At 48.7% G+C, this 288,358-nt stretch overlaps 1 protein-coding gene across 1 annotated transcript; it reads right to left on the bottom strand.

Annotated features, from left to right (window-relative positions):
- Positions 1-5,598: 5,598 nt before the first annotated feature.
- On the bottom strand, positions 5,599-177,716 carry LOC138522060 (proteasome subunit beta type-9-like). Its single transcript, XM_069635297.1, has 6 exons — positions 177,443-177,716; positions 134,894-134,961; positions 104,838-104,969; positions 98,618-98,747; positions 37,361-37,502; positions 5,599-5,791 (listed from the first exon to the last, which is right to left on the bottom strand). Exons 1-6 carry the CDS (start codon positions 177,482-177,484, stop codon positions 5,664-5,666), a joined length of 642 nt encoding a protein of 213 aa, XP_069491398.1. The 5' UTR covers positions 177,485-177,716; the 3' UTR covers positions 5,599-5,663.
- Positions 177,717-288,358: the final 110,642 nt, after the last annotated feature.

Genomic DNA, 288,358 nt, shown 5'->3' on the forward strand with positions numbered 1-288,358 from the left:
CACAGGTGAGCTACCTAGGGTGATATAATAACACACACACGGGCTACCTAGAGTGATATAGTAACACACAAGGGGGGGGCTCCCTAGGGTGATATAGTAACATACAGGGGGGGGGGGTCTACCTAGGGTGATATAGTAACACACAAGGGGTGCTGCCTAGTGTGATATAGTAACACACAAGGGGGGCTGCCTAGGGTGATATAGTAACACACAAGGGGGGCTGCCTAGGGTGATATAGTAACTCACAGGGGGGCTACCTAGGGTGATATAGTAACACACACAGGGGCTACATAGGGTGATATAGTAACACACAGGGGGGCTACCTAGGGTGCTATAATAACACACACAGGGGCTACCTAGGGTGATATAGTAACACACACAGGGGCTACATAGGGTGATATAGTAACACACAGGGGGGCTACCTAGGGTGATATAATAACACACACAGGGGCTACCTAGGGTGATATAGTAACACACAAGGGGTGTTGCCTAGTGTGATATAGTAACACACAAGGGGTGCTGCCTAGGGTGATATAGTAACACACTCAGGGGCTACCTAGGGTGATATAGTAACACACAAGGGGGGCTGCCTAGTGTGATATAGTAACACACTAGGGGGGCTGACTAGTGTGATATAGTAACACACAAGGGGGCTGCCTAGGGTGATATAGTAACACACAGGGGGGCTACCTAGGGTGATATAGTAACACACACAGGGGCTACCTAGGGTGATATAGTAACACACAGGGGAGCTACCTAGGGTGATATAATAACACACACAGGGGCTACCTAGGGTGATATAGTAACACACAAGGGGTGCTGCCTAGTGTGATATAGTAACACACAAGGGGTGCTGCCTAGGGTTATATAGTAACACACAGGGGGGCTACCTAGGGTGATATAGTAACACACAGGGGGGCTACCTAGGGTCATATAGTCACACACACGGGCTACCTAGGGTGATATAGTAACACACCCAGGGGCTACCTAGGGTGATATAGTAACACACAAGGGGTGCTGCCTAGTGTGATATAGTAACACACAAGGGGTGCTGCCTAGTGTGATATAGTAACACACAGGGGGGCTACCTAGGGTGATATAGTAACACACACAGGGGCTACCTAGGGTGATATAGTAACACACCAGGCGTGCTGCCTAGCGTGATATAGTAACACACAAGGGGGGCTGCCTAGGGTGATATAGTAACACACAGGGGGGCTACCTAGGGTGATATAGTAACACACCCGGGGGCTACCTAGGGTGATATAGTAACACACGGGGGGCTACCTAGGGTGATATAGTAACACACGGGGGGCTACCTAGGGTGATATAGTAACACACACAGGGGCTACCTAGGGTGATATAGTAACACACAAGGGGTGCTGCCTAGTGTGATATAGTAACACACAAGGGGTGCTACCTAGGGTGATATAGTAACACACACAGGGGCTACCTAGGGTGATATAGTAACACACAGGGGGGCTACCTAGTGTGATATAGTAAAACACACAGGGGCTACCTAGGGTGATATAGTAACACACAGGGGGGCTACCTAGGGTGATATAATAACACACACAGGGGCTACCTAGGGTGATATAGTAACACACAAGGGGTGCTGCCTAGTGTGATATAGTAACACACAAGGGGGGCTGCCTAGGGTGATATAGTAACACACAGGCGGGCTACCTAGGGTGATATAGTAACACACAGGGGGCTACCTAGGGTGATATAGTAACACACACAGGGGCTACCTAGGGTGATATAGTAACACACAGAGGGGCTACCTAGTGTGATATAGTAACACACGGGGGGCTACCTAGGGTGATATAGTAACACACACAGGGGCTACCTAGGGTGATATAGTAACACACAAGGGGGGCTGCCTAGGGTGATATAGTAACACACAGGGGGGCTACCTAGGGTGATATAGTAACACACGGGGGGCTACCTAGGGTGATATAGTAAAACACACAGGGGCTACCTAGGGTGATATAGTAACACACCCGGGGGCTACCTAGTGTGATATAGTAACACACGGGGGGGCTACCTAGTGTGATATAGTAACACACATGGGGCTACCTAGGGTGATATAGTAACACACACACAGGGGCTACCTAGGGTAATATAGTAACACACAGGGGGGGGCTCCTTAGGGTGATATTAGTGTCCTTTCATAAAGAACTCACCCATGATCAAGAGCTTCACCACAGCACAGGGGAGCGAGTCTTACAAGGTGAAACCAAGGTCAAGTCATAATGGACCCTGTGGACACTTCCCTCCTTGAAAACAAGGAGTCCTGATAAACTGCTGAGGAGTGTAACAGACCCTTGGCGTATTGGCCACAGTGAGGCCAGCATTACTATCCAGGGTCCTGATAAATGCTGAGAAGTGTAACAGACCCTTGGCGTATTGCCTACAGTGAGACCAGCATTACCATCCAGGGTCCTGATAAACTGCTGAGGAGTGTAACAGACCCTTGGCGTATTGGCCACAGTGAGGCCAGCACTACCATCCAGGGTCCTGATAAACTGCTGAGGAGTGTAACAGACCCTCTGTGCATTGGCCAGAGTGAGGCCAGCATTACCATCCAGGGTCCTGATAAACTGCTGAGGAATGTAACAGACCCTTGGCGTATTGGCCAGAGTGTGGCCAGCATTACCATCCAGGGTCCTGATAAACTGCTGAGGAGTGTAACAGACCCTTGGTGTATTGGCCACAGTGAGACCAGCATTACCATCCAGGGTCACAGGGTCACATCCCCAGCGCTTAGTCAGGGTGGCGCTTTGGGAGGCGCGGCAGTGGGACGAGGAGGAAAGGGCACCAAAAAGGGGATATGGTCATTCTGGCGCCAGGCCATGGGACAACGTCATGGATGGGCCCTGCCGTGCTGGAAGCAGAGTGCCGAGGGGTCTCGGGATGGGTATAAAGGGAAGGAGCGCAAGGAGCTCTCCATCGTTTGTCTTCCCCTGGCCGAGAACGGTGATCTTCAAAGGCAGCTCAGTTAGCTAAACTTCCCGCCATACCACCCTACAGATTGGAGGTTGAGGGGGTGTGTTGCTGTAGGTTGGGGCACATTACATTCAATTTGTGGTCACTGAAGGGGAGATTTATTGCTGGATTATGGTATGGTCCAAGGTTCGGAACGGAATGGTGAGGTGTCATGCCAGAGACTAATTGAGCGGTCCTCACCGTTCTGTGCAAAGGGAGCGATCGGGTCTGGGGGTCTGATCAGTTTAGGGGGTCACAGATTTCCTTCTGACGTGTTCCCGGAGTGTGGAGGGTGATGACCATTGCCATCCCACCCAGGCTCAAGTAGGTAATTGATGATGTAATGACGATGTAACAGATGATGTAATGATGACTTAGATGACATAATGATGACGTGATTGATGACGTAACAGTTAATGATGATCTGCATATATGGCTTTGTCGCATTTTGGTGCTGTATGCAATATAATAAATGCGGCCTAATGCCTTCCAAAGAATATCTGTGTCTGGTGTCCCTCACTGGCCCTGCCGCCTGCGTCGCCCACAAGTTTGGCTTTTACGTGCAGCTGCTAGCGGGGGACTTGAACTTGGTGGACACCTTTGACTGGGTAACCAGGGGTTTGGGATTCGAGGAAAGCCTGCATCCAGTGAACCCCTTGGACTAGGGTCCTTTAAGACGAGGTAGCAATACTTAGAGATGGATGGGGATGCAGGAATTACTCATACATCAGTAATCAAACCGACTCAGGAAGTTGGCAAAACTCTGTTCTGTTTTATTAGCAATTATCTAAAACAGCGAGAGGTTACAACGGAAATCATCCGACATTCCCTCGAGCTCTCAATGCATTTCTGAAAAAACATTTTTATACAGAAAATTCATCATTGCTGACGTCATCCTACGTGGCAAACTAAGAAAACCTACTAAGGAAAGTGATAGGCTTACAGGGAACATCTAAGTATACGTTCCATAATGGCGGGGGCTTTGGGTTTCTAAAATCAGGTGGACAACTAAGCCCATCCCAAGTGCAAGTCACCTTCATTGTTACAAAATACACAACGATTCATTGGTTACACAAACTATAGGGCTCCTTACTATGTGGCCCTCTATGATTGGTTGACATGCTTGTACCCTCCTGGAATATTCCAATCACTAGCAGCACGCAAGCTGCTTACCCCAGGTGTTGGGAGGGTCGGCCTGGTCATGCCTCCCCACCCAATTAGCCCAGCACCTATCATCACTCCTACTGTCTGCCATTCAATTAAGGCTTTGAACTTGGCCTGGTAGCGCTCCTCGAGCCTGAGAATAAGAGGGAGTATGGGCATGGTCTGTCTTCTGGTTTCGGTGTAGCCTGACCTGAAGTCTATTTTCATCTGATCATGTGACTAGAGACCACGTTTTCGAGCTCTTCTGTTGCATAAAATACTATTATATGATGAACTCTTGATGCCTTGAATGTCTTTTCAATTCACTAAACAGAAGTGTGTTTCTTTCTCAGGTTAATGTAGCTTCTTGAACAGACAGGCTCATGGTGGCCTCGGCTCTTGGTGCTGGGCCAGCCAGCCTTTCTCGAATTTCTCGTTCCCCATCAGCTATTTTCCAACTGTGCTAACCTCAAGCCCTCTCCATTCACAGGGTTTGAACTTGCAAAGGTGCATTGTGGAACATCCAGATTCTATATATTCCTACGTATATACACTGGTGCATCGCCACAACCTAATTCACTACATAGCCAGCCTCACGATTACTTTGTCTACTTTCGTTTCAGCATCTGTACAGGTGTAAAATTATTTTGCATTTTCTTCAATGTTTCTTCACACGAGCCTCTTCATCTCGATTCTGAAATGTTGCTTTACTTTTTACTTCATCCTCATATTCTATAGAGTGTCTGTATTCCGTCTCCATTGACACTTCTTCTGGGCGCGTCAGTTCTACTTCGCATGACGTCACCAGTCTTCTTTCTTGTTTGTTTTCACACTTCTTCCAGGGCGTCTTCCGGAAGACCATTATTTCTTCGTGAGTGCATATATGGTTTTCTCAATGGGTACCTTGTCTCAAGGATTCTTTGCGGTGTGGGCATCCTCACTGGAACTGCACGTGTCGCCACTTCCGGATCCCAGCATATAGGCAACACGGGGGCAGAGCTTTTGGTAGGGGTACTTGGCTTCTCCTCTAGACTAGTGAGACCTTTGGGTGCGCTGGTTGGTTTGTTTGAACTCTCCTGGGGATCTCCTTGCGTGGCCTTTTCTTCTGTTGTGTATGTAAGAATAAACATCTTTGGAACATACTGAGTCCATTTGTTTGTGCAATCCACTCGGCCGTCCATGGCAACACCCAGCTATTGTATGACTGCTGTCATGCTTTGCCCATGTGCAGTGTGTTTGGTCAAAAGACCTTTAGTTGTCAACAATAAAATACCATATCATACCATTTTAAATCATACACTATTATGCTGTGTCACTCTAAATCAGTCCGTTATTAGACTGTATTCTACATTACCCCACATCTATCACCCTATGTCTTCATTGACTCCATATCAATCACTCCATCTGCCACTGCATCACTCCTTATCACACCTGTATACGATCAGTAAAGGAAGAGTCCGCTGAGAGTTCTATACAATGGAATGTTTTATTGAAACGCTTCCAGGTAAAGTCATCCAGTTCCGGGTCAAGTGTCATTCATCATAGAATTGTGGTAGGTCAGCACCTGCAATGATTGTGTGTTCACTTCCTGTTTTGGTGATGGTCACCATGTATATCACACCCCCACTGGATCCATCACGTGACATTGCCAGAGCCAGCGCTGGGGAGGAATCAGAAAACATGTACATGTTACTGCAAGAATGGGAGGCATGACCATGGCTGAAGTGTGCTTTATACATCCCATGTAACTTGACATGTGAGCATTACTCGAGTTATAGGAGGCATGTGCCAGTGAATAAGATAGATAACAGATCATTAATGTAAGTCAGGAAGCACACACCTTCCGCAATCAAGGGAACATGTTAGCGTGCAGGTCATGGGCACGTCAACATATGGGAGATATTGCAGGGTATGGGGCATCCAGTCCAATACTGTAAATCAGAGGGGTACCTGAGCATTAATGTCAGATAGGAGGGGCACACCCGTGTTATTCCAAATCTGGGAACATGCAAGCCTGCTGCAATCCAGGGAGCATGTCAGCATGGGGGAGATATTGCAGGTCATGAGCATGTCAGCATGGGGGAGATATTGCAGGTCATGGGCATGTCAGCATGGGGGAGATATTGCAGGTCACAGGGCATCCAAGCCAATACTGTAAATCAGAGGGTTACCTCAGCATTAATGTGAGATAGGAGGGGCACACACACACACACACGTGTTACTGCAAATCTGGGTACATGCAAACCTTCTGCAATCCAGGGGCATGTCAGCATGGGGGAGATATTGCAGGTCATGGGCATGTCAGCATGGGGGAGATATTGCAGGTCATGGGCATGTCAGCATGGGGGAGATATTGCAGATCATGGGCATGTCAGTATGGGGGAGATATTGCAGGTCATGGGCATGTCAGCATGGGAGAGATATTGCAGATCATGGGCATGTCAGCATGGGGGAGATATTGCAGGTCATGGGCATGTCAGCACGGGGGAGATATTGCAGATCATGGGCATGTCAGCATGGGGGAGATATTGCAGGTCATGGGCATGTCAGCATGTTGGAGATATTGCAGGTCATGGGCTTGTCAGCATGGGGGAGATATTGCAGGTCATGGGCTTGTCAGCATGGGGGAGATATTGCAGGACATGGGCTTGTAAGCATGGGAGAGATATTGCAGGTCATGGGCATGTCAGCATGGGGGAGATATTGCAGGTCATGGGCATGTCAGCATGGGGGAGATATTGCAGATCATGGGCTTGTCAGCATGGGGGAGATATTGCAGGTCATGGGCATGTCAGCATGTTGGAGATATTGCAGGTCATGGGCTTGTCAGTATGGGGGAGATATTGCAGGTCATGGGCATGTCAGCATAGGGGAGATATTGCAGATCATATTGCAGATCATGGGCATGTCAGCATGGGGGAGATATTGCAGGTCATGGGCATGTCAGCATGGGGGAGATATTGCAGATTATGGGCATGTCAGCATGGGGGAGATATTGCAGATCATGGGCATGTCAGCATGGGGGAGATATTGCAGGTCATGGGCATGTCAGCATGGGGGAGATATTGCAGGTCATGGGCTTGTCAGCATGGGGGAGATATTGCAGGTCATGGGCATGTCAGCATGGGGGAGATATTGCAGATCATGGGCTTGTCAGCATGGGGGAGATATTGCAGGTCATGGGCATGTCAGCATGTTGGAGATATTGCAGGTCATGGGCTTGTCAGTATGGGGGAGATATTGCAGGTCATGGGCATGTCAGCATAGGGGAGATATTGCAGATCATATTGCAGATCATGGGCATGTCAGCATGGGGGAGATATTGCAGGTCATGGGCATGTCAGCATGGGGGAGATATTGCAGATTATGGGCATGTCAGCATGGGGGAGATATTGCAGATCATGGGCATGTCAGCATGGGGGAGATATTGCAGGTCGTGAGCATGTCAGCATGTTGGAGATATTGCAGGTCATGGGCTTGTCAGTATTGGGGAGATATTGCAGGTCATGGGCATGTCAGCATGGGGGAGATATTGCAGGTCATGGGCATGTCAGCATGGGGGAGATATTGCAGGTCATGGGCTTGTCAGCATGGGGGAGATATTGCAGGTCATGGGCATGTCAGCATGGGGGAGATATTGCAGGTCATGGGCATTTCAGCATGTTGGAGATATTGCAGGTCATGGGCATGTCAGAATGGGGGAGATATTGCAGGTCATGGGCATGTCAACATGGGGGAGATATTGCAGGACATGGGCATTTCAGCATGTTGGAGATATTGCAGGTCATGGGCATGTCAGAATGGGGGAGATATTGCAGGACATGGGCATTTCAGCATGGGGGAGATATTGCAGGTCATGGGCATGTCAGCATGGGGTAGATATTGCAGGTCATGAGGCATCCAAGCCAATACTGTAAATCAGAGGAGTACCTGAGCATTAATGTGAGATAGGAGGGGCACAGGCACACACACACGTGTTACTGCAAATCTGGGTACATGCAAACCTTCTGCAATTCAGGGGCATGTCAGCTTGTCCGATGTGATAGGAGAGATGAGGAGAGGAAGGCAGATTGAGGATGGGTGGCCAGGGGTGGTAGGAGGATGGAAGGGGGGAGGGGGAAAGTGGAGTAGAGAGTGCTCAGGATGTCCGGGTTTTAGCAGTGAAGTGGGTGGCCAGTGCAGTGCAGGGGGCCTGAGAGGGGAGAGGCGTGGTGGAGACTGCAGAAGGATGAGCTAGTTCCTTGCAGATTTTAAAGAGTTCAGCCGTGTTGTTGGATGCTCCAGAGATGCGAGCCTGGATGTGGGCTCTCTTCTTGGAGCGAATGTAGAGACGATATTGCCTTTGGAGAAGGCGACAGGCCAGTTTGTCAGAGGATGAGCTTGAGGTCTGCCACTTCCGTTCCGCAGCTCTGCACTTGCACTTAAGGGCTTCAAGATCAGACTCGTACTGGTTGTTGCGCTTGGTAGCATGTTTCAGGCGAATCCTCATGACTGGGGCAAGGATATTGAGAGTGTTGGTGATGGCGAGGTGGAGGTTGCTAAGGGCAGCATCGGAGGTAGAGTCTGCGGTGGGAGGGGAGGGGGGTCAAGGTAGATGTGAAGGCAGCAGCTGCATCGGGCGAATGTCAGAGAATGAGGTTGGCAGAGCTGGGGGAGGTGAGGCTAGGGGGTCGAGAGGGCCCAAGTGGGAGGATAGAAGGGAGTGGTCTGTCCAGGAGAGAGGGGTGGCGAGAGGAGGGGAGAGCAGAAGATCAGTGTGGATGAAGGCATCGAGAGTGTGTCCAGCTGAGTGGATGGGACCAGTGGGGAGAATACAGAGGGAGAGCGAGGTACAAAGGTCACAGAGGAGAGTGGTAGCTGTGATTGAGGAGTCAAGGTGGATGTTGAAATCACCAAGTAGGAGGAGTTTAGCGGTAGATGACAGGAGCGAGGAGGAGAAATCCACCCATTCTGAGAGGAACAGTGAGATGGAGACAGGTGGTCGACAGATAGTGGAAATGGTCAAGGATGAGGTAGGAGAGATGACCAGCTTGCAGAAAAGAGTATGGCTGGGTGGGTATGAGGAAAGAAGGGACCCACTCAGGGAAGATCAGGCAACCCCACTGCCATCTCGGTTGGGGCATGGCTTAGAGATGATCTTGTAGCCGTCAGGGAGAAGGGAGTCAAAAGCAGTGACTGAGCTGGCCTTGAACCATGTCTCGTGAGATTAAGGATGTGGAGGTCCATTCAAGGGGGAGGCAGAAGTCAGCAGGGTGCCTGTCAACCATCACACATTTGTTGAGTTCGCGCATGTCTATACACAATCTCAAGTCACCCGAACTCTTTTTAACAACTACAACAGGCGAAACCCACTCCACACCTCCTGCTTTCTCAATAACGCCCATCTTTAACAATTTATCCAGCTCTTTTTTGACACCTTCTCATAAGGAGAAGGGTACAGGTCAAAGTTTTGCAACAACGGGTGTACTGCCCCTTTTTATGATGATTTGGTGCTGAAACCCCTTCACTCTGCCCAAGGTTTTGTTGAACACTTTACCATGCTCTGCTAAATAAGTACTTGGAGTGATGCAAGGTGAAGTTACTTGTAATACCTGTTCTACCTGGTTGGGATCTAGTCTAATTCCTAAATTCTTTTGCTCCCTCCATCCCAGTAAGGATTGCCCTTTCTTAGTAATGTACATTTTACCATCACATTTGCGTCCCTTGAACTCAAATTTACTCCAATTGTAACCCAACAACTCAATCTTATCCTGATTATAACCTCCTGGATTTATATCAGGTTTTATTTAATTGGACACTTCGCCCTTCAACTCCTTTTCAAATACGCTTCTTGATACTAAAGTAATCTTTGAACCAGAGTCAGCCATCATGGAGACTTTGTGGCCATTCACGCTCAGCACAGCATATGGACGCTAACAATCATCCGCACTCTCACTCTCGGATGTGACATTTACAGTGCTGACAATAACATTTTGCAACGGAAGTGTAATTTCTTCCTCCGATGATCTGCCATCTTATTCTTCATTCACATACAAAACCTTCCTTTGATTGAATTGTCCATATTGATCGTTTTTACAACCGTTCGCAAAATGCCCCTTCCTTTTGCATTTCGCACATGTGGCTCTGCGACCAGGACATCCAACTGATGAAGCGAAATGCGTACTACTCGCGCACCGAAAACACAGTCTCTCATCTTTTTTTTCTGTTCTCTGTGGAGGTTCCTGGCTTCTTTTCTCTTCTGCAGTTACACGATTCGTCTGCTTGCCTTGCCCCCTTCTTTTACTTTTCCCATCCACCAGATTCAGGAGCTCCATTTTACTCTCCCTTGTTTCTCCGTTTCATTTTTGGATAGTTTAGCCACACAAGCCAAGGAGTCTTCCACTTGTCTAGCAATATCTAATACTTCATCCAAGTTGGGTTCACCCCTTAGCCATAACTCTTCACGTATCTTGTTGGACCTGCAGTGCGTCGTGAACTGGTCACGGATATGCGTGTCAAAAGCCTCTGGGAACTTGCAAGATAAGGCTAGATGCCGCAGCGCCGTCACATACTCTTCCACAGATTCCCCTTGGGCCTGTATGCGCATCTGGAAATTAGAACGTTCCAATATAGTGCTCGTTTTAGGATTAAAAGGCTTGTCCAGCTTCATCAGAGCCAAATCAAATTCATTCACAGCATCACCCCCGCCATCCCCTAATGGCTGGGGAAATGTCTCATAAATTCTCTGTCCTTCATATCCTAAAAAGTGTAGGAGAAGTGCTAACTTCCTTTCGTTGCAATAAGATGTCCCGCCAGCTGCCTTCATGTAATGCAAAAATCCTTTGCGCCACTGAGCCCACAGAATCTTCGCTGGACCTGGAGTTGGCATAAAAATTGGAGGTCCAGCTATTCCCGGTAGGCCCGCCATGCTCCTATGGAAGTTGCTTGTGCCTCTATACTCGCACACTCACACAGAGACACTGACTGTGAATCCGGAAGGCAGTATATATATATATATATATATATATATATATATATATATATATGTATGTATATAAGAATGGCTAATGTGCATTCACTTCTCACAAGTCTGGTAGATGGACGAGCAACTGTTCAATTTGGCTGTGGCTTCAGAAGCTATGTTTCACTCATATGCTTCGCTTATCAGCGCGTGCTTCCATGAGCAGCAGCTCTGCCTGCACGCAACTTGCTGAAACACCTTCACTTCACTTATTTGTGCGTGGCGTGTGCAATCACGTACAGCAACACTGCATGCGCTCAATTCTTGGGTCCCCACTAGTCCTTATGGCTCGATAAGGCGGCTGACTTCAATGAAGATACATCATGTCCTACGAGCGCATTTGGTAAAAGAAATTCCTTCGCCAGACACGAGCGAACGTTCAGGGTGCGCCTCTATTATGCTTCATGGTACAGTGAATCTGCTCTCGCTGCCGGGCCTCTCCTTTCCCACGCAGGAGCTAGCGCGGCTGAATCACTGCTTTAGTTGCCGGGCCTCTCCTTTCCAACGCAGGAGCTAGCGCGGCTGAATCACTGCTTTAGTTGCCGGGCCTCTCCTTTCCCATGCAGGAGCTAGCACGGCTGAATCACTGCTTTAGTTGCCGGGCCTCTGCTTTCCCACGCAGGAGCTAGCGCGGCACGCAGGAGCTAGCGCGGCTGAATCACTGCTTTAGTTGCCGGGCCTCTCCTTTCCCACGCAGGAGCTAGCGCGGCTGAATCACTGCTTTAGTTGCCGGGCCTCTCCTTTCCCACGCAGGAGCTAGCACGGCTGAATCACTGCTTTAGTTGCCGGGCCTCTCCTTTCCCACACAGGAGCTAGCGCGGCTGAATCACTGCTTTAGTTGCCGGGCCTCTCCTTTCCAACGCAGGAGCTAGCGCGGCTGAATCACTGCTTTAGTTGCAGGGCCTCTCCTTTCCCACGCAGGAGCTAGCGCGGCTGAATCACTGCTTTAGCTGCCGGGCCTCTCCTTTCCCACGCAGGAGCTAGCGCGGCTGAATCAGTGCTTTAGTTGCCGGGCCTCTCCTTTCCCACGCAGGAGCTAGCGCGGCTGAATCCCTGCTTTAGCTGCCGGGCCTCTCCTTTCCCACGCAGGAGCTAGCGCGGCTGAATCACTGCTTTAGTTGCTGGGCCTCTCCTTTCCCACGCAGGAGCTAGCGCGGCTGAATCACTGCTTTAGCTGCCGGGCCTCTCCTTTCCCACGCAGGAGCTAGCGCGGCGGAATCACTGCTTTAGCTGCCAGGCCTCTCCTTTCCCACGCAGGAGCTAGCGCGGCGGAATCACTGCTTTAGCTGCCGGGCCTCTCCTTTCCCACGCAGGAGCTAGCGCGGCTGAATCAGTGCTTTAGCTGCCGGGCCTCTCCTTTCCCACGCAGGAGCTAGCGCGGCTGAATCACTGCTTTAGCTGCCGGGCCTCTCCTTTCCCACGCAGGAGCTAGCGCGGCTGAATCACTGCTTTAGCTGCCGGGCCTCTCCTTTCCCACGCAGGAGCTAGCGCGGCACGCAGGAGCTAGCACGGCTGAATCACTGCTTTAGTTGCTGGGCCTCTCCTTTCCCATGCAGGAGCTAGCGCGGCTGAATCACTGCTTTAGTTGCCGGGCCTCTCCTTTCCCACGCAGGAGCTAGCGCGGCTGAATCACTGCTCTCGCTTCCGGGCCTCTCCTTTCCCACGCAGGAGCTAGCGCGGCTGAATCACTGCTCTCGCTGCTGGGCCTCTCATTTCCCACCCAGGAGCTAGCGCGGCTGAATCACTGCTTTAGTTGCCGGGCCTCTCCTTTCCCACGCAGGAGCTAGCGCGGCTGAATCACTGCTTTAGTTGCCGGGCCTCTCCTTTCCCACGCAGGAGCTAGCGCGGCTGAATCACTGCTTTACTTGCCGGGCCTCTCCTTTCCCACGCAGGAGCTAGCGCGGCTGAATCACTGCTTTAGTTGCCGGGCCTCTCCTTTCCCACTCAGGAGCTAGCGCGGCTGAATCACTGCTCTCTCTGCCGGGCCTCTCCTTTCCCACGCAGGAGCTGGCGCGGCTGAATCACTGCTCTCGCTGCCGGGCCTCTCCTTTCCCACGCAGGAGCTGGCGCGGCTGAATCACTGCTCTCGCTGCCGGGCCTCTCCTTTCCCACGCAGGAGCTGGCGCGGCTGAATCACTGCTTTAGTTGCCGGGCCTCTCCTTTCCCACGCAGGAGCTGGCGCGGCTGAATCACTGCTTTAGTTGCCGGGCCTCTCCTTTCCCACGCAGGAGCTGGCGCGGCTGAATCACTGCTTTAGCTGCCGGGCCTCTCCTTTCCCACGCAGGAGCTGGCGCGGCTGAATCACTGCTTTAGCTGCCGGGCCTCTCCTTTCCCACGCAGGAGCTGGCGCGGCTGAATCACTGCTTTAGCTGCCGCGCCTCTCCTTTCCCACGCAGGAGCGGCGCGGCTGAATCACTGCTTTAGCTGCCGGGCCTCTCCTTTCCCACGCAGGAGCTGGCGTGGCTGAATCACTGCTTTAGCTGCCGGACCTCTCCTTTCTCACGCAGGAGCTGGCGCGGCTGAATCACTGCTTTAGCTGCCGGGCCTCTCCTTTCCCACGCAGGAGCTGGCGCGGCTGAATCACTGCTTTAGCTGCCGGGCCTCTCCTTTCCCACGCAGGAGCTAGCGCGGCTGAATCACCGCTTTAGCTGCCGGGCCTCTCCTTTCCCACGCAGGAGCTAGCGCGGCTGTATCACCGCGTTAGCTGCCGGGCCTCTCCTTTCCCGCGCACGAGCTAGCGCGGCTTAATCGCCGCTTTAGTTGCCGGGCCTCTCCTTTCCCGCGCAGGAGCTAGCGCGGCTGAATCGCCGCTTTAGTTGCCGGGCCTCTCCTTTCCCACGCAGGAGCTAGCGCGGCTGAATCGCCGCTTTAGTTGCCGGGCCTCTCCTTTCCCACGCAGGAGCTAGCGCGGCTGAATCGCCGCTTTAGTTGCCGGGCCTCTCCTTTCCCACGCAGGAGCTAGCGCGGCTGAATCGCCGCTTTAGTTGCCGGGCCTCTCCTTTCCCACGCAGGAGCTAGCGCGGCTGAATCGCCGCTTTAGTTGCCGGGCCTCTCCTTTCCCACGCAGGAGCGAGCGCGGCTGAATCACCGCTTTAGTTGCCGGGCCTCTCCTTTCCCACGCAGGAGCGAGCGCGGCTGAATCACCGCTTTAGTTGCCGGGCCTCTCCTTTCCCACGCAGGAGCGAGCGCGGCTGAATCACCGCTTTAGTTGCCGGGCCTCTCCTTTCCCACGCAGGAGCGAGCGCGGCTGAATCACCGCTTTAGTTGCCGGGCCTCTCCTTTCCCACGCAGGAGCGAGCGCGGCTGAATCACCGCTTTAGTTGCCGGGCCTCTCCTTTCCCACGCAGGAGCGAGCGCGGCTGAATCACCGCTTTAGTTGCCGGGCCTCTCCTTTCCCACGCAGGAGCGAGCGCGGCTGAATCACCGCTTTAGTTGCCGGGCCTCTCCTTTCCCACGCAGGAGCGAGCGCGGCTGAATCACCGCTTTAGCTGCCGGGCCTCTCCTTTCCCACGCAGGAGCGGGCGCGGCTGAATCACCGCTTTAGCTGCCGGGCCTCTCCTTTCCCACGCAGGAGCGGGCGCGGCTGAATCACCGCTTTAGCTGCCGGGCCTCTCCTTTCCCACGCAGGAGCGGGCGCGGCTGAATCACCGCTTTAGCTGCCGGGCCTCTCCTTTCCCACGCAGGAGCTGGCGCGGCTGAATCACCGCTTTAGCTGCCGGGCCTCTCCTTTCCCACGCAGGAGCTGGCGCGGCTGAATCACCGCTTTAGCTGCCGGGCCTCTCCTTTCCCACGCAGGAGCTGGCGCGGCTGAATCACCGCTTTAGCTGCCGGGCCTCTCCTTTCCCACGCAGGAGCTGGCGCGGCTGAATCACCGCTTTAGCTGCCGGGCCTCTCCTTTCCCACGCAGGAGCTGGCGCGGCTGAATCACCGCTTTAGCTGCCGGGCCTCTCCTTTCCCACGCAGGAGCTGGCGCGGCTGAATCACCGCTTTAGCTGCCGGGCCTCTCCCATCCCACGCAGGAGCTGGCGCGGCTGAATCACCGCTTTAGCTGCCGGGCCTCTCCTTTCCCACGCAGGAGCTGGCGCGGCTGAATCACCGCTTTAGCTGCCGGGCCTCTCCTTTCCCACGCAGGAGCTGGCGCGGCTGAATCACCGCTTTAGCTGCCGGGCCTCTCCTTTCCCACGCAGGAGCTGGCGCGGCTGAATCACCGCTTTAGCTGCCGGGCCTCTCCTTTCCCACGCAGGAGCTGGCGCGGCTGAATCACCGCTTTAGCTGCCGGGCCTCTCCTTTCCCACGCAGGAGCTGGCGCGGCTGAATCACTGCTTTAGCTGCCGGGCCTCTCCTTTCCCACGCAGGAGCTGGCGCGGCTGAATCACTGCTTTAGCTGCCGGGCCTCTCCTTTCCCACGCAGGAGCTGGCGCGGCTGAATCACTGCTTTAGCTGCCGGGCCTCTCCTTTCCCACGCAGGAGCTGGCGCGGCTGAATCACTGCTTTAGCTGCCGGGCCTCTCCTTTCCCACGCAGGAGCTGGCGCGGCTGAATCACTGCTTTAGCTGCCGGGCCTCTCCTTTCCCACGCAGGAGCTGGCGCGGCTGAATCACTGCTTTAGCTGCCGGGCCTCTCCTTTCCCACGCAGGAGCTGGCGCGGCTGAATCACTGCTTTAGCTGCCGGGCCTCTCCTTTCCCACGCAGGAGCTGGCGCGGCTGAATCACTGCTTTAGCTGCCGGGCCTCTCCTTTCCCACGCAGGAGCTGGCGCGGCTGAATCACTGCTTTAGCTGCCGGGCCTCTCCTTTCCCACGCAGGAGCTGGCGCGGCTGAATCACTGCTTTAGCTGCCGGGCCTCTCCTTTCCCACGCAGGAGCTGGCGCGGCTGAATCACTGCTTTAGCTGCCGGGCCTCTCCTTTCCCACGCAGGAGCTGGCGCGGCTGAATCACTGCTTTAGCTGCCGGGCCTCTCCTTTCCCACGCAGGAGCTGGCGCGGCTGAATCACTGCTTTAGCTGCCGGGCCTCTCCTTTCCCACGCAGGAGCTGGCGCGGCTGAATCACTGCTTTAGCTGCCGGGCCTCTCCTTTCCCACGCAGGAGCTGGCGCGGCTGAATCACTGCTTTAGCTGCCGGGCATCTCCTTTCCCACGCAGGAGCTGGCGCGGCTGAGTCACTGCTTTAGCTGCCGGGCCTCTCCTTTCCCACGCAGGAGCTGGCGCGGCTGAGTCACTGCTTTAGCTGCCGGGCCTCTCCTTTCCCACGCAGGAGCTGGCGCGGCTGAATCACTGCTTTAGCTGCCGGGCCTCTCCTTTCCCACGCAGGAGCTGGCGCGGCTGAATCACTGCTTTAGCTGCCGGGCCTCTCCTTTCCCACGCAGGAGCTGGCGCGGCTGAATCACTGCTTTAGCTGCCGGGCCTCTCCTTTCCCACGCAGGAGCTAGCGCGGCTGAATCACTGCTTTAGCTGCCGGGCCTCTATTTTCCCACGCAGGAGCTAGCGCGGCTGAATCACTGCTTTAGCTGCCGGGCCTCTCCTTTCCCACGCAGGAGCTAGCGCGGCTGAATCACTGCTTTAGCTGCCGGGCCTCTCCTTTCCCACGCAGGAGCTAGCGCGGCTGAATCACTGCTTTAGCTGCCGGGCCTCTCCTTTCCCACGCAGGAGCTAGCGCGGCTGAATCACCGCTTTAGCTGCCGGGCCTCTCCTTTCCCACGCAGGAGCTAGCGCGGCTGAATCATCGCTTTAGCTGCCGGGCCTCTCCTTTCCCACGCACGAGCTAGCGCGGCTGAATCACCGCGTTAGCTGCCGGGCCTCTCCTTTCCCACGCACGAGCTAGCGCGGCTGAATCACCGCTTTAGTTGCCGGGCCTCTCCTTTCCCACGCAGGAGCTAGAGCGGCTGAATCACCGCTTTAGTTGCCGGGCCTCTCCTTTCCCACGCAGGAGCTAGCGCGGCTGAATCACCGCTTTAGTTGCCGGGCCTCTCCTTTCCCACGCAGGAGCTAGCGCGGCTGAATCACCGCTTTAGTTGCCGGGCCTCTCCTTTCCCACGCAGGAGCTAGCGCGGCTGAATCACCGCTTTAGTTGCCGGGCCTCTCCTTTCCCACGCAGGAGCTAGCGCGGCTGAATCACCGCTTTAGTTGCCGGGCCTCTCCTTTCCCACGCAGGAGCTAGCGCGGCTGAATCACCGCTTTAGTTGCCGGGCCTCTCCTTTCCCACGCAGGAGCTAGCGCGGCTGAATCACCGCTTTAGTTGCCGGGCCTCTCCTTTCCCACGCAGGAGCTAGCGCGGCTGAATCACCGCTTTAGTTGCCGGGCCTCTCCTTTCCCACGCAGGAGCTAGCGCGGCTGAATCACCGCTTTAGTTGCCGGGCCTCTCCTTTCCCACGCAGGAGCTAGCGCGGCTGAATCACCGCTTTAATTGCCGGGCCTCTCCTTTCCCACGCAGGAGCTAGCGCGGCTGAATCACCGCTTTAGTTGCCGGGCCTCTCCTTTCCCACGCAGGAGCTAGCGCGGCTGAATCACCGCTTTAGTTGCCGGGCCTCTCCTTTCCCACGCAGGAGCTAGCGCGGTTGAATCACCGCTTTAGTTGCCGTGCCTCTCCTTTCCCACGCAGGAGCTAGCGCGGCTGAATCACCGCTTTAGTTGCCGGGCCTCTCCTTTCCCACGCAGGAGCTAGCGCGGCTGAATCACCGCTTTAGCTGCCGGGCCTCTCCTTTCCCACGCAGGAGCTAGCGCGGCTGAATCACCGCTTTAGCTGCCGGGCCTCTCCTTTCCCACGCAGGAGCTAGCGCGGCTGAATCACCGCTTTTGTTGCCGGGCCTCTCCTTTCCCACGCAGGAGCTAGCGCGGCTGAATCACCGCTTTAGTTGCCGGGCCTCTCCTTTCCCACGCAGGAGCTAGCGCGGCTGAATCACTGCTTTAGCTCCCGGGCCTCTCCTTTCCCACGCAGGAGCTAGCGCGGCTGAATCAACGCTTTAGTTGCCGGGCCTCTCCTTTCCCACACAGGAGCTAGCGCGGCTGAATCACCGCTTTAGCTGCCGGGCCCTCCTTTCCCACGCAGGAGCTAGCGCGGCTGAATCACCGCTTTAGCTCCCGGGCCTCTCCTTTCCCACGCAGGAGCTAACGCGGCTGAATCACCGCTTTAGCTGCCGGGCCTCTCCTTTCCCACGCAGGAGCTAGCGCGGCTGAATCACCGCTTTAGTTGCCGGGCCTCTCCTTTCCCACGCAGGAGCTAGCGCGGCTGAATCACTGCTTTAGTTGCCGGGCCTCTCCTTTCCCACGCAGGAGCTAGCGCGGCTGAATCACTGCTTTAGCTGCCGGACCTCTCCTTTCCCACGCAGGAGCTAGCGCGGCTGAATCACTGCTTTAGCTGCCGGGCCTCTCCTTTCCCACGCAGGAGCTAACGCGGCTGAATCACTGCTTTAGCTGCCGGGCCTCTCCTTTCCCACGCAGGAGCTAGCGCGGCTGAATCACTGCTTTAGTTGCCGGGCCTCTCCTTTCCCACGCAGGAGCTAGCGCGGCTGAATCACCGCTTTAGTTGCCGGGCCTCTCCTTTCCCACGCAGGAGCTAGCGCGGCTGAATCACCGCTTTAGTTGCCGGGCCTCTCCTTTCCCACGCAGGAGCTAGCGCGGCTGAATCACCGCTTTAGTTGCCGGGCCTCTCCTTTCCCACGCAGGAGCTAGCGCGGCTGAATCACCGCTTTAGTTGCCGGGCCTCTCCTTTCCCACGCAGGAGCTAGCGCGGCTGAATCACCGCTTTAATTGCCGGGCCTCTCCTTTCCCACGCAGGAGCTAGCGCGGCTGAATCACCGCTTTAGTTGCCGGGCCTCTCCTTTCCCACGCAGGAGCTAGCGCGGCTGAATCACCGCTTTAGTTGCCGGGCCTCTCCTTTCCCACGCAGGAGCTAGCGCGGTTGAATCACCGCTTTAGTTGCCGTGCCTCTCCTTTCCCACGCAGGAGCTAGCGCGGCTGAATCACCGCTTTAGTTGCCGGGCCTCTCCTTTCCCACGCAGGAGCTAGCGCGGCTGAATCACCGCTTTAGCTGCCGGGCCTCTCCTTTCCCACGCAGGAGCTAGCGCGGCTGAATCACCGCTTTTGTTGCCGGGCCTCTCCTTTCCCACGCAGGAGCTAGCGCGGCTGAATCACCGCTTTAGTTGCCGGGCCTCTCCTTTCCCACGCAGGAGCTAGCGCGGCTGAATCACTGCTTTAGCTCCCGGGCCTCTCCTTTCCCACGCAGGAGCTAGCGCGGCTGAATCACCGCTTTAGTTGCCGGGCCTCTCCTTTCCCACACAGGAGCTAGCGCGGCTGAATCACCGCTTTAGCTGCCGGGCCCTCCTTTCCCACGCAGGAGCTAGCGCGGCTGAATCACCGCTTTAGCTCCCGGGCCTCTCCTTTCCCACGCAGGAGCTAACGCGGCTGAATCACCGCTTTAGCTGCCGGGCCTCTCCTTTCCCACGCAGGAGCTAGCGCGGCTGAATCACCGCTTTAGTTGCCGGGCCTCTCCTTTCCCACGCAGGAGCTAGCGCGGCTGAATCACCGCTTTAGTTGCCGGGCCTCTCCTTTCCCACGCAGGAGCTAGCGCGGCTGAATCACTGCTTTAGCTGCCGGACCTCTCCTTTCCCACGCAGGAGCTAGCGCGGCTGAATCACTGCTTTAGCTGCCGGGCCTCTCCTTTCCCACGCAGGAGCTAACGCGGCTGAATCACTGCTTTAGCTGCCGGGCCTCTCCTTTCCCACGCAGGAGCTAGCGCGGCTGAATCACTGCTTTAGTTGCCGGGCCTCTCCTTTCCCACGCAGGAGCTAACGCGGCTGAATCACTGCTTTAGCTCCCGGGCCTCTCCTTTCCCACGCAGGAGCTAACGCGGCTGAATCACTGCTTTAGCTGCCGGGCCTCTCCTTTCCCATGCAGGAGCTAGCGCGGCTGAATCACTGCTTTAGCTGCCGGGCCTCTCCTTTCCCACGCAGGAGCTAGCGCGGCTGAATCACTGCTTTAGCTGCCGGGCCTCTCCTTTCCCACGCAGGAGCTAGCGCGGCTGAATCACTGCTTTAGTTGCCGGGCCTCTCCTTTCCCACGCAGGAGCTAGCGCGGCTGAATCACTGCTTTAGTTGCCGGGCCTTTCATTTCCCACGCAGGAGCTAGCGCGGCTGAATCACTGCTTTAGCTGCCGGGCCTCTCCTTTCCCACGCAGGAGCTAGCGCGGCTGAATCACTGCTTTAGCTGCCGGGCCTCTCCTTTCCCACGCAGGAGCTAGCGCGGCTGAATCACTGCTTTAGCTGCCGGGCCTCTCCTTTCCCACGCAGGAGCTAGCGCGGCTGAATCACTGCTTTAGCTGCCGGGCCTCTCCTTTCCCACGCAGGAGCTAGCGCGGCTGAATCACTGCTTTAGTTGCCGGGCCTCTCCTTTCCCACGCAGGAGCTAGCGCGGCTGAATCACTGCTTTAGTTGCCGGGCCTCTCCTTTCCCACGCAGGAGCTAGCGCGGCTGAATCACTGCTCTCGCTGCCGGGCCTCTCCTTTCCCACGCAGGAGCTAGCGCGGCTGAATCACTGCTTTAGTTGCCGGGCCTCTCCTTTCCCACGCAGGAGCTAGCGCGGCTGAATCACTGCTTTAGTTGCCGGGCCTCTCCTTTCCCACGCAGGAGCTAGCGCGGCTGAATCACCGCTTTAGTTGCCGGGCCTCTCCTTTCCCACGCAGGAGCTAGCGCGGCTGAATCACTGCTCTCGCTGCCGGGCCTCTCCTTTCCCACGCAGGAGCTAGCGCGGCTGAATCACTGCTTTAGTTGCCGGGCCTCTCCTTTCCCACGCAGGAGCTAGCGCGGCTGAATCACTGCTTTAGTTGCCGGGCCTCTCCTTTCCCACGCAGGAGCTAGCGCGGCTGAATCACTGCTTTAGTTGCCGGGCCTCTCCTTTCCCACGCAGGAGCTAGCGCGGCTGAATCACTGCTTTAGCTGCCGGGCCTCTCCTTTCCCACGCAGGAGCTAGCGCGGCTGAATCACTGCTTTAGCTGCCGGGCCTCTCCTTTCCCACGCAGGAGCTAGCGCGGCTGAATCACTGCTTTAGTTGCCGGGCCTCTCCTTTCCCACGCAGGAGCTAGCACGGCTGAATCACTGCTTTAGTTGCCGGGCCTCTCCTTTCCCACGCAGGAGCTAGCGCGGCTGAATCACTGCTCTCGCTGCCGGGCCTCTCCTTTCCCACGCAGGAGCTATCGCGGCTGAATCACTGCTTTAGTTGCCGGGCCTCTCCTTTCCCACGCAGGAGCTAGCGCGGCTGAATCACTGCTTTAGTTGCCGGGCCTCTCCTTTCCCACGCAGGAGCTAGCGCGGCTGAATCACTGCTTTAGTTGCCGGGCCTCTCCTTTCCCACGCAGGAGCTAGCGCGGCTGAATCACTGCTCTCGCTGCCGGGCCTCTCCTTTCCCACGCAGGAGCTAGCGCGGCTGAATCACTGCTTTAGTTGCCGGGCCTCTCCTTTCCCATGCAGGAGCTAGCGCGGCTGAATCACTGCTTTAGTTGCCGGGCCTCTCCTTTCCCACGCAGGAGCTTTCCCGCGCAGGAGCTAGCTCGGCTGAATCACTGCTTTAGCTGCCGGGCCTCTCCTTTCCCACGCAGGAGCTAGCGCGGCTGAATCACTGCTTTAGTTGCCGGGCCTCTCCTTTCCCACGCAGGAGCTAGCGCGGCTGAATCACTGCTCTCGCTGCCGGGCCTCTCCTTTCCCACGCAGGAGCTAGCGCGGCTGAATCACTGCTTTAGTTGCCGGGCCTCTCCTTTCCCATGCAGGAGCTAGCGCGGCTGAATCACTGCTTTAGTTGCCGGGCCTCTCCTTTCCCACGCAGGAGCTTTCCCGCGCAGGAGCTAGCTCGGCTGAATCACTGCTTTAGCTGCCGGGCCTCTCCTTTCCCACGCAGGAGCTAGCGCGGCTGAATCACTGCTTTAGTTGCTTGCTGCCGGCCTCTCTCTTTTCATGAGTACCAGCTTCGCCTGTTTCATATGAACCCATCACTGTTGGGAAACGAGGCCTTGGAGGGCGCGGAGCAAGGAACGACGAGATTCACTTACTTGTGAAATAGGCAGAGTGGGGGAGCCTTCCCCCAGTGGCCGCTACAACGCTCGGGGTTAGCGGAGCAGCCCACTAGAAGAGAAGTCTTTACAATCTGGGTGGTCTTCCCTGGGTGGCCACTGCTATGCTTGCCAAAAGCAGAGCGGCATGAACAGGATCGCTGTCGGGGGTCTTCTTTTCACGATCCCATCCTCGTCGCCATTGTTATGAAGATGGCACAACACAGGAGGCAAGTCTTCATTAGGTGTTTATTTAAGTTAAATGATATAAAAGACCCCCAACAGCAGCAGGGAGCCACCAGCAATCGCATATAACTTCAACTGACAAAACATAGAACGTTAGGAACATTATAAGTAAACACTGCTTCTGTGACCACACTAGAACTTGGAACAGTGAACCATTCTATGTGTTATTAACCCTCTCTGTACATAGCTCTTTCTCCATGAGAGCACATTACAACAGTTCCATATATAGTGGAATTGCCCCAAGCTTAAAAGACTGTATCCGGAAGCCTCACAGGATTGTGGGTGTGGGGGTATTGGCACTTGGTTCCATATATGGTGGAATTGCCCCAAGCTTAAAAGACTGTGGGCCTCATTACGACCCTGGCGGTAATCCGCCGTCATTACCGCCATGGCGTAATGAACGTTAACGCCGTGGGACGATGGCGTAAAGTGCGCCACATTACGACCCATCGCGCACGAGCATTACGCCATGGCGGTAATGTAAACAGCGCCATGGCGGTAATGCCCCCAAAACGGCACCTACCGGCATCGTATGCGGCGCAAGGTGCACCACCGCCACCGCCGTACATAGCGGTGACCGTAGTTAGCGGTCACCGCAATTAGCGTTGACCGTAGATAAGCGGAACCGGAAGTAGCGTCACCGCGGCGGAACGGGAAAGAGCACGGCGGCCATCTTTAAAAACACAATCCATTGCCATCCTCCGAAACCACTGGACATCCGAGCCTGAGACCCCGCCAATACCGGCTTCAACCTTCTACCTGCAGGAAGATGCCTAAAGTGTTGAAAAAAGCCTGTGACCGCCAGCGGCAAGACCGCTTCTCCAGAGAGGAGCTTACCATTCTAGCGGAGACCCTCCAGGAGAACGCTGCAGTGGTATTCTCCAACCAACTGACAAGACCGGCCATATCCAAGAAGAAGGCCATATGGGCACTGGTAGCTCAGCGGGTCAGTGCCGTGGGAACAACACCCCGCAATGTCAAACAGTGCCGCAAGCGGTGGGACGATCTCCGGCTCAGAGTCAGGAGCATACTATCAGCTAACATGAACCTGGCAATGGCAACTGGGGGAGGATCGGAGTCCCCTATAAAATTGCAGCCATGGGAGGAAATCTGTGCCTCCACAATCGGAATGCAGAGCATTGAAGGAGTAGGAGGAATGGAGAGAGGAGCCCCGACATCGGGCGATGCAGGTAGGTGGCTCAAATCAAGGCATGCAAATCTCACCTAAGTCCATTCATGTGAAGTACAATGTTGGCCCATAGTGTGAATGCAACACATCAGCAGGAGACTGCCCACAGATACATCCGATCTGCACCCTGTACACATGCAGCATGCACACCCTAACTGCAGGCACCCACATACCTCCATGCTACTTCCACACAAAAGGGAGACAACTTTTTTCCCCTGCATGAAATGTGCCACATGTACTAACTGATAAGATGCCAGTCGCCACAATGCCCGGCCAATGTCCGCAGACCCATCAATAACACTCTCCCTCCTCTGTCCCACTACAGGCTCAAATTCCGACCTTGAGGAAGAGGACACCACAGCCTCCACACCCACCAAGAGGGCCAGGCCAACTGTGCCAACACCACAACCCTCCACCTCTGTCGTCCCGAGGAAAACACCACAGCAGGCAAAATCCATGCAAGGGAAACAGGACAGGGCACAGACAGCCACCCCAGCAGGCAGTACAGCAGCAGCAGCAGCAGCAGACATCACACCAATCATGCCCACAGAAGCCACAGCCTCTGCTGCAAGCAGCACAATTGGGGAGACTGCTGCCATTGCTGCCTCCTCCGATAGCGAAGCAGGGATCTTTGAGGAGAGTGATGTCAGAAGCCCCACAGGCCACCCTCATTCCCCCTACCTGTCCCTAAGCAGCCCGCATGCGGATGCCACACAGGGTCAGCCAGAGGATGACGATTGGCCAGCCACTCCATCCCCGCTGCAGGGGCAGATCAGCCCAATGGGAATACCACTGCCATTAGCCATGGGCCAGAATTCCAACCATTCTCTGGAGGCGATTGCCACCCGGCAGCAGCAACTTTCCTCGCTGCTCGAAGAACATGTTGCTGAATGTGGGGGGTCAAGGGCAGCAATGGAGAAATGTGCAGAGACAGTGAAGGCAGCTATAGAGTCGTCCACAAAGGACATCTGCGCGGAACTAGCTGCTGTGCGGCACGCCATCACTGACCTTGTGCAGACAATACGGGCCATGCGTCCAAATGAGCAGGCAGGATCCTCCTCGGTTGCCAGCTCGACACCGAGCAGCCCCATCCGCCGATCGGGGAGGAACCTCCGCAGCACAGGCAGGGGTGCCCCGGGGGCCAGTGGAGGGGGCTGCCAATAGTGGCCGGACAGTGTAGGAATCCTACTTCTGACACTGCTGCACAGACTAACTCACACCTTTGTTGGGATTCCAGGGGGGGGGGGGAGGGTGGAGGGGGGAGTGGGTGTGTTGGGGTGTGCAGGGGGGTGGCGGGGAGGTGTGTTGGGGAGTTAAGGGGGGAGTTTGGCGGGGGGGGTGTGTGCAGGGGGGAGGTGGGAGGTGGGAGGGGGTGTGTTGGGGTGTGCAGGGGGGAGGTGGGAGGTGGGAGGGGGTGTGACACGACAGTTCATAGTTCAAAAACACTTTTTTCGTTTTAAAAAAGGAAATGTGTCGACATTTTCATTGCGTATGTGTGCTTTATTGGTGTACAGTCCACAGTGTGCATGCCCCAGAGACACACAGTGCCCCAAGTGCAGTCTCCATGCGATGAACACCAGCCGTGTGTGCTAGAAGCAGTGGTTGATGATACTTTGGCGCATGGCACGCCCCTCCTGTGCATCGCCTCCTCCATGTGGTGGCGCCCCTTCTGCACCCTCCTCATCCTCATCGTCAGGTGGTTGCAGTTCTGCGTCAGGGGGCAGGGGCACATTCCGTCTGACGCACATATTGTGCAGCATGACACATGCCATGACGATCTTTGCCACCTTCTCATGGCCATACAGGAGTGCCCCACCAGACCTGCTGAGGCTTCGGAACCGTGCCTTCAGGAGGCCGAATGTCTGCTCTATGACCACACGAGTACGTGTATGTGCACGGTTGTAGTCCTCCTCGTGCTGGTTCTGCGGGTTCCGGACTGGCGTGAGGAGCCACCTCTTCAGGGGGTAGGCTGCATCACCTGTATGTAGGCGAGAATGTATGTGTCAGTCATGTTGTCTGATCAGGAACATGATGTCCCACCATGGCTGGCATGGAACTGTTACCTTGGCTCACTTCTACATGCACTAATTGATTCACACTATGCAACCAGTATATGCTCATTGCTGCCATGGCCTGTTTTGCATGCCATCACCCTATGTATGCAGAGGGGTTTTGTGCATTGTGAGTGGCCTTCCTCTGTATCCGTTCTCTGTGTTACTCACAGCCAGGTGGAGTATGCATCATCCCCCCCCCTTTCAGCCAGGTGGAGTATGCATCATCCCCCCCCCCCTTTCAGCCAGGTGGAGTATGCATCATCCCCCCCCCCCTTTCAGCCAGGTGGAGTATGCATCATCCCCCCCCCTTTCAGCCAGGTGGAGTATGCATCATCCCCCCCCCCCCTTTCAGCCAGGTGGAGTATGCATCATCCCCCCCCCCCCTTTCAGCCAGGTGGAGTATGCATCATCCCCCCCCCCCTTCCAGCCAGGTGGAGTATGCATCATCCCCCCCCCTTTCAGCCAGGTGGAGTATGCACTGGTACGTCATTCCCATGCCCACTTCCATGACATAGCACTCACCGAGTAGCCAGGATCTTGGGCCTGCATGTCGCTCCATGTAGCGTGGTATTGTGGAGTTCCTCAGGACCATGGAATCATGGGTTGATCCGGGGAATCGGGCACAACAATGTGTGATGATCTTGTTGGAGTCACAGACCATTTGCACGTTGACAGAGTGGAACTGTTTCCGGTTGCGGTACGGTACCTCCATGGCACGTGGAACCACCAATTCCACATGGGTGCAGTCGATGGCACCAATGCAACCGGGTATGCTGGCTAGTGCATGGAAACCCACTTTGGTGTTTGCAATCTCCTGGGCAGTCCGTGGTAATGAGATGTGGTCGTCTGTGTGCTTGAGGAGGGCATCGAGCACTTGGATGAGTGTTCGTGAGAATAATGGTTGTGAAATGCCATGCAGGTGCCCCACTGTGTGCTGGTAGGTGCCTGTGGCCAGGAAGTGGAGTACAGCCACTACCTTCAGTAGGGGGGGGATGGCGGTTGGACTTTCTATCATGCTGACGATGTCGTTGTGTGTCATGTCTACGATGGCGGTGATGGTGTCCCTGTCCAAACGGTACAGGGTGTGGATCTGCTCAGCAGTGAGGTTGTTTGGATTGGCTCTGATGCGTGGGATTGGGGGCTGCCTGCGTGGTGGCACTGGCTGTGCTGGTGGGGCTTGCTGGGCCTGCCTTGCCCTCCTTCTCCTCCTGCGTCTCCTCTGTGCTGCCTGTTGTTGTTGTTGTTGTTGTTGCTGTTGTAGTAGCACATGCATTGCTATCAGGTCCTCCAGCCCCAACATTGCTAGTCGTATTGGCATCATTGTGGAGTGTGACTGGGTGTGGGTAGGGGTGGGGTGTGCTCTTTTTATACTCCCCTGAGTCTGTATTGCCTTCACCTGTGCTGTTTCTGTGCACCTGTGGCAGCTGCATTCACTTGAATTGGCCCTTTACGGTTGGTTCGCGATGGCGTTATTTGCACCATGGCGGTAAGGTACTTAGCGGCCTCGTTGATGGCGTTAGGTGCATGTCCGCTTGGGTCGGCATTTGCGTGCCTTTCCGCCATGGCGCTAAGTACGGTGTGGGCGGTCGCGTGCGCGCACCCTTAGCGCAGTTAGCGGCAGCGTTAACTACGATGCCGCTATTGGCATCGTAGTTAACGGTCACGGGTCATGATCGGACCTGGCGGAAAACGATGGCGGTAAGCATTTACCGCCATCGTTTTTCGCTTAGCGCCAGGGTCGTAATGAGGCCCTGTATCCGGAAGCCTCACAGGATTGTGGGTGTGGGGGTATTGGCACCTGGTTCTATATATGGTGGAATTGCCCCAGAATCGATGCATTTTGGAGGGAAATACGGGATGCGCGAGAGCAGATCTTTGGTGCTCACCTAATAACATCCTCAGAAGAGGGTCTGCTGGGATGTAGGGGGAGGTCGGAAACAGGCTCCAGTAAGGCACAGTGGAGAGCCCAAATAATTCTAGTGTTAGCCGCCGTGATGCTGATCACACAGAGATGGAAAGCTGGGAAATTCCAACATTTCAAGAATGGAGGCGGGGAGGAGGAGGGGCAATGTTTTACAGAGCTGACTGTGTTGGGTGCATGGCATATAGCTTAGTCAAAATTAAATAAAATTAATTAAAAAAAAGAAGTATGAGAGGTTGTCAATCTAGATTAATAGTAAATCAGGAATACTGGTCTCCGCGATCAAACTGCCTGAGAATTGCAGAAAGATATCACATGGGCAAAAAAGAAAGGAGAGAAAAATGACGGGAGCACATGTATTTACTTTCAGCATGACTCGAGCTATGGTTGGGCATTAAGTGGCTGAAATGGAAGACGACTAAACAGGACTCCCCTCTCCTGCCTTCTCAGGAAACAACATCCAGAGACTTAAAATCAATATAATTGAGACTAGGGATCAAAGCCAAGACTTTGGCCTGAAGAACCAACTCTTCAAAGAACATCTTACAATTGCTAATCATTCCACTCAACCCTTTTAACTTCCTCTGGAATACCCACTCACCCCCCTCTCCCTAACCCCTCAGAGCTCCTCTGCTACCCCTGCAACCTACCCGCTCACTCCCCCTCTCTACCCATCACAGCTCCTTTGCTACCTCTGCAACCTACCCACTCACCCCCTCTCTACCCATCAGAGCTCCTCTGCAACCCTGCAACTTACCCACTCACTTCCCCTCACTACTCATCAGTGCCCCTCTGCAACCCCTGCAACCTACCCACTCACTCCCCACTCCCTACCCATCAGTGCTCCTCTGCTACCACTACAACCTACCTACTCACTCCCCCTCTCTACCCATCAGAACTCCTCTGCAACCCCTGCAACCTACCCACTCACTCACCCTCCCTACCCCTCAGAGCTCTTCTTCTACCCCTGCAACCTACCCACTCACTACCCCTCTCTGCCCATCAGTGCTCCTCTGCAACCTACCCATTCTCTCCCCCCTCTCTACCCCTCAGAGCTCCTCTGCTACCGCTGCAACCTACCCGCTCACTCCCCCTCTCTACCCATCACAGCTCCTTTGCTACCTCTGCAACCTACCCACTCCCCCCCTCCCTAACCCCTTAGAGCTCCTCTGCTACCCCTGCAACCTAACCGCTCACTCCCCCTCTCTACCCATCACAGCTCCTTTGCTACCTCTGCAACCTACCCACTCACCCCCTCTCTACCCATCAGAGCTCCTCTGCAACCCCTGCAACCTACCCACTCACCCCCTCACTACTCATCAGTGCCCCCCTGCAACTTACCCACTCACTTCCCCACTCCCTACTCATCAGTGCTCCTCTGCTACCACTACAACCTACCTACTCACTCCCCCTCTCTACCCATCAGAACTCCTCTGCTACCTCTGCAACCTACCTGCTCCCTCTACCCCTCTCTACCCATCAGAGCTCCTCTGCAACCCCTGCAACCTACCTACTCACTCCCCCTCTCTACCCATCACAGCTCCTCTGCTACCCCTGCAACCTACCCGCTCACTCCCCCTCTCTACCCATCACAGCTCCTTTGCTACCTCTGCAACCTACCCACTCACTCTTCCTCTCTACCCATCACAGCTCCTTTGCTACCTCTGCAACCTACCCACTCACCCCCTCTCTACCCATCAGAGCTCCTCTGCAACCCCTGCAACCTACCCACTCACTTCCCCTCACTACTCATCAGTGCCCCTCTGCAACCCCTGCAACCCCTGCAACCTACCCACTCACTCCCCACTCCCTACCCATCAGTGCTCCTCTGCTACCTCTGCAACCTACCTGCTCCCTCTACCCCTCTCTACCCATCAGAGCTCCTCTGCAACCCCTGCAACCTACCCACTCACTCACCCTTTCTACCCATCAGTGCTTCTCTGCAACCCCTGCAACCTCCCCACTCACTCCCCCCTCTATACCCATCAGAGCTCCTCTGCAACCCCTGCAACCTACCAACTCACTCACCCTCCCTACCCCTCAGAGCTCCTCTGCTACCCCTGCAACCTACCCACTCACTCCCCCTCTCTGCCCAACAGTGCTCCTCTGCAACCTATCCATTCACTCACCCTCTCTACCCATCAGAGCTCCTCTGCAACCCCTGCAACCTACCCACTCACTCACCCTCCCTACCCCTCAGAGCTCCTCTTCTACCCCTGCAACCTACCCACTCACTCCCCCTCTCTGCCCATCAGTGCTCCTCTGCAACCTACCCATTCACTCACCCTCTCTACCCATCAGTGCTCCTCTGCAACCTACCCACTCTCTCCCCCCTCTCTACCCATCAGAGCTCCTCTGCAACCCCTGCAACCTACCCACTCACTCATCCTCACCCTCTCTACCCATCAGAGCTCTGCTGCTACCACTACAACCTACCCACTGACTCCCCCTCTCTACCCATCAGAGCTCCTCTGCTACCCCTGCAACCTACCCACTCACTCTCCCTCTCTACTCATCAGTGCTCATCTGCAACCCCTGCAACCTACCCACTAACCGTCTCTACGCATCAGAGCACCTCTACTACCTCTGCAACCTACCCGCGCCCTACCCCTCTCTACCCATCAGAGCTCCTCTGCAACCCCACCAACCGACCTGCTCACTCACCCGCTCTACCCATCAGAGCTCCTCTGCTACCCCTGCAACCTACCCACTCCTTCTCCCTCTCTACCCATCAGTGCTCCTCTGCAACCCCTGCAACCTACCCACTAACCCTCTCTACCCATCAGAACTCATCTTCTACCTCTGCAACCTACCTGCTCACTCCCCCTCTCTACCCATCAAAGCTCTTCTGCAACCTACCCACTCATTCTCCCTCTCTACCCATCAGTGCTCCTCTGCAACCCCTGCAACCTACCCACTCTCTCCCCTCTCTACCCACCAGAGCTCCTCTGCTACCCCTGAAACCTACCCACTCACTCACCCTCTCTACCCATCAGAGCTTCTCTGCTACCTCTGCAACCAACCTGCTCAATCCCCACTCTCTACCCATCAGAGCTCCTTTGCTACCCCTGCAACCTACCCACTGACTCTCCCTCTCTATCCATCAGAGATCCTCTGCAACCCCTGCAACCTACCTACTCACTCTTCCTCTCTACCCATCAGTGCTCCTCTGCAACCGCTGCAACCTACCCACTCACTCCCCCTCTCTACCCATCAGGGCTCCTCTGCAACCCCTGCAACCTACCAGTTCACTACCCTTCTCTACCCATCATGCTCCTCTGCTACCCCTGCAACCTACCCTCTCTCCCTCTCTACCCATCAGCACTCCTCTGCAACCTCTGCAACCTACCCACTCACTCCCCCTTCTCTACCCATCAGTGCTCCTCTGCAACCCCTGGTACCTACCTGCTCACTACCCTTCTCCACCCATCAGATCTCCTCTGCTACCCCTAAAACCTACCACTCACTCTCCCTCTTTACCCAACAGTGCTCCTCTGTAACCCCTGCAACCTACCTGCACACTACCCTTCTCTACCCATCATGCTCCTCTGCTACCCCTGCATCCTACCCACTCACTCTCCCTCTCTACCCATCAGTGCTCATCTGCAACCCCTGCAACCTACCCACTAACCATCTCTACGCATCAGAGCACCTCTACTACCTCTGCAACCTACCCGCGCCCTACCCCTCTCTACCCATCAGAGCTCCTCTGCAACCCCACCAACCGACCTGCTCACTCACCCGCTCTACCCATCAGAGCTCCTCTGCTACCCCTGCAACCTACCCACTCCCTCTCCCTCTCTACCCATCAGTGCTCCTCTGCAACCCCTGCAACCTACCCACTAACCCTCTCTACCCATCAGAACTCATCTTTTACCCCTGCAACCTACCTGCTCACTCCCCCTCTCTACCCATCAAAGCTCTTCTGCAACCTACCCACTCATTCTCCCTCTCTACCCATCAGTGCTCCTCTGCAACCCCTGCAACCTACCCACTCTCTCCCCTCTCTACCCACCAGAGCTCCTCTGCTACCCCTGAAACCTACCCACTCACTCACCCTCTCTACCCATCAGAGCTTCTCTGCTACCTCTGCAACCAACCTGCTCAATCCCCACTCTCTACCCATCAGAGCTCCTCTGCTACCCCTGCAACCTACCCACTGAATCTCCCTCTCTATCCATCAGAGATCCTCTGCAACCCCTGCAACCTACCTACTCACTCTTCCTCTCTACCCATCAGTGCTCCTCTGCAACCGCTGCAACCTACCCACTCACTCCCCCTCTCTACCCATCAGGGCTCCTCTGCAACCCCTGCAACCTACCAGTTCACTACCCTTCTCTACCCATCATGCTCCTCTGCTACCCCTGCAACCTACCCTCTATCCCTCTCTACCCATCAGCACTCCTCTGCAACCTCTGCAACCTACCCACTCACTCCCCCTTCTCTACCCATCAGTGCTCCTCTGCAACCCCTGGCACCTACCTGCTCACTACCCTTCTCCACCCATCAGATCTCCTCTGCTACCCCTAAAACCTACCACTCACTCTCCCTCTTTACCCAATAGTGCTCCTCTGTAACCCCTGCAACCTACCTGCGCACTACCCTTCTCTACCCATCATGCTCCTCTGCTACCCCTGCATCCTACCCACCCACTCCCCCTCTCTACCCATCAGAGCTCCTCTGCTACCCCTACAACCTACCCACTCACTTCTCCTCATCACCCATCAGTGCCCCTCTGCAACCCCTGCAACCTACCCACTCACTCCCCACTCTCTACCCATCAGTGCCCCTCTGCAACCCCTACAACCTACCCACTCACCCCTGTGAGAAACCTGAGGATATTCTGACTCCTACTCCCCCTTGATCCTCTGTTCAGGTAGCCAGGGAAAGGCCATCGCTCTTGGATCACGACCCTGGTGGTGGAGAAGTGACAGAGGATCACCAGGGTGTATGGTCCTTGAGGATTGGGAGTGGGGTGCCCACAGGCGAGACATGGTATCCCCTTTCCCTATTGACGACCAACCTAACCCTCCCCCAACCTTTATGGGCTACTAGAAGGCCTCACCCTTTATTTTCCCAAATGTGGACTCTGACAGTACTGGCATGAGGAAGAGTGGACTGAGAGTAATCAACACTAAACTTAATTTCACCACTCTGGTACTGGGACAAGGACAATGCCTGAAGAGTACTGTGCGGGTCAGGCATGTCCCTTTAATCATGGTCAGGCAAGCCTAACCACACCAGCAACCTGTCAAGTGGTTGCAGGTGTATAAAGAGAGAGCCAGAGAACAGCAAGGGGAGCAGCAGGGAGGCCTGTATGGGAGAGACCAGCAGAGAACCTGTGTTGTGAGGAGCAAGCAATGGTGGGACCTGAGAGGAAGCTAGGACACCGGCAGATGCCCCAGACAACCTGTAGAGCCCATGGCAAGTCGAGCCGAAAAGCTGCCACAGGTGTGGGAGTCTCCGTTGCCCACAGAGCAAGGAAGGAGAGGGTGGCAGCGCTTTCCGTGTCCATGGAATCGGGTTGCAGAGTTATTGGCATTTGCTCTGAAGGACCCGAAATGTGAGCAGGACTCACAGAGGCCGGCCCGCTCGCCTATGAGGCAGAACAGAAGTGGGAGGCACCAGGAGCGGGGATCACGGAGACCGGCCTGCTTGCCTGTGCAGCAGAACCGATGCTGCGTTGCACCAGGAGGAGAATCGCAGGGCACCAGTGAATGGGAAGAGGTGTCACTCAAAGATGGGGACACTCCTAGAGGCTATGCATGAATGCTAAAGTGCTGTATGCCCAATATTGAATTCCAAACTGAATGAAAACTCGAAGAAAAGTTAAATTATTCACATTGATACCGTAATAAATGAAATCTTAAAACAATGTGAAACTATATATATTGAATTGAATGAAAGTTCACGGCCAAACAAATAATTGAGGAGAACAAAAAGGGAAGGTGCCCTTTTGTGAAAGCAACCCATGGAGAAAGAAACAGTGTGAAAGCGTGTGACAACCGGTCGGGATACATAACACCACCTCAAAGAGGACTTTTATGAACAGATACAGTGCAGCAAGGTTAAAGGCTGGCAAGAGGTGTGTGACACCTATTTACAGAGCCAAGAGACTAAAATGGAGATGCCATGAGAGGGTGCACATTCAAATAAAACCAAGAGGCCGACAAAGAGAAGCAAAGTGAAGGTGAAAAGAACCTGTGTGTGCTGAAGAGCCGAGGGTTCCTGGTTGTGCAACCTTTGACGGGTGGACCGTGTGGTCTGACAACTGAGCCTAGACCAGGGAGCCCTGAATTGAGAAACCCAAGACATTGTGAGACAAACCAAGAAGGAGCTCTGTAAATGAACTATTAATGTCAAACAAGAAAGGTCAAGTTGGCCTGGAGTTGTGTTGAACTTTAAAGGTCTGAAACAAAATATGAATTGCTACGTTGAGGTCTTGGGGAATGAAATCCTGAGACTTGGCGAACTACAAACGATATCTTGATGTCGGAGCCTCAAGACCCCCTTGTCCTTTTGAACTGTGTTGCTTGGTTGCTTGGAACTTGGGGAAGGGAACCCCAAGGATTTATGGAACTTTCTTGAACTTGAAAGGGGTAATCTTGAGACTTTTGTGAAACCTTCGTAAACGAGCATCACGTCAAACATACCATGTCATTGCATGAGTATTGCCGCCGGTCAGCCAGAGCATTTATATTCCATGTCATTGCATGAGTATCCCCGCCTGTCAGACAGAGCATTTATATACCATGTCACTGCATGAGTATTGCCGCCGGTCAGCCAGAGCATTTATATTCCATGTCATTGCATGAGTATTGCCGCCGGTCAGCCAGAGCATTTATATTCCATGTCATTGTAAGAGTATTGCCGCCGGTCAGACCGAGCATTTATATTCCATGTCACTGCATGAGTATCCCCGCCTGTCGGCCAGAGCATTTATATCCCATGTCAGTGCATGACTATTCCCGCCAGTCAGACCGAGCATTCATATTCCATGTCATTGCATGAGTAGTGCTGTCGGTGTTAGGGAGAATTCTCTTTCTAGCGCTAATTTCCCTCACCTAGTGAGTCCCCAAGCAGCTTTGCTGGATTTCTGGAGTTTATTTTTCCACCTGGTAATAGTGTAAATCCTTTTTCCACTCTTACATGTCTTTTAGCCTATGTGTTTTTACTCAATGTGTGATCTTGGGCACTGGAGCACACCACTCCAGGTGCCCCTGTTCTTGTATGGGTTACACCACACCCTCAGTGTAGTAACCCAGGGTTGTCTTTCAGACTTCCCTCTGACTCGATTTCGCTGGGGCTGACTACTGTCCCCCAGAGAAAGGTAAAGTTGCCATTTACTTTACATAGTCACTTTTTTTCCACAGACCCAGTACACCCCATCTTACATGGAGTACTGGAAAGGGCTAATCTGTGCCCCTTTTCTGTCTGTACCTCCCTGAGCATAGTTTTGCTCTTTTAACATTTAGACTTGGCTGGTGGCAGTGTTATCTATCCTAACTGTTCTACCGCGATTATATTAGATAAACGTGGTAATACTTTTGGCTATTTTTGCTGCCTTAAGCATAAACCCGCTTGACCAAATCGTCTTTCTTTTGGCTCCGGTTGGGTTTTTTCGCCATTTCTTTTTGTGAAAGTCCTTCTTGTGTTTTACTTTGCGCGGCAAACTAGGTTCGCCTTCTTTGTTCACCGTCTTTTGGCGGGCTTCTGCAGAGAAGCCCTCCTCAAGGCACCTGGGTGCCTAGGTGGCCTGAATGTGGGGAAGGGGTGTAGTCACCCCCTGCACAGGGTATACTAGGAAACCCAAGTCACACTTTGCCATGATTGGCTGAGGTGGTTGTCCCGGCTGGAGAACCCCCCCTGCTGCATGATTGACAGCCAGGCTGGGTGAATGGGGGTTTTGCGCATAAAAGGCAGGTCTCTTGGGCTAGAAGTCAGAGTCGCCTCTGGAACTACAAGGAACCGAAGAGAAGCAGAGAGAACGACGGCTGCTGCAACCACCCCGTACCAGTGAAGCCCTGATGCAGTCCTGAGCTATCTACCCTTCGAAGACCAGAGAAGATCCAGTCCGGAGTCTTCTTCCCTTGAGCCTGGTGGGGATAACCGGCTCATCTTCTTCAGCCAGAGGTCTCTGTTGTGGTCGAAATCTCTGCTCACTGCTGTAGTGGTCCGGATAGCCACCTGCTGAGCTTCTCCTGTTTTTAACGAGCACACCTTTTCGTTGCCACTGCTGCCGGCTTCATCCCTCTGTGGTGCAGACCCCCTTCAGATGTCCTCCTTCAGAACAAAGCTCCAGGAACCGTGGGTCTGCGGGAAACCAACAGGAACAACTGCCAGGGCACCAGCTGCACCATTGGAATAAGGTACTGTGTTCTGCTCGAGGAAACTGGGGGAATCCCTTTTCCTCATCCACAAGGCTTGCCCTTGTCTTCACTCCTTCTTATAACTTTTGCTTCTGAACATTGACAATTTCAAAGTACTTTTGGCTATGTAGAATCGTGAACTGTCTAACGGTGTGATCTTCGGCGATAGGCCTCCGGTGTCACTTGAACCTGGCTCCAGCCCTTTGACTTTTGAACTCCTGTCTCTGAGTGTTTCTCGATTCTGTCTGTCTAACCGAAATATTGCCTGTGATTTATGCCTCCAACTCCCTCTGGGTATCTCAGGTGCTAAGTGTGTTTTTGCCACGGTAGCATTTCATGTCACGGATACGCGTTTACTTAGTAGACCGTACTGTCAAAAAGTGATTGTAACCGTATCCGCGGTATCGTGTTTTGTTCATAACACTGGTTCACTCAAACACAGGGTACTTACCTTGAGACATACTATACAAAGTGAATTGGTTAGTCATAGTATATTTAACGTGTGGTTTTGTGGAAAGTTTAATAGAAGTGTTGTGTTTATAACTGATGGTTTTAAATAATAATTGTACTTATAATTTTTTACCTGAAGCCTTGAGCCAGTGTTTGCTTGAGTCACAGTAATTGTGGTCCCTTTGTATAATCTCTGCTACTGCTCATATACTCTTGAGATAAGTCTGGCTGCTCCGCTACTGCTACCACTCTGACATAGTAGTACAGGCTTGTACCAAAGGTAAAACTTGTATTGCCACCTGTAGTCTTAATTGTGTGTAGTGGTCCCTAAGGGCACTGCACAGGATTCTGCCTAACAGTCGGTCAGACAGACAGAGCATTTATATTCCATGTCACTGCATGAGTATTCCCGCCTGTCAGACAGAGCATTCATATTCCATGTCATTGCATGAATATTCCCACCTGTCAGACAGAGCATTCATATTCCATGTCATTGCATGAGTATTCCCGCCTGTCAGACAGAGCATTCATATTCCATGTCATTGCATGAATATTCCCACCTGTCAGACAGAGCATGCATATTCCATGTCGTTGCATGAATATTCCCACCTGTCAGACAGAGCATGCATATTCCATGTCATTGCATGAATATTCCCACCTGTCAGACAGAGCATGCATATTCCATGTCATTGCATGAATATTCCCACCTGTCAGACAGAGCATGCATACAGTCTTTCTTTGCATAATCCTTGGACATTACATTCATGTACTTCTTCATTGCAGCTGCACAGAGGTGTCCCTCCTAAACTATTACTGCTGCTTTTCTCTACATGCATGGGATCAGAGACCTTATGAGACACTAAGGGATTACATTAAAAACGTTCCTGTGTTACTTCCACCCCAATCCACTCCTCCGATATTGCCTCTTGTATTTCAAAGAATAAGCTCTATAGGTGCCAGAAACCTACCATTAGTTGCAAACTGAACACACTCCTCTCTCGACATCCTCGACTTGAAGGCGGAATCTACGTAGCCATAAATATACGTGCTCCCAGAACCTCCAATGGCAAAGGGTTGGCGGATCAGCATCCCGCTAAGCGTCGCATACACCTGAGCCAAGAAACAAACATGTCAGTGACCATACCATGAGCTAAAGCACATGCATTATAAAATATATCATGTGCCAGTGGCCATACACCTGATCCAAGAAACAAGCGCATGTCAGTGATCATATCATGAGCTAAAGTATATGCGCTATAACATATATCATGTGCCAGCGTCTCATACACCTGAGCCAAGAAACACATGCATGTCAGTGACCATACCATGAGCTAAAGCACATACACTATAACAGATATCATGTGCCAAGCATCCCATATACCTGATCCAAGAAACACATGCATGTCAGTGACCATACCATGAGCTAAAGCACATGCACTATAACATATATCATGTAACAGCATCCCATACACCTGAGCCAAGAAACAAATGCATGTCACTGATCATACCATGAGCTAAAGGGCATGCACTATAACATATATAATGTGCCAGCATTTCATACACCTGAGCCAAGAAATAAATGCATGTCAGTGACCATACCATGAGCTAAAGTACATGCACTATAACATATCTCATGTGCCAGTGCCCCGTACACCTGAGCCAAGAAACAAATGCATGTCAGTGACCATACCATGAGCTAAAGCACATGCACTATAACATATATCATGTGCCAGCATCCCATACACCTGATCCAAGAAACAACTGCATGTCAGTGACCATACCATGAGCTAAAGCGCATGCACTATAACATATATCATGTGCCAAGCATCCCATACACCTGAGCCAAGAAACAAATGCATGTCAGTGACCATGCCATGAGCTAAAGCACATGCACTATAACATATATCATGTGACAGCATCCCATACACCTGAGCCAAGAAACAAATGCATGTCAGTGACCATACCATGAGCTAAAGCACATGCACTATAACATATATCATGTGCCAGAGTCTCATACACCCGAGCCAAGAAACAAATGCATGTCAGTGATCATACCATGAGCTAAAGCACATGCACTATAACATATATCATGTGACAGTGCCCCATACACCTGAACCAAGAAACAAATGCATGTCACTGACCATACCATGAGCTAAAGCCCATGCACTATAACATATATCATGTGCCAGCATCCCGTACACCTGATCCAAGAAACAACTGCATGTCAGTGACCATACCATGAGCTAAAGCGCATGCACTATAACATATATCATGTGCCAGCGTCTCATACACCTGAGCCAAGAAACAAATGCATGTCACTGACCATACCATGAGCTAAAGCACATGCACTATAACATATATCATGTGCCACCATCCCGTACACCTGAGCCAAGAAACAAATGCATGTCAGTGACCATACCATGAGCTAAAGCACATGCACTATAACATGTATCATGTGCCAGCGTTCCACACACCTGAGCCAAGAAACAAATGCATGTCAGTGACCATACCATGAGCTAAAGCACATGCACTATAACATATATCATGTGCTAGCGCCCCATACACCTGAGCCAAGAAACAAATGCATGTCAGTGATCATACCATGAGCTAAAGCGCATGCACTATAACATATATCATGTGCCAGCATCCCGTACACCTGAGCCAAGAAACATATGCATGTCAGTGACCATAGCATGAGCTAAAGCGCATGCACTATAACATATATCATGTGCCAGCGTCCCATACACCTAAGCCAAGAAACAAATGCATGTCAGTGACCATACCATGAGCTAAACATGCACTATAACATATATCATGTGCCAACGTCTCATAAAACTGAGCCAAGAAACAAATGCATGTCAGTGACCATACCATGAGCTAAAGAGCATGCACTATACCATATATCATGTGCCAGCATCTCATACACCCGAGCTACGAAAGAAATGCATGCTAGTGACCATACCATGAGCTAAAGCACATGCACTATAACATATATCATGTGCCAGTGTGTCATACACCTGAGCCAAGAAACAAATGCATGACAGTGATCATACCATGAGCTAAAGCACATGCACTATAACATACATCAGGTGCCAGTGTCTCATACACCTGAGCCAAGAAACAAATGCATGACAATGATCATACCATGAGCTAAAGCACATGCACTATAACATATATCATGTGCCAGCATCCCATACACCTGAGCCAAGAAACAAATGCATGTCAGTGACCATACCATGAGCTAAAGCACATGCACTATAACATATATCATGTGCCAGCGTCCCGTACACCTGAGACAAGAAACAAATGCATGTCAGTGACCACACCATGAGCTAAAGCACATGCACTATAACATATATCATGAGCCAGCGTCCCATACACCTGAGCCAAGAAACAAATGCATGCCAGTGATCATACCATGAGCTAAAGCACATGCACTATAACATATATCATGTGCCAGTGTCTCATACACCTGAGCCAAGAAACAAATGCATGTCAGTGACCGTACCATGAGCTAAAGCACATGCACTATACCATATATCATGTGCCAGCATCCCATACACCTGAGCCAAGAAACAAATGCATGTCAGTGACCATACCATGAGCTAAAGCACATGCACTATAACATATATCATGTACCAGCGCCCCATACACCTGAGCAAAGAAACAAATGCATGTCAGTGACCATACCATGAGCTAAAGCACATGCACTATAACATATATCATGTGCCAGTGTCTCATACACCTGAGCCAAGAAACAAATGCATGTCAGTGACCGTACCATGAGCTAAAGCACATGCACTATACCATATATCATGTGCCAGCATCCCATACACCTGAGCAAAGGAACAAATGCATGTCAGTGACCATACCATGAGCTAAAGCACATGCACTATAACATATATCATGTACCAGCGCCCCATACACCTGAGCAAAGGAACAAATGCATGTCAGTGACCATACCATGAGCTAAAGCACATGCACTATAACATATATCATGTGCCAGTGTCTCATACACCTGAGCCAAGAAACAAATGCATGTCAGTGACCGTACCATGAGCTAAAGCACATGCACTATACCATATATCATGTGCCAGCATCCCATACACCTGAGCCAAGAAACAAATGCATGTCAGTGACCACACCATGAGCTAAAGCACATGCACTATAACATATATCATGTGCCAGTGCCCCATACACCTGAGCCAAGAAACAAATGCATGTCAGTGACCGTACCATGAGCTAAAGCACATGCACTATAACATATATCATGTGCCAGCTTCCCACACACCTGAGCCAAGAAATAAATGCATCTCAGTGACCATAGCATGAGCTAAAGCACATGCACTATAACATATATCATGTGACAGTGCCCCATACACCTGAGCCAAGAAACAAATGCATGTCAGTGATCATACCATGAGCTAAAGCACATGCACTATAACATATATCATGTGCCAGCATCCCATACACCTGAGCCAAGAAACAAATGCATGTCAGTGACCATACCATGAGCTAAAGCACATGCACTATAACATATATCATGTACCAGCATCCCATACACCTGAGCCAAGAAACAAATGCATGTCAGTGACCATACCATGAGCTAAAGCACATGCACTATAACATATATCATGTGCCAGCATCCCATACACCTGAGCCAAGAAACAAATGCATGTCAGTGACCATACCATGAGCTAAAGCACATGCACTATAACATATATCATGTACCAGCATCCCATACACCTGAGCCAAGAAACAAATGCATGTCAGTGACCATACCATGAGCTAAAGCACATGCACTATAACATATATCATGTGCCAGCATCCCATACACCTGAGCCAAGAAACAAATGCATGTCAGTGACCATACCATGAGCTAAAGCACATGCACTATAACATATATCATGTGCCAGCGTCCCGTACACCTGAGACAAGAAACAAATGCATGTCAGTGACCACACCATGAGCTAAAGCACATGCACTATAACATATATCATGAGCCAGCGTCCCATACACCTGAGCCAAGAAACAAATGCATGCCAGTGATCATACCATGAGCTAAAGCACATGCACTATAACATATATCATGTGCCAGTGTCTCATAAACCTGAGCCAAGAAACAAATGCATGTCAGTGATCATACCATGAGCTAAAGCACATGCACTATAACATATATCATGTACCAGCATCCCATACACCTGAGCCAAGAAACAAATGCATGTCAGTGATCATACCATGAGCTAAAGCACATGCACTATAACATATATCATGTGCCATCATCCCATACACCTGAGCCAAGAAACAAATGCATGTCAGTGACCGTATCATGAGCTAAAGCACATGCACTATAACACATCATGTGCCAGCATCCCATACACCTGAGCCAAGAAACAAATGCATGTCAGTGACCATACCATGAGCTAAAGCACATGCACTATAACATATATCATGTGACAGCATCCCATACACCTGAGCCAAGAAACAAATGCATGTCAGTGACCATACCATGAGCTAAAGCGCATGCACTATAACATATATCATGTGCCAGCATCCCGTACACCTGATCCAAGAAACAACTGCATGTCAGTGACCATACCATGAGCTAAAGCGCATGCACTATAACATATATCATGTGCCAGCGTCTCATACACCTGAGCCAAGAAACAAATGCATGTCACTGACCATACCATGAGCTAAAGCACATGCACTATAACATATATCATGTGCCACCATCCCGTACACCTGAGCCAAGAAACAAATGCATGTCAGTGACCATACCATGAGCTAAAGCACATGCACTATAACATGTATCATGTGCCAGCGTTCCACACACCTGAGCCAAGAAACAAATGCATGTCAGTGACCATACCATGAGCTAAAGCACATGCACTATAACATATATCATGTGCTAGCGCCCCATACACCTGAGCCAAGAAACAAATGCATGTCAGTGATCATACCATGAGCTAAAGCGCATGCACTATAACATATATCATGTGCCAGCATCCCGTACACCTGAGCCAAGAAACATATGCATGTCAGTGACCATAGCATGAGCTAAAGCGCATGCACTATAACATATATCATGTGCCAGCGTCCCATACACCTAAGCCAAGAAACAAATGCATGTCAGTGACCATACCATGAGCTAAACATGCACTATAACATATATCATGTGCCAACGTCTCATAAAACTGAGCCAAGAAACAAATGCATGTCAGTGACCATACCATGAGCTAAAGAGCATGCACTATACCATATATCATGTGCCAGCATCTCATACACCCGAGCTACGAAAGAAATGCATGCTAGTGACCATACCATGAGCTAAAGCACATGCACTATAACATATATCATGTGCCAGTGTGTCATACACCTGAGCCAAGAAACAAATGCATGACAGTGATCATACCATGAGCTAAAGCACATGCACTATAACATACATCAGGTGCCAGTGTCTCATACACCTGAGCCAAGAAACAAATGCATGACAATGATCATACCATGAGCTAAAGCACATGCACTATAACATATATCATGTGCCAGCATCCCATACACCTGAGCCAAGAAACAAATGCATGTCAGTGACCATACCATGAGCTAAAGCACATGCACTATAACATATATCATGTGCCAGCGTCCCGTACACCTGAGACAAGAAACAAATGCATGTCAGTGACCACACCATGAGCTAAAGCACATGCACTATAACATATATCATGAGCCAGCGTCCCATACACCTGAGCCAAGAAACAAATGCATGCCAGTGATCATACCATGAGCTAAAGCACATGCACTATAACATATATCATGTGCCAGCATCCCGTACACCTGAGCCAAGAAACAAATGCATGTCAGTGATCATACCATGAGCTAAAGCACATGCACTATACCATATATCATGTGCCAGTGTCTCATACACCTGAGCCAAGAAACAAATGCATGTCAGTGACCGTACCATGAGCTAAAGCACATGCACTATACCATATATCATGTGCCAGCATCCCATACACCTGAGCCAAGAAACAAATGCATGTCAGTGACCATACCATGAGCTAAAGCACATGCACTATAACATATATCATGTACCAGCGCCCCATACACCTGAGCAAAGAAACAAATGCATGTCAGTGACCATACCATGAGCTAAAGCACATGCACTATAACATATATCATGTGCCAGTGTCTCATACACCTGAGCCAAGAAACAAATGCATGTCAGTGACCGTACCATGAGCTAAAGCACATGCACTATACCATATATCATGTGCCAGCATCCCATACACCTGAGCAAAGGAACAAATGCATGTCAGTGACCATACCATGAGCTAAAGCACATGCACTATAACATATATCATGTACCAGCGCCCCATACACCTGCGCAAAGGAACAAATGCATGTCAGTGACCATACCATGAGCTAAAGCACATGCACTATAACATATATCATGTGCCAGTGTCTCATACACCTGAGCCAAGAAACAAATGCATGTCAGTGACCGTACCATGAGCTAAAGCACATGCACTATACCATATATCATGTGCCAGCATCCCATACACCTGAGCCAAGAAACAAATGCATGTCAGTGACCACACCATGAGCTAAAGCACATGCACTATAACATATATCATGTTCCAGTGTCTCATACAAATGAGCCAATAAACAAATGCATGTCAGTGACCATACCATGAGCTAAAGCACATGCACTATAACATATATCATGTACCAGCATCCCATACACCTGAGCCAAGAAACAAATGCATGTCAGTGACCATACCATGAGCTAAAGCACATGCACTATAACATATATCATGTGCCAGCTTCCCACACACCTGAGCCAAGAAATAAATGCATCTCAGTGACCATAGCATGAGCTAAAGCACATGCACTATAACATATATCATGTGACAGTGCCCCATACACCTGAGCCAAGAAACAAATGCATGTCAGTGATCATACCATGAGCTAAAGCACATGCACTATAACATATATCATGTGCCAGCATCCCATACACCTGAGCCAAGAAACAAATGCATGTCAGTGACCATACCATGAGCTAAAGCACATGCACTATAACATATATCATGTACCAGCATCCCATACACCTGAGCCAAGAAACAAATGCATGTCAGTGACCATACCATGAGCTAAAGCACATGCACTATAACATATATCATGTGCCAGCATCCCATACACCTGAGCCAAGAAACAAATGCATGTCAGTGACCATACCATGAGCTAAAGCACATGCACTATAACATATATCATGTACCAGCATCCCATACACCTGAGCCAAGAAACAAATGCATGTCAGTGACCATACCATGAGCTAAAGCACATGCACTATAACATATATCATGTGCCAGCATCCCATACACCTGAGCCAAGAAACAAATGCATGTCAGTGACCATACCATGAGCTAAAGCACATGCACTATAACATATATCATGTGCCAGCGTCCCGTACACCTGAGACAAGAAACAAATGCATGTCAGTGACCACACCATGAGCTAAAGCACATGCACTATAACATATATCATGAGCCAGCGTCCCATACACCTGAGCCAAGAAACAAATGCATGCCAGTGATCATACCATGAGCTAAAGCACATGCACTATAACATATATCATGTGCCAGTGTCTCATAAACCTGAGCCAAGAAACAAATGCATGTCAGTGATCATACCATGAGCTAAAGCACATGCACTATAACATATATCATGTACCAGCATCCCATACACCTGAGCCAAGAAACAAATGCATGTCAGTGATCATACCATGAGCTAAAGCACATGCACTATAACATATATCATGTGCCATCATCCCATACACCTGAGCCAAGAAACAAATGCATGTCAGTGACCGTATCATGAGCTAAAGCACATGCACTATAACACATCATGTGCCAGCATCCCATACACCTGAGCCAAGAAACAAATGCATGTCAGTGACCATACCATGAGCTAAAGCACATGCACTATAACATATATCATGTGACAGCATCCCATACACCTGAGCCAAGAAACAAATGCATGTCAGTGACCATACCATGAGCTAAAGCGCATGCACTATAACATATATCATGTGCCAGCATCCCGTACACCTGATCCAAGAAACAAATGCATGTCAGTGACCATACCCTGAGCTAAAGCGCATGCACTATAACATATATCATGTGCCAGCGCCCCATACACCTGAGCCAAGAAACAAATGCATGTCAGTGACCATGCCATGAGCTAAAGCACAGGCACTATAACATATATCATGTGACAGCGCCCCATACACCTGAGCCAAGAAACAAATGCATGTCAGTGACCATACCCTGAGCTAAAGCACATGCACTATAACATATCATGTGCCAGTGTCCCATACACCTGAGCCAAGAAACACATGCATGTCAGTGACTATACCATGAGCTAAAGCACATGCACTATAACATATATCATGTGCCAGCGTCCCATACACCTGATCCAATAAACAAATGCATGTCAGTGACCATACCATGAGCTAAAGCACATGCACTATAACATATATCATGTGCCAGCATCCCATACACCTGAGCCAAGAAACAAATGCATGTCAGTGACCATACCATGAGCTAAAGCACATGCACTATAACATATATCATGTGCCAGCATCCCATACACCTGAGCCAAGAAATAAATGCATGTCAGGTACCATACCATGAGCTAAAGCACATGCACTATAACATATATCATGTGCCAGCATCCCATACACCTGAGCCAAGAACAAATGCATGTCAGTGACCATACCATGAGCTAAAGCACATGCACTATAACATATCTCATGTGCCAGCGTCTAATACACCTGAGCCAAGAAACAAATGCATGTCAGGTACCATATCATGAGCTAAATCACATGCACTATAACATATCTCATGTGCCAGCGTCCCATACACCTGAGCCAAGAAACAAATGCATGTCAGTGACCATAGCATGAGCTAAAGCACATGCACTATAACATATCTCATGTGCCAGCGTCCCATACACCTGAGCCAAGAAACAAATGCATGTCAGTGACCATAGCATGAGCTAAAGCACATGCACTATAACATATATCATGTGCCAGCATCCCATACACCTGAGCCAAGAAACAAATGCATGTCAGTGACCATACCATGAGCTAAAGCACATGCACTATAACATATATCATGTGACAGCGTCCCATACACCTGATCCAAGAAACAAATGCATGCTAGTTACCATACCATGAGCTAAAGTGCATGCACTATAACATATATCATGTGCCAGCGTCCCACACACCTGAGCCAAGAAACAAATGCATGTCAGTGACCATAGCATGAGCTAAAGCACATGCACTATAACATATCTCATGTGCCAGCGTCCCATACACCTGAGCCAAGAAACAAATGCATGTCAGTGACCATAGCATGAGCTAAAGCACATGCACTATAACATATATCATGTGCCAGCATCCCATACACCTGAGCCAAGAAACAAATGCATGTCAGTGACCATACCATGAGCTAAAGCACATGCACTATAACATATCTCATGTGCCAGCGTCCCATACACCTGAGCCAAGAAACAAATGCATGTCAGTGACCATACCATGAGCTAAAGCACATGCACTATAACATATATCATGTGCCAGCATCTCATACACCTGAGCCAAGAAACACATGCATGCCAGTGATCATACCATGAGCTAAAGCACATGCACTATAACATATATCATGTGCCAGCGCCCCACACACCTGAGCCAAGAAACAAATGCATGTCAGTGACCATACCATGAGCTAAAGCGCATGCACTATAACATATATCATGTGCCAGCATCCCATACACCTGAGCCAAGAAATAAATGCATGTCAGGTACCATACCATGAGCTAAAGCACATGCACTATAACATATATCATGTGCCAGCATCCCATACACCTGAGCCAAGAACAAATGCATGTCAGTGACCATACCATGAGCTAAAGCACATGCACTATAACATATCTCATGTGCCAGCGTCTAATACACCTGAGCCAAGAAACAAATGCATGTCAGGTACCATATCATGAGCTAAATCACATGCACTATAACATATCTCATGTGCCAGCGTCCCACACACCTGAGCCAAGAAACAAATGCATGTCAGTGACCATAGCATGAGCTAAAGCACATGCACTATAATATATCTCATGTGCCAGCGTCCCATACACCTGAGCCAAGAAACAAATGCATGTCAGTGACCATAGCATGAGCTAAAGCACATGCACTATAACATATCTCATGTGCCAGCGTCCCATACACCTGAGCCAAGAAACAAATGCATGTCAGTGACCATAGCATGAGCTAAAGCACATGCACTATAACACATCATGTGCCAGCATCCCATACACCTGAGCCAAGAAACAAATGCATGTCAGTGACCATACCATGAGCTAAAGCACATGCACTATAACATATATCATGTGCCAGCGTCTCATACACCTGAGCCAAGAAACAAATGCATGTCAGTGACCAAACCATGAGCTAAAGCACATGGACTATAACATATATCATGTGACAGTGCCCCATACACCTGTTCCAAGAAACAAATGCATGTCAGTGACCATACCATGAGCTAAAGCGCATGCACTATGACATATATCATGTGCCAACGTCCCGTACACCTGAGCCAAGAAACAAATGCATGTCAGTGACCATACCATGAGCTAAAGCACATGCACTATAACATATATCATGTGCCAGCATCCCATACACCTGAGCCAAGAAACAAATGCATGTCAGTGACCGTACCATGAGCTAAAGCACATGCACTATAACATATATGATGTGCCAGCATCCCATTCACCTGAGCCAAGAAACAAATGCATGTCAGTGACCATACCATGAGCTAAAGCACATGCACTATAACATATATCATGTGCCGGTGTCCCATACACCTGATCCAAGAAACAAATGCATGTCAGTGACCATACCATGAGCTAAAGCACATGCACTATAACATATATCATGTGACAGTGCCCCATACACCTGTGCCAAGAAACAAATGCATGTCAGTGACATATCATGAGCTAAATCACATGCACTATAACATATATCATGTGCCAGCATCCCATACACCTGAGACAAGACACAAATGCATGTCAGTGACCACACCATGACCTAAAGTACATGCACTATAACATATCTCATGTGCCAGCGTCCCACACACCTGAGCCAAGAAACAAATGCATGTCAGTGACCATAGCATGAGCTAAAGCACATGCACTATAACATATATCATGTGCCAGCATCCCATACACCTGAGACAAGACACAAATGCATGTCAGTGACCACACCATGACCTAAAGTACATGCACTATAACATATCTCATGTGCCAGCGTCCCACACACCTGAGCCAAGAAACAAATGCATGTCAGTGACCATAGCATGAGCTAAAGCACATGCACTATAACATATATCATGTGCCAAAGTCTCATACACCTGATCCAAGAAACAAATGCATGTCAGGTACCATAGCATGAGCTAAAGCACATGCACTATAACATATATCATGTGCCAGCATCCCGTACACCTGATCCAAGAAACAAATGCATGTCAGTGACCATACCATGAGCTAAAGGACATGCACTATAACATATATCATGTGCCAGCGTCCCATACACCTGAGCCAAGAAACAAATGCATGTCAGTGACCATACCATGAGCTAAAGCCCATGCACTATAACAAATATCATGAGCCAGCGTCCCGTACACCAGATCCAATAAACAAATGCATGTCAGGGCCCATACCATGAGCTAAAGCACATGCACTATAACATATCTCATGTGCCAGCATCCCATACACCTGAGCCAAGAAACAAATGCATGTCAGTGACCATACCATGAGCTAAAGCACATGCACTATAACATATCTCATGTGTCAGCGTCCCGTACACCTGAGCCAAGAAACAAATGCATGTCAGTGACCATAGCATGAGCTAAAGCACATGCACTATAACATATATCATGTGCCAGAGTCGCGTACACCTGAGACAAGAAACAAATGCATGTCAGGTACCATACCATGAGCTAAAGCACATGCACTATAACATATATCATGTGCCAGCATCCCGTACAACTGAGCCAAGAAACAAATGCATGTCAGTGACCATACCCTGAGCTAAAGCACATGCACTATAACATATATCATGTGCCAGCATCCCGTACACCTGAGCCAAGAAACAAATGCATGTCAGGTACCATACCATGAGCTAAAGCACATGCACTATAACATATATCATGTGCCAGCATCCCGTACACCTGAGCCAAGAAACAAATGTATGTCAGTGACCACACCATGAGATAAAGCACATGCACTATAACATATATCATGTGCCAGCGTCCCATACACCTGAGCCAAGAAGCAAATGCATGTCAGTGACCATACCATGAGCTAAAGCACATGCACTATAACATATATCATGTGCCACCATCCCGTACACCGGTGCCAAGAACAAAATGCATGTCAGTGACCATACCATGAGCTAAAGCACATGCACTATAACATATATCATGTGCCAGCATCCCATACACCTGATCCAAGAAACAAATGCATGTCAGTGACCATACCATGAGCTAAAGCAGATGCACTATAACATATATCATGTGCCAGCATCCCATACACCTGAGCCAAGAAACAAATGCATGTCAGTGACCATACCATGAGCTAAAGCAGATGCACTATAACATATATCATGTGCCAGCATCCCATACACCTGATCCAAGAAACAAATGCATGTCAGTGACCATACCCTGAGCTAAAGCACATGCACTATAACATATATCATGTGCCAGCATCCCATACACCTGAGCCAAGAAACAAATGCATGTCAGTGACCATACCCTGAGCTAAAGCACATGCACTATAACATATATCATGTGCCAGCATCCCATACACCTGAGCCAAGAAACAAATGCATGTCAGTGACCATACCATGAGCTAAAGCACATGCACTATAACATATATCATGTGCCAGCATCCCATACAACTGAGCCAAGAAACAAATGCATGTCAGGTACCATACCATGAGCTAAAGCACATGCACTATAACATATATCATGTGCCAGCATCCCATACACCTGAGCCAAGAAATAAATGCATCTCAGTGACCATACCATGAGCTAAAACACATGCACTATAACATATATGATGTGCCAGCGTCTCATACACCTGAGCCAAGAAACAAATGCATGTCAGTGACCATACCCTGAGCTAAAGCACATGCACTATAACATATATCATGTGCCAGTGTCTCATACACCTCAGCCAAGTAACAAATGCATGTCAGTGACCATACCATGAGCTAAAGCGCATGCACTATAACATATATCATGTGACACCATCCCATACACCTGAGCCAAGAAACAAATGCATGTCAGTGACCATACCATGAGCTAAAGCACATGCACTATAACATATATCATGTGCCAGCATCCCATACACCTGAGCCAAGAAACAAATGCATGTCAGTGACCATACCATGAGCTAAAGCACATGCACTATAACATATCATGTGCCAGTGTCCCATACACCTGAGACAAGAAACAAATGCATGTCAGTGACCATACCCTGAGCTAAACATGCACTATAACATATATCATGTGCCAGCATCCCGTACACCTGAGCCAAGAAACAAATGCATGTCAGTGACATACCATGAGCTAAAGCACATGCACTATAACATATCATGTGCCAGTGTCCCATACACCTGAGACAAGAAACAAATGCATGTCAGTGACCATACCATGAGCTAAAGCACATGCACTATAACATATATCATGTGCCAGCGCCCCATACACCTGAGCCAAGAAACAAATGCATGTCAGTGACCACACCATGAGCTAAAGCACATGCACTATAACATATATCATGTGCCAGCATCCCATACAACTGAGCCAAGAAACAAATGCATGTCAGTGACCATACCATGAGCTAAAGCGCATGCATGCACTATAACATATATCATGTGCCAGAGTCTCATACACCTGAGCCAAGAAACAAATGCATGTCAGCGACCATACCATGAGCTAAAGCACATGCACTATAACATATATCATGTGCCAGCGTCCCATACACCTGAGCCAAGAAACCAATGCATGTCAGTGACCATACCATGAGCTAAAGCACATGCACTATAACATATATCATGTGCCAGCGTCTTGTACATCTGATCCAAGAAACAAATGCATGTCAGTGACCATACCATGAGCTAAAGCACATGCACTATAACATATATCATGTGCCAGCATCCCGTACACCTGAGCCAAGAAATAAATGCATGTCAGTGACCATACCATGAGCTAAAGCACATGCACTATAACATATATCATGTGCTAGCGCCCCATACACCTGAGCCAAGAAACAAATGCATGTCAGTGATCATACCATGAGCTAAAGCGCATGCACTATAACATATATCATGTGCCAGCATCCCGTACACCTGAGCCAAGAAACATATGCATGTCAGTGACCATAGCATGAGCTAAAGCGCATGCACTATAACATATATCATGTGCCAGCGTCCCATACACCTGAGCCAAGAAACAAATGCATGTCAGTGACCATACCATGAGCTAAACATGCACTATAACATATATCATGTGCCAACGTCTCATAAAACTGAGCCAAGAAACAAATGCATGTCAGTGACCATACCATGAGCTAAAGAGCATGCACTATACCATATATCATGTGCCAGCATCTCATACACCCGAGCTACGAAAGAAATGCATGCTAGTGACCATACCATGAGCTAAAGCACATGCACTATAACATATATCATGTGCCAGTGTGTCATACACCTGAGCCAAGAAACAAATGCATGACAGTGATCATACCATGAGCTAAAGCACATGCACTATAACATATCTCATGTACCAGCGTCCCGTACACCCGAGCCAAGAAATAAATGCATGTCAGTGACCATACCATGAGCTAAAGCACATGCACTATAACATATATCATGTGCCAGCATCCCATACACCTGAGCCAAGAAACAAATGCATGTCATTGACCATACCATGAGCTAAAGCACATGCACTATAACATATATCATGTGCCAGCGTCCCATAGACCTGAGCCAAGAAATAAATGCATGTCAGTGACCATACCATGAGCTAAAGCACATGCACTATAACATATATCATGTGCCAGCATCCCATACACCTGAGCCAAGAAACAAATGCATGTCAGTGACCATACCATGAGCTAAAGCACATGCACTATAACATATATCATGTGCCAGCATCCCATACACCTGAGCCAAGAAACAAATGCATGTCAGTGACCATACCATGAGCTAAAGCACATGCACTATAACATGTATCATGTGCGAGCATCCCGTACCCCTGAGCCAAGAGTAAAATGCATGTCAGTGACCATACCATGAGCTAAAGCCCATGCACTATAACATATATCATGTGCCAGCATCCCATACACCTGAGCCAATAAACAAATGCATGTCATTGACCATATCATGAGCTAAAGCACATGCACTATAACATATCTCATGTGCCAGCATCCCGTACACCAGAGCCAAGAAACAAATGCATGTCAGTGACCATACCATGAGCTAAAGCCCATGCACTATAACATATATTATGTGTCAGAGTCTCATACACCTGAGCCAATAAACAAATGCATGTCATTGACCATATCATGAGCTAAAGCACATGCACTATAACATATCTCATGTGCCAGCATCCCATACACCAGAGCCAAGAAACAAATGCATGTCAGTGACCATACCATGAGCTAAAGCACATGCACTATAACATATATCATGTGCCAGTGTCCCATACACCTGATCCAAGAAACAAGCGCATGTCAGTGACCATACCATGAGCTAAAGCACATGCACTATAACATATATCATGTGCCAGCATCCCATACACCTGAGCCAAGAAACAAATGCATGTCAGTGACCATACCATGAGCTAAAGCACATGCACTATAACATATATCATGTGCCAGCGTCCCACACACCTGAGCCAAGAAACAAATGCATGTCAGTGACCATACCATGAGCTAAAGGGCATGCACTATAACATATATCATGTGCCAGCGTCTCATACACCTGAGCCAAGAAACAACTGCATGTCAGTGACCATACCATGAGCTAAAGAGCATGCACTTTAACATATATCATGTGCCAGCATCCCATACACCTGAGCCAAGAAACAAATGCATGTCAGTGACCATACCATGAGCTAAAGCACATGCACTATAACATATATTATGTGTCAGAGTCTCATACACCTGAGCCAAGAAACAAATGCATGTCATTGACCATATCATGAGCTAAAGCACATGCACTATAACATATATCATGTGCCAGCGTCCCGTACACCGGATCCAAGAAACAAATGCATGTCAGTGACCATAGCATGAGCTAAAGCACATGCACTATAACATATATCATGTGCCAGCATCCCATACACCTGAGCCAAGAAACAAATGCATGTCATTGACCATATCATGAGCTAAAGCCCATGCACTATAACATATATCATGTGCCAGCGCCCCATACACCTGATCCAAGAAACAAATGCATGTCAGTGACCATACCATGAGCTAAAGCACATGCACTATAACATATATCATGTGCCAGTGTCCCATACACCTGATCCAAGAAACAAATGCATGTCAGTGACCATAGCATGAGCTAAAGCACATGCACTATAACATATATCATGTGCCAGCGTCTCATACACCTGAGACAAGAAACAAATGCATGTCAGTGACCATACCATGAGCTAAAGCACATGCACTATAACATATATCATGTGCCAGTGTCCCATACACCTGAGCCAAGAAACAAATGCATGTCAGTGACCATACCATGAGCTAAAGCACATGCACTATAACATATATCATGTGCCAGCATCCCATAAACCTGAGCCAAGAAACAAATGCATGTCAGTGACCATACCATGAGATAAAGCACATGCATTATAACATATCTCATGTGCCAGCATCCCGTACACCTGAGCCAAGAAACAAATGCATGTCATTGACCATATCATGAGCTAAAGCCCATGCACTATAACATATATCATGTGCCAGCGTCTCATACACCTGATCCAAGAAACAAATGCATGTCAGTGACCATACCATGAGCTAAAGTGCATGCACTATAACATATATCATGTGCCAGCGTCTCATACACCTGAGCCAAGAAACAAATGCATGTCAGTGACGATACCATGAGATAAAGGACATGCAATATAACATATATCATGTGCCAGCGTCTCATACACCTGAGACAAGAAACAAATGCATGTCAGTGACCATACCATGAGCTAAAGCACATGCACTATAACATATATCATGTGCCAGTGTCCCATACACCTGAGCCAAGAAACAAATGCATGTCAGTGACCATACCATGAGCTAAAGCACATGCACTATAACATATATCATGTGCCAGCATCCCATAAACCTGAGCCAAGAAACAAATGCATGTCAGTGACCATACCATGAGATAAAGCACATGCATTATAACATATCTCATGTGCCAGCATCCCGTACACCTGAGCCAAGAAACAAATGCATGTCATTGACCATATCATGAGCTAAAGCCCATGCACTATAACATATATCATGTGCCAGCGTCTCATACACCTGATCCAAGAAACAAATGCATGTCAGTGACCATACCATGAGCTAAAGTGCATGCACTATAACATATATCATGTGCCAGCGTCCCATACACCTGAGCCAAGAAACAAATGCATGTCAGTGACCATACCATGAGCTAAAGCACATGCACTATAACATATATCATGTGCCAGCGTCTCATACACCTGAGCCAAGAAACAAATGCATGTCAGTGACCATACCATGAGCTAAAGCACATGCACTATAACATATATCATGTGACAGTGCCCCATACACCTTAGCCAAGAAACAAATGCATGTCAGTGACCATACCATGAGCTAAAGCCCATGCACTATAACATATATCATGTGCCAGCATCCCATACACCTGAGCCAAGAAACAAATGCATGTCAGTGACCATACCATGAGCTAAAGTACATGCACTATAACATATATCATGTGCCAGCGTCCCATACACCTGATCCAAGAAACAAATGCATGTCAGTGACCATAGCATGAGCTAAAGCACATGCACTATAACATATATCATGTGCCAGCATCCCGTACAACGGATCCAAGAAACAAATGCATGTCATTGACCATATCATGAGCTAAAGCCCATGCACTATAACATATATCATGTGCCAGCGTCTCATACACCTGATCCAAGAAACAAATGCATGTCAGTGACCATACCATGAGCTAAAGTGCATGCACTATAACATATATCATGTGCCAGCGTCCCATACACCTGAGCCAAGAAACAAATGCATGTCAGTGACCATACCATGAGCTAAAGCACATGCACTATAACATATATCATGTGCCAGCGTCTCATACACCTGAGCCAAGAAACAAATGCATGTCAGTGACCATACCATGAGCTAAAGCACATGCACTATAACATATATCATGTGACAGTGCCCCATACACCTGAGCCAAGAAACAAATGCATGTCAGTGACCATACCATGAGCTAAAGCCCATGCACTATAACATATATCATGTGCCAGCATCCCATACACCTGAGCCAAGAAACAAATGCATGTCAGTGACCATACCATGAGCTAAAGTACATGCACTATAACATATATCATGTGCCAGCGTCCCATACACCTGATCCAAGAAACAAATGCATGACAGTGACCATACCATGAGCTAAAGCACATGCACTATAACATATATCATGTGCCAGCGTCTCATACACCTGAGCCAAGAAGCACATGCATGTCACTGACCATACCATGAGCTAAAGCACATGCACTATAACATATATCATGTGCCAGCGTCCCATACACCTGAGCCAAGAAACAAATGCATGTCAGTGACCATACCATGAGCTAAAGCACATGCACTATAACATATATCATGTGCCAGCGTCTCATACACCTGAGCCAAGAAGCACATGCATGTCACTGACCATACCATGAGCTAAAGCACATGCACTATAACATATATCATGTACCAGCGTCCCATACACCTGATCCAAGAAACAAATGCATGACAGTGACCATACCATGAGCTAAAGCACATGCACTATAACATATATCATGTGCCAGCGTCTCATACACCTGAGCCAAGAAGCACATGCATGTCACTGACCATACCATGAGCTAAAGCACATGCACTATAACATATATCATGTACCAGCGTCCCGTACACCTGAGCCAAGAAACAAATGCATGTCAGTGACCGCAACAAATGCATGACAGTGACCATACCATGAGCTAAAGCACATGCACTATAACATATATCATGTGCCAGCGTCTCATACACCTGAGCCAAGAAGCACATGCATGTCACTGACCATACCATGAGCTAAAGCACATGCACTATAACATATATCATGTACCAGCGTCCCATACACCTGAGCCAAGAAACAAATGCATGTCAGTGACCATACCATGAGCTAAAGCACATGCACTATAACATATATCATGTGCCAGCGTCTCATACACCTGAGCCAAGAAGCACATGCATGTCACTGACCATACCATGAGCTAAAGCACATGCACTATAACATATATCATGTACCAGCGTCCCATACACCTGATCCAAGAAACAAATGCATGACAGTGACCATACCATGAGCTAAAGCACATGCACTATAACATATATCATGTGCCAGCGTCTCATACACCTGAGCCAAGAAGCACATGCATGTCACTGACCATACCATGAGCTAAAGCACATGCACTATAACATATATCATGTACCAGCGTCCCATACACCTGAGCCAAGAAACAAATGCATGTCAGTGACCATAGCATGAGCTAAAGCACATGCACTATAACATATATCATGTGCCAGCATCCCGTACAACGGATCCAAGAAACAAATGCATGTCATTGACCATATCATGAGCTAAAGCCCATGCACTATAACATATATCATGTGCCAGCGTCTCATACACCTGATCCAAGAAACAAATGCATGTCAGTGACCATACCATGAGCTAAAGTGCATGCACTATAACATATATCATGTGCCAGCGTCCCATACACCTGAGCCAAGAAACAAATGCATGTCAGTGACCATACCATGAGCTAAAGCACATGCACTATAACATATATCATGTGCCAGCGTCTCATACACCTGAGCCAAGAAACAAATGCATGTCAGTGACCATACCATGAGCTAAAGCACATGCACTATAACATATATCATGTGACAGTGCCCCATACACCTGAGCCAAGAAACAAATGCATGTCAGTGACCATACCATGAGCTAAAGCCCATGCACTATAACATATATCATGTGCCAGCGTCCCATACACCTGAGCCAAGAAACAAATGCATGTCAGTGACCATACCATGAGCTAAAGTACATGCACTATAACATATATCATGTGCCAGCGTCCCATACACCTGATCCAAGAAACAAATGCATGACAGTGACCATACCATGAGCTAAAGCACATGCACTATAACATATATCATGTGCCAGCGTCTCATACACCTGAGCCAAGAAGCACATGCATGTCACTGACCATACCATGAGCTAAAGCACATGCACTATAACATATATCATGTGCCAGCATCCCATACACCTGAGCCAAGAAACAAATGCATGTCAGTGACCGTATCAAGAGCTAAAGCACATGCACTATAACATATATCATGTACCAGCATCCCATACACCTGAGCCAAGAAACAAATGCATGTCAGGTACCATACCATGAGCTAAAGCACATGCACTATAACATATATCATGTGCCAGCGCCCCATACACCTGAGACAAGAAACAAATGCATGTCAGTGACCATACCATGAGCTAAAGCACATGCACTATAACATATATCATGTACCAGCGTCCCATACACCTGAACCAAGAAACAAATGCATGTCAGTGACCATACCATGAGCTAAAGCACATGCACTGTAACATATATCATGTGCCAGCGTCCCACACACCTGAGCCAAGAAACAAATGCATGTCAGTGACCACACCATGAGCTAAAGCACATGCACTGTAACATATATCATGTGCCAGCGTCCCACACACCTGAGCCAAGAAACAAATGCATGTCAGGTACCATACCATGAACTAAAGCACATGGGCTATAACATATATCATGTGCCAGCGTCCCACACACCTGAGCCAAGAAATAAATGCATGTCAGTGATCATACCATGAGCTAAACATGCACTATAACATATATCATGTGCCAGTGCCCCATACACCTGAGCCAAGAAACAAATGCATGTCAGTGACCATACCATGAGCTAAAGCACATGCACTATAACATATATCATGTGACAGTGCCCCATACACCTGAGCCAAGAAACAAATGCATGTCAGTGACCATACCATGAGCTAAAGCACATGCACTATAACATATATCATGTGCCAGCATCCCATACACCTGAGCCAAGAAACAAATGCATGTCAGTGACCATACCATGAGCTAAAGCACATGCACTATAACATATATCATGTGACAGTGCCCCATACACCTGAGCCAAGAAACAAATGCATGTCAGTGACCATACCATGAGCTAAAGCACATGCACTATAACATATATCATGTGCCAGCATCCCATACACCTGAGCCAAGAAACAAATGCATGTCAGTGACCATACCATGAGCTAAAGCACATGCACTATAACATATATCATGTGCCAGCGTCCCATATACCTGAGCCAAGAAACAAATGCATGTCAGTGACCATACCATGAGCTAAAGCACATGCACTATAACATATCTCATGTGCCAGCGTCTCATACACCTGAGCCAAGAAACAAATGCATGTCAGTGACCATACCATGAGCTAAAGCACATGCACTATAACATATATCATGTGCCAGCATCCCGTACACCTGAGCCAAGAAACAAATGCATGTCAGTGACCATACCATGAGCTAAAGCACATGCACTATAACATATATCATGTGGCAGTGTCTCATACACCTGATCCAAGAAACAAATGCATGTCAGTGACCATACCATGAGCTACAACACATGCACTATAACATATATCATGTGCCAGCGTCCCACACACCTGATCCAAGAAACAAATGCATGTCAGTGACCATAGCATGAGCTAAAGCACATGCACTATAACATATATCATGTGACAGTGCCCCATACACCTGAACCAAGAAACAAATGCATGCCAGTGACCATAGCATGAGCTAAAGCACATGCACTATAACACATATCATGTGCCAGCATCCCGTACACCTGAGCCAAGAAACAAATGCATGTCAGTGACCATACCATGAGCTGAAGCACATGCACTATAACATATATCATTTGCCAGCGTCTCATACAACTGAGCTAAGAAACAAATGCATGTCAGTGACCATACCATGAGCTAAACATGCACTATAACATATCTCATGTGCCAGCATCTCATACACCTGAGCCAAGAAACAAATGCATTTTAGTGAACATACCATGAGCTAAAGCCCATGCAATATAACATATATCATGTGCCACCATCCCGTACACCTGAGCCAAGAAAAAAATGCATGTCAGTGACCATACCCTGAACTAAATCACATGCACTATAACATATCTTATGTGCCAGCGTCCCACACACCCGAGCCAAGAAATAAATGCATGTCAGTGACCATACCATGAGCTAAAACACTTGCACTATAACATATATCATGTGCCAGAGTCTCATACACCGGATCCAAGAAACAACTGCATGTCAGTGACCATACCATGAGCTAAAGCACATGCACTATAACATATATCATGTGACAGTGCCCCATACACCTGAACCAAGAAACAAATGCATGTCAGTGACCATACCATGAGCTAAAGTGCATGCACTATAACATATATCATGTGCCAGCATCCCGTACACCTGAGCCAAGAAACAAATGCATGTCAGTGACCATACCATGAGCTAAGGCACATGCACTATAACATATCTCATGTGCCAGCATCCCACACACCCGAGCCAAGAAACAAATGTATGTCAGTAACCATACCATGAGCTAAAGCACATGCACTATAACATATATCATGTGCCAGCGTCCCGTACACCGGATCCATGAAACAAATGCATGTCAGTGACCATAGCATGAGCTAAAGCGCATGCACTATAACATATATCATGTGACAGTGCCCCATACACCTGAGCCAAGAAACAAATGCATGTCAGTGACCATACCATGAGCTAAAGCACATGCACTATAACATATATCATGTGCCAGTGTCTCATACACCTGAGCCAAGTAACAAATGCATGTCAGTGACCATACCATGAGCTAAAGCACATGCACTATAACATATATCATGTGCCAGCGTCTCATACACCTGAGACAAGAAACAAATGCATGTCAGTGACCATACCCTGAGCTAAAGCACATGCACTATAACATATATCATGTGCCAGCATCCCATTCACCTGAGCCAAGAAACAAATGCATTTTAGTGAACATACCATGAGCTAAAGCACATGCACTATAACATATATCATGTGCCAGCGTCCCATATACCTGATCCAAGAAACAAATGCATGTCAGGTACCATACCATGAGCTAAAGCACATGCACTATAACATATATCATGTGCCACCATCCCATACACCTGAGCCAAGAAACAAATGCATGTCAGTGACCATAGCATGAGCTAAAGCACATGCACTATAACATATATCATGTGCCAGCGTCTCATACACCTGAGCCAAGAAACAAATGCATGTCAGTGACCATACCATGAGCTAAACATGCACTATAACATATATCATGTGCCAGCATCTCGTACACCTGAGCCAAGAAACAAATGCATGTCAGTGACCATACCATGAGCTAAAGCACATGCACTATAACATATATCATGAGCCAGCGTCCCGTACACCAGATCCAATAAACAAATGCATGTCAGTGACCATACCATGAGCTAAAGCACAGGCACTATAACATATATCATGTGCCAGCGTCTCATACACCTGATCCAAGAAACAAATGCATGTCAGTGACCACACCATGAGCTAAAGCACATGCACTATAACATATATCATGTGCCAGCGTCCCATACACCTGAGCCAAGAAACAAATGCATGTCAGTGACCATACCATGAGCTAAAGCACATGCACTATAACATATATCATGTGCCAGCGTCCCATACACCTGAGCCAAGAAACAAATGCATGTCAGTGACCATACCATGAGCTAAAGCACATGCACTATAACATATATCATGTGCCAGCGTCCCATACACCTGATCCAAGAAACAAATGCATGTCAGTGACCATACCATGAGCTAAAGCACATGCACTATAACATATATCATGAGCCAGCGTCCCGTACACCAGATCCAATAAACAAATGCATGTCAGTGACCATACCATGAGCTAAAGCACATGCACTATAACATATATCATGTACCAGCGTCCCATACACCTGAGCCAAGAAACAAATGCATGTCAGTGACCATACATGAGCTAAAGCACATGCAGTATAACACATATCATGTGCCAGCGTCCCGTACACCGGATCCAAGAAACAACTGCATGTCAGTGACCATAGCATGAGCTAAAGCACATGCACTATAACATATATCATGTGCCAGCGTCCCGTAAACTGGATCCATGAAACAAATGCATGTCAGTGACCATACCATGAGCTAAAGCACATGCATTATAACATATATCATGTGCCAGCATCCCGTACACCGGATCCAAGAAACAAATGCATGTCAGTGACCACACCATGAGCTAAAGCACATGCACTATAACATATATCATGTGCCAGCGTCCCATACACCTGAGCCAAGAAACAAATGCATGTCAGTGACCATACCATGAGCTAAAGCACATGCACTATAACATATATCATGTGCCAGCGTCCCGTAAACTGGATCCATGAAACAAATGCATGTCAGTGACCATACCATGAGCTAAAGCACATGCACTATAACATATATCATGTGCCAGCATCCCGTACACCGGATCCAAGAAACAAATGCATGTCAGTGACCACACCATGAGCTAAAGCACATGCACTATAACATATATCATGTGCCAGCGTCCCATACACCTGAGCCAAGAAACAAATGCATGTCAGTGACCATACCATGAGCTAAAGCACATGCACTATAACATATATCATGTGCCAGCGTCCCATACACCTGATCCAAGAAACAAATGCATGTCAGTGACCATACCCTGAGCTAAAGCACATGCACTATAACATATATCATGTGACAGTGCCCCGTACACCTGAGCCAAGAAACAAATGCATGTCAGTGACCATACCATGAGCTAAAGCACATGCGCTATAACATATATCATGTGCCAGCGTCTCATACACCTGAGCCAAGAAACAAATGCATGTCAGTGACCATACCATGAGCTAAAGCACATGCACTATAACATATATCATGTGCCAGCGTCCCACACACCTGAGCCAAGAAACAAATGCATGTCAGTGACCATACCATGAGCTAAAGCACATGCACTATAACATATATCATGTGCCAGCGTCTTGTACATCTGATCCAAGAAACAAATGCATGTCAGTGACCATACATGAGCTAAAGCACATGCAGTATAACACATATCATGTGCCAGCGTCTTGTACACCGGATCCAAGAAACAACTGCATGTCAGTGACCATAGCATGAGCTAAAGCACATGCACTATAACATATATCATGTGCCAGCGTCCCGTAAACTGGATCCATGAAACAAATGCATGTCAGTGACCATACCATGAGCTAAAGCACATGCATTATAACATATATCATGTGCCAGCGTCCCGTACACCGGATCCAAGAAACAAATGCATGTCAGTGACCACACCATGAGCTAAAGCACATGCACTATAACATATATGATGTGCCAGCATCTTGTACATCTGATCCAAGAAACAAATGCATGTCAGTGACCACACCATGAGCTAAAGCACATGCAGTATAACATATATCATGTGCCAGCGTCTTGTACACCTGAGCCAAGAAACAAATGCATGTCAGTGACCATACCATGAGCTAAAGCACATGCACTATAACATATATCATGTGCCAGCGTCCCATACACCTGATCCAAGAAACCAATGCATGTCAGTGACCATAGCATGAGCTAAAGCACATGCACTATAACATATATCATGTGCCAGCATCCCGTACAACGGATCCAAGAAAAAAATGCATGTCAGTGACCACACCATGAGCTAAAGCACATGTACTATAACATATATGATGTGCCAGCATCTTGTACACCTGATCCAAGAAACAAATGCATGTCAGTGACCATACCATGAGCTAAAGTGCATGCACTATAACATATATCATGTGCCAGCATCTCATACACCTGAGCCAAGAAACAAATGCATGTCATTGAACATATCATGAGCTAAAGCACATGCACTATAACATATATCATGTGCCAGCGTCCCATACACCTGAGCCAAGAAACAAATGCATGTCAGTGACCATACCATGAGCTAAAGTACATGTACTATAACATATATCATGTGCCAGCATCTCATACACCTGAGCCAAGAAACAAATGCATCTCAGTGATCATACCATGAGCTAAAGCACATGCACTATAACATGTATCATGTGCCAGCGCCCCATACACCTGAGCCAAGAAACAAATGCATGTCAGTGACCATATCATGAGCTAAAGCACATGCACTATAACATATATCATGTGCCAGCGTCCCATACACCTGAGACAAGAAACAAATGCATGCCAGTGACCATACCATGAGCTAAAGCACATGCACTATAACATATATCATGTACCAGCATCCCATACACCTGAGCCAAGAAACAAATGCATGTCAGTGACCATACCATGAGCTAAAGCACAGGCACTATAACATATATCATGTGCCAGCATCCCGTACACCTGATCCAAGAAACAAATGCATGTCAGTGACCATACCATGAGCTAAAGAGCATGCACTATAACATATATCATGTGCCAGCATCCCACACACCTGAGCCAAGAAACAAATGCATGTCAGTGACCATACCATGAGCTAAATCACATGCACTATAAAATATCTCATGTGCCAGCGTCCCACACACCTGAGCCAAGAAAAAAATGCATGTCAGTGACCACACCATGAGCTAAAGCACATGCACTATAACATATATCATGTGACAGTGCCCCATACACCTGAGCCAAGAAACAAATGCATGTCAGTGACCGTATCAAGAGCTAAAGCACATGTACTATAACATATCTCATGTGTTAGCGGCCCATACACCTGTGCCAAGAAACAAATGCATGTCATTGACCATAGCATGAGCTAAAGCACATGCACTATAACATATATCATGTGCCAGCGTCCCGTAAACTGGATCCATGAAACAAATGCATGTCAGTGACCATACCATGAGCTAAAGCACATGCATTATAACATATATCATGTGCCAGCATCCCGTACACCGGATCCAAGAAACAAATGCATGTCAGTGACCATACCATGAGCTAAAGCACATGCACTATAACATATATCATGACAGGATCGCATCCGGAAGTGCCTGCGAAGTGCGGCTGTTGGGCTGGATTCGCTGCTTCGTTGTCCTTGGATTCTCTGCCCACAGTGCCGTCGGCAAGAGGAAGGACCCGAATTGAATTTTGCGCGTAACGCGCACCTGATTGGACCAAAGAGGACCTTTACATTGGCCACGCCCCCCTGAACCCGCCCGCTTGCCCGCCCACTAACTTGCCGATCACTTCCTTATCTGCACACGGACCCGCGCATCCGGCGCGCGCATCCGGAAGTGCCTGCGAAGTGCGGCTGTTGGGCTGGATTCGCTGCTTCGTTGTCCTTGGATTCTCTGCCCACAGTGCCGTCGGCAAGAGGAAGGACCCGAATTGAATTTTGCGCGTAACGCGCACCTGATTGGACCAAAGAGGACCTTTACATTGGGTACTTGCTGAGGACTCTGCACCCATTATTTTAGTGTCCGCGGGTTTCCCGCGGGTTTTTGGAAATTGGGCAACCCATTTATGTTTCTCTTTTCTCTTTCCCCCTTTAGCCACGCCCCCCTGAACCCGCCCGCTTGCCCGCCCACTAACTTGCCGATCACTTCCTTATCTGCACACGGACCCGCGCATCCGGCGCGCGCATCCGGAAGTGCCTGCGAAGTGCGGCTGTTGGGCTGGATTCGCTGCTTCGTTGTCCTTGGATTCTCTGCCCACAGTGCCGTCGGCAAGAGGAAGGACCCGAATTGAATTTTGCGCGTAACGCGCACCTGATTGGACCAAAGAGGACCTTTACATTGGGTACTTGCTGAGGACTCTGCACCCATTATTTTAGTGTCCGCGGGTTTCCCGCGGGTTTTTGGAAATTGGGCAACCCATTGATGTTTCTCTTTTCTCTTTCCCCCTTTAGCCACGCCCCCCTGAACCCGCCCGCTTGCCTGCCCACTAACTTGCCGATCACTTCCTTATCTGCACACGGACCCGCGCATCCGGCGCGCGCATCCGGAAGTGCCTGCGAAGTGCGGCTGTTGGGCTGTTAGGCGGTAAGGTGGCTTGGTGGTAGGGTTACTCCCTTTGTGGCCCTCACATAGTTTATCAAATAATTGCTGGGAGGGGGTTATAGCGAGCAAAAGTGGGTGTCTCGCATTATCCTTTATCCCTTAGCCTATAATTGAAATCAGAACTGTTTTGGTCATGGCAGAGGGGCTTCGGAGTATAAAAAAAAAAGAGTCCCAAACTAATCCTAAAAAAACTGAGGCGGACCTTAATGTAGTAAAATTGTCTGCTGCAATGCCTTTAAATCAGCCCGAAAAAGAGATAAATGAAGAATATAAACCTCTTCTTGGCTCCAATTATTGCAGTACATTGCCATTTGAAAATCCTATAATGGCTCTGAAATCAGAAAGCAATGTTGATAACAAAGCTATTCTCACTCCTGCCTCGTTTGAATATAACACAAATCAGGAATGGAAAAATAGATCGGATGCTAAGAAATCCGTTTCTGGGCCTACGAAATACATGATAGAGAATTTCCAATGTGATGATTTACAGAAATCTAATAAGGATGCCCCTGTCGTTGTAACCCCTGAAGACCATGAGGAACAATTTCCCTTGGAAAAACGGTCGGTGTACATCGACAGCGCGACTACTAAAACTACTTTGCCCGGAAACAACATGGATTCCAAAATTAAACCAGTATACATGTCCGTCAAAGAAGCGTATGAAAGCTCCTCAAAGGATTGGGAAATTGTTGACTGTAACTCTAATCAAAGTCTTGATAGAGATGAAATAAAAAAAATAATGGGAACCGAGCAATTTGATACGTGTACTGCAGATGTTTCTATATTAGCCCCGGCAATTGAAATAGAATTAGGCAAACGGATTCGTCTATCCTACGAACCCTCAACTCCTGTCAATAGAAGTAAGTACGGGATTGAGAATGTATTCCTATTTAATAATCCCCCAGCATACACCTACTCGGTGCCTTCACACTCTAGTGCACAGAAGGAAGCACGTATCCTTGGGGGAACTAATACTCCAAGTAATAACAACATAGGAGGGCCCCCCTTGATGGTAAATAGCTCCCCGATCATGGAACAACTGACGATCCCTACTTGCCAATATCCTTCTAGACACGAAGGAAACAGAGCACCCAGTTTTGATTCCAACGAGTCTACCCATTGTAAGACCCATCCACAGCCTAACTGTCCTACCGATGAACAAGAAAATTGGAATGCCGAACTGCAACACTCCATCGAATCTTTTCCGGTCATGACCAGAATTCTCAATTTACTTGATAAAGGCCATGAGCAAACTCATGAGGCAATAAAATTCCTACAGATTCAAATGTCTGACCTCACGAGTTCTCTTGCAAAAATGGAGGGCATGTTATTCGCCTGTCATATGTTTTCTTCCATCATAAACAAAAAAGATTCGATGGTCCATGTTCAAACTATAGGCACTCAAACAAAATTGTTCTCTGAAGTAGTGACAGAAGAACCATCCATTAAATTAGAAAACCGGAAGGTTGTGAACCCAAAGTTAGTGAACGTGGAAAATACCAGTGAACCTAACCTTGCTGTCTTGACTATCCTTGTAAAGGAAATGGCAACTAATCTTGCCACACTTTCCAAGACAATCAACAAGGATTCGCTGATGACTCCATGTGAAGATAAAGGAGTTTCTCCAGATTGTCCTTCAGCTTTAACAGATTTCATTGATCTCTCTGGAACAGATCATATCCCTCAGGAAGCAACAGAAATACACGATATTGAGGAGGTGCATGATCAAACTCCTCCCATTGCCCTTACTAGAAAACAAAGAAGGGCTTTGGCACGAGCTCAAAAGAGAAATCTTCTCGCCAAATTACAAAAGGGAAAACAGGAAAAAAAACAAAGAATCAATCACGTGATAAAAACGATACTCATAATACACATATTAAAGATATCTGTAATCTTTCAGTGGGAGATAACATCATCGACTTAAATCAGTTGAGCGAGGAATCTAAGGCCCTGTTGAATCTTCCAGAGCCAGACTCGAACACTGTAACTACCAAAGTCCCCTGCAAATCTCTACTAAAAAACAAAAAAATTAAAGAAAACGAGGACTTGACTAATGAACCAGCTTGGCAAGAACCTAACAAATCACGATTTAATGTAAACAAGGGAAAGGATAATGAGGAGAAAGGTCATATTGACCTCGGGGTGGTGGCTAACCCAATAGTTGGGCCCCCACACTGCGTTCAAACTGACCTCTCCAAATATTATCCATTGTTGAAAATTAAAAAAACTGCGAAAGTGATTTTGGGTAATGCCAATGGACAAAGAGAAAATAAAATACTTACTTGTCCTAATCATCCAACTGAATCCCAAAAAAAAAATTTGGAGGGTGTAAGTTCAAGCGAGCCGGAAGAATTAACCTCAGTTAACAAAGTTGACCCCCGAAAACAACTAATTACTCACGAAACTGAGAGCTTAGTTCATCAAAATACTAGCCCAAAGTTACCAATCCTGAGTTTGCAGCGTCCACAAGCCAACGAGCGCTCCAAATTGACCAATCTGAAATCCACTACGGATAATCGGGAATCCCTGACTAACCATAATTGTGGCGACCTAAAATCTGCTATTATTATGGGTTGGGAAAGCGATGAAGCCCGCTATGGAAAGGCTCGCTTGAACCGCACCTTTATGATGACTGTCTTTCAGGATATCCCTGCCCTACGAAATATTAGATCTGACGACATAGATTGGGTGAAATTGGCTGATATTAATAACAACCGAATGATTTGTAAATTTATGTCTCCTTTTATTATTAAGATGTTATGGGATCACTCTGATGACTTGGCATTTATTGGTTTAACTTCATCATTTTTTTCATCTTTTGACGATGCACAAAGTTATCTAGAACCTACTCCCTTGAGCGTCGAAAGTGTCACTGATAATTCAACCCAGGGTACTCCTGTAAATATCGATGCTAATACTATGAAACAATTCATGTCATTCATGTCTGCTTTAAAGGAGATGTCTTGGAGGGACCCCATTAACATCACGCAAGCAAATCAACAAAAGGCAATGAAACACTCGTAGCCCTCTGCGTCTCCACATTATTTCGTGGAATTCTTGTGGTATAAATAACTTCAAAAAATGGTATCACTTAAATCAGCTTAATCGACCTGATCTTATTTTTATTCAAGAGACCATGAATCAATCTTCCTTCTTTATAGATGGATTCTCAGCACATATTCAGACTGCAAAGCGAGGCAGTGAAGGTCGTCCTTCTGGCGGCCTGGCCATACTGGTGAATACTGCCCTTCAATGCTCTATGGAAAAGATTAGCAGTTCAGATTCCATTTTAGCAATCATTATGAAAGATGATTTGGATCCCTCTATTATTCTTTTATTGGTATGTATTTATTGGAATAAATTGTCCATACCAATTGAGACCATTATTGAGGAAATGCATGATGTATTAGAAAAGGGACTGATTTCATATCCCACGGCGAAAATTATCGTAGGTGGTGACTTCAACTGCTACTGCTATGAAATAGGTGTTCATAAAAACGCAATTAGGGATAAGCACTCAATTATGTCCCATAAGTTCGGCACTGTATGGAATTCCTTTTTCCTTGAATGGGATATTCAAACTCCTTATTTTGCTCTCGACGATTATTCCTATACATGGACTAGAGCAAATCTCAATTCTCTCATTGATTATTTTTTTATTTCTTCGAGTTTATATTCGAATATAGATGCTCTTAAAATTATTGATCCATTCCTAGGAGACCATATGATCATTTCCATGCAGATGAATATTCCTTTGGCTCGTTTCAAAGATAATTCTTTTCTTTCTTTAGTAGAAATTGATCGGCCCCACCACACAGTGAGATGGAATCCTAAAGTGTGTGCAATATTTATTCGGAATCTAGAATGTGATCCCGGTATCTTCTTACATCAATCACCACTGAGCCCTTCACTTATTCATTTAGATCATCTAAATTCTAACAGAATTCAAATCCACCTAGAAGCTATGCTTCACTCAAGGGATAATCACGAAACAACTATCCAGGTCCATGCGCACAAATTTAATAGTCAAGTTGCTCATTTAAAATCGCAAAAAAATCACGCAATTCGTCAGATTAATAGAACTTTTCCTTCTGACCTTGCTCGTGATAAATTGATTAAAGCAGTCAGACAAAGATTTCGTAATAAATTAAAATGGCTAAAAAGACATCTTCTCTATGCAGATAATCAAAAATTATTTTACCATTTACTAAAGCATGACTCTAGGAAAACCTGGAATACTCTTCGTTCTATCACCTCGGAAAACACAACTAACTTTGATTCTGTTATTCCCGCCGAAAATTGGGTATCGTATATAAAACGCAAATATACTATGCCCGAGCGTTTTCAATTCCTCAAGGGTAGTGAACCATGCTTGGAATTTGACTTTTCTTCACTATGGTCCATAGAAGACATCATAGATGCCATTGGTCAATTGAAGCCTTCTAAAGCACCTGGTCCCGATGGTATTCCATCTTGTGTGTATAAATCGAACCCAGTATTCTGGGCCCATATCCTTAAAATCAAATTCGATCTGATCTTACAAACAGGACATATCCCCACTACATGGTCCTCTGCGTATGTCATTCCAATTTACAAAAAGGGCTCTCCGGATTGTCCCTCCAATTATCGGCCGATTGCCTTAACTGACGCCTCTTCCAAAATATTTTCTATTTTACTCATTCAACAATTACAAACTTACATGGATGAAAAAAATATGTTGTCTATTTATCAGGGAGGATTTAGAAAACTCATTGGTTGTCAGCTAAATGCCACAATTTTAGCCCATCTTCAGGCTCACTCCTTGGCTAGTCACTCAGGCCCAATTTACATGGCTAGTTTGGATTTGACCGCAGCATTTGATTGTGTTATTCGAGAAGTCTTGTGGAAAAAAATGATCCATCTTGGTATTCCGACTAAATTAGTTGCTTTGATTGCAATTCTCCACAAAAATACAAATTATCGCATGCGTCTCACCAAGGAAGGAGCCCTGACTGACCCCATTCCTACTGAGATCGGGGTGAAACAAGGCTGCAATATGGCAGCGATATTGTTCAATTTGTATTTGTTAGGATTGGACGAGAAATGGACTGCGGGGGAATGCTATTCTGTAAAGCTCGGTTCCCTGAACTTAGATTGGTTAGGCTTTGCTGATGATTTATTATTTTTCGATCGAACGCCCTTTGGTCTCCAACGAAAGTTGGACTTATTCTTGGAATTTGCATTTAATCATAATCTCACGCCTAATCCAACGAAAACTTTTATAATGATTTTTTCCCAAAAAAAATCAGGATGTCATCGCTATTCTTGGCATATAAACAATATCAAAATTGAATGTTCTTCGATGCTTCACTATTTGGGATATCCGTTAGCTGATCAATATTCAATTACAATGTGGAAAAACTATCTTAACCAAAAAGTTAGGGGGCTGACATCTCAGATGAAAATTATTCATCAGAAATATTGTATGTTTTCCTTAATACCTTTAATTCAATTTTATCTGCAGAAGGTTGAACCTATTATTCTATATTCCCTGGACATCTGCACATATGATTTAGATGCCTATCTAAATACTTTACAGGGGAAATTATGGAAAACAGTTCTGGGACTATCAATGTCGATTCCTAATGTGATGATCTGCCACGAACTAAACTTATTACAATTGTCAGTAAAACATACATGGCGTAAAATTATCAATCTAACTAAGATCTATAATCCACCGAAAAATACTCTTTATGTTAAACTGAATCAATTAATGTCTGAATCTTACATCAAATCACTCAATACTTACTCGCTTAAACTTACTAAAATATTACATCTTATTAATGAAACGCCGTTATCCATGAGTATGCGGTTACCAAGCCAAAAACTGAAATTTCAAAGATTTTTTTGGTGTATAATGCTGGATGAAATGGGTAAATATCCCTCCTTCAAAGAATACAATGAAGTTCGCGGTAGATGGGGAACCCGTATAAAATATCTCTTACAGTTCCCTTCAGCTCGCTCAAGAAATATTTATATGCGCTTTCGATTCAACCAATTTCATACCCGCGAACGACTCAAACACTGGACTGGTTATCTAAATAGTAACTCTGATACTAGTTGCCGTTTCTGTAGAAACTGCATAGTACGTGAAACTCTTAAACACTTAGTGATTAGCTGTCCATTCTTTGAAGACCTTCGTATTCAATTTTTTGAGTACTTTTACTCTAATTGTGCAATCACAAAGGAACTCTTATGGAAACGCTGTATGGAAGGTTTCAGTCAGAATCTTACTCTCCGCCTAACTAACTTGCTGGCAGTAATAGAATCGAAGTTGGCAGAAGATTTGTAGGCCAAACAAAAAAAAAAACAAGCAAATTCTATTAGTAGATCGGGTAGATGGGTGTGAACGAACATTTAATATAACTATATCAAATGGCATTATTATGACCTCTTGGTAATCACATAAAGTCTTGAACAGTAATCTTATTCCTTGAATGCTAATTGGATATTTATTGGATGTTGTCTCAGAACTCTTTTGATAGGGCTTATGTCTCTATTCCCTTTCAAATTGTATTTCTCAATTTTCTAGTTTTATTAATCAAATGGAAATTCGGTATTATCCTTTTCTTGCTTATTCAAAATGACGTCAAAGTTTGTTTGTTTGGATTAGCCTTCTTTTCTTTTAACTGTTAAGGTGCTATGATATGTCTTAAATTATTGGTGTTTAGAATTTTTATTCTTATGTTAAATCGATTTGTAAAGGTTTTTACTTCAATAAACCAAATACAAAAAAAAAAAAATAAAAAAAAAAATAACATATATCATGTGCCAGCGTCCCGTTCACCGGATCCATGAAACAAATGCATGTCAGTGACCATACCATGAGCTAAAGCACATGCACTATAACATATATCATTTGCCAGCGTCCCACACACCTGAGCCAAGAAACAAATGCATGTCAGTGACCACACCATGAGCTAAAGCACATGCACTATAACATATCTTATGTGCCAGCGTCCCACACACCCGAGCCAAGAAATAAATGCATGTCAGTGACCATACCATGAGCTAAAGCACATGCACTATAACATATATCATTTGCCAGCGTCCCACACACCTGAGCCAAGAAACAAATGCATGTCAGTGACCACACCATGAGCTAAAGCACATGCACTATAACATATCTTATGTGCCAGCGTCCCACACACCCGAGCCAAGAAATAAATGCATGTCAGTGACCATACCATGAGCTAAAGCACATGCACTGTAAAATATATCATGTGACAGTGCCCCATACACCTGAGCCAAGAAACAAATGCATGTCAGTAACCATAGCATGAGCTAAAGCACATGCACTGTAAAATATATCATGTGCCACCATCTCGTACACCTGAGCCAAGAAACAAATGCATGTCAGTGACCATACCATGAGCTAAAGCACATGCACTATAACATATATCATGTGACAGTGCCCCATACACCTGAGCCAAGAAACAAATGCATGTCAGTGACCATACCATGAGCTAAAGTACATGCACTATAACATATATCATGTGCCAGCGTCTCATACACCTGAGCTACGAAGCAAATGCATGTCAGTGACCATACCATGAGCTAAAGCACATGCATTATAACATATATCATGTGCCAGTGTCCCATACACCTGAGCCAAGAAACAAATGCATGTCAGTAACCATAGCATGAGCTAAAGCACATGCACTGTAAAATATCTCATGTGCCAGCATCTCGTACACCTGAGCCAAGAAACAAATGCATGTCAGTAACCATAGCATGAGCTAAAGCACATGCACTATAACATATATCATGTGCCAGCGTCCCATATACCTGATCCAAGAAACAAATGCATGTCAGTGACCACACCATGAGCTAAAGCACATGCACTATAACATATATCATGTGCCAGCGTCCCGTACACCTGAGCCAAGAAACAAATGCATGTCAGTGACCGTATCATGAGCTAAAGCGCATGCACTATAACATATATCATGTGCCAGCGTCCCGTACACCTGAGCCAAGAAACAAATGCATGTCAGTGACCATACCATGAGCTAAACATGCACTATAACATATCTCATGTGCCAGCATCTCATACACCTGAGCCAAGAAACAAATGCATTTTAGTGAACATACCATGAGCTAAAGCCCATGCAATATAACATATATCATGTGCCAGCGCCCCATACACCTGAGCCAAGAAAGAAATGCATGTCAGTGACCATACCCTGAACTAAATCACATGCACTATAACATATCTCATGTGCCAGCGTCCCACACACCCGAGCCAAGAAATAAATGCATGTCAGTGACCATACCATGAGCTAAAGCACATGCACTATAACATATATCATGTGCCACCATCTCATACACCTGAGCCAAGAAACAAATGCATGTCAGTGACCATAGCATGAGCTAAAGCACATGCACTATAACATATATCATGTGCCAGCGTCCCATATACCTGATCCAAGAAACAAATCCATGTCAGTGACCATAGCATGAGCTAAAGCACATGCACTATAACATATATAATGTGCCAGCATCTCGTACACCGGATCCAAGAAACAAATACATGTCAGTGATCACACCATGAGCTAAAGCACATGCACTATAACATATATAATGTGCCAGCATCTTGTACATCTGATCCAAGAAACAAATGCATGTCATTGACCATACCATGAGCTAAAGCACATGCACTATAACATATATCATGTGCCAGCATCCCATACACCTGAACCAAGAAACAAATGCATGTCAGGTACCATACCATGAGCTAAAGCACATGCACTATAACATATATCATGTGCCAGCATCCCATTCACCTGAGCCAAGAAACAAATGCATGTCAGTGACCATACCATGAGCTAAAGCACATGCACTATAACATATATCATGTGACAGTGCCCCATACACCTGAACCAAGAAACAAATGCATGTCAGGTACCATACCATGAGCTAAAGCACATGCACTATAACATATATCATGTGCCAGCATCCCATACACCTGAGCCAAGAAACAAATGCATGTCAGTGATCATACCATGAGCTAAAGCACATGCACTATAACATATATCATGTGCCAGCATCCCATACACCTGAGCCAAGAAACAAATGCATGTCAGTGACCATACCCTGAACTAAATCACATGCACTATAACATATCTCATGTGCCAGCGTCCCACACACCCGAGCCAAGAAATAAATGCATGTCAGTGACCATACCATGAGCTAAAGCACATGCACTATAACATATATAATGTGCCAGCATCTTGTACATCTGATCCAAGAAACAAATGCATGTCATTGACCATACCATGAGCTAAAGCACATGCACTATAACATATATCATGTGCCAGCATCCCATACACCTGAACCAAGAAACAAATGCATGTCAGTGACCATACCCTGAACTAAATCACATGCACTATAACATATCTCATGTGCCAGCGTCCCACACACCCGAGCCAAGAAATAAATGCATGTCAGTGACCATACCATGAGCTAAAGCACATGCACTATAACATATATCATGTGCCAGCATCCCATACACCTGAGCCAAGAAACAACTGCATGTCAGTGACCATACCATGAGCTAAAGCACATGCACTATAACATATATCATGTGCCAGCATCCCATACACCTGAGCCAAGAAACAAATGCATGTCAGTGACCATACCATGAGCTAAAGCACATGCACTATAACATATATCATGTGACAGTGCCCCATACACCTGAACCAAGAAACAAATGCATGTCAGGTACCATACCATGAGCTAAAGCACATGCACTATAACATATATCATGTGCCAGCATCCCATACACCTGAGCCAAGAAACAAATGCATGTCAGTGATCATACCATGAGCTAAAGCACATGCACTATAACATATGTCATGTGCCAGCATCCCATACACCTGAGCCAAGAAACAAATGCATGTCAGTGATCATACCATGAGCTAAAGCACATGCACTATAACATATATCATGTGCCAGCATCCCATACACCTGAGCCAAGAAACAAATGCATGTCAGTGACCATACCCTGAGCTAAAGCACATGCACTATAACATATATCATGTGCCAGTGTCCCATACACCTGAGCCAAGAAACAAATGCATGTCAGTGATTGTACCATGAGCTAAAGCGCATGCACTATAACATATCATGTGCCAGCATCTTGTACATCTGATCCAAGAAACGAATGCATGTCAGTGACCATACCATGAGCTAAAGCACATGCACTGTAACATATATCATGTGCCAGCATCCCGTACACCGGATCCAATAAACAAATGCATGTCAGGTACCATACCATGAGCTAAAGCACATGCACTATAACATATATCATGTGCCAGCATCCCATACACCTGAGCCAAGAAACAAATGCATGTCAGTGACCATACCATGAGCTAAAGCGCATGCACTATAACATATATCATGTGCCAGCGTCTCATACACCTGACACAAGAAACAAATGCATGTCATTGACCATACCATGAGCTAAAGCAGATGCACTATAACATATATCATGTGACAGTGCCCCATACACCTGAGCCAAGAAACAAATGCATGTCAGTGACCATACCATGAGCTAAACATGCACTATAACATATATCAAGTGCCAGCGTCCCGTACACCTGAGCCAAGAAAGAAATGCATGTCAGTGACTATACCATGAGCTAAACATGCACTATAACATATCTCATGTGCCAGCGTCTCATACACCTGAGCCAAGAAACAAATGCATGTCAGTGACCATACCATGAGCTAAAGCACATGCACTATAACATATATCATGTGCCAGCATCCCATACACCTGAGCCAAGAAACAAATGCATGTCAGTGACCATACCATGAGCTAAAGCACATGCACTATAACATATATCATGTGCCAGAGTCCCGTACACCGGATCCAAGAAACAAATGCATGTCAGGTACCATACCATGAGCTAAAGCACATGCACTATAACATATATGATGTGCCAGCGTCCCATACACCTGAGCCAAGTAACAAATGCATGTCAGTGACCATACCATGAGCTAAAGCACATGCACTATAACATATATCATGTGCCACCATCCCGTACACCCGAGCAAAGAAAAAAATGCATGTCAGTGACCATACCCTGAACTAAATCACATGCACTATAACATATCTCATGTGTCAGCATCCCACACACCTGAGCCAAGAAATAAATGCATGTCAGTGACCATACCGTGAGCTAAAGCGCATGCACTATAACATATATCATGTGCCACCATCCCGTACACCTGAGCCAAGAAAAAAATGCATGTCAGTGACCATACCATGAGCTAAAGCACATGCACTATAACATATATCATGTGCCAGCATCCCATACACCTGAGCCAAGAAACAAGCGCATGTCAGTGACCATACCATGAGCTAAAGCACATGCACTATAACATATATCATGTGCCAGCATCCCATACACATGAGCCAAGCAACAAATGCATGTCAGTGACCATAGCATGAGCTAAAGCACATGCACTATAACATATATAATGTGCCAGCATCTCGTACACCAGATCCAATAAACAAATGCATGTCAGGTACCATATCATGAGCTAAAGCACATGCACTATAACATATATCATGTGCCAGCGTCCCACACACCTGAGCCAAGAAATAAATGCATGTCAGTGACCATACCCTGAGCTAAATCACATGCACTATAACATATCTCATGTGCCAGCGTCCCACACACCTGAGCCAAGAAAAAAATGCATGTCAGTGACCATACCCTGAGCTAAATCACATGCACTATAACATATCTCATGCGCCAGCATCTCATACACCTGTGCCAAGAAACAAATGCATTTTAGTGAACATACCATGAGCTAAAGCCCATGCAATATAACATATGTCATGTGCCAGGGTCCCGTACACCTGATCCAAGAAACAACTGCATGTCAGTGACCATACCATGAGCTAAAGCACATGCACTATAACATATATCATGAGCCAGCGTCCCATACACCTGAGCCAAGAAATAAATGCATGTCAGTGACCATACCCTGAGCTAAACATGCATTATAACATATATCATGTGCCAGCGTCCCATACACCTGAGCCAAGAAACAAATGCATGTCAGTGACCATACCATGAGCTAAAGCACATGCACTATAACATATATCATGTGCCAGCGTCTCATACACCTGAGCCAAGAAACAAATGCATGTCAGTGACCATACCATGAGCTAAAGCACATGCACTGTAACATATATCATATGCCAGTGTCTCATACACCTGAACCAAGAAACAAATGCATGTCAGTGACCATACCATGAGCTAAAGCGCATGCACTATAACATATATCATGTGCCAGCATCCCGTACACCTGAGCCAAGAAACAAATGCATGTCAGTGACCATACCATGAGCTAAAGCACATGCACTATAACATATATCATGTGCCAGCATCCCGTACACCTGAGCCAAGAAACAAATGCATGTCAGTGACCATAGCATGAGCTAAAGCACATGCACTATAACATATATAATGTGCCAGCATCTCGTACACCGGATCCAAGAAACAAATGCATGTCAGTGACCATACCATGAGCTAAAGCACATGCACTATAACATATATCATGTGCCAGCATCCCATACACCTGAGCCAAGAAACAAATGCATGTCAGTGACCATACCATGAGCTAAAGCACAGGCACTATAACATATATCATGTGCCAGCATCCCATTCACCTGAGCCAAGAAACAAATGCATGTCAGTGACCATACCATGAGCTAAAGCACATGCACTATAACATATATCATGTGACAGTGCCCCATACACCTGAACCAAGAAACAAATGCATGTCAGTGACCATACCATGAGCTAAAGCGCATGCACTATAACATATATCATGTGCCAGCATCCCATACACCTGAGCCAAGAAACAAATGCATGTCAGTGACCATACCATGAGCTAAACACATGCACTATAACATATCTCATGTGCCAGCATCCCGTACACCTGAGCCAAGAAACAAATGCATGTCAGTGACCATACCATGAGCTAAAGCGCATGCACTATAACATATATCATGTGCCAGCATCCCGTACACCTGAGCCAAGAAACAAATGCATGTCAGTGACCATACCATGAGCTAAAGCGCATGCACTATAACATATATCATGTGCCAGCATCCCGTACACCTGAGCCAAGAAACAAATGCATGTCAGTGATCATACCATGAGCTAAAGCCCATGCAATATAACATATGTCATGTGCCAGGGTCCCATTCACCTGAGCCAAGAAACAAATGCATGTCAGTGACCATAGCATGAGCAAAAGCACATGCACTATAACATATATCATGTGTCAGCATCCCACACACCTGAGCCAAGAAACAAATGCATGTCAGTGACCATACCATGAGCTAAAGCACATGCACTATAACATATATCATGTGACAGTGCCCCATACACCTGAACCAAGAAACAAATGCATGTCAGTGACCATACCATGAGCTAAAGCACATGCACTATAACATATATCATGTGCCAGCGTCCCGTACACCTGAGCCAAGAAACAAATGCATGTCAGTGACCATACCATGAGCTAAAGCACATGTACTATAACATATCTCATGTGCCAGCATCCCGTACACCTGAGCCAAGAAACAAATGCATGTCAGTGACCATACCATGAGCTAAAGCGCATGCACTATAACATATATCATGTGCCAGCATCCCGTACACCTGAGCCAAGAAACAAATGCATGTCAGTGACCACACCATGAGCTAAAGCACATGCACTATAACATATATGATGTGCCAGCGTCCCGTACACCTGAGCCAAGAAACAAATGCATGTCAGTGACCATACCATGAGCTAAACATGCACTATAACATATATCTTGTGACAGTGCCCCATACACCTGAGCCAAGAAACAAATGCATGTCAGTGACCATACCATGAGCTAAACATGCACTATAACATATATCATGTGCCAGCATCCCATACACCTGATCCAAGAAACAAATGCATGTCAGCGACCATAGCATGAGCTAAAGCACATGCACTATAACATATATCATGTGCCAGTGTCTCATACACCTGAGCTATGATGCAAATGCATGTCAGTGACCATAGCATGAGCTAAAGCACATGCACTATAACATATATCATGTGCCAGTGTCCCACACACCTGAGCCAAGAAGAAAATGCATGTCAGTGACCATACCATGAGCTAAAGCGCATGCACTATAACATATATCATGTGCCAGCGTCCCACACACCTGAGCCAAGAAGAAAATGCATGTCAGTGATCATACCATGAGCTAAAGCACATGAACTATAACATATATCATGTGTTAGCGGCCCATACACCTGTGCCAAGAAACAAATGCATGTCATTGACCATATCATGAGCAAAAGCACATGCGCTATAAAATATATCATGTGCTAGCGTCTCATACACCTGACACAAGAAACAAATGCATGTCAGTGACCATACCATGAGCTAAAGCACATGCACAATAACATATATCATGTGACAGTGCCCCATACACCTGAACCAAGAAACAAATGCATGTCAGTGACCATACCATGACCTAAAGCACATGCACTATAACATATATCATGTGACAGTGCCCCATACACCTGAACCAAGAAACAAATGCATGTCAGTGACCACACCATGAGCTAAAGCACATGCACTATAACATATATCATGTGCCAGTGTCTCATACACCTGAGCCAAGAAACAAATGCATGTCAGTGACCATACCATGAGCTAAAGCCCATGCACTATAACATATATCATGTGCCAGCATCCCATACACCTGAGCCAAGAAACAAATGCATGTCAGTGACCATACCATGAGCTAAAGCACATGCACTATAACATATATCATGTGCCAGCGTCCCGTACACCGGATCCATGAAACAAATGCATGTCAGTGACCACACCATGAGCTAACGCACATGCACTATAACATATATCATGTGCCACCATCCCATACACCTGAGCCAAGAAACAAATGCATGTCAGTGACCATAGCATGAGCTAAAGCACATGCACTATAACATATATCATGTGCCAGCGTCTCATACACCTGAGCCAAGAAACAAATGCATGTCAGTGACCATACCATGAGCTAAAGCACATGCACTATAACATATATCATGTGCCAGCATCTCATACACCTGAGCCAAGAAACAAATGCATGTCAGTGACCATACCATGAGCTAAAGCACATGCGCTATAACATATATCATGTGACAGTGCCCCATACACCTGAACCAAGAAATAAATGCATGTCAGTGACCATACCATGAGCTAAAGCACATGCACTATAACATATATCATGTGCCAGCGTCCCGTAAACCTGAACCAAGAAACAAATGCATGTCAGTGACCATAGCATGAGCTAAAGCACATGCACTATAACATATATCATGTGCCAGCGTCCCATACACCTGAACCAAGAAACAAATGCATGTCAGTGATCATACCATGAGCTAAAGCCCATGCACTATAACATATATCATGTGACAGCATCCCGTACACCTGAGCCAAGAAACAAATGCATGTCAGTGACCATACCATGAGCTAAAGCACATGCACTATAACATATATCATGTTTCAGCATCTCATACACCTGAGCCAAGAAACAAATGCATGTCAGTGACCATACCATGAGCTAAAGCACATGCACTATAACATATATCATGTGCCAGCGTCTCATACACCTGAGCCAAGAAACAAATGCATGTCAGGTACCATACCATGAGCTAAAGCGCATGCACTATAACATATATTATGTGCCAGCGTCTCATACACCTGATCCAAGAAACAAATGCATGTCAGTGACCATACCCTGAGCTAAAGCACATGCACTATAACATATCTCATGTGCCAGCATCCCATACACCTGAGCCAAGAAACAAATGCATGTCAGTGACCATAGCATGAGCAAAAGCACATGCACTATAACATATCATGTGCCAGTGTCCCATACACCTGAGACAAGAAACAAATGCATGTTAGTGACCACACCATGAGCTAAAGCACATGCACTATAACATATATCATGTGCCAGCATCCCGTACACCTGAGCCAAGAAACAAATGCATGTCAGTGACCATACCATGAGCCAAAGCACATGCACTATAACATATATCATGTGCCAGCGTCCCATACACCTGAGCCAAGAAACAAATGCATGTCAGGTACCATACCATGAGCTAAAGCGCATGCACTATAACATATATCATGTGCCAGCGTCTCATACAACTGAGCCAAGAAACAAATGCATGTCAGTGACCGTACCATGAGCTAAAGCACATGCACTATAACATATATCATGTGACAGTGCCCCATACACCTGAGCCAAGAAACAAATGCATGTCAGTGACCATACCCTGAGATAAAGCACATGCATTATAACATATATCATGTGCCAGCGACCCATACACCTGAGCCAAGAAACAAATGCATGTCAGTGACCATACCATGAGCTAAAGCGCATGCACTATAACATATATCATGTGCCAGCATCCCGTACACCTGAGCCAAGAAACAAATGCATGTCAGTGACCATACCATGAGCTAAACATGCACTATAACATATATCATGTGCCAGCATCCCATACACCTGAGCCAAGAAACAAATGCATGTCAGTGACCATACCCTGAGCTAAAGCACATGCACTATAACATATATTATGTGCCAGCATCCCATACACCTGAGCCAAGAAACAAATGCATGTCAGGTACCATACCATGAGCTAAAGCGCATGCACTATAACATATATCATGTGCCAGCGTCTCATACAACTGAGCCAAGTAACAAATGCATGTCAGTGACCACACCATGAGCTAAAGCACATGCACTATAACATATCATGTGCCAGTGTCCCATACACCTGATCCAAGAAACAAATGCATGTCAGTGACCATACCATGAGCTAAAGCGCATCCACTATAACATATATCATGTGCCAGCATCCCATACACCTGAGCCAAGAAACAAATGCATGTCAGTGACTATACCATGAGCTAAAGGGCATGCACTATAACATATCTCATGTGCCAGCGTCTCATACACCTGAGCCAAGAAACAAATGCATGTCAGTGAGCATACCCTGAGCTAAAGCACATGCACTATAACATATATTATGTGCCAGAGTCTCATACACCTGAGCCAAGAAACAAATGCATGTCAGTGATTGTACCATGAGCTAAAGCACATGCACTATAACATATCTCATGTGCCAGCGCCCCATACACCTGAGCCAAGAAACAAATGCATGTCAGTGACCATACCATGAGCTAAACCACATGCACTATAACATATATCATGTGCCAGCGTCTCGTACACCGGATCCAAGAAACAAATGCATGTCAGTGATCATACCATGAGCTAAAGCACATGCACTATAACACATATCATGTGACAGTGCCCCATACACCTGAACCAAGAAGCAAATGCATGTCAGTGACCATACCATGAGCTAAAGCACATGCACTATAACATATATCATGTGCCAGCATCCCATACACCTGAGCCAAGAAACAAATGCATGTCAGTGACCATACCATGAGCTAAAGAGCATGCACTATAACATATATCATGTGCCAGCATCCCATACACCTGAGCCAAGAAACAAATGCATGTCAGTGACCATACCATGAGCTAAAGCCCATGCACTATAACATATATCATGTGACAGCATCCCATAGACCTGAGCCAAGAAACAAATGCATGTCAGTGACCATACCATGAGCTAAAGCACATGCACTATAACATATATCATGTGCCAGCGTCCCATACACCTGAGCCAAGAAACAAATGCATGTCAGTGACCATACCATGAGCTAAAGCACATGCACTATAACATATATCATGTTCCAGCATCCCATACACCTGAACCAAGAAACAAATGCATGTCAGTGACCATACCATGAGCTAAAGCGCATGCACTATAACATATATCATGTGCCAGCATCCCATACACCTGAGCCAAGAAACAAATGCATGTCAGTGACCATACCCTGAGCTAAAGTACATGCACTATAACATATCTCATGTGCCAGCATCCCATACACCTGAGCCAAGAAACAAATGCATGTCAGTGACCATACCATGAGCTAAAGCGCATGCACTATAACATATATCATGTGACAGTGCCCCGTACACCTGAGCCAAGAAACAAATGCATGTCAGTGACCATACCATGAGCTAAAGCACATGCACTATAACATATATCATGTGCCAGCGTCTCATACACCTGATCCAAGAAACAAATGCATGTCAGTGACCATACCATGAGCTAAAGCACATGCACTATAACATATATCATGTGCCAGCGTCTCATACACCTGATCCAAGAAACAAATGCATGTCAGTGACCATAGCATGAGCTAAAGCACATGCACTATAACATATATCATGTGCCAGCATCCCATACACCTGAGCCAAGAAACAAATGCATGTCAGTGACCATACCATGAGCTAAAGCACATGCACTATAACATATATCATGTGCCAGCATCCCATACACCTGAGCCAAGAAACAAATGCATGTCAGTGACCATACCATGAGCTAAACATGCATTATAACATATGTCATGTGCCAGCGTCTCATACACCTGATCCAAGAAACAAATGCATGTCAGTGACCACACCATGAGCTAAAGCACATGCACTATAACATATCATGTGCCAGTGTCCCATACACCTGAGACAAGAAACAAATGCATGCCAGTGATCATACCATGAGCTAAAGCACATGCACTATAACATACATCATGTGACAGTGCCCCATACACCTGAACCAAGAAACAAATGCATGTCAGTGACCATACCATGAGCTAAAGCACATGCACTATAACATATATCATGTGACAGCATCCCGTACACCTGAGCCAAGAAGCAAATGCATGTCAGTGACCATACCATGAGCTAAAGCGCATGCACTATAACATATATGATGTGCCAGCATCTTGTACATCTGATCCAAGAAACAAATGCATGTCAGTGACCATACCATGAGCTAAAGCACATGCGCTATAACATATATCATGTGACAGTGCCCCATGCACCTGAACCAAGAAATAAATGCATGTCAGTGACCATACCATGAGCTAAAGCACATGCACTATAACATATATCATGAGCCAGCGTCCCGTACACCAGATTCAATAAACAAATGCATGTCAGTGACCATACCATGAGCTAAAGCGCATGCACTATAACATATATGATGTGCCAGCATCTTGTACATCTGATCCAAGAAACAAATGCATGTCAGTGACCATACCATGAGCTAAAGCACATGCGCTATAACATATATCATGTGCCAGTGTCCCATACACCTGAGCCAAGAAACAAATGCATGTCAGTGACCATAGCATGAGCTAAAGCACATGCACTATAACATATATCATGTTTCAGCATCCCATACACCTGACACAAGAAACAAATGCATGTCAGTGACCATACCATGAGCTAAAGCACATGCACTATAACATATATCATGTGACAGCATCCCGTACACCTGAGCCAAGAAACAAATGCATGTCACTGATCATACCATGAGCTAAAGGGCATGCACTATAACATATATCATGTGCCACCATCTCATACACCTGAGCCAAGAAACAAATGCATGTCAGTGACCATACCATGAGCTAAAGCACATGCACTATAACATATCTCATGTGCCAGCATCCCATACACCTGAGCCAAGAAACAAATGCATGTCAGGTACCATACCATGAGCTGAAGCACATGCACTATAACATATATCATGTGCCAGCGTCTCATACACCTGTGCCAAGAAACAAATGCATGTCAGGTACCATACCATGAGCTAAAGCGCATGCACTATAACATATATCATGTGCCAGCATCTCATACACCTGTGCCAAGAAACAAATGCATGTCAGTGACCATACCATGAGCTAAAGCACATGCACTATAACATATATCATGTGACAGTGCCCCATACACCTGAGCCAAGAAACAAATGCATGTCAGTGACCGTATCATGAGCTAAAGCACATGCACTATAACATATATCATGAGCCAGCGTCCCGTACACCAGATTCAATAAACAAATGCATGTCAGGTACCATATCATGAGCTAAAGCGCATGCACTATAACATATATCATGTGCCAGCGTCTCATACACCTGAGCCAAGAAACAAATGCATGTCAGTGACCGTACCATGAGCTAAAGCGCATGCACTATAACATATAACATGTGCCAGCGTCCCATACACCTGAGCCAAGAAACAAATGCATGTCAGTGACCGTACCATGAGCTAAAGCGCATGCACTATAACATATATCATGTGCCAGCGTCTCATACACCTGAGCCAAGAAACAAATGCATGTCAGTGACCGTACCATGAGCTAAAGCGCATGCACTATAACATATATCATGTGCCAGTGTCTCATACACCTGAGCTATGATGCAAATGCATGCCAGTGATCATACCATGAGCTAAAGCGCATGCACTATAACATATAACATGTGCCAGTGTCTCATACACCTGAGCTATGATGCACATGCATGTCAGTGACCATACCATGAGCTAAAGCACATGCACTACGAAATATATCATGTGCCAGCATCCCATACACCTGAGCCAAGAAACAAATGCATGTCAGTGACCGTACCATGAGCTGAAGCACATGCACTATAACATATATTATGTGCCAGAGTCTCATACACCTGAGCCAAGAAACAAATGCATGTCAGTGATTGTACCATGAGCTAAAGCGCATGCACTATAACATATATCATGTGCCAGCGTCTCATACACCTGAGCCAAGTAACAAATGCATGTCAGTGACCACACCATGAGCTAAAGCACATGCACTATAACATATATCATGTGCCAGTGTCCCATACACCTGAGACAAGAAACAAATGCATGTCAGTGACCATACCATGAGCTAAAGCACATGCACTATAACATATATCATGTGACAGCGTCCCATAAACCTGAGCCAAGAAACAAATGCATGTCAGTGACCATACCATGAGCTAAAGCACATGCACTATAACATATATCATGTGCCACCATCTCGTACACCTGAGCCAAGAAACAAATGCATGTCAGTGACCATACCATGAGCTAAAGCACATACACTATAACATATATCATGAGCCAGCGTCCCGTACACCAGATCCAATAAACAAATGCATGTCAGGTACCATACCATGAGCTAAGGCACATGCACTATAACATATACAATGTGCCAGCGTCCCGTAAACCGGATCCAATAAACAAATGCATGTCAGGTACCATACCATGAGCTAAAGCACATGCACTATAACATATATCATGAGCCAGCGTCCCGTACACCAGATCCAATAAACAAATGCATGTCAGGTACCATACCATGAGTTAAGGCACATGCACTATAACATATACAATGTGCCAGCGTCCCGTAAACCGGATCCAATAAACAAATGCATGTCAGGTACCATACCATGAGCTAAAGCACATGCACTATAACATATATGATGTGCCAGCATCCCATACACCTGAGCCAAGAAACAAATGCATGTCACTGACCATACCATGAGCTAAAGCACATGCACTATAACATATATCATGAGCCACCATCCCGTACACCTGAGCCAAGAACAAAATGCATGTCAGTGACCATACCCTGAGCTAAATCACATGCACTATAACATATATCATGAGCCAGCGTCCCGTACACCAGATCCAATAAACAAATGCATGTCAGTGACCATGCCATGAGCTAAAGCACATGCACTATAACATATATCATGTGCCACCATCTCGTACACCAGATCCAATAAACAAATGCATGTCAGGTACCATACCATGAGCTAAAGCACATGCACTATAACATATATCATGAGCCAGCGTCCCGTACACCAGATCCAATAAACAAATGCATGTCAGTGACCACACCATGAGCTAAAGCACATGCACTATAACATATCATGTGCCAGTGTCCCATACACCTGAGACAAGAAACAAATGCATGTCAGTGACCATACCATGAGCTAAAGCACATGCACTATAACATATATCATGAGCCAGCGTCCCGTACACCAGATCCAATAAACAAATGCATGTCAGGTACCATACCATGAGCTAAAGCACATGCACTATAACACATATCATGTGCCAGCATCCCATACACCTGAGCCAAGAAACAAATGCATGTCAGTGATTGTACCATGAGCTAAAGCGCATGCACTATAACATATAACATGTGCCAGTGTCTCATACACCTGAGCTATGATGCAAATGCATGCCAGTGATCATACCATGAGCTAAAGCACATGCACTATAACATATATCATGTGCCAGTGTCTCATACACCTGAGCCAAGTAACAAATGCATGTCATTGACCATACCATGAGCTAAAGCACATGCATTATAACATATATCATGTGCCAGTGTCCCATACACCTGAGCCAAGAAACAAATGCATGTCAGTGACCATACCATGAGCTAAAGCACATGCACTATAACATATATCATGTGCCAGCGTCTCATACACCTGAGCCAAGTAACAAATGCATGTCAGTGACCACACCATGAGCTAAAGCACATGCACTATAACATATCATGTGCCAGTGTCCCACACACCTGAGACAAGAAACAAATGCATGTCAGTGACCATACCATGAGCTAAAGCACATGCACTATAACATATATCATGTGCCAGTGTCCCACACACCTGAGACAAGAAACAAATGCATGTCAGTGACCACACCATGAGCTAAAGCACATGCACTATAACATATATCATGTGCCAGCGCCCCATACACCTGAGCCAAGAAACAAATGCATGTCAGTGACCATACCATGAGCTAAAGCACATGCATTATAACATATATCATGTGCCAGCATCTCATACACCTGAGCCAAGTAACAAATGCATGTCAGTGACCACACCATGAGCTAAAGCACATGCACTATAACATATATCATGTGCCAGCGTCCCACACACCTGAGCCAAGAATAAAATGCATGTCAGTGACCACACCATGAGCTAAAGTGCATGCACTATAACATATATCATGTGCCAGCGTCTCATACACCTGAGCTACGAAGCAAATGCATGTCAGTGACCATACCATGAGCTAAAGCACATGTACTATAACATATCTCATGTGCCAGCATCCCGTACACCTGAGCCAAGAAACAAATGCATGTCAGTGACCATACCATGAGCTAAAGCACATGCACTATAACATATATCATGTGACAGCGTCCCATAAACCTGAGCCAAGAAACAAATGCATGTCAGTGACCATAGCATGAGCTAAAGCACATGCACTATAACATATATCATGTGCCACCATCTCGTACACCTGAGCCAAGAAACAAATGAATGTCAGTGACCATACCATGAGCTAAAGCACATACACTATAACATATATCATGAGCCAGCGTCCCGTACACCAGATCCAATAAACAAATGCATGTCAGGTACCATACCATGAGCTAAGGCACATGCACTATAACATATATCATGTGCCAGTGTCTCATACACCTGAGCTATGATGCAAATGCATGTCAGTGACCATACCATGAGCTAAAGCACATGCACTATAACATATATCATGTGCCAGCGCCCCATACACCTGAGACAAGAAACAAATGCATGTCAGTGACCATACCATGAGCTAAAGCACATGCACTATAACATATATCATGTGCCAGCGTCTCGTACACCGGATCCAAGAAACAAATGCATGTCAGTGACCATACCATGAGCTAAAGCACATGCACTATAACATATATCATGAGCCAGCGTCCCGTACACCTGAACCAAGAAACAAATGCATGTCAGTGACCATACCATGAGCTAAAGCACATGCACTATAACATATATCATGTGCCAGCGTCTCGTACACCGGATCCAAGAAACAAATGCATGTCAGTGACCATACCATGAGCTAAGGCACATGCACTATAACATATATCATGTGCCAGTGTCTCATACACCTGAGCTATGATGCAAATGCATGTCAGTGACCATACCATGAGCTAAAGCACATGCACTATAACATATATCATGTGACAGCATCCCATACACCTGAGCCAAGAAACAAATGCATGTCAGGTACCATACCATGAGCTAAAGCACATGCACTATAACATATATCATGTGCCAGCGCCCCATACACCTGAGACAAGAAACAAATGCATGTCAGTGACCATACCATGAGCTAAAGCACATGCACTATAACATATATCATGTGCCAGCGTCTCGTACACCGGATCCAAGAAACAAATGCATGTCAGTGACCATACCATGAGCTAAAGCAGATGCACTATAACATATATCATGTGCCAGCATTTCATACACCTGAGCCAAGAAGCACATGCATGTCAGTGACCATACCATGAGCTAAAGCCCATGCACTATAACATATCATGTGCCAGCATCCCATACACCTGAGCCAAGAAACAAATGCATGTCAGTGATCATACCATGAGCTAAAGCACATGCACTATAACATATATCATGTGCCAGCGTCCCGTACACCTGAGCCAAGAAACAAATGCATGTCAGTGACCATACCATGAGCTAAAGCACATGCACTATAACATATATCATGTGCCAGCGTCTCGTACACCGGATCCAAGAAACAAATGCATGTCAGTGACCATACCATGAGCTAAAGCACATGCACTATAACATATATCATGTGCCAGCGTCTCATACAACTGAGCTATGATGCAAATGCATGTCAGTGACCATACCATGAGCTAAAGCGCATGCACTATAACATATATCATGTGCCAGCATCCCGTACACCTGAGCCAAGAAACAAATGCATGTCAGGTACCATAGCATGAGCTAAAGCACATGCACTATAACATATATCATGTGCCAGCGTCTCATACACCTGAGCCAAGTAACAAATGCATGTCAGTGACCACACCATGAGCTAAAGCACATGCACTATAACATATCATGTGCCAGTGTCCCATACACCTGAGACAAGAAACAAATGCATGTCAGTGACCATACCATGAGCTAAAGCACATGCACTATAACATATATCATGTGCCAGCATCTCATACACCTGAGACAAGAAACAAATGCATGTCAGTGACCATACCATGAGCTAAAGCACATGCACTATAACATATATCATGTGCCAGCATCTCATACACCTGAGACAAGAAACAAATGCATGTCAGTGACCATACCATGAGCTAAAGCACATGCACTATAACATATATCATGTGACAGCGTCCCATAAACCTGAGCCAAGAAACAAATGCATGTCAGTGACCATACCATGAGCTAAAGCACATGCACTATAACATATATCATGAGCCAGCATCCCGTACACCTGATCCAAGAAACAAATGCATGTCAGTGACCATACCATGAGCTAAAGCACATGCACTATAACATATCTCATGTGCCAGCATCTCATACACCTGAGACAAGAAACAAATGCATGTCAGTGACCATACCATGAGCTAAAGCACATGCACTATAACATATATCATGTGCCAGCATCCCATACACCTGAGCCAAGAAACAAATGCATGTCAGTGACCATACCATGAGCTAAAGCACATGCACTATAACATATATCATGTGCCAGCATCCCATTCACCTGAGCCAAGAAACAAATGCATGTCAGTGACCATACCATGAGCTAAAGCACATGCACTATAACATATATCATGTGCCAGCATCCCATTCACCTGAGCCAAGAAACAAATGCATGTCAGTGACCATACCATGAGCTAAAGCACATGCACTATAACATATATCATGTGCCAGCTTCCCACACACCTGAGCCAAGAAATAAATGCATCTCAGTGACCATAGCATGAGCTAAAGCACATGCACTATAACATATATCATGTGCCAGCATCCCGTACACCTGAGCCAAGAAACAAATGCATGTCAGTTACCATACCATGAGCTAAAGCCCATGCACTATAACATATATCATGTGCCAGCATCTCATACACCTGAGACAAGAAACAAATGCATGTCAGTGACCATACCCTGAGCTAAAGCACATGCACTATAACATATATCATGTTTCAGCATCCCATACACCTGACACAAGAAACAAATGCATGTCAGTGACCATGCCATGAGCTAAAGCACATGCACTATAACATGTATCATGTGACAGTGCCCCATACACCTGAGCCAAGAAACAAATGCATGTCAGTGACCATACCATGAGCTGAAGCACATGCACTATAACATATATCATGTGCCAGTGTCCCATACACCTGAGACAAGAAACAAATGCATGTCATTGACCATATCATGAGCTAAAGCACATGCACTATAACATATATCATGTGCCAAGCATCCATACACCTGAGCCAGGAAGCAAATGCATGTCAGTGACCATACCATGAGCTAAAGCACATGCACTATAACATATATCATGTGTCAGCGTCCCATACACCTGAGCCAAGAAACACATGCATGTCAGTGACCATACCATGAGCTAAAGCACATGCACTATAACATATATCATGTGCCAGCATCCCGTACACCTGAGCCAAGAAACAAATGCATGTCAGTGACCACACCATGAGCTTAAGCACATGCACTATAACATATATCATGTGCCACCATCCCGTACACCGGAGCCAAGAACAAAATGCATGTCAGTGACCATACCATGAGCTAAATCACATGCACTATAACATATATCATGTGCCAGCATCCCATACACCTGTGCCAAGAAACAAATGCATGTCAGGTACCATACCATGAGCTAAAGCACATGCACTATAACATATCTCATGTGCCAGCGTCTCATACACCTGAGCCAAGAAACAAATGCATGTCTGTGACCATACCCTGAGCTAAATCACATGCACTATAACATATCTCATGTGCCAGCGTCTCATACACCTGAGCCAAGAAGCAAATGCATGTCAGTGACCATACCATGAGCTAAAGCACATGCACTATAACATATATCATGAGCCAGTGTCCCGTACACCTGATCCAAGAAACAAATGCATGTCAGTGACCATAGCATGAGCTAAAGCACATGCGCTATAACATATATCATGTGCCAGTGGCCATACACCTGAGCCAAGAAACAAATGCATGTCAGTGACCATACCATGAGCTAAAGCACATGCACTATAACATATATCATGTGACAGTGCCCCATACACCTGAGCCAAGAAACAAATGCATGTCAGTGACCATAGCATGAGCTAAAGCACATGCGCTATAACATATATCATGTGCCAGCGTCCCATACACCTGAGCCAAGAAACAAATGCATGTCATTGACCATACCATGAGCTAAAGCAGATGCACTATAACATATATCATGTGCCAGCATCCCGTACACCTGATCCAAGAAACAAATGCATGTCAGTGACCATACCATGAGCTAAAGCACATGCACTATAACATATATCATGTGACAGTGCCCCATACACCTGAGCCAAGAAACAAATGCATGTCAGTGACCATACCATGAGCTAAACATGCACTATAACATATATCATTTGCCAGCATCCCATACACCTGATCCAAGAAACAAATGCATGTCAGGGCCCATACCATGAGCTGAAGCACATGCACTATAACATATATCATGTGCCAGTGTCCCATACACCTGAGACAAGAAACAAATGCATGTCATTGACCATATCATGAGCTAAAGCACATGCACTATAACATATATCATAAGCCAGCGTCCCGTACACCAGATCCAAGAAACAAATGCATGTCAGTGACCATACCATGAGCTAAACATGCACTATAACATATATCATGTGCCAGCGTCCCGTAAACCGGATCCAATAAACAAATGCATGTCAGGTACCATACCATGAGCTTAAGCACATGCACTATAACATATATCATGTGCCACCATCCCGTACACTGGAGCCAAGAACAAAATGCATGTCAGTGACCATACCATGAGCTAAAGCACATGCACTATAACATATATCATGTGCCAGCATCCCATACACCTGAGCCAAGAAACAAATGCATGTCAGTGACCATACCATGAGCTAAAGCACATGCACTATAACATATCTCATGTGCCAGCGTCCCACACACCGGATACAAGAAACAAATGCGTGTCAGGGTCCAAACCATGAGCTAAAGCACATGCACTATAACATATCTCATGTGCCAGCGTCTCATACACCGGATCCAAGAAACAAATGCATGTCAGTGATTGTACCATGAGCTAAAGCACATGCACTATAACATATATCATGTGACAGTGCCCCATACACCTGAACCAAGAAACAAATGCATGTCAGTGACCATACCATGAGCTAAAGCACATGCACTATAACATATATCATGTGACAGTGCCCCATACACCTGAACCAAGAAACAAATGCATGTCAGTGACCATACCATGAGCTAAAGCACATGTACTATAACATATATCATGTGCCAGCATCCCATACACCTGAGCCAAGAAACAAATGCATGTCAGTGACCATACCATGAGCTAAAGCACATGCACTATAACATATATCATGTGCCAGCATCCCATACACCTGAGCCAAGAAACAAATGCATGTCAGTGACCATACCATGAGCTAAAGCACATGCACTATAACATATATCATGTGCCAGCATCCCGTACACCTGAGCCAAGAAACAAATGCATGTCAGTGACCACACCATGAGCTGAAGCACATGCATTATAACATATATCATGTGCCAGCGTCTCATACACCTGAGCCAAGTAACAAATGCATGTCAGTGACCACACCATGAGCTAAAGCACATGCACTATAACATATAATGTGCCACCATCTCGTACACCTGAGCCAAGAAACAAATGCATGTCAGTGACCACACCATGAGCTAAAGCACATGCACTATAACATATATCATGTGCCAGCATCCCGTACACCTGAGCCAAGAAACAAATGCATGTCAGTGACCACACCATGAGCTGAAGCACATGCATTATAACATATATCATGTGCCAGCGTCTCATACACCTGAGCCAAGTAACAAATGCATGTCAGTGACCATACCATGAGCTAAAGCACATGCACTATAACATATATCATGTGACAGTGCCCCATACACCTGAGCCAATAAACAAATGCATGTCATTGAACATATCATGAGAAAAAGCACATGGGCTATAACATATATCATGTGCCAGCGGACAATACACCTGAGCCAAGAAACAAATGCATGTCATTGAACATATCATGAGAAAAAGCACATGGGCTATACCATATATCATGTGCCAGCATCCCGTACACCTGAGCCAAGAAACAAATGCATGTCAGTGACCATACCATGAGCTAAAGCACATGCACTATAACATATATCATGTGCCAGCATCCCGTACACCTGAGCCAAGAAACAAATGCATGTCAGTGACCATACCATGAGCTAAAGCACATGCACTATAACATATCATGTGCCAGCATCCCGTACACCTGAGCCAAGAAACAAATGCATGTCAGTGACCATACCATGAGCTAAAGCACATGCACTATAACATATATCATGTGACAGTGCCCCATACACCTGAGCCAAGAAACAAGCGCATGTCAGTGACCATACCATGAGCTAAAGCACATGCACTATAACATATATCATGTGCCACCATCTTGTACACCAGATCCAATAAACAAATGCATGTCAGGTACCATATCATGAGCTAAAGCACATGCACTATAACATATATCATGTGCTAGCATCCCATACACCTGAGCCAAGAAACAAATGCATGTCAGTGACCATACCATGAGCTAAAGCACATGCACTATAACATATATCATGTGCCAGCGTCCCATACACCTGAGCCAAGAAATAAATGCATGTCAGTGGCCATACCATGAGCTAAAGCACATGCACTATAACATATATCATGTGCCAGAGTCTCATACACCTGAGCCAAGAAACAAATGCATGTCAGTGACCACACCATGAGCTAAAGCACATGCACTATAACATATATCATGTGACAGTGCCCCATACACCTGAGACAAGAAACAAATGCATGTCAGTGACCACACCATGAGCTAAAGCACATGCACTATAACATATATCATGTGACAGTGCCCCATACACCTGAGACAAGAAACAAATGCATGTCAGTGACCACACCATGAGCTAAAGCACATGCACTATAACATATAATGTGCCACCATCTCGTACATCAGATCCAATAAACAAATGCATGTCAGGTACCATACCATGAGCTAAAGCACATGCACTATAACATATAACATGAGCCAGCGTCCCGTACACCAGATCCAATAAACAAATGCATGTCAGTGACCATACCATGAGCTAAAGCACATGCACTATAACATATATCATGTGCCAGCGTCTCATACACCTGATCCAAGAAACAAATGCATGTCAGTGACCATACCATGAGCTAAAGCACATGCACTATAACATATATCATGTGCCAGCATCTCATACACCTGAGCCAAGAAACAAATGCATGTCAGTGACCACACCATGAGCTAAAGCACATGCACTATAACATATATCATGTGCCAGCGTCTCATACACCTGATCCAAGAAACAAATGCATGTCAGTGACCATACCATGAGCTAAAGCACATGCACTATAACATATATCATGTGCCAGCGCCCCATACACCTGAGCCAATAAACAAATGCATGTCATTGAACATATCATGAGAAAAAGCACATGGGCTATAACATATATCATGTGCCAGCATCCCATACACCTGAGCCAAGAAACAAATGCATGTCAGTGACCATACCATGAGCTAAAGGGCATGCACTATAACATATATCATGTGCCAGCATCTCATACACCTGAGCCAAGAAACAAATGCATGTCAGTGACATATCATGAGCTAAAGCACATGCACTATAACATATATCATGTGCCAGCGTATCATACACCTGAGCCAAGTAACAAATGCATGTCATTGAACATATCATGAGAAAAAGCACATGGGCTATAACATATATCATGTGCCAGCATCCCATACACCTGAGTCAAGAAACAAATGCATGTCATTGAACATATCATGAGAAAAAGCACATGGGCTATAACATATATCATGTGCCAGCATCCCATACACCTGAGCCAAGAAACAAATGCATGTCAGTGACCATACCATGAGCTAAAGCACATGCACTATAACATATATCATGTGCCAGAGTCTCATACACCTGAGCCAAGAAACAAATGCATGTCAGTGACATATCATGAGCTAAAGCACATGCACTATAACATATCTCATGTGCCTGCGTCCCATACACCTGAGCCAAGAAACAAATGCATGTCAGTGACCACACCATGAGCTAAAGCACATGCACTATAACATATATCATGTGCCAGCGTCCCGTAAACCGGATCCAATAAACAAATGCATATCAGTGACCATAGCATGAGCTAAAGCGCATGCACTATAACATATATCATGTGCCAGTGTCTCATACACCTGAGCCAAGAAACAAATGCATGTCAGTGACCATGCCATGAGCTAAAGCACATGCACTATAACATATATCATGTGCCAGCATCCCATACACCTGAGCCAAGAAACAAATGCATGTCAGTGATTATACATGAGCTAAAGCACATGCACTATAACATATCTCATGTGCCAGCATAAAAGATGCTCATGGAAGACAGGTTTATACAGGATGGGTGGTTAGACGAAGAGACAAGTTTACACAGGATGGGTTGTTAGGTGAACACACAGGTTTATATAGGAAGGATCATTACATGAATAGACAAGTTTATATAGGATGGATCATTACATGAACAGACTGGTTTATACGGGATGGATCATTACATGAACAGACAAGTTTATATAGGATGGATTATTACATGAACAGACAGGTTTACACAGGAAGGATGATAGGAAGGATCATTACATGAACAGACAGCTTTAATCAGGATGGGTGGTTAGGTGGACAGATGTGTTTATATAGGAAGGATCATTACATGAATAGACAGGTTTATATAGGATGGATCATTACATGAACAGACCGGTTTATACGGGATGGATCATTACATGAACAGACAAGTTTATATAGGATGGATTATTACATGAACAGACAGGTTTACACAGGAAGGATGATAGGAAGGATCATTACATGAACAGACAGCTTTAATCAGGATGGGTGGTTAGGTGGACAGATGGGTTTATATAGGAAGGATCATTACATGAATAGACAGGTTTATATAGGATGGATCATTACATGAACAGACCGGTTTATACGGGATGGATCATTACATGAACAGACAAGTTTATATAGGATGGATTATTACATGAACAGACAGGTTTACACGGGAAGGATGATAGGAAGGATCATTACATGAACAGACAGCTTTAATCAGGATGGGTGGTTAGGTGGACAGATGGGTTTATATAGGAAGGATCATTACATGAATAGACAGGTTTATACAGGATGGATTAATAGATAATCAGTTTAATAGGTGTGGGATCAATATTAGAGGAACAGTCAGAGAGATGATGGAGGGAAATGGATAAGAAGATGAACAGACTGATAGACTGGCATTTTGACAGATGGACAGACTGGTAATCAGGCAGACACAGGAATGAACGCTCAATTTAGAAATAGATAGTTAAACACTGCAGACATGGAGAGACAGGCTTAGGTTGGGCATCTCTTACCTGTCCTCCATGTCTCCGGTCCCAGCCGGCCACCAGTAGATGTGCTGACAGCTCCTCCTTGTACTTATAGCTGATGCCCTTCACAAGATTGGCAGCTGCCACTACCAATGGGGCGTCGTCCATGTCGAGGCTGAGAAAGAGAGACAGGCACCTGAAGCTTTCTCTTACATCAGCTGTACATCCCAGGCCCTCGCTAGGAGACCCTCAATTTAGGACCCGGATGGACCTGGCTTATCTGCTACACCAGTCTGATAGTACCCATCGTAGGTTGTTGTGAGTTACAGCAAGAACACCCACGAAAGGGGGCTGGCACAGACACAGAGTGGGGCCAGGTTTGGGGTTAGAACTCCAGGCAAAGCCTGGAAGGAAACCCCTAATTATCCAGCACTTCAACACACGTGAACTTGGGGGCGGCAGGTATAATAGTGCATGCGAATTCCACTGTATAGAGCTCCTGACCACATGCTCGGCCCAGACTGTGTAGGAAACAGATAGGCATGTGGCAATGGTGTCTCAGCTTCCACAGCCTGTAGGACATGGCAGGGAACAGAGAAGCATGTGGTTCACAATCTGTAGGACAGGGCAGGGAGCAGATAGGCATGTGGTAATGGTTTCTCAGCTTTCACAGCCGGCAGGACAGGGCAGGGAGCAGACAGGCATGTGGTAAGGGTTTCTCAGCTTTCACAGCCGGTAGGACAGGGTAGGGAGCTGATAGGCATGCGGTTCACAGCCTGTAGGAGAGGGCAGGGACAGATAGGCATGTGGCTTACAGCCTGTAGGACAGGGCAGGGAGCAGATAGGCATGTGGTGCACAGCCTGTAGGACAGGGCAGGGAACAGATAAGCATGTGGTAAGGGTTTCCTCAGCTTTCCAAGCCGGTAGGACAGGGCAGGGAGCAGATAGGCACGTGGTAAGGGTTTCTCAGCTTTCACAGCCGGTAGGACAGGGCAGGGAGCAGATAAGCATGTGGGAATGGTGTTTCAGCTTCCACAGCCTGTAGGACAGATCAGGGAACATATAGGCATGTGGTTCACAGACGGTATGACAGGGCAGGGAGCAGAAAGGCATGTGGGAATGGTGTCTCAGCTTCCACAGCCTGTAGGACTTGGCAGGGAACAGATAGGCATGTGGTTCACAGCCTGTGGGACAGGGCAGGAAACAGATAGGCATGTGGTAAGGGTTTCTAAGCTTCCACAGGCTGTAGGACAGGGAAGGGAGCAGATAGGCATATGGTAAGGGTTTCTCAGCTTCCACAGCCTGTAGGACAGGGCAGGGAGCAGATAGGCATGTGGTAAGGGTTTCTCAGCTTCCACAGCCTGTAGGACAGGGCAGGGAGCAGATAAGCATGTGGCAATGGTGTCTCAGCTTTCACAGACGGTAGGACAGGGCAGGGAGAAGATAGGCATGTGGTAAGGGTTTCTCAGCTTCCACGGGCTGTAGGACAGGGCAGGGAGCAGATAGGCATGTGGTAAGGGTTTCTCAGCTTCCACAGCCTGTGGGACAGGGCAGGGAACAGATAAGCATGTGGTAAGGGTTTTTCAGCTTCCACCGCCTGCAGGACAGGGCAGGGAGCAGATAAGCATGTGGTAAGGGTTTCTAAGCTTCCACAGGCTGTAGGACAGGGAAGGGAGCAGATAGGCATGTGGTAAGGGTTTCTCAGCTTCCACCGCCTGCAGGACAGGGCAGGGAGCAGATAAGCATGCGGTAAGGGTTTCTAAGCTTCCACAGGCTGAAGGACAGGGCAGGGAGCAGATAAGCATGTGGTAAGGGTTTCTAAGCTTCCACGGCCTGTAGGACAGATCAGGGAGCAGATAGGCATGTGGTTCACAGCCTGTAGGACAGGGCAGGGAGCAGATAGGCATGTGGCAATTGTGTCTCAGCTTCCACAGCCTAGGGAACAGATAGGCATGTAGTTCACAGCCCGTGGGACAGGGCAGGGAGCAGATAGGCATGTGGTAAGGGTTTCTCAGCTTCCACTGCCTGCAGGACAGGGCAGGGAGCAGATAAGCATGTGGTAAGGGTTTCTAAGCTTCCACAGCTGGTAGGACAGAGCAGGGAGTAGATAGGCATGTGGTTCACAGACTGTAGGACAGGGCAGGGAGCAGATAGGCATGTGTTAAGGCTTTCTAAGCTTCCACAGGCTGTACGACAGGGAAGGGAGCAGATAGGCATGTGGTAAGGGTTTCTCAGCTTCCACCGCTTGCAGGACAGGGCAGGGCAGGGAGCAGATAAGCATGTGGTAAGGGTTTTTCAGCTTCCACCGCCTGCAGGACAGGGCAGGGGGCAGATAACCATGTGGTAAGGGTTTCTCAGCTTCCACAGCCTGTGGGACAGGGCGGGGAGCAGATAAGCATGTGGTAAGGGTTTTTCAGCTTCCACCACCTGCAGGACAGGGCAGGGAGCAGATAAGCATGTGGTAAGGGTTTCTAAGCTTCCACCGCCTGCAGGACAGGGCAGGGAGCAGATAAGCATGTGGTAAGGGTTTCTAAGCTTCCACAGGCTGTAGGACAGGGAAGGGAGCAGATAGGCATGTGGTAAGGGTTTCTCAGCTTCCACCGCCTGCAGGACAGGGCAGGGAGCAAATAAGCATGTGGTAAGGGTTTCTAAGCTTCCACAGGCTGTAGGACAGGGCAGGGAGCAGATAAGCATGTGGTAAGGGTTTCTAAGCTTCCACAGTCTGTAGGACAGATCAGGGAGCAGATAGGCATGAGGTTCACAGCCTGTAGGACAGGGCAGGGAGCAGATAGGCATGTGGCAATTGTGTCTCAGCTTCCACAGCCTGTAGGACTTGGCAGGGAACAGATAGGCATGTGGTTCACAGCCTGTGGGACAGGGCAATGAGCAGATAGGCATGTGGTAAGGGTTTCTCAGCTTCCACCGCCTGCAGGACAGGGCAGGGAGCAGATAAGCATGTGGTAAGGGTTTCTAAGCTTCCACAGCTGGTAGGACAGAGCAGGGAGTAGATAGGCATGTGGTTCACAGACTGTAGGACAGGGCGGGGAGCAGATAGGCATGTGGTAAGGGTTTCTCAGCTTCCACCGCTTGCAGGACAGGGCAGGGCAGGGAGCAGATAAGCATGTGGTAAGGGTTTCTAAGCTTCCACAGCCTGTAGGACAGATCAGGGAGCAGATAGGCATGTGGTTCACAGCCTGTAGGACAGGGCAGGGAGCAGATAGGCATGTGGCAATTGTGTCTCAGCTTCCACAGCCTGTAGGACTTGGCAGGGAACAGATAGGCATGTGGTTCACAGCCTGTGGGACAGGGCAGGGAACAGATAGGCATGTGGTAAGGGTTTCTCAGCTTCCACCACCTGTAGGACAGGGCAGGGAGTAGATAGGCATGTGGTTCACAGACTGTAGGACAGGGCAGGGAGCAGATAGGCATATGTTAAGGGTTTCCTCAGCTTCCACCGCCTGCAGGACAGGGCAGGGAGCAGATAGGCATGCGGTAAGGGTTTCTCAGCTTCCACAGCCTGTAGGACAGGGCAGGGAGCAGATAGGCATGTGGTAAGGGTTTCTAAGCTTCCACAGCTGGTAGGACAGAGCAGGGAGTAGATAGGCATGTGGTTCACAGACTGTAGGACAGGGCAGGGAGCAGATAGGCATGTGTTAAGGCTTTCTAAGCTTCCACAGGCTGTACGACAGGGAAGGGAGCAGATAGGCATGTGGTAAGGGTTTCTCAGCTTCCACCGCTTGCAGGACAGGGCAGGGCAGGGAGCAGATAAGCATGTGGCAAGGGTTTTTCAGCTTCCACCGCCTGCAGGACAGGGCAGGGGGCAGATAACCATGTGGTAAGGGTTTCTCAGCTTCCACAGCCTGTGGGACAGGGCGGGGAGCAGATAAGCATGTGGTAAGGGTTTTTCAGCTTCCACCGCCTGCAGGACAGGGCAGGGAGCAGATAAGCATGTGGTAAGGGTTTCTAAGCTTCCACCGCCTGCAGGACAGGGCAGGGAGCAGATAAGCATGTGGTAAGGGTTTCTAAGCTTCCACAGGCTGTAGGACAGGGAAGGGAGCAGATAGGCATGTGGTAAGGGTTTCTCAGCTTCCACCGCCTGCAGGACAGGGCAGGGAGCAAATAAGCATGTGGTAAGGGTTTCTAAGCTTCCACAGGCTGTAGGACAGGGCAGGGAGCAGATAAGCATGTGGTAAGGGTTTCTAAGCTTCCACAGCCTGTAGGACAGATCAGGGAGCAGATAGGCATGAGGTTCACAGCCTGTAGGACAGGGCAGGGAGCAGATAGGCATGTGGCAATTGTGTCTCAGCTTCCACAGCCTGTAGGACTTGGCAGGGAACAGATAGGCATGTGGTTCACAGCCTGTGGGACAGGGCAATGAGCAGATAGGCATGTGGTAAGGGTTTCTCAGCTTCCACCGCCTGCAGGACAGGGCAGGGAGCAGATAAGCATGTGGTAAGGGTTTCTAAGCTTCCACAGCTGGTAGGACAGAGCAGGGAGTAGATAGGCATGTGGTTCACAGACTGTAGGACAGGGCGGGGAGCAGATAGGCATGTGGTAAGGGTTTCTCAGCTTCCACCGCTTGCAGGACAGGGCAGGGAGCAGATAAGCATGTGGTAAGGGTTTCTAAGCTTCCACAGCCTGTAGGACAGATCAGGGAGCAGATAGGCATGTGGTTCACAGCCTGTAGGACAGGGCAGGGAGCAGATAGGCATGTGGCAATTGTGTCTCAGCTTCCACAGCCTGTAGGACTTGGCAGGGAACAGATAGGCATGTGGTTCACAGCCTGTGGGACAGGGCAGGGAACAGATAGGCATGTGGTAAGGGTTTCTCAGCTTCCACCACCTGTAGGACAGGGCAGGGAGTAGATAGGCATGTGGTTCACAGACTGTAGGACAGGGCAGGGAGCAGATAGGCATATGTTAAGGGTTTCCTCAGCTTCCACCGCCTGCAGGACAGGGCAGGGAGCAGATAGGCATGCGGTAAGGGTTTCTCAGCTTCCACAGCCTGTAGGACAGGGCAGGGAGCAGATAGGCATGTGGTAAGGGTTTCTAAGCATCCACGGCCTGTAGGACGGGGCAGGGAGTAGATAGGCATGTGGTAAGGGTTTCTAAGCATCCACGGCCTGTAGGACAGGGCAGGGAGCATATAGGCATGTGGTAAGGGTTTCTCAGCTTTCACAGCTGGTAGGACAGGGCAGGGGGCAGATAGGCACGTGGTAAGGGTTTCTAAACTTTCACAGCCGGTAGGACAGGGGGCAGATAGGCACGCAGTAAGGGTTTCTCAGCTTTCACAGCCGGTAGGACAGGACAGAACACCCAAGGGGTGAATGGATACCGCGTTTTCCCAGGGCTATCGTCACTAGCCCCATGAGGGATTTCCCTCCCCATGAGATCCATCAGCTGAGTACCACCCCCAGGGGGAATATCGGGTAGAGTTCGTCACAACAGCTACTCATATTAATATAATTCGGCATCAGTTTCTAGCAACCACCTTCTTTCTGGTAACATCCTGCACTATTTGCTGCTCCAAACACTAACTCCCACTCTCGCCCGATACCTGGCCTCGGCTGATGGACCTGTGGATACTCTGTTCCAACGTGTCCAGGTGGAGGAGAATACTACAAGGTCCCATTAACATTGCTGGTAGTGTTTCTTCATACGTCACCATGTTTTTTCAGTACAAACAATTTTCACAGGACAAGTGCATTTCTTTTATGTCTAGTAGATACACTAAGGTCATCAACCTGCAGGCCTGGTTGCATTGTAAAGGTACTTCAAGGCCTGGTGCAGGTGCAGAGAGGGACCACGTGGGGCATGAATGAAAGCCCCCTGAAATGGACCAGAGGCGATGGCGTGCTGGTGCAGAGTAGTGTCAGGACGTACCACGTGCTGCATGAAGGAAAGACACTGAACTAGACCAGACAAAGGGCAGATGGAGAAGAAGAGAGGGGAAAGGGAGGGGAATTTACAGACATTGAAGAGATTCATTGGAATGGACACTAGAGAAGGAAACCATAGAGAGTGAAAGGGGGGGGGCAGATAATGGAAGGAAAATGGACAAGAGGGTCATGTGGAAGCATTGAAGGGTGCACAGAGGAGAGAAACAGCAAAGAACAAGAGAGATGCACTGAGAAGGACACAGGATAAAGCCAGCCAGACTGCAACATAACAGAAGGCATGGAGGAATGTGGAAGACACTGCATGAAATCCATAATAAAACATTGAGGTGTGCATCCCCTCAGCTCCCTCCATATAGAGCCTCACACCTGTGCAGGTCCAGGTGGTAGTTCACCATATCCGCCACTGCCTGCGCGTCGGCCGCAGACCCCGAGAGGGCACAGTAGATCCGCTCATGAAGGGGCGCCAGCTTATCAAACACACGGTTCGACACAAATTCACTGGGGAAAAAGGTAAGCAGTTCATTACTTGAGCATGGTTGAACCCCAACACCCCAATGCATGACCACCCACAGAGGCACATGCAACCTTTCCTCTTAGAAGGTGCTGTGAGGCCAGAACCACTAGCGCATGCCCATAATTGATCAGTGCAAAGCATGAACCCACACACAAACACTGCCCAAGATGTCACTGCCTAGACACACACAAACACACACCCTCTGCAAGACCCATCACTGCCTAACCATGACTAGAATCAGCTCAAACCATGAACCCACACTCTGCCCGACATGTGACCGCTGAGGCACCAGTCACTGTCCAGACACACACACTCACACCCACCCACACACCCTCTGCAAGACCCATCACTGCCTAACCATGACTAGAATCCGTGCAAAGCACGAACCCACAAACAAACACGGCCGGAGATGTCACTGCCCAGACACACACACAAACACACACTGTCTGCAAGGCCCATCACTGCCTAACCATTACTAGAATCAGTTCACATATCAACCCCCAAACAAAACGTGATCACAACCAACCACTGCAACAATCACTGCAAACCATTAAAACCAGCATACCATAAACCAACACTCATACAAACTGTGATCCCACACCCACCAATGCAACAAGCACTACAAAACATTAACAAAACCAACATACCATGAACTCACACTCATACAACCTGTCACCCTACACCCACCACTACAAAAGACAATCACTGCAACCCATTAACAAAACCAGCATACCATGAACCCACACTCATACAAACTGTGATCCCACACCCACTACTGCAACAATCACTGAAAACCATTAACAAAACCAGCACACCATAAACCCACACTCATACAAACTGTGATCTCACACCCACCACTGCAACAGACAATCACTGCAACCCATTAACAAAACCAGCATACTATGGACCCACACTCATACAAACTGTGATCCCACACCCACCACTGCAACAATCACTGCAAATCATTAACAAAACCAGCATACCATGATCCCACACTCATACAAACTGTGATCCCACACCCACCACTGCAACAGACAATCACTGCAACCCATTAACAAAACCAGCATACCATGGACCCACACTCATACAAACTGTGATCACACAGCCACCACTGCAACAGACAATCACTGCAAACCATTAACAAAACCAGCATACCATGATCCCACACTCATACAAACTGTGACCCCACACCCACAACTGCAACAGACAATTGCTGCCAACCATTAACAAATCCAGCATACAATGATCCCACAATCATACAAACTCTGATCACACACCCACCACTGCAACAGACAATCACTGCAAATCATTAACAAAACCAGCAAACCATGATCCCACACTCATACAAACTGTGATCCCACACCCACCACTGCAACAATCCCTGCAAACCATTATCAAATCCAGCATACCATGAACCAACACTCACACAAACTGTGATCCCACACCCACCACTGCAATAGACAATCACTGCAAACCATTAACAAAACCAGCATACCATGAACCCACACTCATAAAAACTGTGATCCCACACCCACTACTGCAACAATCACTGAAAACCATTAACAAAACCAGCACACCATAAACCCACACTCATACAAACTGTGATCTCACACCCACCACTGCAACAGACAATCACTGCAAATCATTAACAAAACCAGCATACCATGATCACACACTCATACAAACTGTGATCCCACACCCACCACTGCAACAATCCCTGCAAACCATTAACAAAACCAGCATACCATGATCCCACACTCATACAAACTGTGATCACACAGCCACCACTGCAACAGACAATCACTGCAAATCATTAACAAAACCAGCATACCATGAACCCATACTCATATCAACTGTGATCTCACACCCACCACTGCAACAGACAATCACTGCAAACCATTAACAAAATCAGCATACCATGAACCCACACTCATACAAACTGTGATCACACACCTACCACTACAACAATCACTCCAAATCATTAACAAAACCAGCATACCATGATCCCACACTCTTACAAACTGTGATCCCACACCCACCACTGCAAACATCCCTGCAAACCATTAACAAAACCAGCATACCATGAACCCACACTTATACAAACTGTGATCACACACCCACAACAATCACTGCAAACTATTAACCAAACCAGATACCATGAACCCACACTCACACAAGATGTGATCCCATACCCACCACTGCAACTATCACTGCAAACCATTAATCAAACCAGCATACCAGGAACCCACACTCACGCAAACTGTGATCCCACACCCACCACTGCAACAGCCAATCACTGCAAACCATTAACAAAACCAGCATACCATGAACCCACACTCATACAAACTGTGACCCCACACCCACAACTGCAACAGACAATTGCTGCCAACCATTAACAAATCCAGCATACAATGATCCCACAATCATACAAACTCTGATCACACACCCACCACTGCAACAGACAATCACTGCAAATCATTAACAAAACCAGCATACCATGAACCCACACTCATACAAACTGTGACCCCACACCCACAACTGCAACAGACAATTGCTGCCAACCATTAACAAATCCAGCATACAATGATCCCACAATCATACAAACTCTGATCACACACCCACCACTGCAACAGACAATCACTGCAAACCATTAACAAAACCAGCATACCATGAACCCACACTCATACAAACTGTGACCCCACACCCACAACTGCAACAGACAATTGCTGCCAACCATTAACAAATCCAGCATACAATGATCCCACACTCATACAAACTGTGATCCCACACTCACCACTGCAACAATCCCTGCAAACCATTAACAAAACCAGCATACCATGTACCCACACTCACACAAACTGTGATCCCACACCCACCACTGCAACAGCCAATCACTGCAACCCATTAACAAAATCAGCATACCATGAACCCACACTCATACAAACTGTGATCCCACACCCACCACTGCAACAATCCCTGCAAACCATTAACAAAACCAGCATACCATGTACCCACACTCACACAAACTGTGATCCCACACCCACCACTGCAACAGCCAATCACTGCAACCCATTAACAAATCCAGCATACCATGGACCCACACTCATACAAACTGTGATCCCACACCCACCACTGCAACAGTCACTGCAAACCATTAACAAAACCAGCATACCATGAACCCACACTCATACAAACTGTGATCCCACACCCACCACTGCAACAGACAATCACTGCAAACCATTAACAAAACCAGCATACCATGATCCCACACTCATACAAACTGTGATCACACAGCCACCACTGCAACAGACAATCACTGCAAACCATTAACAAAACCAGCATACCATGATCCCAAACACATACAAACTGTGATCCCACACCCACCACTGCAACAATCCCTGCAAACCATTATCAAATCCAGCATAACATGAACCAGCACTCACACAAACTGTGATCCCACACCCACCACTGCAATAGACAATCACTGCAAACCATTAACAAAACCAGCATACCATGAACCCACACTCATACAAACTGTGATCACACACCTACCACTGCAACAATCACTCCAAATCATTAACAAAACCAGCATTTCATGATCCCACACTCATACAAACTGTGATCCCACACCCACCACTGCAACAATCACTGCAAACCATTTACAAAACCAGCATACCATGATCCCACACTCATACAAACTGTGATCACACAGCCACCACTGCAACAGACAATCACTGCAAATCATTAACAAAACCAGCATACCATGAACTCATACTCATATCAACTGTGATCTCACACCCACAACTGCAACAGACAATCACTGCCAACCATTAACAAATCCAGCATACAATGATCCCACAATCATACAAACTCTGATCACACACCCACCACTGCAACAGACAATCACTGCAAACCATTAACAAAATCAGCATACCATGAACCCACACTCATACAAACTGTGATCACACACCTACCACTGCAACAATCACTCCAAATCATTAACAAAACCAGCATACCATGATCCCACACTCTTACAAACTGTGATCCCACACCCACCACTGCAAACATCCCTGCAAACTATTAACCAAACCAGATACCATGAACCCACACTCACACAAGATGTGATCCCATACCCACCACTGCAACTATCACTGCAAACCATTAATCAAACCAGCATACCAGGAACCCACACTCACACAAACTGTGATCCCACACCCACCACTGCAACAGCCAATCACTGCAAACCATTAACAAAACCAGCATACCATGAACCCACACTCATACAAACTGTGACCCCACACCCACAACTGCAACAGACAATTGCTGCCAACCATTAACAAATCCAGCATACAATGATCCCACAATCATACAAACTCTGATCACACACCCACCACTGCAACAGGCAATCACTGCAAATCATTAACAAAACCAGCAAACCATGATCCCACACTCATACAAACTGTGATCCCACACCCACCACTGCAACAATCCCTGCAAACCATTAACAAAACCAGCATACCATGTACCCACACTCACACAAACTGTGATCCCACACCCACCACTGCAACAGCCAATCACTGCAACCCATTAACAAAACCAGCATACCATGGACCCACACTCATACAAACTGTGATCCCACACCCACCACTGCAACAGTCACTGCAAACCATTAACAAAACCAGCATACCATGAACCCACACTCATACAAACTGTGATCCCACACCCACCACTGCAACAGACAATCACTGCAAACCATTAACAAAACCAGCATACCATGATACCACACTCATACAAACTGTGATCACACAGCCACCACTGCAACAGACAATCACTGCAAACCATTAACAAAACCAGCATACCATGATCCCAAACTCATACAAACTGTGATCCCACACCCACCACTGCAACAATCCCTGCAAACCATTATCAAATCCAGCATACCATGAACCAGCACTCACACAAACTGTGATCCCACACCCACCACTGCAATAGACAATCACTGCAAACCATTAACAAAACCAGCATACCATGAACCCACACTCATACAAACTGTGATCACACACCTACCACTGCAACAATCACTCCAAATCATTAACAAAACCAGCATACCATGATCCCACACTCATACAAATTGTGATCCCACACCCACCACTGCAACAATCACTGCAAACCATTTACAAAACCAGCATACCATGATCCCACACTCATACAAACTGTGATCACACAGCCACCACTGCAACAGACAATCACTGCAAATCATTAACAAAACCAGCATACCATGAACTCATACTCATATCAACTGTGATCTCACACCCACAACTGCAACAGACAATCACTGCCAACCATTAACAAATCCAGCATACAATGATCCCACAATCATACAAACTCTGATCACACACCCACCACTGCAACAGACAATCACTGCAAATCATTAACAAAACCAGCAAACCATGATCCCACACTCATACAAACTGTGATCCCACACCCACCACTGCAACAATCCCTGCAAACCATTAACAAAACCAGCATACCATGTACCCACACTCACACAAACTGTGATCCCACACCCACCACTGCAACAGCCAATCACTGCAACCCATTAACAAAACCAGCATACTATGGACCCACACTCATACAAACTGTGATCCCACACCCACCACTGCAACAGTCACTGCAAACCATTAACAAAACCAGCATACCATGAACCCACACTCATACAAACTGTGATCCCACACCCACCACTGCAACAGACAATCACTGCAAACCATTAACAAAACCAGCATACCATGATCCCACACTCATACAAACTGTGATCACACAGCCACCACTGCAACAGACAATCACTGCAAACCATTAACAAAACCAGCATACCATGATCCCAAACTCATACAAACTGTGATCCCACACCCACCACTGCAACAATCCCTGCAAACCATTATCAAATCCAGCATACCATGAACAAGCACTCACACAAACTGTGATCCCACACCCACCACTGCAATAGACAATCACTGCAAACCATTAACAAAACCAGCATACCATGAACCCACACTCATACAAACTGTGATCACACACCTACCACTGCAACAATCACTCCAAATCATTAACAAAACCAGCATACCATGATCCCACACTCATACAAACTGTGATCCCACACCCACCACTGCAACAATCACTGCAAACCATTTACAAAACCAGCATACCATGATCCCACACTCATACAAACTGTGATCAAACAGCCACCACTGCAACAGACAATCACTGCAAATCATTAACAAAACCAGCATACCATGAACTCATACTCATATCAACTGTGATCTCACACCCACCACTGCAACAGACAATCACTGCAAACCATTAACAAAACCAACATACCATGATCCCACACTCATACAAACTGTGATCACACAGCCACCACTGCAACAGACAATCACTGCAAATCATTAACAAAACCAGCATACCATGAACTCATACTCATATCAACTGTGATCTCACACCCACCACTGCAACAGACAATCACTGAAAACCATTAACAAAACCAGCATACCATGATCCCACACTCATACAAACTGTGATCACACACCTACCACTGCAACAATCACTCCAAATCATTAACAAAACCAGCATACCATGATCCCACACTCATACAAACTGTGATCCCACACCCACCACTGCAAACATCCCTGCAAACCATTAACAAAATCAGCATACCATGAACCCACACACACACAAACTGTCATCCCACACCCACCACTGCAACAGACAATCACTGCAAACCATTAACAAAACCAGCATACCATGAACCCACACTTATACAAACTGTGATCACACACCCACAACAATCACTGCAAACTATTAACCAAACCAGATACCATGAACCCACACTCACACAAGATGTGATCCCATACCCACCACTGCAACTATCACTGCAAACCATTAATCAAGCCAGCATACCAGGAACCCACACTCACACAAACTGTGATCCCACACCCACCACTGCAACAGCCAATCACTGCAAACCATTAACAAAACCAGCATACCATTAACCCACACTCATACAAACTGTGATCCCACACCCACCACTGCAACAGACAATCCCTGCAAACCATTATCAAATCCAGCATACCATGAACCAGCACTCATAGAAACTGTGACCCCACACCCACAACTGCAACAGACAATTGCTGCCAACCATTAACAAATCCAGCATACAATGATCCCACAATCATACAAACTCTGATCACACACCCACCACTGCAACAGACAATCACTGCAAATCATTAACAAAACCAGCAAACCATGATCCCACACTCATACAAACTGTGATCCCACACCCACCACTGCAACAATCCCTGCAAACCATTAACAAAACCAGCATACCATGTACCCACACTCACACAAACTGTGATCCCACACCCACCACTGCAACAGCCAATCACTGCAACCCATTAACAAAACCAGCATACCATGGACCCACACTCATACAAACTGTGATCCCACACCCACCACTGCAACAGTCACTGCAAACCATTAACAAAACCAGCATACCATGAACCCACACTCATACAAACTGTGATCACACACCTACCACTGCAACAATCACTCCAAATCATTAACAAAACCAGCATACCATGATCCCACACTCATACAAATTGTGATCCCACACCCACCACTGCAACAATCACTGCAAACCATTTACAAAACCAGCATACCATGATCCCACACTCATACAAACTGTGATCACACAGCCACCACTGCAACAGACAATCACTGCAAATCATTAACAAAACCAGCATACCATGAACTCATACTCATATCAACTGTGATCTCACACCCACAACTGCAACAGACAATCACTGCCAACCATTAACAAATCCAGCATACAATGATCCCACAATCATACAAACTCTGATCACACACCCACCACTGCAACAGACAATCACTGCAAATCATTAACAAAACCAGCAAACCATGATCCCACACTCATACAAACTGTGATCCCACACCCACCACTGCAACAATCCCTGCAAACCATTAACAAAACCAGCATACCATGTACCCACACTCACACAAACTGTGATCCCACACCCACCACTGCAACAGCCAATCACTGCAACCCATTAACAAAACCAGCATACTATGGACCCACACTCATACAAACTGTGATCCCACACCCACCACTGCAACAGTCACTGCAAACCATTAACAAAACCAGCATACCATGAACCCACACTCATACAAACTGTGATCCCACACCCACCACTGCAACAGACAATCACTGCAAACCATTAACAAAACCAGCATACCATGATCCCACACTCATACAAACTGTGATCACACAGCCACCACTGCAACAGACAATCACTGCAAACCATTAACAAAACCAGCATACCATGATCCCAAACTCATACAAACTGTGATCCCACACCCACCACTGCAACAATCCCTGCAAACCATTATCAAATCCAGCATACCATGAACAAGCACTCACACAAACTGTGATCCCACACCCACCACTGCAATAGACAATCACTGCAAACCATTAACAAAACCAGCATACCATGAACCCACACTCATACAAACTGTGATCACACACCTACCACTGCAACAATCACTCCAAATCATTAACAAAACCAGCATACCATGATCCCACACTCATACAAACTGTGATCCCACACCCACCACTGCAACAATCACTGCAAACCATTTACAAAACCAGCATACCATGATCCCACACTCATACAAACTGTGATCACACAGCCACCACTGCAACAGACAATCACTGCAAATCATTAACAAAACCAGCATACCATGAACTCATACTCATATCAACTGTGATCTCACACCCACCACTGCAACAGACAATCACTGCAAACCATTAACAAAACCAGCATACCATGATCCCACACTCATACAAACTGTGATCACACAGCCACCACTGCAACAGACAATCACTGAAAACCATTAACAAAACCAGCATACCATGAACCCACACTCATACAAACTGTGATCACACACCTACCACTGCAACAATCACTCCAAATCATTAACAAAACCAGCATACCATGATCCCACACTCATACAAACTGTGATCCCACACCCACCACTGCAAACATCCCTGCAAACCATTAACAAAATCAGCATACCATGAACCCACACACACACAAACTGTTATCCCACACCCACTACTGCAACAGACAATCACTGCAAACCATTAACAAAACCAGCATACCATGAACCCACACTTATACAAACTGTGATCACACACCCACAACAATCACTGCAAACTATTAACCAAACCAGATACCATGAACCCACACTCACACAAGATGTGATCCCATACCCACCACTGCGACTATCACTGCAAACCATTAATCAAGCCAGCATACCAGGAACCCACACTCACACAAACTGTGATCCCACACCCACCACTGCAACAGCCAATCACTGCAAACCATTAACAAAACCAGCATACCATTAACCCACACTCATACAAACTGTGATCACACACCCACCACTGCAACAGACAATCACTGCAAACCATTATCAAAACCAGCATACCATGAACCCACACTCATGCAAACTGTGATCCCACACCCACCACTGCAACAGACAATCACTGCAAACCATTAACAAAACCAGCATACCATGAACCCACACTCATACAAACTGTGATCCCACATCCACCACTGCAACAAGCACTGCAAACCATTAACAAAACCAGCATACCATAGACCCACACTCATTCAAACTGTGATCCCACACTCAACACTGCAACGGACAATCACTGCCAGCCATTAACAAAACCAGCATACCATGGACACACACTCATACAAACTGTGATCCACACTCATCACTGCAACAGCCAATCACTGCAAACCATTAACAAAATCAGCATACAATAGACCCACACTCATACAAACTGTGATCCCACACCCACCACTGCAACAGACAATCACTGCAAATCATTAACAAAACCAGCATACCATGATCCCACACTCATACAAACTGTGATCCCACATCCACACTGGAACAGACAATCATTGCAAACCATTAACAAAACCTGCATACCATGAACTCACACTCATACAAACTGTGATCCTACACCCACCACTGCAACAGACAATCACTGCCAGCCATTAACAAAACCAGCATACCATGGACCCACACTCATACAAACTGTGATCCACACTCACCACTGCAACAGCCAATCACTGCAAATCATTAACAAGACCAGCATACCATGATCCTACACTCATAAAAACTGTGATCCCACACCCACACTGGAACAGACCATCACTGCAAACCATTAACAAAACCAGCACACCATGATGCTACACTCATACAAACTGTGATCACACACCCACCACTGCAACAGCCAATCACTGCAAACCATTAACAAAACCAGCATACCATGATCCCACACTCATACAAACTGTGATCCACATCCACACTGGAACAATCACTGCAAACCATTAACACAACCAGCATACCATGATCCTACACTCATACAAACTGTGATCACACACCCACCACTGCAACAGACAATCACTGCAAACCATTAACAAAACCAGAATACCATGGACCCACACTCATACAAACTGTGATCCCACACCCACCACTGCAACAATCACTGCAAACCATTAACAAAACCAGCATACCATGAACCCACACTCACACAAACTGTGATCACACACCCACCACTGCAACAGACAATCACTGCAAACCATTAACAAAACCAGCATACCATGGACCCACACTCATACAAACTGTGATCCCACACCCACCACTGCAACAATCACTGCAAACCATTAACAAAACCAGCATACCATGAACCCACACTCACACAAACTGTGATCACACACCCACCACTGCAACAATCACTGCAAACCATTTACAAAACCAGCATACCATGATCCCACACTCATACAAACTGTGATCACACAGCCACCACTGCAACAGACAATCACTGCAAATCATTAACAAAACCAGCATACCATGAACTCATACTCATATCAACTGTGATCTCACACCCACAACTGCAACAGACAATCACTGCCAACCATTAACAAATCCAGCATACAATGATCCCACAATCATACAAACTCTGATCACACACCCACCACTGCAACAGACAATCACTGCAAACCATTAACAAAATCAGCATACCATGAACCCACACTCATACAAACTGTGATCACACACCTACCACTGCAACAATCACTCCAAATCATTAACAAAACCAGCATACCATGATCCCACACTCTTACAAACTGTGATCCCACACCCACCACTGCAAACATCCCTGCAAACCATTAACAAAACCAGCATACCATGAACCCACACTTATACAAACTGTGATCACACACCCAAAACAATCACTGCAAACTATTAACCAAACCAGATACCATGAACCCACACTCACACAAGATGTGATCCCATACCCACCACTGCAACTATCACTGCAAACCATTAATCAAACCAGCATACCAGGAACCCACACTCACACAAACTGTGATCCCACACCCACCACTGCAACAGCCAATCACTGCAAACCATTAACAAAACCAGCATACCATGAACCCACACTCATACAAACTGTGACCCCACACCCACAACTGCAACAGACAATTGCTGCCAACCATTAACAAATCCAGCATACAATGATCCCACAATCATACAAACTCTGATCACACACCCACCACTGCAACAGACAATCACTGCAAATCATTAACAAAACCAGCAAACCATGATCCCACACTCATACAAACTGTGATCCCACACCCACCACTGCAACAATCCCTGCAAACCATTAACAAAACCAGCATACCATGATCCCACACTCACACAAACTGTGATCCCACACCCACCACTGCAACAATCCCTGCAAACCATTAACAAAACCAGCGTACCATGTACCCACACTCACACAAACTGTGATCCCACACCCACCACTGCAACAGCCAATCACTGCAACCCATTAACAAAACCAGCATACTATGGACCCACACTCATACAAACTGTGATCCCACACCCACCACTGCAACAGTCACTGCAAACCATTAACAAAACCAGCATACCATGAACCCACACTCATACAAACTGTGATCCCACACCCACCACTGCAACAGACAATCACTGCAAACCATTAACAAAACCAGCATACCATGATCCCACACTCATACAAACTGTGATCACACAGCCACCACTGCAACAGACAATCACTGCAAACCATTAACAAAACCAGCATACCATGATCCCAAACTCATACAAACTGTGATCCCACACCCACCACTGCAACAATCCCTGCAAACCATTATCAAATCCAGCATACCATGAACAAGCACTCACACAAACTGTGATCCCACACCCACCACTGCAATAGACAATCACTGCAAACCATTAACAAAACCAGCATACCATGAACCCACACTCATACAAACTGTGATCACACACCTACCACTGCAACAATCACTCCAAATCATTAACAAAACCAGCATACCATGATCCCACACTCATACAAACTGTGATCCCACACCCACCACTGCAACAATCACTGCAAACCATTTACAAAACCAGCATACCATGATCCCACACTCATACAAACTGTGATCACACAGCCACCACTGCAACAGACAATCACTGCAAATCATTAACAAAACCAGCATACCATGAACTCATACTCATATCAACTGTGATCTCACACCCACCACTGCAACAGACAATCACTGCAAACCATTAACAAAACCAGCATACCATGATCCCACACTCATACAAACTGTGATCACACAGCCACCACTGCAACAGACAATCACTGCAAATCATTAACAAAACCAGCATACCATGAACTCATACTCATATCAACTGTGATCTCACACCCACCACTGCAACAGACAATCACTGAAAACCATTAACAAAACCAGCATACCATGAACCCACACTCATACAAACTGTGATCACACACCTACCACTGCAACAATCACTCCAAATCATTAACAAAACCAGCATACCATGATCCCACAATCATACAAACTCTGATCACACACCCACCACTGCAACAGACAATCACTGCAAATCATTAACAAAACCAGCAAACCATGATCCCACACTCATACAAACTGTGATCCCACACCCACCACTGCAACAATCCCTGCAAACCATTAACAAAACCAGCATACCATGATCCCACACTCACACAAACTGTGATCCCACACCCACCACTGCAACAATCCCTGCAAACCATTAACAAAACCAGCGTACCATGTACCCACACTCACACAAACTGTGATCCCACACCCACCACTGCAACAGCCAATCACTGCAACCCATTAACAAAACCAGCATACTATGGACCCACACTCATACAAACTGTGATCCCACACCCACCACTGCAACAGTCACTGCAAACCATTAACAAAACCAGCATACCATGAACCCACACTCATACAAACTGTGATCCCACACCCACCACTGCAACAGACAATCACTGCAAACCATTAACAAAACCAGCATACCATGATCCCACACTCATACAAACTGTGATCACACAGCCACCACTGCAACAGACAATCACTGCAAACCATTAACAAAACCAGCATACCATGATCCCAAACTCATACAAACTGTGATCCCACACCCACCACTGCAACAATCCCTGCAAACCATTATCAAATCCAGCATACCATGAACAAGCACTCACACAAACTGTGATCCCACACCCACCACTGCAATAGACAATCACTGCAAACCATTAACAAAACCAGCATACCATGAACCCACACTCATACAAACTGTGATCACACACCTACCACTGCAACAATCACTCCAAATCATTAACAAAACCAGCATACCATGATCCCACACTCATACAAACTGTGATCCCACACCCACCACTGCAACAATCACTGCAAACCATTTACAAAACCAGCATACCATGAACTCATACTCATATCAACTGTGATCTCACACCCACAACTGCAACAGACAATCACTGCCAACCATAAACAAATCCAGCATACAATGATCCCACAATCATACAAACTCTGATCACACACCCACCACTGCAACAGACAATCACTGCAAATCATTAACAAAACCAGCAAACCATGATCCCACACTCATACAAACTGTGATCCCACACCCACCACTGCAACAATCCCTGCAAACCATTAACAAAACCAGCATACCATGTACCCACACTCACACAAACTGTGATCCCACACCCACCACTGCAACAGCCAATCACTGCAACCCATTAACAAAACCAGCATACTATGGACCCACACTCATACAAACTGTGATCCCACACCCACCACTGCAACAGTCACTGCAAACCATTAACAAAACCAGCATACCATGAACCCACACTCATACAAACTGTGATCCCACACCCACCACTGCAACAGACAATCACTGCAAACCATTAACAAAACCAGCATACCATGATCCCACACTCATACAAACTGTGATCACACAGCCACCACTGCAACAGACAATCACTGCAAACCATTAACAAAACCAGCATACCATGATCCCAAACTCATACAAACTGTGATCCCACACCCACCACTGCAACAATCCCTGCAAACCATTATCAAATCCAGCATACCATGAACAAGCACTCACACAAACTGTGATCCCACACCCACCACTGCAATAGACAATCACTGCAAACCATTAACAAAACCAGCATACCATGAACCCACACTCATACAAACTGTGATCACACACCTACCACTGCAACAATCACTCCAAATCATTAACAAAACCAGCATACCATGATCCCACACTCATACAAACTGTGATCCCACACCCACCACTGCAACAATCACTGCAAACCATTTACAAAACCAGCATACCATGATCCCACACTCATACAAACTGTGATCAAACAGCCACCACTGCAACAGACAATCACTGCAAATCATTAACAAAACCAGCATACCATGAACTCATACTCATATCAACTGTGATCTCACACCCACCACTGCAACAGACAATCACTGCAAACCATTAACAAAACCAGCATACCATGATCCCACACTCATACAAACTGTGATCACACAGCCACCACTGCAACAGACAATCACTGCAAATCATTAACAAAACCAGCATACCATGAACTCATACTCATATCAACTGTGATCTCACACCCACCACTGCAACAGACAATCACTGAAAACCATTAACAAAACCAGCATACCATGATCCCACACTCATACAAACTGTGATCACACACCTACCACTGCAACAATCACTCCAAATCATTAACAAAACCAGCATACCATGATCCCACACTCATACAAACTGTGATCCCACACCCACCACTGCAAACATCCCTGCAAACCATTAACAAAATCAGCATACCATGAACCCACACACACACAAACTGTCATCCCACACCCACCACTGCAACAGACAATCACTGCAAACCATTAACAAAACCAGCATACCATGAACCCACACTTATACAAACTGTGATCACACACCCACAACAATCACTGCAAACTATTAACCAAACCAGATACCATGAACCCACACTCACACAAGATGTGATCCCATACCCACCACTGCAACTATCACTGCAAACCATTAATCAAGCCAGCATACCAGGAACCCACACTCACACAAACTGTGATCCCACACCCACCACTGCAACAGCCAATCACTGCAAACCATTAACAAAACCAGCATACCATTAACCCACACTCATACAAACTGTGATCCCACACCCACCACTGCAACAGACAATCCCTGCAAACCATTATCAAATCCAGCATACCATGAACCAGCACTCATAGAAACTGTGACCCCACACCCACAACTGCAACAGACAATTGCTGCCAACCATTAACAAATCCAGCATACAATGATCCCACAATCATACAAACTCTGATCACACACCCACCACTGCAACAGACAATCACTGCAAATCATTAACAAAACCAGCAAACCATGATCCCACACTCATACAAACTGTGATCCCACACCCACCACTGCAACAATCCCTGCAAACCATTAACAAAACCAGCATACCATGTACCCACACTCACACAAACTGTGATCCCACACCCACCACTGCAACAGCCAATCACTGCAACCCATTAACAAAACCAGCATACCATGGACCCACACTCATACAAACTGTGATCCCACACCCACCACTGCAACAGTCACTGCAAACCATTAACAAAACCAGCATACCATGAACCCACACTCATACAAACTGTGATCACACACCTACCACTGCAACAATCACTCCAAATCATTAACAAAACCAGCATACCATGATCCCACACTCATACAAATTGTGATCCCACACCCACCACTGCAACAATCACTGCAAACCATTTACAAAACCAGCATACCATGATCCCACACTCATACAAACTGTGATCACACAGCCACCACTGCAACAGACAATCACTGCAAATCATTAACAAAACCAGCATACCATGAACTCATACTCATATCAACTGTGATCTCACACCCACAACTGCAACAGACAATCACTGCCAACCATTAACAAATCCAGCATACAATGATCCCACAATCATACAAACTCTGATCACACACCCACCACTGCAACAGACAATCACTGCAAATCATTAACAAAACCAGCAAACCATGATCCCACACTCATACAAACTGTGATCCCACACCCACCACTGCAACAATCCCTGCAAACCATTAACAAAACCAGCATACCATGTACCCACACTCACACAAACTGTGATCCCACACCCACCACTGCAACAGCCAATCACTGCAACCCATTAACAAAACCAGCATACTATGGACCCACACTCATACAAACTGTGATCCCACACCCACCACTGCAACAGTCACTGCAAACCATTAACAAAACCAGCATACCATGAACCCACACTCATACAAACTGTGATCCCACACCCACCACTGCAACAGACAATCACTGCAAACCATTAACAAAACCAGCATACCATGATCCCACACTCATACAAACTGTGATCACACAGCCACCACTGCAACAGACAATCACTGCAAACCATTAACAAAACCAGCATACCATGATCCCAAACTCATACAAACTGTGATCCCACACCCACCACTGCAACAATCCCTGCAAACCATTATCAAATCCAGCATACCATGAACAAGCACTCACACAAACTGTGATCCCACACCCACCACTGCAATAGACAATCACTGCAAACCATTAACAAAACCAGCATACCATGAACCCACACTCATACAAACTGTGATCACACACCTACCACTGCAACAATCACTCCAAATCATTAACAAAACCAGCATACCATGATCCCACACTCATACAAACTGTGATCCCACACCCACCACTGCAACAATCACTGCAAACCATTTACAAAACCAGCATACCATGATCCCACACTCATACAAACTGTGATCACACAGCCACCACTGCAACAGACAATCACTGCAAATCATTAACAAAACCAGCATACCATGAACTCATACTCATATCAACTGTGATCTCACACCCACCACTGCAACAGACAATCACTGCAAACCATTAACAAAACCAGCATACCATGATCCCACACTCATACAAACTGTGATCACACAGCCACCACTGCAACAGACAATCACTGAAAACCATTAACAAAACCAGCATACCATGAACCCACACTCATACAAACTGTGATCACACACCTACCACTGCAACAATCACTCCAAATCATTAACAAAACCAGCATACCATGATCCCACACTCATACAAACTGTGATCCCACACCCACCACTGCAAACATCCCTGCAAACCATTAACAAAATCAGCATACCATGAACCCACACACACACAAACTGTTATCCCACACCCACTACTGCAACAGACAATCACTGCAAACCATTAACAAAACCAGCATACCATGAACCCACACTTATACAAACTGTGATCACACACCCACAACAATCACTGCAAACTATTAACCAAACCAGATACCATGAACCCACACTCACACAAGATGTGATCCCATACCCACCACTGCGACTATCACTGCAAACCATTAATCAAGCCAGCATACCAGGAACCCACACTCACACAAACTGTGATCCCACACCCTCCACTGCAACAGCCAATCACTGCAAACCATTAACAAAACCAGCATACCATTAACCCACACTCATACAAACTGTGATCACACACCCACCACTGCAACAGACAATCACTGCAAACCATTATCAAAACCAGCATACCATGAACCCACACTCATGCAAACTGTGATCCCACACCCACCACTGCAACAGACAATCACTGCAAACCATTAACAAAACCAGCATACCATGAACCCACACTCATACAAACTGTGATCCCACATCCACCACTGCAACAAGCACTGCAAACCATTAACAAAACCAGCATACCATAGACCCACACTCATTCAAACTGTGATCCCACACTCAACACTGCAACGGACAATCACTGCCAGCCATTAACAAAACCAGCATACCATGGACACACACTCATACAAACTGTGATCCACACTCATCACTGCAACAGCCAATCACTGCAAACCATTAACAAAATCAGCATACAATAGACCCACACTCATACAAACTGTGATCCCACACCCACCACTGCAACAGACAATCACTGCAAATCATTAACAAAACCAGCATACCATGATCCCACACTCATACAAACTGTGATCCCACATCCACACTGGAACAGACAATCATTGCAAACCATTAACAAAACCTGCATACCATGAACTCACACTCATACAAACTGTGATCCTACACCCACCACTGCAACAGACAATCACTGCCAGCCATTAACAAAACCAGCATACCATGGACCCACACTCATACAAACTGTGATCCACACTCACCACTGCAACAGCCAATCACTGCAAATCATTAACAAGACCAGCATACCATGATCCTACACTCATAAAAACTGTGATCCCACACCCACACTGGAACAGACCATCACTGCAAACCATTAACAAAACCAGCACACCATGATGCTACACTCATACAAACTGTGATCACACACCCACCACTGCAACAGCCAATCACTGCAAACCATTAACAAAACCAGCATACCATGATCCCACACTCATACAAACTGTGATCCACATCCACACTGGAACAATCACTGCAAACCATTAACACAACCAGCATACCATGATCCTACACTCATACAAACTGTGATCACACACCCACCACTGCAACAGACAATCACTGCAAACCATTAACAAAACCAGAATACCATGGACCCACACTCATACAAACTGTGATCCCACACCCACCACTGCAACAATCACTGCAAACCATTAACAAAACCAGCATACCATGAACCCACACTCACACAAACTGTGATCACACACCCACCACTGCAACAGACAATCACTGCAAACCATTAACAAAACCAGCATACCATGGACCCACACTCATACAAACTGTGATCCCACACCCACCACTGCAACAATCACTGCAAACCATTAACAAAACCAGCATACCATGAACCCACACTCACACAAACTGTGATCACACACCCACCACTGCAACAATCACTGCAAACCATTTACAAAACCAGCATACCATGATCCCACACTCATACAAACTGTGATCACACAGCCACCACTGCAACAGACAATCACTGCAAATCATTAACAAAACCAGCATACCATGAACTCATACTCATATCAACTGTGATCTCACACCCACAACTGCAACAGACAATCACTGCCAACCATTAACAAATCCAGCATACAATGATCCCACAATCATACAAACTCTGATCACACACCCACCACTGCAACAGACAATCACTGCAAACCATTAACAAAATCAGCATACCATGAACCCACACTCATACAAACTGTGATCACACACCTACCACTGCAACAATCACTCCAAATCATTAACAAAACCAGCATACCATGATCCCACACTCTTACAAACTGTGATCCCACACCCACCACTGCAAACATCCCTGCAAACCATTAACAAAACCAGCATACCATGAACCCACACTTATACAAACTGTGATCACACACCCAAAACAATCACTGCAAACTATTAACCAAACCAGATACCATGAACCCACACTCACACAAGATGTGATCCCATACCCACCACTGCAACTATCACTGCAAACCATTAATCAAACCAGCATACCAGGAACCCACACTCACACAAACTGTGATCCCACACCCACCACTGCAACAGCCAATCACTGCAAACCATTAACAAAACCAGCATACCATGAACCCACACTCATACAAACTGTGACCCCACACCCACAACTGCAACAGACAATTGCTGCCAACCATTAACAAATCCAGCATACAATGATCCCACAATCATACAAACTCTGATCACACACCCACCACTGCAACAGACAATCACTGCAAATCATTAACAAAACCAGCAAACCATGATCCCACACTCATACAAACTGTGATCCCACACCCACCACTGCAACAATCCCTGCAAACCATTAACAAAACCAGCATACCATGATCCCACACTCACACAAACTGTGATCCCACACCCACCACTGCAACAATCCCTGCAAACCATTAACAAAACCAGCGTACCATGTACCCACACTCACACAAACTGTGATCCCACACCCACCACTGCAACAGCCAATCACTGCAACCCATTAACAAAACCAGCATACTATGGACCCACACTCATACAAACTGTGATCCCACACCCACCACTGCAACAGTCACTGCAAACCATTAACAAAACCAGCATACCATGAACCCACACTCATACAAACTGTGATCCCACACCCACCACTGCAACAGACAATCACTGCAAACCATTAACAAAACCAGCATACCATGATCCCACACTCATACAAACTGTGATCACACAGCCACCACTGCAACAGACAATCACTGCAAACCATTAACAAAACCAGCATACCATGATCCCAAACTCATACAAACTGTGATCCCACACCCACCACTGCAACAATCCCTGCAAACCATTATCAAATCCAGCATACCATGAACAAGCACTCACACAAACTGTGATCCCACACCCACCACTGCAATAGACAATCACTGCAAACCATTAACAAAACCAGCATACCATGAACCCACACTCATACAAACTGTGATCACACACCTACCACTGCAACAATCACTCCAAATCATTAACAAAACCAGCATACCATGATCCCACACTCATACAAACTGTGATCCCACACCCACCACTGCAACAATCACTGCAAACCATTTACAAAACCAGCATACCATGATCCCACACTCATACAAACTGTGATCACACAGCCACCACTGCAACAGACAATCACTGCAAATCATTAACAAAACCAGCATACCATGAACTCATACTCATATCAACTGTGATCTCACACCCACCACTGCAACAGACAATCACTGCAAACCATTAACAAAACCAGCATACCATGATCCCACACTCATACAAACTGTGATCACACAGCCACCACTGCAACAGACAATCACTGCAAATCATTAACAAAACCAGCATACCATGAACTCATACTCATATCAACTGTGATCTCACACCCACCACTGCAACAGACAATCACTGAAAACCATTAACAAAACCAGCATACCATGAACCCACACTCATACAAACTGTGATCACACACCTACCACTGCAACAATCACTCCAAATCATTAACAAAACCAGCATACCATGATCCCACAATCATACAAACTCTGATCACACACCCACCACTGCAACAGACAATCACTGCAAATCATTAACAAAACCAGCAAACCATGATCCCACACTCATACAAACTGTGATCCCACACCCACCACTGCAACAATCCCTGCAAACCATTAACAAAACCAGCATACCATGATCCCACACTCACACAAACTGTGATCCCACACCCACCACTGCAACAATCCCTGCAAACCATTAACAAAACCAGCGTACCATGTACCCACACTCACACAAACTGTGATCCCACACCCACCACTGCAACAGCCAATCACTGCAACCCATTAACAAAACCAGCATACTATGGACCCACACTCATACAAACTGTGATCCCACACCCACCACTGCAACAGTCACTGCAAACCATTAACAAAACCAGCATACCATGAACCCACACTCATACAAACTGTGATCCCACACCCACCACTGCAACAGACAATCACTGCAAACCATTAACAAAACCAGCATACCATGATCCCACACTCATACAAACTGTGATCACACAGCCACCACTGCAACAGACAATCACTGCAAACCATTAACAAAACCAGCATACCATGATCCCAAACTCATACAAACTGTGATCCCACACCCACCACTGCAACAATCCCTGCAAACCATTATCAAATCCAGCATACCATGAACAAGCACTCACACAAACTGTGATCCCACACCCACCACTGCAATAGACAATCACTGCAAACCATTAACAAAACCAGCATACCATGAACCCACACTCATACAAACTGTGATCACACACCTACCACTGCAACAATCACTCCAAATCATTAACAAAACCAGCATACCATGATCCCACACTCATACAAACTGTGATCCCACACCCACCACTGCAACAATCACTGCAAACCATTTACAAAACCAGCATACCATGATCCCACACTCATACAAACTGTGATCACACAGCCACCACTGCAAATCATTAACAAAACCAGCATACCATGAACTCATACTCATATCAACTGTGATCTCACACCCACCACTGCAACAGACAATCACTGCAAACCATTAACAAAACCAGCATACCATGATCCCACACTCATACAAACTGTGATCACACAGCCACCACTGCAACAGACAATCACTGCAAATCATTAACAAAACCAGCATACCATGAACTCATACTCATATCAACTGTGATCTCACACCCACCACTGCAACAGACAATCACTGAAAACCATTAACAAAACCAGCATACCATGAACCCACACTCATACAAACTGTGATCACACACCTACCACTGCAACAATCACTCCAAATCATTAACAAAACCAGCATACCATGATCCCACACTCATACAAACTGTGATCCCACACCCACCACTGCAAACATCCCTAAAAACCATTAACAAAATCAGCATACCATGAACCCACACACACACAAACTGTCATCCCACACCCACCACTGCAACAGACAATCACTGCAAACCATTAACAAAACCAGCATACCATGAACCCACACTTATACAAACTGTGATCACACACCCACAACAATCACTGCAAACTATTAACCAAACCAGATACCATGAACCCACACTCACACAAGATGTGATCCCATACCCACCACTGCGACTATCACTGCAAACCATTAATCAAGCCAGCATACCAGGAACCCACACTCACACAAACTGTGATCCCACACCCACCACTGCAACAGCCAATCACTGCAAACCATTAACAAAACCAGCATACCATTAACCCACACTCATACAAACTGTGATCACACACCCACCACTGCAACAGACAATCACTGCAAACCATTATCAAAACCAGCATACCATGAACCCACACTCATGCAAACTGTGATCCCACACCCACCACTGCAACAGACAATCACTGCAAACCATTAACAAAACCAGCATACCATGAACCCACACTCATACAAACTGTGATCCCACATCCACCACTGCAACAAGCACTGCAAACCATTAACAAAACCAGCATACCATAGACCCACACTCATTCAAACTGTGATCCCACACTCAACACTGCAACGGACAATCACTGCCAGCCATTAACAAAACCAGCATACCATGGACACACACTCATACAAACTGTGATCCCACACCCACCACTGCAACAATCACTGCAAACCATTAACAGAACCAGCATACCATAAACCCACACTCATACAAACTGTGATCCCACACCCACCACTGCAACAATCACTGCAAACCATTAACAAAACCAGCATACCATGAACCCACACTCATACAAACTGTGATCCCACACTCAACACTGCAACGGACAATCACTGCCAGCCATTAACAAAACCAGCATACCATGGACACACACTCATACAAACTGTGATCCACACTCATCACTGCAACAGCCAATCACTGCAAACCATTAACAAAATCAGCATACCATGAACCCACACTCATACAAACTGTGATCCCACACCCACCACTGCAACAATCACTGCAAACCATTAACAAAACCAGCATACCATAGACCCACACTCATACAAACTGTGATCCCACACTCAACACTGCAACAGACAATCACTGCCAACCATTAACAAAACCAGCGTACCATGAACCCACACTCACAAACTGTGACCCCACACCCACCACTGGAACAATCACTCCAAACCATTAACAAAACCAGCATACCATAGACCCACACTCATACAAACTGTGATCCCACACCCACAACTGCAACAGAAAATCACTGCAAACCATTAACCAAACCAGCATACCAGGAACCCACACTCACGCAAACTGTGATCCCACACCCACCACTGCAACAGACAATCACTGCAAACCATGAACAAAACCAGCATACCATGAACCCACACTCATACGAACTGTGATCACACACCCACCACTGCAACAGACAATCACTGCAAACCATTATCAAAACCAGCATACCATGAACCCACACTCATACAAACTGTGATCACACACCTACCACTGCAACAATCACTCCAAATCATTAACAAAACCAGCATACCATGATCCCACACTCATACAAACTGTGATCCCACACCCACCACTGCAAACATCCCTGCAAACCATTAACAAAACCAGCATACCATGAACCCACACACACACACAAACTGTCATCCCACACCCACCACTGCAACAGACAATCACTGCAAACCATTATCAAAACCAGCATACCATGAACCCACACTCATACAAACTGTGATCACACATCTACCACTGCAACAATCACTCCAAATCATTAACAAAACCAGCATACCATGATCCACACTCATACAAACTGTGATCCCACACCCACCACTGCAACAGACAATCACTGCAAACCATTATCAAAACCAGCATACCATGAACCCACACTCATACAAACTGTGATCCCACACCCACCACTGCAACACTCACTGCAAACCATTAACAAAACCAGCATACCATAGACCCACACACATACAAACTGTGATCCCACACTCAACACTGCAACAGACAATCACTGCCAACCATTAACAAAACCAGCGTACCATGTACCCACACTCACAAACTGTGACCCCACACCCACCACTGGAACAATCACTCAAAACCATTAACAAAACCACCATACCATAGACCCACACTCATACAAACTGTGATCCCACACCCACAACTGCAACAGAAAATCACTGCAAACAATTAACAAAACCAGATACCATGAACCCACACTCACACAAACTGTGATCCTACACCCACCACTGCAACAGACAATCACTGCAAACCATTAACAAAACCTGCATACCATGAACCAACACTCATAAAAACTGGGATCACACATCCACAACTACAACAATCACTGCAAACCATTAATAACACCAGCATACCATGAACCCGAACTCATGCAAACTGTGATTAAACACCCACCACTGCAAATGACAATCACTGCAAACCATTCACAAAACCAACATACCATGAACCCACACTCATACAAACTGTGATCCCACACCCACCACTGCAACCAATAATCACTGCAAACCATTAACAAAACCAGCATGCCATGAACCCACACTCATGCAAACTGTGATCCCACACCCACCACTGCAACAGACAATCACTGCAAACCATTAACAAAACCAGCATACCATAAACCCACACTCATTCAAAGTGTAATCCCACACCCACCATTGCAACAATCACTGCATATCATTAACAAAATCAGCATACCATGAACCCACACTCATACAAACTGTGATCCCACACCCACAACTGCAACAGACAATCACTGCCAACCATTGACAAAACCAGCATGCCATGAACCCACACACATACAAACTGTGATCCCACACTCACCACTGAAACAGACAATCACTGCCAACCATTAACAAAACCAGCATGCCATGAACCCACACACATACAAACTGTGATCCCACACTCAACACTGAAACAGACAATCACTGCCAACCATTAACAAAACCAGCGTACCATGAACCCACACTCACAAACTGTGACCCCACACCCACCATTGCAACAATCACTGCATATCATTAACAAAACCAGCATACCATAGACCCACACTCATACAAACTGTGATCCCACACCCACAACTGCAACAGAAAATCACTGCAAACAATTAACAAAACCAGATACCATGAACCCACACTCACACAAACTGTGATCCCACACCCACCACTGCAACAGACAATCACTGCAAACCATTATCAAAACCTGCATACCATCAACCAACACTCATACAAACTGTGATCACACACCCACAACTGCAACAACCACTGCAAACCATTAATAACACCAGCATAACATGACCCCGAACTCATGCAAACTGTGATTAAACACCCACCACTGCAAATGACAATCACTGCAAACCATTCACAAAACCAACATACCATGAACCCACACTCATACAAAGTGTAATCCCACACCCACCATTGCAGCAATCACTGCAAACCATTAACAGAACCAGCATACCATGACCCCACACTCATACAAACTGTGATCCCACACCCACAACTGCAACACACAATCACTGCCAACCATTAACAAAACCAGCATGCCATTAACCCACACACATACAAACTGTGATCCCACACCCACCACTGCAACAGACAATCACTGCAAACCATTAACAAAACCAGCATACCATAAACCCACACTCAAACAAACTGTGATCCCACACCCACCACTGCAACAATCACTGCAAACCATTAACAAAACCAGCATACCATAAACCCACACTCATACAAAGTGTAATCCCACACCCACCATTGCAGCAATCACTGCAAACCATTAACAGAACCAGCATACCATGACCCCACACTCATACAAACTGTGATCCCACACCCACAACTGCAACACACAATCACTGCCAACCATTAACAAAACCAGCATGCCATTAACCCACACACATACAAACTGTGATCCCACACTCACCACTGAAACAGACAATCACTGCCAACCATTAACAAAACCAGCGTACCATGAACCCACACTCACACAAACTGTGATCCCACACTCAACACTGCAACAGACAAATACTGCCAACCATTAACAAAACCAGCGTACCATGAACCCACACTCACAAACTGTGACCCCACACCCACCACTGGAACAATCACTCCAAACCATTAACAAAACCAGCATACCATAGACCCACACTCATACAAACTGTGATCCCACACCCACAACTGCAACAGAAAATCACTGCAAACAATTAACAAAACCAGATACCATGAACCCACACTCACACAAACTGTGATCCCACACCCACCACTGCAACAGACAATCACTGCAAACCATTAACAAAACCTGCATACCATCAACCAACACTCATACAAACTGTGATCACACACCCACAACTGCAACAACCACTGCAAACCATTAATAACACCAGCATAACATGACCCCGAACTCATGCAAACTGTGATTAAACACCCACCACTGCAAATGACAATCACTGCAAACCATTCACAAAACCAACATACCATGAACCCACACTCATACAAACTGTGATCCCACACCCACCACTGCAACAATCACTGCAAACCATTAACAAAAAAAGCATGCCATGAACCCACACTCATGCAAACTGTTATCCCACACCCACCACTGCAACAGACAATCACAGCAAACCATTAACAAAACCAGCATACCATAAACCCACACTCAAACAAACTGTGATCCCACACCCACCACTGCAACAGACAATCACTGCAAACCATTAACAAAACCAGCATACCATAAATCCACACTCAAACAAACTGTGATCCCACACCCACCACTGCAACAATCACTGCAAACCATTAACAAAACCAGCATACCATAAACCCACACTCATACAAAGTGTAATCCCACACCCACAACTGCAACAGAAAATCACTGCAAACAATTAACAAAACCAGATACCATGAACCCACACTCACACAAACTGTGATCCCACACCCACCACTGCAGCAGACAATCACTGCAAACCATTAACAAAACCTGCATACCATCAACCAACACTCATACAAACTGTGATCACACACCCACAACTGCAACAATCACTGCAAACCATTAATAACACCAGCATAACATGAACCCGAACTCATGCAAACTGTGATTAAACACCCACCACTGCAAATGACAATCACTGCAAACCATTCACAAAACCAACATACCATGAACCCACACTCATACAAACTGTGATCCCACACCCACCACTGCAACAATCACTGCAAACCATTAACAAAACCAGCATGCCATGAACCCACACTCATGCAAACTGTTATCCCACACCCACCACTGCAACAATCCCTGCAAACCATTAACAAAACCAGCATACCATAAACCCACACTCATACAAAGTGTAATCCCACACCCACCATTGCAACAATCACTGCAAACCATTAACAAAATCAGCATAACATGAACCCACACTCATACAAACTGTGATCCCACACCCACAACTGCAACAGACAATCACTGCCAACCATTAACAAAACCAGCATGCCATGAACCCACACACATACAAACTGTGATCCCACACTCACCACTGAAACAGAAAATCACTGCAAACCATTAACAAAACCAGCATACCATAGACCCACACTCATACAAACTGTGATCCCACACTCAACACTGCAACAGACAATCACTGCCAACCATTAACAAAACCAGCGTACCATGAACCCACACTCACAAACTGTGACCCCACACCCACCACTGGAACACTCACTCCAAACCATTAACAAAACCAGCATACCATAGACCCACACTCATACAAACTGTGATCCCACACCCACAACTGCAACAGAAAATCACTGCAAACAATTAACAAAACCAGATACCATGAACCCACACTCACACAAACTGTGATCCCACACCCACCACTGCAACAGACAATCACTGCAAACCATTAACAAAACCTGCATACCATCAACCAACACTCATACAAACTGTGATCACACACCCACAACTGCAACAATAACTGCAAACCATTAATAACACCAGCATACCATGAACCCAAACTCATGCAAACTGTGATTAAACACCCACCACTGCAAATGACAATCACTGCAAACCATTTCCAAAACCAACATACCATGAACCCACACTCATACAAACTGTGATCCCACACCCACCACTGCAACAATCACTGCAAACCATTAACAAAACCAGCATGCCATGAACCCACACTCATTCAAACTGTGATCCCACACTCACCACTGAAACAGACAATCACTTCCAACCATTAACAAAACCAGCATACCATGGACCCACACTCATACAAACTGTGATCCCACACCCACCACTGCAACAATCACTGCAAACCATTAACAAAACCAGCATACCATGAACCCACACCCACACAAACTGTGATCCCACACCCACCACTGCAACAATCACTGCAAACCATTAACAAAACCAGCATACCATGAACCCACACTCACACAAACTGTGATCACACACCCACCACTGCAACAGACAATCACTGCAAACCATTAACAAAACCAGCATGCCATGGACCCACACTCATACAAACTGTAATCCAACACCCACCACTGAAACAATCACTGCAAACCATTAACAAAACCAGAATACCATGAACCCACACTCATGCAAACTGTGATCGAAAGCTGATGTCTACATCTCATCCATCAACACCCAGCCATCCAGCAAGGACTTTTACCTAACATCAAAAAGATGGCTGTGGATGTACTTCCCATGGATGATTGCGTTTCCTGTCGAACATCACAAAACATGCTCTCAGATAAGCAACTGCACACTTACCCAGCAGACACGCGAGAATCTGAAGCCACTATTACGCCGCCATCAAACTCCACTGCCAGGATTGTCGTCTACGGAAAGAGGAGAGCACAGCCAGATATGAAACACAAAACTAGGTCAAATAAAAATGGATTGTGGGAGGTTTCAAGATTTTATGAAAAACATAAAGCTTAATTCGTCACTTCAGCAAATGCAAATGTATTGTCAAGAGGGCAAGTGGGGTTCACAAAGATGCTGAACAGCAACTTGTAGCCCCAAATTAATGTATAGATAGACATTCTCAGAAGCAAATCTCAAAGTTATGTGAATTACCTCTTAATAGTTCAGGGCTCTCAGTCTGTCAGCATACAGTTCTGTATGGATGGGGAGCACCCATTGCCTCTCACCCTTGAAAGAACACTTCCTGGCCAGCAGGTGTCGCTGGCTCTACACCACTAGCTGCGAGTAGTAGCAGAGCTGCTCCTCAATGTTCACTCTTGGGGATAAGGGTTTCCTGCACCCTGCTTTGGCAATCTTCTCAAGCTTGTCTCCTCGCTCAGTGTCATGGATCCTGATGATGAACTCATATACCCCAGGACGATATACCCCAGGACGATATACCCCAGGACGATATACCCCAGGACGATATACCTCAAGACCATATACCCGAGGATGATGTACCCCTGGACGATAGACCACAGGATGATATACCCAAGAATGAAATACCCCTGGATGATGGACTCCATGATGATATACCCCAGGGTGATGGACTCCAGAATGATATACTCCATGATGATATACCCCAGGACGATATACTCCAGGATGGTATAACCCCGGACGACATAACCCAGGATGATATACCCCAGGAAGAAAGACCCATGGACGAAAGACCCATGGATGATAGAACCCAGGATGATGCACCCCAGGATGATAGATCCAGGATGATATACCCCTGGACGATATACCCCAGGATGAAATACCCCAGGAGGATAGACCCCAGGATGATATACCCTAGTATGATATACCCCAGGATGATAGCCCCTTGGATGATAGACCCCTGGACGATAGACCCCAGGATGGTATACCCCTGGATGATATACCACTGGACGATATATACCCCAGGATGATATATTCCCAGGCTGATATACCCGAGGATGATGTACACCTGGACCATATACCCCTGGATGATAGACCCCTGGACGATAGACCCCAGGGTAATATACCCCAGGACGATATACCCCAGGATGGTATACCCCTGCATGATATACCCCACGACGATATACCCCAGGATGATGGACTCCAGGATGATATACCCCAGGACGATGTACCCCAGGACGATGTACCCCAGGTTGATATACCTCAGGATGCTATACCCCGGGATGATATACCCCAGGACAATATACCACAGGATGGTATACCCCAGGATGATATACCCCAGGCTGATATACCCCAGGATGATATACCCCAGGACGATATACCTGAGGATGATGTACCCCAGGACCATGTGCCCCTGGTTGATAGACCCCTGGACGATAGACCCCAGGATGTACCCCAGGATGAAATACCCCTGGACGATGGACTCCATGATGATATACCCCAGGATGATGGACTCCATGATGATATACCCCAGGACGATATGCTCCAGGTCGATATACCCCTGGACGATAGACCCCAGGATGATAAATTATAATAATAATAACAATAAAAATAATAATAATAATAATATACCCCTAGATGATATACCCCAGGATGGTAGACCCCAGGATGATATACCCCTGGACGATATACCATAGGATGATATACCCCTGGACGATTCACCCCAGGATGATGTACCCCAGGATGATAGATCCAGGATGATAGATCCAGAATGACAGATCCAGGATGATATACCTCTGGACGATATACCCCAGGATGGTAGACCCCAGGATGATATACCCCTGGAAGATATACCCAAGGATGATAGACCCCAGGATGATATACTCTAGGATGATAGACCACAAGGTGATATACCCCAAGGTGATAGACCCCAGGACAATTTAACCCTAGACGATCAACCTCTGGATGATAGACCCGAGTATGATAGACCCAAGGATAGTATACCCCTGGACGACATACTCCTGGATGATTTACTCCAGGATGATATAACCTAGGATGATATACCCCAGAATGACAGACCCCAGCATGATATACCCCAGGATGATAGACCCCTGGATGATATATACCTCTGGATGATAGACCCCAGGGTGATAGACCCCTGGATGATAGACCCCAGGATGATATACCCTTGAATGATATACCCCTGGAAATAGAGCCCAGGATGATATAACCTACGATGACAGACCCCAGGATGATAGACCACAGAATGATAGACCCCAGGATGGCAGACCCCTGGACGATATACCCCAGGGTGATAGACCCCATGATGATACAACCTACGATGACAAACTCCAGGATGATAGACCGTGAGATGACAGACCCCTGGACGATATACCCCAGAATGGTATACCCCAGGACGATAGACCCCAGGATGATAGACCCTAGGGTGATAGACCCCAGAATGATATACCCCAGGATGATAGACCCCAGGATGATAGACCCCTGGATGATATATAGGCCTGGATGATAGACCCCAGGGTGATAGACCCCAGGATGATAGACCCCAGGGTGATAGACCCCAGGATGATAGACCCTGGGATGATAGACCCCAGGATGATAGACCCCTAGATGATATATAGGCCTGGATGATAGACCCCAGGGTGATAGACCCCAGGATGATAGACCCCAGGATGATGTACCCCAGGACGATGGACTCCATGATGATAGAACCCAGGATGATAGACCCCAGGATGATATACCCCAGGATGATAGACCCCTGGATAATATATAGGCCTGGATGATAGACCCCAGGGTGATAGACCCCTGGACGATATACCATAGGATGATATACCTCTGGACGATATACCCCAGGATGGTAGACCCCAGGATGATATACCCCTGGAAGATATACCCAAGGATGATAGACCCCAGGATGATATACTCTAGGATGATAGACCACAAGGTGATATACCCCAAGGTGATAGACCCCAGGACAATTTACCCCTAGACGATCGACCCCTGGATGATAGACCCGAGTATGATAGACCCAAGGATAGTATACCACTGGACTACATACTCCCGGATGATATACTCCAGGATGATATACCCTAGGATGATAGACCCCAGGATGATAGACCCCAGGATGATAGACCCCAGGATGATATATACCTCTGGATGATAGACCCCAGGGTGATATACCCCTGGATGATAGACCCCAGGATGATATACCCCCGAATGATATACCTCTGGACGATAGACCCCTGGAAATAGACCCCAGGATGATATAACCTACAATGACAGACCCCAGGATGATAGACCACAGAATGATAGACCCCAGGATGGCAGACCCCTGGGCGATATACCCCAGGGTGATAGACCCCAGGATGATATAACTACGATGACAGACTCCAGGATGATAGACCGTGGGATGACAGACCCCTGGACGATATACCCCAGAAAGGTATACCCCAGGACGATAGACCCCAGGATGACAGACCCCAGGGTGATAGACCCCAGAATGATATACCCCAGGATGATAGACACCAGGATGATAGACCCCTGGATGATATATAGGCCTGGATGATAGACCCCAGGGTGATCGACCCCAGGATGATAGACCCAGGACGACAGTCCCCAAGGTCATAGACTCCAGGATGATAGACCCCAGGATGATAGACCCCAGGATGATAGACCCCTGGATGATATATAGGCCTGGATGATAGACCCCAGGGTGATAGACCCCAGGATGATAGACCCCAGGATGATATACCCCAGGACAATGGACTCCATGATGATAGAACCCAGGATGATATACCCCAGGATGATAGACCCCTGGATGATATATAGGCCTGGATGACAGACCCCAGGGTGATAGACCCTAGGATGATAGACCCCAGGACGATAGACCCCAGGACGTACCCTTTGGTCTACAGAGGATCACAGACACTGCTCCAGGACTCTATTTCAGACCAGAGAATATAGAATACTTTCTCTTAAGAAGCAAGCTTTTCGTTAAATTATGGAATTGTATGCATGCTAGGTCAGGTGTTTCTAGTCCTAAGCCCCTGTTGAGGCAGCGCCTGTTCAGGTAGTAGGTGTCTCAGAGGAGTTATGATCAGTGAGAAGATACAACTGATTTCACAAAAGGTGATATATAAATGTGCCAACTGAGAAAACATTAGACAACAATACAAGAGGGCCTCCTTTCGCCCGTTCCACCTAATCAGCGGCCAATCTGCCCTGGCAACAGTTTGGTTTGTGTTTGGTCTTGTTTTGGTGTCTGGCGCATGCACTGGAATGACGTTTCCACTTTGCATTTGATGTTTGAAAGGGACCCTTTGTCTGAATCAGAAGAAAAATTTGGGCTCGACCTGGGGAAGGCAAAGGGGCAAGATGGACAAAGGACAGGACAAAAGAACCTCGAAGCACAGCCATTTTGGAGCCAGCCCACCTTCCTATGCCAAAAGCAGTAAAGGGCAAGAAAGGGTTCAAAATAGACAAAAAGATAAGCTGCCACCAGCCCTGTCCAGACCAATCCTTTGAGGGAGTCTAGGGCCTTTGGAAACGAAAGGAAGACGCAAGCGCACTGTACTGTACGGTACATTGTGACTTGTAACATGTTGCAGAAAAGCTGTAAGATTGAAAGGGACTAAGGGAAACAAAGCCTCCCAGTACTGACTGTCCTTAAGCGCATGTCAGTTTCCCCATAAAAAGTGAGCGAAAGCCCAGAGGAGTGCAGCTGAAGGCTGGGCTCCAAAGTCAGACTATGGTGTTAAAACAGAAACAGAGAGTTGGGGGGTACAGAATTGGAGGGAAAAGGTCACATAAATGGGAATCTTTCCTAACAAACGCGATGAAAGCTTTTGATTCCCTGGAATGGGAATGGTTGTTCGGAGTGTTAGGGGCCTATGGATTTGGGGTGAATATCTGCCGCTGGCTGAGTCTGCTATGCAATAAGCCGGTTGCAGTGGGCTATGCAATAAGCCGGTTGCAGTGGTGAAGACTAATGAATGGGTGTCGCGACAGTGGATGCTGAGCAGAGGCACACGGCAGGGATGACCGGTCTCAACAATCGTGTTTTCCATGGCGCTAGAGCCGCTGGCGTGGTTCCTGAGACAGGCGATGAACGAGGCAGGGATTCTAGAGGGAGGGATACGGCATGTAGCTTCGTTATATGCAGATGACCGGCTGTTGTATGTTGGAACGCACGGGATAACATGCCAATGCTGCTTGAGGTGCTGGGGAACTTCCAGAGGGTGTCAGGATTCCGGATCAATAACGATAAATATCTTCTATTCCCATTGAGGGGCTCAGGAACAAGCACTTAGCTGAGCTCCCAGACTGGGGGAGACGGTGGGAGGGGGAGTAAGCTGACCTCCCAGACTGGGGGAGATGGTGGCAGGGGGAGTAAGGTGACCTCCCAGACTGGGGGAGACGGTGGGAGGGGGAGTTAGCTGACCTCCCAGACTGGGGGAGACGGTGGGAGGGGGAGTAAGCTGACCTCCCAGACTGGGGGAGACAGTGGGAGGGGGAGTAAGCTGACCTCCCAGACTGGGGCAGACGGTGGGAGAGGGAGTTAGCTGACCTCCCAGACTGGGGGGGACAGTGGGAGGGGGAGTAAGCTGACCTCCCAGACTGGGGGAGACGGTGGCAGTGGGAGTTAGCTGACCTCCAAGACTGGGGGAGACGGTGGGAGGATGAGTAAGCTGACTTCCCAGACTGGGGGAGACGGTGGGAGGGGAAGTTAGCTGACCTCCCAGAATGGGGGAGACAGTGGCAGGGGGAGTTAGCCAACCTCCCAGACTAGGGAAGACGGTGGGAGGATGAGTAAGCTGACTTCTCAGACTGGGGGAGTAAGCTGACCTCTGTATGGGAGGATTGGTCCAAGAGACCCCCTTCCCCTGCAGCCTCTCCCCCCTGTGAAGTCCATGGCTCGTCGGGGGTTCCCCCTGCCACCAGGGCCCTGGTGGCGGGTGGACCCCTGGCTGAAGACATTGACCAAACATGCTGTATTTAGCTAGGCCCTGGAAATCATTTTGTGAAATCAAAATGGTTTGAGCCCTGTGCACCACAGCGCGGCCCCCACCCCTGGAGAGTCTCACTTGTCCCTGCGGCCGCAACTCCCTGGCAGATCCGCTGAGAGCCCGTTCCCACGAACAGACGGACATGAGCTAGTGTTAGATGCAAACACTGTAACATTTCACCTTCCGCAGTGTATCACTGCTCCCAGTATGACCCGGCCAGCAGGGCCGGGGTGGAAAAGAACTGTAAAATGGTCCCCTGACAAAAGCAGAGCCCCCAAATACTAATGAGCAAACTACCTGTGAGGAAACTCTTCTCTCCATGACCTTTCTGACTAAAAACATGTAACCTCCATGAAGATGGCAGAATGTGTGCTTATATGGCATTCGGGTTGAAGTACCCACATCCCCGTAGCTATGCGCAAATGGTAAAAGTGTCCCGGGGTTTTCATGTTATATGTTTCGCCGAGAAGACTGCACCCCAACGTCCCATGCCATAACTGAACTAATGCTGCTCGAGTGCAAAGGAAGACAAATACAGCCCTATTGGGAGCTCATGTAAATGGTGCACGAAAATGTGCAGTATGTATGTCCAAGTTCACCTTGTGTCACTGCCATCAGTCTTATTAGCCGGTTGTTCCTGCGTGCTCCACCAACCTTACTACTACCTCGCTTACCGCGCATGTATAGAAATGTAACAAAATGTTGTGGTTGTTAAATACTTAACATATAGGTAACACATTTGAAATGGCCATGTACAAGGCACTAACAATGTAGAAAACATAAGCTTTGAAAAGACTCAATGGCCCTCATTACGACCCTGGCGGAAATTGACTGACATGACCGCCATAGCGTAAATAGCGTTTCCGCCACGGCACGACGGAGAAAAGTGCGGCCAATTCCGACCCTTCGGGCACGAGCATCACGCCATGGGGGAAGTGCAAAGTCCGCGATGGCGGAAATGACCCCAAAACGCCCCTTACCGCCGTCGTACTTCGCCCTAGGTGCAATTCCGCCACCCATCCAAGCGGACACCGTAATGAGCGGTCAGCGCAAAATACGGTCACCGTAAATATACGGAAACGGAAGTAAAAACATGGGGCCGGAACGGGAAACTGCACGCCGCACACCTATAAAAGAGAATCCCAACACAACCATTAAAAATCCGACCCTGAGACACATCCCAACCCGTTAGCCACCCCAGTTAAAACAATAAATATGGGCAAAGTAGCAAAAAAAGCGTCCACTTCTCCCACGAGGAACTCACCGTGCTCACTGAGACCCTCCAGGAGAATGCTGCCGTCGTCTTCTCCACGCAAATGACCAGGACGGCACTAGCGAACAAGAAGGCTATATGGGCCCTGGTGGCACAGCGGGTAAGTGCGGTGGGGACCGCACCCCGCAACCCACAGCAATGCAGAAAGCGATGGGACGACCTACGGATACGCGTCCGGAGCATACTCTCTGCCAACCGGAACATTGCCACAGCTACCGGGGGAGGATCGGATTCACCCATCAAGTTGACCCCCTGGGAAGAAATCTGTGCCTCCACCATTGGAATGGAGAGCATAGAGGGAGTCGGAGGGATGGAGAAAGGAGTGCAGACATCAGAAGAATCAGGTAGGCGGCCCAAATTAAACTATGCCAAATCCGCATTTACCAACCATGTGAAGTACCACGTGTCCCCATAGTGCAACAGAAGCACATGTCCAGGAAAACGACCACATACATTGCCATGACAGCGACCCTTAAAAGCCAGATTAAAGAAATAAATAATTAAAAATCCAACAAACACACTCAACATGTGCACCATGCACACCCTAACTGCAGACAGCAAAATAACTGCATCCCCAATCCACACAGGAATGAGACCACCCCCAAGGCCCTGACCCAAATCACCCCCAGCTACCACCCCAATGCATGTGATGCAATTGCCTTTCCAATACCACATACCCATGAATAACGCTCGCCCTCCTTTACTCCACCACAGGGTCCGATTCCAACAACGAGCTCCAGGACACCCCTACCAGCACACCTGCAAAGAGGGCCAAGACCAACGGCCAAAGACCCTCCACCTCAGCTGCACTGATCAAGACACGGCAGCTGCACAAATCGAGTGGCAGCACACTGGTGGGGACTCCAACAGGCACCCCAGCAGCCAGCATGTCCACAACACCAGCACCACAGGTACCCCCAATGGATGCCACAGAAGGCACTGCTTCTGGTGGCAGCAGCACCCCAGGTGACACTGCATACATGCCAGCATGCTCCGACACAGAAAACGGTGCTGTCGAAGCAGGACACAGCCATGACCTGTCACAATCCCCCTGTTTGTTCCATCCCGTACACCATGAGGAAACCACGCAGGGGCACCCACAAGACGACGACTGGCCAACCCCCACTAGGCCTGTTGCAAGGCAACATGAGGCGTCCAGCCCCTCTGTGACACCACCGCAAATGGGCATGGCCCAGCAGAGGCAACAGTCACTCGAGCAGATGGTAGAGCAACAGCAGCAACTGGCCACGCTCCTCAAGGAGCATGCTGCTGAATGTGGGGGTACCAAGGCAGCCATTGAAACCTCTACTGAGACACTTAGGGCAGAAATGGAGAGAAGTACCGAGAGCCTGAGGGCAGAAATGCAGAGAAGTACCGAGAGCCTGAGGGCAGAAATGCAGAGAAGCACCGAGAGCCTGAGGGGGGAACTGCATGCGACGTCCAAAGACGTATGTGGTGAACTTGCCGCTGTGCGCCGTGTGCTCACTGAGCTCTCACAAACCCTCAGGGACATGCATGGACGTGAGCAGGCAGAGACATCATCCGTTGCAAGTTCCGTCCAGGGCAGCCCCCAACGTAGATCTGGGAGGACCCGCCGCTCCACAGGCAGGGGTGCCCCTGATACCCGGAAAGGGGGCTTGCAATAGCGTCAGCCCTCTGACATTGAGCGCCATTGGACACTGGTGTGTGGGGGGGTAGGAGGGTGGAGGGGGTGTGTTGTGCTTCATCGGGTGGCGGGACGATTGGGTGTGTAATGTCATTTCACATCTGCAATACAAATCTTCACATCCATCAAATGAGATGTGTGGACATTGATCTCTGTGTACGAGGCCTATCCTGGTGTACAGTCCACATTGTGCATGTTCCAGACACACACAGTGCCACAAGTCCCGTGTCCATGTAACAGCCACCAGGCGTGAGTGCTAGAAGCATGCATCTATGATATTCTGACGTAATTCACGGGCCTCCTGTGCCTCGTGGACCCCTTGAGGTGCTGCCACATCCCCACCCTCATCTTGACCATCTTCAGGTGCTAGCAGTTCTGCGTCGGGGGGCATGGCCACATTCCTACGTACGCACATGTTGTGTAGCATGACACATGCCATGACCATCTTTGCAACCTTCTCATGGCGGTACAGGAGTGCCCCGCCAGACCTGCTGAGGCAGCGGAAACGACCCTTCAGTAGGCCGAATGCCTGTTCTATGACCACACGGGTACGTGAGTGGGCATGGTTGTAGTCCTCCTCATGCTGGTCCCGTGGGTTCCGGATTGGTGTAAGGAGCCATCTCTTCAGTGGATACCCGCCATCACCTGCATGTGGACAACAAAGGATGTTTGTGGAATGTCATTACTACGTACGCATCCCCCCCCCTTCCTGCCAGGTCACTCACGCATCACCTACCCCACATAAACATGCTTTTAATGAGACTCACCAAGTAGCCAGGATCGGCGCCCTGCGTGTCGCTCCATGTAGCGTGGTATTCTAGAGTTCCGCAAGACCATAGAATCATGTGTTGATCCTGGAAATCGGGCAGAACAATGTGTGAAGATCCTGTTGGAGTCACACACCATTTGTACATTGATAGAATGATATTGCTTCCGGTTGCGGTACTGGGCCTCCATGGCATGTGGGACAACCAATTCCACATGGGTGCAGTCGATGGCACCAATGCAACCCGGTATGCCGCCAAGTGCATGGAAACCCACTTTTGTGTTTGTAAGCTCTTGCTCCGTGCGTGGCAAAGTGATGTAGTCGTCAGAGTGCTTCAGGAGGGCATCAAGTACTTGGAATAGTGTCCGTGAGAATAGTGGCTGTGAAATGCCATGCAACTGTCCGACTGTGTGCTGGTAGGTGCATGTGGCCAGGAAGTGGAGTACAGACACCACCTTCAGTAGGGGTGGGATGGCGGTTGGGCTATCTATCATGCTGACTAGGTCAGCATGTGTCATGTCGACAATGGCGGTTATGGTGTCCCGGTCCAAACGGTAGAGGGTGTGGATCTGCTTAGCTGTGAGGTTGAACGGATTAGCTCGGAGGCGTGGGATTGCGGGCTGCCTGCGTGGTGGTAGTGGCTGTGCTGGTGGGGCTTGCTGGCCATGCCTTGCCCTCCTCCTCCTCCTCCTGCGTCTCCTCTGTGCGGCCGCTTGTTGTAGTAGTTGGCGTTCGTCTTCTTCTTCAAGTTGGAGTACTTGCAGTGCAATCAGGTTCCCCAGGCCCAAAATCGCTAGTCCTGCCGGTAGCATTCTGGAGTGGGTGTGGTTGTGGGAGGGGGTTGGGTGTGCAATTTATGTGTTTACAGGCTGTATTGCCTTCACCTGTGGTGATTCATTCCACCTGTGTCAGCTGCAATGCCTTTCGTGCGAGCATGTCCCGCACACGACGCTGCAATTAGACACATGGCATCTTGCTTTTGAATTCATGTTCTTAATCCCGATGGCAGTGGAATATTGGTTTATACGCTAAATCTGCTATGGTCACATTGTTGCACATACTACATTTGCATTTGCGAGCAGACTTCTGAAGGGTCGGTGGAATGTAGTGCCCGATCAGCGGTGGACCCTCATGCAGCACTGCACCGACGTTAACCGACGGCGGGGACTCCCATCAGTGATTGTGGCCAGTTACCATTTTCACACACAGCCGCACTGCATAGATGTATTTGTGGATGCAAGCGTTCACAGCTGCCTTTTGAACATGATGTTGCAAATTAGGAATTCGAAGGGCAGCGCTTTCGGTTTTCGACTAGTGGCGTGGAGACGCCCACAGGTCTGACTGGAAAAGTAACGTTCTATTGTTGAATGTCCTTGGGACAGGGCCCATGACGGGAATGCAATGAATGATATGATTTGAATGGGATGCGCTATAGCGTTGTGGACGATAAGGCAGGACGTTCCCAAATACATGTGACTTCACTACACAGGGAATCCGGCCAGGAGCACAGTGGATTTTGAAGGCTGCATTACGCACAGACTCAATGGAAATTTCGAATGTGATGTGAGTGAATATTCAGGCGTCTTCATAGCGGGATGAGGGATTGATGAATGGATGCATGGACTGTTAATTTAAATGGGAGTCTGCCATGTACATGGCTATTTGGAATCTATCCCCTTCCCCTGCGCTATGTGATGCAAGGCTGCCATGGTGGGACGATCGTCTGTCTGCCCTTGTTGTACCCTCCCTGTCTCGACGCGCCTTCAATCACTTGTGTCTATGCACGTTTATGATCCCATCTGATGCATCCTGTTCTGACAGGCGCATGCACACAGACACTCGTTTGTAATGGAGTATTCACATCGATTTGGGTCGTTTTGATTCGCTAGTGGTTTTTGGGTGCAATTGGTCCTTATGAGTGGGCTAACATGCATGTGGTTGTAGGTTTGGTGTGTTGAATGATGTGAGTGATACATAAGAAGTTCGGATGCCCATTCTATCTTCTTTTTTCTTTTGGGTGACAGGTATCTCCTCCCCTTCTGCCGCTGCCATCTGTACGCCACTCCTGCAGATGGCTTCTACAGTCGACACCTGCATCTTCGAGTTAATCAGTGGAGCACCATTACGATCTTATGGGACGATCGCCAATGGCCCACATGCCCTTACGCAGTACTTGTGGCTAGGTGCAGCATACCTAGCTTCCAGCTGGACTAGTGCCTACCTCATGGGACGGCCCTGCGGTCCTAGGCGCTTCCATGTTGCCTTTTTGGAGGTTGATGTTGCCCCTGTGTGCCATGAGGGTACGGGGCGTCACACTTGGGGTAGCTGGTCATTTATTGCGGATGCAGCCCACAGTAATGCTGATCATTTGTGAGTTCCTGTTGTAATGGCTGTATGGCCTTGGTGATTTCGATGTGCATTAAATTTGTATTCAGATGTTAACCGTGTGGCGTTATTCTTTGCTAGTTATGTGGCATATTCCGTTTTGTGGCGCGATGTTTTGTGAGGTGTTCTGCATTGGGTTCCGGCTCCTGGGTACAGTTGTGTGGTACCTGCTTATGCTGATGGTCGGTTTGGCTACTGGCATGTGTACAGGGCTGGTGCAGTCTCCCTCAGGTTGCTGCTTTGGATGTTGATTTGCACTGGTGGCAGGCGATGGGGGACAGTTGTTGTTTTGTGTCATGATGGTATCTTCAGTTCATTTTGGTGTACTTGCACCTTCAGATGCCTGTGCTGCATCGGTACGGCAATGGTGTGTTGCCAATTGTGGGTGGCCACTCACAGGGCACTTGGGGCCCCTGCATGCATTTGTTCGTTGGCATGCTTGGGTGACTTGTGCATTTCACTGGTTGCATGGTGTGACTGCATTGCGCCTACGAGGAGTTGTGCAATGTGGGCAGGGAGTGGAGTACAGGCACTCAGTAGGGCCATTTACGGTTGGTTCGCGATGCCGTATTTCTCACCATGGCGGAATGGTACTTTCCGCCATGCTTGATGGCGTAAAGTACATGTACGCTAGGGTCGGAATTCGCGTACCGTTGCGCCATGGAGGTAATTACGGTTTTGCAAGGCGCGCGTGCGCGTACTTGGTGCAGTTAGCGTTGGCGTTCACTGCGGTGTCGCTAATGGCATCGTACTTTACGGTGACGGGTCATGATCGCAACGGGCGCTATTCGATGGCGGTATTACATTTCCGCCATCGTTTTTCCTATTCCGCAAGGGTCGTAATGAGGGCCAATGAGTATTGTATATTATATGAATGTTTATGCCTCTTCCACTTAAATCTGCCACACATGAGGAAAATACCTTTGTGGGCATATCCAAGGCCATTCCCCTTTCCTCCCCACTGAAGCCTGCCAGACGGAAAAGCAGAGGCCTGTGCTGCTCTGCTCCACCTCCCCCAATTCGGCTGGAGCCGCTTCAAACATTCACATCCCCCGCAGCACCCAAGGCCACGGCCTGCCACCTGAATTATTTACAACCCAGCAGTAAACCCCGGCCATAAACACAGGCCCGAAGGCGCCCTTTCTTAGGCTCCACGACCCACCGGCTCACCTTAGGTTAATGGCCCCTGTAAAATTAGGACACCCAATATTATAGCAACACTACAGGAACACATTCATAATGACTTCTAACGAGACATGATAACTCAGACAGCTCGTTCCTTGCCCTGAGACCCAACCTCGCAACCTATGATACCGGGTCAACAGGACGATGGTAACCATGTATTGATGTATCACCAAAAGACCCCACTCTAGGTGCATTCCTCCTGTGTTGCATTAACCTGTAGAATAACCTATTGGAAGATTTACCGGGGAAGATAATATTGCAATGTTGAATGACTGCGGTGTGCGTGGCCTTAGGGCAGAAAGCCAGGAAAGACGTTCATCACTGACACTGGTCACGGCTGGCACAACAACACCGTCCGGATGAACCCAGCTGACCTGCCCGGCCCGGCCCACGAGGGTAACCAGTGACGTCCACCAACCACGGCAAACCACATCACAGCGGCACCTATAGTTCGTCGTCGCCACCCAATCTCCACGAACTTGTGCCCGTATAGTATGTAGGTTCTTATGATGTTTTTTGTAAATATATACGCCTGTCTTTGCTATTGTCAGACAGAGCGCTCTCGGAGTTTGCAGAGTCCTTTGCATGCCCTATTCTGATTGATAAACTCCCATTTAAGCTCACCCGCACTTTGTCTTAGCCTTATTCCCATCTTGGGAGAGTCCATTATTGTCTCTCATTGTGGGGAGGATTGTGCTATCTGGGGGATGCTCGCCTTCAGTGGTGACCCCGACAGCGTGATGGTTATTTTCTCTTAACGTATATATATATATCCCACCCGTCCCCTTTGGCACGAAAATCTCCAGTCGAAAAGGGATACGCACGGTGCGCCGGCTCTGGAAGGCTGTCCGCCAACGGCGACCGGTACGCTCAGAAGTGCGCACTCAACAGAGAGAGGGTACGGGATCCCGGTTGAAAAATCCCCTTTGAGTACCGCTCGCCGGAGCCGGGGCTAACCGTTGAGCGTACGGCAACACTGCTTGGCCGGACCCAGTTCGGAGACTCTCGGTTCAAGACGGGCACGTGAGTATTAAGTGCGAACGACCATAAAGGGAGTAGGGGAGGAAAACAGGACAGGGAACGAAGTTGTTTGAAAGGGGACACTTTGGGACTACTAAGAACCACTTTAGACTTTCTTTACTTTTTCTTTGCATATGGCCATTAGGATTAAGAGGTGAAAAGAGATAAAGAGACGGGAAACTAGCTCCGCGAGGGGGTAGAAGGCGGCGCCGCATAGTGCTATCTTGACTAGTACTGGGAATATATGAGGAAGTGAAAATAAGATAAAGGTGTCTGGTAAAAGGGCGACACGGCGAATATATTAGGGACTGCTATTCTTTCTATTCTTCTCTCTGGGTTTATGGGGAAAAAACAGGGTTAGTACAAACAAAAAAATAATAATAATAATATTAATGTAAGAAGAAAGACAAGTGTATATCAAAACTACAAGACGAATTAATATCAGATTAAGAAAGAAAGGGACAGTTAGTAAGGGAGGAAAGGGATTACAAATTGAGCGGTGAATAGAGTGTTGTCTAAGAGTGTGTAAGCATCACATGTGCCAGAACATATTTGAATGTATAAGAGTGGTCATGGGGACAGAAACACCATTAGCGCATATTTGTAAGAATCTACCTGGGTATGCTGAACGCATTAAGAAATATCACGATCAGTGGATTACAGAGCTGAAGGGGGAAGGGTTACCCCAAATATGGCCCGAAGGGGGATCGTTTGAAAAGAGTGTCCTAGATATGGTAGCTACATGCATTTATTTGAAATACAAGGGGAAGCAGCTACATAATAGGAGAGAAATATTAGACCTATGGAGATTGTTTGAAGAAGTAACCCACCTAAGAAAAGGGAATTAGGTACTGATCTGCCATCTACCATTGACAATCCATTACTGATACCAAACGACGACAAGGTGTTGCCAGAAGGGGAGCCACCGGTAGAGGTAACTAGGTTGTACCCAATACTAAATAAGCCAGTGCCCGCAGAAGGATACAGTGACCCAACATATGTACCCCCAACAACAGTCGCTACGACTCAAGGGCCAACAGCACCCCCACCGTATGAGAGTCATAGAGAGCGCGACCAGGTAAGTACACCAATAGTGAACATAGAGAAACTATCAGAAGCCCTAGAGTCCAGGCTCTCTGTAGCAAAAGACGAGCTCTCGAGGATAAAAAGCATATGTGAACAGACTACGACTAATGCTGCTAGGTCAGAGCTCACATCAAGAGCGCAGAGTCAGGATAAAACCATTGAAGAGGGCTGGAAGAAGGGGGAGATATTGTTTAGGATACAAGAAGAACCGGCCCAAATAAATGAACTAGAGGAGATGGAGGAGCGCACTGACGATGAGATAAGGACCACAGGAGGTAGAGAGGAGTTATTGTGTGATATAGGAGAAGACTTAGAGGAAAGTGAAAGATTAAGCATGGCAATGGGAGGAGGAAGTGAGGGGTTGGATGGCGCATGTTCAGGGAGAACCATGGAAGAAGAGTGGGCAGGACGACTAAGGAATAGGTTGGGGAAAATGGCACCACTCGGAAAGAACGGAGTGAAGGTGAGTGCAGACAAGACAACAAAGGGGAGGTTACAACTCCCACTAATACACAGGGGAGGAGGGAGGCCGAATTACATACCCTGGGCTCAGATGGATAAGGCCAATTTGTTAAAGTTATTGCCCCCACTATCAGGAGGGGCAAGCAAGTGGATATATGCATTTGAGAAACACACAGCCGGGGTACCTCTAGCAATAGGTGACGTGAAGAGTTTGCTGGTATCAGCAGTCGGGGATCAAGCTGACAGAGTATAGCTAAAGGCTGGCTTCCCGGGAGTAACGTTAGACTGCGATCGCCATGATGGTGCCTCTTTTAACACAGTACGTGCCAGGGTGTGGGACGCATTAAGAGAGACGTTCCCAGACACCCCAGATTTGCAGTCAGTCATGCAATGTACAATTGACTGTTAAAAGGGAGGCTGTCTAAATTGTGTTTTTTCGTTAAAGAAAAACTGGATCTACTGTTTACCCCTTGCGCTGTTTGAGCTGAGGAATCAGCCGAGCAAGGACCACCATCTGTCCCCACACAAAATTGTGACAGGGAGACGGATGCACACTGCACATTCCCCACTACGCCAACACTCAGATGCACACAGAAGCGCCACGATATTGGGTGATGAATTCACAGAATACCTGAAGAAGCTAACTATGGCAGCGTGTGCAATCTCAAAGCAGCTCTCACCACCATTCACAAGGGAAGAAGGAAACACAACGGTGTCCCTTGCGGAACATGAAACACAGGTACAATTAATGCCAGGAGAGTTCATTTATGTCCGGAGCTTTGTGCGCCGGTGGAATGCCCCAAGGTTCCATGGGCCGTACAAAGTGGTATTTTGTACCCCTACAGCTGTAAAAGTAAAGGGGCTCAAATACTGGATACATTTGACAGATGTGCGAAAGGCATATAATCGTGTACAGGAAGAGGTGGATGGGGAGGCACAGACAACAGCAAACAAAAGTAATGAAAATGATGAGTGAACGTAAACAAGTGAATGGAGGAGTGTAACTGACAGACAAAAAAGTTAACGAAAGAAATTATATTACAGGTTATCAATCGAGATAAATGAATAAAAAAAAAAACGTTCAAGTGTAAATAACGATGTGAAACATATGTATATTGTCTGCTCCCTTCTCTGTACATTTCCCCCTTCCCCCCTCCCCTACCCAACCCATCTCCTTTCCATGACCTCCTGGCACAAACAGTGCCAAAAAAGAATGTTTACATGCACGCACTTAATGCACTTTTATATCTCAAACAGGAACTACCATGGCAACTAAGGGGCAGCCTGCAACGGATAGATTTGTTAGATATAGAGAAGTTTTAGCTGAAAGATGTAGATATTCGTATGAGTGTGGATTGTCTGTATGCATTACATTATTTTTTACAATATTGTTTGGCTTGGTTACGTATTGGTTTATAGCGTTCATCTCTATCGAGTTGAACGAGGGGGGAGGGAACAACGGGTTTAATGCGACAAATGAAACAACTGCAAATACTAAAGAAGGTGATTTTTTGGTGTGGGACGGATCTAAACTTGTATGGGGATATTACACGACACCGCCCAATGTTGCTATCTCACCAAATGAAAGACTGCAGGAAAAAACGCGAAACAGCACAACTTCCCCGCCAAAAGCATCTAATTACAATGCCCACAGTTTAAATGATCGCAACCACTCTGTTATATCATGGTTATACAACACCCCCACCAGCGTGTCCACTCCCGCAATAGAAAACACACTGCTAGATAGCATGAAGAAAGAGAATGAAAAGATGGCTGTGAGATACGAAGCATTATACAATGAATGGGGAAAGGGGGGTGAAGGGGAGAAAGGGGGGCCTACACTGTTCCTCGCCCACGGAGCTGGGAGATATCTTAGAAATAACAGGAGGAAAAGGGAGGCGGGAAGGAGAAAATACGATGAGTATTATGGGTTGGGACTGGACAAAATGGAAGACCCACGACACCCACACCAGACAAATAAATGGTATGCGGACATGAGTGCAACGGCTAAGCAAACAACAAATGAGAGCTGTTATGTCTGCTCCCTCATTCCCCATGCTTCAGGTACACCCAAAGTATTGCTGCCCAAAGAGTTGCCTATTGTCGATGCCCAATGTCTCCTTCATCTGACGTTGTGCAGAATTAAGAACACCTTCCAGGCACATGAGGTAACTTTTAAAATGCTGCAGAATGAGAAGACATGTTATCCGAAGGCGGTAGGAGTGATATGTTTGGAGGAACCATTTTTTATAATACAAGGGACACTATTTTCTGAAAATAAGTGGAAAGATGAAGAGATAATGTGCAAAGCTGAAGCGCTGCGAGGTGTGGCACCAGAGAAACTGCAATGGATAGAGAAAACTTGCACACCAGTCTGGAAGGAGCACATCTCAAAATTGACTTGGGTGACGGCCATTGAAAAGCCCTTCAAGCTACAGAAAGAAATAAACTATGAACTGTGTTTCAAGGGAGATGGAAAAGTCATCATGGGGGTAAACAAAAATTGCAACAAGACCCTCACCATCCCAGATATGAGAAAGGGGACAGCGGCCCTCATGGACACTTATTGGGTATGTGGCAACCAGGCATACCTGCACCTCCCACAATCTTGGAGTGGCAGCTGCTCATTGGCTACCCTACATTCCGCACTAATGGTGATCCCAGAAAGCCACATTGATGGGAGCAAGAGAATGCGAGAGACCCCTCAGCAGAATGAGGCCCAGCCAACAGCAGAGTCACAAGTATATGTCCTGTCTTCCGGTAACAAGGAGGAGGTGCTGTCACGAAACAAAAGATCATCGAACTACATATCAAAAGCATCTTCAGAGCTGCTAGCACAGATCCCGGATAGACATCGATTATTCAGCTCTGCAGAAACTTTCTTTGCCTCACTCATCCCTAGCATCCAGGCACGAGCAAATGCAAAATGGCTCCAAATTACACGCTGGGAGCTGATCCAGCTGGCGAATGACACTGAAGAAGGATTTAACGTAATAAAGGTGGAACTGCGAGCACTGCGGCTAATGACCATGCAAAATAGGTATGTCTTGGACCTGTTGACAGCAATGGACGGAGGTGTTTGCCGAAAAATTGGAAGTGCCTGCTGCACTTTCGTACCTTCCAAAGACGCGGATAATGGTTCTTTGTACCATGTGATCGAAGCAGTACATAACCTAGGAGAAAGAATGAAAATGGAAGGTGGAGCAGAAGCAAGCACATGGTTCGACAACATCTTCTCCTGGGTCCCATCATGGCTGGGAATGACTGTTAAATTTTTGATGCCGACAGTAGTGTTCCTCCTTTTTATCTTTTGTATGTGCCAGGTGGGCCTTCGATGTTGTGCAAACGCAGTACCAAACGGTGCAATGATGATGGTGACAATGGGCAACGCTCGCGGTACGGTACAACATATGCAGGAAGTAGAGGTACAAACAGGAACAGAAAACACACCGAGATACCAGATGGTGCCTAGGTACCACAGCGGAGATGTGGTAGACAGGCTGTGGCACACTACAATTAAAGAGCCCCGTATACTTGAATGGTATGAGGAGGTGTGGGTGGATTTGAACGAGGATGAAGGGTGTATATATCTGACGTGGACCGGGACGAGTATGCTAGAAGGGGAGAAACCCTGTGAGGAGTGTGTAGGGCATGGATGCCCATAAAAGGTACCCCTGCATGGGATGAGGCTGTAGCTGAAGAAGAAAAACGCAAAAGGTTGAGGGAGTTACAGTATTCGTTACTTAAGTAACGAAAGGGGGGAAATGTATGGGAGGATTGGTCCAAGAGACCCCCCTCCCCTGCAGCCTCTCCCCCTTGTGAAGTCCATGGCTCGACAGGGGTTCCCCCTGCCACCAGGGTCCAGGTGGCGGGTGGACCACTGGCTGAAGACATTGACCAAACATGCTGTATTTAGCTAGGCCCTGGAAACCATTTTGTGAAATCAAAATGGTTTGAGCCCTGTGCACCACAGCGCGGCCCCCACCCCTGGAGAGTCTCACTTGTCCCTGTGGCCGCAGCTCCCTGGCAGATCCGCTGAGAGACCGTACCCACGAACAGACGGACATGAGCTAGTGTTAGATGCAAACACTGTAACATTTCACCTTCCGCAGTGTATCACTGTTCCCAGTATGACCCGGCCAGCTGGGCCGGGGTGGAAAAGAACTGTAAAATGGTCCCCTGACAAAAGCAGAGCCCCCAAATACTAATGAGCAAACTACCTGTGAGGAAACTCTTCTCTCCATGACCTTTCTGACTAAAAACATGTGACCTCCATGAAGATGGCAGAATGTGTGCTTATATGGCATTCGGGTTGAAGTACCCACATCCCCGTAGCTATGCGCAAATGGTAAAAGTGTCCCGGGGTTTTCATGTTATATGTTTCACCGAGAAGACTGCACCCCAAGGTCCCATGCCATAACTGAACTAATGCTGCTAGAGTGCAAAGGAAAACAAATACAGCCCTATTGGGAGCTCATGTAAATGGTGCACAAAAATGTACAGTATGTATGTCCAAGTTCACCATGTGTCACTGCCATCTTATTAGCCGGTTGTTCCTGCATACTCCACCAACCTTACTACAGAGCACCCCCCCACTGGGTGGCCGAGAGACCCCTTCCTTCCACGGTAAGCTGCGGGCACAGCACACTGTGCACAGTGAAGCACACCCACACTGGGTGGCCGAGAGACCCCTTCCTTCCACGGTAAGCTGCGGGCACAGCACACTGTGCACAGCGGAGCACAAGCACACTGGGTGGCCGAGAGACCCCTTCCTTCCACGGGAAGCTGCAGGCACAGCACACTGTGCACAGCGAAGCACGAGCACACTGGGTGGCCGAGAGACCCCTTCCTTCCACAGGCAGCTGCGGGCACAGCACACTGTGCACAGCGGAGCACACCCACACTGGTTGACCGAGAGACCCCTTCCTTCCACGGGCAGCTGCAGGCCCAGCACACCATGCACAGTGGAGCACACCAACACTGGGTGACCGAGAGAACCCTTCCTTCCACGGGCAGCTGCGGGCATAGTGCACTGTGCACAGGGGAGCACACTGGGTGGCCGAGAGACCCATTCCTTCCAGGAGCAGCTGCGGGCACAGCACACTGTGCACAGCGGAGCACACCCACACTGGGTGGCCGAGAGGCCCCTTCCTTCCACAGGCAGCTGCGGGCATAGCACACTGTGCACAACGGAGCACACCCACACTGGGTGGCCGAGAGACCCCTTCCTTCCATGGGAAGCTGAGGGCACAGCACACTGTGCACAGTGGAGCAGACCCACACTGGGTGGCCGAGAGACCCCTTCCTTCCACGGGCAGCTGCGGGCACAGCACACTGTGCACATCGCACTGTGCACAGCGGAGCACAGACACACTGGGTGGCTGAGAAACCCCTTCCTTCCACAGGCAGCTGTGAGCATAGCACACTGTGCACAGCGGAGCACACTGGGTGGCTGAGAGACCCATTCCTTCCAAGGGCAGATGCGGGCACAGCACACCATGCACAACAGAGCACACCCACACTAGGTGGCCGAGAGACCCCTTCCTTCCCTGGGCAGCTGCGGGCACAGCACACTGTGCACAGCGGAGCACACCCACACTGGTTGACCGAGAGACCCCTTCCTTCCACGGGCAGCTGCGGGCACAGCACACCATGCACAGTGGAGCACACCAACACTGGGTGACCGAGAGAACCCTTCCTTCCACGGGCAGCTGCGGGCATAGTGCACTGTGCACAGGGGAGCACACTGGGTGGCCGAGAGACCCATATTTTCCAGGAGCAGCTGCGGGCACAGCACACTGTGCACAACGGAGCACACCCACACTGGGTGGCCTAGAGACCCCTTCCTTCCATGGGCAGCTGCGGGCACAGCACACTGTGCACAGCGGAGCACACCCACACTGGTTGACCGAGAGACCCCTTCTTTCCACGGGCAGCTGCGGGCACAGCACACCATGCACAGTGGAGCACACCAACACTGGGTGACCGAGAGAACCCTTCCTTCCATGGGCAGCTGCGGGCATAGTGCACTGTGCACAGGGGAGCACACTGGGTGGCCGAGAGACCCATTTCTTCCAGGAGCAGCTGCGGAGACAGCACATTGTGCACAGCGGAGCACACCCACACTGGGTGGCCGAGAGGCCCCTTCCTTCCACAGGCAGCTGCGGGCATAGCACACTGTGCACAACGGAGCACACCCACACTGGGTGGCCGAGAGACCCCTTCCTTCCATGGGAAGCTGAGGGCACAGCACACTGTGCACAGTGGAGCAGACCCACACTGGGTGGCCGAGAGACCCCTTCCTTCCACGGGTAGCTGCGGGCACAGCACACTGTGCACATCGCACTGTGCACAGCGGAGCACAGACACACTGGGTGGCTGAGAAACCCCTTCCTTCCACAGGCAGCTGTGAGCATAGCACACTGTGCACAGTGGAGCACACTGGGTGGCTGAGAGACCCATTCCTTCCAAGGGCAGCTGCGGGCACAGCACACCATGCACAACAGAGCACACCCACACTAGGTGGCCGAGAGACCCCTTCCTTCCATGGGTAGCTGCGGGCACAGCACACTGTGCACAGTGAAGCACACCCAAACTGGGCGGCCGAGAGACCCCTTCCTTCTACGGGCAGCTGTGGGCACAGCACACTGTGCACAGCGGAGCACACCCACACTGGGAGGCCGAGAGACCCCTTCCTTCCACGGGCAGCTGCGGGCACAGCACACTGTGCACAGCAGAGCACACCCACACTGGGTGGCTGAGAGACCCCTTCCTTCCACGGTAAGCTGCGGGCACAGCACACTGTGCACAGTGAAGCACACCCACACTGGGTGGCCGAGAGACCCCTTCCTTCCACGGGCAGCTGTGGGCACAGCACACTGTGCACAGCGGAGCACGAGCACACTGGGTGGCCAAGAGACCCCTTCTTTCCCCGGGAAGCTGCGGGCACAGCACACTGTGCACAGCGGAGCACACCCACACTGGGTGGCCGAGAGACCCCTTCCTTCTACAGCAGCTGCGGGCATAGCGCACTGTGCACAGCGGAGCACGAGCACACTGGGTGGCCGAGAGACCCCTTCCTTCCAAGGGAAGCTGTGGGCACAGCACACTGTGCACAGCGGAGCACAAGCACACTGGGTGGCCGAGAGACCCCTTCCTTCCATGGGCAGCTGCGGGCACAGCACACTGTGCACAGCGGAGCAAAGCCACACTGGGTGGCCGAGAGACCCCTTCCTTCCACAGGTAGCTGCGGGCACAGCGCACCATGCACAGCAGAGCACAAGCAAGGGCATAGCACACTGTGCACAACGGAGCACACCCACACTGGGTGGCCGATAGACCCCTTCTTTCCACGGGCAGCTGCGGGCACAGCACACCGTGCAAAGCGGAGCACACCCACAATGGGTGACCGAGAGACCCCTTCCTTCCATGGGCAGCTGCGGGCACAGCACACCATGCACAGCGGAGCACACCAACACTGGGTGACCGAGAGAACCCTTCCTTCCATGGGCAGCTGCGGGCATCGCGCACTGTGCACAGGGGAGCACACTGGGTGGCCGAGAGACCCATTCCTTCCAAGAGCAGCTGCGGGCACGGCACACTGTACACAGCGGAGCACACCCACACTGGGTGGCCGAGAGACCCCTTCCTTCCACAGGCAGCTGCAGGCATAGCACACTGTGCACAACGGAGCACACCCACACTGGGTGGCCGAGAGACCCCTTCCTTCCATGGGAAGCTGAGGGCACAGCACACTGTGCACAGCGGAGCACACCCACACTGGGTGGCCGAGAGACCCCTTCCTTCCACAGGCAGCTGCGGGCACAGCACACTGTTCCCAGCGGAGCACAGACACACTGGGTGGCTGAGAGACCCCTTCCTTCCACAGGCAGCGGTGGGCATAGCACACTGTGCACAGCGGAGCACACTGGGTGGCCAAGAGACCCATTCCTTCCAAGGGCAGCTGCGGGCACAGCATACCATGCACAACAGAGCACACCCACACTAGGTGGCCGAAAGACCTCTTCCTTCCATGGGCAGCTGCAGGCACAGCACACCGTGCACAGCGGAGCACAGCCACACTGGGTGGCCGAGAGAACCCTTCCTTCCACGGGCAGTTGCGGGCACAGCACACCGTGCACAACAGAGCACACCCACACTAGGTGGCCGAGAGACCCCTTCCTTCCACAGGCAGCTGCGGGTATAGCACACCGTGCACAGCAGAGCACACCCACACTAGGTGGCTGAGAGACCCCCAGAGTGTCCTAATGTTGCAATGAATGGATACTTGCACAGGCCCAGCCACAGGTGCCTCTAGACCCTGAAATCGTAGGGGTGGGGGCGGGAAGGTGCCCCTGGGGTGGCACCACGTGCTGTCCACCCATCTCTGCCCACTAGTCTCCCACTCACCACCATGTTGATAGCTCATCCCTCATGTGGCCGCTTTGCTGTAGCAGAGCTGCCAGAGAGGCAAGGCCTTTCAAACGCTCACAAGCAACTCTGCACATTTCCTTCCAACACAAAAACCGCCCAGGGCACAACACAAACACCAAGCACAACACTGCGGAAAAACCACCCTGCTGGCAGCACGGCGACCATGCAGAGCACAAACATTGCCCTCAAACACCCAGGCAGCCTTCCCGAACATTGCCCTCAAATACACAGGCAGACATCTCAAAGGGACCACCCAGGGCACAAACACCCAGGCAGCCTTCCCGCTGGGACCACCCAGGGCTCAAGTATCGCCCTCAAACACCCAGGCAGCCTTCCCGCGGCGGCCACCCAGGGCACAAGGATCACCCTCAAACACCCAGTCAGCCTTCCCACGTCGACCACCCAGGGCAAAGGCATCACCCTCAAACACCCAGGCAGCCTTCCCGCGGCGGCCATCCAGGGCACAAGCATCACCCTCGAACACCCAGGCAGCCTTCCCATGGGGACCACCCAGGGCACAAGCATTGCCCTAAAAAACACAGGCAGCCTTCCCGCGGGGGCCACCCAGGGCACAAGCATGGCCCTCAAACACCCAGGCAGCCTTCCCGCGGCGGCCACCCAGGGCACAAGCATGGCCCTCAAACACCCAGGCATCCTTCCCACAGCAACCACCCAGGGAACAAGCATCGCTCCTCAAACACGCCGGCAGCCTTCTTGCAGGGACCACCTGGGCACAACCATCACCCTCAAACACCCAAGCAGCCTTTCCACTGCGACTACCCAGGGCACAAGCATTACCCTCAAACACCTAGGCAGCCTTCCCACGTCGACCACCCAGGGCAAAAGCATCACCCTCAAACACCCAGGCAGCCTTCCTGTGGCGACCACCCAGGGCACAAGCATCGCCCTCAAATACTCAAACACCCAGGCAGCCTTCCCGTGGTGACCACCCAGGGCACAAGCATCGCCCTCAAACACCCAGGCAGCCTTCCCGCAGGGACCACCCAGGGCACAAGCATCCCCCTCAAACACCCAGGCAGCCTTCCTGCGGCGCCCCCCCATTGCACAAGCATCGCCCTCAAACACCCAGGCAACCTTCCCCGTGGCGGCCACCCAGGGCACAAGCATCGCCCTCAAACACCCAGGCAGCCTTCCGTGGGGACCACCCAGGGCATAAGCATTGCCCTCAAAAGCACAGGCAGCCTTCACGCGGGGGCCACCCAGGGCACAAGCATGGCCCTCAAACACCCAGGCAGCCTTCCCACGGCGGCCACCCAGGGCACAGGCATGGCCCTCAAACATCCAGGCAGCCTTCCCGCGGCGGCCACACAGGGCACAAGCATCGCGCTCAAACACCCAGGCAGCCTTCCCGCAGCGACCACCCATGGCACAAGCATCGTCCTCAAACACCCAGGCAGCCTTCCCACGGTAACCACCCCGGGCACAAGCATCGCCCTCAAACACGCAGGCAGCCTTCCTGCGGGGACCACCCGGGCACAACCATCACCCTCAAACACCCAAGCAGCCTTTCCACGGCGACTACCCAGGGCACAAGCATTGCCCTCAAACACCCAGGCAGTCTTCCCGCGGGGACCACCCGGGGCACAAGCATCACCCTCAAATAAGCCGGCAGCCTTCCTGCAGGGACCACCCGGGCACAACCATCACCCTCAAACACCCAAGCAGCCTTTCCACTGCGACTACCCAGGGCACAAGCATTACCCTCAAACACCCAGGCAGCCTTCCCACGTCGACCACCCAGGGCAAAAGCATCACCCTTAAACACCCAGGCAGCCTTCCTGCGGCGACCACCCAGGGCACAAGCATCGCCCTCAAATACCCAGGCAGCCTTCCTGTGGTGACCACCCAGGGCACAAGCATCGCCCTCAAACACCCAGGCAGCTTTCCCGCGGGGACCACCCAGGGCACAAGCACCCCCCTCAAACACCCAGGCAGCCTTCCTGCGGCGCCCCCACATTGCACAAGCATCACCCTTGTAGGGGAGGGCTGGTCCAGGAGACCCCTCTCGCCTGCGTTTCTTCCCCAGGTGAGGGCTATGGCCCATTGGGCGTTCCCTCATGCCACCCGGGCCCAGGTGGTGGAGGGCTCACCCACTGGAGACATTGCCCACACGTATCGAATGCCCATATGTATTGATTACAACACAAATTTAGCTAGGCCCAAAAACCATTCTTTGCCCGGTAAAGATGGTGTGAGCTCAGCGCACTGTAGCGCGGCCCCCACCCTTGGAGAACATCCCTGTTGCCGCAGCACCCTGGCAGATCCGCTGCGAGCACGTTCCCACGAACATGAGCTAGCGTAATGCCCTAACATTGTATCAGTTCACCTCCCGCAGTGTATCATCGCTCCTAGCATGACCCGGCCAGCAGGCCTGGGAAATGAAAAGAACAGTAATATGGTCATCAGATGGCAGACAGTCTTTATGCATTAATGTCAAGACCTCTTGCATTATTTCTTTCTTCCACAAGATACAAACGCCTGTAGAAGGTATTAAAATGAGAAAGTATGCTCCCATGATATAAGCTATGGCAAGCTCGCACCATTGCAGGTGGATGCCAATGATAAAGGAACGCTCCAGGGATCTGTTCGTTGCGTGTATCACTGGGCAGCCTACCTCACGTGGTTTCGCGCCATAACCAAAGCTAATGCTGCTAGAGTACACGAGGAAGCGGATGCAACTATACTATGAACCCATGTAAAGAATGCGCGAGAGTGCACGTATCATGTGTGAATGTCTGAGCCCCTCATATGCCACCACCGTCACGTACAGTGGCGGGTCGTTTTCTATGTACTCCACTTATCTAACCACTACCTCATTTACTACGAATGTATATGCATGTAACTGAAACACTGTAGCTGCTAGAGTCTAATGTACAAATATGATGCTCGAACTGGGTATAATCGAAACGCACCCAGCAAAGGTTAAATGCATGTTTCGAAGTGATTTTAAATAAGTATTATAGAAAGTATTCAAATGTTTGCGATGTCTTTACTTATATTCAGCAACACACGAGGGAGATACCTTTGTGAAAGCGTACAAGGTCTCGATGTATCCCCCTCCCTCCCTCAGAAGGCTGCCAAGACATGAGAACAGAGCCCCGCTCTGCGCTATCACGCCTCCCCCGACCCGACTGGAGTCGCTTCAAAGACTTGTAGCCCCACTCCAGCACCCAAGGCCGCGGCCAGCCACCTGCATTATTTACAGCACAGCAGTAAACCTTAGTTTAAACTCAAGCGCCCCCTCGTAAACCCCACAACCCACTGGACTGTCTCAGACTTATGGCCCTGTGCAATCAGGACACCCAACACTTTGACAACACACAGCGAAACATCCATAATCACTTCTAACAAGACAGAAAGACCTGTACCACCCGCCCCAGTCCCCGAAGCTTAGCCCCTCGACCTATGGTCCCGGTCAACAGATCACAAGTAACCAGGCCACGATATATTATCTCCAGATCCCTCACAAGGTGCATTCCTCCTGTGTTGTATTTAACCTATTAAAAGATTTACTAAAGAGAATAAAACTGTAAATGACTGAATGACTACAGTGTGCATGGCAGAGGGCAAGTAAGTCAGAAAAGGCATTCATCTCTGCCACAGGCCGCCTCGGCACACCAACACCGCCCGGATGAACTCAAGCCGACCTGCCAGGCCCAGCCCAACCCACGAGGGTGACCAGTGACGTCCTCCAGCCAAGACCAACCACACCGCAGCAGCACCTATAGTTAGTCGTCGCCACCCAATCCCAATGAACTTGTGCCCCCTATAGCATGTAGGTTTTGATGACGTTTTTTGTAAATATATACGCCTGTCTTTGCTATTGTCAGACAGAGCGCTCTCGGAGTTTGCAGAGTTCTTTGCATGCCCAATTCTGATCGATAAACTCCCATTTACGCTCACCCGCACTCTGTCTTGGCCTTATTCCCATTTTGGGAGAGTCCTTCATTGTCTCTCATTGCGGGGAGGATCGTGCTGTTTGGGGACGCTTGCTTTCAGTGGTGACCCCGATAGCGTGATTTTTATTTTTTCCTAAACTCCTTATAACCGTCCCCGTTTGACACGAGAATCTCCGGTCGAAAAGGGATACGCACGGTGAGCAGGCTCCGGGAGGCTGCCCGCCAACGGCGACCGGTACACTAAGAAGTGCGCACTCAATAGAGAGGGGGTACGGGATCCCAGTTGAAAAATCCCCTTTGAGTACCGCTCGCCGGAGCCGGGGCTGACTGTTGAGCTGACGGCGACACTGCCTGGACGGACCCAGTTTCGGAGAGTGTCGGTTCAAGACGGGCACGTGAGTACTGAGTGCGAGCGATCTTAAGGGGAGCGGGGAGTGAAGTGTAGGACAGGAAACGAAGAGGGGGTACGCAGATCTACTAAAGATCGTCTTAAAATTTCCTTGCTTTTTCTTTGCATATGGCCATTAGGATTAAGAGGTGAATAAGAGATAAAAAGTGACGGGAACCTAGCTCCGAAAGGGGGTGGAAGGCGGCGCCGCATAGTGCTATCTCAACTAGTACTGGGAATATATGAAGACGTGGAGTATAAAATAAAAGTGTTCAGCAAAAGGGGACACTGAGAGTACATTAGTGACCGCTATTACTTTCTTCCTTTTTCTTAAGGGTAGGGGGGGGAGAATAAAAGAACTGTGATTAGCACAGACTTGGGGAGACAGTAAGAGAAACAAAGTCCTATTAGAAGGCGGGGAAAACAGGTTAATCTATATATATATATATGCGCATCTAGATTTTCGAATAAGGCAACTAGGGACAGCCGGCTAGGGAGGAAAGGGAGGGCAGCTTGAATGGTGAATGGTGCCAAGAGGTGTGTGCACCTCGTATGTGTTAGAAGAGATTTTGACGTTGTGAATGTGTGAACGATTGTAAGTGCATAATAGTTAAATGGTCATGATAAGTGTGGTCGGATAAAAGTTTTTTTTCCTCTCTTCAGACAACACCAATATAGTGGAGTGAGTGAGTACCTTTTTTGATTTCCAGTCTGACATTGTCAAACCAAAGGATGGGTTGCTCTTGTATGTGCCCCTCAAAAGAAACATATTAGACATTGTGTACGGCCAGTTTTGTATTGTGCAGATAGGGAGGGGGAGAGCCCAAAGGGACTCAACATTGAACGTGAAGTAAAATATAAAGAATAATATTGATACGACATTTACATTGTAGTTGCAAACACACTAGGCACATCAGCACTAGGAGGGCATAGAGATGGGGGCTGAAACACCCTTATCACATATTTGTAAGAATCTCCCGGGGTACGTGGAGCGGATTAAAAAATATCACGACCAATGGGTGACCGAGCTAAAGGGGGAGGGGTTACCTCAGATTTGGCCCGAGGGAGGGTCGTTTGATAAAAGTGTCCTGGATACAGTGGCCACATGCATTTATCTAAAATACAAAGGAAAGCAGCTGCAAAATCGGAGGGAAATATTAGATCTTTGGAGGTTATTTGAAGAGATACCACCGCCTAAGACACCAGCACTAAATCCTGATCTCCCGTCCACCACAGACAATCCACTGCTAATACAAAGAGATGTCAAAGAAGGCTCAAGTGTAGCGCCACCAGCAGAGGTAATAAGTTTGTACCCGATAATAAAGAAGCCTGTGCCCGCAGAGGGGTACAGTGATCCCACTTACATACCTCCCCCGACAGATACTACACCTCTCCGGCCCACGGCACCTCCACCATACGAAAGCACGAGGGAGCGAGCCCAGGCAGGCGCACAAAGGGTGGATATAGAGAAGCTCACAGATGATTTAGAATCAAGACTGACGATAGCAAAGGATGAGCTCTCGAGGATAAAAGACATATGCGAACGAACAGCACTAGATGCAACTAGATCAGGGCGTACGTCTAGAGCGCTAGGTGAAAATAGAAAGCCCGAAGAGGGGTGGAAAAAGGGCGAGATTTTGTTCAGAATTGAGGAAGAACCAACGCGAATAATAGAAATAGGGCCCGGAGAGGGAGATGTTGCAAGTGAAGAAAGAAGGGGGGGAATTAGAGAGGAGTTGCTGTGTGACATAAGGGACGAGGTAGAAGAAAACGACAGGTTGAGTATGGCGATAGGAGGGGGAAGCGAAGGGGGGGAAGGTACGTGTTCACTGAGAACCCTGGACGATGAGTGGACGGGGCGACTAAGGAACAGAGTGGGAAAAATGGCATCACTAGGGACATCAACAGATCAAACGGGTCCGGACGGAACGATAAAAGGAAGGCTACAGCTCCCATTGATACACAGGGGAGGAGGGAGGCCTAACTATATCCCATGGGCACAGATGGATAAGGCCAATTTATTGAAGCTATTGCCCCCGTTGTCAGGAGGGGCAAGTAAGTGGATATATGCCTTTGAGAAACATACTGCCGGAGTACCCCTAGCCATAGGAGATGTAAAAAGTCTACTCGTATCAGCAGTAGGTGACCAGGCTGACAGGGTATGGGTTAAGGCCGGTTTCCCGGGAGTAACGTTAGACTGTGACCGCCATGATGGGGCATCCTTTAACACGGTGCATGCCAGGGTGTGGGATGCCTTACGCGAAACATTCCCAGACACACCGGACTTGCAGTCAGTGATGCAGTGTACAATGAATGACGGGGAAGAGGCTATGGATTACATTTTTCGGGTCCAAGAGATGTGGAGAGCAGAAACGGGCACGCCCTGGCATCAATCGACATCTTTATTTTATTTTATTATAAAGAGAGGGCTCCCAAAGGAAGTGCAGAAGGCGCTTGACAAGATAGCAGGTATTGAAGCAAAGGGATGGCCTGAAATTCAAAGCATAATAGTACACCATTGTAAAAGAATCAAGGAAAGGGAGAAGGAGGTGGCGCAGAAAAGATTGGCAGACGAGGCGAAGTTAGTACAGTCAAAGTTAGTGAAGGTTGCAGCAGCAGTAGCCGCGCTCCCACACAGTAGGGAGGGAGATGAGGAGGAGGAGGGGCTGATAGCACTCCAAGGAAGGGTGGCAACTAATTGGGCAGGACCAGGACAGCGGCAGTGGACTGAGCAAGAGCAAGGTGGAAGCCCGCAGTGGCAAGAGTGGACCCCTCGAGGGGGACGAGGTGGGTACAGGGGCCGGAGAGGAGGCGGACAGGGGTATGGAGGAATGGGAGGAAATGGATGGCAGGGTCCCAGGGGCCCCCAAGGGAGTTGCTGGAACTGTGGACGATGGGGACATTACTCCAGGGAGTGCAGAAGTCGACAAAACAATGGGTTCCAGGAGGGGGAGACTTATGGTCATCCACACCCGGGAAGCCCATACGGTCTCCCAATGGGACAGCAGCAACTAAGAAACCCCGGCCAGGTTACCACGGGCCAGCAACAAGGACACCAGTATAGGACACAGAACCACCCCCAAAACAATGACAGCATGCAATACACGCCAGGTAACCCTTTCGCGACAACAGCAAACGGGGCCCCCGCGCCAGTGCCTTACAGCGGCATGTCGGTAGTTTCCGGAAATGTCTTTAATGAGGGAGGGGCGACGAGATACCCCGCATAGGACAGCCCACAGAGAACACTTGCGTGTCCAGTTCTATCCACCACCTACAATGCAGCAGAGGAACCATTGGTAGGGGCGCAGATAGGAGACAAGCAGTTTATATTCATGGTTGATTCGGGAGCGGAGAAATCATGTATCAGAGAGGGCCGATTCCCGTTATCTAACAGGAAGTTAGAGACGCAGGGGTTCTCTGGGGCTGTAGTTGAAGTTCCTTACACAGAAGCTTTGGATGTGACAGTGGGGGGTAAGACTGTGAAGGCACCCTTATTATATTACGAACATTCCCCAATTAACTTGCTAGGGAGGGATCTCCTGAGTAAACTCAACATGACCATATCATTTACCGAGAGAGGGATAGTGTGTTCCACACCCGGGATATGCCCCTTGCGTGCAATGTTGGTAGTGCAAGCCTACACAACCACGCAGGAAATACGAGGACTGCCACAAAATGAGGAAATGTTTATCAAAGGGCTGAAGACTCTGGCCCTCATAATTCCCGAGCTGAGAAGCATGGACTGGAGGATCCCGGCGGAGTTCCTCTTCCGCCCCATAGTATGCCCCAACGCAGCACCAGGATCAGTGGTATCGTTAGATTTGCACGCTGTGCAAGTGTCAGCAAAAAGAATAGCTGTGATCGGAGTGGACGAGGAAGGGTGTGAGTGGCACACAGTGCTATGCACAAACGCCAACATCGCCCTGCGAGAGGTAACAGATGAGGATCTCTTCTCAGACTCAGAAGGGGATGGTGAAATAGTGATGGAAATAGCGATGCCCTGTGATATTTTAATACAAGCAAGGGAGACTCCCGTCCAATTGATGACAGTGGTAGGAGCACCACCGTCGTTTTTTGATGACGACATGAGGCTCGTACCAAACAACTTATGGACAACAGGCCCCCATGATGTGGGACTGTTGCATGGAGTACAGCCTGTGGTAATAAAGCTAAAACAAGGAGCAATTTTACCACGAGTTAAACAGTATCCTCTGTCTCGTGAAGCTGAAGAAGGGATAAAAGAGACAATAAACGCCCTACTAGCACAAGGGATAATAGTGCCTTCAAACTCCCCATGTAACACTTGTATTTATCCGATCAAAAAAGCAAAAGGGGGGTCTTGGAGGATGATACAGGACTTACGCCCCCTCAACGATGTAATTCAGAAGGAGTTCCCTCTAGTCCCGAACCCCGCATCAATACTGTGCAGCATCCCGAAAGAGGCATCACATTTCACAGTAGTGGATTTGAAAAACGCATTTTTCTCTATTCCCCTGGCGGAAAAGAGTAGATACCTTACAGCCTTCACACTGGGGGGTAAAAGGTATGAGCATTGCAGATTACCACAGGGTTACTGCGAGAGCCCGAGCATCTTCAATCGCGTATTACATGAAGACCTAGGAAACCTATCAGTTGAGAGCACCATTATTCAGTACGTAGATGATTTACTAGTCTGCGCACGAAACGAAGAGACATGCAGAACAGATTCCATAACTCTATTGACTTTGCTGGCCAACAAGGGGTACAAGGTGGACAAGGGAAAGCTACAATACTGCCTGACAGAGGTCCTGTATCTAGGACAGCTGATTTCGAGAGATGGAAAAAGAATAATACCAGACAGGGTAGAAGCCATAAGATCAGTACAAGAACCCACAACAGTAAAAGACATGCAGAAATTTTTGGGAATGTGCAATTACTGCCGAGCATGGATACTAGATTATGCGGCATACACTAGGCCCTTATTACAAGCATTAAAGGTGGCCCAACAGGAGAACAGGAAGGTGGAATGGACGGAAGAGATGAGTTCCTCCTTCCAAACACTAAAAGAGTTGATTTCAAGCGCCCCAGTACTCGCAAACCCTGATTATGGACGCGAGTTTTATCTATTCTCCCACTGCAAGGAAACACTGATGACAGCAGTCCTGACACAAAAAACATCCCTAGGACACAAGCCATTGGCTTACTATAGTGGCACTTTAGATGCCGTGATGCAGGGCCATTTCGCGTGCGAGCAATCACTCGCTGCAGCCGCGTTCGCGATTGAGAAAAGTGCCACAATAGTAATGGGCTGCTCTGTAACATTGTTTGTGGAACATTCATTATTTGCCATACTCGAGAGATCAAAAAGCACACTGACCACACAGCGGGCAACTGCCTACGAGATTATACTGTCCAGTGCCAACATCCATATAGTGAGATGCAAGACAGTGAACCCCGCCACATTCATTACAGAAGCGTGCACGCTCGAAGACATGCAGAACCACGATTGCGCAACCTACACAGGAGGAAGTGGGGAGGAGACAGTGGTGTGTGAGAACGCTCTAAGCGAAGGGGAAGTGTATTTTGTGGATGGGTCCGCATCTATTGACACGGACACGGGAGAAAAACACGTTGGCATGGCAGTGGTGAGGTTAGAAGACGATGAGTATGAAACACTGGTACAATGTCGTCTCCCATCACATTACTCCGCGCAGGCAGCAGAACTGATTGCACTCATAGAAGCACTACATGCAGCAAAGGGTTGTGCAGTGACGATATACACAGACTCAGCTTACATGACAACAACAGTACATGGAGGCCTAGCAAGATGGGGGCGGAGGGGCTTTAGGAGGGCAGATGGAACACCTGTACAGCATGCAGAATTGTTAAAAGAGTTAATTGAGGCCCTGCAACACCCCACTGCAGTAGCAATAGTAAAATGCCAAGCACATACGTCCAACACAGATGTTGTGTCTTTAGGGAACGCGGCAGCGGACGCTGCCGCCAAAGATGCTTCCTATTTTCAGAAAAATGACACAGGTGAATACATGCTTAAGGACAAAACAAACGAAGAGCCCCCAGAGGGATATAATGTCATGCCCATACCACAAATAATAGAATTGCAGGAAGGAGCCAGTGCAGAGGAAATACTATTGTGGACAAAGCGAGGGTGCAGCAAGTCAGGAACAGACCTGCTGTGGAGGCAAAATAACTCGGGGAAGGTGGTAATGCCAATTCAGCTACTAGAGATTGCATTTCAACAGCTACACTTCCCTGCACATAACACCAAACAACACATCGCAGCAGAAATACAGGAAGAATGGTTCGTGCCCTGTCTCCAGGAGCACGTGTCTCGCTTGGCAATGGAATGTACAACATGCCAAATATACAATTCAGGGATGACATTACGTACTCTCTGGGGAACAATTCCTAAGCCCATTGGCCCATTCAAGGAACTACACATAGATTATGCAGATATGGGGGAAAGGTGTAATGGTGCACGGTACATGATTGTGGTCGTGTGCCCATTTTCAAGGTGGGTGGAAGCAGGACCCTGCGCGCGACCCGATGCCAAGAGCGCCGCCAAGTTCCTAGTAAGGGAGGTATTCCCGCGCTGGGGAATTTGTGACGTCATCCGCTCAGACAATGGCACTCATTTTGTGAATGAGCTTTTTAAGGAAGTGACTGCATTGTTGGGAATAAAACATAAATTATGTTCAATTTATCATCCTCAAAGTAATGGCGTAGTGGAAAAGATGAACGGATTGTTGAAGGGCAGGTTATCAAAACTATGCTTCTCATTGAAAAAGAATTGGATTTACTGCCTACCGCTTGCGCTATTTGAGTTACGAAACCAGCCAAGCAAAGACCACCATTTGTCCCCGCACGAGATCGTGACTGGGAGACGGATGAACACTGCACACTCACCACTGCGCGAACACTCAGACGCTCACAGAAGCGCCGCGATATTGGGAGATGAGTTCACAGACTATTTAAAGAAACTGACAAGGGCAGCGCGCGTGATAGCAAAGCAATTGTCCCCACCCTTCACTAGAGAAGAGGGAAATGTAACAGGCGCTGTCACGGAGCCGGAGCAACAACTACAGCTAATGCCAGGCGACTGGATATATGTCAGAAGTTTTGTGCGTCGGTGGAATGCACCACGATTCCATGGCCCATATGAAGTAATATTTTTCACACCTACGGCGGTAAAAGTCAAAGGGTTGAGGTACTGGGTGCACTTGACCGATGTACGGAAGGCATATAGCAACGTACAAGAGGAGGTAGATGGGGAGGCACAGACAACAGCAAACGCTGCAACTGAGTAGAATGACTGAATATGAACTTGCGTGTATGTGCTGGTACTGAATTTGAAGAAATGCACAACTGATAAAAAAAAAAAAAAAAAAAAAAATGTTGTTTTAACATTCATCTTGTTGAGTGTAAATATATATATACACATATATAAAATGGAATGCTGAACTATGAACTTGTATACACCCTTGTCTGTGAATACCCCTCCCCGTATCCCCACCCGCTTCCATTCCCCGTCACATGTATATTGGCACTGTTGGTGCCAACAAAAATGTTTACATATATGCACTCAATGCACTTTTATATCTTAAACAGGAGCTTCCATGGCATCTAACGGGCGGCCTGCAATGGATAGATGTACTAGAATTAGAGAATGGTTAACTGTGAAATGTATATATTCGTATGAATGTGGACTATCTGCGTGCATTATATTGTTCTTTACATTATTATTCGGTCTGGTTACATACTGGTTCATAGCGTTCATCTCTATCGAGATGAACGAGGGGGGAGGGAGTAACACAACTACTGGGACCAATACAACTGCAAGTGTCAATGCAACTACAAGGGAAGGTGATTTTTTGAGATGGGATGGAACTAAACTTGTGTGGGGCTACTATACTACGTCATCCAATGTTGGCATTTCACACGATGGAGGGCCAAAGGGTGAAAGACAAAACAACACTCTGTCCCCACCTGAGATGTCCAATTACAATGCTCACAGCTTAAACGACCGAAATCCCTCTGCCATATCCTGGTTGTATAATACCCCCACCAGCCAACCTGCCCCCACGGCCATAGAGAATCAAAGAATGAGAGAAACACATGAAATATTATATGATGACTGGGTGAAGGGGGGCGGGAATGAGAAAGGGGGTCTAGTTTGTCTCTTGCCCAGGGAATCGGGAAGAATATGAGGAATAAGAACAATAGACGGAAGAGGGAAGCAGGAAGGAAGAAGTATGATGAGTACTATGGGTTAGGTCTAGATAAGATGGAAGACCCGCGACACCCCCACCAAACAAATAAGTGGTATGCAGACATGAGTGCCACAGCTAGACAAACAACAAACGAGAGCTGTTATGTTTGCTCCCTCATCCCTCACGCATCAGGTACACCCAAAGTACTGTTACCCAAAGAGTTGCCGATTATAGATGCCCAATGTCTCCTTCATCTCACGTTATGCAGAATTAAGAACACCTTCCAGGCACATGAAGTGACTTTTCAAATGCTGCAGAACGAGAAAACGTGCTACCCAAAACCGTCAGGGGTTGTATGTCTGAGAGAACCATTTTTTGCAATCGAAGGGACACTTTTTTCTGATAACAAGTGGAAGAATGAAGAAGTAATGTGTAAAGCTGAAGCACTGAGGGGTGTGGCACCGGAGAAATTGCAATGGATAGAAGAAACATGCACACCCGTATGGAGAGAACACATTTCAAAACTAACCTGGGTTACGCCCATCGAAAAGCCTTTCAAGTTGCAGAATGAAATAGACTATGAACTATGTTTCAACGGAGAGGGGAGAACGTCCATGGGGACGAACAAGAAGTGCAACAAAACCCTCACTATCCCAGACCTAAGAAAAGGGACTGCGGCCCTTATGGACACGTATTGGGTATGTGGAAAACAGGCATACCTACACCTCCCCCCGTCGTGGAGTGGCAGCTGCTCAATGGCCACTCTGCACTCAGCTCTAATGGTGATACCAGAAAGCCACATCGATGGAAGCAAAAGGACACAGGAACGCACGCAACAGAGTGTGGCTCAACCAACTGCAGAACCACAAATGTATGTCCTGTCTTCTGGAAACAAGGGAGAGGTGCTGACCCGCAACAGACGAGCATCAAACTATATATCAAAGGCATCATCAGAACTATTGGCCCAGATCCCAGACAAATATCGATTATTCAGCTCAGCAGAAACATTTTTTGCCTCGCTCGTATCAAGTGTCCAAGCAAGGGCTAACGCAAAATGGCTCCAGATAACCCGCTGGGAATTAATTCAGCTGGCGAACGACACCGAAGAAGGTTTTAACATAATAAAGGTCGAACTAAGAGCCTTGCGACTGATGACCATGCAGAACAGGTATGTCCTGGACCTGTTGACGGCGATGGACGGCGGTGTTTGCCGAAAAATAGGAAGTGCCTGCTGCACTTTCATACCTTCTGAAGACGCAGAGAACGGCTCCCTGTCCCATGTGATCGAAGCAGTCCATAACCTAGGAGAAAAAATGAAGATGGAAGGCGGAGCAGAAGATAGTACATGGTTCAATAACCTCTTCTCCTGGGTCCCCTCATGGCTTGGAACAACGATGAAATTTCTGATGCCAGCTGTGGTGTTCCTGCTTTTGATTTTCTGCCTGTGCCAGGTGGGTCTTCGAGTCTGTGCTAGCGCAGTACCAAATGGTGCAATGATGATGGTGACAATGGGCAACTCACACGGTACAATAAAAACGGTGCAAGAAGCACAAGTACAAACAGGGGTAGACAACACACCAAGGTACCAACTGGTGCCCATGTACCATGACAAGGATATTGTAGATAAGCTTTGGCACACCACCATCAAAGAGCCCCGCATACTAGAATGGTACGAGGAAGTGTGGTAGATTTGGAAGGAGATGGTGGGTGCATATATCTTACGTGTACTCCAGATGAATACGCCAGGAGAGGTGAGAGTTTAAGGGGGGTGTGCAGAGCATGGATGCCTATCAAAGGAACTCCTGCATGGGATGAGGCGGTGATGGACGAAGCAGAGTGTAGGAGGATAGAGGAGTTAAAGAATTCGTTACTTTAGTAACGAAAGGGGGGAAATGTAGGGGAGGGCTGGTCCAGGAGACCCCTCTCGCCTGCGTTTCTTCACCAGGTGAGGGCTATGGCCCATTGGGCGTTCCCTCATGCCACCCGGGCCCAGGTGGTGGAGGGCTCACCCACTGGAGACATTGCCCACACGTATCGAATGCCCATATGTATTGATTACAACACAAATTTAGCTAGGCCCAAAAACCATTCTTTGCCCGGTAAAGATGGTGTGAGCTCAGCGCACTGTAGCGCGGCCCCCACCCTTGGAGAACATCCCTGTTGCCGCAGCACCCTGGCAGATCCGCTGCGAGCACGTTCCCACGAACAAAACGGCCATGAGCTAGCGTAATGCCCTAACATTGTATCAGTTCACCTCCCGCAGTGTATCATCGCTCCTAGCATGACCCGGCCAGCAGGCCTGGGAAATGAAAAGAACAGTAATATGGTCATCAGATGGCAGACAGTCTTTATGCATTAATGTCAAGACCTCTTGCATTATTTCTTTCTTCCACAAGATACAAACGCCTGTAGAAGGTATTAAAATGAGAAAGTATGCTCCCATGATATAAGCTATGGCAAGCTCGCACCATTGCAGGTGGATGCCAATGATAAAGGAACGCTCCAGGGATCTGTTCGTTGCGTGTATCACTGGGCAGCCTACCTCACGTGGTTTCGCGCCATAACCAAAGCTAATGCTGCTAGAGTACACGAGGAAGCGGATGCAACTATACTATGAACCCATGTAAAGAATGCGCGAGAGTGCACGTATCATGTGTGAATGTCTGAGCCCCTCATATGCCACCACCGTCACGTACAGTGGCGGGTCGTTTTCTATGTACTCCACTTATCTAACCACTACCTCATTTACTACGAATGTATATGCATGTAACTGAAACACTGTAGCTGCTAGAGTCTAATGTACAAATATGATGCTCGAACTGGGTATAATCGAAACGCACCCAGCAAAGGTTAAATGCATGTTTCGAAGTGATTTTAAATAAGTATTATAGAAAGTATTCAAATGTTTGCGATGTCTTTACTTATATTCAGCAACACACGAGGGAGATACCTTTGTGAAAGCGTACAAGGTCTCGATGTATCCCCCTCCCTTCCTCAGAAGGCTGCCAAGACATGAGAACAGAGCCCCGCTCTGCGCTATCACGCCTCCCCCGACCCGACTGGAGTCGCTTCAAAGACTTGTAGCCCCACTCCAGCACCCAAGGCCGCGGCCAGCCACCTGCATTATTTACAGCACAGCAGTAAACCTTAGTTTAAACTCAAGCGCCCCCTCGTAAACCCCACAACCCACTGGACTGTCTCAGACTTATGGCCCTGTGCAATCAGGACACCCAACACTTTGACAACACACAGCGAAACATCCATAATCACTTCTAACAAGACAGAAAGACCTGTACCACCCGCCCCAGTCCCCGAAGCTTAGCCCCTCGACCTATGGTCCCGGTCAACAGATCACAAGTAACCAGGCCACGATATATTATCTCCAGATCCCTCACAAGGTGCATTCCTCCTGTGTTGTATTTAACCTATTAAAAGATTTACTAAAGAGAATAAAACTGTAAATGACCGAATGACTACAGTGTGCATGGCAGAGGGCAAGTAAGTCAGAAAAGGCATTCATCTCTGCCACAGGCCGCCTCGGCACACCAACACCGCCCGGATGAACTCAAGCCGACCTGCCAGGCCCAGCCCAACCCACGAGGGTGACCAGTGACGTCCTCCAGCCAAGACCAACCACACCGCAGCAGCACCTATAGTTAGTCGTCGCCACCCAATCCCAATGAACTTGTGCCCCCTATAGTATGTAGGTTTTGATGACGTTTTTTGTAAATATATACGCCTGTCTTTGCTATTGTCAGACAGAGCGCTCTCGGAGTTTGCAGAGTTCCTTGCATGCCCAATTCTGATCGATAAACTCCCATTTACGCTCACCCGCACTCTGTCTTGGCCTTATTCCCATTTTGGGAGAGTCCTTCATTGTCTCTCATTGCGGGGAGGATCGTGCTGTTTGGGGACGCTTGCTTTCACCCTCAAACACCCAGGCAAACTTCCCCGCGGCGGCCACCCAGGGCACAAGCATCGCCCTCAAACACCCAGGCAGCCTTCCCGTGGGGACCACCCAGGGCACAAGCATTGCCCTCAAAAGCACAGGCAGCCTTCCCACGGCGGCCACCCAGGGCACAAGCATGGCCCTAAAACACCCAGGCAGCCTTCCTGCGGCGGCCACCCAGGGCACAAGCATGGCCCTCAAACATCCAGGCAGCCTTCCCACGGCGGCCACACAGGGCACAAGCATCGCGCTCAAACACCCAGGCAGCCTTCCCGCAGCGACCACCCAGAGCACAAGCATCACCCTCAAATACCCAAGCAGCCTGTCCACAGTGACTACCCAGGGCACAAGCCTTGCCCTCAAACACCCAGGCAGTCTTCCTGCGGGGATCACCCGGGTACAACCATCACCCTCAAACACCCAAGCAGCCTTTCCACGGCGACTACCCAGGGCCCAAGCATTGCCCTCAAACACCCAGGCAGCCTTCCGGCGGTGACTACCCAGGGCACACGCATTGCCCTCAAACACCCAGGCAGCCTTCCCGCAGCAGCCAGCCAGGACACAAGCATCACCCTCAAACACCCAGGCAGCCTTCCCGCGGCAGCCAGCCAGGGCACAAGCATCGCCCTCAAACACCCAGGCAGCCTTCCCGCGGGGACCACACAGGGCACAAGCATTGCCCTCAAACACCCAGACAGCCTTCCCGCGGGGACCACTCAGGGGACAAGCATCGCCCTCTAACACCCAGGCAGCCTTCACATGGTGACTACCCAGGGCACAAGCATTGCCCTCAAACACCCAGGCAGCCTTCCCGCGGGAACCACCCAGAGCACAAGCATCACCCTCAAACACCCAGGCAGCCTTCCCGCGGCGGCCCCCCGGGGCACAAGCATTGCCCTCAAACACCCAGGCAACCTTCCCGCAGCAACCAACCAGGGCACAAGCATCACCCTCAAACACCCATGCAGCCTTCCCGCGGCGGCCACCCAGGGTACAAGCATTGCCCTCAAACACTGAGGCAACCTTCCTGCGTCGGCCACCCAGGGCACAAGCATGGCCCTGAAACATCCAGACAGCCTTCCCGCGGCGACCACCCAGGGCACACGCATCGCCTTCAAACATCCAGACAGCCTTCCCGCGGCGGCCATCCAGGGCACAAGCATCACCCTCAAACACCCAGGCAGCCTTCCCGCAGCGACCACCCACGCCACAAGCATCGCCCTCAAACACCCAGGCAGCCTTCCCATGCAAAGAACAAGGAACACTGTCGCCAGCAGTAAAATCATCCCACCTAAACCAAAACAAAGTGCAAGACTTCGGGGTACAATAAGCATGTCTATGTAAAGCGCTTTGGATAAAAGCGCTATATAAAAAACAAGTTATTATTATTATACTGCCAATTTCACTGGGGAAAACCCTGAAAGCGCCATGTCCGTTGCACACGCAATCAAGCCTCAGGTGTGGGAATGAAAGTGCACTGTGGTTGGGCGCTGCTTAACTGTACTCTCTGAATACAATAAGCTGTAGAAAGAGGGACATCCCTTCCCAGGAGGAGGGACAGGTGCGTGGGGAAGAAGGTTAAAGGAGGAAACACACACAGAAAACTGCCCCTTGGGGTGAATTCTCTAAAGGCCTGCATTCACTTTTAGACTAAAAATGAAGGGGAACGGAGGGTCCTGGAAGCCATGGTGCCCTCTGCAGGGCTCCTTACCCCTGTCCTGATCTCACAGGAAGTGTCCCAGGGCTCAGTCATGGTCTCCCCGCTCTGTGCTCTCCTCCTGTCTGGTCTGCACTCTCCTCCTGTCTGGTCTGCGCTCTCCTCCTGTCTGGTCTGCGCTCTCCTCCTGTCTGGTCTGTGCTCTCCTCCTGTCTGGTCTGCACTCTCCTCCTGTCTGGTCTGCGCTCTCCTCTTGTCTGATCTGCACCCTCCTGGTCTGCTCTGTGCTCTCCTCTGTCTGGTCTGCACTCTCCTGGTCTGCTCTGTGCTCTCCTCCTGTCTGCTCTGCACTCTCCTCCTCCCTGGGCTGCACTCTCCTCCTCCCTGGGCTGCACTCTCCTCCTCCCTGGTCTGCACTCCTCCTCTCTGGTCTGAGCTCTTTGGTGCAGCCCGAGAAGATGGGAAGGTGGGAAAGTGAAAGTGAAAGTAACATGGGGACAGCTGGGGCCATGGCTGCTCACAGTGCAGTACCGCCTGCCACCGCCAGAGGGCACGCACAGAGGTTGTCGGGACATTAGTCCTCTGCTGCCTAGCAACTCCATGATGCTGGGAAAGCTCTAACTCTATTGGATAATGCTCTTCTACTTTCAGAGACTTAACAGGTACACCCTTGCCTAGCTACTGATGACGCGTTGTGAGCTTTGCCACCATTGGCTGGGTGTAATAAGCACAGTCTAGCGAACCTGGGTCCTGAAGCTACACCTTTCCCTAGCTACTGATGACGCGTTGATAGCTTTGCCACCATTGGCTGGGTGTAAATAGCACATGTCTAGCGAACCTGGGTCCTGAAGCTAAAGGCTCGCCTAGCAACTGATGACGCAGGGGAACGTGGAGTGCCTCCCTATGGAGCTTGGCTCAAGGGGGCGGAGTCTGGCTGTCAATAGAGGCCATTGAGTCCTGGGGCTGTGGCTGCGCGTGGGAGACACTGAGAGCTCTGTGTGGGGCCCGGGCAGCCATGCACAGGGAACAGTATAGCCATATACTGAAAAAAGTGCAGCTCCCTACATGTGAAAGTGCAGCCTAGGTGCAGGGAAAAGTGCTACTGGGGTCCGGGCAGGCCATGCACAGGGCACAGTATATCCATATACTGAAACAAGTGCAGCTCCCTACATGTGAAAGTGCAGCCTAGGTGCAGGGAAAAGTGCTACTGGGGTCCGGGCAGGCCATGCACAGGGAACAGTATAGATGTATACTGAAAAAAGTGCAGCTCCCTACATGTGAAAGTGCAGCCGAGGTGTGGTGAAAGGTGCTACTGGGTCCCAGGCAGACATGCACAAAGAACAGTATAGCCATATACTGAATAAAGGGCGGCTCCCTACATGTGAAAGTACAGCCTATGTGCAGGGAAAAGAACAGCCACATACAAGAAAGAAAGTACAGCCATTACTTCCAAGGCACTCTTCCTCGTCCCAGTACTTCGGGGGAACCAACTTTTGGGGCCTAGTAGCCTGGGGCTCCCCTCGCTAGACATCCCTTCAGGGTGCGCTGGGAGGCTCTTCTAGGGTCCTTCCTTCTGTGATGTCACGTGCCGGGGGAGACCCGGTCACGCGTCAGGGGACGGGAGCAGGAAAATAAAGGAATCACCGGAACTGGCGTTTTGGCGCCAGTCCGGGTTTATGCAGTGAACCGAGTGGTCATGTCATTATTCAGCGCTGAGCTACAACATCAGGCCTAGGCAGGCCCATGCCCCTTGCCGGGCCTCCGCAGCAACGGAGCGTCCTGACATCTCACCTTCCTGAGGGGCCTCAGTGAGGAGGGGTCAGGGATCTGGCAGTTGCGCTGGGCCGGTGCTGCGATGGATGTATCTGCTTTGCTGCTCAGGATGGAGAATCGCTCTGTGGCCAGGCACAGGTGAGGCATGTGTCAGATGAAAGAACCAGGGGCTGGTGTGGGCCTCCCCGCTCCCTTAGATTGCGTGTAAGGCTCACGGATGAGTAGTGTAGAGAGTTACATGTGTTCATTAGCTCTCTGCGTCTCGCTGCGGTCACGCGAGCCCTTGTTTGGTTCTAAGCAGGGCTGCTGCGTGACAACAGTGAGGCGGTTGAAAAGGAGTGTGACAGGGTGGAGTTGGCTCTGTGGGGCCCGTTATAATAAACTAAGTTCGACTTACCTGAATCTGCACTTATTCCTTTCACTGGCGACGAGGTGAACGGGGAGCCTGCCACAGAGCACAAGCAGCAGGAGCCCGCTGTCTATGTGGCTGATCTGCAGGCGAAGCGGAGCGGAGGCGAGCAGCAGTGGAGCAGGTGCCTCTGCATTGCGGCCAGATCGGACCGCAACCGATCGGGGCGTCAGCGCCAGAAGTGCGAGGCAGCGCTGCAGGGGGACGGTTTCCCTAGCCCCGCATTAAGCTTCCAACGAGCGACAAAGTGCTGCTTCAGCCGATCCTGTTTTGGACCCGCCCGCCCCAGGTCTCATTAGATGTCGAGGTGAGGAGCAAAAGGGGAATAGAGAAGGGCACACCTAGAGGAGGAGGTCCACTCATTGTAAAAGCACTCTGTCTCTCATTGGGTAAGGGTCATTGTACCAAGAAAACAAGCCCAATTGCCACGTAAAGTTGGTTAAGGATTAAGCAGGTCAAGGAAAAGGCCCCTGAAAACTTGCAGTGTCAAAGAAAAGACTCAAAGGAGAAGAGATAAGGTGCAGACACACTTGGACTGATAATAAACAGGAATTTTGTGCAAATATACGTACAGGATAAGTAACATTTAATATAAAAAGTCACACAAAAGTGCTGGCAATTTTATTATTCACCACAGAACACAAGAACATCTCTCAATAACAATGGCTGCAGCAAGCATGTCCCCACCTCCACCTTTTTTATCCGAACCGGGCACGCCGTCGATAAGGTGGGACAGATGGAAAAGGCTGTTTGACACTTACCTGATTGCTAACGGGGGGGGGGGGAGTTTGCCCCAGCAAGAAAGGAGGTGATGTTGCTCCACAATCTGGGAACTGAAGGTCGGAGCGTTTATGATGGACTACCTGAACCTCCTCAAGAGGGCCAAGGGGAATCAGATCAAAAGTTAGAAATTCATTTTGAAGCCAAAAACAAATGACATTCGAATCGAGAGACACAGATTTTTTCAAAGGTCTCAGGATCCACAGGAGCCAGTGGAGAATTTTATTGCAGCTTTAAGGTCCCTCAGCCACACGTGTGAGTTTGGACCGCTAACAGACTCACTTATACGGGACCAACTAGTCCGATGTACCAATAATATGAAGATGCAGGAAAGATTGTTGTCAAAGGATGTGTCACTGGAGACGGCTGTAGAAACGGCAAGAAGCATGGAACAGACCCACAAATATATGTCATCTATGAAAGGCGACAAACAGGAAGGTGAGGTAGCTGCTGTGAGAGGGTTTTGCAAGGTAATCCCTAACAAGGAAGTCAAATGCTATAAGTGCGGGAGCAACTGCCACATATCTACTCGTTTATTTTGTCCTGCGAGAAACATTTCATGTTTGAAGTGCAAAAAGAAGGGACACTTCGCGAGAGTCTGTTGTGAATCTGGGCAGGTGCAAAACATTGAGTCTGGCGGAAAGGTACCTGAACAGGAGGAGAATTCGGCGATGTTGCAAGGCAGTCAGGCCAAACACGTGCTGGAAGTGTCAGAGGTTTCACATAAGGGAGGTGCACCAATGGATGTGTTTATGGTCAACGGTAGAGTGGTAACAATGAAGGTGGACAGTTGTTCACCTTGGACCCTCATGTCGAAGGCAACATTTGAAGATTGTATGCAAGGTGATGTGAAACTATTAAAGGAACACAGACTATAACCATATGCTTATGGCAATGTGAGAATTGAAGTTTTAGGGAAGCTCCGAGCTTCCATAAAATACAAAGGGAGAAGCTGTGAATCAGAAGTGTATGTCACTCAAGAAGGTTCGTCTCTCCTGGGGTGGGGCGAACAGCGTAAATTGGGAATTAGAATACAAGCAAGTACCGAAGAGCCTATTGCTGTGGCTGAGCTGAGAGACAAATGGGAGAAGGAATTGCCGTTGGTGTTTCAAGAGGAATTAGGGATGCTGAAGGGGTTTGAACATGAGATACCTTTGAAGGCTGGTGCCATTCCTAAGGTGCACAAGGTGAGGCCAGTACCTCATGATCTAAGCAAAAAACTGAAACTGGAAATTGAGTCGTTATTGCAGAAAGGAATCGTAGAGAAGAGTGAGAGTTCAGAATGGTTGTCACCAGTGGTGGTCGCTGCGAAATCAAATGGAGACATAAGGTTCTGTGTAGATCTGCGGGACGTCAATAGGAACATTTTAATAGATAGACATCCCTTGCCGATAATTGGTGACAAGTTGTCAATGCTCAATGATGTCAAAGTATTTTCAGTGATTGATCTCTCTCAGGCATATCATCAAATTCCCCTGAAGGAAGACTGTTAACATTTAACGGCGTTCATAACAATCTTTGGAACATTTAGATATTGCAGAATGCCGTTCGGACTTGCCTCGGCAGCGGCCGTATTCCAAAGAGCGATTGAGACTGTGATGAATGGAGTAAACAATATTATTGTGTTTCAAGACGATATGTTAATATATGCAAGTTCCATAGGAGAACATGATGTGATTCTGAGACAAGTGTTAAGCAGATTGAGTGAGGCTGGGTTAACCGTGAGGAGAAGCAAATGTAAGATTGCGGTTGTCAGAGTAGAGAATCTGGGACATGAGATTGACAAACAGGGGGTGAAACCTAAGAGAGATTTGGTGGAGGCGGTGAAATGTGCTCCTGTGCCAATAGATAAAGATCAAGTGAGATCGTTTTTAGGATTAGCCGAATATTATCATAGATTTGTGAAGGAATTTGCCAGGGTGTCCACACCTCTCAGAATGATGCTTAAGAAGGGTGCAAGGTTTGAGTGGACTTCAGAGTGTGATGCAGCCTTTGATTGTATTAAACACGCGGTGAGTGAAGCACCCTCAATTGGAAGGTTCGACCCCAAAGACAGGGTTGTCTTGGTGGTTGATGCGAGCATGTTAGGTTTGGGCGCGACTTTAGTACAATATGACAGGGACAACACAGAAAGAGTCATTGTGTTTGCCTCTAGGGCGCTCAGGGGTGCAGAGTGTAAGTACTCTATTATTGAAAGAGAAACGTTAGCAATGTTTTGGGCCATTATACACTTTAAATATTTTTTGTGGGGGAGAAGATTCATTGTCAGGTCGGACCACAAACCCATGGTGCAGCTATTTGAAAGCGGAAGGTGGGCTATGGGTTCCATAATGATAAGTAGGTGCGGCTTAGGACTTCAAAATCATCATTTTGATGTGAGTTATCTACCTGGGAAAAGGAATGTGGTGGCATCTTGCCTGTCCAGGCTGCCGGTTGGGAAAATAGTAGAGGACAAGGCCGAGAAGGAGGTAGAGGAGGAGTCGGTGGTAGCAGAGATACAAAGTGCTGTTAGTCAGGAAAGGTGGGTACAGGAAGAGGATTTGGATGAGGACCTCAAATTGATCAAAAGGTGGACTGTGATGGGATGGCCGGACAGGAAAGAGCTAGATAGGAGGTTCAATGTGTGGTGGGAGATTAAAGAAGAATTGAATTTGTATGAAGACAGGTTAAGGAGGGGGCGATGTGTAGTTCCCCCAGAATCTCTCAGATCCATGTTAGTAGAACTTGCGCATCAGGGACACCCAGGGGAAGGAGCCATGAAAAGGACACTTCGGCAGAGATATTGGCGGCCAGGGATTGACAGGAGGGCGGAGAGGTATGTCAAGGATTGTATGGCTTGTCAGACTTGTGACAAGAGCAGAGTCGTAAGAGAAACTCCATTGGTCCCCAATTTCATGCCTGACCAGTCTTGGACCAAGTTAGCGGTGGACATTATGGGTCCAATAGTGGGATTAGGTGAAGGTCTGAGGTTTTTGTTTGTTTTGGTAGACTTTCAGTCTAAATGGATTGAGTGGGAAGCTGTTAAAGACGTAATGGCCAGGGAATTGATTGTGTTCCTAGAGAGAGTCTTTCTTAAAGACGGAGTACCCGCTGAAATTGTGTCAGATAACGGGGTACAGTTTGTTTCAGGGGCCATGATGAGGTTTCTAACCAGTTATGGAATAAAACACACTAGGACAGCGCTGTATAATCCCACGGCTAATGGTCTTGTAGAAAGAGTCAACAGATATTTGAAAGGGGGTTTGCAAATGGCCATGAGGTTGAGACAGCCTTGGAGGGAAGTGTTGAGTCTGTTAACTTGGAACTATGTAACTACACCACATTCAGTGACAGGAGTTTCTCTATTTGTGTCCATTAAAGGTAGAGAGTTTGGGACAAGGCTCTGTCCAGGATGGCTAGGAATGGCCAGAGTTGTTCAAGTAGATAGGGACCGCATTATGAAGCTTATCAACATGAGTCAGGAAAGAAACAAGGAGTTGATTGATGCCAAGAAGAGTGTGAAAGATCGTGAGTGGAAGGTTGGGGAGATGGTCTCTGTTAAAAACCCCAGGTTGGTGAATAAATGTGTGGGAAATAAGAAGACATGGGCCATAAGGAAGAGTGTAGTCATCCTAGAAGGAGGAGATTAGCAAGAGCTTTTGATTCGAAAGAGGAGAGTGGAAGGGCAGCTTTGCGAGCTGATAATAGAACTGCCAGTGCTGTGGTAGAAGAGGACTTGAATGGGGAAGGTTCTCATAGGATAAAATCAACGCTTGTGTGGATGAGAGATTATGAATGTTAGATATTTGTCATTCACTTCAACTTCATTTATTATCTATTTTTGGAATATTTCTGGGAATGCAAAGGTTATTTCTGGGAAGGCCAATGCTAATTCCTTTGTTATTCTTATGTTGTATTTTATTCATCATTTTCTAGTCATAGTAATGTGTAATTTAGGTTGTAAGAGATTTGGGTTACTTTGTTACTTTGTTTTCTTTGGAGGGGAAGATGTGTAGAGAGCTACATGTGTTCACTCGCTCTCTGTGCCTCGCTGCGGTCACATGAGCCCTTGGTTGGTTCTAAGCACGGCTGCCGCGTGACAACAGTGAGGCGGTTGAAAAGGAGTGTGACAGGGTGGAGTTGGCTCTGTGGGGGCCCTTTATAATAAACTAAGTTCGATTTACCTGAATCTGCGCCTACTCCTTTCAAGTAGGTACAGGGAGATGACTTTTTGGCTTCTTTCGTTATGTAGGGTTTCCTCCAGGTGCAGCTGCATTGCTATCCAAGAGCCGGTCGGTTCCATGGAAAGCAACAGCAAGTGGACCCAACTGGGGGCCTTGAGCAGCACAGTATGAGAGGAATAATGAGAGGTGTTAGGCAAGATTGTATGCAGTACCCTTTGGGTGCACTACAATAACCCTGACCTCCTGGCAATAGAGACCCAAACTTTGCTATAAGTCTGAACTACCCAGGTTGGTAGTGTGGACAAGCAGTCAGGCTTATTTCAAGATGGGTCAATGTGAGCAGTAATGTTGTGACACAGAGTTTAACAGTATAGTTATCCAAATAAACACGTATTCTCAAGGTTTCTTGGTAAAACATTTATTAATGTATTTCACAGTCAATTATATAAACCTTCGTTAGAAAGGGAGCAAAACATGTAACCCTTAAATATACTTCAAAACAAATTCTTAGTTTCTCTAAATCAGATGATACCCATTGGGAATGGCACACAGACACTTCCTACACCCCCAGGTGACCTAAATAGCTAGGACACTGTGGACATTGATTTATCACTGGTACATTTAGAGCAATACTGAGTTTGGTGCAAAAGATAGAATAGAGGAATAAAACAAAGGTTAACAAATAATTCAGAAATACTTTTAGAAGTACTTTTAGAAACCTTCCAATGCAGAGTAAATTAACCATTTCCCGTGGAAAGAGAAAGCACAGAGTCAAAGGCAAGAAGAGTCACCCAGGGAGCCAGGACAGCCAATGTTAATTGCACAATGTCAAGGGGAGCTGAAGGTCTTCTTTGCAGGTAGGTAAAAAGTCTTGCACAATGTTTTTAGAAATGGTTGTAGAAAATAGAACACTTGAAGGGCCACAAGCTGGGAGGCTTGTAAGGGGCAAAGCTTTAGCAACTCTGTAGGGTAACCAAGACAGGTCTCAACTGAGAGCAAGCAAGGCTACACAACAAGAGGTAAGTTCTCTTAGACTTCTTTACAATACCTCTGTGTAAAGACTGGAGGGGGGTGTCTGTACTTCTGCTCTCTATGTGGTAGAGGAGAGGCACAGAGGACCCCAGCCAAGATTCTCTATTATGGTAGCAATGGACAAGCAATCAAGGCCTAGCTTCTCAGGAGGTGATGCAGGCTGGTTCTTAAGTACAGTGTAGTCCCCAAGCCCCCACAAAGGAATGCCCACACACTGCATTAGTTAAAACATAGTCTTTATATAATCAGGTTCAAGGTTATGTACACTATCACAATAACTCACGTTGTGCTCAGTGAATCTACAATGGTAAATATATACAGTTCTAAAGGTGTACCGCAATTATTATCAGATCTCATTAAAGTGCATCAACTATACTCAGGTTAAATGTCACACAGATCACGTAATAAAGTCAACCAACAATAGACATAGAAGGAAAGCAGTTGGTTAGAACAATTGGCAGAATACTGACCCCTACCACTAGACACAGTTCTGTGTGGAGATCCCCCCACCTGGGCAACCTGTAAAGTAAAGATATATCACAAGCCCAGTCCATATATTGTTCACAAGAGTCTTATTTCTTTCTAAGATAGTTCTACAACACCAATGTACCTGGAATAGCAGAGTTCATCATCGGGTCATCGACGGATCCTTCTTGAGCGGCTGCCTTTAAGGCAGCAGCCACGGATCGTCGAGATTCCATGAGCAAAAGGGTTGAACGACAACGGTTAGGTGGCAGCTTTGTTCCTAGCGGTGCTCGTCAACGTCCTGCAAGGAAGAGGTGTGCGGGGCACCTCAGTGACGATAGTTCAGGACCGCAAAGAGTTTGAAGAACTGTGGCCCAGCAAGGGCGTCGAGTCGTCGGCGTCTCTATGGTCATCAGGTGGCAGGAAACCCACCGGCGGATGCTCCTCTGCGTGTCAGTGGCCTCGACTTTCTCCGGCGGGACAAAGCGGTCGATGGTGCAGTCGAGAACATCCTTGGATCAAATGTTCTTGGGCAAAGGGAGCACGGCAGCTCCGGTCTGCGACGGCCGTCGTCAATGGTGATGGACAACAGTGTCCGGGCGCTTCTCCTTGTGATTCCGCAGCGGTCCCTGTCTCCGGTCGGCAGCCTTTCGCAGGTCTGTCTACCAGGGAGCGCTGGCAAAGATTAGCAGTACACGATGGTCCCTCATAGCTCAGGAAGAGGGCGCCTAATCAGGTCCTCTCTGGGTCAGTCCTTGGAGACACAGCAGCTTTTAGATTGACGAAGTAGAGCAACAGCAAGACCTCTCTTCCAGCAGGGCTTCAAGGTTAAGCTTCAGTTCGGTCAGAAGGGCATTCTTGCAGGCAGGCAGCCAATCAGGTGCATAGTGCTTTCAGGCCATTCACTTCTCTCCAGACACTCACAACAAGTTATGTGTATTGGGACAAGTACCCAGCCATTCAACACTCCAGACTGCATTCATACCAGTTTCGGGAAGGGCTGTTGTTAGGCCGAAACCTGTGCAGTTCCCTTTGGGACCACTGCAAAAGGCTTAAGACTACAGGTGTTGGCAGTAAACCCAATTGGTAGCAGTCTGTACCACCCAGATTTACCCGGTAGCTGTGGCTGAGCAGTCAGACTTCTCTGAAGAAGAGTTAGGCAGTATATAGAGTATACACAATAGGTGCAGAGATACAGTAGCACAAGCAAACACTGACCAGAGCTTTGGTGTAAAAGTATATCATTATTTATTTAAAGACACACTTGTAAATTACACTAGCACAAAAAGAGGTGAGTAAATTCAACACACAGTCACTATTATAGATATACAACCCTGATTACTTATTAGACAAGCCTTAGTGAGAAACACCACTTATTTTCAGACAGAGGTGAGCGCTTAACCTAAGATGGCACTCTAATAAGTTATAAAAAAAAAAAAGGAGGGAAAAAGGCAGAGTTATGAAAGCACACAATTCCAATGCTTTTAAAAGAACCACAGTGAGGCAGGTTAGGCAAAGTCTACTGGAGAGCAAGGAAATTCAAATGCCAGGCCCACTCTTAGAGAGAGCAAGCGAAATGTGTCCAGGATCACACAGTGGGTTTGTGCCCAAAGAGCCTTTGTAGATAGTTCAAAAAGATGAGATCAAGTCAGGAAAAGTTAGTTAACAGGCCCCAGGCTAACCCAGGTTAGAAAGTCGAGGATTTACTGTCACCCTGAACGATCTGTCGCAAGGGAAGCCAGGCGGGACACAGTACCTGAAATGGGAAGAACGCTCCAACGGGGGCAGTTGTTCCTGGCAGCGGGTGCAAGTCAGTATTTCGTCCAGAGGAAGAGGAGGTCTCGACGTGGAGGAAAGATGAAGGTTGTTGCACTGCCAGGGAAGAAACCAGCCGCAGAGTTCTCCGGTTACAAGGTACTACCCTTTTCTTCGCTGTAGTGGTAAACCGTGGTATCCCGGTTGCCGGGGTGCTTGGCACAGGCAAGGCGGTCACGAGATGATCCAGGAAGGCGAAAAGACGGGCAAACTGGTTATCCCCACCAGTCTAAGGAAGAAGACTCTCCGGACTGGAGATCTCCTCTGTCGTCAGGAAAAGTGGTGAGACGGTTCAGCAGGGCTCCACCGGTGGTGTCGTCGTTGCAGGTTGGCTCGGCTTCTCCCTCCTCGGATTATTTATGTCCTGTGGCGACTTCTGAAGTTCCAGTCCCCAAAGCCCTGCTTTTATGCAGAAAACCCCCATTCATCAGTCCTAGCTGTCACTCAAACCACTGGGCCAATCACACCAGAGTGTGACTTGAGTTGCCAAGGCAACTCAGTCCAGGGTGCCTAAACCCCCTCCCACACGCGCTGTGGTACCCAGACAGAGTGGCACCACTTTTGGAGGCTTCTGTGGAGAAGCCCGCCAAAAAGTGGAACAAAGGGCTCGGCTTGGGTTGGAGTCACAGAAGCGAACACAAACGCCATTTTGGAACCGAGTTTTGGCAAAAAATACCAACCAGTGAATTTATATTAATTTAATAAACCGGCAGTATGTTCGAGGCTATTTCAAAAAGTGGTAGCCTCGAACAATGGGAAAATCCCATAGGAATATATTTGCGGTCGAATATAAAAAGTAGTATCCACTGCCACCAGCCAAAACTCGGTCGCAGGGGACTGGACAGTGCCCCCTCGAACAATAGACCCCGGGGCCATCGAATTGCCCCGACCAGTATGTCCACAATATGATGGTTTGTACTGGTTCTGTTCACAATTTGAAGACTAGTAAAGCCAATGGTGACTTTACATGCCCTGGGAGACAGTAGTCAGTCCCAGGATATGGAGTCTATGTTTGGGGGTCGCTACGACACCCCATGGCTACTGCACGGAGGGTGCTGTGTAACCCACATACCAAAAACACATCAAGCCCTATGGGGTAAAGGACCCCATAGCCCATAAAACACATACAAAGTCAAAGGAACACCTCAAATCATGTCTAAGAGTGGGAGAAAAAGAGTCTCACTCTTAGCAGGAGAAAAAAATAAACCCCAAAAATCCAGCAAAGCTGCTGGGGGACTCACTAGGTTTGGGGAATTAGCCCTAATAGAGAATTCTCCCTAACAGCTGTCTCAGTGATTGTGTCAAACACCAGCAACCAGACATCCACAACAAGAAGTGCATATTGGTCATACACTCCATTCACCCAGGTCCCACCCACAGGGTGTACCCACAACATACAGTCACTGGGAAGGCTCCAGCCAGTCTGACCTGGACATCACAACAACACCATATATGGAACTTCCACCCAACAGCCAGTCTGGGGGAAGGGACAGAGAAAGGGCTTCCTGGGACTTTGGGAAGATCAAGGTAACAGACAATGGAAGGCAAGAGGCCACGGGGCCCTCTTGTCTCCATCAGGAATATACCGATTCTAATGACAGGGCCTGGGCATCCCAAAATGGAGGACGCTCAGGGCACCAGTGTCACGATTCCTCCCACGCGCACACCACTGGCCCGGGATCGTGTGGGCTCCAAAGCGCTCTCCCGCCCCCCATCTCGCTCATCCCTTTCTCCCTCTCCTCTCCGGGACTCACGTGGATACTCACATGCCTTGCGCGCGCGGCCACGCCCGGTCCGTAACAGGACTGCTCTCAGGCTACGGCCGTTTCTTCACTGGCAGTTACCTTGGCGCCTGGGATCAAGAAGGACTAGCATCGGGCTTCATCGTCGCGGGACTGTAAGGTCGCGTGACGCGCTTGCCCGGTCATGTGGCCCAGCCGTGCATCACGTGACCAGAAGCGCTCATCACGTGACCAGAAGCGCGAGTACTTAAACACAGGAAACCCAGGTACTCGTTGCTTCACAGCTGTGCTCTGCATCCTGTTTGGCGTTACGTACTTGGGATCATTGACTACTCACAGAATCGACCTGGCCTGCTCTACTGGACTCTTCTTGGATTTCCCCTTGGATTTGTTACTTGGTGATTATTGGCTTTCGACGACGGACTGTTTGGACTGCCTTACGGATTTTCCCTCTGGCACTTGGACTCTTTGGACTTCTTGTCTCACAGCTCCACAGTTTACTCCTGCTAACAGGCGGATAAGCCGACTACTACTCCTTTTGGGGTAATTCAGTCCACGTGGGCCCCGGACCTCCCCATTAGATTCATCATCTCTACCTTGACCTCCTTAGGTAAGACCTTTACGTTTTTCCTAACACTGTGGTTTATTGCTTATTGCTTGGTACTTAATCCGCATTTTCTTGCAGCAGTTTGGGGTCCCAGAGGTTTGCGGTCCCGGATTTGAACATCTCCGCCTGTGGCCTCAACGGCTGCACAGAGAGTGACTTTGGGTTCTCTCTGTGCGGCATTTGGGGACGGAGGCCTCTTCTGCCTACACGACACTCAAGTCATAACAGACTGTGAAGCCTATTGTCGTGTAGGCAATGGAGGGGAACGCTGAAGATCCCATGACTGCTATAGTCCAAGCCATCACAGTACTACGAGCCGACATGGCAGCAGCCAACACGGCTATCCATCAACGCCTTGACAACATACAGAGTCTCAGACACACTTTGCCCCCAGATGCGGAGTTCGGAGATGCACCCCCTATCCCTCAACACGTTCCGCCACTGGTTCCCTCACCTCAGAATCCCATTCCTGTGGAGTTACCCACCCCGTTCCCGCTGGCAGCTCCTGAGAGATACTATGGGGATCCCAAGAAATTCAGGACCTTCCTAAACCAATGCAAACTGCACTTTCTGTGCCGACCTCAGGCTTTCCCAGATTCCACCACAAAAGCAGCGTTCACCCTTTCCCATCTGGCTGGTGTGGCTGCTGCATGGGCCAACCCCTTGTTGGAGAATGACAACCCGGCCCTACATGACTTTGATCTCCTTGTCACTGAAATGTCCAGGGTCTTTGATACCAGACACAAAGCCCAGTCCCGGGACCTGGAACTCCTGGACTTGAGTCAGGGTAGGGGTTCCCTCATTGAATTCATAACCCGTTTTAACCAGCTCTCCGCTGAAACCTCCTGGCCCGAGAGCAAGAAGGCAGTGGTGTTCTATAGGGGTCTCAGTAATTCCATGAAGGACGCTTTATCGGTAGTCCCTTCGTTACCCACTGCATTCCAGGATCTGGTTGATTTGTCTCTTCAGGTGGACGCACGTAGGTCCGAAAGAAGAGCGGAAGCGGGTTTCGCTCAGTCCACCACTCTTCACACGACAGTTCCTTCCCCTGACTCCTCACAAGAACCCATGCAGATCGGGGGCATCAGGAGCCCGATAACTCCCCTAGAAAGGGAACGTAGGAGGGTGGACAACGCCTGCTACTATTGTGGCACACTAGGTCACTTTGTTAAGGAATGTCCGCAACGCCCCAAACTCAAGCCACAGTGTTTTCGGACAGCTCGATCATAGTACCGGGGACGGGATCGAGCTATATCACTCACACCCCGGACCCAACACCCGCTTTCGGGTGGATCCGCCCCATCCATGTACAAGCCACTCTACAGTCCACAGCATCTGTCACGCATCCTGTTACCCTGATTATCGATTCGGGGGCAACGGGTAACTACATCGACATTTCCTTGGCCCATTCCCTGAATCTGCCCCTCGTGACCAAGACTAGGCCCGAACCAGTACATGCTGTAGATGGCTCTACTTTGATTTCAGGCCCGGTAAAACAACAAACAGCCACTTTGCTATTGACGATTCAATCCAAACACAGGGAGACCATAAGTTTTGATATCATCACCATGCCACAGTTCGGACTCATACTGGGAATCCCTTGGCTTCAGGAACATAACCCCCTCATTGATTGGAAATTGGGTTTGGTTCACTTTGAGTCGGACATATGCCAACATTTCTGTCTTCCCACAGACACCGTCAGCGATAACCCTGCTCAAGCTATAGCTCAGTTAACGGTGCTTGACCCGCAGGAAACATTATCGGATCACGTAGTCGGACTAGTAGCGACAGACGTTCCCCAAGTCTACCAGGATTATGCGACTGTGTTTGATCGTGGCTCCTCCGAAAAACTTCCATCTCATCGTCCATACAATTGCCCCATCGATCTGCTTCCTGATGCTGTGCTTCCCTCAGGGCGGATCTATTCCCTCTCACCATCCGAGGAATCGGCTCTCCAGGAGTACATTCGGAAGACCTTGAGCCTAGGGCACATACGGCCATCCACCTCACCGGCAGCGAGCCCTATATTTTTTGTGGCCAGGAAAGAAGGCGATCTGCGCCCATGCGTAGACTATAGATGCCTGAATGCGGTCACGAGGAAAGACCGGTACCCTATTCCCCTCATCACGCCCTTGCTTGACCGACTCACACACGCTACTATCTTCACCAAATTAGACCTCCACGGAGCCTACAACCTGGTCCGCGGCCGTTCCGGGGACGAATGGAAAACCGCTTTCTGTACACGGTACGGCTTATACGAGTATACAGTCATGCCCTTTGGGCTGTGCAATGCCCTGGCGACCTTCCAGAGGTTTATGAATGACATCTTGAGTGATATTCTAGATGTCTACGTTGTGGGTTACCTCAATGACATCCTGATTTTTTCTCAATCTCTGGAAGAGCATGTATGCCATGTTCGTGAGGTGATACGTAATGTTCTGGCCTTCATGCAACCCAGCTACTTCCCACAGCCCCTCAAAAGTAACACTAGAGCCCCCCTGCCAAATATCCCCCATCGTTGCCACCCCAGCCGGTTCCCAGTGGGTCCGGAGTATCAGTCGCAGCTGAGCGTCTGCCCCTGTCAATACAACCAATGGTATCTGCGGTGAGCATGGGGACGGGTCCCCCATCATTTGACATGCCCTGCGCCACACCTTCCACCCTAGTAGCATCATTTTAGGGCGCCCCACCATTTACGCCCTGGGTGCCCACATAACTTCTTTCAAATAAAAAGGTGCACAATCACGCCAAACAGCCTAAGTTCAGAGGTCTCTTCATCAGATAGCCATTTGGCAACATACTGCAACTGGCTAGCCACATAGTACGCCTCATAGTTGGGCAGCTTTATTCCCCCTTTGTCATGGAAGTTCTGAAGCTTCCATACGCCACTCTGTTTCGCGTGCCATGCCACAAAAATTCCCTACACATGCTATTCAGTTTGGTAAATAACCCGTTAGGAATCAGGTACGGTATATCCCCGGAGTAATGTAGGATCCTCGGCAGGACCACCATCTTTAGCATCGCTCCCCGCCCTATCATCGCCAAAGGCAGCTTTGCCCAAAACCGCATGCATTTCTCAATTTTTTGGATTGCCACTTCTGTATTACACCTATGCTCCTCCTCAACGGTGTGATATATGTCTATCCCCAGGTACCGGAAAGTACTAACTGCCCACGGTACCTGTAAAACTGGTAACCTCTCCGCTGAAACCCCTATATACCTCCCCAACGGGAACAGGCTAGACTTCTGGGGGTTCACCGCTATGCCTGATAGCACAGTGTATCTCCCGAGCACTTCCAACATGTACTGGAGGTTCTCTTCTGGAAACCGCACATGCAGCAGCATGTCGTCTGCATATAGGGAGATCAAATGCCGCTCCCCGTTCACCTCGATGCCTATGGTGTCATATTGTTGCCTCAGATAGATCGCGAGAGTTTCCAGGGCCAGTATGTAGAGCAAAGGAGACCACGGGCATCCTTGTCTAGTACCCCTACTAAGCTGCCACCTCTCTGATATCACAGATCCCGTCTTAACTCTAGCCAGCGGTTCACTATACAAAATCTTCGCCCACCTTAAATAGCCAGGCCCCAACCCGTAGTGTTTCAGGGCCGCCAGCAGCCACGGCCACTTGACAGAGTCAAAGGCCTTGATCGCATCCAAGGACACGATTGCCATTTCCTCATCACTTCCTCTGCCCAACTCAATGATCCTCTGGAGTCGCCTATGAATATTGGTGATGTTTCTGCGGGGGACATAGCCCGTTTGATCCAGATGTATTAACTTGCTAATGACCCTCTTCAGTCTATTCGCCAAGACAGAAGTTAATATCTTGCCGTCTTGGTTCAGCATTGACACAGGTCTAAAGGAACCAAAGCTACGCCCAGGTTTATTAGGTTTAGGGAGAGGTACTATGCCAGCCTCTCTCAGTGACTCCGGTAAGCGGCCCGTCTCGAACGCTTTGTTTATCATTTCTAGCAGCGGGGGGAGGACCTATTCTATATATACCTTATAAAATTTGCTTGGGAGCCCATCTGTCCCCGGGGTCTTACTAGTAGGTAACTGCCTCACCACCTCCCCCAGTTCTTCCAGGGTAATCGGGGTGTCCAATTCCTCTCTTTCTTCCTCGCTTATCTCGGGCAGCCCCATATCCTCAAGCGTTTCCTCTATCATTACACGGCTACTTTCCCCATCTTCCCCGTATAACACTTTATAATAATCCACAAACGCTTGATAAACTCCCTCCTGGGTGTCCTCTACGCTACCATCTTCCCTCTCTATAGTTCTAATTGTGGCTCTGGGGGTCTCGCTCTTATATAACCACGACAAAAGTCTCCCCGGTTTATCACCTCCTGTATGTTGTCTCTCTATGTACTGTTTATAATTAAGGTTACACAACCTCTCCCAGTATTCCGCACAATTTTGCTGTAGCTTCAGTATCAAATCTAGCTTCTCCGCTGTATCGTCACCGGCTTTTAAGGCCTCTTCCAATTTTGCTTCTGTCTCCCTCAGTTCAGCCAAAACCCCACCCTGTAGGCCCTTGGATTTCACCATGACCGCCCCCCTCATGACAACTTCAAAGGCCTCCCATAGTGTCCCCGCCGAGTCCACACTCCCAGTATTGGTTTCAAAATAGTTTACTATCTCCTCCCGCAAATCCTCTCTAAAGAAGGGGTCTCGCAACACCTCTGCTCGTAGGCGCCATGTCAGGATCCTCGCCCTCAAGGGGCAGTATTGCCATGCAAGAATCAGGGGCGAGTGGTCCGAGAGGACCCTGGCCCTATACTCTATGTGTGCAATCTCCGCTATCATTTCAGGTGATGCAAAGACATAGTCCAGCCTCATTGATAACTGCTGTGGGGCAGAATAATGCGAATATTGCCTTTCCCCAGGGTGCCACACTCTCCATGCATCTTCCAACCCAAAGTCATCAAGCAGTGTCTGTAGCGCCCTGGGTGCAGGGGCTGGTCTATCCAATTTCCCGTCCGATCTATTCGGGTTCAATACGTAGTTGAAGTCCCCTCCCCAGATCACCGCGCTTCCCACACACACGCTCAGGTTCGCACTCAGTGCCCTAATGTACGCCACTGTGTTCTGGTTCGAGGTGTACGTGTTAACAATACTTACCTCCCTGTTCTCTACCAATCCTCTCAGAATAACCATCCTCCCGTCTGTCTCAGCCACCACTTGCAACCACTGAAACGGGACATGTAGCGCCACCCATATAAGTACTCCTCTTGCGTAGGCTGAGTACGATGAGCCCACCAACACCCCCTTCCACTTTCCCGCAATCATGTCGATCCTCTCACGTGTAAGGTGGGTTTCTTGCAGCAATACAATATCTATTTTCTGCCTGCGCAGATACAGCATAACCTTGTTCCTTTTTAAATAGCTATTAAGCCCCGGCACATTCTATGTGAGTATTTTAAGTTCCCCCATGGCCTGGTATGATCCCCTTCCCTCCCCTCCAGGTGCAGTTTAACTTTGAGTTCCAATCCAATCTATATAGGCTCACATCCCCTTCTAAATCCCCTTTAACCAAAAACACGCCAAACTTCCCGCTCCCTCTTCCCCCAACCCCCCATCCCTTCCCCAACCCCCCATCCCCCAACTGTTGCCCAGCTCCATCCCTGGATCTCAGGCTCCCCCACATCTAGCTCTTTCCGGCTTTCGCCTGTACTCGAAGCTCCGCAGGGTGAGGCCGCCCTAGTGGTCAACCTACTACAACTACAACTATAATTCGGTGGTTAGGGCGCTTCCGCCCTGCCGCACCAATAGCACATCGAATAGCCGCCCATTGCCATACAGTTTAAATATATGTAACCGCCACTGTATTCCAGTCCATCAAGTCTCTCACAATCAGCAATATGTTATCGAATATCAGCCTCCTACAGCCAGGCCCATCGTTCTTAGCCTTCGCCTAGGCGCTCTCGGGATGTTCGCTTGCCGCCATAACAGTATGCATACCGTATCTGAGTCACTTATCACGTCCATCTCGTGTCTCTTCCGTGTCTTGATCCGGGCAGCCCTGCAGATCCAGCCATGTTGTTGTTTCTTCCGGAGTGTCAAAAAAATGCATTTTGCTCTTATGCACGACCTTCAATTTCACAGGGTACAGCAGCATATATTTTATCCCGGCCGCCCGCAGCCTCCTTTTGATGGTTAAATAGCTGTACCGGTGCCTTTGGACCAGCATAGTATAATCCATAATCCGGGTATGCCGTGATAGTGCTTGAGGCCCTCTCAATTGCTCCGCCTTTCCGAAAATACTCCAGTATTTTCTCACGGTCTTTGTAGTTCAGTATTTTGGCGATTATCGCTCGTGGAGGGGCCCCTGGTCTTGGCTTCCTCATGAGGGCTCTATCTGCGCGCTCCACCACAAATCCCTGCGAGAGTGTGCCAGCCCCGATTCCTTGTAGGAGTAAGTTCTCAATGTAATCAGTTGGGTCCTGGCCATCCTCACCTTCTGGCAAACCCACCACGCGAATATTGTTTCTCCTCGCTCTCCCTTCTGCTTCTTCTGCTCGAGACTCCAAGTTGGCCACCTGTTGCTTAAGGACATGGATCTCCTTTGCATTGTCGGTGCTGGTGTCCGTGTTAGATTTCACCGCACCCTCCAGGCTGCTTGTGCGTTCCGCCAGCCCCCTGACATCTTGTCTCAGCAGGGAGACTTCGATGCCCACTGCTTCAATTTTAGCCTCCAGGGAAGTGCGTAGGTCCATCATCACAACCCCCCCAAGATTCCTTCAACTCCGTAATGGCTTCTAAAATCTGATGATTATCAGCCGCTGTGGCGCCCTCTGCCTGTGCCATCGAGCCTTTGGTTGCGGTGGCCGCAGGAGACTGTTGTGTTTTCGCGAAAATATCCATTGTGGGTTGTTTGTTCTTATTCTTACCCACGGCCCCTCGCACCGCCATTTTCCGGCCTTCGTTGGGTCTCCCTATTACGATCCAACGTCCGAGTGTCTCCCCAACCGTAATTTCCGCTCTTTACTGACTGTTGTGGTAATCTCCAGGCAGTCGCGACATCCACCTCCTCTCACCGCTGCTAGTTGCTCATCAATGCCTAGCGAGTGCTTCTCATGCTTGTCGTGGTGTGGCCTGCATTTTCACAACTCTGCTGCCCTCGGGCCCCTGCCGTCCTGGCCAGCACCCAAGCCTTCACGACCCAAGGCCCACAGCCCCCAGGGGTTTTTCTCCGTCTTCACTTCGCCATTGTCATTCCTTCCCCGTGGCCGCCGCCTCTATTCGTCCTCTTCGGGTGTCCTAGTTTCGTTTCCTTTGTTGTCGGCCATCTTGTGTGACAATGGACCGAACTGCCGCCGTCGTTCGTCGAGCAATTCCTCCAGACTCCCGTTTACGATTCTCTCGATCTTTATACAATGAGCAGAGCATGCATTCCTGTGCGTGTGTGATCAATTCTGGAACCAATGGCGCACTTTCAAAGGTAGTTTTCACGGATCATCTGTCGGATCCTCGGGAGCTACACAGGAAGCACGTCCTACTCCATGGCTGCTCAAGCCACGCCCCCTCTTGACTCTCACAGTTTATTCACAATTGGGTGCGTGTCCCAGATTCGCAATCACATTGCCTGGTATACTCTCCTGCCAGGGCTTTCACAATGTTCACTTTATGATTGGATGCGGGTCCCAGACTTGCAAAAGGGTTGCCTGGTATACTCTCCTGCCAGGGCTTTCTCAACATGTAACAGTCTGACTCATTCAGCCTCTGGGTCTTTGATCCCCTTTCATTTGTTTCACTCTGTAATGCACTCAGCGTCCCAGCTTCCTTGCTCAGGTGCACCCTGTGAATATTACTGTTGCTCCTCATCATACGGTATAAGCTGCAAAGCGCTCTGGAGTCCCATTTCCCCTCTTTGGGCGCACCAGTCTCTTCTGGCGGCTTCAGCATTCTCTATGCTCTTTGGTTTATCCGGCGGGGCACCTCCTCCTACTGTTGGCGTCCCATCTGCTCTCCAGTCACCGATATGCCTTGGCCTCCTCTCTACAGCGTCTCCGGCTGCAGGCTTTTGTGCGGTGTACCTTTTGACCTCTAAGCTTTTCTTGGCGACACTGTTTGGAGCTTTTCTGCTCCCCCCTACTACTGGCTTCTTCCTCGTTTCCTGACCCGCGTTGGGTGTAATGGTTCTCCATCTTCCTTGCTGTGCTTAGGTTTTAAATGTCCCTGCATAAATCAGATCCATAAAACCACTAGAGCGCATCTCTAGTTCTGCAGCTTCAGTGCTCTGCATTGCTCTTGTGCTCTTCCTCATCTCAGTCGATTTGCAAAAAGTATAGGAAAGTGCCCTCCTTTCAGTGCAAAGTGGATGGACTGGATCTATATCACAATATGCCAAACAGGTTTGAGAATTCAAGGGGTTGGTGTTATACCATGAGTGGGAAGGGGGATTGCATACTCCTGCCAGTGAGTCTCCTTTCCTCCCATGAGGGTTGTCTCCCCCCATATGGTCCTCCCTCAGGCAGCCACCCCCATTGTTGGGATCAGGTAGTGGCTGCCTGAGGGAGGACCATATGGGGGGAGTGCCCCTTCTCTGGCCATATGGGAAGAGAGTTTTCATGGAGAAGGAGTGATGACATCTCTAGATTCCCCACACACCCTTCCCCTCATGTTGCTGGTTTCTTCTACACCTATTGGGAAAGGGGAAAGGTAATCCACATTGCCTTGATCTTTCCTTTCCTGTGTTTTATACTAAAACAATAGGACTATAGGTTCTAAAACCAGCGCATGACTCTGGAATTTGTGCCTTTCGGGAGACTGATCCATATTAAAGGGGAGTGATCAGTTACCAACCAGAGCTCCCTGCCTGTAAGGTAGTACCGTTAGGAAGACACAACTCATTGCATAGCTAGGGCCTCGAGTTCAATTGCGGCATTGTTTCTCTCCCTTGGGAAGAGCTTTCGGCTAATAAAAAGAATAGGAGGTTCAATGCCGTTATATTCCTGGTAGAGAACTGCCCCCAACCCAGCCTGGGATGCGTCTCTTTGTAATATGAACTCCTTATTGAAGTTAGCTACACAGAATCTACTTGAGGGTGTTAAAACAAGCCTGGTCTTCTTGATTCCACTTAAGCTTCTGGGGTTCAACATTTTTAAGTTTGTCAGTAAGGCACGCTGTAATAGAAGAGTCACTGGGAATAAATCTTCTATAATACCCCAGTAACCCAAGGAAAGTACTCAGATCTCTTTTTGTCTTTAGGGACAGCCTTTACCTTTTATGTTGTGGTTGCACAAGAACCCCAAGTGCTTTACTGCAGATTGGGCAAGGTGGCATTTTTTGGGTTTGCAGTAAGTCCTGCCTTTCTTAGGGCCCTTGTTACTTGATAAAGATTGTACACCTGTTCATTCCAGGTCTCACATTGGTTGACTACGTCAAAGGGGGCAAAGCAGAAGTGTTTTGTTATTTTCCAAACAGACCGGGATCATACGGGAAACGACAACATCTCCAGCAATATCAGCTCTTGAGCCCATGTCACAAACTTTCATAGTATTATGACATCACAAGTCCCAACACTTCCCAAAGACCCATCCCATTGGGCAGCTCGGGTATTATTACAATTAGGTAGCCCCTACATGAGTGGTCTAACTGGTCCTGCCACCCCAGAATTTGGGCTCCCTGATTGGCTGGAGCGGGTTCCCCCAGGCCTGGGACCCTGCTCTGTTCACAGGGCTCAGTGTACCTTTTCAAGGTAATGTGAAAGACTGTGTGACCCTATTATTGCTACTGGTATAGCCACCTAGCCAGGGAGATTGCCTGCAGGTTGCAATGTTAGTTGGGCAACACATGTAACAATTCTGACCGTCTTCTCTTCCCACCACGGGTAAATGGCTATTTTTCAGCCTGGCTGAGTCACATGGGTGAGGACTGCAAAACTGAGCTTTTGGGTATGCAATTAGTGAGGATTTATTGTGTTATTTTGCGGGTGGCTCCCTGCTCCGGGAGCCAGAATATTACACCCGCCTTTGTCCTTGGCTGCGAGCACTGTGGCTCTGTGCTTCGTGCTGCAGAGTCTGCATCTCTTCATTCCTTATTCTGAGACCTGTGACTTCATGTGAATTCACTACAGTCATTCTATGGTTTCCTACATTTATATAGTGTAGTATTCTCCTTCGGGGTTAATAGTACTCGGCTCTTTGAGCCTTCTTATACGTCCCTGAAGTTCCCTATGGTTAGTTGTAGTGAAGCGGTTGCAAGCATACTCTGTGTTGCATTTTGCTTTCTTGCTTTTCTGTGTTTGGCTAGCGAAAAGAAAAAGGTTTCTGAAAGTATGTACATGTATCTGTCCTCTATCTACAGAACTGTGTATGCATGTTCTTTGTGTGTGCACGTCCGTGTCTGTGTAACTTCGTGCAGGGATGCAAGTTTGCTGCGTGACTAACGTTACTATGTCGGGGTGTCACTAATGACGTCAGCACGGCTGGATATTTATCATTAGTCAACCTGGTCCAGTGATGGGGCTAAGCTGGATATGGTTTGAAGGGTTGCCTAAGAGAATATGTGCTCACATACGTGGAATGCTCCGGTCCACCAAGGGGTTGGCCAAACAGTGACTGGCATCTGTCATTTCTCATCCTGCGGGCAGTCATGCAGATAGGGGACAAGAGGGCCATTCCAGGGACCCTCTCTTCAGGAGGGAGTGAGAGGAGGGCTGACAGAGTGTCTTGAATCTTTGAGATTTTGCAGGAAATGTGAGCAAACTCATTAGTAGAAAAGGATTAGGTGATGGATATTGGCTTGGAAGGTGTGAGCAAAGATTGGAGGCAGGTGATCATTTGCAGGGGTGATTGCAAAGGGAGGAGATTAGGTTTCTGAAGTAGATTAGGGAAGCAAGGGAAGTTTTGGAGGCTAGATATAGGGTAGATGTCTGTAATTTGCACCAGCGTCATAGGTAACGGCGTATGTTTGTTTTGAGAGTCTGACTTGCAGAGGTCATCCAAGGATGGAGACAGGGAGGGATGGTGTGAATGTGCGAGCAGGATAGCGTTGGTCAAATGGAGTCAGAAGTGCATATTGAAAGTCAGAGAAATCACAGTCAATGGAAGAGGCATGAATAGGGGAAAGAGACAGAAGAGGGGTACTCACACCATCAAGGTAAGGGGCAATAGAGTCCTGCCTTCATTTCCTCTTAATCATTGAAGAGGGGAGATGAGGAGTAGAAGATGGAAGGACTGAGATATTAAAGTGAACAATCAAGTGATCAGAGGGATCAATGCAGAGGTCACAGGAGGAGAGCCAATAGGGAGCAAGTGATCAGAGGGATCAATGCAGAGGTCACAGGAGGAGCCAATAGGGAGAAAGCAAAGATCAAGAGAAATCCTGCCAGAGTGAGCAGGCTGGTCCTGGAGGGATTAGAGGGCATGGTCAGATGGAGGGAGATAAGATCAAGAGAGTTCCCACCAGTGTGGGTAGGCTGGTCGTGGAGGGAGTAGAGGGTATGGTTGGATGGAGGGAGATAAGATCAAGAGAGTTCCCACCAGAGTGGATAGGTTCAAGGGAGGTGGCTGCAGAGGGAATGGGGAGGTAAAAGTTGCCCATCATGACATTGGGGATGTCAGTAGGAAGTGACTCAATGAGAAGGTTCAGATCAGAGAAGAAGGAGTTGAGAGCACCAGGGGGTCAATAGAGTGCAACAGGGGGTCAATAGAGAGTCAGAACAGTGAGAGGAGCACCAGGGGGTCAATAGAGAGCCAGAACAGTGAGACGGCACCAGGGGGCCAATAGAGAGCCAGAACAGTGAGAGATCACCAGGGGGTCAATGGAGACCCAGAACAGCAAGAGAGCACCAGGGGGTCAATGGAGAGCCAGAACAGTGAGAGAGCACCAGGGGGTCAATAGAGAGCCAGAACAGTCAGAGAGCACCAGGGGGTCGATAGAGAGCCAGAACAGTGAGAGGAGCATGAAGAAGGATTGAATAGTGACATATTAGAAAAGGAAGAGTTGGTGTCCGACAGGGGTAGAGGGTCGGTGTTGAGGGCGTTACTGACACCACCGCCCTTCCCAACAGGTCTGCGAGAGAGGGAGACAGTAGCAGAGTCCGTGTGGAGAGCTGCTAGTGTAGCAGATCAAGGATTCTGTGATAGCAAAAGTGAAAGTTGAGGGTTAAAAGAGTCGAAGTGGTCAGTGATGTAGGAAGGCTTGTTACAGGGGAACTGTGCATTCTAGAGGCCACGTGAAGGAGTGATAGGAGGTGGGGGACAGGGGCAAGTGTTGTATGGTAGGCAAGGCGGATAGATGAGGTTGGAGATCCTGGGAGAACAGGGGTGTCCTATTTGAAGAGTGATGGTGCAGGCGGGAGAGGAAGATGGGAAGGTCTGAGAGTGATGCAGAAGTTGCGCCAAGTTGAGGCTGAAGGCTATGAGAGAAAGGAAGGAGAAGAGCGAGTAGGAGGAATGGAGCAAAGTCAAGAAGCAGGATGAAGGGTAGAAGAAATAATCAAGTGAAGAAAGGGTGCTGCCCAACAAAGGGGAGGGGTTAGGTGGGTGAGCGGAAAGGGAAGTGGTGGATGGTCTTCTGTGAAGAAGTAGGTGGGCTTCCAGACTTGCAGGCAGAGTCCTGGGTATTGTAAGCACAGTGAGCTTTGTTTTGCTGGCAGGAACCTCAGATGGTGCACAGGGTCCTCTGGCAAAGCAGGATGTGGCCAAGAAAAAAAAGAAAAATGAAAACCAACATCCAGACAGTTACATGTTCCTCTGGGTGGCAGTCCCAGCGCTATAGATGGCTTCCAGACCTGCAGGTAAAGTCCTGAGTGATGTGAAGGAGTTGGTGACTGACAGAGAGCATGAATGTCCCAATATTTATTACATTTAATGCAGTGGAAGGGTAGTAACACTTCCGGTCAAACTCAGTACAGGTTGAGACTATTTCTACCCAGGCTGGTGGGTAGTTTGTCCATGGCCCTGAGGAAGGAATGCAAAACCAAGTAGACAAGAAGGCAGCCCATCTCTGAAGGGGCCCATTTGACCTTGCAGACCAGCGCTTAGACATCATACACTGCAGAAGCAGAGCTAGGCCACTTTGAGAATTTGACCCAAAGCAATTGATGCAGTCTTGGATTGTGTTATCATTTTGAGAGATACAACGTCCCTGGTAAACATTTATCAGACTGAGCTTATGATGGAGTCTGGGGGCTTCAATCATGACACTGAGGAATGTAATCTCAGGGCACTGCCACTTTTCAGCCATTGGCATCTGGAAAGCCATCAGATGGCCACAGCAATGAAGATTCATTTGGAGGGTAAGATGATATTTGGAGACTCCTTGGAACATAAGGTGCAAAGGGTATTTAAGGCAGAGAAACATCTGCAAGAAATCCCACCCTAATGCCAAGTAGGGCTCTAAGAATAGCCGTTTCCACTTAGAGACCGAGTGGGTACAAGTAATCCAGCTTTAGAAGGAAGCCAGAGTTTCCTCCAAAGTCTGGGAAAGAAATCCTTCCTTAAAAATACAGAAATCCGGATGCCAGGGAAGTGTGAGCCAGACTACATTGGTTTTCACAACTTATGGAACAAGCTCTCATTGGATGCCTGGGTGAACAGGATCATCTGTTGGGGTTAAAAAATAGAGGAGAGCACACTTACCTGATTCTTGGTGAGGGAAGATGGCGGCCTCTTGCTCTGAGGAGGCTCCGAGCAGGGCCTTTACTGTGTGGTATAGACCCCGTTCTGAGCCTCCTCATTGGCCCCTTCGCCGGGTACTAATAAAGAGTTCGAATAAGGCCTAACTTTCCCTGTCGCTATGGGGTATTCCCCACCTATTTTACTCAGTCGTCAGTAAATGTCCAAACGAATAAGTCAGTTGCCCAAAACTAATGCTTACTGACCCCACCACTATTCTAACAAACTAAGGTCAGGGATAGGACTCCCTTCTCCTGATGTATGTTTCTCACACTTCTCTTCTTTAATCTTTCGAGTTTCTTGTTAATATTGTATTTTCAAATATTCTCTTGTTACTTTCTGCACCAGTTCCTGTAGATCTCTTTACCGACTTTTGGCTTCCCTCTCCTCTTATAGGATTACTTTTTTTGGCCTTTGTCGAATCCTTTGATTATATATTCGGGGTAACCGTGGAAAGTGTCTTTTCCTATATCTTGTTTACAATTAGGGTTCAGCCTTTCTTGCTGTTGTCTGTCTTGTAAATCATTTATTCCTGAGGCTTCTCTGCCCTTCAGTTTGTAATATTCCTTCTCTGTTATGTTCCCCTCAATGTTCCTTCAGTAACCAAGTGTTTCCCCCCTCTTTGTAGGATAGTGAGACCCACGTTCCATTGATCCTTCTCTCAGGATTATTAATGATCCTTCTCATATCAAAACTGTTCAAGTTCAACAGATTTGATATGATATGATAGGTTATTTATAATGCGCTTAATACCCATAGGTTTCCAAGTGTGGACCCGGGGATCGAACCTGTGTTGCTCCGAATTGTCTTGCTTCCAAGGCGAGCATGTATCCTCTAAGTTATCCTCCCGAGACAATTTCAAATTTAGTTTTATGATTTCATCAATTGTACTGAGACAAGTCTCTGTGCTTGCATAATGAGCCACGGTCGGCCTCCCGATCCTCCCGTTCCCCCTTTACCTTTACTCTGTCGGTGGAACGTCTCCAGGGCCTGTAAGGGCGTGAAACCTTCTTCTTTCAGTTTCTCTGTCGGCTCTCTTCTGCCGGCGTCTTCTCCTTGCGGTTCTCTTGCTCTATCTTGGTGTCTCTGTATCTCGACGGGAGGCAGGAGCGTTTGCCAACATCACTGGCACGGTGCCATCTGACTCGTAATGAGGCCCAATGTCTTTACACTCTGAATTCTTCCTGTTAACTTCATTGGAGCACTTTCACAAACACGGTCCTCTTTCTTATGCGTTCTTAGTGTTTACTTTGTATCATGCTCTTCACAAGCCGGCTTCACAATGCTGTCAGTCTCACTGGGCTGACTTCTGCACTTTGGTTTCAAGGGGCACTTTGTTCCAAGGTCGGGATCTCACCACCTGCCCCTCAGACGCTCCTGGGCTGTCTCACCAACCCAGGGGAACACGCATTCACATACACAGCTGCTGCAGGGGACCAGCACACCCCTCGAGTTCCATGTAAGGACCCTTCTTGGCTCTCTAGAGACACGGCTCCCTCGTCACGCTTCTGCTTTCTCACACTGCAGTTCCTCAGCGTCTCAGCTTTGCAGGCTCTGGCCTCTGTTCCTAGGTAACTCTGGCATTGTGGTTCTCCTCTCAGCTCACTCACCTGCTTGCTCTCCTACTCGCTCATCTGAGTCAGACCACACCTTTTATAGGGAAAAGACCATTCAAGTGGAGTCAGGTGTGAAGGATTACCTCAAAGGCCTGACCCTGCCTGACTTCATTAGCTGGACATTTTAAGTTGTTTCTATGATAGGTTTCCCTCATGTTATTCCTATGGGTAATCTTTACTGATCTTAGTTGCATCTTCCTCGTCTCAGTCTTTGTTGGAAATGGGGAGGGGGAGTTGGGGTGAGATTGAAAATATCCCATAAAGGCTGAGGGAGAGTAGGTTGGGGTGTTGTTGGGACTGGGGAAATACCATGTCTCGCTCTCGGGTATTCTCCTGCCAATCCCCTGTGACCCTCCACTCAGGTGATCCTCCCTCGCTTGTACACCCCCAGGGTCGGGATCCAAAAGCGATGGCCCTTCCCTGGCCACCTGAATGGAAGATCCCGAGGGAGTGGGTGGGAGAATACAGTCAGGTTTCTCACAAGAGCCACCTCTCATTCAAGTCACACAAAGCAAAGATACGTAAAAGCAGCATCATGCCAGGTATCTCTCTAGCGGCAAATCAAGCCCCTCCCACCAGACCCCAGCCCTGTCGCCGTCTCACATGGATGGAGGAATCGCCCTGCTCACTGGCCTATCCATGAGAACCCTCCTCCACACCGATGCCTGCCGTATCAAAGGTCTCTGGAAATACACCCACACACTCATCAAACTTCACTGGCCGCCTCTGCAAACGTGAATCACCTCACTATGCACGATTCCTGCTGCACGCTCCCTGCTGCACGATTCCTGCTGCACGATTCCTGCTGCACGATTCCTGCTGCACGCTTCCTGCTGCACGATTCCTGCTGCACGATTCCTGCTGCACGATTCCTGGTGCCGGCAGATAAAGGTACACCACCTCTCGGGAGGAGAACTGGTCCTCAGAAGCCAGCTGCATTATATACAGCGCTGTCACTGTGCACGATTCCTGCTGCTGGCAGATAAAGGTACACCACCTCTGGGGAGGGGAACTCGTCCTCAGAAGCCAGCTGCATTATATACAGCGCCGTCGCTATGCACGCTTCCTGCTGCTGGCAGATAAAGGTACACCACCTCTGGGGAGGGGAACTCGTCCTCAGAAGCCAGCTGCATTATATACAGCACTGTCACTGTGCACGCTTCCTGCTGCTGGCAGATAAAGGTACACCATCTCTGGGGAGGTGAACTCGTCCTCAGAAGCCAGCTGCATTATATACAGCGCAGTCGCTATGCACGCTTCCTGCTGCTGGCAGATAAAGGTACACAACCTCTGGGGAGGTGAACTCGTCCTCAGAAGCCAGCTGCATTATATACAGCGCTGTCACTATGCACGCTTCCTGCCGCTGGCAGATAAAGGTACACCACCTCTGGGGAGGGGAACTCGTCATCAGAAGCCAGCTGCATTATATACAGCGCCGTCGCTATGCACGCTTCCTGACGCTGGCAGATAAAGGTACACCAGCTCTGGGGAGGGGAACTCGTCCTCAGAAGCCAGCTGCATTATATACAGCGCCGTCGCTATGCACGCTTCCTGCCGCTGGCAGATAAAGGTACACCAGCTCTGGGGAGGTGAACTCGTCCTCAGAAGCCAGCTGCATTATATACAGCGCCGTCGCTATGCATGCTTCCTGCCGCTGGCAGATAAAGGTACACCATCTCTGGGGAGGTGAACTCGTCCTCAGAAGCCAGCTGCATTATATACAGCGCTGTCACTATGCACGATTCCTGCTGCCGGCAGATAAAGGTACACCATCTCTGGGGAGGTGAACTCGTCCTCAGAAGCCAGCTGCATTATATACAGCATAGTCACTATGCACGCTTCCTGCTGCAGGCAGATAAAGGTACACCATCTCTGGGGAGGTGAACTCGTCCTCAGAAGCCAGCTGCATTATATACAGCGCTGTCACTATGCACGCTTCCTGCTGCTGGCAGATAAAGGTACACCATCTCTGGGGAGGTGAACTCGTCCTCAGAAGCCAGCTGCATTATATACAGCGCCGTCGCTGTGCACGCTTCCTGCTGCAGGCAGATAAAGGTACACCACCTCTGGGGAGGTGAACTCGTCCTCAGAAGCCAGCTGCATTATATACAGCGCTGTCACTATGCACGCTTCCTGCTGCCGGCAGATAAAGGTACACCATCTCTGGGAGGTGAACTCGTCCTCAGAAGCCAGCTGCATTATATACAGCGCTGTTGCTATGCACGCTTCCTGCCGCTGGCAGATAGAGGTACACCACCTCTGGGGAGGTGAACTCGTCCTCAGAAGCCAGCTGCATTATATACAGCGCTGCACGATTCCTGCTGCTGGCAGATAAAGGTACACCATCTCTGGGGAGGTGAACTCGTCCTCAGAAGCCAGCTGCATTATATACAGCGCTGTCGCTATGCACGCTTCCTGCTGCCGGCAGATAAAGGTCACCATCTCTGGGGAGGTGAACTCGTCCTCAGAAGCCAGCTGCATTATATACAGTGCTGTCACTATGCACGATTCCTGCTGCCGGCAGATAAAGGTACACCAGCTCTGGGAAGGGAAACTCGTCCTCAGAAGCCAGCTGCATTAAATACAGCGCTGTCACTATGCACGATTCCTGCTGCCGTCAGATAAAGGTCACCATCTCTGGGAGGTGAACTCGTCCTCAGAAGCCAGCTGCATTATATACAGCGCTGTTTTTTTTTCATATAAAAACTTGTTTATTTGTTTTTAGTCAAGATACAAAAGAACATCAAGACCTTACAAATTTTTTCATATTTCGACTCGTCTCATTTGTTAACTTAACAGCTTCCAAATTGCTGATTAAAAAGCTACAATCACACAGACAATACAAATACAAGAAGCAATACTCACAACAGAAAAGAGGATCAGCAATCCTGCAATAATGTGGTCACTATTTACAACAAGGCAGAATCTGTTCACACATATGTGTAAGCGACAACATTACCTTATAGTCTGTAGGGCATTAGCCTGTTCAAACTGTGTCAATTCAGACTCGATGGACTTTACAAGTCTTGTAGTTTTGATTATTGAGGTGTTTGTCACACCCCACATGCATTTAATCCAGATCCATTCTCTGCCTTCAATCGTATTTGCATCTTCAAATGATTCTAACATTCATAATGAGTACAGTATAAAAAAAGATGTTTAAGAGACTCTACTGTTTGCTTACAGAAGCAACATATTGTACATGTATCACCCGTAACTTGCTTGAACCAGTGCTTTTGTCTGACCCTTGTATGTAACAAGTCCAGTCTAAACCTCATAAAGGTTTGACGGACCTTGGGGCAGGGACATAAGGTCAAATACGCCATGCGTGGAACTTGTTTATGCAAATATTTATAGTACTCTCCGAAAGAAGAGTAACAAGCAATCTTTGTGCAAGTGTCCACCCAATCAAATTGAAACACTTTCTTTTTGATTTTTTCTTGAAAGAGCTCTAGATCCTCGTGTGGTAGATTGATCTTTTCCATAATCCCTACCAATATGGAAGGTGGATTATTATTCAACATCATAATAGTAATTCTGTATATAATGAATTTCTAGGCGGATATAAGATTTTCGCAAAGTTTGCCAGTAATCTCCAATTGTATTTGGCCGATAAAGCGTTCAAACCCAATTCATGTCTGACAATCGCGTTTGGGATGGATGAAGGTAGACCAAGGGTATATTTCCACATCTGCCCTTGCAATTGATCTAATAATGGGCCCAAATCGCAAAGATATAACTCCACCCCATACAGCAATATTGCCTCTACCTTTTTTAGGTAGAATTCTAGCAGGGGTGTTAATGCGAATTTACAGATCTTATATTGTAACACCTTCATTTGACATTTTAGAGTATTTGCCTTGATGGTAAGAATGTCTTTGATTCTTTTAAACGACATATTTTTTGTTAGAATAAGACCGAGATAGGGAAGTTCCATAGTTATCATAATCGGGGTATCGTCTACTCTCCATGTGAACTGATGTACCTTTTTTTTGTATGCAAAAATTATTATGTTAGATTTTTGGGGATTCACCTGCAAGTTGTTATTTCTACAATAGCCCATAAAGCTTACTAGTTTTTGTTGCAGCCCCGCTTGTGTGCGGTCAAAGAGCAAAATGTCATCCGCATATGCAAGCCAAGACAAGGAGAGTGAACCAATGCGAATTGGAAAAGATTTTTCCTCATCCCAAATCTCATTGATCCCTGCAAGGTAGAAGTTGAAGAGAATCGCTGCAAGATTACAGCCTTGCTTCACCCCTATCCAAGAGGGTATTGCTTGCGTGAGGGATCCTAACCTGTCAATTCTTACTTTAAAGTTTGTTTGATAATGTAGCATTTCTATCAGTATAATGAGATGTTGTGGTATCTTAGCTCGTCGGAGTATTTCCCATAGCTTCCCTCTAATTACGCAATCGAAGGCTGCTTTTAGGTCTAAGGATGCTACAAAAACAGGTGTATTGTCAGTGCATGTCGCGTGTGCAATAATATGAGCCAAAATACTTGCGTTGAGCGGGGTACCCATCCCTTTACGGAAACCCACTTCAGAGGCCCACAGAATGTTGTTTCTAGAAGCAAATCTTTCTAGCTCTTGAAGAATTAGTGCGGCAAAGATTTTAGCTGCCACGTCAATAATTGCAACTGGTCTGAAATTGTTGGGATCCGACATGCTGCCTTTTTTGTGAATCGGGATGATAATAGACGTGAGCCACGAACCTGGGATCTTCTTCGAGCGAAATATCTCCTGATAAATAGAGAGGAACAAGGCCGACCAGAACAGTGGATCGTCCTTAATTACACAAGATGGAAGGCCGTCCGGCCCTGGACATTTAGAGCTTTTTGGCCTATAAATAGCTGCGCATATGTCGTTCCTGTTCCATGGACAGCAATCAGGAATTGACTGAGAATCAGGAGGGTGTTCATACACCAAAAATTCAGCGGGCAATGTAAATTTTTGAGAAAAGAATGAATACCATGTTGTGCTGTCAATGCATGATTCGAATTCACGAGGAGCGTCTTTATCGAGCGATCTTATCGTTTTCCAGATTTCTTTGTTTTTCCTATTACATAATAGATTAACAATTCTTTGATTTTGTTGAATTTTCTTTAAGATACGTGACTCTTTGAGCGCGTTTTTATAATTCAGGATTATTTTTTGTTTCTGTAGACGATATTCATCTTGGGACATGTAAAGCCTGGATTTCGTTGTTTTACGAAGATCCAGGGTTTTCTTTCTTTTTAGTGAAGCAATGACAGCACAAAAAGGTCTATCCTCTTCCTCAATCGCAATTTTCGTGACACCAGATTTAGACATCATTGCTAAGTGTACAGCAATCATCCTGCAGTTCCAATTTATAATTGTGGAGTTGTCAACCTTAATACTATTGTTGGGTTTCCAAAGGTCTCTATTTACAAGGGCCGTTAGCATCCTGCAAGTTTTCACAGACCAGTTAATAGAGAGCATTGTTCTGTCAGATTGAATAAGCGCCAAATGAGGAGAAGGTAGAGGGCGTGTAAAATAGTTTGCTATAGACGATATAATAATGTCATGATCCCCAAATACAAATTTAGAAGAGTTAACTGGGGCAAGTCGGCCAGACAACTCTTTAGACGCAAACATGTGATCAATCCATGACTGCATATTACCTCTTTTCCACGTAACTTTCTCATGGGAGGCTGAAGCTAACAGTAGGAATATGTTCCACACTTTGAAACACTTAATCCAAGTATCTCCTTTACAAAGTGAGGCCTGATAATAGGGAGAATTGATATTCCTATTGCTATGGTTAGGAACACACGCTGCATTGAAATCCCCTCCAATGAATATTTCCCGCGAGAGGTGCTTTAGAAAGGGCCTCAATGAGAGTCTTGCCAAAAAGCTCACATGCCTCTTCTTTGCTATATTGCAATGGATTCCAATAAAGCGAAATCAGGAGAAGGTGCCCGTGTGGCTTCACATCAAAATAAATATGACATATAATAAATAAATCAGAGCGATATGTATTCTTAATGCTAAAGTTTAAGGTAGTGTCAATCAAAATCATAAGGCCTCCCAAGGGTCTTCCTTCTGCACCTTTCTTTGCCCGATGAGCGCAAACAGTGAAATCCTCGATTTCCACCTCCTTAAGCGCCATAGTTTCTTGAATAAGTAATATGTTCGGAACCTGCTCTGTGTGAGGATTTTCTCTCCATTTTAAAAAGTTACTCATGCCACAACAATTCCATTTTATGACGTATTAGCGGGAGGCATTTTATTAACCACTGTTTTAACCAGGGGTTCTAACCATTTGAGCCCATTGAGGGCATTTGTGAGGGCAGGAAGCTGTTCCATCATGACCTTTTGTGAGTTTGTTTGCCCATGGTTGGAGGCATTAGACTCAGTGGCCACTGCCAAAGGAGGGTGGAATTCCATAAAATCCATTGCGGTTTTTATGTGATCGAACCCCACCATTTCTAATCCAAGAAACAAGAGGTCACTGCGATGCTCCCAGATCAGTTTAGCAATAATGGGTGATATCATATTCGATAGCATTCTGTTATTATTCGTTGCTGGCAGGCGAATCCACTCTATATCATTTGTCACTAAGCTTCGTAAGGAAGGAATTTTATAAAGTGAGTTCATGAGAAAAGATCGATTAATCCGAACCATGCTATCAATCTTAGGGTCACTTCTCCAACCGATAATATTTTGCATTTCTCTAGCGATATTATGGAATTGTAAGAAGAGCTGAGGGATTGGCTCTTCTCTAGATACATCTTGTGTTTTGTTTTCAATCTCCACGTTATCTTTTGCATTGGAGATACCTCCGACCCCCTGCTGATGATCTATCGAGGAGGAATCTGGTTCCGGGATGTTGTTCTCGTTACATGAATTTTTCAGTGGATGCGTCCTTTCTTCCAGCATTGGAATACAAGGCGTAGGCTGTGGTTGCATTTGGTCACTCTTCTGCATCAGCGGCCTTTGTAACGCTTGTTTATTTCCTGCGTTTTTGGTATTTGTTTCCACTATTTTAGTGGATTTTTCTGTAGCCTCAGACACAAGTGCACTCATTGTCTTAGAATCCTCGCCACTCTCTATTGAGTCTGAAATATCTGCGCACCCATTATTGCATTCGCTTTTGACATTGCGCACTAGACTGTCAGTTTTCTTCGAGGACATGCCTTTAAAGAAAGCTGTTACATGAGACTGAATCATGTTTTCAATGATAGGTTGAAGCCCTGCTTCCTTAATATTTAGCACCTCTCCCATTCCGCTCTTTTGAGGGGGAGACTTCAATGTAGTCTTTTTTTTGTTAGCTGGATTAGACTTTGCTGGCGAGCTAACTTCGTGACCTTTTATGGGTCTAATTTGGAGAGCAGTCTTACTTTCATCATTTAGTTCATTTTAATTCAGATTTTGTTCTATCATCTCTGGAGATGATAATGTTTTGATGGATGACAATTTTGGGGCTTTATCGTTTGCCAGATCAGCAACTAGTTCACGTATTTTTATCTCAGCGCTCGCAGAGTGTCCCTTGGTTTTGTGTCTTCTCTTCAAAGCTTTCAGGTGGTTTCTTTTAGCTCGTCGAGATATAAAATAGAGTTTCTCTTGAGCGTTAATGTGCTCTTGCGCTGTTTCGTTTGATTTTTCTTTTTCTATCAGCTTCATCAATGTCGAAGGACTATCTGGTGAGCTGACAGGCGGGCTTACAATCACTGCAATATCACCGTTTTCCGAGAGTGTTTTCTCTAATTTCTCATTCACATTGCCTTGAGACAGAATTGATTCAATTTGACAGAGTCTGTCGTGCTGAAGTTTTGCAATTTCCAGGAAGTCTATATTGTCGCTAGTTGCGCGACTGAGTTTTTGAGTTTTGGTTCCGCATTTATCCTTGCTCTGAAGTATTTGTGCAAACGTTACCGGAATTCCATTTGACAGGAATTGTTCATCTGTAGTTTGTGAGGCAACATTTCTTTTTTCCACCAATTGTGTGATGTGGCACAGCTCATTTTTGACAATTGAGGCTGCTCTGATGTGACATTCTGAGTGGTATACATGACATGCTTCTTGTGCTAACATGTAGCCTTCAATTTTTGAAAGTTCAGCCTTATTATTTGCCAGCTCCTTTTTCATCTCTTGCAATAATAGATGTGAATATTCATGGCCACGATCGAGCAGGTTTAGGACTCTCGTGAAAATAGGTAAGTCACTAAGTTTTTGGTCTATACCTTCCTCATTAATTATGTCTTGAGATAGAGGAACATCAGGCACATTCGAAAAGTTAAATGTTGGTACAGATGTGTTAAAAGGCCTCTGTTCCAGTATGGCTTTCTGCATCTTGCTAGTGTCGGCTACGTTTTTAACTGGAGAGCTGGTTACAGGCGTTTGGGTAATAGGATTGGCACTATGTCCCCTTTCAGGACTGGTTAATCTATCATGCAACTCACAAGATTTGTAAAAGTGTAGTGCTCTCTCCGTGGCCCGTGGGTGGACACCGGTGTAGAGGGTCCCAACGAGAGCCTAACTCTTTTATCTAAATCCGACATAATTACCGGCGCCAACATAGAAATGTCTGAAATAGGCAAGTATTTGTTCTCATGGATGTCGGCAATGATTTTTTGGATCTCTTCTGTATGCTCATCCATAGCGAATGGGTCAGTAGTAATGTTTTCGTTCGCTGCTTTTAGAGAGCAAACTTCTTTAATATCCGAAATCCCAATCTGGGTTTCAGGTGCCGGTTTTGTTCCCACAATGTCCCTCAATTCGTCCGATTGAAGAGACATCAACAAGACAGATGTCTTCCCATTCAACGATGGAGTTGAACTAGTTTCATCATTTTTTTTTTTATTTGCATTTTTTTGGGATTCCAACGTGGGAAGCATTTTTGAGGTACACTCCTTCCTCTTTTTCTGATTTCTAAGTGTGGAATCCATCATTCGTGTGCAATCGAACCTGATACACAGACAATAGACACTTATGGGCCACACTAAATAAATTACTCTCTAACCTTATGAGGGTGAATCAGTTGAGTTGGTAAGGCTACTCCCAGACTTCGTAAATAACACCAGTGGAAGGCCCTTCTGCTTACAAGCCGAGCTACCGCACAGGGAAAGCAACACCACGCATTTACGCGCGCACCGCGAACAGCAAACAGTACTTCACTGTACTTCCGGGTGCGCGCGCGGGTGCGCTGGTGCCCCGGGTCTTAAAGGTACAGCTCACGTCACGAGACCAAGGAGGAGGGGCTGATTGCAATGGTAACACCCTAAAGAGAAGAGAAACAAAAATCAACAAGGGACTAGTGTATACAATTCTGAAAACAAATCAGGAAGTCCCTTCAAAGTGAGGAACTACACAAGTAATATTAACGTGAGCGTGCCCGTGCACGGCACTGCATTCAGCGTCTGCAAAGTGCAGACGTCTGCAGAATGATCACGACGTGCATAAAGCGCACTCTCCACCAAGGGGTGAAGCTCAGGAAAGTCTTGGAAGTGCTTGCGCACACAAGTTCGTGAAAAAGTGACCTCAAAGTCAGGCACAGCGTGCTCCATGTAAAGACGTCCTCCAGGCGCGGTTTCAAACAAATTTCTCCTCAGGCAACCATGGCGAAAACGAGACACGACTCCAGCAACGTCTCCTCCCAGCAAATAGTACTTCACGGTACTTCCGGGTGCTGTCACTATGCAAGATTCCTGCTGCTGGCAGATAAAGGTACACCATCTCTGGGAGGTGAACTCGTCCTCAGAAGCCAGCTGCATTATATGCAGCGCTGTCACTATGCACGCTTCCTGCTGCTGGCAGATAAAGGTACACCATCTCTGGGGAGGTGAACTCGTCCTCAGAAGCCAGCTGCATTATATACAGCGCTGTCACTATGCATGATTCCTGCTGCAGGCAGATAGAGGTACACCACCTCTGGGGAGGTGAACTCGTCCTCAGAAGCCAGCTGCATTATATACAGCGCCGTCACTATGCACGCTTCCTGCTGCTGGCAGATAAAGGTCACCATCTCTGGGGAGGAGAACTCGTCCTCGGAAGCCAGTTGCATTATATACAGCGCCGTCACTATGCACGCTTCCTGCTGCAGGCAGATAGAGGTACACCATCTCTGGCAGGTGAACTCGTCATCAGAAGCCAGCTGCATATTATACAGCGCCGTCGCTATGCACGCTTTCTATTGCCGGCAGATAAAGGTACACCACCTCTGGGGAGGTGAACTCGTCCTCAGAAGTCAGCTGCATTATATACAGCGCTGTCACTATGCACGCTTCCTGCTGCTGGCAGATAAAGGTCACCATCTCTGGGGAGGAGAACTCGTCCTCGGAAGCCAGTTGCATTATATACAGCGCTGTCACTATGCACGTTTCCTGCTGCTGGCAGATAAAGGTACACCATCTATGGGGAGGTGAACTCGTCCTCAGAAGCCAGCTGCATTATATACAGCATAGTCACTATGCACGCTTCCTGCTGCAGGCAGATAAAGGTACACCATCTCTGGGGAGGTGAACTCGTCCTCAGAAGCCAGCTGCATTATATAGAGCGCAGTCACTATGCACGCTTCCTGCTGCAGGCAGATAAAGGTACACCACCTCTTTGGAGGTGAACTCGTCCTCAGAACCCAGCTGCATTATATAGAGCGCAGTCACTTTGCACGATTCCTGCTGCTGGCAGATAAAGGTACACCAGCTCTGGGGATGTGAACTCGTCCTCAGAAACCAGCTGCATTATATACAGCACTGTCACTATGCACGCTTCCTGCTGCAGGCAGATAAAGGTACACCACCTCTCGGGAGGTGAACTCGTCCTCAGAAGTCAGCTGCATTATATACAGCGCCGTCGCTATGCACGCTTCCTGACGCTGGCAGATAGAGGTACACCACCTCTGGGGAGGTGAACTCGTCCTCAGAAGCCAGCTGCATTATATACAGCGCTGCACGATTCCTGCTGCTGGCAGATAAAGGTACACCATCTCTGGGGAGGGGAACTCGTCCTCAGAAGCCAGCTGCATTATATACAGCATAGTCGCTATGCACGCTTCCTGCTGCTGGCAGATAAAGGTACACCATCTCTGGGGAGGTGAACTCGTCCTCAGAAGCCAGCTGCATTATATACAGCGCTGTCGCTATGCACGCTTCCTGCTGCCGGCAGATAAAGGTACACCATCTCTGGGAGGTGAACTCGTCCTCAGAAGCCAGCTGCATTATATACAGCGCTGTTTTTTTTTCATATAAAAACTTGTTTATTTGTTTTTAGTCAAGATACAAAAGAACATCAAGACCTTACAAATTTTTTCATATTTCGACTCGTCTCATTTGTTAACTTAACAGCTTCCAAATTGCTGATTAAAAAGCTACAATCACACAGACAATACAAATACAAGAAGCAATACTCACAACAGAAAAGAGGATCAGCAATCCTGCAATAATGTGGTCACTATTTACAACAAGGCAGAATCTGTTCACACATATGTGTAAGCGACAACATTACCTTATAGTCTGTAGGGCATTAGCCTGTTCAAACTGTGTCAATTCAGACTCGATGGACTTTACAAGTCTTGTAGTTTTGATTATTGAGGTGTTTGTCACACCCCACATGCATTTAATCCAGATCCATTCTCTGCCTTCAATCGTATTTGCATCTTCAAATGATTCTAACATTCATAATGAGTACAGTATAAAAAAAGATGTTTAAGAGACTCTACTGTTTGCTTACAGAAGCAACATATTGTACATGTATCACCCGTAACTTGCTTGAACCAGTGCTTTTGTCTGACCCTTGTATGTAACAAGTCCAGTCTAAACCTCATAAAGGTTTGACGGACCTTGGGGCAGGGACATAAGGTCAAATACGCCATGCCTGGAACTTGTTTATGCAAATATTTATAGTACTCTCCGAAAGAAGAGTAACTAGCAATCTTTGTGCAAGTGTCCACCCAATCAAATTGAAACACTTTCTTTTTGATTTTTTCTTGAAAGAGCTCTAGATCCTCGTGTGGTAGATTGATCTTTTCCATAATCCCTAGCAATATGGAAGGTGAATTATTATTCAACATCATGATGTGTAATTCTGTATATAATGAATTTCTAGGCGGATATAAGATTTTCGCAAAGTTTGCCAGTAATCTCCAATTGTATTTGGCCGATAAAGCGTTCAAACCCAATTCATGTCTGACAATCACGTTTGGGATGGATGAAGGTAGACCAAGGGTATATTTCCACATCTGCCCTTGCAATTGATCTAATAATGGGCCCAAGTCACAAAGATATAACTCCACCCCATACAGCAATATTGCCTCTACCTTTTTTAGGTAGAATTCTAGCAGGGGTGTTAATGAGAATTTAAAGATCTTATATTGTAACACCTTCATTTGACATTTTAGAGTATTTGCCTTGATGGTAAGAATGTCTTTGATTCTTTTAAACGACATATTTTTTGTTAGAATAAGATCGAGATAGGGAAGTTCCATAGTTATCATAATCGGGGTATCGTCTACTCTCCAAGTGAACTGACATACCTTTTTTTTGTTCGCAAAAACTATTATGTTAGATTTTTGGGGATTCACCCGCAAGTTGTTATTTCTACAATGGCCCATAAAGCTTACTCGTTTTTGTTGCAGCCCCGCTTGTGTGCGGTCAAAGAGCAAAATGTCATCCGCATATGCAAGCCAAGACAAGGAGAGTGAACCAATGTGAATTGGAAAAGATTTTTCCTCATCCCAAATCTCATTGATCCCTGCGAGGTAGAAGTTGAAGAGAATCGCTGCAAGATTACAGCCTTGCTTCACCCCTATCCAAGAGGGTATTGCTTGCGTGAGGGATCCTAACCTGTCAATTCTTACTTTAAAGTTTGTTTGATAATGTAGCATTTCTATCAGTATAATGAGATGTTGTGGTATCTTAGCTCGTCGGAGTATTTCCCATAGCTTCCCTCTAATTACGCAATCGAAGGCTGCTTTTAGGTCTAAGGATGCTACAAAAACAGGTGTATTGTCAGTGCATGTCGCGTATGCAATAATATGAGCCAAAATACTTGCGTTGAGCGGGGTACCCATCCCTTTACGGAAACCCACTTGAGAGGCCCACAGAATGTTGTTTCTAGAAGCAAATCTTTCTAGCTCTTGAAGAATTAGTGCGGCAAAGATTTTAGCTGCCACGTCAATAATTGCAACTGGTCTGAAATTGTTGGGATCCGCCATGCTGCCTTTTTTGTGAATCGGGATGATAATAGACGTGAGCCACGAACCTGGGATCTTCTTCGAGTGAAATATCTCCTGATAAATAGAGAGGAACAAGGCCGACCAGAACAGTGGGCCGTCCTTAATTACACAAGGTGAAAGGCCGTCCGGCCCTGGACATTTAGAGCTTTTTAGCCTATAAGTAGCCGCGCATATGTCGTTCCTGTTCCATGGACAGCAATCAGGAATTGACTGAGAATCAGGAGGGTGTTCATACACCATAAATTCAGTGGGCAATGTAAATTTTTGAGAAAATAATGAATACCATGTTGTGCTGTCAATGCATGATTCGAATTCACGAGGAGTGTCTTTATCGAGCGATCTTACCGTTTTCCAGATTTCTTTGTTTTTCCTATTACATAATAGATTAACAATTCTTTGATTTTGTTGAATTTGCTTTAAGATACGTGACTCTTTGAGCGCGTTTTTATAATTCAGGATTATTTTTTGTTTCTGTAGACGATATTCATCTTGGGACATGTAAAGCCTGGATTTCGCTGTTTTACGAAGATCCAGGTTTTTCTTTCTTTTTAGTGAAGCAATGACAGCACAAAAAGGTCTATCCTCTTCCTCAATCGCAATTTTCGTGACACCAGATTTAGACATCATTGCTAAGTGTACAGCAATCATCCTGCAGTTCCAATTTATAATTGTGGAGTTGTCAACCTTAATACTATTGTTGGGTTTCCAAAGGTCTCTATTTACAAGGGCCGTTAGCATCCTGCAAGTTTTCACAGACCAGTTAATAGAGAGCATTGTTCTGTCAGATTGAATAAGCGCCAAATGAGGAGAAGGTAGAGGGCGTGTAAAATAGTTTGCTATAGACGATATAATAATGTCATGATCCCCAAATACAAATTTAGAAGAGTTAACTGGGGCAAGTCGGCCAGACAACTCTTTAGATGCAAACATGTGATCAATCCATGACTGCATATTACCTCTTTTCCACGTAACTTCCTCATGGGAGGCTGAAGCTAACAGTAGGAATATGTTCCACACTTTGAAACACTTAATCCAAGTATCTCCTTTACAAAGTGAGGCCTGATAATAAGGAGAATTGATATTCCTATTGCTATGGTTAGGAACACACGCTGCATTGAAATCCCCTCCAATGAATATTTCCCGCGAGAGGTGCTTTAGAAAGGGCCTCAATGAGAGTCTTGCCAAAAAGCTCACATGCCTCTTCTATGCTATATTGCAATGGATTCCAATAAAGCGAAATCAGGAGAAGGTGCCCGTGTGGCTTCACATCAAAATAAATATGACATATAATAAATAAATCAGAGAGATATGTATTCTTAATGCTAAAGTTTAAGGTAGTGTCAATCAAAATCATAAGGCCTCCCAAGGGTCTTCCTTCTGCACCTTTCTTTGCCCGATGAGCGCAAACAGTGAAATCCTCGATTTCCACCTCCTTAAGCGCCATAGTTTCTTGAATAAGTAATATGTTCGGAACCTGCTCTGTGTGAGGATTTTCTCTCCATTTTAAAAAGTTACTCATGCCACAACAATTCCATTTTATGACGTATTAGCGGGAGGCATTTTATTAACCACTGTTTTAACCAGGGGTTCTAACCATTTGAGCCCATTGAGGGCATTTGTGAGGGCAGTGAGCTGTTCCATCATGACATTTTGTGAGTTTGTTTGCCCATGGTTGGAGGCATTAGACTCAGTGGCCACTGCCAAAGGAGGGTGGAATTCCATAAAATCCATTGCGGTTTTTATGTGATCGAACCCCACCATTTCTAATCCAAGAAACAAGAGGTCACTGCGATGCTCCCAGATCAGTTCAGCAATAATGGGTGATATCCTATTCGATAGCATTCTGTTATTATTCGTTGCTGGCAGGCGAATCCACTCTATATCATTTGTCACTAAGCTTCGTAAGGAAGGAATTTTATAAAGTGAGTTCATGAGAAAAGATCGATTAATCCGAACCATGCTATCAATCTTAGGGTCACTTCTCCAACCGATAATATTTTGCATTTCTCTAGCTATATTATGGAATTGTAAGAAGAGCTGAGGGATTTGCTCTTCTCTAGATACATCTTGCGTTTTGTTTTCAATCTCCACGTTATCTTTTGCATTGGAGATACCTCCGACCCCCTGCTGATGATCTATCGAGGAGGAATCTGGTTCCGGGATGTTGTTCTCGTTACATGAATTTTTCATTGGATGCGTCCTTTCTTCCAGCATTGGAATACAAGGCGTAGGCTGTGGTTGCATTTGGTCACTCTTCTGCATCAGCGGCCTTTGTAACGCTTGTTTATTTCCTGCGTTTTTGGTATTTGTTTCCACTATTTTAGTGGATTTTTCTGTAGCCTCAGACACAAGTGCACTCATTGTCTTAGAATCCTCGCCACTCTCTATTGAGTCTGAAATATCTGCGCACCCATTATTGCATTCGCTTTTGACATTGCGCACTAGACTGTCAGTTTTCTTCGAGGACATGCCTTTAAAGAAAGCTGTTACATGAGATTGAATCATGTTTTCAATGATAGGTTGAAGCCCTGCTTCCTTAATATTTAGCACCTCTCCCATTCCGCTCTTTTGAGGGGGAGACTTCAATGTAGTCTTTTTTTTGTTAGCTGGATTAGACTTTGCTGGCGAGCTAACTTCGTGACCTTTTATGGGTCTAATTTGGAGAGCAGTCTTACTTTCATCATTTAGTTCATTTTAATTCAGATTTTGTTCTATCATCTCTGGAGATGATAATGTTTTGATGGATGTCAATTTTGGGGCTTTATCGTTTGCCAGATCAGCAACTAGTTCACATATTTTTATCTCAGCGCTCGCAGAGTGTCCCTTGGTTTTGTGTCTTCTCTTCAAAGCTTTCAGGTGATTTCTTTTAGCTCGTCGAGATATAAAATAGAGTTTCTCTTGAGCGTTAATGTGCTCTTGCGCTGTTTCGTTTGATTTTTCTTTTTCTATCAGCTTCATCAATGTCGAAGGACTATCTGGTGAGCTGACAGGCGGGCTTACAATCACTGCAATATCACCGTTTTCCGAGAGCGTTTTCTCTAATTTCTCATTCACATTGCCTTGACAGAATTGATTCAATTTGACAGAGTCTGTCGTGCTGAAGTTTTGCAATTTCCAGGAAGTCTATATTGTCGCTAGTTGCGTGACTGAGTTTTTGAGTTTTGGTTCCGCATTTATCCTTGCTCTGAAGTATTTGTGCAAACGTTACCGGAATTCCATTTGACAGGAATTGTTCATCTGTAGTTTGTGAGGCAACATTTCTTTTTTCCACCAATTGTGTAATGTGGCACAGCTCATTTTTGACAATTGAGGCTGCTCTGATGTGACATTCTGAGTGGTATACATGACATGCTTCTTGTGCTAACATGTAGCCTTCCATTTTTGAAAGTTCAGCCTTATTGTTTGCCAGCTCCTTTTTCATCTCTTGCAATAATAGATGTGAATATTCATGGCCACGATCGAGCAGGTTTAGGACTCTCGTGAAAATTGGTACGTCACTAGGTTTTTGGTCTATACCTTCCCCATTAATTATGTCTTGAGATAGAGCAACATCAGGCACATTCGAAAAGTTAAATATTGGTACAGATGTGTTAAAAGGCCTCTGTTCCAGTATGGCTTTCTGCATCTTGCTAGTGTCGGCTACGTTTTTAACTGGAGAGCTGGTTACAGGCGTGTGGGTAATAGGATTGGCAATATGTCCCCTTTCAGGACTGGTTAATCTATCATGCAACTCACAAGATTTGTAAAAGTGTACATGCTCTCTCCGTGGCCCGTGGGTGGACACCGGTGTAGAGGGTCCCAACGAGAGCCTAACTCTTTTATCTAAGTCCGACATAATTACCGGCGCCAACATAGAAATGTCTGAAATAGGCAAGTATTTGTTCTCATGGATGTGGGCAATGATTTTTTGGATCTCTTCTGTATGCTCATCCATAGCGAATGGGTCAGTAGTAATGTTTTCATTCGCTGCTTTTAGAGAGCAAACTTCTTTAATATCCGAAATCCCAATCTGGGTTTCAGGTGCCGGTTTTGTTCCCACAATGTCCCTCAATTCATCTGATTGAAGAGACATCAACAAGAAAGATGTCTTCCCATTCAACGATGGAGTTGAACTAGTTTCATCATTTTTTTTTTATTTGCATTTTTTTGGGATTCCAACGTGGGAAGCATTTTTGAGGTACACTCCTTACTCTTTTTCCGATTTCCAAGTGTGGAATCCATCATTCGTGTACAATCGAACTTGATACACAGACAATAGACACTTATGGGCCATACTAAATAAATTACTCTCTAACCTTATGAGGGTGAATCAGTTGAGTTGATAAGGCTACTCCCAGTGGAAGGCCCTTCTGCTTACAAGCCGAGCTACCGCACAGGGAAAGCAACACCACGCATTCACGCGCGCACCGCGAACAGCAAACATTACTTCACTGTACTTCCGGGTGCGCGCGCGGGTGCGCTGGTGCCCCGGGTCTTAAAGGTACATCTCACGTCACGAGACCAAGGGGGAGGGGCTGATTGCAATGGTAACACCCTAAAGAGTAGAGAAACAAAAATCAACAAGGGACTAGTGTATACAATTCTGAAAACAAATCAGGGAGTCCCTTCAAAGTGAGGAACTACACAAGTAATATTAACGTGAGCGTGCCCGTGCACGGCACTGCATTCAGCGTCTGCAAAGTGCAGACGTCTGCAGAATGATCACGACGTGCATAAAGCGCACTCTCCACCAAGGGGTGAAGCTCAGTAAAGTCTTGGAAGTGCTCGCGCACACAGGTTTGTGAAAAAGTGACCTCAAAGTCAGGCACAGCGTGCTCCATGTAAAGACGTCCTCCAGGCGCGGTTTCAAACAAATTTCTCCTCAGGCAACCATGGCGAAAACGAGACACGACTCCAGCAACGTCTCCTCCCAGCAAATAGTACTTCACGGTACTTCCGGGTTCGCGCGCGGGTGCGCTGGTGCCCCGGGTCTTAAAGGTACAGCTCACATCACAAGACCAAGGGGGAGGGGCTGATTGCAATGGTAACACCCTCAAAGTCAGGCACAGCGTGCCCCATGTAAAGACGTCCTCCAGGCACGGTTTCAAACAAATTTCTCCTCAGGCAACCACGGCGAAAACGAGACACGACTCCAGCAACGTCTCCTCCCAGCAAACAGTACTTCACTGTACTTCCGGGTGCTGTCACTATGCAAGATTCCTGCTGCTGGAAGATAAAGGTACACCATCTCTGGGAGGTGAACTTGTCCTCAGAAGCCAGCTGCATTATATGCAGCGCTGTCACTATGCACGCTTTCTGCTGCCGGCAGATAAAGGTACACCACCTCTGGGGAGGGGAACTCGTCCTCAGAAGTCAGCTGCATTATATACAGCTCTGTCACTATGCACGATTCCTGCTGCTGGCAGATAAAGGTACACCATCTCTGGGGAGGTGAACTCGTCCTCAGAAGCCAGTTGCATTATATACAGCGCCGTCACTATGCACGATTCCTGCTGCTGGCAGATAAAGGTACACCATCTCTGGGGAGGTGAACTCGCCCTCAGAAGTCAGCTGCATTATATACAGCGCTGTCGCTATGCACGATTCCTGCTGCTGGCAGATAAAGGTACACCAGCTCTGGGGAGGTGAACTCGTCCTCATAAGCCAGCTGCATTATATACAGTGCTGTCATTATGCACGTTTCCTGCTACTGGCAGATAAAGGTACACCATCTCTGGGGAGGGGAACTCGTCCTCAGAAGCCAGCTGCATTATATACAGCGCCCTCACTATGCACGCTTCCTGCTACTGGCAGATAAAGGTACACCATCTCTGGGAAGGTGAACTCGTCCTCAGAAGCCAGCTGCATTATATACAGCATAGTCAATATGCACGCTTCCTGCTGCAGGCAGATAAAGGCACACCACCTCTGTGGAGGTGAACTCGTCCTCAGAAGCCAGCTGCATTATACAGAGCGCAGTCACTTTGAACGATTCCTGCTGCTGGCAGATAAAGGTACACCATCTCTGGTGAGGTGAACTCGTCCTCAGAAGCCAGATGCATTATATACAGCGCTGTCGCTATGCACGCTTCCTGCTGCAGGCAGATAAAGGTACACCACCTCTGGGGAGGTGAACTCGTCCTCAGAAGCCAGCTGCATTATATACAGCGCAGTCGCTATACACGATTCCTGCTGCTGGCAGATAAAGGTACACCATCTCTGGGGAGGTGAACTCGTCCTCAGAAGCAAGCTGCATTATATGCAGCGCTGTCACTGTGCACGATTCCTGCTGCTGGCAGATAAAGGTACACCACCTCAGGGGAGGTGAACTCGTCCTCAGAAGCCAGCTGCATTATATACAGCGCTGTCACTATGCACGATTCCTGCTGCTGGCATATAGAGGTACACCATCTCTGGGGAGGTGGACTCGTCCTCAGAAGCCAGCTGCATTATATACAGCCATGTCACTATGCACGATTCCTGCTGCTGGCAGATAAAGGTACACCATCTCAGGGGAGGAGAACTCGTCCTCAGAAGCCAGCTGCATTATATACAGCGCTGTCGCTATGCACGATTCCTGCTGCTGGCAGATAAAGGTACACCACCTCTGGGAGGTGAACTCGTCCTCAGAAGCCAGCTGCATTATATACAGCGCTGTCGCTATGCACGCTTCCTGCTGCCGGCCGATAAAGGTACACCACCTCAGGGGAGGTGAACTCGTCCTCAGAAGCCAGCTGCATTATATACAGCGCTGTCACAATGCACGCTTCCTGCTGCAGGCAGATATAGGTACACCATCTCTGGGAGGTGAACTCGTCCTCAGAAGCCAGCTGCATTATATACAGCGCTGTCGCTATGCAGGATTCCTGCTGCTGGCAGATAAAGGTACACCACCTCTGGGGAGGTGAACTCGTCCTCAGAAGCCAGCTGCATTATATACAGCGCCGTCGCTATGCACGCTTCCTGCTGCTGGCAGATAAAAGTAGACCATCTCTGGGAGGTGAACTCGTCCTCAGAAGCCAGCTGCTTTATATACAGCGACGTCACTATGCACGCTTCCTGCTGCTGGCAGATAAAGGTCACCACCTCTGGGGAGGTGAACTCGTCCTCAGAAGCCAGCTGCATTATATACAGCGCCGTCACTATGCACGCTTCCTGCTGCTGGCAGATAAAGGTAGACCATCTCTGGGAGGTGAACTCGTCCTCAGAAGCCAGCTGCATTATATATAGCGCCGTCACTATGCACGCTTCCTGCTGCAGGCAGATAAAGATACACCATCTCTGGGAGGTGAACTCGTCCTCAGAAGCCAGTTGCATTATATATAGCGCAGTCGCTATACACGATTCCTGCTGCTGGCAGATAAAGGTACACCACCTCTGGGAGGGGAACTCGTCCTCAGAAGCCAGCTGCATTATATACAGCACTGTCACTATGCACGATTCCTGCTGCTGGCAGATAAAGGTACACCACCACTGGGAGGTGAACTCGTCCTCAGAAGCCAGTTGCATTATATACAGCGCTGTCGCTATGCACGCTTCCTGCTGCCGGACGATAAAGGTACACCACCTCAGGGGAGGTGTCATGATCTCTGCTTCCAAAAGGTCAGGGTTTTCCCAACTCCCTTGGAAGCAGATCCATAACCCAGGTTCCGAGTGCCAACCAGTCCCAATTGGGACCTTTTGGACCCAGTCCTGGCGCCAGTGGCACCAGGCTCATAAATATGCCCAGTCCCAGCGCTGGAAGCGCCGGGCTCATAATGCTTGGGTGGACTTACCTGCAGCAGACCATGCTGCTTACGTGCCTGCCAGTTGAGTCTCTGATCCTCTTCTGTTTGGAACTACTTTTCCTGTTGGGTGGGGCAGGAGCCACTCCCTAGATTCAGAACACTGGAACTCTTCTGGAAAGCAGGAACTCTTTTCTTACCTAGGCGTGGCTGTGGAAGGAGACAGCTAAGCACTACAGGAGGCTATTTAAACCACACCCGATGGATGAATCTTGCTTTGCGTTATTCTGCATCCTCAGCAGCAGAACGCTCATCGTGTCTTCTGCATCTGATCCTGGGCCTAAGGAAAAAGGCTTACCATCCTGAATCCAGTCTTCAGCAACACCTATAAAGACAAGAAAGAACAGGTTAGCATTACGGTCTTCAGTGACAGCTCTTCACTTACCTGGTCCATCGGCTGTCACCAACGCCTCGCGCTGCATTCCGGCATCTGAAAGACAAAGGCTTACCTACTCTTCGTGCGCTCCGGAGGTCTTCACACTGCATTCCGGCATCTGAAAGACAAAAGCTTACCAACTCTTTGCACGCTCCGGAGGCCTTCGGCGCTGCATCCCGCATCTGAAAGACAAAACAAGGTGCGTTTAAAGACATTGGGGAACTTTAATACTCACGTGCCATTACTCCTTTCCACATCTAACCCAGTGGGTATTCCGGCACCCTGCAGCCGCCCCGAACTTGTACCTGCAAAATAAAAAGACAGTTAGAGTGCATCGTGAAGCAGGCAACAAGCGCTTACTTACGTGCTTCCAGGCGCTTCTATTCATCACACAGGTTCCATCTTCAACTCACTTCAGCCCGCCATCCGCCATCGCCGGAACCCTGCAAAACAAGAGACATCATTACTAAAGACTTTAAAGACATTAGAATTACTCGAAACTTACCGTTCGTGCAGTAAACGACGGACAGCAGTCCTCTGAAGTCAAGAGGCCTGCTCCCTTTATCCAGTGAAGAAACTGGTTACAGCACCCTGCCTCGAGGCAGATGGAGAGCACGGCGTTCACTTACCTAAGACATCTTACCCTTTGAGCCAGACATACATTGCACAGAGGTCCAGCCCAAAGAGCCAGCCGTGGGTTACACATCACCTTTGAAGATACGGTATACGCCCAGTCAAGACCGGCGCCTCTACGGGAATCAGGTGAGCGTTACAGGAGGTGAACTCGTCCTCAGAAGCCAGCTGCATTATATACAGCGCTGTCGCTATGCAGGATTCCTGCTCCTGGCAGATAAAGGTATACCACCTCTGGGGAGGTGAACTCGTCCTCAGAAGCCAGCTGCATTATATACAGCGCCGTCGCTATGCACGCTTCCTGCTGCTGGCAGATAAAGGTAGACCATCTCTGGGAGGTGAACTCGTCCTCAGAAGCCAGCTGCATTATATATAGCGCCGTCACTATGCACGCTTCCTGCTGCAGGCAGATAAAGATACACCATCTCTGGGAGGTGAACTCGTCCTCAGAAGCCAGCTGCATTATATACAGCGCAGTCACTATGCAGGCTTCCTGCTGCAGGCAGATAAAGATACACCATCTCTGGGAGGTGAACTCGTCCTCAGAAGCCAGCTGCATTATATACAGCGCCGTCACTATGCACGATTCCTGCTGCTGGCAGATAAAGGTACACCACCTCTGGGGAGGTGAACTCGTCCTCAGAAGCCAGCTGCATTATATACAGCGCTGTCACTATGCACGCTTCCTGCTGTAGGCAGATAAAGGTACACCACCTCAGGGGAGGTGAACTCGTCCTCAGAAGCCACCTGCATTATATACAGCGCCGTCACTATGCACGCTTCCTGCTGCAGGCAGATAAAGATACACCATCTCTGGGAGGTGAACTCGTCCTCAGAAGCCAGCTGCATTATATACAGCGCTGTCACTATGCACGATTCCTGCTGCTGGCAGATAAAGGTACACCACCTCTGGGAGGTGAACTCGTCCTCAGAAGCCAGCTGCATTATATACAGCGCTGTCACAATGCACGCTTCCTGCTGCAGGCAGATATAGGTACACCATCTCTGGGAGGTGAACTCGTCCTCAGAAGCCAGCTGCATTATATACAGCGCTGTCGCTATGCAGGATTCCTGCTGCTATGCAGGATTCCTGCTGCTGGCAGATAAAGGTACACCACCTCTGGGGAGGTGAACTCGTCCTCAGAAGCCAGCTGCATTATATACAGCGCCGTCGCTATGCACGCTTCCTGCTGCTGGCAGATAAAGGTAGACCATCTCTGGGAGGTGAACTCGTCCTCAGAAGCCAGCTGCATTATATACAGCGCCGTCACTATGCACACTTCCTGCTGCAGGCAGATAAAGGTACACCATCTCTGGGAGGTGAACTCGTCCTCAGAAGCCAGCTGCATTATATACAGCGCCGTCACTATGCACGATTCCTGCTGCTGGCAGATAAAGGTACACCCCCTCTGGGGAGGTGAACTCGTCCTCAGAAGCCAGCTGCATTATATACAGTGCTGTCACTATGCACGCTTCCTGCTGCTGGCAGATAAAGGTACACCATCTCTGGGGAGGTGAACTCGTCCTCAGAAGCCAGCTGCATTATATACAGCGCAGTCACAATGCACGCTTCCTGCTGCAGGCAGATAAAGATACACCATCTCTGGGATGTGAACTCGTCCTCAGAAGCCAGCTGCATTATATACAGCGCCGTCACTATGCACGATTCCTGCTGCTGGCAGATAAAGGTACACCACCTCTGGGGAGGTGAACTCGTCCTCAGAAGCCAGCTGCATTATATATAGCGCCGTCACTATGCACGCTTCCTGCTGCAGGCAGATAAAGATACACCATCTCTGGGGAGGTGAACTCGTCCTCAGAAGCCAGACGCATTATATACAGCGCCGTCACTATGCACGCTTCCTGTTGCAGGCAGATAAAGGTCACCACCTCTGGGGAGGTGAACTCGTCCTCAGAAGCCAGCTGCATTATATACAGCACCGTCACAGTGCACGCTTCCTGTTGCAGGCAGAAAAAGGTCACCACCTCTGGGGAGGTGAACTCGTCCTCAGAAGCCAGCTGCATTATATACAGCGCCATCGCTATGCACGATTCCTGCTGCCGGCAGATAAAGGTACACCATCTCTGGGAGGTGAACTCGTCCTCAGAAGCCAGCTGCATTATATAGAGCGCTGTCACTATGCACGCTTCCTGCTACAGGCAGATAAAGGTACACCAGCTCTGGGGAGGTGAACTCGTCCTCAGAAGCCAGCTGCATTATATACAGCGCTGTCGCTATGCACGATTCCTGCTGCTGGCAGATAGAGGTATACCACCTCTGGGGAGGTGAACTCGTTCTCAGAAGCCAGCTGCATTATATACAGCGCTGTCGCTATGCACGATTCCTGCTGCTGGCAGATAAAGGTACACCACCTCTGGGGAGGTGAACTCGTCCTCAGAAGCCAGCTGCATTATATACAGCGCTGTCGCTATGCACGATTCCTGCTGCTGGCAGATAAAGGTAGACCACCTCTGGGGAGGTGAACTCGTCCTCAGAAGCCAGCTGCATTATATACAGCACTGTCGCTATGCACGATTCCTGCTGCTGGCAGATAGAGGTACACCACCTCTGGGGAGGTGAACTTGTCCTCAGAAGCCAGCTGCATTATATACAGCGCTGTCGCTATGCACGCTTCCTGCTGCTGGCAGATACAGCTACACCACCTCTGGGGAGGTGAACTCGTCCTCAGAAGCCAGCTGCATTATATACAGCGCTGTCGCTATGCACGCTTCCTGCTGCTGGCAGATACAGCTACACCACCTCTGGGGAGGTGAACTCGTCCTCAGAAGCCAGCTGCATTATATACAGCGCTGTCACTATGCACGCTTCCTGCTGCTGGCAGATACAGCTACACCACCTCTGGGGAGGTGAACTCGTCCTCAGAAGCCAGCTGCATTATATACAGCTCTGTCGCTATGCACGCTTCCTGCTGCAGGCAGATACAGCTACACCACCTCTGGGGAGGGGAACTCGTCCTCAGAAGCCAGCTGCATTATACGCAGCGCTGTCGCTATGCACGCTTCCTGCTGCAGGCAGATAAAGGTACACCACCTCTGGGGAGGTGAACTCGTCCTCAGAAGCCAGCTGCATTATACGCAGCGCTGTCGCTCTGCACGCTTCCTGCTGCCGGCAGATAAAGGTACACCATCTCTGGGAGGGGAACTCGTCCTCAGAAGTAAGGTGCATTATATACAGCGCTGTCACTATGCACGCTTCCTGCTGCAGGCAGATACAGCTACACCACCTCTGGGGAGGTGAACTCGTCCTAAGAAGCCAGCTGCATTATATACAGCGCTGTCGCTATGCACGATTCCTGCTGCTGGCAGATAAAGGTACACCACCTCTGGGGAGGTGAACTCGTCCTCAGAAGCCAGCTGCATTATATACAGCGCTGTCGCTATGCACGCTTCCTGCTGCTGGCAGATAAAGGTCCCCACCTCTGGGGAGGTGAACTCGTCCTCAGAAGCCAGCTGCATTATATACAGGCTGTCGCTATGCACGCTTCCTGCTGCTGGCAGATAAAGGTCCCCACCTCTGGGGAGGTGAACTCGTCCTCAGAAGCCAGCTGCATTATATACAGCGCTGTCGCTATGCACGATTCCTGCTGCTGGCAGATAGAGGTATACCACCTCTGGGGAGGTGAACTCGTCCTCAGAAGCCAACTGTATTATATACAGCGCTGTCACTATGCACGCTTCCTGCTGTTGGCAGATACAGCTACACCACCTCTGGGGAGGTGAACTCGTCCTCAGAAGCCAGCTGCATTATATGCAGCTCTGTCGCTATGCACGCTTCCTGCTGCCGGCAGATACAGCTACACCACCTCTGGGGAGGTGAACTCGTCCTCAGAAGCCAGCTGCATTATACGCAGCACTGTCGCTATGCACGCTTCCTGCTGCAGGCAGATAAAGGTACACCACCTCTGGGGAGGTGAACTCGTTCTCAGAAGCCAGCTGCATTATATAGAGCGCTGTCGCTATGCACGATTCCTGCTGCTGGCAGATAAAGGTACACCACCTCTGGGGAGGTGAACTCGTCCTCAGAAGCCAGCTGCATTATATACAGCGCTGTCGCTATGCACGATTCCTGCTGCTGGCAGATAAAGGTACACCACCTCTGGGGAGGTGAACTCGTCCTCAGAAGCCAGCTGCATTATATACAGCGCTGTCGCTATGCACGATTCCTGCTGCTGGCAGATAGAGGTCCACCACCTCTGGGGAGGTGAACTCGTCCTCAGAAGCCAGCTGCATTATATACAGCGCTGTCGCTATGCACGCTTCCTGCTGCTGGCAGATACAGCTACACCACCTCTGGGGAGGTGAACTCGTCCTCAGAAGCCAGCTGCATTATATACAGCGCTGTCGCTATGCACACTTCCTGTTGCTGGCAGAGACAGCTACACCACCTCTGGGGAGGTGAACTCGTCCTCAGAAGCCAGCTGCATTATATACAGCGCTGTCACTATGCACGCTTCCTGCTGCTGGCAGATACAGCTACACCACCTCTGGGGAGGTGAACTCGTCCTCAGAAGCCAGCTGCATTATATGCAGCGCTGTCGCTATGCACGCTTCCTGCTGCAGGCAGATAAAGGTACACCACCTCTGGGGAGGTGAACTCGTCCTCAGAAGCCAGTTCCATTATACGCAGCGCTGTCGCTCTGCACGCTTCCTGCTGCCGGCAGATAAAGGTACACCATCTCTGGGAGGGGAACTCGTCCTCAGAAGTAAGGTGCATTATATACAGCGCCGTCACTATGCACGCTTCCTGCTGCCGGCAGATACAGGTACACCACCTCTGGGGAGGTGAACTCGTCCTCAGAAGCCAGCTGCATTATATACAGCGCCGTCACTATGCACGATTCCTGCTGCTGGCAGATAAAGGTACACCATCTCTGGGGAGGTGAACTCGTCCTCAGAAGCCAGCTGCATTATATACAGCGCAGTCACAATGCACGCTTCCTGCTGCAGGCAGATAAAGGTACACCATCTCTGGGGAGGTGAACTCGTCCTCAGAAGCCAGCTGCATTGTATACAGCGCCGTCACTATGCACGATTCCTGCTGCTGGCAGATAAAGGTACACCACCTCTGGGGAGGTGAACTCGTCCTCAGAAGCCAGCTGCATTATATACAGCGCCGTCACTATGCACGCTTCCTGCTGCTGGAAGATAAAGGTACACCACCTCTGGGGAGGTGAACTCGTCCTCAGAAGCCAGCTGCATTATATACAGCGCAGTCACAATGCACGCTTCCTGCTGCAGGCAGATAAAGGTACACCATCTCTGGGGAGGGGAACTCGTCCTCAGAAGCCAGCTGCATTATATACAGCGCCGTCGCTGTGCACGATTACTGCTGCTGGCAGATAAAGGTACACCACTCGTCCTCAGAAGCCAGCTGCATTATATACAGCGCCATCACGGTGCACGATTCCTGCTGCTGGCAGATAAAGGTACACCTCCTCTGGGGAGGTGAACGCGTCCTCAGAAGCCAGCTGCATTATATACAGCGCCATCACTGTGCACGATTCCTGCTGCTGGCAGATAAAGGTACACCACCTCTGGGAGGGGAACTCGTCCTCAGAAGCCAGCTGCATTATATACAGCGCCATCACTGTGCACGATTCCTGCTGCTGGCAGATAAAGGTACACCATCTCTGGGGAGGTGAACTCGTCCTCAGAAGCCTGCTGCATTATATACAGCGCCGTCACTGTGCACGATTCCTGCTGCTGGCAGATAAAGGTACACCATCTCTGGGGAGGTGAACTCGTCCTCAGAAGCCAGGTGCATTATATACAGCGCCGTCACTGTGCACGATTACTGCTGCTGGCAGATAAAGGTACACCATCTCTGGGGAGGTGAACTCGTCCTCAGAAGCCAGCTGCATTATATAAAGCGCCATCACTGTGCACGCTTCCTGCTGCTGGCAGATAAAGGTACACCTCCTCTGGGGAGGTGAACGCGTCCTCAGAAGCCAGCTGCATTATATACAGTGCTGTCACTATGCACGCTTCCTGCCGCTGGCAGACAAAGGTACACCATCTCTGGGGAGGTGAACTCGTCCTCAGAAGCCAGGTGCATTATATACAGTGCTGTCACTATGCACGCTTCCTGCCGCTGGCAGACAAAGGTACACCATCTCTGGGGAGGTGAACTCGTCCTCAGAAGCCAGCGCCGTCACTATGCACGATTCTTGCTGCTGGCAGATAAAGGTACACCACCTCTGGGGAGGTGAACTCGTCCTCAGAAGCCAGCTGCATTTTATGCAGTGCTGTTACTATGCATGCTTCCTGCTGCTGGCAGATAAAGGTACACCATCTCTGGGGAGGTGAACTCGTCCTCAGAAGCCAGCTGCATTATATACAGCGTTGTCAATATGCACGATTCCTGCTGCTGGCAGATAAAGGTACACCATCTCTGGGAAGGTGAACTCGTCCTCAGAAGCCAGCTGCATTATATACTGCGCTGTCACTATGCACGCTTCCTGCTGCTGGCAGATAAAGGTACACCATCTCTGGGGAGGTGAAATCGTCCTCAGAAGCCAGCTGCATTATATACAGCTCTGTCGCTATGCACGCTTCCTGCTGCAGGCAGATACAGCTACACCGCCTCTGGGGAGGTGAACTCGTCCTCAGAAGCCAGCTGCATTATACACAGCGCTGTCGCTATGCACGCTTCCTGCTGCAGGCAGATAAAGGTACACCACCTCTGGGGAGGTGAACTCGTCCTCAGAAGCCAGCTGCATTATATACAGCACCGTCACTATGCACGCTTCCTGCTACTGGCAGATAAAGGTACACCATCTCTGGGAGGTGAACTCGTCCTCAGAAGCCAGCTGCATTATATACAGCGCTGTCACTATGCACGCTTCCTGCTGCCGGCAGATAAAGGTACACCATCTCTGGGGAGGTGAACTCGTCCTCAGAAGCCAGCTGCATTATATACAGCGCAGGCACAATGCACGCTTCCTGCTGCAGGCAGATAAAGGTACACCATCTCTGGGAGGTGAACTCGTCCTCAGAAGACAGCTGCATTATATACAGCGCCATCACTGTGCACGATTCCTGCTGCTGGCAGATAAAAGTACACCATCTCTGGGGAGGTGAACTCGTCTTCAGAAGCCAACTGCATTATATACAGCGCTGTCACTATGCACGCTTCCTGGCGCTGGCAGATAAAGGTACACCATCTCTGAGAGGTGAACTCATCCTCAGAAGCCAGCTGTATTATATACAGCGCCATCACTATGCACGATTCCTGCTGCTGCAGATAAAGGTACACCACATCTGGGGAGGTGAACTCGTCCTCAGAAGGCAGCTGCATTATATACAGCGCCATCACTTTGCACGATTCCTGCTGCTGGCAGATAAAAGTACACCATCTCTGGGGAGGTGAACTCGTCCTCAGAAGCCAACTGCATTATATACAGCGCTGTCGCTATGCACGCTTCCTGCTGCTGGCAGATAAAGGTAGACCATCTCTGGGGAGGTGAACTCGTCCTCAGAAGCCAGCTGCATTATATAAAGCGATGTCGCCATGCACGATTCCTGCTGCTGGCAGATAAAGGTACACCATCTCTGGAGGGGAGGTGAACTCATCCTCAGAAGCCAGCTGCATTATATACAGCATAGTCACTATGCACGCTTCCTGCCGCTGGCAGATAAAGGTGCACCACCTCTGGGGAGGTGAACTAGTCCTCAGAAGCCAGCTGCATTATATACAGCGCTGTCACTATGCACGCTTCCTGCTGCTGGCAGATAAAGGTACACCATCTCTGGGGAGGGGAACTCATCCTCAGAAGTCAGCTGCATTATATGCAGTGCTGTCACTATGCACGATTCCTGCTGCTGGCAGATAAAGGTACACCAGCTCTGGGGAGGTGAACTCGTCCTCAGAAGCCAGCTGCATTATATACAGCGCTGTCACTATGCACGATACCTGCTGCTGGCAGATAAAGGTACACCATCTCTGGGGAGGGGAACTTGTCCTCAGAAGCCAGGTGCATTATATACAGCGCCGTCACTATGCACGCTTCCTGCTGCAGGCAGATAAATGTACACCACCTCTGGGAAGGTGAACTCGTCCTCAGAAGCCAGCTGCATTATATACAGCGCTGTCACTATGCACGCTTCCTGCTGCCGGTAGATAAAGGTACACCACCTCTGGGAGGTGAACTCGTCCTCAGAAGCCAGCTGCATTATATACAGCGCTGTCACTATGCACGCTTCCTGCCGCTGGCAGATTAAGGTACACCACCTTTGGGGAGGTGAACTCGTCCTCAGAAGCCAGCAGCATTATATACAGCATAGTCACTATGCAAGATTCCTGCTGCAGGCAGATAAAGGTACACCATCTCTGGGGAGGTGAACTCGTCCTCAGAAGCCAGCTGCATTATATACAGCGCCGTCGCTGTGCACGATTCCTGCTGAAGGCAGATAAAGGTATACCACCTCTGGGGAGGTGAACTCGTCCTCAGAAGCCAGCTGCATTATATACAGCACAGTCACTATGCACGATTCCTGCTGCTGGCAGATAAAGGTACACCATCTCTGGGAGGTGAACTCGTCCTCAGAAGCCAGCTGCATTATATACAGCGCCGTCGCTATGCACGCTTCCTGCTGCTGGCAGATAGAGGTACACCATCTCTGGGAGGGGAACTCGTCCTCAGAAGTCAGCTGCATTATATACAGCACAGTAGCTATGCACGCTTCCTGCTGCTGGCAGATAAAGGTACACCATCTCTGGGGAGGGGAACTCGTCCTCAGAAGCCAGCTGCATTATATACAGCGCCGTTGCTATGCACGCTTCCTGCTGCTGGCAGATAGAGGTACACCACCTCTGGGGAGGTGAACTCGTCCTCAGAAGCCAGCTGCATTATATACAGCACAGTAGCTATGCACGCTTCCTGCTGCTGGCAGATAAAGGTACACCATCTCTGGGGAGGTGAACTCGTCCTCAGAAGCCAGCTGCATTATATACAGCGCTGTCACTATGCACGATTCCTGCTGCTGGCAGATAAAGGTACACCTGCTCTGGGGAGGTGAACTCGTCCTCAGAAGCCAGCTGCATTATATACAGCGCCATCGCTATGCACAATTCCTGTTGCCGGCAGATAAAGGTACACCACCTCTGGGGAGGGGAACTCGTCCTCAGAAGCCAGCTGCATTATATACAGCGCTGTCGCTATGCACTATTCCTGCCGCTGGCAGATAGAGGTACACCATCTCTGGGAGGTGAACTCGTCCTCAGAAGCCAGCTGCATTATATACAGCGCCATCGCTATGCACAATTCCTGTTGCCGGCAGATAAAGGTACACTACCTCTGGGGAGGGGAACTCGTCCTCAGAAGCCAGCTGCATTATATACAGCGCCGTCGCTATGCACTATTCCTGCCGCTGGCAGATAGAGGTACACCATCTCTGGGAGGTGAACTCGTCCTCAGAAGCCAGCTGCATTATATACAGCGCCGTCGCTATGCACGCTTCCTGCCGCCGGCAGATAAAGGTACACCACCTCTGGGGAGGGGAACTCGTCCTCAGAAGCCAGCTGCATTATATACAGCGCTGTCGCTATGCACTATTCCTGCCGCTGGCAGATAGAGGTACACCAGCTCTGGGGAGGTGAACTCGTCCTCAGAAGCCAGCTGCATTATATACAGCGCCGTCACTGTGCACGCTTCCTGCCGCTGGCAGATAAAGGTACACCAGCTCTGGGGAGGGGAACTCGTCCTCAGAAGCCAGCTGCATTATATACAGCGCCGTCACTGTGCACGCTTCCTGCTGCTGGCAGATAAAGGTACACCATCTCTGGGGAGGGGAACTCGTCCTCAGAAGCCAGCTGCATTATATACAGCGCTGTCACTGTGCACGCTTCCTGCTGCTGGCAGATAAAGGTACACCATCTCTGGGGAGGGGAACTCGTCCTCAGAAGCCAGCTGCATTATATACAGCATAGTCACTATGCACGCTTCCTGCTGAAAAAGGTACACCATCTCTAAGGGAGGTGAACTCGTCCTCAGAAGCCAGCTGCATTATATACAGCGCCGTCGCTATGCACGATTCCTGCTGCTGGCAGATAAAGGTACACCACCTCTGGGGAGGTGAACTCGTCCTCAGAAGCCACCTGCATTATATACAGCATAGTCACTATGCACGCTTCCTGCTGCCGGCAGATAAAGGTACACCATCTCTGGGGAGGGGAACTCGTCCTCAGAAGCCAGCTGCATTATATACAGCGCCGTCGCTATGCACGATTCCTGCTGCTGGCAGATAGAGGTACACCACCTCTGGGGAGGTGAACTCGTCCTCAGAAGCCACCTGCATTATATACAGCGCCGTCGCTATGCACGCTTCCTGCTGCTGGCAGATAGAGGTACACCATCTCTTGGAGGTGAACTCGTCCTCAGAAGCCAGCTGCATTATATACAGCGCCGTCGCTATGCACGATTCCTGCTGCTGGCAGATAAAGGTACACCATCTCTGAGGAGGTGAACTCGTCCTCAGAAGCCAGCTGCATTATATACAGCGCCGTCGCTATGCACGCTTCCTGCTGCCGGCAGATAAAGGTACACCACCTCTGGGGAGGTGAACTCGTCCTCAGAAGCCAGCTGCATTATATACAGCGCCGTCGCTATGCACGATTCCTGCTGCTGGCAGATAAAGGTACACCACCTCTGGGGAGGGGAACTCGTCCTCAGAAGCCAGCTGCATTATATACAGCGCCGTCGCTATGCACGATTCCTGCTGCTGGCAGATAAAGGTACACCACCTCTGGGGAGGGGAACTCGTCCTCAGAAGCCAGCTGCATTATATACAGCATAGTCACTATGCACGCTTCCTGCCGCTGGCAGACAAAGGTACACCACCTCTGGGGAGGTGAACTCGTCCTCAGAAGCCAGCTGCATTATATACAGCACCGTCACTATGCACGCTTCCTGCCGCTGGCAGACAAAGGTACACCACCTCTGGGGAGGTGAACTCGTCCTCAGAAGCAAGCTGCATTATATACAGCGATGTCACTATGCACGCTTCCTGCCGCTGGCAGATAAAGGTACACCACCTCTGGGGAGGTGAACTCGTCCTCAGAAGCCAGCTGCATTATATACAGCGCCGTCGCTATGCACGATTCCTGCTGCTGGCAGATAAAGGTCACCACCTCTGGGGAGGTGAACTCGTCCTCAGAAGCCAGCTGCATTATATACAGCGCCGTCGCTATGCACGATTCCTGCTGCTGGCAGATAAAGGCATACTTGCCAACCCTACCGATCTAGGCGGTAGGATACCGCTTTTTAAGCAGTCCTACCGCCTACCGACTTTCGAGGCCGAACTACGGATTCTCAGGCCTGTGCCTGGGGCCCCAGAGCACTGCAGCATCCAGGGCGTGAGGCCATCTAAGATTTTGATTGATGGCAGAGCGTGCCGCGCACGCCCCTGTCATCAATCAAAATCTGAGATGGGCCGTCATGTGACTCCGGCTCTGCCCTGTGCACGTGTCTGCAGCCTGCCAGCGTCAGCGTGAAGTGTGCTGTGATCCTTCGGGCAGTGGTCACTGGTGCCTCAGCTAAAGTTGAGTCAGTCACTGTCAGTCTGGGCGACTCCACTCTCTGTCAGGTAAGCTGCACATAGCGCTAAAAGGCACGCACTTCCAGGCGCCGGAATGTCATTTTCTCCCAGGTTCCATTTAATTTAAAAAAACACAAAACTTTGTTTAACTGTGAGCAGGAAAGTCAATTTGCATGTCTTTGCCTCATACTGTCTATATTGTGGGATGCTTCCGCTTATACTGTTCTACCAACATCCCCTTGCCCCCACCAACCACATCTCTCTAGCCGGCTCTTCTACTTTGCCGCCTGTCGCCCAACCACGCTGTCCAAACCATCCTAAAGCACCTGCCACTCAGGGAAGTCATTTCACCAAAATGCCAGGGGTAGCAGAAATGACATACCATTAGCCTTGACCTCTGATACTTCACAGGAAGTGATGTCATTTGACCCCACCCTGAAGTGACATCACGGAAAACGATGGGATACGACCTTTCACGCCTTGACAAAACAGGGCGTGGCCTCACATAGCATTGTTTCTACATACAAGAACGGATCACCATATGTATGATATGATAGGTTATTTATAACACGCTTAATACCCAGCGGGGATCAAACCTGTGGTGCTCAGTGTTGTCTTGATCCCAATGCGAGCACGTTGCCACTGAGCTATCCTCGTATCATTATTATCAGCACGTATAGGCCCATATAACCAAATTACTGTGAATTCAAGCAGACGTCCAAGGCCAAACGATATGCATACTATATCACCCAACCTGCGTTGGTACTCATTTATCAACCTCAGCAGGATGAAAGGCTGAGTTGACCTTGCCAGGAGTCGAACCTGTAACAAGCATTTCACACAAACATTGCAGCAGCAAGCACCAAACCCACTGCGCTATCTTACTGGCTATAGCTATCAGCAAACCAGCCACTGCAGAAACAAAGAGCCACATGCTGCTGGCCACAGCGCAGGAGCCTCAATGTTTTTTAGGGGTAGCAATGGAGACCACAGGGGTAGCAAGGGAGATCTCAGGGGTAGCAAGGGAGATCTCAGGGGTCGCTGCTGCAACCCCTGGAGACCCCTAAATGACGTCCGTGCTGCCACTACTGTACACAATACGAGATTACATCTCTGCACTAGGGTAAACGTGCAGAAAGTGCACTCACGAAAAGTACCACCCTTCCCTCCTCCTCACGCCCACATCGCTGCCTGGAGCTGACCTCCCTCGACTGGCGCCAAATGGCCAGCATCACAACCTCATCCGCTGCACGCAGCCCATAACCTCAGGCGAAGGCTACATACTAGGCCAACACTGCACCAGACTTGCCCACAACTTCCAAGGTTACGAAATCGCCACCTGCAAAAGTGAACAGGACCAGGCACACCCAGAAAGTGCTATGTATCCCAGAAGATGTATGGACAATCCACTGAACCCACCAACATCTGCATACTTGCCTGTGACCAAAACGATGTGGGATTTTTCAAGTTTCAAAAATAATACAGAGCATAACAATGACATCACAGGAAATTACAAAGCATACATTGTTGGCAACACTGGAGCATTCTAAAATGCACCAGCCATCAAACAGCCATCAAACAGCACAACATGGAAAGACGCTCAAATGTTTAAAATGTATAATTGTGAATGGTAAATTGACACGAAATTCAGTTACCTAACTTCACAGAAAATAATCACACAGAGTTGGTAGTGGCAATGTTTGCCACTGCTCTGTAGCAGCAGCCTGGCCAGTATATATTTATTTCTGCAATGCAGGTTGAACACTGAACAACATGGAGACTCATACCCACCTCAGTCACTTGCCTTCACAGGTGGTTCATCTAAGGTCTGTCCCGGCAAGAGTGCAGGGCAGAGTCATGTAGCTGTCGGATCAGTGGATTGATATGAGCCCATCACTCAAATATATCACTTACCCGCCCACCCGCCTACCGATTTATTGGTACCAAATACCGTTTTTTTTTACATTTTTTTTTTTGCCCACGCCAACTCGGGGGAGTCTTTCCAGGGCTCCCCCGAGCTGGCGTAGCGGGTGAAGGCGCGGCATGCAGACTTTTGATGTCAAAGCCACCCACGGTGGTGGGTTAAACACTGTTTAAAAAGGAGAAACTGCAATGGGATGTTGTGAGACTCTCCCAGTCTTTATTGCTAGAGAAACCGTACGGCTCAGGTGTCCGTGGACACCTTGGAATATGCTATGGGGGTTCTAGAGACGAATCCTGACGATGGACCCACCAATGACTGGCTTGATCTCTAGGATTTTGCACACTTGGACATGCCACAAAATGAACTACCTTTCGGTACAGCCTCCAACAAGCGTCCCAAACGCACAACTCAAAGGCACTCAGCCAACTGACCAAAGAAGGATGCAATGTTTAGAGATTCAAACCTGTGACTTGCACGTTACTGAGATCTCAGCAGTGGGTGCTCAACCCACTCAGCTTCTTTATGACAGTTGCATCGGGACCCAGTATACGTCACTGAGTTCTACAGTAGATCCTTAAACGACGGAGAGATGAACTTGCATCCTCTAGGTTACACCATTGTATACTGCACGTTTAAGGTGGTTATTTTTAGTGCATTGTCGAAATGCATTAGAATGCCACATGCCCTATGCCTCTGACTGAGCTCTGCAGCTGCAGAAACCCCACGCCCCTGCATCTGTTTCTGCAGGGCTTTTAAACGACTGAAGGCCTCATTTAGAGTTTGGCGGATGCCAACATCCGCCGGTTTTCCGTCTGGGGAAGGAAGCCTATTATATAAATAGAACTCCACCAGCTTTGCACCGGTTTCAATGCACGGCGGCGGCGGATTTTCCCCCAGTTTTGTGATGGAGGAAAAATGGCGGAATGCTCCCTTCAAATATGTTTTTTTCTACTGTCGGAAAACCAGCGCATTTTGCACTGCGCCATAATCTAAATGCTCACTGAGAGTCGGACCTGTAGCCTCGGGTGACAATGTTTTCTGCAGAGAAGTGCAATTGACGCTGTGCAATTAGGGAGGCAATGTGCATTTTGATTGCACTGCTGACATGCATCGGAATGTGCAAACTCTCTGTGCCTTTGGCTGGGCCCTGCAGCTGCAGAAATCCCCTTCCCATTGCCCTCTTTTATAAAACCTTCCCCACCTGCAAGTTAACCGTGCACCTCTGCCAGCAGCTATTGGAGTACATTTGCTGAAAATGTCGTGGGGGCGGGGGGGGGCATGATCTCTAAATGAAAACATCCCTGTCCCCACCTAAAACGACACCCATGTCACCAGTATAAACACACACAATACCAGAATTCCCTGCTACCCTGACTCTTTCTTTCATTTCCTTGTGAAACACCTTGTGCTCAACCTCGTCCCAAAGATGCTTTTGAGGCTCTAGGTTGTCACTATTGCACATATTCACTCTTCAATAAACAATAGAAAAAAGATCCATCTACTCTCCTTGTGCCTGTTAGCTCCAATACCACAAACTCTAGTGGGTCTCTAGCTCTGCATTTGTCTTTGAAGTAGGAGTTTGGCGATCTGCCACGTGTGTCTGTGTGCCCGGCCTGCAGGGCAGAGGGAGGCAGGTTTGAAGCACACAGAGACATGCAGCCCACACCTGAAGTACACAGGCACGAGGCATAACGGGATGACTGGCTACAGAGAACCCCACAATCATGGTTTTAATGCAGAAGGGCCGGACATGTCATTGCATGTTTCACATGTCACTTCCTCATCGCACACACACATCTCTCGCTAAGGATGCCTTGCGGGTTGGGAACCCAGGAATAGGATGTATGTTATTTAGAATTCATCAGCAAGGGGGCTGTGCTCTCTCCTGGTCTTTAATGAATGTTAAGTGGAATGATGGTAGACTAGCCTCAGGAAAATGTGTGCGTCTAATCCACACATATATTCCTGTGCTCACGCCATGGCAAACGCATAGACCTGTGTACTGTGGGTGGAGAGAGCCTACAGACACAGTCATATTTACAGGGTCATTCATAGAAATTCGCACAAAAGTGGCGCACGCGGCTGGCGCACAGTGTCCCCGTGCGATACACTGCGCCAGCCGCGTGCGATAAAATCCCTTTCATCGCACAGCGTATTCATGGATTTTAGCCTCCAAAACCAGCCTTGGCGCAGAGTGGCGCAGCGACCCTGCAGCAGCGCCAGTTACGCCCCCAAGAACGCCCTCGCGCAAGGAAAAGCCTTCAAAATTCCAAAATCATCGCAAAGGGCTGCGCTAACCCTTGACCAGTTCACAGGGCTGCCAAACAGCAAACGCGAAGCGGGGAACGTGTATTTCAGTGGTTCTCGGGAAGTTTCACACGCAATTGTCCTGGGTACGTCTACATCAAGGGTGCGCGGGAAGTAACACACGCGATTCTATCAGGGCACGTGTATTCCAGGGATGCGCGGGAAGTATCACATGCAAAAACAGCAGGGTACGTGCATTTCAGGGGTGCGCGGGAAGTATCACACGCGATTCGATCAGGGTACGTGTATTCCAGAGGTGCGCGGGAAGTATCACACGCAAAAGCAGCAGGGTACGTGTATTCCAGGGGTGTGCGGGAAGTATCACACGCAAAAGCAGCAGGATACGTGTATTTCAGGGGTGCGCGGGAAGTATCACATGCGATTCCATCAGGGTAGGTGTATTCCAGGGGTGAGCGGGGAGCACTACTCGTGAATTGCCCGTGTGGATCCTCCCAGGTGTTCCCTCTACACCCTCCACGGCCCCTCAGGCGGCCCACACCACAGGGGACTACCCTGCACATGTCCCGCAGGCAGCCCATCCACCATGCCCATGCCCCCCAGCCAACCCACATGTCACCTTGCACTACTGCCCACCAACGCATGTCCCCCTGCACCCCCACCCCCAGCATCCAGGGGCACCCTCCACCAGGCCCCCACTCATGTCCCCCTGCACCACCACCCCCCAGCAGCCAGGGGCACCCTCCACCAGGCCCCCACTCATGTCCCCCTGCACTCCCACCCCCCAGCAGTGCAGGGCACCCTCCACCAGGCCCCCACTCATGTCCAACTCATGTCTCCAGGCACCCCCACACCCCAGCAGTGCAGGGCACCCTCCACCAGGCCCCCACTCATGTCCCCCTGTACCCCCACCCCGCAGCAGCCAGGGGCACCCTCCACCAGGCCCCCAATCATGTCCCCCTGCAATCCCACCCCCCAGCAGCGCAGGGCACCCTCCACCAGGCCCCCACTCATGTCCCCCTGCACCCCACCCCGCAGCACTGTAGGGCACCCTCCACCAGGCCCCCACTCATGTCCAATTCATGGCTCCCAGCAACCCCACCCCCAGCAGTGCAGGGCACCCTCCACCAGGCCCCCACTCATGTCCCCCTGCACCGCCACCCACAACAAGCCAGGGGCACCCTCCACCCGGCCGCCATTCATGTCCCCCTGCACCCCCACGCTCCAGCATCCTGGGGCACCCTCCACCAGGCCCCCACTCATGTCCCCCTACACTCCCACCCCCCAGCAGTGCAGGGCACCCTCCACCAGGCCCCCAATCATGTCCCCCTGCAATCCCACCCCCCAGCAGTGCAGGGCACCCTCCACCAGGCCCCCACTCATGTCCCCCTGCACCCCCACCCCCCAGCACTGTAGGGCACCCTCCACCAGGCCCCCACTCATGTCCAACTCATGGCTCCCAGCAACCCCACCCCCAGCAGTGCAGGGCACCCTCCACCAGGCCCCCACTCATGTCCCCCTGCACCGCCACCCACCACAAGCCAGGGGCACCCTCCACCCGGCCGCCATTCATGTCCCCCTGCACCCCCACGCTCCAGCATCCTGGGGCACCCTCCACCAGGCCCCCACTCATGTCCCCCTGCACTCCCACCCCCCAGCAGTGCAGGGCACCCTCCACCAGGCCCCCACTCATGTCCAACTCATGTCTCCCAGCACCCCCACCCCCCAGCAGTGCTGGGCACACTCCACCAGGCCCCCACTCATGTCCCCCTGCACCTCCACCCCCCAGCAGCCAGCGGCACCCTCCACCAGGCCCCTACTCATGTCCCCCTGCACCACCACCCACCAGCATCCAGGGGCACCCTCCACCAGGCCCCCACTCATGTCCCCCTGCACTCCCACCCCCCAGCAGTGCAGGGCACCCTCCACCAGGCCCCCACTCATGTCCCCCTGCACTCCCACCCCCCAGCAGTGCAGGGCACCCTCCACCAGGCCCCCACTCATGTCCCCCTGCACTCCCACCCCCCAGCATCCAGGGGCACCCTCCACCAGGCCCCCACTCATGTCCCCCTGCACTCCCACCCCCCAGCAGTGCAGGGCACCCTCCACCAGGCCCCCACTCATGTCCCCCTGCACCCCCACCCCCCAGCAGTCAGGGGCACCCTCCACCAGGCCCCCACTCATGTCCAACTCATGTCTCCCAGCACCCCCCACCCCCCAGCAGTGCAGGGCACCCTCCACCATGCCCCCACTCATGTCCCCCTGCACCCCCACCCCCCAGCATCCAGGGGCACCCTCCACCAGCCCCCAATCATGTCCCCCTGCAATCCCACCCCCCAGCAGTGCAGGGCACCCTCCACCAGGCCCCCACTCATGTCCCCCTGCACCCCCACCCCCTAGCACTGTAGGGCACCCTCCACCAGGCCCCCACTCAAGTCCAACTCATGGCTCCCAGCACCCCCACCCCCAGCAGTGCAGGGCACCCTCCACCAGGCCCCCACACATGTCCCCCTGCACCCCCACCCCCCAGCAGACAGGGGCACCCACCACCAGGCCCCCACTCATGTCCCCTTGTACCCCCACCCCCCAGCATCCAGGGGCACCCTCCACCAGGCCCCCAATCATGTCCCCCTGAAATCCCACCCCCCAGCAGTGCAGGGCACCCTCCACCAGGCCCCCACTCATGTCCCCCTGCACCCCCACCCTCCAGCACTGTAGGGCACCCTCCACCAGGCCCCCACTCATGTCCATCTCATGGCTCCCAGCACCCCCACCCCCCAGCAGTGCAGGGCACCCTCCACCAGGCCCCCACTCATGTCCAACTCATGTCTCCCAGCACCCCCACCCCCCAGCAGTGCGGGGCCCCTGCCAGCAGGGCCCCACACATGTCCCCCAGCCAACACGTCGTCACAATCCAGATCCCAGGCTCCTATGCCCACCCAAATCACACCCCACGCCACCCCAGTCCAAACACCCAACCAAGCTTTACCTCCATTCAAAATGGAAATACCCATTACATGATAGATAACAAATAAGCAGTATGCCCATGAGTACAAGTCTGTCAGACCCACACAATGGCAACACATGACTGTGAAAACCCACATTGTGGCAGGCATGAAACCAATGAGAGAAGTCCACACATTGAAGTAAGAAACAAAAATGTATTACAGTGTAAATGAAGTGAATGAAATCTAAACAAACAATAATGGCAACAAATATTAAAATGCAGCATGTCCACAAAAATAATAAATAACGAAAATGGGACTCCAAAATAACCGTAAATAAATTGTGTCCAAAGTCACCGTCCAACAAAGCAAATCCAAAGGGAAAGTAAAGTGAAAATCCATTGCTCCATGGTGAAAACATAATAAAAGATGAAGGCCACAAATCCACTGTCAAACTATGTAGAAAGAGCAAATCCAGGGTCCATGATCCCAACGATGTAAATGAAACCTACAATAAAACCCACCTAACTAATAACTATATACAAAAAAGTGGGGTATAGTCCAAGCGCCCCAAATTAAAAAAAATAAATAAAACCTAACACTAATTAACTATATACAATGGCAGCGGGCTAGTCCAACGGCTCACTTCTGGATGTTGCGGGCCAGGGCATCATCGAACTCCTGCTCAATGTCCCGGAGGCGGTCCTGTTCCATGGCCCGAGGGTCCGCAGGGACGACGACATATTCTCCTCCAACTCTCTGCGGATTGCCTCGAGGCACTCGGACCACCTCAGGGCCCTCCGCATGGAGTTCTCCACCCTGACTATCGTGAGCCGTGCCTCTTCTGCCCGCTGCCGCTCCGCATCTATGGCGTGGCCCAACCGCTGCCACACGGAAGACACTTCCCGTCCTGGGTCCTCCTGCCCTCCGGCCGATGCCTGCCCCTCCGATGTCGAAGGCCCTGAGCCATCGTGGCTCCCACCTACAGCCTCCTGGTCCTGCTGCTGCTGCTGCTGCTGTCCATGTGCCCTGTCCGATGGTGGCTGCACATCCTCCTCCGACTCCCAACTGTGGCAGGGATCTGTTGTCCACCAGCCTGGCCGCACAGTCAGAGGCAACTCCACAGGGCACCCAGGTGATACATGGGTGGGAAGATGGCATGGAGGACGACAAGGGGCATAGGGGGTTCCGTTGAGGAGGGGGTCGGAACAAGGTCCAGGAAACGGAGGAATCCGGCCATGGTGAGCTGTCCCAGTGGGTCAACGCGGTCAACGAGCCATGCGAGAAGACGTGCAGTCTCATCATGGAAAGACTGCAGGTCAGCTTGCATGGCCCGTTGACGCAACGCCACCCCACCCTGGACAGGCTCAACCTGTTGCAGGACAGCCACATCCGCAGGGAGAGGAAGGCCAGTTGGTGTAAGCCAATCCCCTCCCTGAGAACGGGTCTGGAGGTAGGCATCCCTGCTGGTGCAAGATGATGCAGTGACAGGAGCAGGGACAGGATTGCACACAGGCACCTCCGCGGCGGCCTGTGCTGCCACCTGTCCCTGGTCCTGCACTGCACCACTAGCACCAGTGGAATCCCCACCTCCAGACCCCGCCTCTGTTGCTTGCACGGCCTCCTCCTCCACCAAACCCCCCACCAACCTGGATGACTCTGTGCCATCTTCCTCCGTTGTGCCCTGTGGGGTCCCAGCTGCCCCTTCTGCTGCCGAGGAGTCCAACTCCAACCTCCGCCTCCTGGACCTCCCCCCGGCAGCTGCGGCCTCAGACGCGGCACCGGACTCCTCTCTCCCCGACGAGATCACAACCTGGGAGGGGAGCCGGGCCTTGCGTCTCCGGCTGGTGGTACGACCCCTGCCGCTGTGCTCCACAGCACCTTCTCCGCCCTCTTCATCAGTTGACGCTGCAGACAGGGAGAAATAAAACACAGGCATCAGGGCACTGTATAATGGACTCATAAACACATGACAGTTGTACATGAGTGGCATTGGCAAACCTCAGACATGGCATCACAATCCCCAACACACATGTCATTTCAACTTGCACACATGAGCTATACCACAGCCATATCGCAACAGCCAGCACCATCCATACACATACAACAGCATGAGCAGGCAAAGGTGAGCCAGACATCACATGCGACACAGGGAGTGCACTACACATGCACACACACCACCACACTTGCATGCATGTGTACACCTCCGCCAACTGTCGCAGTGTTCAGATCGGCATCCATGTCACACGTGCCAATCATTCTTCACATCCTTTGCCATGCAAGCCTACACACACAAGCACCATCCATGTGTCACACATGAGAGCCCTCGCATGTGTCAGCCTCACGGCCCTGTACCCCCCCATACTTGGCCACATAAAACCACATGTGCAACCTGTTGCAGTCTCTACCTCTCCTGTCCCCTCCCAGGCCCTCTGCACTGCACTGGCCTCTCACTTCATCTCAAAAACTCAGGACATCCTGTCCTCGCTCTCCTCCTTTCACCTCCCTCCCTCCCTTCCCGGCTCTTCCTCTGGCCCTTCTGCAGTCACCCCTCCTCCCTCTTTCTCTGCCTTTCCACCTTTCTCTGCTGACGAGGTTTCCAGACAAGTCCGATCAATGAAAGTCTCATCTAAACAGGTTCACCCCTGTTCCTCCAAAACTATCAAGGACCACATCGACTCCCTGGCTCCTGCCCTGGCTGACTTTTGCAACCACTCCTTCGCCTCTGGAGTCTTCCCTTCCCCCCTCAAGCACTCCCTTGTGCACCCTCTTCTCAAGAAACCCTCTTCCGACCCCTCCTGCCCGGCTAACTATCGCCCTATCTCCATCACTCCCTTCCTGGGCAAGCTCCTGGAGAAACTGGCCATCTCCCAGCTTAACCTCCATGCTGAATCTGTTGGTAGTCTTCATGACCATCAATCTGGCTTCAGAGCTGCCAGAAGCACGGAAACTGCTCTCCTGAACATCCGTGAAGACCTGCTCTTGAACCTCGATTCCAACACTCCGTGTGTTCTCATTCTGCTCGATCTCTCCTCTGCCTTTGACACTGTCAACCATGCCATCCTGCTCAACCGTCTCCGGGAAAACCTGGGTATCACTGGTCAGGCTCTGGCGTCGCTGACCTCTTTCCTTTCAAATCGACCCTCCCAGGTCCAACTGGGGTCCTTCCTCTCCGACATCTTTTTCTCCACCTGTGGTGTCCCCCAGGGTTCTAATCTCTCTCCCTGGCTGTTCAACCAGTATCTGGCACTCCTTGCCCACCGCATCGCCGCTCTCTGCCCTAATTTCCAGTGCTATGCGGACGATACCCAGCTCATTTTCAGGCTACCCTCAGCCTCCCCCTCTCCTTCCCTCATCTCTGACTGTCTGTCTGATATCCAAGAATGGTGTGCCGCCAATGACCTCTGCCTTAATGCCAGTAAGACTGAGATTCTACTCATCGGTACTCCCACTCCCTCCTTCCCTGCAGCTCTCTGGCCTGCCTCCCTTGGCCCCCTCCCAGCTCCTACCTGCAAGGCAAAAAACCTTGGGGTCATCTTCGACTCCACACTCTCCTTCTCTCCTCATATTTCTGACGTCGCCAAGAGGTCACACTACCAGTTGAACCTCCTCAGAGGTATTCTTCCCTTCCTCTCCTTCCCCCAGAAGCTCACTGTCTCCCGAGCCCTGGTTCTCTCGAAGCTGGATTACTGTAACAGCCTCTATCTTAATCTGCCTGCCTCCACTCTCCGCCCTCTGCAACTCATCCAGAACAGAACTGCGAGACTTGTCCTTGGCCTCAAGCCCAGGGATCGTATCTCTCCAGGACTGAAATCTCTACACTGGCTCCCAGTGGCTGCGAGGATAAAGTTCAAAACCCTCTGCATTGTCCACAAGGCCTTCTGGGGCCTGGGTCCTAAATACCTTCAACTCTCTCTTCCCAAATATCTTCCTTCCCGAGCCCTTCGCTCATCCGCCTCCAACTCCCTCAGGGTCAGCCGCTTCTCGAAGCAACGAGCTGGGGGTAGATCTCTCTCCGCGGCAGGGGCCTCCCTCTGGAACAGCCTTCCTGCCTCCCTGAAACTCGAGGAGAACCATCTCCGGTTCCTGAAGCACCTCAAAACCTTCCTCTTTGCTTCTGCTTTCTCTCTCCCTCTCCCCTGCTGAATAGCTAATATTCTTCACTGAAACTGCACTGATCCTGCAACTGGACCTCTCTAAACGGCCTCGGTCCTGGGCCCAGCCACTCTCCACTTGCACTGATGCCCTGGACCCCCTCTGCACTGCGGGACTGTCTCTGTATCCCTACAGCCCCCCCCTTCCCCAGCACTTGTTCTGCACTTACCTTGCACTTGCCACCAGCTGGCCATATTTATTTATTACTTTACGCCACTTACCTTGTACTGCACTTCCCCCCCTCCCCTTCCCCTTGCACTTTTCCCCCTCCCCCACCCCTGCACTTGCGCAGTCTGAATGACACCTGGCCTAGTAGGATCGTTGTCTGTCTCCCCTTGTTCCTCCCCTCCCTGCCTCGTCGCGCCTTGGAACACCTGTGTATAGACGCGTTACAAATACCATATCATATCATATCATAACCTGCACACTCCTGCCACACCACCACACGCACAGCTTACAATCAGTATGCATGTACACTTACCGCTCAACTCCAGACGGGTCTGCCTCTCAAGGACCTGGACGTGGAGTGCTGGGGATATGCGTTCCAGGACCCTCATCTGATTTGCCGACAAGTGGCCCCTTGAGGGTCCTGGACCTGAAGTCCTCCCTGCACTTCTTCACATGATGGAATAGCCGGACTGCCACCCCCTCCGCGTTGATGGCAGTCACGATGTCCGTCCAGATCCGAGTCCGTCCTTCCTTGTCGGCGCGCAACCTTCCAAAGAGGGCATCATACTGCCCCAGGACATGCTCCACCAACTTCGGTGGCAGTGAAGCTGGTGCCCCTCTGCCTCTCTGGCCGGGGGTTGCCACTGGTGCCAGATGTTGCAGTGCCCAACATGGCAACCCCAGAGGCAGGAGTGGGTGGGCAACTGGGTCATGGGGCTGGGCTGTGGAGCGATGGTATCCCAGTTGGGAGACTTTGGTTCCAGCAGGGGTGGTCACAGCAACTGCACCCCTGGCTGACGTGCAGGCAGCAAATAGCAGGGCACTTGGGCAACAGGCAGTCAGGCACAGCAGATGGCAGGTGGGAGCGTGCTCGGGGCTCTGGGGGGCAGTAATTCGGCCTTATGGGCAGGAGTGTGGTCTTCCGTGTGTTGTTGCGTGGCCAGCTTGATACGGAGTGATTTGGCACGTGAAAATCCTGCACGTCTGCGTGTAAATCGAGGAAAGGCCCTTAGCGCGTAAGCGCGTCAGCACACGTACGGTAATTCATTGGCCCAAAGGCCCCCAGGCGCGTCTATGACATCACGCGCATTGCCGTTGAGAATGGCGCGTGTTAAAAAAAAATACACGTCTGAGTGTCAAAGCGTGTAATTGGTGGAAATGGCCTCAGCGCGTATGCGCGTCTGTGACGTGTGTATAAAAGGTACGTGTAGAACACCATTTCCTTGTACGTGCTTTTCGTGGAGAGCGAGTGGGTGAAATCTGTACTTCTTGTCGGTTCACACGCGATTTACTTCACGGCGTTTGAAGTTCGTACTCCCTGTTACCTCTGACAGCTTTTTCTCTTTTCCTCTTTTTCCTGGACCTGTTGCCCTCAAACAGCGTTCCCTTCTACTGTTGTCCTGTCTCCTCAGACAGCGTACAATTCTTCTTTTGGCGGGGGTGTTGCCAACGCACACACGCGCGTCTTTTTCACGCTTTTTTTCCTGGCAGACGGTGAGTCGCGCACTTATTTAACATCTGTGCTTGCCCCGTGTGTCGCGTACCCCTTCAGAGGTCATTCTAGGCTGCGTGTGACACACATACGTTCATTCTTGTGTTTCTGGGTGCCACAGCGTAGTGCAGGTTTATTTTTCCACACACGTGGTCTAGGAGGGGTTGCGTGCACCTTGCTTCCCTTTTTTGGGGTGCCTGTGCGTTGCGTGACCGGTCATCTTTCCCCAGGGGTGACATGCAGCCTTGCTAGAGCACTAGGGTACGATTACCATCTCGTACCCAACCCCTTAGACCCCCAATTGCCCAGGACAATAGTTCACAGCGACTCCCATATGCACAATAACATCAGTGCCATGGCTGGGAGGCGAACAAGCCATAAGGGTGGCAAAGGTGGCTGAGCCCCAAGTGGTGGCCATGGTGGATCCTGTAGGGGACGTGGCCGTGACTTGCCGGGTGCCCCTAGCCCCCCATGTGTGGAGAACCAGTCAGGGACACCCATGCCCCCCCCCCCTGGTTGAGGGTAACGTGGCTGACACCATCCATGCTCAGCCCTTGTTGGACCAGCCCACTGTGGCACCAGACCTGGCACAGGGTGACTCCATGGCTGACTTCCAGGTCAGCAGGTCTAGGCCACGTGTGCCGGTGCACGTTGGTGTCATCAGGCCACGTGGATCAGGGGCAGCTAGGTCATCTGCTGCCCTGAGTAGGCAGGGTGGGGAGGCTGCAGGGGGAGCTACAGCTCCATCCACCCCACCTCTCACACACCCAGCCAGGACAGTGTCGGTCCAAGTCCATCCTGCTGTCATTCCCCCTGACACCATCACACTTGAGCTAATGCCTGCACCAACTCCCATGCTGAGTGTGCAATCCCACACTCCTAGTACAGAGTCTACCGGGGCTCCTGCCCCTAGTGTTCAGAGCGGCGTAGGACACTCAGGATCCCCACCACCTTCCAAGCGGAAGAGGAAGAGTGCTCGTCCAGTACAGGCTGATGCCCCAGACACGGCTACACAGTCCGGCCCATCAAGGAAGCCCAGCTTCAATGAGGCCGAACTGTATGCACTTGTAGAGTATGTGTCCGCACATGACCGCAAAATGGTGATTGTTGCAGGATCCAAAACCACACCTGCACAACGTCTGGCACACTGGCAGACCATTGCGGGCATCATAAGTGCCCTTGGAATTGTGAGGCGCACAGCTACTGAATGCTACAAGCGCTGGAATGACCTGAAGCGCAGGGCAAAGAATAAGCTGGCCTCAAGTCATGCCGCTACTCTAGCGACTGGAGGTGGGTCTCCAGCAGAGGACATAGAACACACTCCACATGAGCAGGTTGCTGGGACCTACGTCACGGAGGAACAGATCCAAGGCGTGGGAGAACTGGCAGATTACGAGGCATTGTCCGGTGAGTGCACATGCATGTGTGTGTCATCCATGTGCATGGTGTGTGTGGGAGGGCTTCTGTTTGGGTGCCAGGTGAGAGTGTGTGCGCCTGAGTCGTATGGGTCACCCATGTGCTTCATGCAATACATCCTGCGCAGCAGCATTTGGCCATAGCAGTATCCCTTCTGCCAACATTAGACATCCAGCCCAACAGCACGCCAGTTGCCCTTGAAGTGTCATCTTGCCACAACATTGTTGCTTATTTTTCTCTGTTTATTCAGGCAGATTGTTTGCATTCCACCACTTTTACTAGGCATTTCTCAGTCCTATTGTCACATGTCTGACATGGCTATGGTACAGTGGACTGGCTTTGTTTCCTGGATATCATTTGTTTAGACATGTCCCTGTGCTATAGGACCATTTTGGACTGGCAGCTCCAGGTTAAACATTTGAACCATTTCAATGAAAAAATCAATTTCATGAGCAAACTAGACTGAATGAACAATTGGTGCCCTCCTCTCCCTCTTCACTTTATGGCTAGGGTACATGCCATCTGTGTGATGGCATGTGTATTTGACCTGCCAATCACAGGCCAATGTGTGATGCCACTGCTAGGCAGCATGCAGCAAATGTGTTCATCTTCCATCTTGGTGTCATCAATGTGTGCCATCTGCCTCCCCTTCATATGCAGTGACGGTGCATGCATGGGAGGGTTTTAGTCATGTGGGACATGTGTCAATCAAGTACTGGTTCTGTAGCTTCTCAGCCCTAATTGTGTTCCATGGTGCTAATGCCTGTTTCCATTTCTTTTCTTTCGTGTCTTTGCAGGGGATGACGCACTTGATACTGCTGGGGTTGTGGAGATGGTGCAGACCCAGGAGGGGTCTCAGTGCCGACCGACCACCAGTGAGGGACGTGGTGTGGTGGTGGGTGAGAACCCACAACTGCTGCAGGTCGTGCTCTCAAGGGGTGTCTCTGGGTGCACCTCCCCCGAGCTGTATTCAGGTGTCGATTCGGATGATGAGACCTATGTGACGTCGCAGGTGAGTGTTCCTGGGAGGGATTCTGTTCTGTCCGACCGACCTTCACCAGGGGGTAGAACCCTCAATGGGGATGTCAGTGTTGGCAGGTACGCCTTTGGTGGTTACGGATGCAGGGTCACACTCCGCAACATTTGAGGGCCCAGAACACTGCCCATAACTCCAAGATGGTAATGTGCAGATCCTTCTCCTCTGGGAGCCACAGATCTCTGGTATGTAGACGTCCGGTGTGACCTCCCCAACCTTCCAGAGAAGCATCCGTGATGACCCGTCTCCTGGTAAGGTGGAGTTTGAAATCCTGTCCCCCCCCACCACTCTATCACCCACCGGAACTCCTCGCAGACACTTGTATCCAATGTGCATCCATTCCTGTAGGGGTCTCATCTGCAACCTGCATAGATGACAAGGTAGGTGAAGGACGACAACATGCCCAGCAAAGACTTGATGGCCCAAACTGTGGCTGTCTTCGCCGACGACAGCCGCTGTACCTTCCCTTGAATGGCCGCTAGCCCCTACTCTGATGGGGATGCCAGGCAAGCTATTATGTTGAGTCTGGCACTGAGGAACAGCGCGTTCTGCTATGGCATTAAGCAGGACTTTGGATAGTTCACGGAGAACCCCAGCGCCATCAGTAGCCCGACGGTCTCCTCTTCTGTGCTCACTTGGCAGTTCTAGGAAGCGGGCACGTATCAGTCAATCATCCAGGTATGGGTATATGTGCATGCCCTGTAGACGCAGGTGGCCACCACCAGGGCCAGGCATTTTGTGAACACCCTTGGGGCTGACTTTAAGTTGAAAGGTAGAAGGTAGGGGCTTAAACTGGTAGTGTTGGCCTTGTACCACGAATCGTAGGAACCTCCGCTGTCTCCTGTGGATGGGGACATGGAAGTACGCATTCTCCAGGACCAACGACATCAAGAAATCCCTTTCCTCCATTTGGCCGATCACATGTTGCAATGCGACCATGCTGAATTTTTGGGATTTCAATTACTTGTTTAGATGGCACATGTCCAGGATGGGTCTCCAATCCCCCGTCTTCTTTCTGACTTGAAAGTATTTGGAATAGACTCTGGAGCCCCAGAGCATTTGGGGAACAAACTCTATCACCCCTTTCCGTAACATAGCTCGCACCAGGAGCTGAGGGATATTCTGCTCCTGACGGGGAACCAGTGGAATATGAGGGCACCTGCGTTGGAACTCCAAGGTGTGTCCCTGGACGAGAGCGTCCAGCACCCATCTGTCGGTGGTGATCTTCTTCCACTCACTGATGAACCTTGTCAGCTGGCCCCCCATCAGGATGTACAAGTGGGGGCCCAACATCTTGGCTGTTTTAGGCTTGCTTGGGCGCAGGCACCCTGCCATGTGGGTGACGCTGGTTTCTGCTACCGTAGGCCTGGGAGGAACCCCTCTAGGCTTCCTTTGTGGAGGATCAAGAAGGTTCCCTGTACTACGTGGACTATCCCTTGGATGATCTGCTCAATTTTACCCTGGAGGAGCAAAAAGACGACTAGCAATGCTGCTGTAGAGTGCCATGGGAACATGCCGTCCCTGTGTCCATCTTTATGACTTGAAGGGATTCGTCGATCACCTTCCCAAACAGATGTTTGCTGTTGAAAGGCATTTCCAGCACCATTGCATGAACGTCCTGGTGAAAGTTTGCGGCCTTCAACCCTCCCTGCCGTCGAAGGCAAACTCTGTTCCCATCCGTCAGAAACCCATGTCGTCGATGTCCACTGCCACCATAATGGCATGGTCCAACGCCACGTCCCCTTCCTGAAAGAGGACCAGAGACAGAGCTTTCTTGTCATCGAGGAGGAATTCCAGGATAGACCGCAGCTTGTACCAAAGCTCCTGGTCATATCGCCTTGATTGTGGATGCTGCCAGGTAGATGACACTGTTCCCCGTGGCATCCATCTTCTACCTCTTGTTGTCTGTGGGGACTGAAGATGTGGAGGCCAAGTTGGCTGAACGTTTCCTTGTGTCGGCCGACACTACCGAGTCTGGCAATGGTTATGACACAACCACTTAGGTGCAAAGTCCGGAACAATGTATTTCTTCTTCAACCTGTCTCGTTTGGTTGGAGACGTGCATGTTTTTTTTTTATCAGGGCTAGGCCTTCCTCCCAAATGTCATCCAAAAAGTGTGCGAGCATGATGGTCTTCCTCTTGTACTCCCATCGCTGAAATAGGAAGCCCTCCTTCTTGGTTTCCTCACGCACCAGCTGGAACAGCTCAGAGGCACTGGAGATCATCAAGGGTAATGATCCCACCTCATCTGGTGGAGAGCCTCAATGAAGGGCATCCAGGTGCGTTGATTCTTTGTCTGCCGAGACAAAGACTGCATCAGCGTCAGTTTCTGTGGTCGTCTCTGTACCATTGTCCATGTGTGTATCCGGGTCCACTGGTGGAGTTAGATCCCGACGTGGTGGTGGAGAATAATGCAGTGGCGGATTACGCTTCCTCTTCTTACGTGGAGGCTGGTCATGGGCCTGCGGTACAACAGGTGCTGGTGCAGTAGGCAACCTTTGCTGGATCTCTGTCACTAGGGCGTGGAGAGTTGACAGGATATCCATGGATATATGGCTCTGGTTGATGATGGAGTGCTAGGCCCGGCGCCACTGTCCTCCTTGTGGACTGTATGGAGGGACACTTGGTCATCATCATCCATGGATGAGATGTCCATTGGCTGAACGTAAACCTTTGAGAGCTGCTTTGGGGACTCTGCAGCCCCCCCTTTTCCCTCCTGAGGACGGTGTACCGGGACCTAAACCAGTGCCCCCCCAGGGGGGCCCACAGCCTTTGCCGCACCCTCAGCCTTCCAGAAACTCTGATGAACAACCACCCTTGACTGGCACACAACTTCACTGACAACCGATCCCCGTTGCCGGCCGATGAAGATAGGAGCACACAGGCACTGATGGAACAAAAAAATAACTTTTCTGTGAAAAACATGGAAAAAAGTACAAAATAGCTCATAGAGCAACTCGAGGACTGGGAAAACTGAAGCGTCCAGTAAAAATCTGAAGATGGCTGTCAGAGGCCTGGCTTAGGGAGAAGACTGTCATTTGATGGAGGCAGTATGACCCAGAGGACAGTGATTGGTTTAGAGGAGAAATATTGTTTTAAAGTGAAAGTGGAACTTTTCTTTCTTTTACCAAGGATTCCCAGCCTGACGACGGGGAAAATTCATGAGCATGTGAATCCATGCCAGACCCCATGCTGGAGAATATTCATGAATCCATGCCAGACCCCATGCTGGAGAATATTCATGAGCGTGTGAATCCATGCCAGACCCCATGCTGGAGAATATTCATGAGCGTGTGAATCCAGGCCAGACCCCATGCTGGAGAATATCCATGAGCGTGTGAATCCATGCCAGACCCCATGCTGGAGAATATCCATGAGCGTGTGAATCCATGACAGACCCCATGCTGGAGAATATTCATGAGCGTGTGAATCCAGGCCAGACCCCATGCTGGAGAATATCCATGAGCGTGTGAATCCATGCCAGACCCCATGCTGGAGAATATCCATGAGCGTGTGAATCCATGCCAGACCCCATGCTGGAGAATATTCATGAGCGTGTGCATCCATGCCAGACCCCATGCTGGAGAATATTAATGAACGTGTGAATCCATGCCAGACCCCATGCTGGAGAATATTCATGAACGTGTGAATCCATGCCAGACCCCATGCTGGAGAATATTCATGAGCGTGTGAATCCATGCCAGACCCCATGCTGGAGAATATTCATGAGCGTGTGAATCCATGCCAGACCCCATGCTGGAGAATATTCATGAGCGTGTGAACCCATGCCAGACCCCATGCTGGAGAATATTCATGAGCGTGTGAACCCATGCAAGACCCCATGCTGGAGAATATTCATGAGCGTGTGAACCCATGCCAGACCCCATGCTGGAGAATATTCATGAGCGTGTGAACCCACGCCAGACCCATGCTGGAGAATATTCATGAGCGTGTGAACCCATGCCAGACCCCATGCTGGAGAATATTCATGAGCATGTGAATCCATGCCAGACCCCATGCTGGAGAATATTCATGAGCGTGTGAATCCACGCCAGACCCCATGCTGGAGAATATTCATGAGCGTGTGAATCCACGCCAGACCCATGCTGGAGAATATTCATGAGCGTGTGAATCCATGCCAGACCCCATGCTGGAGAATATTCATGAGCGTGTGAATCCATGCCAGACCCCATGCTGGAGAATATTCATGAGCATGTGAATCCATGCCAGACCCCATGCTGGAGAATATTCATGAGCATGTGAATCCACGCCAGACCCCATGCTGGAGAATATTCATGAGCATGTGAATCCACGCCAGACCCCATGCTGGAGAATATTCATGAGCCTGTGCATCCACGCCAGACCCCATGCTGGAGAATATTCATGAGCACGTGCATCGATGCCAGACCCCATGCTGGAGAATATTCATGAGCGTGTGAATCTATGCCAGACCCCATGCTGGAGAATATTCATGAGCATGTGAATCCACGCCAGACCCCATGCTGGAGAATATTCATGAGCATGTGAATCCACGCCACACCCCATGCCGGAGAATATTCATGAGCATGTGAATCCATGCCAGACCCCATGCCGGAGAATATTCATGAGCGTGTGAACCCATGCCAAACCCCATGCTGGAGAATATTCATGAGCGTGTGCATCCACGCCAGACCCCATGCTGGAGAATATTCATGTGCATCCACGCCAGACCCCATGCTGGAGAATATTCATGAGCGTGTGCATCCACGCCAGACCCCATGCTGGAGAATATTCATGAGCGTGTGCATCCACGCCAGACCCCATGCTGGAGAATATCCATGAGCGTGTGAATCCACGCCAGACCCCATGCTGGAGAATATCCATAAGCGTGTGCATCCACGCCAGACCCCATGCTGGAGAATATTCATGAGCGTGTGAATCCATGCCAGACCCCATGCTGGAGAATATTCATGAGCATGTGAATCCACGCCAGACCCCATGCTGGAGAATATTCATGAGCATGTGAATCCACGCCAGACCCCATGCTGGAGAATATTCATGAGCATGTTAATCCACGCCAGACCCCATGCTGGAGAATATTCATGAGCATGTGAATCCACGCCAGACCCCATGCCGGAGAATATTCATGAGCGTGTGAATCAATGCCAGACCCCATGCCGGAGAATATTCATGAGCGTGTAAACCCATGCCAGACCCCATGCTGGAGAATATTCATGAGCATGTGAATCCATGCCAGACCCCATGCTGGAGAATATTCATGAGCGTGTGCATCCACGCCAGACCCCATGCTGGAGAATATTCATGTGCATCCACGCCAGACCCCATGCTGGAGAATATTCATGAGTGTGTGCATCCACGCCAGACCCCATGCTGGAGAATATCCATGAGCGTGTGAATCTATGCCAGACCCCATGCTGGAGAATATCCATGAGCGTGTGAACCCATGCCAGACCCCATGCTGGAGAATATCCATGAGCATGTGCATCCATGCCAGACCCCATCCTGGAGAATATTCATGAGCGTGTGAATCTATGCCAGACCCCATGCTGGAGAATATTCATGAGCATGTGCATCCATGCCAGACCCCACGCTGGAGAATATTCATGAGCGTGTGCATCCATGCCAGACCCCATGCTGGAGAATATCCATGAGCGTGTGAATCTATGCTAGACCCCATGCTGGAGAATATTCATGAGCGTGTGAATCCATGCCAGACCCCACGCTGGAGAATATCCATGAGCGTGTGAATCCATGCCAGACCCCACGCTGGAGAATATCCATGAGCGTTCGAATCCACGCCAGACCCCATGCTGCAGAATATTCATGAGCGTGTGAATCCACGCCAGACCCCATGCTGGAGAATATTCATGAGCGTGTGAATCCACGCCAGACCCCATGCTCGAGAATATTCATGAGCATGTGAATCCACGCCAGACCCCATGCTGTAGAATATTCATGAGCATGTGAATCCACGCCAGACCCCATGCTGGAGAATATTCATCAGCATGTGAATCCACGCCAGACCCCATGAGCATGTGGAGAATATTCATGAGCATGTGAATCCACGCCAGACCCCAGGCTGGAGAATATTCATGAGCCTGTGCATCCACGCCAGACCCCATGCTGGAGAATATTCATGAGCACGTGCATCGATGCCAGACCCCATGCTGGAGAATATTCATGAGCGTGTGAATCTATGCCAGACCCCATGCTGGAGAATATTCATGAGCATGTGAATCCATGCCAGACCCCATGCTGGAGAATATTCATGAGCGTGTGAATCCACGCCAGACCCCATGCTGGAGAATATTCATGAGCATGTGAATCCATGCCAGACCCCATGCTGGAGAATATTCATGAGCATGTGAATCCACGCCAGACCCCATGAGCATGTGGAGAATATTCATGAGCATGTGAATCCACGCCAGACCCCAGGCTGGAGAATATTCATGAGCCTGTGCATCCACGCCAGACCCCATGCTGGAGAATATTCATGAGCACGTGCATCGATGCCAGACCCCATGCTGGAGAATATTCATGAGCGTGTGAATCTATGCCAGACCCCATGCTGGAGAATATCCATGAGCGTGTGAACCCATGCCAGACCCCATGCTGGAGAATATCCATGAGCGTGTGCATCCATGCCAGACCCCATCCTGGAGAATATTCATGAGCGTGTGAATCCATGCCAGACCCCATGCTGGAGAATATTCATGAGCGTGTGCATCCATGCCAGACCCCACGCTGGAGAATATTCATGAGCGTGTGCATCCATGCCAGACCCCATGCTGGAGAATATCCATGAGTGTGTGAATCTATGCCAGACCCCATGCTGGAGAATATTCATGAGCGTGTGAATCCATGCCAGACCCCACGCTGGAGAATATACATGAGCGTGTGAATCCATGCCAGACCCCATGCTGGAGAATATCCATGAGCGTTCGAATCCACGCCAGACCCCATGCTGCAGAATATTCATGAGCGTGTGAATCCACACCAGACCCCATGCTCGAGAATATTCATGAGCGTGTGCATCCACGCCAGACCCCATGCTGGAGAATATTCATGAGCGTGTGAATCCACGCCAGACCCCATGCTGGAGAATATTCATGAGCGTGTGAATCCACGCCAGACCCCATGCTGGAGAATATTCATGAGCGTGTGAATCCACACCAGACCCCATGCTGGAGAATATTCATGAGCGTGTGAATCAATGCCAGACCCCATGCTGGAGAATATCCATGAGCGTGTGCATCCACGCCAGACCCCATGCTGGAGAATATTCATGAGCGTGTGAATCCACGCCAGACCCCATGCTGGAGAATATTCATGAGCGTGTGAATCCACGCCAGACCCCATGCTGGAGAATATTCATGAGCGTGTGAATCCACGCCAGACCCCATGCTGGAGAATATTCATGAGCGTGTGAATCCACGCCAGACCCCATGCTGGAGAATATTCATGAGCGTGTGAATCCACGCCAGACCCCATGCTGGAGAATATTCATGAGCGTGTGAATCCACGCCAGACCCCATGCTGGAGAATATTCATGAGCATGTGAATCCACGCCAGACCCCATGCTGGAGAATATTCATGAGCATGTGAATCCACGCCAGACCCCATGCTGGAGAATATTCATGAGCATGTGCATCCACGCCAGACCCTATGCTGGAGAATATTCATGAGCATGTGAATCCATGCCAGACCCCATGCTGGAGAATATTCATGAGCATGTGAATCCATGCCAGACCCCATGCTGGAGAATAATCATGAGCCTGTGAATCCACGCCAGACCCCATGCTGGAGAATAATCATGAGCCTGTGAATCCACGCCAGACCCCATGCTGGAGAATATTCATGAGCGTGTGAATCCACGCCAGACCCCATGCTGGAGAATATCCATGAGCGTGTGAATCCACGCCAGACCCCATGCTGGAGAATATTCATGAGCGTGTGAATCCACGCCAGACCCCATGCTGGAGAATATTCATGAGCGTGTGAATCCACGCCAGACCCCATGCTGGAGAATATTCATGAGCATGTGAATCCATGCCAGACCCCATGCTCGAGAATATTCATGAGCATGTGAATCCACGCCAGACCCCATGAGCATGTGGAGAATATTCATGAGCATGTGAATCCACGCCAGACCCCAGGCTGGAGAATATTCATGAGCCTGTGCATCCACGCCAGACCCCATGCTGGAGAATATTCATGAGCACGTGCATCGATGCCAGACCCCATGCTGGAGAATATTCATGAGCGTGTGAATCTATGCCAGACCCCATGCTGGAGAATATTCATGAGCATGTGAATCCACGCCAGACCCCATGCTGGAGAATATTCATGAGCATGTGAATCCACGCCAGACCCCATGCCGGAGAATATTCATGAGCATGTGAATCCACGCCAGACCCCATGCCGGAGAATATTCATGAGCGTGTGAACCCATGCCAGACCCCATGCTGGAGAATATTCATGAGCGTGTGCATCCACGCCAGACCCCATGCTGGAGAATATTCATGTGCATCCACGCCAGACCTCATGCTGGAGAATATTCATGAGCGTGTGCATCCACGCCAGACCCCATGCCGGAGAATATTCATGAGCATGTGAATCCACGCCAGACCCCATGCTGGAGAATATTCATGTGCATCCACGCCAGACCTCATGCTGGAGAATATTCATGAGCGTGTGCATCCATGCCAGACCCCATGCTGGAGAATATCCATGAGCGTGTGAATCTATGCCAGACCCCATGCTGGAGAATATCCATGAGCGTGTGAACCCATGCCAGACCCCATGCTGGAGAATATCCATGAGCGTGTGCATCCATGCCAGACCCCATCCTGGAGAATATTCATGAGCGTGTGAATCCATGCCAGACCCCATGCTGGAGAATATTCATGAGCGTGTGCATCCATGCCAGACCCCACGCTGGAGAATATTCATGAGCGTGTGCATCCATGCCAGACCCCACGCTGGAGAATATCCATGAGCGTGTGAATCTATGCCAGACCCCATGCTGGAGAATATCCATGAGCGTGTGAATCTATGCCAGACCCCACGCTGGAGAATATTCATGAGCGTGTGAACCCATGCCAGACCCCATGCTGGAGAATATCCATGAGCGTGTGAATCCATGCCAGACCCCATGCTGGAGAATATTCATGAGCGTGTGAATCCATGCCAGACCCCATGCTGGAGAATATTCATGAGCGTGTGCATCCATGCCAGACCCCATGCTGGAGAATATCCATGAGCGTGTGCATCCATGCCAGACCCCATGCTGGAGAATATCCATGAGCGTGTGAATCCATGCCAGACCCCATGCTGGAGAATATTCATGAGCGTGTGCATCCATGCCAGACCCCATGCTGGAGAATATTCATGAGCGTGTGAATGCATGCCAGACCCCATGCTGGAGAATATCCATGAGCGTGTGAATGCATGCCAGACCCCATGCTGGAGAATATCCATGAGCGTGTGAATCCATGCCAGACCCCATGCTGGAGAATATCCATGAGCGTGTGAATCCATGCCAGACCCCATGCTGGAGAATATTCATGAGCATGTGAATCCATGCCAGACCCCATGCTGGAGAATATTCACGAGCATGTACATCCATGCCAGACCCATGCTGGAGAATATTCACGAGCGTGTGCATCCACGCCAGACCCATGCTGCAGAATATTCATGAGCATGTGAATCCATGCAGACCCCATGCTGGAGAATATTCATGAGCGTGTGCATCTATGCCAGACCCCATGCTGGAGAATATTCATGAGCATGTGAATCCATGCCAGACCCCATGCTGGAGAATATTCATGAGCGTGTGAATCCACACCAGACCCCATGCTGGAGAATATTCATGAGCATGTGAATCCATGCCAGACCCCATGCTGGAGAATATTCATGAGCATGTGAATCCACGCCAGACCCCATGAGCATGTGGAGAATATTCATGAGCATGTGAATCCACGCCAGACCCCAGGCTGGAGAATATTCATGAGCCTGTGCATCCACGCCAGACCCCATGCTGGAGAATATTCATGAGCACGTGCATCGATGCCAGACCCCATGCTGGAGAATATTCATGAGCGTGTGAATCTATGCCAGACCCCATGCTGGAGAATATCCATGAGCGTGTGAACCCATGCCAGACCCCATGCTGGAGAATATCCATGAGCGTGTGCATCCATGCCAGACCCCATCCTGGAGAATATTCATGAGCGTGTGAATCCATGCCAGACCCCATGCTGGAGAATATTCATGAGCGTGTGCATCCATGCCAGACCCCACGCTGGAGAATATTCATGAGCGTGTGCATCCATGCCAGACCCCATGCTGGAGAATATCCATGAACGTGTGAATCTATGCCAGACCCCATGCTGGAGAATATTCATGAGCGTGTGAATCCATGCCAGACCCCACGCTGGAGAATATACATGAGCGTGTGAATCCATGCCAGACCCCACACTGGAGAATATCCATGAGCGTTCGAATCCACGCCAGACCCCATGCTGCAGAATATTCATGAGCGTGTGAATCCACACCAGACCCCATGCTCGAGAATATTCATGAGCGTGTGAATCCACGCCAGACCCCATGCTCGAGAATATTCATGAGCGTGTGAATCCACGCCAGACCCCATGCTGGAGAATATTCATGAGCGTGTGCATCCACGCCAGACCCCATGCTGGAGAATATTCATGAGCGTGTGAATCCACGCCAGACCCCATGCTGGAGAATATTCATGAGCGTGTGAATCCACGCCAGACCCCATGCTGGAGAATATTCATGAGCATGTGAATCCACGCCAGACCCCATGCTGGAGAATATTCATGAGCGTGTGAATCAATGCCAGACCCCATGCTGGAGAATATCCATGAGCGTGTGCATCCACGCCAGAACCCATGCTGGAGAATATTCATGAGCGTGTGAATCCACGCCAGACCCCATGCTGGAAAATATTCATGAGCGTGTGAATCCATGCCAGACCCCATGCTGGAGAATATTCATGAGCGTGTGAATCCATGCCAGACCCCATGCTGGAGAATATTCATGAGCGTGTGAATCCACGCCAGACCCCATGCTGGAGAATATTCATGAGCGTGTGAATCCACGCCAGACCCCATGCTGGAGAATATTCATGAGCGTGTGAATCCACGCCAGACCCCATGCTGGAGAATATTCATGAGCGTGTGAATCCACGCCAGACCCCATGCTGGAGAATATTCATGAGCGTGTGAATCCACGCCAGACCCCATGCTGGAGAATATTCATGAGCGTGTGAATCCACGCCAGACCCCATGCCGGAGAATATTCATGAGCGTGTGAATCCACGCCAGACCCCATGCTGGAGAATATTCATGAGCGTGTGAATTCACGCCAGACCCCATGCTGGAGAATATTCATGAGCGTGTGAATCCACGCCAGACCCCATGCTGGAGAATATTCATGAGCGTGTGAATCCACGCCAGACCCCATGCTGGAGAATATTCATGAGCATGTGAATCCACGCCAGACCCCATGCTGGAGAATATTCATGAGCATGTGCATCCACGCCAGACCCTATGCTGGAGAATATTCAAGAGCATGTGAATCCACGCCAGACCCCATGCTGGAGAATATTCATGAGCATGTGAATCCACGCCAGACCCCATGCTGGAGAATATTCATGAGCATGTGAATCCATGCCAGACCCCATGCTGGAGAATATTCATGAGCATGTGAATCCACGCCAGACCCCATGCTGGAGAATATTCATGAGCATGTGAATCCACGCCAGACCCATGCTGGAGAATATCCATGAGCGTGTGAATCCACGCCAGACCCCATGCTGGAGAATATTCATGAGCGTGTGAATCCACGCCAGACCCCATGCTGGAGAATATTCATGAGCATGTGAATCCATGCCAGACCCCATGCTGGAGAATATTCATGAGCATGTGAATCCACGCCAGACCCCATGAGCATGTGGAGAATATTCATGAGCATGTGAATCCACGCCAGACCCCAGGCTGGAGAATATTCATGAGCCTGTGCATCCACGCCAGACCCCATGCTGGAGAATATTCATGAGCACGTGCATCGATGCCAGACCCCATGCTGGAGAATATTCATGAACGTGTGAATCTATGCCAGACCCCATGCTGGAGAATATTCATGAGCATGTGAATCCACGCCAGACCCCATGCTGGAGAATATTCATGAGCATGTGAATCCACGCCAGACCCCATGCCGGAGAATATTCATGAGCATGTGAATCCACGCCAGACCCCATGCCGGAGAATATTCATGAGCGTGTGAACCCATGCCAGACCCCATGCTGGAGAATATTCATGAGCGTGTGCATCCACGCCAGACCCCATGCTGGAGAATATTCATGTGCATCCACGCCAGACCTCATGCTGGAGAATATTCATGAGCGTGTGCATCCACGCCAGACCCCATGCTGGAGAATATCCATGAGCGTGTGAATCTATGCCAGACCCCATGCTGGAGAATATCCATGAGCGTGTGAACCCATGCCAGACCCCATGCTGGAGAATATCCATGAGCGTGTGCATCCATGCCAGACCCCATCCTGGAGAATATTCATGAGCGTGTGAATCCATGCCAGACCCCATGCTGGAGAATATTCATGAGCGTGTGCATCCATGCCAGACCCCACGCTGGAGAATATTCATGAGCGTGTGCATCCATGCCAGACCCCACGCTGGAGAATATCCATGAGCGTGTGAATCTATGCCAGACCCCATGCTGGAGAATATCCATGAGCGTGTGAATCTATGCCAGACCCCACGCTGGAGAATATTCATGAGCGTGTGAACCCATGCCAGACCCCATGCTGGAGAATATCCATGAGCGTGTGAATCCATGCCAGACCCCATGCTGGAGAATATTCATGAGCGTGTGAATCCATGCCAGACCCCATGCTGGAGAATATTCATGAGCGTGTGCATCCATGCCAGAACCCATGCTGGAGAATATCCATGAGCGTGTGCATCCATGCCAGACCCCATGCTGGAGAATATCCATGAGCGTGTGAATCCATGCCAGACCCCATGCTGGAGAATATCCATGAGCGTGTGATGTGCATCCATGCCAGACCCCATGCTGGAGAATATTCATGAGCGTGTGAATGCATGCCAGACCCCATGCTGGAGAATATCCATGAGCGTGTGAATGCATGCCAGACCCCATGCTGGAGAATATCCATGAGCGTGTGAATCCATGCCAGACCCCATGCTGGAGAATATCCATGAGCGTGTGCATCCATGCCAGATCCCATGCTGGAGAATATCCATGAGCGTGTGCATCCATGCCAGACCCCACGCTGGAGAATATCCATGAGCGTGTGAATCTATGCCAGACCCCACGCTGGAGAATATCCATGAGCGTGTGAATCCATGCCAGACCCCACGCTGGAGAATATTCATGAGCGTGTGAATCCATGCCAGACCCCACGCTGGAGAATATTCATGAGCGTGTGCATCCATGCCAGACCCCACGCTGGAGAATATCCATGAGCGTGTGCATCCATGCCAGACCCCATGCTGGAGAATATCCATGAGCGTGTGAATCCATGCCAGACCCCATGCTGGAGAATATTCATGAGCGTGTGAATCCATGCCAGACCCCATGCTGGAGAATATTCATGAGCGTGTGAATCCATGCCAGACCCCATGCTGGAGAATATTCATGAGCGTGTGAATCCATGCCAGACCCCATGCTGGAGAATATTCATGAGCGTGTGCATCCATGCCAGACCCCATGCTAGAGAATATTCATGAGCGTGTGAATCCACGCCAGACCCCATGCTGGAGAATATTCATGAGCGTGTGAATCCACGCCAGACCCCATGCCGGAGAATATTCATGAGCGTGTGAATCCACGCCAGACCCCATGCCGGAGAATATCCATGAGCGTGTGAATCAATGCCAGACCCCATGCTGGAGAATATCCATGAGCGTGTGAACCCATGCCAGACCCCATGCTGGAGAATATTCATGAGCGTGTGAATCCATGCCAGACCCCATGCTGGAGAATATCCATGAGCGTGTGCATCCATGCCAGACCCCACGCTGGAGAATATCCATGAGCGTGTGAATCCATGCCAGACCCCACGCTGGAGAATATTCATGAGCGTGTGAATCCATGCCAGACCCCACGCTGGAGAATATTCATGAGCGTGTGCATCCATGCCAGACCCCATGCTGGAGAATATCCATGAGCGTGTGCATCCATGCCAGACCCCATGCTGGAGAATATCCATGAGCGTGTGAATCCATGCCAGACCCCATGCTGCAGAATATTCATGAGCGTGTGCATCCATGCCAGACCCCATGCTGGAGAATATTCATGAGCGTGTGAATGCATGCCAGACCCCATGCTGGAGAATATCCATGAGCGTGTGAATCCATGCCAGGCCCCATGCTGGAGAATATCCATGAGCGTGTGCATCCATGCCAGACCCCATGCTGGAGAATATCCATGAGCGTGTGCATCCATGCCAGACCCCATGCTGCAGAATATCCATGAGCGTGTGAATCCATGCCAGACCCCATGCTGGAGAATATTCATGAGCGTGTGCATCCATGCCAGACCCCATGCTGGAGAATATTCATGAGCGTGTGAATCCATGCCAGACCCCATGCTGGAGAATATTCATGAGCATGTGAATCCACGCCAGACCAATGCTGGAGAATATCCATGAGCGCGTGAATCCACGCCAGACCCATGCTGGAGAATATTCATGAGCGCGTGAATCCACGCCAGACCCCATGCTGGAGAATATTCATGAGCATGTGAATCCACGCCAGACCCCCATGCTGGAGAATATTCATGAGCATGTGAATCCATGCCAGACCCCATGCTGGAGAATATTCATGAGCATGTGAATCCATGCCAGACCCCATGCTGGAGAATATTCATGAGCATGTGAATCCATGCCAGACCCCATGCTGGAGAATATTCATGAGCATGTGAATCCACGCCAGACCCATGCTGGAGAATATCCATGAGCGCGTGAATCCACGCCAGACCCATGCTGGAGAATATTCATGAGCGCGTGAATCCACGCCAGACCCCATGCTGGAGAATATTCATGAGCATGTGAATCCATGCCAGACCCCATGCTGGAGAATATTCATGAGCATGTGCATCCACACCAGACCCCATGCTGGAGCTGGAGCATGTGAATCCATGCCAGACCCCATGCTGGAGAATATTCATGAGCATGTGAATCCACGCCAGACCCCATGCTGGAGAATATTCATGAGCGTGTGCATCCACGCCAGACCCCATGCTGGAGAATATTCATGAGCATGTGAATCCATGCCAGACCCATGCTGGAGAATATTCATGAGCGTGTGAATCCATGCCAGACCCCATGCTGGAGAATATTCATGAGCGTGTGAATCCATGCCAGACCCCATGCTGGAGAATATTCATGAGCATGTGAATCCATGCCAGACCCCATGCTGGAGAATATTCACGAGCATGTGCATCCATGCCAGACCCATGCTGGAGAATATTCACGAGCGTGTGCATCCACGCCAGACCCATGCTGCAGAATATTCATGAGCATGTGAATCCATGCAGACCCCATGCTGGAGAATATTCATGAGCGTGTGAATCCATGCCAGACCCCATGCTGCAGAATATTCATGAGCATGTGAATCTATGCCAGACCCCATGCTGGAGAATATTCATGAGCGTGTGAATCCATGCCAGACCCCATGCTGGAGAATATTCATGAGCATGTGCATCCATGCCAGACCCCATGCTGGAGAATATTCATGAGCAAGTGCATCCACGCCAGACCCCATGCTGGAGAATATTCATGAGCATGTGAATCCACGCCAGACCCCATGCTGGAGAATATTCATGAGCAAGTGCATCCACGCCAGACCCCATGCTGGAGAATATTCATGAGCATGTGAATCCACGCCAGACCCCATGCTGGAGAATATTCATGAGCGTGTGAATCCATGCCAGACCCATGCTGGAGAATATTCATGAGCGTGTGAATCCATGCCAGACCCCATGCTGGAGAATATTCATGAGCATGTGCATCCATGCCAGACCCCATGCTGGAGAATATTCATGAGCATGTGAATCCATGCCAGACCCCATGCTGGAGAATATTCATGAGCATGTGAATCCATGCCAGACCCCATGCTGGAGAATATTCATGAGCATGTGAATCCATGCCAGACCCCATGCTGGAGAATATTCATGAGCATGTGAATCCATGCCAGACCCCATGCTGGAGAATATTCATGAGCATGTGAATCCATGCCAGACCCCATGCTGGAGAATATTCATGAGCATGTGAATCTATGCCAGACCCATGCTGGTGAATATTCATGAGCATGTGAATCTATGCCAGACCCCATGCTGGAGTGTCAGACCCCATGCTGGAGAAATATAATTAATATTGGTTGACTGGCTAACAATAGATGTATTAGCTGGAAATAAGGCATTGAACATGTGTACTAACTGTTCTTAGGATATAGATGCATTAAGAATATTTTGCATAATTTGGATTCTTCGTCTCTTTTTAACCTGGAATTGTGATATTAAGATGTTGCTGTATTTTAATTGTGATTTATACACGTGCCTAATTCATAGAAAAAAAAGTGCTAAGTCCCTGCAAATCACTTACTGCCACAAACAACATTACATTTACTTTTCGCATGTGAAAAGTTTTGCAGTAAGCAGATTCATGGATTCTAAAGTGCAAAGTAACCCACTGCGCAAAGAACAGCGAGTTGCACAAGGAATGCCCAAAACACGGCCCCATGCAAACAAAATCCAGCACCAACTATCAACCATTTTGCCAGTCTTTGCACACGATGCAGCACCCCGGCGATACCACGTACTGTCCCCTCTAACTCAAGGCAGCACCACAGCGATACTGTGTACTGTCCCCCGTAACTCAAGGCAGCACCCCAAAAATAAATACTATCTACTATCCCTGTAACTGAAGCCAGCACAACGGCAAAACAGTGGACCATCACCCTTAACTCCAAGCAGTACCTTAGTGATACTGTGTACTTTCCCGTGTAGCTCATGGCAGCACCCTGGCGAAAGAACAGACCCTCATCCCTAACACCAATCAGCACCCTGGCAATACTCTGTACTGTCCCCCGTAACTCAAGGCAGCACCAAAGTGAAACAGCGGACAATCACCCTAAACTCAAAGTGGCACCCCGAAATTCAAGCAGAAACTAAACTATATTCCATCACCCCTAAGTTCAAGTGGCACCCAGGTGCAACTGCGAACCATCCCCGGCAAGGCAAGGTCAGTCTGGCCTACTCCCACTTCCCCCACTCACCTCCCCCCTTCCCCTTTGGCAGCCCCCAACTAGTCTGCCCCCTACCAGTCCAGTGTGGAGCTTCAATTTACTGCAACTCCTCTGGCCTGCTTCCACCATGAAGTATACCTGCCACATATCCTCCTCTAGGACGATCAACTGGGAGACATGCAGGTGAATCCAGGCCTGGAGAATCTTTCATTGCTCGCTAGTAGACCACACTCAGGTGCACATCAACAGGACAGCACGCTGTTGCGCCACCTACACTGTGACCACCCCATGTTCATGTGACCTGGTAATGCAATGCAATGTGGCATATGCGTAGTGCCTTTCTGCCATTGCAATGGCCACACAACACTTCAAGTGAATGCCCTTGGAGGACAGAAGTTCAGGGACTCAGAGATTGGGCCTAATCGGAAAGTATGTGTGCATTTCACCCTGTGCAAAAGTAGGCAGGTAGGTAATGGTGTCAAAACTCACTGCCAGTAACCAAAGCAGATCAGGTCTGTGCATGGGTGATGTGAAGCCTGTCAGAGAGACGGGCAATGCGTGCTGCTAGGCTGAACCATCAATTATGGGACTGGCCTGCATTCCAGTGGCAATGCATGATATAAGAGCAGGTAGTGGTTGATTGCAGATGTCTGCAGGTGGGTGTCCATAACGTAGGAGTGACACAGCAATCTACTATCTACTGCACAAGTGATGTGATCAGCCCACCCATCAACAGTGAGGCCACTTCTCACCGCAACACCCACAATGCCAAATACCCACAACAGTGAATGAAGTATGGGCACATACACAGTGACAAGCAAGTGGCAAAGGAACACCTAAACACCAGTGTACTAGAAAGGAAATCAATGTACAACAAACTCCACCTCCAGTAGCGAATGTGCAGAGGCAAATGAGATGACACCAGATACAACACACAACTAAAACATGTGGAACATATGGCAATACACATGAACAAGTAATGGGAGACTACAAACAACATCATGAGACAACACACACATCACCACAACCATGCCTGTATGTCACCAGTGTACACGCAACAAAAGCCTTCTCTCCAACACCAATGCACTGCCACCAAACACACAGTAGCACTGCACATAGAATGGAATCTGATGATCATCCAGTGCCCGCTCAAGCTGTCTGATGGCCCCACTCCTACATGTCAAGCGCATGCGCACACCTCGCTCAGCAAACATCACAGTAACAACATGACACACACAGTGAGGCCCAAAGCCACATGGCTGACACTCAACATATGTACTGGGAGAACAAGAAAAGAGTAAATGTGCACACAGACAAAGAGACTGAAAGAGGTTTGGAATGAACTGAATTAAAACTTGTATTAAAATATACATTTGTCCAAGACCAGTGAAAGTACACACAGGCACCTCGAGTCGCACCCCAACCAGGCAGTGATGAAAGAATTGTCTCCGGAGTCCACGTTTAATCAGAATAAAAATGTTATTATAAAAATCCTCATGGCCATGCTGCAGTGCATAGCAGCATGACACGTCTCACAATAAACTTGTTGCTTGTTCACATATTACACAGGTGTCAAAGTGCAGAATGTATAGGAGACAGGTTCTCTAAGATACAATGGTCCTATCTTTGTATCCACAATACAATACTCGTGCCGTGCGTCCTGGTGTGCATTTCTCTATCAGCCATGAAGGAAAAGGGCCCCTCCAATCCATTAATGCAGAGCATAGCTCAGTGATCTATTTTTAATAATACTTTGAAGCAATCATGCATCGAATGGTGACATGCACTCTCAGTCTGTAGGTGCAAAGGAAATAGGAAGCCATTCATGGCTGTTTGTGTATTGATTTAATAACATGTTACATGTGACCATCTTATATGTGAAGTCTGCCTTATCGACCTCTTAGTACATGCCATATGAATCATAAATAGACCTCTGATAAGGTGCAAAGCGCTTTGTGTTATCATCAGTGGGAGACTCACCCAGAAAGTAATACATTTCTGGAACTATATACAATAAAATGAAGGGGAGGTTAAAATTGTCTAATGATACAAAATAAATAAAAGTCTAAAATGAAACCTAATCCTAATGAACTATATACATAGGCAGCGGGCTACTCCCCTCTAATCTCTGACGATGCCTCAACCAGGGCTTACTCAGAATCAAGGTCCGCCACCAGCAGCATAGCCAGTATTGTCTGACCAGTGGGGCCTGAAGCTAATGTAGGCAGGACCACCACAGTGACATTAACATCAGTGAATGCCCACACAGTGCTGCTGAGTGGCCATTTACAGAGTTTGGGTGGGTCTTGCCCACTCAGGCCCTACGCTGCCTATGCCTATGTCCTCCACCTCTAAGCGGGCCTCCATTGTTGCCTGGAGGGCTTGCAGGGTGACTACCATCTGCCTCTGCGATTCCTCCGCCGACCTGCAAGTATCGTCCAGGATGGCAGTCCACCTTATCGCCATCCTAGGTGCCAACTCAGCTCTAACCACCATCACTGCAACTGCCCTTGTCCACTGCCTCTATGCCACAGCTGCCTCTGGTACCTACCAAGCACAGTCAATAATGTCTGCAGGACCCCCTGTGTACTCCTACCCCACTGATGCCAAATGCCTCCTCACGGTGGTAAGTCCTGTATGAATCTCTCTCTTCATGGTCGCCATCTGCTGCTGTGCTGGACAGAGTGCAAGCTCTGGCGGTACGCCCTCCAACCTCATGACCATGGTTGGGGGCATACGGAACCGGCACTGCCATGAAGTGCCTGTAGTCCCTCCACTGCCTGTGTCCATACTGGTGCCAGGGCAGGCACCGTGGCCACCTCATCTGCCATCTCAGGGTCTCCCGCCTTGCACAGGGATGAGGCACAACCAGACGGTGTGGTGGTGGTGGGATGGGACTGGTGCAAAGGGTATTGTGGTGTTATGTGGCCCAGAAGGCTCCCTGGAGTACGAGTGGGGCATAGAGGAGGAAGTGGAGGAGGGGGCCTTTGCACGAGACAGCCCAGAGAGCCCACCCAATAGTAGTGCTGTTGTTGCCAGCAGGGCCAGGAAGTGGCCCATCTCATTGTGATGCTCTACAGGCTCCTGGCAAGAAGCTTGTCCAGCATCACAAATGGATTCTGTCTGGCTGGTGACACCAGCTAGCAGGGGCAGCACCAATCTCGGATGGACCCCCCGGCCAGAAGCGGGGCAACGGTCTGGGTGGAGGCATCCAGGAAGGTGGTCACTGCTGGACCAGATTGCCCATGGACAGGAGGTTGTGCAGAACCCTGCATGGTGGAATGCACATCCTCATGTCCCTTACCCACGGGTGCAGCATTAACACCCTCCTCGATGCCCCCACCAATGGCCACCCGCTCAACCCACTACCTCCGGAGAGTCTTCTGCCCTTGATGGCCCCTGTGTGGCAGCATCCTCTCCCACCACTTCTGAGGTGTCCCCCGCCACAATCCCTTCCTGGAACCTACCCTCATCAGGCTTGCCGATGGTACAGGCACTCCCACAGCCGCATCGCTCTTAGACGGGGAGGTGTTACTGGCATGCGGCACAGCTTCCACCCTCTTCACCAGCTGAAGCAACTGTGGGAACGTGGACAAAGAACATTGACATCAGTCAACAGTGTCAAAGCATGTGTGGCATACACAGCATAAACAGTAACATTAGTTCAGCACAGGTCAACCAGCAACAGCGACACAAACTCACGCCCATGCAGTTTCCATGAACACTGACACACAAATGTAGGGAAAATGATGAGTCACAGTCATGACTCATGCACATGTCAACACAGCACAATGACGTGTGTCCACAAACACATTGTAAGACACTTTTACTTTTTGCGCATGAGATATAATTGAATGACCTCTAAATGTTTCTCACGCCACCACTTGCCTGGAGAGTAAACTACAGCTCCTGGCAGCTGTTGGTTGCAAGCCAACCAGGCCATCCTTGGCTGTTACCAGGAGCTAAATAGTTCCCATCACCTGGCTATTCTGAACCCTGCATGCCCATGGGAAGTGCACTTGACCACATATATCACTAACATCATTGCATGTCTCCCATGATCATTTTGTCTGCATGCATGCACATGGAGTGTGGGAAAGTCTACAAACAGGACAGCCACGAGGAGTCACGCATGGGACCGGGAAACTTGGCTGCCATGCCCCACACAGATGCCCACAAGCGTGACCACAATGTGCGAAACTGGGGCTATGTCAATGACAGAGCATACCAATACCCCATGGAGAAGTCCAGGGCCCCAACTGCCTTATTGAGTCACATTAGCACTCACCTGGGACACCTACTGGGACCCATGTCCAGCCTGGACCATAAACTGCTGGCCTTGCTGTGCCACTCACATGGCATCCAGTCCTGTAGTCACACGCCTGTTCTGGTGGCCCGGTATCAGCAGAGAGGAGAATCTAAAGATACCATGCCACTTGTCCATCACACATGGGAACACCTACCACAGAGTACAAAGCTTGCACAAAGTGGGGTCCATGGACGCCGGCTTCAGACAAATGTGGGGCACAGCTGGGCCAGCTGTCAATCAGGCCATCAGGAATGCCTGACCCAGCCACATGGGCAGTTGTGCATGGCCAAACAAACTGGGCGAAGGAACAGATGGATGTGTGGCCATGAGGAAGTACCAGCAATGACACCGCATCCAGGGTCTGGCCTTCAGTCACCAACACTGTGCCGGGGTCTGCCAGTGGCAGTGCACCGACTATAGGTTGAGCCCCATCAAAAAGATTTGTCACCTCGGAGTGGTGCTAGGAAGATGGCACTTCACACCACATGCCCCATGCCCGCAGTTGTATGAACAAATGACACAGTGCACCATCAATTTGTCACATCACTCAACGTGACTGAGGGACTCCTGGACATGTATTGAGGATCCACACAAGTAAAATCCCCTAATCTTGCATTCTGCCACCTCTGATCTGAGTACATCTCCAGGTGACAGATGCACAGGTGGCCATCCCAGGATGAGTCTCACACCCTCATGCCTGTCTGTGTGACCTCAGTGTCAGTAGATGGTGCAATGCTAAAGGGCGGGTGTCTCTGTTCGTCATGCATGCCACTAGCTGGATGGGTGGGAGGAAGAGCCTGGGCCCAGGCACTAATCTTGTGAGAAGGGGGAGGCTGCTGCACATGCTCACACCATGGTGTGGTGAAGGGTGGCCTGCTTGTCTCAATCGCCATGGCTGGACAAGCAGTCCAACCACAATGAACCAAGTGTGCAAATGTGCCTGTGGATTGCAGAGGCCAAATGGATAGGCTGACCTGCTGTTGTGGTGCAAGTCTTTGAGGATCATGTGATGACCATGTACCCTCTTGGGCGCAAACGTACTTGCCCACTCAGAAGATCACTGCACTAGGCAAAGCTCTGTTGGCACATTGTGTGGTGGATGGCCCCTGTCCGTCTTGGGGATTTGCGGAGCCTGGGTGTGTCAGGGGGAAACAAGTGGAGGGCAGACAGTACTGTCACACACTGTCAACAGTAGGCCAGTCTAAGGCTGACTTGTAAACTGTGTACCCTGGGTATCAGTGGCGGAAGACTGTCCAAAAGTGGCATACCTCCTCATATACACAAATGGAGTATATACCAGAATGTAGTACATTCGGCCTCTGGAGCGGGCCATTCCACTGGGACTACCATGCATACCCAATGTCCACCATAACATGACCAGGCATTTTGAAGGATCACGATGCACAAATGCAGACCATGGACCATATCCCCTGGCATAGCCCTCCCTCCCTTGCAGCATGGCCCCAGTAGTCAGAACACAGAGGCACAGGGGTGGACAGTGAGTCCTTTGGTAGGGTGGCCAACCACTAAATACATGGAAGCATAGATGGCCTGGAGTACTGCTGGGAACACATTGGTGTCAAGATACACAGTTGTATGATAAGCCAGTCATGATTTGACTATGCAAAGCATGCCCATTTGAACACCTGCTTGGGCATCTGTCCACCCGATCACATGTAGCAACATGCATCCCTGACAGCTTGACCTGTAATCATGCAACACATGCAAGCACACATTGCAGAAGTACATGTGCATATGCTGTTACCCCCAGCACAAACATATGGCATGATCACCCATCAACTCTGGCTTCACATGCAGTGGGATGACAGATCACATCACCGTCCCCGAGAGGTAAATGCACCAACTTGACATTTACTGTCCTCCACACCCATGTGTCACACGCAGATGATGAGTGTAACTGGCTTCACTTGAAAATGTGCAACCCATAGAGGTGTTCTGCATGCATGTCCCTCACATGGCCACAATATTGTAATCTGGGATTTGTTTTGTCCGAGCACTTGTTCCCATCAACTCACATAGCATCATAATTATCCATGACCCATTCCACCAGGATGCCAACTTCAATGGTTTTGAAGTGGGCAGCCCTTCACCTAGCTACCCTCATCTGCCTCTCAAGACATTGACTACTGCCTTGCTCAAGGTAAAAATTGCTCCTGGCTTCAGCTTAATCTTAACCTCGCCTATCTCTTTCAATAGGCCTACGTCATAGAGGCCTGTAGTCCATAAAGAATTTGGACTATTTTGGATTAACAATGACACGCATTTGGCTTCGATCAGAAGTCATAGTGAGGTGGCAATGGTGGTGCATACATATTAGATAACTCAGAGAAATCTTAGACAATGCCCAAATCCACTGGTACAGAGGGAGTGGGCTCAGAACCTCCCCCTAAGGTGAAGGTCTCAGGCTCCACCAAGGCTGTGAAGGCCCAGGTACATCCAACGAAGGTCCAATCTTCCATCGAAGGAGTGCGAAGAGGCGGATCAGCAGGGCACAATCCCGAAGGCAAAAGTATCCCTGCCCGCCAGGAGGGAGTCCTCTTTTCAGCCCATCGAAAAGACACCGGAGAAGATGATGCCTGTCATTTCACCGAAACCATCTCGCTTGGTCGCAGAGAAGGAGGGGAATCGTAGCCCTACAGGGCACGGATATCACCACAGAGCAGGAGCTTACCAACCTCCAGACCTTTCAGGAGGAACGATGCATCAAGAGCAGGCCCTACGGGAAGGATCCCGATGAGGGCGACAACAAAGGTGACGCGAGGAGACCGACGAGGAGCAGCAGGGCGTTGAGGACCTGGAGGACCAACCTAAGCCACAAACGTCCTCGACCCCATTGCTGCAGCCATCTCAACAACCACCTGGGGATATCTCGGTGGACAGGAGAGTACACCACCCTCTTCCTTGCCACCCTTTGCCTCCCTCTCTACGGCGATGATGGGCACGGGTGACGACGGCGGATTGGGAGACCTCCCATCTCCGCCTCCCAGATCTTCACTGCCCGACGAGATAGACCCATTCCACGCCATGATCTCAAGAGCCTCAGAGCTGTTCCAGCTTGTTCCTGAGGAGAAGAAGAAAGAGGGTTTCCTTTACCAGCACCGCAAGGTGAAGCGGAAGACCATACTTTCGATCCCGTTCTTGGATGACATTTGGGACGAGGGTTTGTCCCTCATGAAGAACCCTTCCTCGGTCCCAGTGAAAAGGGACCGGTATGAGAAGAAATACAGGGTGCTGGACTCTGCACTCAAGTGCTTACGACTCCAGCCATCTCGGGACTCTGTGGTTTTGTCAGCAGCCAAGAAGAAATCTTCGGGCTACTCCTCGTCAGTGGCCTTCTCCCCCCCAGAAAGTGAGGGGAAGAAGTTGGATGCCATGGGGCGAAGAGTCATCACGTCGGAAGCGACTACCATCAAGGCCGCCAACACCCTTGCCATTGTGGCGCATTACGAAAGGGAGCTCTGGTTCAAGATCGGTCCCCTCCTGGACTTCCTTCCTGACGACAAGATGGCAGAAGCTTTGGAGATCCTACAGGAAGGCGAGGTGGCATTGGACCACACCATTACAGTGGCCACAGACATCGCCAACAGAGGGTTCTGCCAAATGGGCAACAGCAGTTGCCTTCATCAGTGGGGATGGCTGAGGACCACTCATTTTCGCCAGGATGTTCAGTCGATGGTGTTGGACATGCCCTTCAACTGAGACAATTTGTTCGGGAAGACCATGGATGAGGATCTTCAGGCCATCTGAGACGGCTCATGCCTTGGACATGCTTCAAGAATGATGGCCGTCCTTTCGGACTTGCGGCAGAAAGTCCCAAGGTTCTTCAAAAGGATTCGGTGGAGATGCTTTGTCCTACCATCAACCCTCCCGTTCGTCAGCCCAGGAGACCTATATGGGCCGTGCCAAATCTGAAGGAGAATGTCGTCATCACCAAGGCCCCCAAGGCTGCGCTTTGATGTCAAAACAGGATTGAACCGGTCGTGGCATCGGGCCCCCACCGTGCACCCCTGTGGGAGGCTGGCTGGTGAACTTCGTCAGCGTGTGGAAGACCATCTGCAGCAATCGTTGGTTGCTGGACACTCTGGCCCACGGACACACCCTGGAATTTCAACGAAAGTGTCGACATATACCACCAGTGGACCGGCAGGAAAACCACATCCCTCAGCTGCTGCTGGAGGTGCGGACCATGCTAAGATACGGCGCGATAGAGCTTGTCCCAAAGAGGCTCCGGGGCTCCTGAGTGTACTCTTGATATTTCCTCGTCAAAAAGAGAAGACCTGCAGATGGAGGCCCATCCTAGACCTCTATTGTATGAAGTACATCAGGTCCCAAAAGTTGCAGATGGTGACTCTTCAAGACGTTCTAGGACAGCTAGAAGAGTGCAATTTCCTGTCATCGCTGGACCTGGTGGATGCTTACTTTCACATCCCCATCCACAAGGGGCACCGCAAGTTTCTTCACTTCGTGGTTCAAGGACAACATTACCACTTCAATGCCCCTCCCTTCGGATTGAAGTTGGCACCCAGAGTTTTCACCAAGTGCCTGGCACCGGTGGTGACACAGCTGCATCTGCGAGGGATCCATGTAAACCCTTATCTGGATGACTGTCTCATCTGGTCAAGCTCCAAGGACATCGCTGTTGACCACACAGCGAAGACCGTCTGGCTCCTGACGGATCTGGGGTTCTCGATCAACTATGCAAAGTCCTGCTTGACTCCACTGCAGGACGCGCTGTTTCTGGGAGCCTGACTCAACACAGTGTTGTTTCGGCGTCTCCATCGGAGGAGAGGATAGCAACCACCTTAGGCAAGGTACAGCAGCTGTTGGCCCTGAAGATCGCGAGGGTGAGGACCATCAGGTCTCTGCTTGCATGATGTTGTCATGCATTTCCCTCATTCGATTGTGCAGGCTGCGGATGCGTCCACTACAGGAGTTACTCGACGCCCGCTGGATACAAGTGTCGGGAAGCTTTGAGGACAAGATCACACTCGACGAGAGTTTCTGTCAAGCGATACAGTGGTGGGGAGTTTGTGTACATCTATCCGGCGGTTCAGATTTCCAGACCCCACCTTACCAGGAGACGGTTACAACGGACACTTCCCTGGAAGGATGGGGAGCTCATACCGGAAGACTTTACGCAAGAGGCCTGTGGCTGCCGGAGGAGAAGGCGTTGCGCATCAACATGCTGAAAATGTGGGCAGTGTTTTGGGCCCTCAAGTCTTTCCTTCCATCCCTCAAGGGCAAGGTGGTGGGGGTTCTTCACGGACAACACCACCACCATGCTCTATATCAGAAAGCAGGGGAGCACCATGTCCCCGGCATTCTCCAAAGAGGTGCAGGAACTTAGGCACTGGGCCATCGTCCAGGGGATGTTCCTCATCCCATTTCACCTGGCAGGAGTAAAGAGCACCGTCACTGAGTCCCTCAGCAGGAAGCTGTGCTCTTGCCACAAGTGAGAGCTTTGGCAGGACCAAGTGGATCACCTGTTCCGCATATGGGGCAATCCCCAGATCAATCTATTTGCGACAGCGACAAACACCAAGTGCCGGAGATTCGCCAGCAGGTTTCCCCAGTTGGGGAGCATAGGGGACGCATTATCATTCCCCTGGATGGCCTGTTTCTGTATGCGTTCCCTCCTTTGCTGTTGCTTCTTCGACTAGTCAATCAACTCAGCCTGCCCGGTGCAGATGCACCTCGTCACATCGGCTTGGCCGAGAAAGATATGGTACTCAGACCTTCTTGACATGTCAGCGGCCCATGCAGTCAAACTTTGTGTGGTCGCAGATCATCTTGCCAGAGAAGGAGGTGCAATACTGCACCATGAAGCAGGATCGTTAAACCTGCAGGCCTGGCTCCTGCAGCATTAGAATTTTGGGGCTACGATCTCCCAGCGAACTGCAAGGAAGTGCTAGCCAAGGCCAGAGCATCGTCTACTCTTCAATGCTACAGACATAAATAGAAATGGTTCGCTGTTTGGTGCCGTGCACAGAAGATCAAGCCTCTACAATTCACAGCTCCGAAGGTGCTGTCGTATTTGCTGTCGTTGGCTAAGGCTGGACTGGCCCATGCTTCCATCAAGGTTCATCTGCGGCTATCTCCCGCTACACCAGATCTCCTGGACGATCATTCCTGTGGTCGCATCGATTGGTCAATGAGTTTTTCAAAGGACTATTTCGCTTGTTCCCGCCGGTGAAGTCTCTGGGCCCAGCATGGGACCTCAATGTGGTGCTTACTAGGCGCATAGGTCCTCTGTTCGAGCCTATGCATTTGGCGCCACTGAAATTCCTGTTGTGGAAAACAGATTTTCCTTTGGCCATCACCTCCGCACGACGAGTGGGAGAGATCCAGGCCCTCTCTTGTAAACCACTGTATTTGACATTCCACAAGACGAGGGTAGTGCTATGGATGCACCCCTCCTTCATGCCCAAGGTGCTGTCGGACTTTCATATAAACGAGCCTTGGTGTTACCTGTATTCTTCCCGATGCCTTCATCACCGGCTCAGAGAACTTTGCACTCGCTGGATGTGGCTAGAACGCTGAAGTTCTATGTGGAACACACAAAGAGTTTCTGGAAGATGTCACATTTTTTTGTGAACTTTGGCCCTGTGAACCATGGGAAGGCCCTCTCCAAGGCTTCCATTTCCAGGTGGCTCTCTGGCGGCATCACCCATTGTCACCGGTTGGCAAACCGACCGTTGCCTAGCTATCCGAGAGCCCATTTGCCCAGAGTGATCGGCATTCTTGTCTGATGTGCCCCTGCTTGACATCTGCAGGGCTGCTATGTGGAGGTCGACGCACACCTTCACGAAGTTCTACTACATCGACAGGGATTCCAGGTAGGACGCCAGAGTTGGCCAGGCAGTGCTGCACAACCTGTTCGCTTGAAGGTGAGCCTGGTGAGGAGGTAAGAGATGCTTAATTTTGAGATGCTGAGATGCTTAATGTTGAGCCTTTCCACCTCCCGTGGTTGTGCATGTGTGTACTGCTATGTATTCTTTATTCATGAGCACGTGAATCCATGCCAGACCCCATGCTGGAGAAGGAACAGGTTACTTACCTGTAACTGTTGTTCTCTAGCATGGGTCTGGCATGGATTCACATGTGAACCCTATCGCCTACCCCTCTGCAGCTCTTCTCTTGGTCATAGTGCCACATTATGTGCTACCAAATCTGAAGATGGCTGCCAGAGGAGGGGCTTAGGTAGAGGGCAGTCATTGGCTGGTGGCAGTATGACCCAAAGACCAGTGATTGGTTGTTACGAGAAAGACAGTTCAGAAGTGAAACTCTATGTGGTTCAAAAATTAAAAATGTATGTTCTTCCTTGGAACATACAGGGTATACATCATAAAATAGATGACCCAGACTACTGTGAATGCATTGGCTCCCATGAAATAATCTGTTTTCAGCAGACGTGGGCATTGCCCACAGTTGACTACCCAGGTTACAATGTATTTAATATTTTGGCTACAAATGGTAGAAGATGGCAGGCCGAATGGGGGACTTCTGGGTCAAGCTCTCTCTTCCAGCCAGATGACTAGTGTTGATTTGTTGTATCTAGATATGTAAGCTTTTAGGATTGCTTTCCCATGAAATCTTAATTACTTTCTCATGAACTTATACCATAGGCCCGAGAACTTAACATCGACTGATTGGAAAATGATTTACAGCTTTGACTTGCTCATAGGAATCCAGGAGATATACTACTAATTGCTAGTGAGTTTAACAGTGCTACTGGAACCATCTCCGGCGCTAGATATCGTAATGCAGGAAGTAGATGAAATACAGGGCTTGCCTCCCACTGCTGTCCATCCTTCATGCACTATCTATCCCCAGGTGGTGAATGTGGGTTTGCGGCTGTTCTCTTAGGAGTTGGGGCATGTAACGGGAGATTTTGGGATGATAGCCCTGCTCATCCACCTTTTACAGCCCAGCCCAGGTCTTCTCTAATTGACTATATCTTCATAGATCTAAGCCTCGGGAACAAGGTCTTAAACTTCTAGGTGAAGAGTGGAGAGTGATCACGCTCCTATTTTATGTATAATATCGCACCCAGTTAATGAGGAACAGGGCCTGCTAAACCCAACATAACCATACTTGAATGGAGGTGTTAGTCAGAATTGAATAGGAAGTATGACATCCCAGCTCTATATAAGATCTTCTCCTGGTATCATCTGACTATGCAGAGGCCTCACAGTCTTGTGACCCCATTAAGCTTTATGATGAGTTAGTTACTGTAATACAACATTTATTTACCTCAAAATGTTTCCAAGCCCGATTGACACCCTTTTAAAGCAAACCACTACAACTGGTGTGATGGGGAGTGCCGAGCAGGTAGGAATGCCTTGCCTGGGGCAGTTCAGACGAACTAAGGGGCCCACAGACAATCATTGGCCAGGTTAAAGGCAGCATACAAAGTACTAGTAACACAGAAAAAAGTGCAATATGCACAGGTTGCTTGGACTAATTTGAGTGTGGCCGTCAAGTCAAATAACACAAAAACATACTGGAAACTGTCCCACAATAGCCAGAGAGGTGCAGTGTATCTGGCCTCTTTCAGTGACTATGAAGCCATGAGGATATGATTCTATGAAGCTGTGCAACCATCTGTATTTCTCCCCTCCCTTGATCCCCCTTCCCCTTCCCCTACCTCCCTCACCTTCCCCCTACCCTACCTGTAACCAGCACCTCATTGCCTGTGGGTGTTTGTGTGCTTTACAAAATGCAAAAATAAATAAATAAATACATATACCCTAATAATAATGAGATAATCCTGGAAGAATATTATTCTTATTTCAGATGCCTTTATAGGCAGAAGACAATGGGCCTCATTACGAGCCTGGTGATAACACTGCCGGTGCTTCCAGCTGGTTGCCGCCGGAATTGTAACATTTTACCGGCTCCTAGCTTCCCATTGCCACCCAGACATTACAGTACCAGAGGACCGGGAAGCTAAGTTCTGGAAAATGTTAGTCCCCATTCCTGTTGTGTCCGATAGGACTCCATGGCAATGAGTTCACAGAAGCATCGGCACGGACGGTTAGTAACAGTGCTGAACAGTGCTAATGCTTCTGTGATGAGTCCGCCTACCAAGGTCAGACCTGTCGGGCGCAACGGCCCGGCAGGCAAACTCGTAGTGTGGTGGTCTGGAAACAAGGGTGATGGTGAGCTTACCAGCACCCTTTTTTCCGGACCGCCACACTCATAATGAGGCCCAATTTAGCCTTAACACAAAACAGTGTTTTATCCGATTTTTTTGTCATTTGGCTTACACCATTTTCACCTTCGGTGGTTGAGAAAGCAGTTTTATCTCAGAAAGAAGCCATTGCTCTGGGACCTGACTTCAGCCCAGCAGATATATCTAGACTACAGGTTAAGAAGGGAAATACTATCCTATGCCTTAAGGGTGAAGCATTGCTTGCATCCTCCAGTCACTATGAGGACAGAGTGATATCACAACTGCAAATTAGAACAAAAGTGTTAAGATACTGTTCTCTCTGCCATACAGTGCACCACCATTTCCCACACTGTTGGAACTGGGCTTGAGAAGAAGTACCTACAAACTAAAACTAAAACCACTAATGTATTGGAGGAAAATTAGTAGGAATGACTCTGTTACGGATTGTAATGGTTTTAACAAATTATTATCACTGGAGCAGGTGATTTACCGTGGCTCAAATATGTAAGGGGTATGTTGGTCAGAATACATCTTGCAGGCTTTGGTTCACGCTGCAATGTATGGGCACTCAACCCAGAGCCATACTAATTATAGCCTTTGATCACTGGGTAGACTTGGAGATCCACAGTCTAGCTGCATTGGGTAGCATTGCCACTGATGAGCTGCCTATCAAAGACACTACTGATTGTGAGCACTATTTGGACAGATGGGAGCACAAGAATCATATATTCTTGATGAAATGATGTCTGGGAATTCTGCTGGTCAGAGCGTTCACATCAAAATTGGGAGTCAACCAATCGGTGAAATATCATTATTGTAAATCAATTCTTGAGACAATAATACATTTTATTTTGTTTTGCCCTGGCTGAGGCCCCTTTTTATAAGCAAAGGCATGAGGAAAGTTAAATTGCACAACCTGCAATGGTGTTTGTCCCTCCGTACTCTGTTTGGCCGGTCCATGCCCGAGTCCTTCACACTTCCACTGCCCTGCCACTCCTCCCAGCTCTGTGGGTCTCTCTTCTCTTCCTTTCCAGTTCTGATTGGTTCTTTATCTCCAGTTCCTTCAGTTATCAGGATTATCCCCTGTTCTCTCATTCCAGATGAGGACAGTGAATACAGATGATCAGAAACGGGAGGATAACTTAGATCCCTTCTGGGGATTTCCTGTCCTCTAAGGGTGGGTCCCCACCAGTGGGATACCACTTGCCCTGTACCCAAGGCGGTGTTAAGCTTACCAGGCTCACCTCCCTCATCCCAAAGGTGGTGCCCTGCCCCCTTGGTGCGAGGGGACGAATTCCCTGGATTAATCACAGCAATTAATATAGATAAACATCAAAAAGTGGCAGTGTGTTTTGCATCTAGTGCCAGAACCTGGAGAGAGTGGAGAGTTGCAGTTTGCTTTGTTTTATGTGTAATAAAGATGGGGGGCAGGGGAATAAATGTGAGGGGGTGGCTCACTGAGATACATGGAATCATATTGCAGCAAATGGGACATTGTGTGTCAGTTAAGATTACAAATGTTTGTGTGAAAGGGCAGTTGTGCCAATAACTGGAAAGAAAGCGCATGAAACTCTCGAAGCGCTTTCCGCAGATCCTGCCTTGAAATGCTGACAGTGCATCTCCTGGGACCCTCTGCTAGTGTTTCCTCCACCAGTGCCTCCTGGCGTGGATCAGGGCGTGTGGAAATCACATGCAGGACAGTGGCTCTAGGGACAACAAGCAAAGTGGCTGGCTAACTGCATGCTACAAATTGCTAAATGTATAAAGCGGGCATCACTACTCAAGATGAGAAACGAGGTCCAGAGGGTCTACATGCTTAAAGTCAGCCCATGTGGTGTCGCTACTGGACTATGGACCGTACTCCAGGTGGCAGTGCTTGGACAGGCGTGCAGTAAGAGGCAGTGGAATTTGCCTTGTGAGATGGGATGATTTACAAGGGACAAAGTAATAATCACATTTATAATAGAGAAGGGGTTTACTAATGAGTCGCGCATCCCACGTATACGTAGGAAGAGGGAGAATGGCCAGTATGGTTCAGACACACGTGCTTTCCCCTCCCACCATTTCCCAAAGAGACAGAGGCATTCTTTGCTGCATTATCACACGATTCATGGAATATTTGCCTGGTTCAAAGTGACTTTGCACTGCTGACACAAACCCTAATTTATGAAAGCGTGCAAAGTCCGGGCAAAGCCCAGACTTTGCACTACAAGAATGCACTTTGCACAGTTGCATGAATCAGGGTTTGTGTCGGCAGTGCAAAGTCACTTTGAACCAGGCAAGTATTCCATGAACCAGGCCCTAAGTGGTGCGGGGGGGCTCTGTGAATATCATGAATCCGAAGATGGTGCAAGCGTAATGGATGCTCGTAGTTCTGTTTGCGGGGACTGTAGACAAAGTGAAGGGAAGCAACGCAAGGAGGCACTAAAGGGAATGTTCATTTGTATTAAGCGGTTTGATATCAGGTTATGATGTATTTATTAAGAGAAATATCATCTTGGAAAAGAAACAATAAGCCCTCTAGAATGTGTAAAAGTAGTGCCATCCTGCACCATGTGCCATTCTTCTTCATATGTGAAGTTGTGTGAATACCACTACGTCTCTTAACACTTAGCACAGCACATAACCTTGTCCCTATCACTATCTTCCTCCTAACCATATAACAGTAAAGGTAATTAAACAACATAATTATGCACTTATAAGAAATAAAATTCAGTACAGCATTACACATGCATACATTATTTTGAAAGTAGAATAATCCATTTAAGCCAATTCACACACGCCACAGCAGCACCCAGTAGCCTTCACGGAATAACCTCTGGTTCAGAGCCAAATGAGCAAGGCATTGTGGGTATGCAAATCAGTCAAAACGCAAGCCTTTAGCACTGGGAAATTGCCTTTCAGTTCAGAGTCACATGGGCAGGGCATTGTTGTTATGTAAAATATCCTAAATCAAAGATTGTATTTATCTTACAGGGCCGTGCTATTTTAAACATAGGTTTCCCAACACAAGGCAGACATGTCTCAAGGCGCCAGGCAACGGCATGCCTGCTTTCACATGTGTTAGGGATCATTATTGCAGAAGGGTCTGACGGCCTCGTGGTTGGAGCATCAGGTCATGGGGGGTCAATATCAGCCAAGGTATTATTTGACTACCCACTTCTTCACGACTGGAACTCCCTGAGCTGGTGTCGC

Source organism: Ambystoma mexicanum, chromosome 13 (genome assembly GCF_040938575.1).
Source record: "Ambystoma mexicanum isolate Mex_15411 chromosome 13, UKY_AmexF1_1, whole genome shotgun sequence".
In the NCBI taxonomy this organism is placed as follows: Eukaryota; Metazoa; Chordata; class Amphibia; order Caudata; family Ambystomatidae; genus Ambystoma; species Ambystoma mexicanum.

Bases quoted from the DNA above. Each gene is read 5' to 3' on its own strand.
- LOC138522060 (XM_069635297.1), bottom strand. From the start codon at position 177,484: ATGACTGAGCCCTGGGACACTTCCTGTGAGATCAGGACAGGG. The intron at 134,962-177,442 runs GTAAGGAGCCCT...CTCTTTCCGTAG, and splicing joins CCTGTGAGATCAGGACAGGG to ACGACAATCCTGGCAGTGGA. The intron at 37,503-98,617 runs GTAAGAGATGCC...TTCTTGGCTCAG, and splicing joins ACCGGAGACATGGAGGACAG to GTGTATGCGACGCTTAGCGG.